Raw genomic sequence first — 273922 nt, 5'->3', positions numbered from 1 at the left:
GCAGAGACACATGCAGAAGGAGAAGCAGGCTCCATGCAGGGAGCCCGACATGGGACTCGATCCCAGGTCTCCAGGATCATACCCTGGGCTGAAGGCGGCACTAAACTGCTGAGCCACCTGGGCTGCCCCCCCATGCCTGTTCTTCCACACAATCCCTCCTTTTTTCTTTTGTTCATTTTTTTTTTTTTTTAAGTTGGCTCAACGCTAACTGCAGCTTAACTCCCAACCTCTAGATCAAGAAGTCACATGCTCTAAGACTGAGCCAGCTGGGCACCCCTCCCTTACCCTTTTTAACAACCACAAAACATGTATTATATGCGAGCACTGTTCTAAGCACTTACAGCCCTCTGAGATAGGAATTGTTATTATCCCCATTTTACAGATGAGGAAACGGAAGCACAAAAGGTCAGTTACCTTGGCCAAGTCTCTTAAAAGCTGAGTCACAATGTGTGGTGATCCCAGAGATGGTGCTCTCTTTCACTGCATGAAATTGCCTTCAAATCAAAACTCAAATCTTTTTATTATACTTTAAAAAAAGATTTTATGTATTTATTTTATGTATTTATTTATTAGAGAGAGAGAGAGAGGCAGAGACACAGGAAGAGGGAGAAGCTGGCTCCATGCAGGGAGCCTGACATGGGACTGGATCCCAGGTCTCCAGGATCACGTTCTGGGCTGCAGGCGGCGCCAAACCGCTGAGTCACCCAGGCTGCCCCTTCTCTTACTTTTGATCCATAAAATGATGACAAACACCATTTCTTTGCAATCTGACCACTGATAAATACATCTCCCAACTTAGATGGTCCTGAAGTGCTGGTTCTCCCTCAGCAAAACCCTACTCAGCCCCCTCCAACCATCCAACCATTGAATGGCTCTTTCCCACCGACCTTCCACGGAATCCATTGCTGGTGACTCCCGGGCATTCCCTGCCCCCTCCCAGTTTCAGGAATCTGCCTTTTGGGGGTCCAGGGAAGGGTGTGGGAGCAGTGATGGTAAGTCCATGTGGAGTGAGGGGAAGGAGGGGTTTGAGGCTGTGCCCGGGAACTGGGACATCAGTTATCACTGGATGCTGCCATCCTTCCCCACAGGCAGCAGCGGTTCTGACATCATGGTGAGTGACTGCCGCCACAAGGAGCAGATGAGTGATTGTTCATATACCCGCTCTTCTCCAGTGTTTGGCTTCTGGATATTTTCTCGATGCTGCCTCCGGGAGTTCTGCAATAACCCTCAGAACAGAGTCTTCTACATTCCTTAGAATTTCTGCAAAGACTTGTGGAATAAAATCCTGCCAGTTGCCATCCATCTTCTTGATTTCCAGTTGGCTGGCACAGCCAGGACAACTTCCAATCCTTTTTACCAGCCCTCCCTGCCTCTCTCAAGTTACTGGCCCCCAGCCCTGTCTCTTAGTTGACACCCCTCAAGCTCCCCGACTCCCACTCTGCCCCTCCCCCAGGCTCCCTCTCCAGAAGTCTGAGTTTTCAAGTCCTCACGGTCTGACAGCTTTTGTCCTCTTCTCCCACCTCTCAGCTGCTTCTTTGCCCGGCTTTGCCCCATCTCCCACCACAAGCCAGTCTCGCCTCAAGTCCCCAGGTGTTCCTCCCAAATAAATTGGTGTACAAACTCTATGGCTTGTCTCTCTTCTGGTAGTGGTGGAGGCTGAGGTCCTGCCTGACTGCCCCACTGTGGCAGCAGGTAAAGGGCTCCTGCTCTGCTGAGCTCTGCTCCTGCCTGGTCTCCACATCTTGGATTCAGTTCTAGGCACAAAACAGTGAAAAGGAACTGGAAGCTCCACACCGCAGTAAAGGCAAAAAGGGCAGTGGGGTGAAACCCAGAGCTGTGTGAGGATTGGAGGGGAGGTCCACAGGAGGAAAAGAGGGATGCTGGTGGGAGCGGAGCTGAGAGGCATGGGCCCAGGCAGAGGGTAGGGGAGGCATTCTGTGGAAGTCGCTAAGTCTAGTGGAGCCCAGGCCTGATCCTGGGCTCAGCTTCCCACTTCAACGGTGTGAGAAATTACTGCAGAATTTTGGGCCTTGGGCTCCTCAGCCTGAGACTGTCCTCTAGTTTGACTTGCTAGAGTTGTGTAAACCCAGACTTCTTTCTACACTGAGGTCAGAGGTGATGAGGAAAGGTGCACCCAGGTTTTTGTACCTCCAACTTCTTCCTGACCTTTCAAATTATATTGGCACTTCCTGCCAGAGCACAGGCCATTAAGGAGCCATGAAGCTCTGTTAACATATGTACAGAATGTTGTGTAAGTGTATGCTGTAGGATGCCATTTGTATCAAATGCCAACCAAATTCCTCTAAGCAGCTATTACTCAGGACAACAGCAACCAGGCTGAATTGGGAGAAGTGCCTGGGAAGACAGGATGCACAAGGAAGCTCTGGGTGGTGATAAAGGCCTTTATACTGACGAGGACTGGTAACACAGCTATGTGGTTTACAAAAACTCAAGTTATAGTATGTGGAAGCTTCTGTACGTTTTGCCAAAAAGGTTTAAAGATCGGCCACAGGGTCACCTTGCCTGGCTCAGTTGGCAGAGCACATCACTCTTGATCTTGGGGTCGTGAGTTTGAGCTCCATGTTGGGGATAGAGATTACTTTAAAAAGTAGGGATCCCTGGGTGGCGCAGCGGTTTGGCGCCTGCCTTTGGCCCAGGGCGCGATCCTGGAGACCCGGGATCGAATCCCACGTCGGGCTCCCAGTGCATGGAGCCTGCTTCTCCCTCTGCCTGTGTCTCTGCCTCCCTCTCTCTCTCTCTCACTGTGTGCCTATCATAAAAAAAAATAGTAGTAGTAATAATAAATATGTACATATACAAATGCCACAATCCATATGTACCTTTTCCCCCAAGGCACGTATCTATTTTGGAGGCTCTAATTTTCACTTGTACACACACTACATGCATTCTTTCAATCCTGAGGTACCAGGTACCTGTCATCCTTGACAGGTGACCAAAGTGAGGCAGAAACCAACTTGCCCAAGTGTCAGAGGAGCTGGGATTAGGCCTCCCAACCACAAAGCTGCATTACTTTTCATAAAAAGCACATCCCCAGCACTGAGTTAGAGATTCAGAATGGCAGGCACCTGGCTGCCCACAGCAGTGTGTTTACCAGCTGTATGGAAAAACTTATGAATATTCATTATTGCTTTCTGTATGCTTGTGCTTTTTTTTTTTTTTAAGATTTACTTATTTATTCGTAGAGACAGAGAGAGAGAGAGAGAGAGAGAGAGAGAGAGAGGGGCAGAGACATATGCAGAGGGAGAAGCAGGCTCCATGCAGGAAGCCTGACGTGGGACTCGATCCCGGGTTTCCAGGATCACGCCCTGAGCTGCAGGCGGTGCTAAACCGCTGCACCACCGGGGCTGCCCGTTTGTGCTTTTTCCAAAAATAAAATATTAAAATGAAAGATCTAACCACTGCAGCTCCATCTGTGTATCACCGAACAACGTCCACCCTAACTCCTTACTGAGGGGTTCTGGGTGCCAGGATCCTAAAAAGAACAGCAGGCAAGAAGCCAGGTCCCTCAGTACCAGGTAACTCAGATACCTGGGCTGTTTGCTCTGCTCCTGAATTTTCCTGATTTAAAAGCATTTTTCCTCCTCTCTTAGATAGAAAAGCCATCTAAGGGGTTTAACTTTCTAGGTTTTGTAGGGCAAATTTGTTTTCGTTTTTGATTGAAGATTTTATTTTGAAGCAATCTCTACACCCAATGTGGGGCTTGAACTTAAAACTCCAAGATCGGCAGCCCTGGTGGATCAGCGGTTTAGCCCCGCCTTCAGCCCAGGGTGTGATCCTGGAGACCCAGGATCGAGTCCCATGGGCTTCCTACCTGGAGCCTGCTTCTCCTTCTGCCTCTCTCTGTGTCTCTCATGAATAAATAAATAAAATCTTTTTTTTTTTTTAATTTTTTTTTTTATTTATTTATGATAGTCACACAGAGAGAGAGAGAGAGAGAGAGAGGCAGAGACACAGGCAGAGGGAGAAGCAGGCTCCATGCACCGGGAACCCGATGTGGGATTCGATCCCGGATCTCCGGGATCGCGCCCTGGGCCAAAGGCAGGCGCCAAACCGCTGCGCCACCCAGGGATCCCAAATAAAATCTTTAAAAGAAAACAAAACAGGGATCCCTGGGTGGCGCAGCGGTTTGGTGCCTGCCTTTGGCCCAGGGCACGATCCTGGAGACCAGGATCGAACCCCACATCGGGCTCCTGGTGCATGGAGCCTGCTTCTCCCTCTGCCTGTGTCTCTGCCTCTCTCTCCCTCTCTCTGTGTGACTATCATAAATAAATAAAAATTAAAAAAAAAATTTAAAAAAAAAAAAAAAAAAAAAAAAAGGAAAACAAAACAAAAAAAAAACCCATCCAAAATCAAGAGTCACATGTTCTATTGACTGAACCAGCCAGGCAGCCCTGTGGGGTAAGTCAAAGGCTGAGAGAAGTCATAATCCTCATAGCTGAACAGACCTCTAGCTAAGTGGAAGGTGGGATGGATATAGGCTCTTTGGGAGCAAGCCATGAGGAAGCCACAAAGGCCAAGTGGAGTGGGTCAGGCTGTAGACGGTTTGATCCCCATGCCCAATCAACTTGAACTGGTCTATACTTGCCCATACCTGAGCCTGACCCCATAAACAGTGTGACACAGACTTAGCCCAGTCCATTTATTGTGGAGTTTGTGGAGAACAAGCAGGAGATGTGGAGCAGAGCAGGGGGGACCCTCTCCTCTCCCCTGGCATCTATGGAAGCGGGTTTCAGGACTCAGTGATGCGGAGTGGGACTGAGACCACGGACTGCAACGAGAGGAGAGAAGCAGGTGACCAGGGCAAGGTGACCAGAGAAGCAGGTGGGAGTAGACACAGTGAGGCAGGGACACCACAGTGCCTAGTAAGGAAACGTGCACATTAGTCTACCCTTCTTACTGCAAGTTCAGTCTGGGTCTCAAGGTAGGCGTAGAATGTGATCTACAAACAGATCTGAACAGAGGCAGCAGGGGACCAGATTGGCAGAGGACTGGGAAGATGAGGGGCATGGCTGACTCTGGTGACCAGAAGGGGACCAGGAAGCCACTGTGCCTTCCCCAGGCCAGCCTGGGCAGACTCTGAACTCATTATTTTCTAGGAGGTGCAGCATCCCAGTTTCTAGGAAGAAAATGACACTAAAGCCAGAGACACTGAAAATACAGGGGAATGGAGACCAGAGAAATCACAGAGCAGAGAAAGTAGGTGTTCTAGGACAGCACAGGGAGCTGTGGTGTTAGGGGAGAGATGCTGTAATGGAGTGAAATCCACAAGGCTCAGGCATCAGGGCTTAGTCCAGGGAAGAACCAAAAGTCCCGAACTGTTGAGAAACAAATATATGTGACGCAGGTCAGCAATGGATAAGCTCAGATTCAGGGGCAGGGTGGCCAGGTTACCCAGGCATTCAGGCTCCCCCCCAGCATGGAAGCTGCGGAGGGGAAGCGAGAGGTTCAGGGCCCGGTAGAACCACTGGATCTGGGACTCAGAGAGGGGCAGGCCCCAGGTCCCAGCAGGGGGGTCAAGAGGGGAGCTGTGGAGCTGGGGGCTGGACCAGGAGTTGCAGTAATCATACTGGCAGCACTGGGCCTGGTACCAGTACTCCGGGAAGTAGGTATTGCGTTTTTCTTGGCAGCGGTAGGAATTATACTGTCCACAGCCTCGGATGAAGAAACGAATCTTGGTATCTGGAGAAGAGGGAACAGCTAATAACCCCCACTGTCTCCCACAGTCCCCAAACCTGATATACTCACCCTAAACTCTCCCAATCCCTCACCAAGACCTGACTTCCATCCCAGACTCCTTCAGAAGGGGTCAGAAAAACTGGCTTAGTGGAACCCCCAAAACCCCAGACTCCTCCTTCCGGGATCCTGCTGTCCTATTCCTATACCACAGGCCCTAAGCAGCCCTCATTTAGGAGAGGAAAGGAGACTGGGCCATGGGCTATCCCACCAGCAGCCCCTTCCTGGGGCTTGACTTACCATAATAGATGGTGATCACCATGCACGGTGACGTGCTGCTGATGGTACACTTCTCTGACCCTGAAATGCACCCTGTAGAAGGGTCTTCTAAGAGGCAGAGGTGGCAGGTCCGGACTTCAGGACCAGGAGCTGCAGCAGCAGAAGACAGGAGGGACGGGAGTGTTGGCTCATTCCAAGTTCTCTGCCTTGCAGGCAACCCATGAACCAGGGCTACAACCCCACCCCTCTCAGACTCTCAGGACTGTCACCCTTCTCTCCTTGCCCCTGGGCCCCCACTTACCTTTTCCCACTGCGAAGCCCACCATGACCAGCACACCTACAAGCATATGGGCTTTCATGATGGAATTCTGGGGAGAAGGGCAGTCCCTGAGGGGTATTCTGAAACCCCACCTTCCTGTGACCATGCTCCTTGATCCTGAGCTGCAGAGTGGTTTTGATAGACAGTTTGAGCAGGAGCTGCTGCAGGGGCAGAGCTATATTCCTTGACTGGGGGAGGAAGTTATTAACTTGGCTGGAGGACAGTGCGTCCTCACCCACAAGCGTCGGGTTCCTGAACGTGGGAACAGTGGCCCAGACAAAGGACACTTGGGCCTTTATCCAGCTATTGTTGTCCCTCATGTCCTGAAAATATCTATTCACACACCTCAAGGGTCCATGGATCAGCTTCTACCTCTGGTATCACCTGCTGTTCTCCCCATTCAATAAAACCAGTCCCTACAGTGCTGGGAAAACCTGGCCAGGTACCTAGGATCTCCATTCTTCAGAGATGGGCATGTCTTAGCTCCCCCAGCAGGGGGCGAACAGACACCACCCAGCAGCAATTCTGAACCTCATTCTCTCTCCACCCCTTAGAGTTCTGTTTGCCAGAACCAGGGCCCTGTAAAATAAAAACTGGAAGATTTTTGTTGTTGACTATACTCCTTACAGTACAAATATACAGCCATAGGTGGCCAAAAAAGAACAAATAGGTCTCTAGTTTTTGAAATCTGATCTTCCCCTGGGTCTTTTCCTTGTGCCTTGCACATCTCCACATCTGATACTAGAAATTCTGCTCTACTGCTAAGAATATCACCCAAATCCAGTGGGCACAAATCTGAATCTGTGCTGGTTTTCACGTTGAGGGTGGGCTGGGCCATGAGGGTCCCTGGAATGAAGCACAGCAGTACCCTCCCGTCCCCCAACCCCAAGCACCAGCAGACCAGCTCATGGCCTTTTCTTCCACTTTATTTCATATTCCCACCACAATAATGACTCCTTTAATTTAAACTAAAAACCATAGAGGGTTCCTGAAAGGGTGGCAGCAAAGGATCGGAGATGTCAAAGACTGAGGGACAGGTAGGGTGGGGAATCAGCGAATCGTCTTGACTGGGCTCTTGAAGTTGCTGGCGGCTTGGAGCTGCAGCTGGTAGGCCATTGGATGGATCTTGAAACCGTAGAGCCTGGGAAGGGGTAGAGGTCAGAGAGGCAGCAAGGTGAGCCCTACCCTGGCCTTGTCAGCAGCCTGTATTTCCACCTCCCCACCTCAGCTTCTCCATGAGTCTGCTCAGTGATTAAGGACAGTGGCTCCCAAACATCTTCCCTCTAGAATACTAGGAAATGTACCTTCAACAACCATTAAAACTCAAATTCTAGCCTACTTTAAACACACATACATACATGCATGTAATCGCATCTATGTGTGTGCGCATATTCATACTTGTTTCAATATGATACCAAACTGCACTTTTAAACTACTTTCTCCTGGCAAAAGGTTGAGCACCCAAGATGATGACAAGAACAGTTATCATTTGAATGGTGACTTCAAGTGCCAATATGATTCGAAGCACCACACTACTTAAATGTGCCCTGTCAGTCAAGTACTGTCATCACCCCCATTTCATGGATAAGGGAACTGAGGCACAGGCAGGCAAACACCTTCCCCAAGGTTACTCGCTCTGGGAGAAGCAAACCTCAAGAAAGGACCATGCCCTGTCCTCCCTTCTCTCTGGGGAATCCCAAACCTTTCCTTTGACCCTGGGTAACTCTATCCCTGCTCCCCACCTGGGCACAAACTGGTTCGCGGGCCGCTTGGGCCGGTACTCGGGGTGCACCATGAAGAGCATGTGAGGGAAACCGGTGCCGAAGTAGGCGCCATCCGTGTGATGGTGCCTCGATGACTTGGGTGTGTACACGTCCATGCACTTGGGGCAGTAGAGCTTCACCATGGCCTCACCTGGGATGTCCGAAAGGCCTGGGAGACAGCTAGACTCAGCAGGCCAGGCACCCCCGAGCCTGCCCCACCACCCTCCCAGACTCAGGCTCAGACTTGCTGAGCCCCATTTCCTTCCCAGAGGACTGGCCATTTCATGAGGCCTCCTTTCCCTTCTCCAACACTCACCGATGGGAAGCATTGGCTGGTTCTCACAGTACACACGGGGACAGTAGCCAAAGTCTCCCTGCTGGTACTTTTCCAACTGAGGTGAATAAAATGAAAGGGGCCGGTGGGTAGGTATGAAAAGAAGAGGCAATCCCCTCCTCAGTCCAACCCACATTGCTCTGTCCTCCACTCCTGCCTCCTTCCGTCCAGATGCCCATTTTAAGCTGGCCAGATGGGCCCTCCTACTCCCCTGCTTCCTTTTCTCCAGGTAGGCAAGTTACAGACCATCAGAGCCATTTGCTGTTTGTTCCCTGAGGAAGAGGCAGACTGCAAAAAATTCCTGTCCAAGGTCACGTCTCCCTCCCTGAAAATACCTCAGTCAGCACAACCCCAATTAGGATTTAATCCCCAGGCCCAGGTTCTGGGGTTCTTCCCCCTCCTTTTTTTTTTCTTAAAGATTTTATTTATTCACGAGAGACAGAAAGAGAGACAGACACAGGCAAGAGAAGAGGCAGGTTCCCTGCGGGGAGCCCAATGCGGGACTCAATCCCAGGACCCCAGGATCACAACCTGAGCCGAAGGCAGACGCTCAGCCTCTGAGCCACCCAGGCGCCCTCTTCCCCTCTTCTTAGCTATAATCTGTGACAAGTTTGAAAACGTGACTCCTTGCTGCAAGAACCTGTTTCCCTTACTACCTCAGAGGAGTCAAGTGGGAGCAGAGAGGCCTCACCATCTGGGCGATGCCACGGTTGGTGAGGATATAGCGGGCGTGGATCAATCCATAAAGCATCTCGGCTGCCTGCTCAATCAGGTCGCTCTGGTTGGGGTTGTCTTCCAGCTCTTCATCTGAAACATGGCCGCAGCCAATTGCAATCACTTGTCTTACAGCTTTCTTAGGTGCCCCATCCACCTCCAGGGGCTGCTGGCTACTCATCTTTGCGCCACCCATCACCTGGGCATTTGACCCAGAAACCTGGGCCTCTGGCCCTTCCACCCACCCACCCAAGGCAGCTCTGCCTTCTCTCTATACCTCTTCAGCCTTTACTCTCTTCTCTCCCTCCCAACTCTCTCAACACATAAATGAAAAAGATCAACATAGAAGCTGGAACTCTAGACTGAAAGGTGCAAGGCAAGACAGGTAAGCAGGAAATGAGATCCATGAGGAAACTAACATTAAGGGAGAGAGCCAAGTTACAGGATCAGAGTGTAGAATGAGGCTGTCACAAATCCAGGCAAAAGTCAGATGAGAGAGCAAAATAAAGTACAGAACTTAGGACAAAAGCAATCAGAGAACCAAAAGGAAATTTAGAAATTCAAGAAGCAGATCAACAGGAATTTGGGAGAAAAAAGAAAAACCACACACACACACACACACACAAAGATAACCCCGAGGATGCCTCACCAGGCTCCAGGTCCAAGATCATGTCTAGAGCTTGTCGATAGTGAGGCACCTGCTCATTGAGTCCAGTGAGATTGAATTTATCCTGGATGTAGTCTTCATCCACCTGTCAGGATGTGGAAGTCAAGAAGAAACCCATAGCAGAATCCTCAGCTTTGATCTGGGCACATTGCTCTAATTGGTGCCTTGTTTCCAACACAACTGCTTCTGTTTTCCCTAATTCCCCACACCAACTCAGCAGAAATCCTTGAGTCTCTCTCCCCAGTTCACATACACTGCCTTCCCATAAAAGCTCTGGCTTTTCTTTCCTAAGGATAAGCAGCTACAACAATCTCTTCCTTAACGAGACACTCCTTTTAAAATCCTTGTTCCTATTCTTGATCCCATCTCTACAGACCAGTTTTGTCCTCTCCTTACCGGCAGCTAGAACTCTAAGAAAAGCAGCGACTAAACAGCTTGGGTCCTGTGGGCAGTTATAATCCATTATATCATTAGCACAAAACTTTGCCTGTTACAAAACATTTTGATAAACGGCATTTTAATCCTAATAGGCTCCCAAATTAAGCACTACTAGTACAAGCCTAGCAATAATAATAAGAATAACAGTAGTAGTAGTAGTAGTAATAAAGTTGACTTTTCCAATATTACACCGCTGGACAGTAACAGGCTTGGGATGGGCAAGTCTTGCCACTTCACAAATTAGTGAGGGGAGTTACTGAAGGGACTCTTCCTTGACAGGAAAAAGTTTCTATGACAGCCTGTAAGAGAAGTAGAAGCTAAATATGTGGAAAAACATACAGCCAAACTTTGTGCGGACATAGCTGGGAGATTGAGAACTCACTTCACAAAAGAATTCATTGCCACGGAGCCCACAGAACCAGGATATCCAAGACACCTCCTCTGAGCTGCTCATCTTCACGTCAGCTGGGAAAAAAAAAAAAAAGAGGGTAAACAAAGGCCAAGCTCCCCCACCCTGTCTCTGGTACCTTCCCTCCTCCCCACACTCTGCTCCCCGACCATGGAAGAATTTGGAGCCCCCTTTTCTTAAAGGATCCTAGACCCTGGCGCACCTGCCTCCAATTCCTCTTATTCACTAGAGGCTCTTTGGAGTCCCACCACTTCTGAAAAACCGACAGGTCTAGGCTCACCCGTCCTACCCACACCCCTAACAATCCCGAAAACCAGCACCCTCTCCTCTTTACGTCAAGTCCCTCCCTCGCAGGGCTCTCGGCTCGAGATCCCTACCCCGCAGGTCTCCGCATGTCCCCGACACCTTTCCCAAGGGTTCCGAAGTTTATCCTTTCCAAGCAAAAGCCAGGACCCTTTCCCCTCACGACCTGGAGGTGGCCCTGGGTCCCTCTCACAGGAGTCCCCACACCCCGCCTCTCAGGCCAACCCTCCCTCCCCCGGTGCCGGACCGGGTCACTTCCTTCCCCACCCCCACACCAACGCGCGGAGACCCCATGTGCCGCGCCTAAGGACGGAAGACTCGATGCGGCAACGACCTCAGACTCACCGGCTGGGCGGGGACCGGGACCGGGACCTGGGTGGGGGAGGGGAGTTGCTGCTTCCAAAGAACCGCGACGGCTACAGCGCAGGCCGCGGACCCGACCGCGGCAGGCGAAGTAGCGAGGGGGGGGGCGGGGGGCGGTGTGTGTGGAAATTGGGGAGGGTGGGGAGAGGGCAACGCGCAAGCGCCAAGGGTCGGGCGCCGCAGTGAACGCCGGGAAATGGAGTCCCAGGTAAAGAGAAACTGGCGAAGCGAAGAACAGGCGAACTACGAATCCCAGGATGACCCACGAACGACCCTGGCGTCGCGAGGCCCAGGAACAAGACGCTCGGGGGTGGGGAGCAGCGGGATACCACCGGAAGCGGAAGCGCAGTACCCCGTTCTGGGCCAGGGAGTATGGGAAATAGAGTCGTAGGGTCGCGCAACTGAGGGGCCGGGAGGGGGCGGGGAAGGAACGGGGCTGGAGGGCTGGATTCCTGCAACTCCCCTCACACAGCGAGGCTCTGCCCCAGGTGTTTGCCGGCAGCCCAGGGTGCTGACCTCGTCCCCGACTACCCCACCGGGTCCTTGTTGCCTGCGGAGCCTCTCGCCAGAGTCAGGCCCGCCACTGGAGGCCCCACCCGGGCCGGTGCTTCACCCCGGGGTCTAGTCTCCTCAGGCGGGAGGTGAGGCCGGGCTCCTTGCTTGCGGGACGTGGGAAGAGTGGGCTGGGCTGAGGTGAGCGGTGTGAGAATTGGGACGGCCTGTGCGCTAACCTGAAGTGGCGCCAGCCATTCTGCTGCTCGTCCCCTTGCACTTTTCCATCTCCTCTCAGAGCTTGAATGGGGCCTTCTGCTGCGGGCACTAAGTGTGACCTTCGAACCCTGCTCAGAATAATGGTGAGGGGTGGCGTGACGTTATTTCACTTCACGGCTTCGGGGCATTCCACAGGTTTCCTCCCGCCTTCTCAGAGCCCTCCTTAACTCGGTGGTTTCGCAGGTCCAAAAACTGCGCTCAGAGTGGGGGGCCACGTTCCGGGAGGCGAAGGGCATTGTGGGGCGTTATGTAGAAGTAGGACCCCAACCGACAGAGCCTCTGTCCTCGCGCTGCCTGGGCACGTGGCATCCTGGAGGGTCCCACCGTGCGAAGGCTCAGCCTGGCGCTTCGCACACGCCCGCACCCTCAAGTTCTGCTTTGTGGTGGTTGATTTTTTTTTCAGTCACACATGTGTGTCTGGGTCGTGTGGCTATTGGACTGGCAGCACCTTTGCTTAGATAAAATTTTTGTGGTACAGAGACCCTGTGGGGTCTCCACAGAGACTGGAGTTTCTCCCCCAAATCTTCTTCTTGCATCCGGAGAAGGTTAAAAGTCTGTTTTTGTTTGGAAAGACCCTACCCTGACATAGGATCAAGGAAGATTTAAAGGGCTAGGCTGATTGTTTTCTTAACTGCACGTCTTACCTGGTGATCAAGTAGTTTGAGAGAGAAGCTGTTTTTACTTATTGGTGAGGATAGGGATGGGCCTCTGGGCAATTCTCATTAAATCTTTGTTAAGTTAACCTTTACGAGGGATATGGGCTGTTATTGTATGGCTCCCTGTTTTTCCACATGACCTATGGTCCTTAGGCCCTGTAGGGTCCTAGGTTGTGGGGTCACTTAGAGTATAAGACGGGTTTTTGACTTGGAAAAGGCTACTTTTCCTCATCCCAGCAGATCTGTGGAGGTGGTTCTGGTCAGTGCAGAGCCACCAAGGGATTGGCTTGCTTGTCTCATACGCCCTTTAATTAGTCTCATTGTCTCAGTTCTCCCAAAAGCCATGTCCAGGCCCTCCCTCATCACCTTCACCCCGGCCACCAACCCCAGTGACCTCTGGAAAGATGGGCAGCAGCAGTCACAGCCTGAAGAGCTGGAGCCCACCCTGAATGGGGCTGCAGCCCGGGCTTTCTATGAGGCCCTGATTGCAGAAGAGAGCAGCATCCCTGCATCCCAGAGATCTCAGCCTGAACCTGACAGGAAAAGAAAGAGGAAGAAGAGAAGAATGATGGGGGAAGCTGCTGTAGGAGCCTCAGCAGGACATGGACAAAGGAGATCCCTTGAGGCAGAGGACAAGATGACCCATTGGATACTGAGGGCAGCCCAGGAGGGTGACCTAGCAGAACTAAGAAGGCTCTTGGATCCCCACGAGGCAGGGGGAGCGGGGGGCAATATCAATGCTCGGGATGCCTTCTGGTGGACCCCCCTGATGTGTGCTGCTCGAGCAGGCCAGGGGGCTGCTGTGCGCTATCTCCTGGGCCGTGGAGCTGCCTGGGTGGGTGTCTGTGAGCTGGGTGGCAAGGATGCTGCTCAGCTGGCTGAAGAAGCGGGTTTTCCTGAGGTGGCGCGCATGGTCCGAGAGAGCCACGGAGAGACGAGGAATCCAGAGAACCGGTGAGAGGAAGCCTTAACCCATGCCCATCTTTCAGTGTGTTCTGCCCTTCCTAGTCCCTCCATGCCAGAGGCTCCGGAACAGACTCAAAGATTCTCTCCCTGATCCCCAGTGTAGGTTGATATGGCAATGGAATCGAGTAGTAGTAAATGTGAGCTCCCTGTTTTTTTTGTGTGTGTGTTTTTTTAAGATTTTTATTTATTTATTCATGAGAGACACAGAGAGAGAGAGAGAGGCAGAGGGAGAAGCAGGCTCCCTGCAGGGAGCCCGATGTGGAACTCATCCAAGGTCTCCAGGATCACACCCTGGGCCAAAGGCAGGCGCTCAACCGCTGAGCCACCCAGGTGTCCCAGCTCCCTGGGTTTAAATTCTGATTCTACTTACTTGGTCAAGCAACCTAATTTTTATGTGCCTCATTTTCCTTATCTGAGAAATGGGGGGTAACAAGAGCACCTGTTAAAGAATTGTGAGGATTTAATGGGTCAATATATGTAAAGTGTTAGGATGACGGTTTACCATATATATATATATATAGTTAATATATATATATAGGGGATTAACTATATACATATATATAGGGGATCCCTGGTGGCGCAGGGCGCGATCCTGGAGACCCGGGATCGGATCCCACATCGGGCTCCCGGTGCATGGAGCCTGCTTATGTCTCTGCCTGCCTCTCTCTCTCTTTCTCTCTGTGACTATCATAAAAAAAAAAAATTTTTTTTTAAACTATATATATATAAATATACATATATAAATATATATATAAATTGTAGTTATTATGCCTTGCCCAAGATCTTGTGAAGCCTGGTTGCTATTTCTTCTAGCTGTTCCCCTCTGGGTCCCTCATTGCTAAGTGGGTTGGAAGGCAATTTCTTTCTTAGCAGAAAGGCTAGAAGGACTTCCCACCTTGCCACCCCGCTCTGCCTGCCTCCCTCTCCACTCCCTCCACTCTTCCCCTGCCCTCATCTCTTTCTCTTTTTCCCCTACAGGTCCCAATCCCCTTCCTTCCAGTACTGCGAGACCTGCAATGCTCACTTCCAAGACTCTAATCATTGGACATCCACTGCTCACCTGCTGTCACTGCCTCGTGATCTCAGGTCCCCCAACCTGCCCCTTGGGGTGCCCGCCTCCAGCCCAGGCTTTAAGCTGCTGCTGAGGGGAGGCTGGGAGCCTGGAATGGGGCTGGGACCCCGGGGTGAGGGCCGCACCAACCCCATCCCCACTGTCCTCAAGAGGGACCAGGAAGGATTAGGCTACAGATCGGTGCCCCAACCCCGAGTCACACACTTTCTGGCCCGAGATACTCGGGCCATAGCTGGGAGGGAGAGAGCCCCTCGGGTGACCACACTGAGCTGGAGAGAGGAGAGAAGGCAGGAGGAGAAAGACAGGGCCTGGGAGTGGGATCTGAGGACATACATGAACCTTGAGTTCTGACCTTGGTAAGGTCTGATCCTGATCTATTGCTGAAGTCTGAACTTGGACCTAGGCACTTTAGCTTTTACTTCTGGGGGTCTGTCCAGGTTCCAAACACTCAGATTGTAGTCAGTGGGCTCTGCCTTTGGGAGAGAGAAGCTGAGAGCTGAAAAATAAATCAAATTTCTTCTTTTGTGTTTTATTCACTTTTCTGGAAGCTATTGTGGGAAAGGCCAAACAAGTCTGGGGGCCACATGCAAATCCTACCTGAGCCAGAAGGGGTAGCCCTTTCTGGTGGCAGGATAGGGTCACCTACCCGCCCGTCTGGTTCACTTCCAGGTGCTAGCCCCAGCCTGGAATGCCCCCAGCTATTCTTTCAATCCCCTGAACCAGGAATTGCCCAAGCTCTATGCCAGGCTTGCCTGCACCAGTAAGTGTCCCCTGACCACTCCAGTCAATTCAATCACTGTTTTATTTTTTCAAGTACTGACTTTTTTTTTATTTTTAAAGGATTGTATTTATTCGTGAGAGATGCAGAGAGAGGGAGAAGCAGGCTCCCTGCAGGGAGCCGGATATAGGACTCCATCCTGCGCCCGCCCCCCCCTCCCCTCCCCCGTCATGCCCTGAGCCAAAGGTAGATGCTCAACCACTGAGCCACCCAGGTGTCCTTTTGATTACTGATTTTTGTTTTAATTTATTTATTTATGGTAGTCACAGAGAGAGAGAGAGAGAGAGGCAGAGACACAGGCAGAGGGAGAAGCAGGCTCCATGCACCGGGAGCCCGACGTGGGATTCGATCCCGGTCTCCAGGATCGCGCCCTGGGCCAAACGCAGGCGCCAAACCGCTGCACCACCCAGGGATCCCCTGATTACTGATTTTAAACAAGTTCAGATACTATGTGCTAAGAGGTGTGAGACATAGTCCCAAACTTCTAATTGCTCACAGCTGGGGGAGGCAGCTACATGATCAAATACACAATGCATAGTGAGGGGAAGCTTGGGCAAGCTCTGAGGTGATGAGAGTAGGCAGGGTCTTGCAGGAAGAGGCCAATGGGCTGGGAGGGCCTAGGAATTCTCCAGCCTCAATGGTGTTAGCTGAACTAGAGCCAGAACTCTGGCCTCCCAAATGTAACCTTTAAATCAAGGTTCACTTTATTACCTGAAACTCCAGAGGTAGGAAGCACATTATTTGTCTACACTTGTCTCCTCCGCCCTCCTGCTGCTCATACCAGGTTCCTGGCTGAAGGAGAGCTTAACTGTTGTCCGACTGACCCCGGGAAGTAGAATCGGCCTGGAGGGGTCAGGAAGATCAACACGGGTACCGGAGAAGCAGCTTGCTTTTCCGGAAAAGCCTTTCATGAAGTCATGGCCATGAAAAGCTGGCGTTAGGGGGGGCGGGGGGGAGGCAGGGAAGAACCAAGGGTCAGGGAAACACTGGCGGCCCAGGGACCCTCGGGCAGTGAAAACTCACTGCCAGGTTTCCCCTCCTGCCCGGGCCCGGCCAAATCTCAGCGGGCACCCTGCAGAGTGGCGCGTACAAACGCGCGGGGGCGCGGGGGGGTGGGGTGGGGGGGTGGATCCGCAGGGCCCGCCCCGCGAGCTGCAGGCTCCGCCCCCGTCTGTCCCTCCAGCCCTGGTGCAGCTGCTTCCGGGCTCTGCGGCTCCAGGCGGCCTGGGGAGGCCGCGGCCCGGGAGGGGTCGCAGTGCACAGTGCCCGGACGCCTAGGTACCCCGGCAGGCCCGCGCTTGGCCTCGCGACGACGATTTCCCGAGACACCTCTGGCCTGACCTTGTGGAGGCTGCGTCTCAGCTGCCGGTCGGGCCGCTGTGTAGGATTCATAACCCTCTGAATCAAGGGAAGAACGCTGCTGGCTGGAGTTTGCTCAACACCTCTCTCCTAACCCCCAATAGGAGATTGGTTGCCTGTTGTTGAGCTCCCTTAGGTCAGCAGTTCAGGACTCTCCAGATTGGGATTACCTGAGACCCAGGGCCACCTGCCTTCCTTCCTTCCCTCTTGGATGGAGTACCGCCTCCCCAGTTTCTGGGGCACCTTGGGGCGTGGCCTTGGTGAGTGAAACTTGGGGTGCTGCCTGCAGGAAAGGAAACCCAGAAACCCAGGGAGAACACCGTGGGGGTAACCCAGGCCTTGTCAGGTCCTGGGATTCTTGTCCTGCATCTTGGGTGTGGGGTGGTAGTGGTGGTGGTGAACGAATTTGGATGTGCCTCTCTTCTTTACCTCAAAATTGAAAAGGAAACAAGCCGCTTTCCACACTTGAGGCTGCACAGCATCCCGAGAAGTGGAGAGCCACTTCTGAGTTCAGAGTAGAACTCACAAAACAGATAACAGTTCTTCTGAGCTGGAACAGACTGGCTTCAGAGGAGACACTCAGGCCCCAAACCTGAAAATCTAAGCGGTGCCAGGAAGCAGCCCCAGAATCTAGGGACTCACTACACATCCCAACCATGTTCCTGCGACGCCTCGGTGGTTGGCTACCTCGCCCCTGGGGCCACCGGAAACCAACGAAGCCTGACCTGCCTACCCCAGAACTCAGACGAATGGATAGCTCCTCTGAGAATTCAGGGAGTGACTGGGATAGTGCCCCAGAAACCATGGGAGATGTGGGGCCTCCCAAGACCAAGGACACAGGGGCACGGAGGAGCTCTGGGGCTGCTCCAGAACCAAGCAGAGAGTACCGAGATGAGCAACTGGGGAGCAACAGAATGGATTCCTTCAAGTGGAACAAGACTGCTTCTAACACTCAAGAGTCTGGGAGACTGGAGACTGGAGGGACCATTCCCAAACTGGGCTGGGATCCTGTGGACTCAAGTGGCACCAGACTTGGAGTGTCCCCTGAAGAGGTACTGAGCCCCCCTGTGCCTGAAGCCCCAGTGGAGAAGCCAGGGCAGCGTCAGAAGCTGCTGGGCTGGCTGCAGGGGGATCCAGGTGGAAGAACAGGGGCTCCCTTGCAGTACCTGGGGAGCCCAGAGGAGAGTCTGCAGATATCAACCAACCTGACTCTGCATCTGTTGGAGCTGCTTGCCTCAGCCCTGCTGGGGCTGTGCTCACGCCCTCTGAGAGCAGCTTTGGACGCGTTGGGCCTGCGTGGACCGCTGGGCCTCTGGCTGCATGGGCTACTATCCTTCCTAGCTGCTCTGCATGGGCTCCATGCTGTGTTGAGCCTACTTACTGCTCACCCTCTGCACTTTGCCTGCCTCTTTGGTCTCCTACAGGCCCTGGTGCTGGCAGTCAGCCTCCGGGAGCCCAGTGGGGAGGAGGAAGCCACTGACTTGGAGGATGAGAAGTTGGAGAGGGAGGGTAAGGAATAGAGGAGACCCAGGAGAGGGGTTATGCCTGCAGGATAGGGTGTGACCTAGTGACCCAACCCTGAGTGGGGTGGGAGAAAGATAGGTGTAGGAGAGTGGGGGCCATGACCCAGATGTAAGCATAGGGACCTCAGGAATGGGGAAGAAACCCCAGAGTATGAGGGCATGGCCTTCCTTCACACACAGGAGAGTAGAGCTATTTAGGGCATCTGTTTATGTACAATGGGGATATGGCCCTTGAATTCACCAGCTGTTGTTACTTCTTGCTTTTACATTTCTCCCATTTCGTTTATTCTTTCCACCTTTACTTTTTAAAAGAAAAAAAAAAAAGCATAGTGATGAAAAATAAAGACTAAAGAGTCATCGTTACCTTTCAAAACTACCCAGAGGTGGAGACCAGAAGCAGGACAGAAAGGCTTCTGACTAGGGTAAGAGGGTGGTTGGAGACCCAAGGGATCCCTTGGATCCTAGGATCTAAGCCATGTAGGGAAGAATGGGACTGAGGCAGGTGGGTTAAGGGGTGTGGATAGGGGCCTACAGTGATTAGGAGCCTGCAGGAAGGATCTGGATCTTCCCAGGAGCCAGGGGGAGTGGGTATGGTGCAGGTCATATAGGCAGGAGGACCGATTCAGAGGGGTTGGCAGTTCAGACAGGCAGTATGGGGAAGAACTGGAGCTTGGAGTTCCCACTCTGGGACTAGGTGTTTGCACAGTCAGCAATAAATGTGTCACATCAAATCCTAAATATACCACTACAAAGAGAGTTACCACCACTCAGTGTCATTTCCTGACGCCGTCCAGCAGGGGGTTTAGGTAGTAGAAAGTGCAAGGAAGTACTGAGATAGAGGTGGGGAAGACTGATGTCTGGAGACAAACCCGAAATGAGATGAGGACTGAAAAATCATCTTTATTACTCTTGAAAGGGAGTTGGGAGTCTCCAGCTTCTCCTTCCCCCAGCACAACTGTAGCTCTCACCATATCCATTTGGGGCACAGATGAAGCCACAGGTCAGTTACTGGACAGCTCACAGGCCTCTGGTGGGAGGAGGGAGAAAAGAAGAGAATGGAAAGGAAGGAACTCCAGGGAAAAAAGCAAGGTTGGTGATGGTGGGGTAGAGGAGAATGCATTTCTGCTCTTCCCCACATCAAAGAAGGGGTCTCTGAGGTCTTTTTCCCTGTGTCTGACCCCCCCCCCTCCTTTTATCCACCACAAACTCAGGAACCTCTCTTTTGAGTAGCCCAGAGCCCAGCCTGGCTCCCTCAGGTGACATCACAGCCTATGACACAAATGGAGGTGTCAGCACAGCCACTCTAATAATGTCAGCCTTTGGCCTGCCCTCCAGTGACATCACTTGAGTCCCTTTCATCCAGCACCTGCAGAAGACTTGGTGAGTCCTAGTCCTCTTCTGTGGGACTTTACCCCCTTACCTTGATTCCTGGGAGTCCGTAAGAAGGCCTTAAAGTCCAGGCAGGAGGTCAGGGACTGGAACTCCTCCACGCATGTCTCATGAGGGTGTGGTGAGCGATCTGGAAGAGCAGGGCAGGGCCAGGCCCATCAAAGTCCCAGCTTCTCAGCACTGCCCTGGTGAGGGGAAGCACCCAGTCCTTCCTGGGATGATTTCATAAGGCCCAGAGTGAGAGGCTCTTCCGCCCTCCTGTGTTTCTCTCCAACCCTTCCTGTCTGGCATCCCCACTCACTATAAAGGAGGAAGCGCTGGTAACCGTGGCCTGACTCTTTCAGCATGATTCCACCGGGGCATGAGCTAGAGAAGAGCATGGTCCTCATGTCAGGGCGGCCTGTTGGGGGGGGAAGTGTGAGGACAGAGATGCAAAACCAAGCAAGCCCAGGGGACATGGGGAGAGTGAAGGCCGGAGTACACCAACCTTCAGTTCTGAGATCTGTGCTCCCCTCAGTCAAGTGGTAGATCCATTTCCGGGGCACACAGTGTCCATTTTTCCTACAGAAGCGGTGGCAAAGACAAAAGACAGTGACCTCCCAGCCACACAGTACCAGCCTCTATTTATCCCATCTTATTTCTCTCTGAAGTTTCAAACTACCAAGGGATGGTTGGGTAGGCTCATCTCTTTTCAGAGGGAAACTAACAGAATTGTTGAACTTAGTGGGCCAAAAACAGTGGATATCCCAAAGAGCCTAGCTCTTGGTGGGTGGGTGCTCATATTTTGGGCAGAGACTGCACCTCCTGGTGCCCCTGCCTCATCACTCACATGCGGATGGTAGCACGAAGCTGGAGCTGCATGGGGGCAGAGCCTGTAGCCATGCTGAAGACAATGTTGTCTACAGGGTCAAAAGTCACCAACTCCTCCTTGGTGGGAGCTGCCCCTGCGATGAAGTACCACCTGCCCAGGTGTGGCTCTGGGAACTGCAGAGAATGAGGGGATCAGAAGAGGGTGGGTCCCCACCACAGGGCCCATTCAACCTCTTCATCTTTACTCTTAAGACAGCAAGACTTAGAGGAGTGGCGTGGCAGCTGCTTTGTTCTGACTAGGGGTGGGTTATGACATGGAGTCATTAAGCAATTTTTCCTTTTTAGCCCTCTCAATCAACCTGAGTAACCACCCAGCCCCCAATTCTACCGTGTTTCCACATTGATGGCCACAGTACTGTGTTTTTTTTTTTTTTTTTCCACTTGTTCTTGCATTCATTATCACGATACTCACAGCCTTTCTCCCTTTCGTTCCCAGCATGGCTTCTGGTCATCCAAGGCCACCCACTCAAGTCCCTCAGAGCTCCCACCATCAGCTTTCCCCATTCTCAGTCCATACCTCTTTCCCATCCACTCCCTGAGTTGTCAGTTGACTGTACTCAGGGCACTGGTAGATGGAGTTAAGGAGAATACCAAAGAGATAGAGCAGAGCTGCCCATACTTGGTGGAACATCTTCAGGTAGCAGGGAGCTGGTGCTCTTCGTGAAGTGGCTGGTGCCTTAACTGCTCTCCCCCCACCCCCTTGTTACTTAGTCCACTCTGCTTCCAGCCCCCTTGCCTTGACCCTTGACCCTTTCACCTGCTAATGAGTAACTTCAACCTTGTTTTCCAACCCAATCATAGATTACTTACAGTGTTCAGGCCTTCCTCCCCCTCTTCTAAATGCCATCACTCCATAATACACCCTGGCATGTCCAGAGTCTCTTATGAATTAATGGGAGCTGAGCCCTCCAGGTAGAAGCCTGTGGCCCTTCAACCTGTATCCGAGCTGGATATCTGCTCAGTTGTATAGCACTGAAAAGAGGCAGACTGATTCTTTCATTGATTCACTTAGCAGACTGTTGTGAGGCCCAGCTGTGTGCCAGCTAAGCCCCTAGGGACATAAAAATGAATGACAGTCCCTGGCCTTGAGAGCAGTAAAAAGAAAAATAGCTGAGTAAACAAAACAAATCATTGCAGTACACAGCCTGGTAAGTTCTTTAAAACAGGTATGAACCAGGTGCTGGGGCCTAGTGGATGGGAGGCCTTCTTTCTGAAGTAATTGGGGAAACAGTATGTACACCCCTGAGAAAAGTTCACTCACTTAATGTTTATCATTAGAAGAGAATACATGATGTAAGGGTTAGAAGATATTGGTTATTAGGCAGAGTGGGTGCAAACCCTAACTCCACTATGTATTAGATCTTAGATCTTGCAGTTTTATTAATCTCAGTGCCTTTTTTTTTCCATTTTCATTTCATTGATGACCAAATCGTCAATCTCACAGGATTAAACGAGATTATGCACATAAAGCCCTTGGCAAGGGCCTGCCTGTTGTTAAATCCGAAGGAAGTATTTGCTATAATTAATGTTTGTAAAGGCACTTAGTTTCTGGTGGGCTCCAGGTTCTCAAATAGCAAGAAAATAGTTGTCAAGAAGCAGTCATTTGATAGTGCCAAGGGGGTGGGGCAGTTAATGCAATGAAAGATGGGGCTTCCTAATAGATTATGTATAAACCACAGACTGCCAATTTGTTCTGAGTGGTAGGGTTTGTTATGGGATTGTGATTTAGTTAAAAGAAAATTTGGGTAACGGGTATATGAGGGCTCATTATAACATCTGGGAGTAATGTTTGCCATTTCTTTTTTTTTTGTTGTTTAATGTTTACCATTTCTTATAGTAAGAAGCAAATATATATAAAATACAGTAGTTTATTGGGGCAGTAAAGTAGACGTGCTTGACCCGGGGGCTGGTAGGCCGGGGTTTGTCGGTTCTGCCTTAGTTTTGCCTAAGTGTACTCACCTATAAAATGGATGTAATGACCATCTCCGGTATTGAAAGGCTTTTAAACAGGACAGTACGCAAAGCCCTGAGTATATTCCTGTTACAAACCAAGTGCTCGCTAAACAATTATTTATTAGGGCTCTTATGAATCAGTACTGGGAATCGAGTAGGAACGACAGGCCCCACAAAGGCCGTGGGCCCGGAAGGGAGGCAGGCAGGCCTACCCGAGGCCGAGGTTGGGGGCTCAGGCGGTGAGCACTGCCCAGTCCGCCGGGGGACCCCGGCCTGCGGAAGCCCTTCGGTGGCCCCTTCAGTGCTCCAGGGCCGGAATCCTGTGTTTCGGCCCAGTCCAACTCCACTCCCTTCCAATTCCCAAACTCGGAGGCGCCCTTTCTGAGGAGAGTCCTGTGAAGCAGTGAATCCGTAGTTGCTCCACAACATGGCGTGTCCACCGGCCGCACGCTGCCACCGAGGAACATGGCGCCCGCGTCCAGCCAAACGCCCACCACGCAGCGCCGAGGTCGGCCGCAACCACGCGGCGGCACGCCCCGGCTGCTCGCGAACCACCTCCAACGCCTAGAGAAAGGAGGACTTCCGGAGGCGCCGAAGACAGAATTTTAGGAGGCCAGCGCAGTGCCGCCTCAAATTCTCGGCCGGCCAAGACTTTAACAGAGATTCACGAGGCATAATCCCCAGTCGCCAAACCGCTAGAGGCACACAACTGTCCCAAGCCTCTTGAAACATAGTCTTTCACCTGGTAATTATTTTCAGGCATTTAAAGTAGCCACCTCAACCACCTACAGCTCAAGCCCGTACACAGACAAGAACAGCGTTAGCGGGGGTTGGGCGGTGCCTAAAGGTGTACGCATGCGTAGTGCGACGCGCGCAGGCGCAGGACGGCCCCCCGGGCGACGGTGGCGGTGGCTCCTCGGGGTGTTCGGCTCCCTCCCATCCAGGCCGGCCCCGGCCCGTCTGGCCCCAAGGAACTCACTGTTTGGGGCCGCGAACTTCCTCATCGTTCCCAACAAAAGTAAAACTTCGGGACCTGGGGGGAGCCGGAAGTACCGCCTTGCGATCCCCAAATACTATCGGGGAAACGGAAGTGACCATCGGTGGCAAGTTGGGGGAGACCGGAAGTGACGGTACCGTGGGGAAGTCGGGGGCGGAGCCCGGGGTGGTGGTGTGGGTTGCGGTGGGGTTTGTGCGTGTGTGTGGTGTGTGTTGATTGCGCCGCTCTCCTGGAGCATCGAGGGAAGGCGGAAGAGGGGGGCAGTCAGCTAGCCAATCTGGCCCCCCGTGCGTGTCCGTCATTTCGGGTCTGTCGTGATTTAGGCGGGTTCGGTGGGCGTGGCGTGGCGCGCGTGCGCGAAACCACTGTCTCCGCAAAATCTGGCGCGACTCCCCCCTCCCCCCGCTCGCGTGTGCTCCCGGGGGTTTGCCGACCTTTGGGGCCTTTGTCGTATCGCGACTGGTGATGACACGAGTCTCCTGCTTCCTACTTTGCCGGCTTCCCAGCCTGACTGGCCCTCCCTTACTGTGATTGGCATTGCGGAGCCCCTCCCACCTGCCCGTCCTCCAGCTCCCTGTGCCGTCGATCTCCTGCCCTTTGTGTTTCTCTCCTGGTGCCTCGGAATCAGAAGGGGAATGGGGGCGGGTGTGAGTGTGTAGGCTCGTGCGGGAAAAACTCTTCAGATATTAGGGCGGAGACTCAAGCCGGTGAGGCTTCCGGGTATATAAAATCAGCTCTGGGCGACAGGAGGCTTCCCTCCCTCTATTCTTTAGAGATCTATCTGCGATGGAGCCCACTGATAGTACCAGTACCACTTCCAGTATGGAGGAGCCTGACAGCCTGGAGGTGCTGGTGAAGACCTTGGACTCTCAGACTCGGACATTTATTGTGGGGGCCCAGGTGAGACCCCAGTACTTTTGGAAGACACCCATTAACTCTTTCTGTTGTAGGTCTGTTATCCTGAGAGAACCGAATTTCTTTGGTCCTTAAATCTTACTTCATTGGTTCCTTTGTTCACGTTCTAGATAGGACGTTTTCTGGTGTTTGTTGTTGAGGGAGAAGGTATGGATTCTGTCGAATGAGGCAGATTTTGTTCTGCCTTTTCCCACCTTGAAAGAATTCAGTGCAGAGGAAAATACGGAGGGAGAAATACGTATGCCAGCATCATGAGTGAACCCCAGCCCAAGAGGACAGACATGGCTCCTGCCTTTGGGAAGGGAAACAGAACAGAGATCCAAAACTCAAGTCTTAAAAATTGGTCAGGTCTGTTTTATGTCCTTTTTTTTTTTTAATTTTTATTTATGTATGATAGTCACACAGAGAGAGAGAGAGAGAGGCAGAGACATAGGCAGAGGGAGAAGCAGGCTCCATGCACCGGGAGCCCGACGTGGGATTCGATCCCGGGTCTCCAGGATCGCACCCTGGGCCAAAGGCAGGCGCCAAACCGCTGCGCCACCCAGGGATCCCTGTTTTATGCCTTTAAAGGCTAGAAGTCAGAGCCTATAATGCAGGTAGAACTCTAACACACTGCTGAGCGGAATCACTAGTGTGTGTGGCATAATTTGAATCTTTTGTTTTTAGCGCCACAGACATGGCTGTTATGCCATTAATTCCTGTGATATTTTGAGACAAAATCATGAGGGGTTGTTCCATAGCTTTTAAAACATATAGAAAAAATCATATAGGTCCTTGTGATTAGATGTATGTAAACTGGTGCTTCCCAAGAATCACTACTACAGTTAGGAAAGTGTTTGCTCTTTTCTTTCTGCTCTGTTGAACCTTCCTTTCTTGATTTTCTACTCCCGCTTCCTTATCATTGCATTTGTCTTTGAGATTGCAGAGTTGTAGCATTTTGTGTTTGGGGAGGGGTCATTGGTATCTGTAGACACATTCTTTTGGGAGCGGGGAGAGAAGGATATGTCACTCAGTATTTCTGTTTCTCAGCCACATATTTTTCTCTGGGCACATAATCTGAACTTTGTTAATGTTTATTGTCTTTTTTGACAGGTGTTAAAATGTCTTAGTTTGGGGCTTTGCATAATAATTACCTCACAGTCAAGACAAATGGGTAGCGGTTTTATGGTTGAGTGGTTTTTACCCCTCACTCCCAAAAGTCACTTGTTCCCCTTCCGTACTTCTCTCCTCCAATCGCTGCTAGTTTTTTGTCTCTTTTTCCTTGTAGATGAATGTAAAGGAGTTTAAAGAGCACATTGCTGCCTCTGTTAGTATTCCCTCTGAGAAACAACGGCTCATTTATCAGGGACGAGTTCTGCAGGATGATAAGAAGCTCCAGGAATACAGTAAGAGTTTGGGGGAGGCAGTTCAGAGGTTGTTGAGGCAGCTGTCTAGAGAGATGAATTGAGGCATTGGGCTTACCTGATTATATAATGCTTTGGTGTGTGTGTGTGTGTGTGTGTGTTTTTCCTGCAGATGTTGGGGGAAAGGTTATTCACCTGGTGGAACGGGCTCCTCCTCAGACTCCGCTCCCTTCTGGGGCATCTTCTGGGATAGGATCTGCCTCAGCCACCCATGGTGGAGGACCCCCGCCTGGTACTCGGGGGCCTGGGGCCTCTGTTCATGACCGGAATGCCAACAGCTATGTCATGGTTGGAACCTTTAACCTTCCTGTAAGCTTGTGTTCCACATAGTACAGTTTTTGTGGGGAGGGGTGGTTTGGTTGTGGTAATAGCAGAGAGCTCATAAGAAAGGTGCCTTGGTCTTTAGATTGGGTTTCCAGGGTCCTGCGGTCTGATACGGCCTCAGTCTTTGAGAAAAAGGGTGGGGCTCCAGAGAATGAGTTGGAGGTGTGGGGGCCTTAGTATTTGGCTTCTCCCAGAGCAACTTCCCTTACCCTTTTCCCAGAGTGACGGCTCTGCTGTGGATGTTCACATCAACATGGAACAGGCCCCGATTCAGGTATCACGGGCCTGGGAGGGTCAGGGAAGGGGATCTGGGAGAAGGAGGCCATGAGATGGGATGGACCTGGTGAGGAGCCCACTCGGCCCTGGTTCAGTGGGTGGTAGAGTGCATGGCTTCATCTCAGACGTACCCTGATTGTACTTCTTTTACCGTAGAGTGAGCCCCGAGTACGGCTGGTGATGGCTCAACACATGATCAGGGATATACAAACCTTACTATCCCGGATGGAGGTCAGTGGGCAAGGCTGGCTAGGGTCTGTCCGTTTCTTCATTCTTTCTTAATGGTTTTGTGTCCACCTGGTGGCGAAGGCATGACTGGCCATATCAGCTGGATTCTTCCTGCCTAATCTGGTCTCTTCTCTTCAGTCTTCACTCTTTGGGGTGAAAAAGTATCTTTGTTGGGCTATCTTGTTCCTGCCAATCCTCTGGGTGCCTGGTATCTGGGAAGTTTATTTCACATTGGTCAAATAACTCTCATGGCATCTTTTCTCAATTATAGTTTCTTAATTAGCATATTTGAGCTGAGATGGCCCAATTCCATTCGTTTGTGTTGTGATTGTAGCTTGTGACATTTTTTACTCTTCTTGTGGAAGCTTAGGGAACCATAATTCTTCTATTTTGTTAGTAACCCTTAAGCATTACAGCTTTTTATTATGTGTCTTGTTAAAAGTTTTGCATGGTTGCTAGGGAGTCAGACCAGTGCAAAGCCCTGCCTTCAGGGAGCCTAGTTAGAGTTCCTTCTCCACTCGTTCTGTGTTGACCTGAGTAATCTGCAGCAGTCTCCTCTTCCTCTGGTATCCCGAATCTCTCCACTTCAGTGTCGAGGGGGACCCCAAGCACAGCATAGTCAGCCGCCCCCCCAGACACCAGCTGTGGCCTCGGAGCCGGTAGCCTTGAGCTCTCAAACATCAGAAGCAGTTGAGAGTGAAGTGCCTCCTCGGGAGCCTATGGAGGCAGAAGAAGTGGAGGAGCGTGCCTCAGCCCAGAGCCCGGAACTCACCCCTTCTGGCCCAGCCCCAGTGGGCCCAGCACCTGCCCCAGAGACAAATGCACCCAAGTGAGAACCAGAGGGACCCTCTGGGAGAGTGGTTGGGAGTCCTAAGTGAAGTGTGAGAACCAGGAAGGGGATGATAGGAGAAGAGAATTGCTGGACAGTCTTACCTCTGGGGTTAGCATGGCAGGGCAGAGAGAGTTCCGGACCAGCTGAATGAGGTTGGGGCTGGCAGTTGAGCCAGAAGCTCTTCTCTCGGCTGAGGAAATACAGATGCTGTTTCCTGAGCCCAATCAAGGTTCTCTCCCCTGAGTTCACATAGATTATGTTCCTTTCTGAGAGTTAAGTTTCTTGCCATCGTAGGGATGGGATTGTGCGGCAAGAAAGACAGACGCAATTATTTTTCTTCTTGTCTTCCCGTGGGTGCAGGTGAAGGATAGGTGTTCTGCTAGTGCTAGAAGGGATGGGGCCAGAGGTCTGGGAGGCTGCAGGGGGACAGGGCAGGTGTAGTCTGTCAGCTTGGAGGTTGGGGATCTAAGGAAGGCCTCGGCTCACTGCCTCTTGGGGTTGCCCACAGTCATCCTTCCCCTGCGGAGTATGTCGAAGTGCTTCAGGAGCTACAGCGGCTTGAGAGCCGCCTTCAGCCCTTCTTGCAGCGCTACTACGAGGTTCTGGGTACTGCTGCCACCACGGACTACAACAATAACGTGAGTGCCACCCACCCCCTCACCCCCAGTTGTGTCCCACATGGAACAGGCAGAAATACATCTAACCCTTTCTTCCAAAAAAATACTGTCTGCAACAAAACAGTTCTATAGACTTGTGAGTAAATGACGTGTTCTTTTGTATAGGGAAGGTGATGATCTTTGCGTAAATCTACTGTTTCTGTCTCTTGATTCCTTGATTCAATTACTCAGGAAGCTTAGGTAGAGTGAGGGAGATTAGTAGATGATGCTGTACTGATTTTCTGTAAGGCCTGTTGTAATAGGGAACTTTCTGCGTATTCGATATAGAAGTTATTTGCCGAGACCGGTCTACCTGGAACCTTCCAAGGCTATAGCTGAAGGTATAGAGATAGAGAGTATGGGGCTTTTCAAGGGTGTTACCTGCTTTTGTCGTCAAGGTTTATTGCAACCTAATATGTCTTGCTTTCTTGTCCTCGGCCCTGGGGGTTACAGCAGGAGGGCCGAGAAGAGGACCAGCGCTTGATCAACTTAGTGGGGGAGAGCCTGCGGCTGCTGGGTAACACTTTCGTGGCGCTGTCTGACCTGCGCTGCAATCTGGCCTGTGCGCCCCCACGACACCTGCATGTGGTCCGGCCCATGTCTCACTACACTACCCCCATGGTGCTTCAGCAAGCAGCCATTCCCATCCAGGTGGGTCCAGGGAGCCTTGGAGGGATGGCGCATGACCCAGAGTAGCTGTCAGGCTTGAATTGAGAAGGGGTAGAGACCTCGGAAACACAAAGTGGTGGAGAACGGGGAGACTGCAGCAGTATACCTCGGGATGCTCTGGGTTAACCTCTTGTTTTACTTATTTCTGACTTCTGTATCTGTCTCTTCCAGATCAATGTGGGAACCACTGTGACCATGACGGGGAATGGGACTCGGCCCCCCCCAACTGCCAATGCGGAGGCAGCTCCCCCTGGTCCTGGGCAGGCCTCGTCCCTGGCTCCCACTTCTACCACTGTCGAGTCTTCAACCGAGGGGGCTCCCCCGCCAGGGCCAGCTCCCCCCCCAACCACCAGTCACCCGAGGGTCATCCGAATTTCCCACCAGAGCGTGGAACCCGTGGTCATGATGCACATGAATATCCAAGGTGAATGAGGGTTGGTTGTCGGTAGAGAAGAGCAGCACGATGTGGGAGGTGGGTTGGCACAGAGATGTGAGAGAGCGAGGGTGGGGATGGAGCAGAGGAACCAGGACAGAAGCTTGAGTGCACATGTGCTGGGAAGGGCAGGAGGGACTGCTTGTCCCTGCAGGTTTGTTTGCGTGGCGAAGGGAGTGCTTCCTCCCTTCTAGGTGGAGGGAAAAGCGGGCTTTCTCATGGGGACGGTAGGGGCCAGCAGGATGCTGGTCACAGGAGGATGTGGTTAAGCCTTGGTGCCACCTGCCTCAGGGCCACTCTCTCTGTCTCCCTGCTCAGATTCCGGCACACAGCCTGGTGGAGTTCCGAGTGCTCCCACTGGCCCCCTAGGACCCCCTGGTCATGGCCAGACCCTGGGTAAGAGTGAGGGTATCAGAGCAGGCAAGCTCTGGGTAGAGAAGGGGTAGGGCCGACTGGGTGGGTTGAAGGGGGTCCAGGTTCAAGGTTACATCAGACCCGCCCCCCAGGCTCCACCCTCATCCAGCTGCCCTCCCTGCCCCCTGAGTTCATGCACGCCGTCGCCCACCAGATCACTCATCAGGCCATGGTGGCAGCTGTTGCCTCCGCGGCCGCAGGTAATAACCCGGAAGGGGAAGCTTGGGAGGTGGGGCACGGTCCATGGTGGCGGGTGCTGTCGGCTAGCAGGCCAGGGCCCGGCCCTCAGCCCTCTTCGGTCTCCCCTCTGCCACCCACAGGACAGCAGGTGCCAGGCTTCCCTACGGCTCCGACCCGGGTGGTGATTGCCCGGCCCACCCCTCCACAGGCTCGGCCTTCCCATCCTGGGGGGCCCCCCGTCTCGGGTACTCTAGTGAGTAAGGATGGAGGAGCTCTCGTTGGGGGGAGTCTGGGGAAAGAATCCTCGTGGGGAATGGGCAGGGCAGGACTGAAAGCTGTTTCTGTCTCCCTCCAGCAGGGCTCCGGGCTAGGTACCAATGCTTCTCTGGCCCAGATGGTGAGCGGCCTTGTGGGGCAGCTCCTGATGCAGCCTGTTCTGGTGGGTGAGTCCTTGTTCTTGCCCGTCTCAACCTGAAGGGATGTCCACCACCCTGGAGGCCGGTGCTCCTCAGTCTCCTGACGAGCGCTTCCCAGTTTTCTCCACAGATCCTTTTTCCTTGCCTTCCTGTTGACAAGACCAGAATGAGATGCTGTGGTGTCTCGTTTCTCTACAGAGTTCAACTTTTCTCTTTTGGTCTCTCCAGCTCAGGGGACCCCAGGAATGGCTCCACCTCCAGCCCCTGCCACTGCTTCAGCTAGTGCCGGCACTACCAACACCGCTACCACAGCTGGCCCTGCTCCCGGGGGGCCTGCCCAGCCTCCTCCCCCTCAGCCCTCGGCCGCCGACCTGCAGTTCTCTCAGCTCCTGGGGAACTTGCTGGGGCCAGCAGGGCCTGGGGCCGGCGGGCCTGGCATGGCTTCTCCCACCATCACCGTGGCCATGCCCGGCGTCCCCGCCTTTCTACAGGGCATGACTGACTTTCTGCAGGTGAGTTGCTGGCTTGCTCTTTGGCTCCCCCCCACACCTGCTGGTCCAGCCAGGTGCTGGTGCCTTGTTTCTGTGATGTTGCTGCTGGGCTACGGTCCCTGGTGGCCTGTCGATGGGAGGGAGCCCTGGGACCTCATTGATTCCGATTCCCCACCTATCCCCATTTGGGAGAAGCAGCAGCTGAGGCTATGAGGACATAGTACTTGGCATTGCTGTTTTGTAACCTAATGCGTTCAGGGGGAGAGGGGCTGGAGCCCCACCTAAGTCTGCTGCTATGTCACCACATGTGTTCATTCTGCTCCAGGGAGGAAAGACCACAGTGGGGCTCTCCTGTTGGGCTTCTCTCAGCCTGTGCCTTTCTGGTGTCTCGTCCCCGTTTTCACCTTGTCTTCTGTTGTGTGTTCTCTGTTTGCCAGGCAGCACAGACAGCCCCTCCACCCCCGCCGCCGCCGCCGCCCCCGCCCCCAGCACCGGAGCAGCAGACTGTGCCCCCACCAGGGTCCCCTTCTGGTGGCACAGGGAGTCCTGGAGGCCTGGGTCTTGAGAGCCTTTCACCGGAGTTTTTTACATCTGTGGTGCAGGGTGTGCTGAACTCCCTGCTGGGCTCCCTGGGGGCGCGGGCCGGCAGCAGTGAGAGCATCGCTGCTTTCATCCAGCGCCTCAGCGGATCCAGTAACATCTTCGAGCCTGGGGCAGATGGGGCCCTCGGTGAGCCATCGAGGGTGCCTTGGTCTTCTCCAGGGAGGGGAGGGGAGGGGAGGTTGATGACCTTTGTCAAGGAGTGTTGCTGGAGCTGGATGAGGTCGATGGGTTGGTGGTGCACAGGCAGGGCAGGGGGTAAAGGCCACTGCTGACTTCAGCCCCTGTCCCTAGGATTCTTCGGGGCCCTGCTTTCTCTTTTGTGCCAGAACTTTTCCATGGTAGACGTGGTGATGCTTCTTCACGGCCATTTCCAGCCACTGCAGCGGCTCCAGCCCCAGCTGCGGTCCTTTTTCCACCAGCACTACCTGGGTGGCCAAGAGCCCACACCCGGTAACATACGGGTAAATGAAGGCCGGGGGCCGCCGCATGCTCCTCTTCAGCTTCTCTTTCTTGACTCCACTCTGTCACCTAAAGTGCCGATCGCTCCAGCCTGAGCCCTGCACTTACTGGAGGTGGAGGGGAGGGCATGTCTCACAGGCCAGGGTGGGGGATCTGAACTCCTGCTGTTTTGCCCTTAGACGGCGACCCACACATTGATCACGGGGCTGGAAGAATACGTGCGGGAGAGTTTCGTGAGTTCCTCATCTCCCGGGGGGCCGGGGTAGCTGCTGTTCCTCCCACCGCCTCGGAGCGAATGTAGTCTTCCAGGCTCCCTGATTTGGGGGTCTCCGTGTGTCTTGGTTTTCAGTCTTTGGTGCAGGTTCAGCCTGGTGTGGACATCATCCGGACCAACCTGGAGTTTCTCCAGGAGCAGTTCAACAGCATTGCTGCTCATGTGCTGCACTGCACAGGTGAGGGCGGCCAGGCGCACAGGGCTGGGGGTGCGAGGCGCGGGGTGCCAGCTGCCAGCATCCCCACCTCTTGTCTTGTCCACAGATAGTGGATTTGGGGCCCGTTTGTTGGAGTTGTGTAACCAGGGCCTGTTTGAGTGCCTGGCCCTCAACCTGCACTGCTTGGGGGGCCAGCAGATGGAACTCGCTGCTGTCATCAATGGCCGGATAGTAAGCACCGCGCAGCCCCCGGGCCTTTGTTCTCTCTGCTGTCCTGCAGTTCTTGTTTTGCCTTCTCCAAATTGCTGTCCTTTACCTTTTGATACTTTTCAAAAGCTGGTTGAAGGTGTTGTGTTCCAAGGCTGCTTTCTGCCCTCAGCGTCGCATGTCTCGTGGGGTGAACCCGTCCCTGGTGAGCTGGCTGACCACTATGATGGGGCTGAGGCTTCAGGTGGTTCTGGAGCACATGCCTGTGGGCCCCGATGCCATCCTCAGATACGTCCGCAGGGTTGGCGACCCACCCCAGGTAAGGGCCTGGATGGGCAGTGTGGTCAGGGGACTTGCAGGGACGGGAGAGGCTTGAGAAGGCCTTTTGTGCTCTTCTGCTTTTTTGTCCAATTTCCTAGCCACTTCCTGAGGAGCCGATGGAAGTTCAGGGATCAGAGAGGACTTCTCCTGAGCCTCAGGTACCAGGGAGAGGTTGAGGGGCCAGATAAGGTGGCGGGGAGGGCTGAGGGTGGAAGGGCTGGAGGCTGGGGATGCTGAAGCCCATGTTTTCCCGCTCCAACTTGCAGCGGGAGAATGCCTCCCCGGCCCCAGGAACAACGGCAGAAGAGGCCATGTCTCGAGGGCCTCCTCCTGCACCTGAGGGCGGCGGCGGCGGCTCCCGTGAAGAGCAGGACGGAGCTGCAGCCGAGACTGAGCCTTGGGCAGCTGCCGTCCCCCCAGTAAGTGTCGGGAGGAGAGCTGGAGCACCAGGGATAGCTGGACGTGGCGCCAGCTCCTCGTCCTCTTTCCCTCCACAGGAGTGGGTCCCGATTATCCAGCAGGACATTCAGAGCCAGCGGAAAGTGAAGCCGCAGCCCCCCTTGAGCGATGCCTACCTCAGTGGTATGCCTGCCAAGAGACGCAAGGTTGGTCTGCCTCTTCCCTGAGGATCTCGATTCATCCAGTTCCCCCCGGGTGGTTAGAATCAGACTAGTTAGAGCTGGAAGGACTTCTTCCTACTTTTGTCCTATCACTTATGGGGTGAGGAAACCTTCCTGGGACTTGATTTGCTCGTGGTGGTTGCGGCACACCCTCACGCTAGCATATGCCAGCAGTGTGGTCGTCCCTCAACAGCCTGACTCCCCTGTGTGGCGAGGGCCTGCTTCCTCACAGGCGGCTTCCTCTCACTGACTAGCCGAGTGCCGATGGCTCCACTTACCCTGTCCTTCTGGTATTGAAGAGTGAGTCCAGGATGCGCAAGTGTCGTGTTTTGGTCAGAGCCAGATAAAATTAGGGAGGTGTTTTTGCCGGCAGAACCACTCGTGAACTAGTTCCCTTCTCTCCACTAGCTTAGAAACTCAGTGGTTGGCTCCTGGAAAGGGTGAGCTGGGTGGTTGGCACTGGATCTGACGTCGATCCTCTTTTCCCTCCCGACCCCCTGTCCCCCAGACGATGCAGGGTGAGGGCCCCCAGCTGCTTCTCTCAGAGGCCGTGAGCCGGGCAGCTAAGGCAGCCGGAGCTCGGCCCCTGACGAGCCCCGAGAGCCTGAGCCGGGACCTGGAGGCACCAGAGGTTCAGGAGAGCTACAGGCAGCAGGTGCCCCCACCTTGAAGCAGAATAGGGATGGTGTAGTGGGAGGGGTCGGGCTAGGGCCTCTCTTTTCTAATTTCTTCAGAGACTAACTGGTCAGTCTGGGGCTACTACGTGATATTTTGAAGTTTTCCCCTAGTGGCATCTGGGAAGGCTCAGTGATGCCGTATTCGGCTTCTGACAGCGTGGCTGGTGGGAAGCGCTAGCTCCTAGGGGATGGCCTCGCGTGCTTGCTGGGATCCTAGGGCCCTGGCCGGTGCCCCTCCAACCTGCTTGTTCTCTCTCTCTAGCTCCGGGCTGATATACAGAAGCGACTGCAGGAAGACCCCAACTACAGCCCCCAGCGCTTCCCTAATGCCCACCGGGCCTTCACTGATGATCCCTAGCTGTTTGCTCTTTGGCCCTCCCTCATCAGGGGACCATTTCCCCCATCTTCCTTCACAGTATTTAAGGAATAAAAGTCAGATTTTCCTGGCTCTTTTGTCTCGGAGTTTTCCTAAGTAATCTAAATACTTGTCTTCTCTAAGTTGTCTAAAATGAATAAATAGTCCCTAGAAACCCAGCTGTGTAAGACCGCTGTCAACCTTGCCGAGTAAGGAGCTGCACGCTACCACATATTCATTGCTCGTGTAGCACAATGCTGACAAGCAGCCCAGCCCAGTGGTTTTCAGAACACACTTTCATGCAAAAGCGTTTTACATGTAAACGAAATGGAGTTCAGAGATGGACAAAAGTGGTTTCAGTGAAAAACGATTTCTAAGCAGCTGCAGACTTCACACACTCTTGGCATGACTTGCAGAGTGACTGGTAGAACTCTGCTGCAGCCACAGCAGCTTTAAAGGCACGTCCTCTCATTTGCAGCTGGAACAAAACCATGAGGAGGCTGCAAATTCTTTGCTGCTCCCTCCTGAGACACACGCCTGCTTGCAGTCCCGTTCCCGTTGGCTAGCTTAGTGCTGGGCTGAGACTGTGTGGCAGAAGCCACACTAAGGCCAGGTCATAGGCTTCACAGTTTCCGCTGGGACCTCTTGGAACACTAACTCGGACGTAGCAGGCCCTGGGACTCTACCACCTTTTTTTTTTTTTTTTTTTTTTTTAATATTTTATTTATTCATGAGAGACACAGAGAGAGAGGCAGACACAGGCAAAGGAAGAAGCAGGCTCCATGCCGGGAGCCTGATGCGGGACTCCATCCTGGGACTCCAGGATCACGCCCTGGGCCAAAGGCAGGCACTAAACCACTGAGCCACCCAGGGATCTCCGGGACTCTACCACCTTGCTGGACAAACCAGACACTGGTTGACAACCCAGTGGGATTTTTTCTACCCTTGAGATAAACACCAGAGCCCCAGACACACGACGGTAGACCTGTGGCACCAGCCTAGCCACCAGCTGCAGACTGGTAGCCAGCAGACCTCACTCAATGGCATACGAATCATTCACCAGTGAAGGCCAGCTCTAATTCCCAGCCCGTGAGACTTCAATATACAACAGAACAGATTTGAGACCGCTTGTTAAAACATCATTGGGGGGAGTAAATTCCCTAAAACCTCTCTACAGATCCCTGAGCACTATACTGCCAGAAGAGATCAAAAACCAACCCATCCCCAAAATCATTCCAGAAATTTTTTTTAATCCTTTTATTACTCTTTTTTAACAAACGGCCCCAGGGATAGGGGACCAGGGGAGGGGGGTGGAGGGGAAGCGAGGCCCCAGCCCCACAACCCCTCCCCACCCACCCCATTCCCCCTTATATATTTATAATCTATATACAAGCCCCGGGGGGTGGGGGGCAAGGGGAACTCCCTCAGCGGGATGGGGGCAATCCAGGCTCCTTGTCCCCTCGGGACCCAGGCTCCTCTGCCCGTCGGGAAGGCCCCTCTCGAGAAGGTGGCCCCGTCCGCTCCCAGGGCTTCGGCATCCAGCGCAGGGCATCTGGTGGAGAGGCCTGGGGAACAGGCACATGTGCAAAAATAAGTCCTACTGGGATGCCAGGGATGGAAAGACAGGAATTCAGATGGTAACTCTTGGATTCAGACTTGGGGCCACAGGGGTCTTTCCTTCACCTGCTGGTAGAGGTCGATGCGCTGGGTGCGGAAGACTCCACTGTAGGTAGAAGGCGGGGCCTTGAGACGGGAATTCAGGCCAGAGAAGGACCTAAAGGAGAAGGGTGTCTGAGGCAAGCCTAACCTGCTCCCTGGTCCCCTAAGAAAGCCATATGGATGGGTAATCTGCATCCCCACACCCTCCTCTTGCCTTCCAGATGGGGGAGTACGTGATGATCCAGGTCCTGCAAGGTTGCTGCTCAGTTTCCGATAATCCTGGAAGGGCTTTAGTTCCACTGGGTGCAGCTGAAAGAAAAAAAAATTCATGAGCCTCCTGCCTTTCAACCCAATTGATCCTGAGATACTGAATCCCCACGCCTAGCTCTTGGGAGATCCCTAACACTTCAGTTCCTGTACCTTACCTCTGCTCGCCCCAAGCTAGGGGCAAAAGGTCTCGCAGGTGAAGGCAGCACCCGAGTAGCAGGAGCAGGTGGGGGTCGTACAGCCAGGCTGGGGGGCTGCAGAGCAGGGCCCACAGGTAACAGAGAAAGGGGCGGTGGGGCAGGAGGTGGCGCTGGTGGCAGGGAGCCAAAGTTCACCACAGGCAGCTGTGAGTCCACCATGGGTAGAAGCATCTACAATAAGAAATACAGGTGATGAGGGAGGGGTGTCGAGGGCAGGAAAGAATATCAGAAAACCAAAAATACAATCAGACAAATAAACCAGAGATTGAATAGAGAAACAGAATGAAGGGTGAGTGGCAGGACAAAAGTTACCTGCTGGGCAGGGGCCCCTGAGGGGAGGAAGCCACTTTGGCCACTGGGTTGCAGAGGAGTAGAATAAAAATCCGAAGGGGATGGCAGATCCTGGCGCACCTGCTGGGGACAACAGGGAGCAATGTCAACTGCCCCAAAAGCATCCCCCCGCCACCCCTAACCCCCTAAAAGCCCAGCACCTGCCCATCTCTCACCTGAAGCAAAGGTGGGTCGGGCAAAGGGCTGGGGCAGAAAGCTGGAGAGTACAGGAAGGAAGGTGGAGGGTACAGGATTCCTCCAGCTGGCAACTTCCCCAGCTCTGTTGCTTGCAGTGCAGAGAAATCCAAAAACTGGCCCTTGACAGCTACCCCAGAAAGCAGTGCTGAGGGGGGCGCTGGGCCCGGGGGGAGGTACAGGGGCTGTGATCTGAAGGGAGGCAAAATTTAGGTGCAGAGGAAGGAGTCAGGAAGCCCGAATCACTTACTCCTTTGTTCTGAGCTAAAAGTCTACCAGCTTCTGGTACCCCTGAAACAGGCCTCCCCACTGAAACACAGTTCATTTCCTTCTGAGATCCACAGGCATCCAATCTTACCTGTAAGGGTGAAGAGAGGGTGTCCCAGGACGAAAACCTCCATTGTTGGGATGTAACTGAGAGTCTATGGCTCCTCCCGAGACCTGCGGGAGGGGCAAGGCTGGAATAGCTCCAGTTTTTCTGGTCAAGAAAAGACTGCCCACCCCACCTACTACAGTAAAAGCAAGAAGCAAAACAAAACTATAAATGTTTTACAACTACACAAATTGGAAGATTGGATTTTGAGGGACAGCAGGCAGAAGGGGTTCATGGGATAGGAAGCAGGCAGGTCACTTACCTGGGAAACGGGAGGCCCGGGACTGCTATAGAAGACCTCTGGGTACAAGCGCTGGCCTGAGGAGCTGGGCTCTGGGCCACAGTGCCCAGAGCCCAGGTTCTTGGATTGTGGCTCAGCCGAGGCAGAAGCACTGGGGAGCAGCTCCCAGTCTCGGGATATGGGGATGGCCTGTAAAGAAGCCTGGTCAGAAGCAAAGTCAGCTTCCCTGACGTCCATCGAGGTCACACCCAGCCATCATCTCCATAACTGAAGACCTTTCCACCAAGCTCTCATTGTCCCACTCACCTCGGTAACTGATGCTGCTAGCTCCTTCTCTGCTTTTAAACTGTCTCCTACCACTAGGCGCAACTCTGAGTCCTGTGGTAGTGATGCAAAGGAGATCATTCTGTGGTTCAAGATGCATATCCTCCACATCCCACCTCCAATCCTTTCCTCCTCTCCACCCAAGGTGCTCAGATCCTGCCCATGCACACCTTGTCACTGGTGCCAAACTGGACGGGGGGACCAGGTCGATGGGATGGCCGGAGGGAGCCAGTCTCTGGGCCTCGGTCTGTACGTTGCAATCGTTCTGTGCCAATGGGGCCGGGGGGCAGAGGCTGCTCCCGGGGCAGCTCCTGGGTTGGGGAAGTAAAGGAAATTTGGGCAAATGAAGGAATGTCCAGGACACACAAGAACAGGAAGGAGGAGAAAAACATAAGGCCAAATTCAGAGTCTCAAGAATATTCCTCTTTTATCTTTTTTTTTTTTTTTTTTTACCTTTCTGTCCCCATCATGGGGAGCAGGTGGCCGTCTCCTAGGAGGTTCAGAGGGTTCAGAGCCAGGTGGACCCTCACCAGGAACAGCATTCAGGGATGAGGGGCCTCCAGGCCGCTTGGGAGGCCCCTCTGCTGCCCCCTTGAGTCCTCCATCAGGGGAACTTCGCTGGCTGCAGGGACCTGATGACACCTGAGAATCCCCACTCAGGTCCACCCCACTGTCAGACTGACTCATCTGAGAGGAGTGGAGAAGGAATCAGTTAAGTCAAGGTGGAAAGCACCCTAATACCTGACTGATGTTTGACAAATAACACAACTACGTGACTGCATAGCCCGGACACCCAGAACAGGTGGAGAAGAATCCCAGCTCTGATACTCCCTCCCATTGTCACTTACTTCTGTTCCAGCCACGTCCTCGAAAGGGCTCAGGGGTTCCATCCAGGGTTCCAGGGAGCCAGGCCGGTAACTATTCCGGGTAGTGGCTGGGAAGAGGACCAGACAGAAGTGAGAGACCATCCCGAGGCTGCCCTCTTGGCCCTCTGACAGAGCCCTTCCCCTGCTACCACTCCATCTTACCAGTATGTAAACGGTTCCAGATGTGTGGGGTCAGGGCCTCTGTCCCTGTATCTCTGCACTCTCCCTGAGGGCCTGGGCCCTCAGGCTTGGGGCCCAAGAAACCAGAGCTATGAGAAGGTGGCAAAGATTCCTAAAGGTGAGGAAAGCCAGAAACAAAACATGAATGAGGTGGGGGCCGGGGACTGGAAGAGCCTGGGCCGGAGTGAGGTATGGGGCAGAAAGGGACTAATACTGAGAATCTGGGGTGAGGACACAGAGATGAGAACAGGACAATGGAGAAAAGACAAAAAAGGACTATAGAGCAGTAAAGCACAAGCTCAAGCTTCATCCCTCACCTCCTGCAGCAGCTCTGGTTTTCTGGGAGGCCGCTCCCGTCGTTTTGGGGGGAAGGGATTAACCCCGGCAGAGTCCCGGGGAGTCCCGCTCACCCCCCTCACCATCAGCCCTGGCTCCTCGAAGTGGGGGTCTGGGAAAAAGGCAGTATCTGTCAGCTTCTACTCTGCGCTACCACTGAGCCTAGCCTTTCCTGCTACTTGGCTCCCAATCTTTCCACCCTTGTCCAGTACAGGCACCCAGCGTCAAGGTCCCCTGGCCAGACTCTTCCCCCTCTGCCACCGGATCTTCTTCCCTGGGGATGGAGACATTCCTGCCCTCGGCCCCTCCAGCTTACCTGAACTAACGCTGTTGTTGTTAGCGGCCCTCTCAGGGTCATATCGGGTTGGGGGCCGAGTGGAGGGGCCTTGAGGGGTCTGGGAAGGCCCAGGCTTGGGCCTTGGGTGGCCCACTGGTGCAGCTGCACTCCCCTGGCGGCTGCTGAGTTGGGCCAGAGCCTGTTGGATGCCAGCGGGGTTGCTGTGGATAACTTGGTCCAGGCGGAAGACAGCAGAACTGCTGGAGGGTGGAGGAGGCAGAGGAAGCCCTGGGGGCCGCTCCTCTGGAGGTCGGCTGAAGAAAACGAACAGAACTTTAGCTAGGATATTTCTGGAATTGTTAACTCCTTCCCTACCAGTCAATCTTATAACCCCTTCCTCTTGCCTGTTAAAACCCAGGTGTTCCCAACTACGTCTAATGAAATCCTTGTGCCTGGAGCTATACGGTGAAAAACAAAGAACAGAAAAGACACGGTTGCTCCTGACTCAATCAACTGCTTTCCAGTTACTTTCCCTAGACACAGGTGTTTGGTGCCCAGCAGCCCCTGTGCCCTCACCCTCACATATCAAACTTCACCGCAATCAACTGAACCTTCCCTTCAGGTTCTCTCCCCTCTTCCACCTTAAAAATAAACTGAACAGCCTGTCCCTACCCACCTCCGGTTCTTGGGAGAGGGCCAGCTCCTCTTATCCCCTCGCCCTGGGCCGGTCCTTCCTCCAGGTCCCCCACCACCTCCTCCACTGCTGCTGCCACCACTGCCAGCTTTGTTGCCTGGGCCCGGGCGCCGGTTCTGCCTCTCCATGCCTGGCCGCTGACTTGAGAAGCTCCGCTTGCTCAAATCCTTGGCTCTCTGGCTCAGATCTCCACGGGACACGGTTGAAATGCCTGGTCCGGTTCCACCTCCGCTGCCCCCAGGAGTTCCCACACCTTTGGGGGTCAGCAGTGCTGGTGGGGGAGCCTCCTTGTCCCCCCGGCGCTCACCGGCAAAGTCGCTGCTCTCTGATGCAGTCTCCCATTCCTCATTAGCTTGATCAGAGTTCTGGTTTGACAGATCAGGAGATTTGGCAGCTGCCCGGCGAGGGGGTGGGGGCACAGACACTGTTGTGTGTGTCTCCTCTGCTCCAGAGCTGGGGGCTGGAAGGGCTAGGGAAGAGGCCTTGCCCTCTGCCCCTCTGGCAGCATTCTCTCGTTCCTGTTTCAGCCTCCGGAACCGAGGCGGTTTGTCCTGCTGCTGAGCCCTCCCATGCCGCCTCCGTCGGGGCCGTTCTCCGTCTTCCACACCCATACCCATGTTGCTGCCTCCACTGCTGCCTCCCCGGGTCACGGGGGACAGACGCCCTGGGATCAGCTTCTCTTTCAAAGGCTCCTTATTTGGTGGCAAAGGAGCTGCTGGAGGCTTCTTGGGAGCCAGGGACTTGGTTGGAGGGCTCCAGCCTGGACAAATGGGTGGAGGGGGCCGCCCTCCCCCTCGCCCCCGGCGTGATGGCACTCCTCTGGGAGTGAAGACGCGCCCACCTCGGGCAGTCGAAAAGCGGGCTGGGGCTGGTGAAGGAGGGGCTCCTGATGGTGGAGGAGCAAGAGAGACTTGGGTGAGCACTCTTTCCTTGGTGGGGGGAGCTTCCTTGTCTGAGGGGGCCAGATCGCTCTCGTGGGTCTCACTGCCCGTTTCTGAACCCCGCTGTCGGCGCCGCTTGGGGATCTCTTCGTACTCTGAACCCTCGCTTCGCGTCTCGCTGGCAGTGCGACCTCGAGGAGGATGGTTCAGTCCCCCTGCTCCACCTCCACGCCCATCATCTCCCCGGAACTCTCGGTAACTGCGGAACTCTCGGCTTCGGGCTCCCCGTCCCCGGCCCCCGTAAGTCCCCCGAAAGCCCCTCCCCCTGGCAAAATACTCGCCTCGGCCCCGGCCCCGACAAGAGGCAGGACCCACTCTTTCATAGGAGTAATCCCTCCGAAGCCTAGGGGCAGGGGAAAGATTCCCACTAGGTGGGGTCTCCTTGGGGACCCCCATCTTCCCCTTTGCCGTCTTGAGGAGCTCTGGCTTTGGAACCTTGGGGCTTTCATCACTCTGCTCCAGGGGCTTGGGAGACAGCTCTTCAGCTTTTGTAGGTGGTAGGGGTTTCTTTATAGGCCCAGCCCGGCGGGGAGGGGCCCCTGGTTCCTCTGGAGGGATCCCACGACGACTGCTGCCTGGGCGAGGGCCCCAGCGGGTCTCAGTGCGGCTCTCTCTGCGAGGTGGGGGGGGGCCTTGGCCTCCAACTCCTCGGGCAGGCTTTCGGCTGGCTTCTGTCCCCATCAGCTGTGGAGTCTCCTCCTTGGGGGTATCCTTTTTGGGTGGTGGAGCCTGTATCTTAGTGGCTTCATCACTGCCTGGGGGCCAGGGGAGTGGACGGGACCCTGGGGGAGTGGGTTCATCCAGAGGGAAGCGAGGGATTGGGGGCCCAGTGGCTCCATTCTCAGGAAAGCCTGGATAACTGGCCAGATAGGGTGGTGGGGGAGGTACTGGAGGGGTCTCACTCCTAAAAAGGGACACGCAAAAAAATGAAAATTAAGTAACTTAGAATGAGAAAAATCAGAACTAGGTAGAGAAAGAGAACACTATTAGTACCCCAACACTCCTCTAATGTTTATTCCTGTCACCTAACCAATAATCCCAAGGTCCTCTTTTCCTAGCCCAAATCCTTTCACTGGCAATGCACCCACTTCCACTGCTCAGACTCACCGCATCCCCTTGTCATCCTCATCGGCAGCCTGGCGCAGTGGGGAGGTAAGCGGGCGGGGGTCAGTGGATGTGGTGGTGAAGACATCTCCTACCCAGGCCAACTTTGGATCCACTGGTGGGGTGCCCCGATCCCGTAAGAGGGGAGGTGCATGACGCTCAAATGGCTCTGAGTTTGAACCCCCACTGTCTGAGCGCTCTCGGGGAACTAAGCCTAAGAAAACAAGACGGACGAGAAAGCTAGCCCTCTTCTATGTGATAGGCCATCCAGCTCAAAAAGCATCTCTCCCCCCATCTACTTCTGTTAGTCACGTCGACGTCTACTCCTCCAGCTCTTACTCCCTGCAAGTCTGGTCCTGACATGCTCCCCTGAAAGTGTTATCTGATACACTCAGCTTCCCTATGAATGAATTGATGATCACTTCTTGGCCTTCTGTCTAAAATCAAGTGTATGAATGAATCAATGAATTGCCCCCCCCCCCCAATAAATCTGGCCAATGAAAGCCCCCTTTTTCCTTCCTAAGGCCATTCCTGAAACAAAGAGCAATCTCAGCAACATTAAGCACACACCCTCCCTCCTTACCCAGGGGCCCTTCGTCCACAGCAATTTCCTGGGACTGCAGCGTCCCCTACCCACCCCTCAAAGGCCCTTACCAGAGGGATGCACACCAGGAGGGTAGAAGTCCAGAGGGGGCCGGCCCTGGAGGAGCCGGGGATCCACATAAGGAGGTATCATCATCCAGCGGGGATCAAAGTTCATCGGGGGCATGGGTGGGGGCCGGCCCAAAGCACCTGGGTACAGGGCCTTGGGGGGTGGTGGCGGAGCCTGTGGAGCTGGCACAGCCCCCATGGTCACAGGTTGCGGTGGTGATGGTGGTACCGGAGCAGGTGGAGCAGAACCCTGTTGATGCTGCTGCCACTGCTGCTGTTGCTGCTGCTTCAAAAGCTGCTCCTGGGGAAAGACAACAGAGGCCATCAAAACCCTTGCCTCGCCCCTAACAGAAAAAACCAGCCCAGAAACAACGCTAACACACAGACGTAACAAAGATCAGGACTCAAAAAAATAAAAAATAAAAGATCAGGACTAAATAAAAGCCAGGATGACACACTGGAGACAGTAATAGTAGAGGGATTCAAGCTGACACCTTAGAACAGGTACACATGGAGCAGGGAGGGAAATCGCTCTTACCAAGGGAAAAAATGCTCTCACCTGCTGCTGTCGCTGGAACCGTGGTGGCAATGACTTCTGGTATTTGGGGTAGCCCAAGCCCTGGCTGGGGGGCTGTCGGGTGGGACCGACCCCATCACCTTTGGGTTCCACCTTTGGGGCAGGGGTCGTGGCAGGAGAGGGAACCTCTTCTGGTTGTTCAGAACCCTCTTTTGAGGATTGTTGCGGTTCAACTGCATCGACAAAAAGATAATCAGAGTGAACGAGTTTGTGGAGAGACCTGCCACAAAACACCTCCAGGCACTCAACTCTAGAGCACCCTCTCTAAAGATAAGCGCTTACTTCAAGAGCCAATGATGATGGAGTGAACTTCCCAAAAAACCGCCAAAACAGACACTGTCTTCAGTCTCACTCCATGCTAACCTAATGGCAAGTGCTTCAGACCACTACTCATCCAGGAATGCAGATAGTAAAACCTTTCCCACCTTAGATAGATACCCACACGCGCAAAGGGACTCCTTTTCTCTGCCACTGATAATCCAATAAACTGAAACAACTGCCTCCCATCCATACCACCTGCACCCTCAGCCCCAAGAGAAAAGATGTGACACCTGGTAGTACCCTATCCCCATCACCATACCTGGGCTGGCTTCGAAGCTGCCACTGCTGGCGCTACTGGTACTGCCACCACCACTCACCAGGGTGGGAGCTGGAGCCACACCTGGAGTGGGGGTGGACTGGAAAGGGGGGGACTGTGTCGGCTCTTCTGGTTCTTTCTCTGGTGTCGGGGCTGGTGCGGGTGGAGGAGCTGGAGGTGCAGAATTTTCTTTGGGGACTGCAGGTGGCTGAGCTGGGGCAGGAGCAGCAGCAGCAGCAGCAGCAGCAGCAGCAGCAGCAGCAGGTGGGACAGCAGGCTCTGCTTTGAGCCGCTTGTCAGGTGCCCCAAACTTCTCATCAAGTCGCTTGAGCTTTTCAGCGCAGGCTGCCCGGCGCTCCTCCTGCATGCGACGCTCTTCCTCTTCACGCCGGCGCCGGGCCCGCTCCACGGCCAAGGAGATCTCAGATGAAGATTGTTTTCGCCGCTGCCGCCAGGCCTCATCCTCATCTTCAGGTGCTAGGGGCTTGCAAGGAGGGCCCCCCCGATCCTGTCAATGGGCAGACCCGTCAGGGCCAGAGGTATCAGTCATCAAGTTTCTTATCTTTGTCACATACTGATCAACTGTCTCTAGCTGTAGGGGCAGGAACTGGCCTTGGGTTGGTGGCCTTTTTGGGTAGGGACCAACTTGTCCTATTCTTACTTCTTCGCTCCTTTCAGAGACCCAAATACCCAGGCCTCGTTTTTCCTCACTAGCATCCCAATTTCTTTTAATCCAGAATCCTCTAACACCAAAGAGGCTCCAAACCTTTTCAGAGATGCTCCACTGCTTTACACTTCCTGTAGCCCATTCCTGACCCTCCCTCCAGCTTTCTCAATTACTAGTGCTTCAACTTCTCAGCCGACACTCCTCTCCCACAACTGACCCTTCTCAACCCCTCATTGTAGACACTCACTGGGTAGTCCCCAGGGGGGCCCCAGTTCCCGGCGGGGCCCCGGTGAGGTGGGGGTGGGGGAGGCTTTGGGGCAGGAGGCCCCGGCTCTGTCTCTGGAGGCCGAGAGGTCTCTGCCCAGGCCGTCTTGGGAGGGGGCAGTTCGCTGCCGGGGGAGTTGCCCTTTTTGCCATCTGCTTCAGGGGGCCGTTCCTCACCAGCAGCTGATTGGGACTCCTTGCTGTGAGGAGACCAACAGTGGAATTAAAATCAGTTAGAAACCAGCTCCTTTAAGAGGGTATTACTGCAAGAGAAACTGAGCCCCCTAACTCACTGGCCCTCAGCTCCCTCCTCATCAGAGTCTCGCCCGTCTTCCTCATCGCTGAACTTGAGCTTTTCAGTGTAGTCAACCTCTTCGTGGGCCCCTGTGGGGGGAAAGTGAAAACTGATAACCCAAGCATTCTGTTCTCTAATCTCATAACTTTCGGAACACAGGAAGGGGTCTAATATTACACAGTGCGATGCACTCCCAACACCAAACCCCTCTGAATGAAGCCACAGTGTGGGTCTTCGCGTTCCCATATCTCAGTTCTTTACCAGAACTTGGCTTTCCGCCATGTGTCTGCCCTACCCTTCAGCGTCTCTTTTTCTCCCACACAATCCCCTGTTTACTCATCAGATTTTGCCTTTTTCAAACCAAAACGTTTCATCCTTCATATGTACTAACCTGCCCAACCATCATCATTCTCCTGGTCCAACTGGTCAAACTCTTTGAGATTATCCTCTTTGAGAATCGAAGGCCGACCCACAGGCTCTACAAGGCGCATTGGCGGCCCTGAACCCCGAGGACCCCCCACACGGGGGAAACGGCTGTGTGTGAAAAGACAAATGGAGAGAGAGTAAAAGATGGCATGTTATAGAACCACATACAAGACTCAGCCTCTAGGCTAGAAGACCATCTTCCTTCCTAAGAGGCTTCCCTTGTCTCCAACCACAAGCCCAGACCTGGATTACTCACCTGGGCCCATCAGGAGTAGGGTATCTGTAAGGCCCCTGGGGTCCATAGGGCGGAGGAAACGGGAGATATGGGGGATACATCTGCAAAAAGGCCCAACAGTAGCTGCTTAGAGGGACAAATACGCAGCCAGCTCCCTAAACCTGTTATCCTCCCTGTCCCCTTCAAAGGCTAAGTCCTAACTGCTAACTCTCCAGCTTCAAGTGCAACCACTCCAAAATAAGATATGCACACTCACGAAGGGCGGCATCATTCCTCGGTAGGGAGGGAACTGGGGCGGGCCCGAAGGCTGTAGCGCCCCCCGGGGATCATGGCTGTGATGAAGTTTGGAGTCTGGGCCCTCCAGCTCATCAGGGCCACGCCCGCCTCCGTCCCTCCAAGTTGTAGAATCTGTATTTTGAAGAAGACAAAGAAGAACATAGCCAAAAATGATGAGGAACAAGGTGAATAAGCCAACACTTAGCTCTGAGATGGACTAAGGTATTGTTCTGGGCAAAATATAACCACCCACCCCCCAATTCAACTCCCAAATGGCAACCACTCACTTTGGGGGCGGAGGCTTGGTCCGGGCCCAGACAACTGTTCGGCAGACTCCCTTTCCTTGGCAGCCTTGTCCTGGTCGCCAGCCGCCTGCAGGGTCGGAAATTCCTCTCGAGAGAATCGTGACAGTAGGCTTGATGCCCTTCCACCTGTTGGCGTGCAGAACAGCAAACCAAAAAAAAAAATCACATTTACTGAGAAGATACTAAAAAACTGAAGGCTGATCAGTACCAAATCATCAAATTTTTTTCAAACTCATGCACTATTACACTGTGTATTCATTCCCCAAGAAACAAGGTCAGTCCTGGGATACCCTCACCCTCGGCTTACGTGATCCATGAAACTGAACATGAGGACCAAAATTTAGCCAGAGGACTGAAAACACTTTGCTAAAGTGAGTGAACACTCCTGCCTACCACAGTGCACAGAGCAAGCTCCCCAAGCAGCCCTGCACTCACCATCTCCATGTGCTCCATGGGTGACGCTGGCTTGTGCCCAGGACTTTACCCCGCTTGGAACCGAAGGAGTGTTCTGAGGAAGCAGAGAAATAATAAACAGCGATGTGGGTATTGGAACTACAAACCGTTCTAGCCACCAGCCCTTTGATGCCATCCAGTTCCTCATACCTCGGGGGCTGCTGCGGGTCGTTTCTGTTGGTTGGAGGCAGGCGTCTGTGAAGCCGGCAGTGGCTGCGATTCCGGCGGCTGAGCGGTTGAGGCATCGGAACTAAGAGGATAGTAGAACAGAAAGATTATCTGGAACCTGAGATGCCTCCCCTACTTCTCCAATTGGTGGAGGACAGAAAGTAGACCCAAGCCCATGTGTTATTATTCGCAAGCACTTGTGACAAAATACTATAACCTAGTCACCCCACATACAGTGTCATCTGTTTGTTGTTTTCCTTCAACCTGACACAAAGCTAAAAGTGTCATTCCTGAGACCTCTAATGGGAGCCCTCGCATTGCCAAGAAAGGAGCTTCCCTCAGTCTCTGGAGCTTAGGTGGCTGGGCTAGACTAGTCTCCGATCCATCCTGAAGTTCAAAGTTAAAATACTTATCACTCTGGGTCCCCCAGGCCTCTGTCTACCTCTTGGGGTCGGACTGCTCCTGTTTGCTTGCCCATCCTGTTCCGTCTTTCGGCACTAGTGAGACGTTGGGGTCATTGCCTTTGTTCTCAGCTTTCAGGCTTGGAAGGTTGGCTGGGGGTGGCATACGCCGGGCAATGGCAACTTTCCCGAGACTCTGCAGGCCATGGCGAGGGGCAACTGGAGAAAAGATGGGGAGGGTAAAAACACCCCAGGTGGGTGATCTGACAGTTTCCTACCCTAGGCCCCATTTATACCTCAATATCGTTACCAACTTCTCTTAGAAACCACTCCTGCCTCTGTCCTCAGCAATCTCTGAAATTCCAGTGGAAACACTAAGATGCATTACACTTGATACTTCTCTGTTGGATGGTTCATCTTGAGCCTGCAGGGAGCAAGCTGGCCCCAGACTTCTCCAAGTCCACATTTCTTTGCCTCCAATTCTTACATGTCCAAAGACAAGGAACTACAGACATGCCTTTGTAGGAGGGTAACTGGTGTCCATCCAAAGCCCAATGTCCCCTATGGGACCCAAGATAAAGCTGGAAAGTCTTTAGTAATCCTCTAGTCTTCAGATACTTGTACCTCAACCGTTTCCCTTCAAAGAACTTTAAAATGTATGCCCCATTCATGCCCAGCCTTTGGGAATTAGGAACATCTTAGGAGGACCCTCACCAGCAGGTTTCTGGATCTCTAAGGACTTGCCCTTATATGTATCAAACAGGTTGAGCGAGGAATACTTCTTTCCATCCTTCCCCTTGGCAGTCGGCCCCGAGCGATCGGACATTGCGCTGGAAGCTCATTGAGTATGTTGGGTCCTGCAGGCACCTCCCCCAAAACGTGCCGGAGCCTGTGGGCCAGACACAAGGTGTTTCAGTCTCTGCTTCCTTTACTGACTCCAAGAGAAATCCAGATGCTCCTTTTCATTTTTCATTACGGGCCCAAATATGTGGCCCTCTGTCTTTTCCTCTAGCCTAATTCAAACTCCCCAGTCCCTTAAAAGCAACTCCCACAGAGCCCAAATGCCATGGTTCCTCTTCCCCCCAGATACCTCTTGCCAAGGAAATCCAAATAAAAAATCCAATATCCTCCTAGTAGTATACACTCTTTTTTGGTGCCAGCCTATAAAAAGTAGCTGCTGCTTCATTATCGCAAGTAATAATCCCTTCTCCCTCCACAAAAAACATTCCAGAGATGTATGATAAAACATGGCAAGTCCCAGTCCCAGAGAAAACCAGAAAGAGGCATAGGAACTCCATCCTGCAAGGAACAGAGCTTTCAATTTCTGACTTATCAGACACCAGCTCCCTAACTGTGCCCTTTCCCAGCAGCCTCACTCCCATCTGGGGAGGTTTGCACGAAGGTATGCCAGGAGTTTAACGATTTTACAAGCTTGCTCAGTCAGACTGGGGGCTAGTGCCAGAAAATTCCTCATGGAATTGGGGCTCTATATACTTCCAAGCTACAGAACCCCAAGTATTTGGAATATTCACTCCATCTTTTCCCACTTGCCCCCATCCCAGCTCTTGGAAAAAAAAATCTGGTCTCCAAACGAAATAAACACTGGTGGGCTCTGGCTTACGCTATGCAGATTTGAGAAAAACAATACATTATGGAGCCACCTCAAGCACATTGTAACCATGGGGCCAAAGCCAGAAACTACTTCATTTTCCTACCCTCAGTAAGAATGTCCATCAGCAGTCATTTCTCTCCCCACTATCCCTTCCTCCCTAAGCAGGCCGAACTCTGCATCGTCAGTCGGTTCCTGAGTGACCAGGCATTCATTTATAGGAAGGAATGATGTACAGGAAAGACATGGGAGGTGGTGTTAAATCCAGGCAGGCCCACGATAAAAACTCGGTAAAATCAGGATGAAAACCAAGAACTTTAAAATAGGTAAGATGAAGGAATGGGGGTTGCCGTGTAGGTGCTGAAAGACTCCAATCTTTGGAGATAAATACATGATGGAAAAGGTTAGGAAAATGGTGGAGTAACACTAATAAAAGATGACAACACGAAAGCAGGTGAGAAATCATACACTCAACCAGAAATGGTAAAGAAAAGATACAAAGCAAAGTAAGAAGGCAATGTCAAGAGACCCAAGAAAAAAAGGGGGGTTCAAATAGAGAAGAGAAAGGAAAATAAAAATAGGGAAAATACAAAAGCAGAGAAAGGCTGAAGAACGTAGAAAGCAACGATGTAGGATAAAAGCAGGGTTTTAGGGTGGGAGTGACTCGAGGCGAAGAGGGGCGTCAAGAACGGGGAACCCGAGCACTGGGTGATGGGAGGGTGGCCCAATATGGAGGAAAGGAGACGCTCCGAGGATCGTCGGGCGCGGCCCACCAGAGTGGCGGCGAGGAAGGGGACCCACAGATTGGGGTGAAGAGGCTAACAGTGCAGCTAGGAGAGGGGAGCCAGGGGCCCAGGAGAGGGGTCGCCCCATGAACCCGGGAAGGCGGGTGGTTAGGGGCACGCCACGGACTCTGGGTGAGGGGTTGGAGGTGCGGGTACCAAGCTGGGGTATCAGAGGGGGAGGGGCAGGCAGGCCCCGGCAGCAGGAGGACAAAATGGCGGCGGCTAATGGCAGCTTCTCCTCTCCCCCGGCCCGCCGCCGCCGCCGCCGCCGCCACCGCCACCGCTCCCGCGCCGGAAAGGGGGGTTAGCACTCGGCTCCCCAGACTCACCTGGCCGGGTGCGCGGGGGTCGGGGACCGGGGCCTAGGGGCTCCCCGAGGTGGGATGGCGGTGGGGCGGGGGCGGATGGCGGCGGATGGCGCCGGGTTCGGCTCCTCCCGTCTCCCTCGCTCACTCCGCGGCTGGGCTCCGACTAACGGCCCATCCGGGCAACCGCCGCCCCCGGGAGCACCCCCCCCACCTCCCGCCTCCCTCGGCGCATGGCACGCCCCCTGATTTGCATAAAGGGCGGGGCACCATCTTCCCTAGCCTCCTTTACTTCGAGGGCTGTCCTTAGTTTTTTTTTTTTTTTTAAAGCAAGGCGTGCGGAGCAGGCACAGGTTATTTGCATAAAAAGGAAGGACTTTCAGGCGCTAGGACGCCGGTTGGCTAAAGAGACAAGCCCCCGGCGTCAGCCGTTAAGAGGCGTAGAGGGGGCGGGAATGCAGTGCCGGTCGTCCCGGCGGTTAGGGCGCAGGATTTGCACGACGAATTGAGGAGGGGAAGGGGCGGGGCATACGTCGTGTGTTCGTGGAAAGATGAGAGCTGAGAGACGTAGGGACGCGGAGAGTGGAGGGAAACGATGCAAGGGTAGTAGAGCTTTCGGCGGAGTAGACGGAGCGAAAGCACCGGGCGGAAGGGATTAGCAGCTGGGGGGCGGAGCTTACGTAACCAAGGAAGAGTCCCAACTCACGCGTCCTTTCGCGAGAAGTGAAAGCACGGAGAGGCGGGACCTTGTAGTTATTAAATCACGTCATGCAAATGAGGTGGCTAGACGGCCAATCCTAGGGCCCAGGGGCGTGGTCGTCGGCCCCCGGCTTGGGAGATCTTCTTTTGCTAGTTCTATTTATTTGCATAATACGTGCAAATCATTTGAACAAAGATAGGATTGGAACGACCTCTTAATCAACAAATCGGTAGCCCATGAATAAGACACATTTAATTTTATAACAGTTTTCCTGAATATATTTGTATATCTGGTACTGCTGGCAGTTCGTATTCTCTTCACAATGGGTTTCATTCTACGAAATGTGCTAGTTCCCTCCTTTGTCTTCTGTTACTGTACCCCAATCAGACCTGCTACCCATTCCGCAGATGGTTCGGCAACTATGTTTCGAAGGCCCCGGAGATACCCGCAATATGTTATGGAAGTAGAGGAACAAAACCAGATCCTGCTTGGAGAGGTTCAGAGATGATTCTAGAAAAACGTGACTCTTACTAAGATATATGAATAACTAGTTAGGATTTACCCAAGTTTGAGGAGACAGTGCACAGCTCAGGCCTAGTGAAGTGGTGATGAGAGGCATGGTTTTAGGGTCCCGTGCCTAGGCTGGTGTGACTAGATTAAGAGACTGCCTGAGAGGAGAAAAATTAACAAGAATCAGATAAAGAATTTTATCTTGAGGCTTATTAAGATAGTTGAGATGACTTCAGTTCTTAAGCATTCAAAATCATTCCCTTTTCCCCTCTCCCTGGTCACCTACCACAGCAAAATTTCTTGCAAGAGTTATCCATAGTCACTGTCACCAATTTCCATCCTGTCATTCATTCTTAAACCAACTCCAGTCAAACCTTCACCCCAATCTTTTACCACTTGTGTGTGGAGGATATCAGTCTCCTGACTTGAAATAGCATTCATGTGGTAATGACTCCCCACATGCATACCTTCACTGCAGACCTCTCTCCCAAACTCCAGACTTGGATACACAGCCATGTACTTGACACCTCCTCTTGGGTACCTAATAGATCATATCAAATTCAGTACGTCCAACACTGAACATTTCATCTCCAGACCTTCAAAACATTTTATTTTTAAAAAAGATTTATTCATGTGAGACAGAGAAAGAGGCAGAGACATAGGTAGAGGGAGAAGCAGGCTCTCCCCAGGGAACCTGATGCAGGACTCGATAGATCCCAGGACCCTGGGATCACAACCTGAGCCAAAGGCAGATGCTCAACCACTGAGCCACCCAGCCATCCTGGCCCTCTGATTTTATTACTCTCCCTACCTCTACCAGGCATATCACATCTTGGAGCCCTTTGATTCTCTTTCCTCCACCAAGTTGACTCTTCCCCCAGAAACCCCCATGCCTCACTCCTTTACCTCCATGAGGTCTTTGTTCAGTGTTGGTCATCTTCTCAGTGAGGCCTACTCTGATTGCTCAAAATTTTAATTTTCCCTGCCCATCCTGTTACCCCTGATCCCCTTTAACCTGCTCTACTTTATCTTCTAATATCATACACATTTTATTTTTTATTTTTTTATCATATACATTTTAAATGATGTTTGTCTGTCCTCCTCCCACACCATTTTCCACAATAGTATGTAAACTTCACAATGGCAAGGATCTTTCTTTTTTGATTTATGATAGTCACACACACACACAGAGACAGAGGCAGAGGCACAGGCAGAGGGAGAAGCAGGCTCCATGTACTGGGAACCCGACGTGGGACTCGATCCCCGGTCTCCAGGATCGCGCCCTGGGCCAAAGGCAGGTGCTAAACCGCTGTGCCACCCAGGGATCCCGGCAAGGGTCTTTGTTTTATTGACCCTCATATCCCAAGCACCTATGCCCAGTAAACGATTTTTAAAGTCTTTTTTATCAAAAGCATATTTTATTGATCGATTGATTGTTGATAAATTGTCACAAACTAAGCAGAGCATGTAGCCGAAAATAGAACCTTAACTAGTAACATGGAAGGCCTCTAGAGGGCCTCTTCCCGTCACTGCCCTCCCTCAAAACTAACTACTATCTTGAATTATAACAACATATATTAGTTTTACCCATTTTTGTACTTTATACAGATGGAATTATATCATAAGGGTCCTCTTGTGTCTATCTTCTTTTGCTCAACATTACACTAAGGAGGTTCATCCACGTTGCTGCATGTCGTTGTAGTTTCTCGTTGCTGTATAATAATGGTCTGATGTATGAATAGAACCTAATGTATTTATGCTGAATGAATGAGTGTTTTAAGCTCCAGGTCCTTTGTATCCTCCTTGGTATCACCAGGGTTGTTGCAAAGATTAAGAGAATTAATACATAGAAGGCATTTAGGATAATACCCAGTATAGAGTGGACTCTCAATAAGTTTAGCTATTGATTTCATTATTTTCAGGTATTTTACCCAACTTGCAGTGATCTTTTCCTCATCTGAAGTCCTATATAGTTACTGTAGCACTTTTTAGGAGGCCAACCTGGCATCACCACTGAGAAGAGCCAACAGTCTGTCCTCAGTATGTGAAACAAGCTGGGCTAATTGGATTATCTCTTTCCAGAATGTCAGGAAATCTGAATAGTATCCAGTGACTGGAGATGGCTAGAGTTAATTCATCTGGACCTGTTGGAGGAAAGGTCCAGGAATAGCTTCACTGAAATTTTGGGAACTCTGAGGTTCCTGCCTTCCCTGAGATTGGCCTTTTAATCCTTTCTGCCATCCAGGGTTTCTTTTTTTTCTTTTCTTTTTTTTTAATTTTTATTTATTTATGATAGTCACAGAGAGAGAGAGGCAGAGACACAGGCAGAGGGAGAAGCAGGCTCCATGCACTGGGAACCCGATGTGGGATTCGATCCCGGGTCTCCGGGATCGTGCCCTGGGCCAAAGGCAGGCGCCAAACCGCTGCGCCACCCAGGGATCCCATCCAGGGTTTCTGTATCCCCAGTATCTGTTCTCAATATCCTCCAAATACAAGCCCCCTCTCCCTTCATTAGATTCAGTTTCTGCAGCTTGTCCCCTAAAAGGACCTCCATGACTTATTTAACACTTGAATTATCAGGCTTTACTCAATAACATTAGTTCTTTTTTTTTTTAATAACATTAGTTCTTTCATCCATCCACCCATCCATCCATTTATTCAAGTTTTAAACATTATTGAGGGCTTATGATATGTCAGTCGGTGGTGTGAGGTCATATCATCCCTATTTTCTGATGAAAGACTCAGAGAGGCTTAGTGATTTGTTAGGTAACAAAGACTAGTGATGGAGAATATTGGTTCAAGATAATCCTTCTTTGGGGTGCCTGGTGGCTCAGTCAATATAGCATATGACTCTTGATCTTGGGGTTGTGAGTTGGAGCCTCACGTTGGGTGTAGAGATTACTTAAAAATAGTAAAATCTTTTTAAAAACAGAGATAAGGGCAGCCCGGGTGGCTCAGCAGTTTAGCGCCACCTTCAGCCCAGGGTATGATCCTAGAAACCCGGGATGGAGTCCCACGTCGGGCTCCCTGCATGGAGCCTGCTTCTCCCTCTGCCTATGTCTCTGTCTCTCAGTCTCTGTGTGTGTGTGTGTGTGTGTGTGTGTGTCTCTTATGAATAAATAAATCTTAAAAAAAAACAAAAACAGAGATGATCCTTGCTCTTCCCCATGGGTCTGGGCAATATTTTTTTTGTCTGTACATGTCCTTTTGTCCCATCTAAATTCCTTGAGATCCAGACTATCATATATCTGGAATCTCCCTTGGAGTACAAAACCATCTACTGTAGTTCACACGTTACAAAATTGTGGATGGATTGCTCATATCGGCAAATCCTTGCTGCTTTTTCGTCAAAGGTGCTTCACTTCTTCCCAAACCCAGGAAAACTATCCCCGCCAAATGGAGACCAAGCTAACTTGATCTGAAGAAGGATAGTTTATTTAATTTAGTGTACCTCCGGCTCACAATTCTGTGTCCTTTTCTATGTGGGAGTCATTAGAAGCCCCATAAATCCCACCACATCTCCCCTACCACAATTCAGGGCAACTCAGAGATATCTTTCTTAGCTGGGGGACCTGCTGGCTTCTCCTGTTCTCTTGCTTTTTCCTCGTACATCAGGATTCTGGTTGAGATAGAAAGAGACAGAGGGATCAGGGGTCAGTCTTCTCGGGATAATAAATCTCAGGCTGCTGTGAAAGTCTGGAAGAGGATAGTGGTCATTATGGTAGGGGGAGGGGGAAGAAGAGCAAGGATGGCAGTGCTGGGGGTGTGTGGAGACCAGAACAACAGATAGGGACAGGAATGTGGAACGGTCCCTCAAAGAAGGAAAGAAATGGACACTGAGTAATGTGTAGGTGAGCCTGGGGATGGGGGAGGGTGGAGGAGAAAACAGGTACGCATAGTAGAGGTTGAAACTGGACTCTCACATTTTTAGGATGGCAGATTTCTTGCCCAACATCATCTTGAGAAAGTCAGAGTAGCTGAAGGTCTCCCCAGAGCTGCTGGACACCTCCCTGATTAATTTCTTGAGCTCCAGATGGGTCTTGGGGACACCAAGTTTCTCCAGCATTCGCTTCAGGGCCATGATATCTAGAAGTGCAAAAGGAGGGGTGGAAGAAGGGAGTCCCTCTCTCTCTCTCTCTCTCTCTGTCTTTACCCTCACATTTCCATTCTAGTTCCTCTTCTAGGAGCTGGACCCTCTCCCAAACCACCAGGAATGTAGCACTCCAGGGGAGACCTCCCTCTTCCTGGGTCCGCACACTTCCCTGGAACACCCTTTTCTCACCGATATCTCCGTCTCCATTTAGGTCAAACTCCATGTACTTCTCTGGGTGAGGGGAGAAAGCAGATAGGGTAAGTGCTGGCTGGAGGGTCTCAGGCAGGAGCAGGGCAGGGACTTGAGAAAGGGGCTGCTGACCTAGCACTAGGTAGGGGAAGACATGGAAGGGGGAGATAGGGCAGGCAGGGTAAGTGCTGGATGGCTTGAGGGGCCCTATTAAGATACAGGGAACCAGAGAGGGTGCTGAGAGGGGCAGCCCAAGGGAAGAGACTGCAACCAGGAAGGCAGGAGAGGCAGCCTCTCTTTTCCCCACCATACATGTAGACTCTGTCTCTGCTGTCCTTTCTCTGTTCTTGAGGAAATTGTACCCTCCTCACCCCCTACCCCCCATCTCAGCCCCTGCAGTTTTCCCCTCACTCTTGAAGGCTTCCAGTTTGGAGGGCAGATCCTCATCACTGCTATATTTGGGATCATCCAGGAATTGCTGTGGGAGAAAGCAAGAGCCAGGATAGGTCCCCTGGTTCCCTCCCCCCTCTGGCCCCCTTAGATCTTCCTTTTACCTTGTTGATTTCATCCAGTCTGTCTTCCTGCTGGGCCTTCAGGAGCCCGAAGGCTTTTCCTCCTGAGGGGGCACAAAGGTTAATGTTTCCTTACCACCCCCCATTACCCATCCCTCTTCTTAGCCACACACTGGCCCAGGGTAATCACAAATCTGCCCTCCTGGGCTTGCTCACAACCTTCCTGCCCCCGCCCCCCAGGTCTGTCCATCTCCTTGCCCTCATTTTAGGTGCTGCCTCTTCTACTTTTCCCTACCCTGTAAATCCCTGGTTTGGCTCATAGCTCAGCAGATGCTGATGGAGAGGCCGGTAGACAGGTGGATAGAGATCAAGCCAGTGCTCTCCGTCTGCTGGCTTTCCTCTCCCATCAGCCTGCTTTGAGCCCTCCCCCTAAACTTCCCCTTTCTCCTCATTCCCTCCTCCTCCTGTCCTAGGCCTCACTTCCCCCTCAGCTTCTGCTGACAGAGCACCCCAGGAGCAAGCGGCCGGGAGGGGGGCTCTAGGATGGAGATGAGAAAATAGCATTCTCCCTGGTTCCTCTTAAGGAGAGCCCAGTCTGTGCAGGGGAGGAAGAAGCCACTGGAGGTATGGGGGAGGGGTAGTTACTCTCAGGAACAAATAAATGATCTTTGAACAAGTCAGGAGGGCAGGTAAGTCTTAAGGCTTGCATTTTGTTGGATGTCATGAGTCTGGGCACACAGGTTTGGATACACAGCCTAGGAAGGACTGACTGGGATTTTTCTATGCCGTGAAATAGGAGAAAAATCTGAAGTCCACTGGCAGATCTAGGAGGATGGCAAGATGGTATAGGATCAGAAAGGGAGACAAGCTTCATTCCCAGTCTGGGAGCTCCCCAGAGGCACTCGGAAATATGGAAATGTCTAGCACATTAGTTGTATTTGTTTGCTTTAGAGTGTGCAATGTAATCCACTCATCATATATTCCTTGAAATATTTAGTGAAATCTACAGAGCTCAGGAATTAGAGAATTTAAGTAGATTCTTTGGAGGAAATGAAAGTGGTGCTGAGACAGGCAGCATTTGTGGACACAAAAGTGTGTGTGTGTGTGTGTGTGTGTGTGTATAAAGCCAGCCTTAGAGGAGGCAGTGTGTGTGTGTGTATGTGATTCGGTGCCAGTCACCCTGGGTTCAATAGAGTGGGTAAGTAGCCTCTAATAAATGTCTTCCCCACGCATATCATTTTTCCTTTTTTTGTTGCATGGGTAGTACTTCCAGGGGAGGTGAGGATAGCATGTTCCCCTCAAATGTTTGAGACATTTTTGTTCAAACTCCCCACCCAGGAATGCCTGGGTGACTCAGTTCAGTGACTGTCTGACACTTGGTTTCTCAGGCATGTGAGATCCAGTCCTGAGGGGGCTCCCTGCTCAGTGTGGAGTTGGCTTGAGAGTCACTCTCTCCCTCTTCCTCTGCCCCTCCATTCTCACTCTCTCAAATAAATCATCTTTAAAAATAAAATAAAATAAAAACAAACTCCCCACCCAGAGCTCCACCTACCCTCCCCCAGCATAGATGGAAACACTTTTCCTTTCCCTCTCCCCCCCACCTTACTTCCCCTTCTGCAACTGGGAGTGTTCACTTCTCACTGCCCTCTCCCTGACCCATGCAGGTGGGGGAAGATGCTGGGGTAAACTCTGACTTCTGGACTTCTCTTTACTGTAACTGCTTTGTCCCTTTCAGAGAAAGCTGCAACCCTGCACTCAAGTCTCAATGCCTGGTGAGGAGAATTCATTTCCTTACTCATACATTCATTCATTCAACAAATATTTATCAGATGCGTACTATATGCCACTTCAGTGATCCAAACAAATGTCAATTCTCATCCTCATGGACAATCTAACTGCAGAAGACAGACTATAAACATAAACATATTTAGGCACCTGGCTGGCTCAGTCAGTGGAGCATGTGACTCTTGATCTCGAGGTTGTGAGTTCAAGCCCCAAGTTGGATGTAGAGATTACTTAAAAATGAAAAATTCTTAAAATAATAAACATATTAAAGGTGGCAGGTACCTATACAGAAAAACAAAGTAGGGAAGGGAGGATAGAACGTGCAGTGGTGGACTGCTGGTTTATTCTATTTTAATATTAATATTAATATTATTTTAAAGATTTATTCATGAGAGACCCAGGGAGAGAGAGAGGCAGAGACACAGGCAGAGGGAGAAGCAGGCTCCATACAAGGAGCCCGACATGGGACTCGATCCCAGGTCTCCAGGATCAGGCCCTGGGCTAAAGGTGGTGCTAAACTGCTGAGCTACCCGAGCTGCCCTATTTTTATTATTTTAAATATTTTATTTATTTGAGAAAGAGAGCGAGTGGGAGCATGAGCAGGGGTCGGGGCAGAGGAAGAGGAAGAGGGACAAGCAAACTCCCTGCTGAGCAAGGAGCCTGAGATCATGACCTGAGCCGAAGTTGGATGCTTACCAGACTGAGCACCCAGGTGCCCTGGACTGCAGTTTTAAAGAGGGTGATCAGAGAGACTTCTCTAAGAAAATATTTGAGCAAAAATTTCAAGGAAGGGGTGTCTGGCTGGTTCAGTCAGTGTAGCACATGACTCTTGATCTCGGGGTTGTAAGTTTAAGCCCCATGTTGGGTGTAGAGATTACTTAAAATCTTAAAAAAAACTATTTCAGGGAAGTATGGAAATAAGCCATGTGGCTATATGAGAGAGGAGCATTTCAGGCAGTGGGCACAGCAAGTGCAAAGGTCCTGAGGTGAGAACATGTCTGGCTATCTGGAGTATTTGTGAAGTAGCAGGATGGCCAGTGTAGCTAGAGCCAGGTGTGTGAGGGGAAACAGGCAGGATATGAGGCCAGATTGTATAGGGCAGTGATAGGCCTTTGGGAAGGCTCTGGCCTGTATTCGAGGTGAGACTGCCTCCCGGACTCTTCTTTCTATCAAGGATGGTTTGGCAGACTACCATAGTGGGATAGAGCTTAGAGGCTCAGAGAAACTTCCTGAGATAAAGCAATAGCTGCTCTTACACAGGGCAAACGTGAAAAGTAAGAGTATCTAGGAGGGCAAAAGGGTGGAGAACAAAACCCAGCATAAACACAAATGTGGAGAAAGCCTATGAAAAGTAACAGGCAAGACATGGCCCATCCAGACCCAGGGGCCCGCCCCCTGGGTCATAGACAAGGCGGCTCCTAATAGTAAGGGTGAAGGGGATGTAGGACTTCTAGGCCAGCAAATTGCTTCAGGGGTGCATTAGAGGGCAGCTGTGAGGAATCCACTGAGAACATGGAGATAAAAGAAATAGATGGTTTGCTGACAGGCTGCAAAATCTAGATCTGAGCACAGATATGTAGAAGCTCCTTAAAATAGCGGCTCTTGGGATCCCTGGGTGGTGCAGCGGTTTGGCGCTTGCCTTTGGCCCAGGGCGCGATCCTGGAGACCCGGGATCGAATCCCACGTCAGGCTCCCAGTGCATGGAGCCTGCTTCTCCCTCTTCCTGTGTCTTTGTCTCTCTGTTTCTCATGAATAAATAAACAAAATCTTAAAAAAAAACATGGACATAAACAAACAAACAAAAAAAAGACTCCTGGTTGGCTCAGTTGGTAGAGGATGTAACTTGATCTCAGGGTCCTGAGTTTGAGCCCCACGTTGAACATAGAGTTTAAAAAAGAAAAAGAGCAGTTGTTGGGTGGCTTAGTTGGTTAGGCATGGGCCTTCAACTCGGGTCATGATCTCAGGGTCTTGGGATCAAGACCCACTTAGGGCTCTTTGCTCAGCAGGGACTCTGCTTCTCCCTCTCCTTTTGCCCACTTGCTCATGCTCTATCTCTCTCTCTTAAATAATTAAATAAAAATCTTTTTTAAAAAGGAAGAGAAAAAAGAAATGAACAACGATTCTGTTCTTTGAGAAAGAAGATAAAAAGAAGAAAGATATCTTCTATGAGAAAGAAGGTAAAAAAGAGCAACACAAAAATCTTGCCATTTGCAATGACGTGGATGGAATTAGAGGGTATTGTACTAAGAGAAATAAGTCAGAGAAAGATAAATATCATTATTTCACTCATACGTAGCATTTAAGAAACAAAACAGATGAACATAAGGGAAGCAAAAGAAAAATAAAAAAGATAAAAACAGAGACTGAGGCAAACCATGAGAGACTCTTAACTGTAGGAAATGTTGGAGGGGAGGGGAGTGGGGGATGGGGTAATTGAGTGATGGGCATTGAGGAGGGAATGTGATGTAATGAATACTGGGTGTTATATGCACGTGATGAATCACTAAGTTCTACCCCTGACACTAATATTACACTATATGTTAACTAAATTGAATTTAAAATTAAAGAAAAAAAAAAAAGAGTGGGGCACCTGGATGGTTCAGCCAGTTAAGTGTCTGGCTTAGGCTCATGGGTTCAGGTCATAATCTCAGGGTTTTGGGATTGAGCCCTGCATCTGACTTCCTGCTCAGGCGGGAGCCTGCTTCTCCCTCTACCTCTGCCCACCCCCCTCTCTCACTCTTTGTCAAATATTTATTTTATTTATTTAAATAAAATAATAATAATAATAAAGGCAACACAATTTATTGACAGATGACAACTCACCAGAGATACATTGCCAAAAGCTGGTGAAAATTGCAGTCTAAAATTCCATCATAAATTGAAAAGCAACAAAATTTGGTGTAGCTTTTTAGCAGTGAAGGAAGGACACATATCAGAAATGCAAGTAATCAGGGACACCTGGGTGGCTCAGTGGTTGAGTGTCTGCCTTTGGCTCAGGGCGTGATCCTGGAGTCCTGGGATCGGGTCCCATGTCGGGCTCCCTGCATGGAGCCTGCTTCTTTCTCTGCCTGAGTCTCTGCCTCTGTCTGTCTGTCTGTCTGTCTTTCATAAATAAATAAAATCTTAAAAAAAAAAGAAATGCAAATAATCAGAAAACATGGTAGATAACAAGAGTGGGAACAGGAAGAAACCAAAACAAAAAATACAAAACTATTTCAAAAATGAACACTACATTTCATGGAAAAACATAGACATAATACACATTTGTAATTTTTATTTTTTTATTTCTTAAAGATTTTATTTATTTATGAGAGACACACAGAGACACAGGCAGAGGGAGAAGCAGGCTCCATGCAGGGAACCTGACTTGGGACTCGATCCCGTGTCTCCAGGATCACGCCCTGGGCTGAAGGCAGCGCTAAACCACTGAGCCACCCTGGCTGCCCTACGTTTGTAATTTTTAAAACAATGAATGACTTGTGAACTTTTCTTCCTATTTTTAGAATCTGAGTAGTTACTATCATGAACAAAAGCAACTAAATGCTTTTACTGTATTGATTGAGAGTCCCATGGATTTTTCTCCTAATCTCTTAATGCAATAAATTGTATGAACAGAATTAGGAATTGCATGAACAGTGAATTACTTTCCTAGGATAAAGACTGCTGTTTGGGATGCCTGAGTGCCTCAGTGGTTTAGCGTCTGCCTTCTGCCCAGGGCCTGATCCTGGAGTCCCAGGAACCGAGCCCCACATCGCGCTCCCTGCATAGAGCCTGCTTCTCCCTTTGCCTGTGTCTCTGCCTCTGCTTGGTTAAGTTGTTTTATATTATTTATTCAATTCTGGTTTATGTTTGTTAATCTTTTTATTAAGTTCTTTTTTTGTCTTGCATCTAATTATGAGTGAAATTGTTTTATCATTTTACTTTATCAGATTGCCTTTGCCTGGCTTCCATTAATCTTATGAAATAAATTGAGAAACTTTTCCTGTTTCCTGATCATTAGAATCACTAGAACAATCTTTATATGATTGGAATGATCTGTTTTTCTTTTTATTTTTAAGATTTATTTATTTATTTATTTTATGATAGACACAGAGAGAGAGGCAGAGACACAGGAGGAGGGAGAAGCAGGCTCCATGCGGGGGGGGGGGGGGGGGGGAGCCCGACGTGGTACTCGATCCAGGGACTTCAGGATCACGCCCTGGGCCAAAGGCAGGCGCAAAAACGGTTAGCCACCCACGGATCCGCCTGATCTGTTTTTTTTGTTTTGTTTTGTTTTGTTTTTTTAAGATTTTATTTATTTATTCATGAGAGACACACAGAGAGAGAGGCAGAAACGCAGGCAGAGGGAGAATCAGGCTCTACTCAGGGAGCCCGATGTGGGACTGGGTCCTCGGACTCCAGGATCACGCCCTGAGCCAAAGGCAGGAGCTAAACAGCTGAGCCATTCAGGCATCCCTGGAATGATCTGTTTTGAAAATTTCATAACTATCTGGGCTTGGTGATTTTTTTTTAATGGCTTATTTTTTTTCTAAGTTTATTTATTTATTTATTTATTTATTTATTTATTTATTTATTTATTTATTTAACTAGTCTCTACATTCACTGTGGGGCTCAAACTCACAAGTCCTCCTCCCCTTCAGATCAAGAACACACACTCTTCTGACTTAGCTAGCCAGGCACTCCATTGATGATGGCTAAATTTTAAACAATTGATTCAATTTCTTTAATGGTTATAGGTATATCAGGCTTTTAATTTTTTTCTTAAGTCAGTTTGGTCATATGTTTTTCTAGAAAATTATTCATTTCTCAAAATTTACAATGTAAATATTTACTGTTTCTGACATTATATTCCCTTTAAATTATTTATTCGTGTGTGTGTGTGCCCTCTCTCCCTTTCTCCTTTTTTTGTGTAATCAATTTGGTCAGAGATTTTTTTTTTAATTTTTATTTATTTATGATAGTCACACACAGAGAGACAGAGAGGCAGAGACACAGGCAGAGGGAGAAGCAGGCTCCATGCACCGGGAGCCCAACGCGGGACTCGATCCTGGATCCCCAAGATCGCACCCTGGGCCAAAGGCAGGCGCCAAACCACTGCGCCACCCAGGGATCCCAGAGATTTTTTTAATATTAGTAGTCTTTGTAAATATGTAGAATATTACATATTTTATATATATGTAAAAATGTTTTCTGCTCTATTGTATATTTTTTATGTCCCTAATTTCTAAAAGTATCTTTATTATTTTCTTCAATTTCTTAGGATTATTATGTGGTTTTTTTCTAATTTCTTGAATTATCTGTCCAACTCAAAGATTTTCAAACTGTCTTTTTTTTTTTTTAATGATTTATTTGCTTATTTGAGAGTAAGAGACAGGGCGTGTGCTAGAGCATATGTGCATGGGGAAGGGGCAGAGGAAAGGAGAGAGAATCTCAAGCAGTCTCCCTGCTGAGTGTGGAGCCAGACTTGGGTCTCCATCTCAAGATACCAAGAACATGACCTGAGCGGAAACCAAGACCAGACACCCAACAGACTGAGTCCTCCAGATGCCTCACAAACTTTCTTTCCTAATATACACCTTTATTTTCGTCCATGAGTTGTTGTAGCTCATTCCACAGCTTAGATAGGCAGTATTATCACTGTCTTTCAGTTCAAAATATTTTGAATTCTATTATAATATTTTCTTGAACATTTAAATTACTTAGGGTTTCTAAAGCTTAAAAATACATTAGAAAATACTTTTAAAAAAAGAAAATACTTTTAAAACTTTCTATGCATGTAATAAATATTCTTTGTTATTGCTCTTAAATTGTTATGGCTTTTGGTCAGCAATTGTGTTCTATATGATTTTGATTCTTTTTCTAAATGTCTATGTTGTACCTGAAAAGTGCATATTTTCTAGTTTTTCTAGGATTCTATATATTTCCCTTAGATCAAGCTTGTTTACTATCTGGTTTCATTTTCTTTGTCTTTAGTAATTATTTACCTGTTTGATTTACCAGTTTCTGATGGATGTGAATTAAAGTTTTCCTTTAGGGGCACCTGGGTGGCTCAGCAGTTGAGCATCTGCCTTCAGATCAGGTCGTGATCCCGGGATCCTGGAATTGAGTTCTGCATCAGGACTCCCTGCAGAGAGCCTGTTTCTCCCTCTTCCTGTCCCTGCCTCTCTTTCTGTGTCTCTCATTAATGAATAAATAAAATATTTTAATAAAATAAAGTTTTCTTTTAATAGCGTAGGTTAATTTTCTTTTTTCTTTTCTTTTCTTTTTCTTTTTCTTGTTTTTTTTTTTTTTTTTTTTTTTTTTTTTTTTTTTTTTTTTTTGAATAAAGAACCTGGCACAGAGAATCTGAGGGCATCTGGGAGTGGTCCCAGCCAGCCTGATAGAGTCTGGGAAGGCTTTCCTTGGCTCCCAGAGGAAAAATGCAAGTGCTTTGCCAGCCTTGACTCATTCTCCCACCCAGAAAGAAATGGGGGAGAAAGAGAAATGAGAGATGGGCTGAGGGAAAGAGAGGTGCTGGGAAAATGTAGGGAAAGATGGGGAGGTGGAAAAAGATGTAGAGAGAAATGAGGTAAGAGAGAGGGTTGGAGAGATAGGTGCCTCACAAATAGAAGGTGTTCACCAAATATTTGTTGAATGAAAGAATTAGTGAATAAGCAGATGTACCTGGGGGGACAGAGTAAAGATGTGGAGAGAGACGTGGGTTGTGGATAGAGACATAAGGAAAAAACAAGTGATATGAATAAAGATGTGAGAAGAGAGGCAGCTGGATGGCTCAGTCAGTTGCGTATCTGCCTTCAGCTTAGGTCATGATCCCATGATCCCGGGGTTCTGAGATCAAGTCCCCTATCCAGCTCTCTTCTCAGCAGGAAGGCTGCTTCTCCCTCTCCTCTGCTCACCCGCCCCTCGCTCCCATGCTTGCTCTCTCTTAAATAAATAGATAGATAGATAAATAAATAAATAAATAAATATCTTTTAAAATTTTTGGTGAGAAGAGTCATGTGCAGAGATGTGGGAGATAGGACCAAGAAGGGGAAAGGTGAAGAAAAACATAAAAGAAGAGGTAGATGGAAAGCCTAGCATGTGGAAAGAACTCAATAAAAGCATTGCTGAATAGATAGATGAGCCTCAACACTTGGAACAGAAGGTATGGAATGGATATTGAGAAGAAACCACACTATCCGTCAGAGAAGCAATTGTACTAATTTCATCCTGAGATGACAAGGGCCTTAACTAGCTATGAGAATTAAGAGGTGGGAAGATGCTTGAGATATTTCAGAGGCAGGGCAGCCCCGGTGGCGCAGCGGTTTAGCGCCGCCTGCAGCCCGGGGTTGATCCTGGAGATCCGGGATCGAGTCCCACGTCGGGCTTCCTACATGGAGCCTGTTTTCTCCTTCTGCCTGTGTCTCTGCCTCTCTCTCGCTCTCTCTGAATAAATAAAACTTTTAAAAAAAGAGAGAGAGAGATTTCAGAGGCAGAATCGACAGGACTTGGAGACTATTTGGATGGGGCAATTGAGGGAGAAGGCAGAAAAATAGAAATCCCAGGTTTTTGCCTTAAGTGATTTAGATGGATTGTATTTCCATTCACTGAGATGAGGAATACCAGGAGGCTGACCCAGTTTGGGTGGACACTGATAATTTTGAAACACCTGTAGAACACTTTGGAGGAGATGTCTAGAGAACAGCTAGGTATTCTGGACTTGGCTCAAGAAAGAGGCCTCAGGGGAAGGTATAGACTGTGATGGAGATATAGATTGGAGACTGGACAGAGAATAAGTGGTGGTTAAAACTGTCTATGACAGGATTGCCTAGGTAAGCCTGGTAGATGCTCAATATTTGTTGAATGAAAGTGGGAGAGAAAGAATACAAAAATCCATCAACAGGGATCCCTGGGTGGCGCAGCGGTTTGGCGCCTGCCTTTGGCCCAGGGCGTGATCCTGGAGACCCGGGATCGAATCCCACGTCGGGCTCCGGGTGCATGGAGCCTGCTTCTCCCTCTGCCTATGTCTCTGCCTCTCTCTCTCTCTGTGTGACTATCATAAATAAATAAAAATTTAAAAAAAATCCATCAACAGTGGAATTGTGTGAAAGCACATATACAGGGTATAGGAGTCTGGAGGGACTCAGGCCTAATTGCTTTTATGTTCCTAGGAAAGAGAGGGAAGATTCCAAAGTGAAACAAATTCCATGGTCACATGATCTAAGGTGCAGGCATGTAGAATCAAGGTGATGGCTGGAGTAGACAAGGTAAGCAACTGGGACATTAGTATATTGAAAAATCATTTGTTGGAGTACCTGGGTGGCTCAGTCCATTGAGCATCTGACTCTTGATTTCGACTCAGGTCATGAGTCGTGGAATTGAGCCCCCACTTGGGCTCAACATGGAGTCTTAAGATTCTCTCCCTCTGCCCTTCCCCTCATCTTACACACACTCTCTCTCTAAAAAAAAGAAAAGAAAGGGCAGCCCTGGTGGCTCAGCAGTTTAGCACCTGCCTTCAGCCCAGGGTGTGGTCCTGGAGACCCCGGATCGAATCCCACATCGGGCTCCCTGCGTGGAGCCTGCTTCTCCCTCTGCCTCTCTCTCTGTGTCTCTCATGAATAAATAAATAAAATTTAAAAGAAAAGAAAAGAAAAATCATTTGCAAGACATGTACAAGAATGTTCATAGGTGCCTGGATGGCTCAGTCAGTTAAGCATCTGCCTTCAACTCAGGTCATGATCTCAGGGTCCTGGGATGGAGCCCTGCATGGGGCTCTCTGCTCAGCAGCAAGCCTGCTTCCCTCTCTGCCACTCCCCCTGCTTGTGCTCTCTCCTTCTCTCAAATAAAGAAATAAAATCTTTAAAAAAAAAAGGGAATGTTCATACCACCCATTTGTACATCATCAGGTGAGTGGATAAACTGTAGTACACCCATATTATAGAATACCACTCAGCAAAAAAAAAAAAAAAAAAAAAACAGAAAAGATAAAAAAAAGAGCAAACTACTGATACATGCGAAATAGATGAATCTCACAGACATTATACAAAATGAAAGAAGTCAGATACAGGAGTATATACTATATGATTACACTTACATGAAGTTCAAGAATAGAGGTATAGAGGTATAATATAGGGGTATGAATCTATAGGGGTACAAATCAGTGATTGCTTCTGGGAGAAGAGAGGGATTGACCAAAAAAGAAGCATGGGAGAATTTTCTGGGGTGATGGAAGTGATCTGTTTCTCACTTGCAATGTTGTTTACAGGAGTGCATAGACATTGAACTAGACGCTTAAGGTCTGGGCGCTTAAATTTTTTTTTTAAAGATCTGTGAATTTTACTGCATATATTTATATCTCAGTGTTTAAAACATAATTTACATGGATATTGTCTCCCAGAAAGATGGCAGAGGTTGAAATAGATAGGAAGCTGGGAAGTTAGGTGCCTGCTCTTGATGAATGGGAAGGAGATTAGTCTGTGTCAGCAAGGAGACTGAAGGTGGTGAGGTCTGATGCAGGAGCCTCAGAGAAGCTGTGGTTAGAGGTTAAAAGTAGAACATGGGAGCTGCTAATTCTTTGAAAATGTTTATAAGGACTTGGCTAAAGGAGAAGGCACCCACATCTCAGCACTACTAACACAAGATCACTGTACTGGGATTCCAGAGTTCCTTCTGTGTCTTCATTTCTGTTCCTGCTCTGAACTCTGAGTTGTGTTTATTGGTCCTGACCACCCACAAGGCAGCTCATAGGGAGATGTTTAAAAAGTTAGACCAGATGGGCACCTGGCTGGATCAAAGAGCATGTGACTTGATCTTGGGGTTGTGAGTTCAAGCCCTGTGCTAGGTGTAAAGATTAATTAAAAATAAAATATTTTTTAAAGTAGGTTTAGAAAGAAAGGAGTTAAATTCAAGATGTGTGTGCATCCACTTCACAACTTTATTGGTTGCCTTTCTTCTTGAGTCCCCAGTAAAAGTTTCTTTGAAAAAAGTCCCTCCTTGGGCTAATTAGTGCAACAGTTACCATCCTGCAGGTTAAAGTTCCCTAGAGATCTCAGAGCTATTGAAAAGGACCCCAGGGGCAGCCCAGGTGGCTCAGTGGTTTAGTGCCACCTTCAGCCCAGGACCTGATCCTGGGGCCCTGGGATCGAGTCCCACGTGGGGCACCCTACATGGAGTCTGCGTCTCTCTCTGTCTCTCTCTGTGTCTCTCATGAATAGATAAATAAAATCTTTAAAAAGAAAAGAAAAGAAAAGGGTCCCTGAATCTACACAGTATACTAGGATTTATTCTAGATGGACTTAAAAAAAATCCAAGTACAGGGTTCCTGGGTGGCTCGGTCAGTTATGTGACTGCCTTCAGCTCAGGTCATGATCCCAGGGTCTGGAGATCGAGCCTCATGTCAGGCTCCCTGCTCGGTGGGGAGTCTTTCTTTCTCTCCCCCTGATCTTTCATCCCACTCATGTGCTCTCTCTCAATTAAATAAAATCTTTTTAAAAAACCCAAGTACAATCTTTGGAATCCACATTTTTGGAAATTGGAAATCTTAGGTAGAGACAAGAGGTGGAGAGAGCAGGATACACTTGAGTTCAGACACAGCTGTAACAATGGTCATCCTAGCCCCAAACTGAGGAGGAACTGGGAGCTAACATACACAGAGCATCCCATACAGTGGAGTCTGAACATTGACAAGATATTACTCTCATCGCACAGGTGTGAGTAGTGCAACCAGGACTCCAACTTCGGCTGACTTTACTTCTAAGCCACATTGCCCTAGGACATGGAGCAGTGCCATGTGTGTGTACTGTGAGAGTATGGAAGTTATATCTTTAGGCCAGGTGCCCATCCCAGCCCCACACCCCCATTCTACTGGTGACGATCTCCACTCCCTCCTCAAACTGCAGGCTTCTCATACATAGGTGAGTAGAAGAGACAATGGCCTCTACATTGACTCTTTGGGGGTGGAGATGGGCTGTTGATAGGACGAGAGGGGGCAAGGCAAGGTAACGTACTGGGCGCAAGGAAGCTGGAGTTAAGATCCATCCGAGAAAAACCACCTTTCTGCGTCTCAGAGTGAGAAAAACCACCTCCCCCTGCTCCATGACCACCAGGGGGCAGCCCTTGCCTGACCATGGCAGGTCCATTTCCCACCCTCGGGTTAGAGGCCCAGAAGAGGAATGGCTCTACTCTACAGATGGAGAATGGCTGAGACAGTCCTCCCCAGATGATGAGGCATGTGTGCTTGAGCAGGTGGTTTGAAGAGGTTAAATAATTTATTCAAGATCATATAGCTAGTTTTTTTTTTTTTTTTTTTTTTTTTTTTCATATAGCTAGTTTGTAGAGAAGCTGGTATTTGAACCCAGGTTGATTCCAAGCTAGTATTTTTTTTTTTTAAGATTTTATTTGAGAGAGAAAGAGAGGGAGAGGAAGAGGGAGAAGCAGACTCCCTGTGGAGCAGAGAGCCCGAGACCAAGACCCTGAGATCATGACCCCAGCCAAAGACAGCCGCTCAACCAACTGAGCCACCAACTGAGCCACCTATGCATTCCCAAGCCAGCATTCTTAACCATGACACTGCTGCTTCTCCAAAAGAAAACTCCAATCACTACAGTGAAGAATAGGAATTGGAGTTTACCGATGTATTGTGAAACAGAGCTAGAAACAGGGACACAAATGATGATGTTTTGGAATATAGGTGAGGTCTGGAACTGATGACCAAGAAATAATTCTTGAGACACTTTTGGTGCAAAATGGTGTTTTTTTTAATTTTTTTTATTTAAGATTTTATTTATTCATTCCTGAGAGACACACACAGAGAGAGGCACAGGCACAGGTAGAGGGAGGAGAAGCAGGCTCAAGACAGGGAGCCTGATGTGGCAATCAATCCTGGGACTCCAGGATCACGCCCTGGGCCAAAGGCAGGCGCTAAATGGCTAAGCCACCCAGGGATCCCAAAATGGTGGTTTTATTAAAGCAGGGGGACAGGACCCATGGGCAGGAAGGGCTGCTGCCCCGGCCCATGAGGGGTGGCTGATTATATACCTGGGAGTTGGGAGGGATTTGAGGATAGTGTACTCTCTAAGGAATTTGGAAGCAAGGTTTCCAGGACCTTGAGGGGACCAGCTATTGTTGGGAAAAGGTCACTTATTACCGTCTAATAAAACCTGAGTCATGAGACCCTTCAGATGTGTATGGGTGGGCTATGTGCTTGGGGGATGATTGCCAACATGTATCTTGGGGGATGGAGATAAAGGAACTTTCTAAAGGAATTTTTACCTGTTAAAGTAGACTTGTAGGATCCTGGGGGTCGGGCTAAGATTACCTTTTACCCTTAGCAAAGTATGACCATTGAGGCAGTTGAGTCCATAGAGGAAGGTCCCTCTGCCTGTTTTAAGGACTTGTCAATGTGCTGCCCTGGCCTTGTGCTTTGTCCTCAGCTAGTCCTCTGTTCCCCCATCACAAAGGGAAAAGATGCATTAATATAAAAAGAGCCAAAGAGAACTGTATGGTAAAGGCTGGGCCCATACCTCATCTAGTATTGTGCATATAATCCTCCTCTTCTAGGTGCTGTGCTATCTCATATAGGTGTGTAATACATATACAACAATGTGTGGTGTATTCTTTTTTTTAAAGATTTTATTTATTTATTCATGAGACACACACACACACACACACACACACACACAGAGGCAGAGACACAGGCAGAGGGAGAAGCAGGCTTCCTGCAGGAAGCCCGACATGGGACTCGATCCCAGGACCCCGGGATCATGCCCTGGGCCAAAGGCAGATGCTTAACCAACTGAGCCACCCAGGGGCCCCTGAGGTATATCCTTGTACCAATCCTTGTATAACCTTGGAGTTACGAACTCAAAGGCTTTCCTTTGTGTCTGTAAGAATATTTTTCATGTAATGGGCACTTGGTAGTTTCTCAAGAAATGCTAGCTAAATAGTGAATAAAATAATAGAGTGGGTTTACCAGTGGGTGACAAGTGCTTGCAGAGCACCACAAGTAGAGTAGACCCCAGCAAGGGGTATATTCCTTTAATGGAGATCTGAATATGAATGAATCCAGACCTCTCCATCCTTCGCAATCACCCAGCCAAACCACTCAAGTCAACAGGATCTAAGTAAAACAGGTTGATTGCTATGCAAATGAAGCTTCCAAGCAAAGACCCTAGCAACCGCCTGCCACCATCACCAATCAGCTTGCTTCTCCTAATCCCCTCAATTATAGAATTTCTAGAGCAGCTCTGGGGACGGCCCAGACTAAAGGGAAGGGAACAGATGGGGTGGCCTGGGCACCACTGAACTGAGGCGAGGTGGAAGTATGTTAGCTCTGAGCACAGGAGGGTTTCTGGAAGCTTATTATGGTCTTCTTGAACCTCAGGAGGTAGGGGAACCACATCCTGGTCTCACAGACCCACCCTACTGTGAACAGCGATCTAAGCCCCCCTTTCCCTCAAACACTTAGGCCCTTGACCATGTGTTACTTCCGCCTCTTAGTGACCCAGATACTGTCTTCAGCAGCATCCTCTCTCCTCAGTGAGGCATGCATTTGATGCCTGAGGTCCCAGGCAGTCGAAGTCCTTGATAAGAGATATGTGAGTCCTGTGTATCATAGGAAGCTCCTAACCTCCATCTGGTGACCAAAGGCTTGGCCACAAGCAGTAGGTTGCTCTTTCTCCACCCAGACCTTACTTCTCAGGTCCCCTTTGCCAATTGGAATACCCTCTGACATGACCTGGATGCTGTTGCTCATCTTCATTGTGGTCCATCCAGGTGAGAGAGCTTTCTTCCAGAACCCTGGGAGTGTGTGGGCCTGGGAAAAGGGAGGATGGAAGAGGCTGACATTGAGGCCTGAGGTGGGTGGCTGGGAAAGGAGAATGGGAGTGGGTGGGGTCTTCTGGAAGTCGAAGCAGTGTGGACACCCCCAGTTCACAATTCCCTCCATTTCTCCATGTTGCTACTGGGAGAGTCACACCCCAGTTTCCATCCCAAACATCCTTTCTTCCCAGCCACCATCTTGGTAAGATGAAGTTGAATAACCAGTATAAAGGGCTGGAGGGGAGGAAGAGGTGAATTTTTTTTAAGGGGTCAATTTTAATTCGATGAGCTTAATAAGCCTATTAAGCAAGGCTTATTATCTAGAGTCTAGATGTAATTAGGAGTTTGGAAGACCTAATTAACTCTAAGGGAAGTTTTTTAGTGAAACTGATTTTAATTAACTGAGAGACATTAACTATCAGCCATATCCATGAACTTAGTGTGGACATCAGGCCCACAGCTTTATTATTATTATTATTTTTTAAGATTTTATTTATTTACCCATGAAAGACACACACAGAGAGAAAGGCAGAGACACAGGCAGAGGGAGAAGCAGGCTCCATGCAGGGAGCCTGACGCGGGACTTGATCCTGGGACCCCAGGACTACACCCTGGGCCAAAGACAGATGCTAAACCACTGAGCCACCAAGGGATCCCCACAGCTTTATTATTTTTAAAAGATTTTATGTATTTGAGGGAGAGCAAGCAAGTGGGCAAGCATGAGCAGGGGTAGGGGTAGGGACCGAGGGAGAAGCAGACTCTCTGCTGAGTAGGGACCCTGACACAGGGCTTCATCTCAATTGAGACCCTGGGATCTGACCTGGGCCAAAGGCAGACAGATGCTTAACGGACTGAGCCAACCAGGGGCCCCATCAGACCCATAGCTTTAGCATCAGCTGGGAACCTAGGGCAATTTCTCAGGCCCCCCACCCTAAATCTACTGAGTAAAAAACTCTGGGGGTAGGGCCCAGGAACCTGTGTTAACAGACCCTCCAGGTGATTCCAATAGGCCCTCAAGTTTAAGAACCTCTGAAACAGAAGAATGACAGGTAAAATTCATGAACTAGAGAATCTAATCGGAGATTTTACTAATTGCCTTAATTAATTTGGATGAGTTAAACAGGGATTTCAATCAATTATAGCTGTGTCTTCACCCGAAGACTTTATTAGTTTATGTTCTTTAACAAAAAAGCAAAGTAGCCAGGGTGGTGTACTTATAGAGTATGCCATTGGTATGAAAAGAATACCTGGAGTAATATAGTTAATTATTAGTTAACTAGACAGCCACATTCATTAATGAGCTCCAATTTCAATGTAACAGGTTGAGTTTCAGCAAGATACTACGAGTGAATGTAGTTGGAGAATGATGGGATGGGGTGAGGATGAGAGTTGGTATAGGAAAGGATTTGAGAAACTATTTAATAAGCAGTGTTAAGAAACTAGGCTGGTAGAGAGAAAAGGGTTTTATGAGGTACCAAAGTGCTTGTTCCTCTGGATACTCCGTGGGTGGGGACACAGTCGGGATGTTCTACTGCAAGCTCTATTGTCCTTTCCCACCCTATATTGTAACCGGGGAGGTTTCTCTGGGTCTTCTCTCTGCCTGCCAGGATCCCGTGCTCTCTGGGTGTTCCAGCCCCCTGAGATTCATACCCAGGAGGGCACTGCTGCCTTCTTGCCGTGTTCCTTCAATGCCAGCGAAAGGAAATTGGCCATTGGCTCTGTCACGTGGTACCGGGACAAGGTGGCCCCAGGGAAGGAAGTGAGGAATGGGACCCCCGAGTTCAGGGGCCGCCTGGCCCCTCTTCCCTCTTCCCGTTTCCTCTGTGACCATCAGGCTGAGCTACACATCTGGGACATCCAAGACTGTGATGCTGGAGTCTATGTGTGCAGAGTGGAGGTTCTGGGCCTAGGTGTTGGGACAGGGAATGGGACACTGCTGGTGGTAGAGAAAGGTGAGGTGGGAGGCCCCCCTCTTCCTGGAAGTTGGGAGTGTTTCCCTGAGGCCCTAGCTCTCTGTCCCTCCCTGGGCCTGTGCGTGCTTCTTCCTTAGGGCCCCCTCCTCCCCTTCCTTCTATGGTCCCCATGCAGGATCTCCTTGGCTAGGGGCCAGCACAGTCCTCTTCCTTCGGGCTGGATTCTATGCCTTCAGCTTTATCTGTGTGGCCATGGGCAGCACCATCTATTACCAAGGCAAATGTAAGGAATGGGGCCAGGGCAATGGTGGAAGAGAGCTGGGGGGTGGGGACGGAGACCAGCAAGAGGGCTGCGGTGCCCAGCAACTTCTGTCCTCTCTCCTGCAGGCCACGGTCACCTGGGAACACGCTGCCATTTCTTAGGTGGACTCTGATGAGTGATTCCAGACCCCAGACATCCAACCCTCTTCAAGAGACCCCAATAAATCCTCCTCTGCCCCACCACTAATGCCTTCTTATGAGTCTCCTGTACTTCTTTTTCCATTCTTGATACCCAAATATGCTCCTCCCCGGGGTCCCCCCACTCTTTTTTTTTTTCCCTAAGGTTTTATTTATTCATGATAGACAGAGAGAGAGAGAGGCAGAGACACAGGCAGAAGGAGAAGCAGGCTCCACGCATGGAGCCCAATGTGGGACTCTATCCTGGAACCCCAGGATCATGCCCTGGGCCAAAGGCAGACGCTCAATGGCTGAGCCACCCAGGCGTCCCAAGGGTCCCCCGACTCTTTACTCTCCCCTCACCAAGCCTGGCCTGGAAAGGTCCAAGGAGCAAGCTTCCCAGCAGCCATACCTGGAGCCCCTTCCCATCACCATCCCAGGGCTCAACACTTCTACCTCTTTGGGGCATGGAGACTGAGTCTCCTGAGGAATGGGGGCATCAGATCTGGTGAGCCCTATGTGTCAACCCCCACTCCATCCAGGCCCATATGTGTACTCTTTCTGGCCTCCAGGAGAGTTTGGGCCCCTCAACACCGTTCTTTGCCCGAGGAATCACTCCTGGACCACCGAATGGGTGGGGAGATAAGTTGCTTAGGTTTTGACGGTGGTGCTGTTTGGTGGGATGGAGTTGAATTGGACTGAGAAGACTGAAACACAGAAGGTGGCGAGATCATGGTGTTTACTGCATGGACCACAGGGTCCTCCTGGGTTCAGGGAGGCGGCTGGGGGAGCTCGGGGGGCTTAGTTTTTGGCGATGCAGGCATATTCAGTGCCGGGGTCCTCCTTGGAGCCTTCCCTGTGGCTGAGGTCGGGTCCCTCACGGCAGGGCATGGGCAGCAGAGATGCGTAGTGGAGCTCTTGCTCTGAGAGCTGGGCCTGGGGCCAGGGACAAGGTGCTGCTGGGAGGTGGTTGGAGGAGCCCCCTGGGCCGGCCCTCCCCGCCTCCCCGCAGGCTGCTGCCCAGCCCAGCGCGCCTCACGGCCCCCAGCGCCCCCTGCCCCGCCTCGGCCGCCTAAGGCCCCCGCTCTCTCCCCCCCCCCCCCCCCCCCCGCCTCTTCTCCCCGCAGCTCCAGCTCCGTGGCCCTTACTCTCCCTCTCGTTCTCTAGCTCACTCTCTCTCTCTCTCTCTCTCTCTCTGGTTCTCTGTCTCTCTGACTCTGTCTCCTCTCTCTTGCCCCCTTTTCCTTTCCCTACACCAGTTCTCTCTTACGTCCCTCTGTCTGCCTCTTCCTCTCCCGCCTCCGCCTCCTTCATGCCCCTGCTTTCCCTCCCCTGTGTCGCCTCGCCTCGCCTCGCGGCCCTCGGCCCGTCCTGCCGCCGTCGCCGCCTCCGGTCCGGACTCACCCAGCTCCTCTCCAGCCTCCTCACTGGAAGAAAAGAAGAAGCTCAGCAGGCCGGCGCCCCCACTCCCGCCCCGGCCCAGAGGGTGTTTCCTCACTTGCACTCTCCGTCTCGGGGCGGGTGGGATGGGATGGGACAGGGACTTCTGTGAAGGGGGGGGGGGCGAATGAGGGTAAAGGTGGGGCTCACCTTTCCGATGAAGCCGACACAGACAGGCGGACAGAATGAGCACAGCCAGGAGCAGGAGCCCCCCCAGCCCCAAGCTCCCGCCATATAGGTAAGGGCATAAACCTGCAGGGAAGGGGAGACCCGTTTGTCCCTCTGGCTTCCCCCATCCTCCTGCTCATCCTCCTGCTCAGCCTTGGGTGTCTCTGCAACCCCCCCCCCCCAACAGTTTAGAGGCAGAGAAACATGCTGGGATTCTTCAACCTGGATTGGGTTACCTCACCTCTACCAGAGGTGCCCATCTCTCATGGGTTACCTCAGGCCTACGACCTCAGGCCTACGCATGACGACCGCTCACCCCTCGAAGGCTTCCCACTGCCATCCCTGCTGTCCCTGGGTCTCCCCACAGAGGTCCCTTGCCCACCTACTATGTGTAAAAGTACACATACACTGCCTTTTATCCTCTCTCCCCACCACCCTCCCTGGGCAGAGGGTTTCCTTACCCTCTCTCCATTTCTCACAAACTGTCATTAGGTCCAGCACTGAAGACTGACCCGGAGGTCAGGAAATGTAACCCTGCTCTGCTCAGCTAAGTGGCCTGGGCCACATCACGTGCCTCAAGTTCCTCATGTGTAAGACGTGGGGCCCTCCATTACAACTGTCCCAAGGCTGAGGAGCCCCACTAATGTGCCAACCCTGATCTGGGCACTTTCCATTTGTCACTGCTAATCCCCACAACATAGGTATCAAAAGGTGCCCCTTTTGCCTGATGAGGAACCCAAACTTGAGTCCAGACTCTTAGGAGCAGGTCCAGCCCAGAAATGGCACAAATGGCCTTGAACCCCAGAATCTAGAGCACACCCCCCTTCCTCTGCCCTAGACTGACGAGGTGGTTCCTAGGGGCCTCTCCAGCACTGGGTAGTTCTAGGTTCTGGTGAGGGGCTGATGGAAGAGGAGGAACAGGGTTTCCAGTATATGTGTGGACTAGTGAAAAGTGGGGAGGGTGGTATCCAGTGCTACCTGGCAGCTGGGGCCGCCCCTCAGCCAGAGCCACTGAGGAGAGCAGGGCCCCACTTGGCTGGTGTGGAGAGCCACTTCCCACGGGCAGACCCTGCAAGGGCTGAAGTGTGGCATGGAGGAGCGTGTGGGCCCCATAACTTCCCCTCAGGCACTTCCTGCCCTGCAACCACTGGTTCCTGTTTGAGGGCAAAGAGGGGATTGCTGACTTCATGCCACCAGAGCCAGCTGCACTGACCAGGGTCTGGCAACTAGGACCCTCCTAGGTTCAGGAGGAATTGTGGGGTGTGTGTGTGGACTGTGGAGCAGAAACACAGGTGGAGAGGAGGGCCTGAGATAGACATGAGAGGAAGTGGGAGCAGAAGTAGATTGTATTTAATTCTTTGGGGAGCAGAGACAGAGGCTGGACAGCAGGTGCCTCCAGGGCTCAGGGAACCTCAAAAGCCATACTCTCTTCCCTCATTTTAGCTTCACTGTGGGGTGTGGCTGCCCGCCCCCCCCCATTTTCCCTACCAGGGTGCCTACTCTCTCCCAGCTTATCCAAAGCTGTGGCCTGCGGGTAGAGACTCCAGACTGGCCAGAGCTGTCTGGGTGGAGAGGTGTTGCCACTTCAGACATTCTTGCCCCTCCTCTGGCTTTACCGTCTCCCCCAGTCTGGATACCTCCCTAGCTTTGTCAGGAGAGGAAATTTGGCTTTGAAGGTTGGGGTTATGACATCTTTCCTTTCAGACTCCTAGGACCATAACCAAGCCTATAATCCCCCTCAGCTCCAGCCAGCCTGCTGAGCCTGCTAGTAGTCCATGAGTGTATACCTTCTCTAGGTACCTTTCCTGATTAACTTTCCCTCAATTACGCCTCACACTGCATCCGCTGTGAGCTCATGATCCCAATGTATATGTGTAGACACACCTCCAGGCTCCCACACCAGAATGGGAGCACTGGTAGTTTGGGGGTAACTTGCCTGGTGTTCTGAGGCTGTATCTAGCAGGCACTTGACTGACTGATTGACGGACAGAGTCAGAGGCAGCCAGACTAGATGCATAGGAGTACCTCAGTACTGCTGAGAGTCTAGGACAGAAAGCTGATGACAAGTTGGGGTTGGAAAAGAAGAGTAGGCAATCTAGGTGGATTTCCTGTAGGAGGCAGCATTCTGATGTTGAGCACAAAAATAAAAGCCGTGATCTGAGAACTTCTGGACAGTAACCTGGATGAAGGCCTGTTAGTGGCACTGAGATAGAGAAGGAGATGGGTGCTGGAGTCCTTAAGGAGGGTGGAGACTAAAAAATAAAATAAAATAAAATAAAATAATAAAATAAAATAAAATAAATTAAATTAAATTAAATTAAATTAAAAAAAAGGAGGGTGGAGACTGGAGAGCTCATGTTGAGGGAGGAGGTAAGGTGCCATCCATGCCTGCGTTCATATGCATGTACATTTCCTCCTTCACATTCAGAAACTTTCTGGCATTTCTTCCCTCTCCCCCCATCCACAGTGTCCTCCGTGTTGGACAGCAGGATAAGATTCAGGGTTTTATTTCCCCACACATTTTATTATTAAGATGTTCAAACAGAACAAAATTGAAATAATTTTACAGTGAACATATCCCTACCACCTATATTCTAAAATTGACAGTTTTCTATATTTGCTTTATCACATACCTATCAATCTATCTCATTTTTATGGATACCTTTCAAAGTTGCAGACATCAGTACACATCTTACCTCTAAACCTTTTACCATGCTTATCAGTGATTCGAATCCAGCTTTTATTTCCTCATTTCTTTTTTGGGGTTCTGAGGAAGTTAAGATTTACATACATTAAAATGTAAAAACTCAGGGTGTGTGTGTGTGTGTGTGTGTTTAACTGTCTTGTGGTCAAATCTGTGGAGCCAGACTGCCTGGGTTCAAATCCTGACCCTGCCACTACAGCGTGGCTTTCTATAAGTTCCTTTACCTCTCTGTACCTCAGTTTCTTCGTAGAGTTTTTGTCAGGATTAAAAGAATTACTATATATAAAGTGCATGGATCGGTGGCAAGCACATGCTACGTGCTATTTGTATAACAGCTACATTATTATTACTATTACCTAATTGCAGAGATCTTATTTTTTTTAAATTTTTATTTATTTATGATAGTCACAGAGAGAGAGAGAGAGGCAGAGACACAGGCAGAGGGAGAAGCAGGCTCCATGCACCGGGAGCCCGATGTGGGATTCGATCCCGGGTCTCCAGGATCGCGCCCTGGGCCAAAGGCAGGCACCAAACCGCTGTGCCATCCGGGGATCCCCAGAGATGTTATTAAGAAGGGGACATGATCTGGGACCACCTCCAACTTCCTTGGACCTGGTCTTTCCTCCCTTCAACTCCCACTGCACTGTCTACCATACCATTCATTGCTGCTCTATTTTGCTTCCTCATTCATTCATTTGTCCTTCCTTCATTTATTCATAAACATGGATGGGGCCCACTTTAGACAGTGAAGCTCTTAGGAGTTGGGGCCATGCCCCCATCGCTCTCCTGTCTACACTCTGTGGAGCAAGGGAGGTAATACTCATTTCCATCACTCCTCAGTGAGTCAATAGTCAGTGGGGAGGCTGAGGCCCCTTTCACCTACTATTTCTGTGGATTGGCTTAACTCTGCTTCTCAGCAAGCTCTGGGCGTTAGGGGTAAGTGAGGGGATGGAAGGGGGCATCAATCCAGTGCGAGCATAAGTTCTTCTCAGGGACCCAGATATCCATCCCTCAAGACCTCAGTTTTTGTCCTCCTATTGCAGCGCTTGACCTCAAGGATGTGGATACAGCCCTCCCTCCAGCACCCATCACTGGGGTGTAGAAGAATGCAGACTGCCCTAGAAATGCAGTTGGGTGTTCTCCTCATGCAGCTTTCCTTCCTGCCTTTCTGTAAGCTATCATCTCTCCCCGCTGAGCCAGAAGATCTCTAAGGCCCCCTCCAGCTCTACCCTGCAGGCCTGTCTCTTCACCCCAACTCCTTCCCCAGTTCAGAGAACCTGACATCCAGCTGCCCCACCCCAGCTCTGGGTAAACAGGAAGCTGGGTGAGGGGAGCAGGGGTGTGGGGAAAGTCCCAGCCAGGTGTGTGGGTCTATGGGGAGGGGGTGGCCCCACCCCTTAGGTATGAAAGCCCCCCTGCCCTGGCCCTAGCTCAGTCTCAATGGGGGCACTGTGGCTAGAGGGCTGGGGTAGGAGGCCCCAGGGGAAGGGCTGCCTCCTGCTGGCTGTGGCAGGAGCCACTTCCCTGGTGACCCTGCTGCTGGCTGTGCCTATCACTGTCTTGGCTGTGAGGGCCTTGGTGCCCCAGGAGCCAGGAGGAGGACTGGTGAGTAGATGCAGCCAGCCTTAGAAGGGCTGTATGCTAATGCCCACTTACCTCTCTCGATGCCTGGGGGTCTCTTGTGTCATCCTGCTCAGTTGGCTTGGCTGTGCCTGGTGGGGATGCCTTGTCTGTCTCTTTGCTGGTCCTCCTTCCATGTTCTGTGACGCTATTGTGTCCTGCTAGCTCCAAGCTCCTTCCTGCTTGTGTGGCTATCTCCTCTCCTCTCCCCAACACATCCTCAGCCCTCCATCTCTGACCAAGTCCATATGCCTCACTTGCTGGCGCTCTCAGGGAGATGTGTGCTGGGGATAGGACTGGTGGGAATCCACCTCAGGCCTGGAGCTTGAGTCTGCGATGGGAGGGGTGGGGCTGGCGTCAGCTAAAACTGAACTTTGGGCACTGTGACCCCACCTGCTCAGGTAACCAGGACCGCTGACCCGGGGATGCAGGCCCAGGCCCAGCAGCGATTGGGTAAGAGCAGACCATCTTCCCCTCCCCTGCTCCAGCCTTTCAGGGATGCCCAGGTCCCATCTATCTGCACCCCGATGTACTCTTCCTCTGGAATCCCACCCGGGCACCCTGTCCTCTCAGGGGCACCACGCATGGATGACCACCCTGGGCCCCAATAGTGGACTCTTCCCCTCTTCCAGGGTCACAGGAGCTGCCAGAGGAGGAAGCAGAAGCAGATTTCAGTTCCAGGCTCCCCGCCGCCCACCTCATAGGTAAGGACCTCGTAGGTGGTCCCAGGGGGCCGGTTCTGCTCGTCACAGTTAGACTCCCTTTGCTCTGCTGTTGCGGGGCTCGGAGTGGGACCTGCATCACCCCCCTGGGCCCTACAGCGCCCACCTTCCTCTCCTCCCGCATCCCAGCCTCTCCCGTCCTGGAGCAGGCAAAACGCGGCTGGGTCTCCGCGCCCCGCCCGGCCCCGCCCCGCCCCGGGGCCCCAGCCCCTGCCCGTCGTCGCCGCGGCGGGGGCGCCCACGCGCTCTCGGGCCGGCCGCTGCCTGCGGGGGCGTAAACGCCCGCGTGCTGTCCCGGGCGCACCCCGACGTCCCCGGCCCGGCCCGCTCCTCCAGGCCGGCCCCGGGCGCCGACAGGCCCGTCTCTCCGCAGGCGCCTGGACCAAGGGGCAGGGCCTCGGCTGGGAGGCGAAGAAAGAGGAGGCGTTTCTGAGGAGCGGGACGCTGTTCTCGGGCGCCGAGGGGCTGGCGCTCCCCCGGGACGGCCTCTACTACCTCTACTGTCACGTCGGCTACCGGGGCCGGGCGCCCCCTGCCGGCCGGGGCCCGCCCGACCCCCCGGTGACGCTGCGCAGCCGCCTGTTCCGCGCGGGGGGCGCCTACGGGCCCGGGTCTCCCGAGCTGCTGCTGGAGGGCGCGGAGACCGTCACCCCGGCCCCCGGCCCGGCCCGGCCGCGCGAGTACGGGCCGCTCTGGTACACGAGCGTGGGCTTCGGCGGCCTGGTACAGCTCCGCAGGGGCGAGCGCGTGTACGTCAACATCAGTCACCCCGATATGGTGGACTACCGCCGGGGGAAGACCTTCTTCGGGGCGGTGATGGTGGGCTGAGGCCGGGGAAGTGTAGGGGCCCGTCTGGAATCTGCTGGCGAGCCCCAAGAGAATAAAGTCCGTAAAGCTCTAGTGCTGCCAAACACAGGTGCCGCGCTGCGCCCGGGTCTTGTCGGGGCGCTACACAGGTGTCCCCACAGGCTCTCTTTTTCTGGTTGCTTGAAACAATTCGTATCCCTTCCTCTGGCCTCTGCCCTCTGAGAAGCCCATCTGCTCGGTTCCCACCCACCTCCTGCCTCTGAATGAACTTGCCCCAGCATTACTAGCCCAGTGGGAAGGGGGAAGAAGGGCATCTCCTCAAACCCCGAAGCATCTCCAAGCACCTTCTTCTCAGAGCCACCTGGTCCTCCCCAGACTCCACAGGGCAGGCTTTTCTCTGGCGTCCCTCTCATCAGAGAGCAGGATGGTGACAGGGGAAGGTTAGCAGCTTCCCCAGAGCAACAGGGCTGGGGGAGAAGGAATGAAGCCCTGAGGGCCTAGCACTTCTTCCCTGCTGCCCAAAGGCCCCTTCAGCCACTACCCAGTCAACTGCCCTCCAAAGAAAAACTTATAGCTCATTGGGTGTGAGGGAGGAGGTGGAAAGATAGGGGCTGGGTAAGCCTGGAGAGGAAAGGGAGGAGGAAACTCTGGGACCACTGGCCCTGTCCAGGGTGAGATGGAAAGTCCTCACCCCTCGTTCACACTTCAGGTCTGCTTTCCATATATCATTGGCAAGTGTGGGGGCCCCAGGGCGAGTAACAGCAGTCCCCTCACCCCATGCACCCCATGACCGACTTTCAGCTCTCGGCTGGAGGAGGCCCTATCTAGGTCACTCCAGTGAGCCATCCCACCCCTGCGTCATACCACACAGTTTTCCCCTTCCTGCCAGAGCTGTCGGGCTTGAATCCAGTGGGGCTCCCACCCTCTGGATCTTCGACTGTCTCCAGAAGAACCAGGAATTCCTTTTTTTATTTTTTAAAGATTTTGTTCATTTATTCATGAGAGAGAGAGAGAGAGAGAGAGAGAGGCAGAGACACAGGTAGAGGGAGAAGCAGGCTCCAGGCAGGGAGCCCAACATGGGTCTCGATCTCGAGTTCCGGGATCACGCCCTGGGCTGAAGGCGGCGCTAAACCGCTGAGCCACCTGGGCTGCCCAGGAACTAGGAATTCCTGAGGAGAGAGGGCCCTTTTCTCTTTCCAGCCCATCTACCTCATGACCCTCCCTCATATTCACCAAGAACATCTGTGAGAGCTGCTATGTGAGTCCTTCACCCGTATCCTATTCCTGTTTCTGAATTTTCTTTCGTCTCTTCAATTCCACTCACTGAGAGATGAAAGCAGATAGAAAGTCAGAATTCACTGAGTGGTTACTATGCCAAGTGCTATGCTACGTGCTCAGATGTAGCTTGGGCCTTCTCTTCTTTTGTGGACCCATTTGCGGGATGTGTTTCTGTCTTTGGTGGGTAGATGAGGCAGAGTAACTGGTTCATGTTGTACAGTTAGGGCTGCTGGGGAGCCTAGGATCAGGCGATCTGAATATCTGGAAGTCCTTTGGCTGTGATTCAGATGCCTGAGAATGTGGCCCTTCCCAGACTCTCCTACAGGCAGCAACAGCAGGAAACCTCACCTGAGCATTTCAGGTGCAGGACTTCCCCATTGGAATTCCCAGAGTTGGAAATTCCCACGCCCTGAGGGAGAGGTATTAGGTTCAGGCTTCAGTTTCCTGGGGGAGGGGCCTGTTTGACAGGGCTTTGTTATACGGAGGGTCTCCTGAGCCTCAGTAGTCCTGTGAGTGGGGACCGTGTTCAGGGATCATTTATTTTTTATTTTTTAAAAATATTTTATTTATTTATTCATGAGAGACATAGAGAGAGACAGAGAGAGGCAGAGACACAGGCAGAGGGAGAAGCAGGCTCCATGCAGGGAGTCCAACACAGAACTCGATCCCAGGTCTCCAGGATCACGCCCTGGGCTGAAGGCAGCACTAAACCGCTGAGCCACCTAGGTGCCTAGGGATCATTTAAAAAATAAAAACAAAAACAAACTCTTCTCTGCATTTTTTATATGGATTCAGGGATTTAAAAAAAATTCTTCATCTATTTGAGAGAGAGAGCGCACACGTGTGAGTGAGCAGAGGGAGAGGCAGAGAGAGAGGAAGAGAAGCGGACTCCCTGCAGAGACATGGGGCTCGATCCCACCAGCCTGAGATCACAACCTGAGCCAAAAATCAGAAGTCAGAGGCTCAACCCACTGGATGAGCTACCTAGGCGCCCCAGGTTCAAGGATCTGAAGGCTTATAGAGAGAGGACTTCAGGGAGTGGCCTCCCACCCCGGAGGAGAGGAAGATTCAGAATTAATTCCAAGAAAGAGACTGTGTTTCTTTTTCAAGCACATTTTATTTCTCGCCACTGACCAGTAGGGCGATTACAGACATAACTCCCCTGGGGAGCAGAGGTTCCACGATGTAGCGACAGTCAGTCACCAAATCAGCATTGTTTAGATAACTCTATCAGATAAATATTTTTGAAAAACATAAGCAAAAGGAGGCACAGAGGCCAGGAGGCCAGGTGGGAACAGCCTAGAGTTCAGCTCCGTTTTCACAGAAAACACGTCTGAGCCAAGGCAGCCCCTACGTTCGGTCTTCCAGGACACCCCAACTTCCCAAATAAATACATCCATCAGTAAATAAATAAATAATAAATAAATAATAAATAATCACAAGTGCAAACATAAATAGGAAGAGCTGGCTCCACGTGGGAGTCACTGGGCTTTCCTTCTCAGGAAGAGTCTGGGAACATATGACGAAAGGGAGGTGTGAGATCCACTCATGTCAGATTCTAGTTGAGATCTTCTCAAGGGTTGTTCTGAAGTGTTCTAGCCAGAACTGAAGGTTCCCTGACCCCTACATTCCAAGAATTCCAAGTTGCATTCAGGGATCCAAACCTGAGGTCTCCAGTGAGTGCTGGAAGCCCTGGTTTGAATTCTTGGTGGTGGCCAGTGCTGTGTCATGTCATCGGGGTCTCACATCCCTGGATCTTAGGTTTCTAAGTGTCGTTTAAAGTTCTAAGCTTGAGGCCCAGCCCTGAGCCCTTAATTCTCTTTCTAAGCCTGAAGGGGGTGAGGGGTCAGAGGAAGTGAGTGATCAAAGGGTCGGTTTGGGCAAGAATGGACGTCCTACCCCCTTACAGGGCAATGATTCCAAAGTACACCTGCCCGGACTCGGCAAAGTCCAGATAGTTAGGCAGATTGATCTCAGCGCTGAGTCGATCACCCTTCTCCAGTTGGAAGACCCCTCCCAGGTAGATGGGCTCGTACCAGGGCTTGGCCTCGGTCCCCTCTGGGGTCTCCCTTTGGCAAGGGCTCTTGATGGCAGAGAGTAGGTTGACCTTTGTCTGGTAGGAGACGGCGAAGCGGCTGATGGTGTGGGTGAGGAGCACATGGGTGGAAGGGCACCCTTGGCCCTTGAAGAGGACCTGGGAGTAGATGAGGTACAACCCATCTGACGGCACTATCAGCTGGTTGTCTGTCAGCTCCACGCCGTTGGCCAGGAGGGCATTGGCACGTCGGCTCAGCCACTGGAGCTGCCCCTCAGCTTCGGGGTTTGCTGGAGGGAAGAAGAGAAGGAGAGAGGGGTGAGTCAGTGTGACCCCTGTCAGTTCCACTCTCCACATCCTGGCCCTCGGGTTCTGCCCCCCCCCCCACATCCGGTTCCTGTCCCCTCTGCCTTCCCACATACCATCTGGCCATGAGATTCTGAGTATCCGCCTCAAGGCCAGTGAGTCCCTCTCATACCATCTCTAAGGTCTGTTTACCCTCAGCCTGGGGTCAGCCCCCAAATCCTATCCCTCAATAGCCGATGTGCTTCCCCATCCCCCACCCAGTTGCCTCTGCAGAGCTCTTACCTACAACATGAGCTACTGGCTTGTCACTTGGGGTTCGAGAAGATGATTCTGAGGAGGGAAGAGGAAAGAAAATGGTGAGATCCTTAAGCTTCCTGGAAAAGATCCCACTACTTTGACCTCCATGCCTCCTCCCCTCAAACAAGTGCCTGAATCTCCCTCCTGCTTCTCTCCCAGGATTCACTCCCACACAAGGTCAGAATGAGGAGAGAGGCTTTGGAGATACTTACTGACTGTCTGGGCAAGAGGGCTGATTAGTTGGAGGCCATTTGGGAGCTGTTGGGGAGAAGAAGGAGGTTTAGCATCAGAGCAAGTCACCCCTATAGGAGAAACAGCTTATGCAGCTCAGACTTTAGTTTTCTCTCCCATCCATCCCTTGTCCATTCATCCATATCACAACACTTTCGCGGAGTGGCTTCCATGAGCCAGACACCTTCATCTTTCCTTATCTCTTTTCTCACATTTTTCCTTATCTCTCTCTCATATTGTCCATATCTTTCTGTCTCACCATCTTTATTCATATCACTTGTTCTGTCCCCATCTCTCTACCCACACCCCACATCTCTCCACACATCTCTCTTTACATATGTCTGTCTGCGTGCTCATTCATTCATCATTCATTCATTCATTCATTCATTCAAGAAGCAATCCATGAGCATCTTCCATGTGCTCCTCGCTCTCCCTCTTCCATCTCTCCCCATATCTCCTTCTGCCTCCCCATCTTTCTCCACATTTTCCTCTCTCAATGGTCCCCACCAGCACCACCACCCTCCCTGGCGGGAGAATGAGCCAAGTCCTCCGTGGGGCACTCACCTCTTCCCTCTGGGGGCCGATCACTCCAAAGTGCAGCAGGCAGAAGAGTGTGGTGGCCCCTGCGACGAGGAGGAAGGAGAAGAGGCTGAGGCAGAAGCACCTTCTGGAGCCCGGGGGGCCCCCCGCCTTCTTGGGGAGCGGCTCCTCGGCCAGCTCCACGTCCCGGATCATGCTTTCAGTGCTCATGGTGTGCTTCTGAGAGGGGCTCAAGTCCAGTGGGGAGACTGTAGAGCCCTGGGGCCTTGTATATTAGAGGGAGAGAATCGCCTGGCTGCTTGTCTGGGGGGGCGTCGTCTGAGAAGTTATTTCCAGGGGCCTCTGGAGTTGCGTGCTCTCTCCCCGCTGGTCCCCTGGTGTCCTCGCTGAGGGAGCTCCTGCTGGCTGGGTGTGCAAACAGCTGCATTTATATACCCGCGGGGCGAGAGGAGGGCGGGGAAAGGCTCTCAATCAAGCAGCGGAAAACTTCCTTGGTGGAGAAACCCATGAGCTCATCTGGAGGAAGCGGTGGGGCCCTACACCTTCGGTCTCGGTTTCTTCTCCATCGTGGGGGCGGGGGTTTGGAAAGTTGGGGACACCCAGGCATCAAGGATACTTCCTACTCGCCCCCCTCGGATTCTGAGGGAGACTTCCTGGGCCAGTCACTGCTGTGTACATTGTGTAGGACCCTGGAGACTGGACCCCAGTTTCCCTCTGCCCCCAATTCCCATTCCCTCCATTTTTTTCCTGAGGTTCAGGTCTGCGGCCTGTTTTCCTCTGATTTCCAGACTGGACTTGGTAGGTATAGAGCCAGAAAGGTGCAAGGGGTGGGGCTTCAGAAAGCTGAGTCCTTGGTGGGGAGAGAGCTTGGAGGGGGAGCTATGCAGGGTCCTGACACGTGTGTTGGGTCCCTGGGGGGGGGGGGAAGGGAGCTTGAGAGAAGGGAGCATGAGGCTGGAGATGTGGATGGGATCCCTGATGGGCTGGGGAGGGGCGGTAAATGGCAGGGACCCACCCGGGGCAGCCCCTGTGGGAGCGAAATCAAGCCTGGGAATTCACCCCACGAGGGCAGGCTTCTCCTTTCATTCTGACCGGGAACTGAGCAGTGCTGGTTTCAGTCTTGGCTTCCAAGGGACTCTGAGCCCCGATTTTTGCATGAGCTCTCCTCTGTCAGAGCTCCTGTGTGTGGCCTTGTGTCCCAAAGAACTCCATGCCCCCAGATTTCTGGAGATAGCCCTAGCCGTCAGAGCCCCTCTGTGTGACCGTGACCATGTCTCCTAAAATGTCTCCCATGTTCCCCACCCCCCTAACCTGGGGGTCTCCCATTCCTTAGGGCCCTTGCACAGCCATTCTTCCAGAGGGTCCCTGTGCCCAGCCTTCGGTGTGGTCGCTTCTCCCCAGAGGACTCCTGTAATCCCTTTTCCTCTGAGCCTCCACACTTAGCCGTCTGAGCCCACCGGGCCCTGACCTCCACTCCTGCAGACCTTGGGCTCTTATTTTTCCTTTCTCTTCCCAGCTTATCCTTCAGTTTCCCTGAGCAGTCTGGCTGCCTCACCCCTGTGATCCTGCCACATCCCCCCTCGCCCCCCAAGCTCCTTAGGCCCCTTCATCTCCTTGCAGCTCCACAGTTACTGTCTCTTCTGAGGCCCCTGTCCCCCTTCCATTTCTTTGAGACCAGGAAAATTCTCCCCTCCCAGACAGACAGACATAGACAGCATTTCAGAGAAAAGAGGTTTATTGGGCTTCGTTGAAGGTGCAGATGTCTCCTCATGGGATGTCTAGTCAAGCAGTGGTTGATCTGAAGAGTCCTTTGCTTCCTTCTAGAGCTCCCTGGTGTCTCAGACATGCTTGGTTTCTCTTTCACTGGGTTATCCTTATGCCGATGTTCTCTTGCTCTTCATCTCTTGGGCATATTTCTCTCTCTCTCTCTCTCTCTCTCTTCTGGTGGACTTCTATTATTTCCTTCCCTCCATTCTCCATAAATAAATAATTTAATTTTTCCCCTTCATAAATAATCCCCCCTCCCCTGCCTTCTGTTATCCACCCAAGCTCCTCCTGGTGTCTGCCCCCTCCATGTCCATGGCTAGGTCCTCCTTAGACTGGTAGGACAGTTGGAGAACCGGCAGGAATTTCTAGGCAGAACTCGAACTCCTCAGCCTAGCATTGGGGTATGCTGAAGGGAGGTATGGTCCCCTGGAGTGCCTTAGAATTCCTTCTTTGGAAGCTCCAGGTAACTCGAGCAGGGGAGACTTGAGGCTATTGGAAGGGTCAAAAGAGAGGCACGGTGACCCTTGAAGTGGTCAGAATGGAGGCAAAATGGGGAAAAGGTCTTGAAACCAATTTTTTTTTTCTGGATTTTTCTACAGAGCGAAGGCTCCAAAGAAGACACTACTGGGGCTGAGGAGTAGGTGGGAGATGCCATCGGTGTGAGTGGATAGCTGGTCTCCCTGGGTAAGCAGGAACACAGCTCCCTGGTACACAGAGCGCACCCAAGGTCCCTGTGGCCCTGGGCACACAGACTTCTGAGCACTGAGGAGAGGCACATGGAAGGGGTACTGGGAGGAAAAGAGCTGGACCTCATGGGCCAGGTAGAGTGGGGTGGGGGTGGCCTTGGGGAAGCAGCCTTCCCCTGAGAAGACCACCTGGGAGTAGACAAAGTAGAGGCCACTGGTGGGGACCAGGAGGGAATTGTTGCTCAGAGAGAAGCCATGGCGGAGGAAGGCACGATCCGTGTTTGCTCTCCAGCGCAGCGAGTTCTGGATGCTGGGGTCTCCTAGGAGGAGAAAGAGGGAACAGGAGGGGTCAAGAACCTGGGGTGTCAGCAGTCTTAAACCCTGAGGAAGTAGGTACTGGGCTGAGTTCCTGGGGGTGGCTGGGAGGACAGATGGGAGTGGGATACCTCTATGTGGGAGGGTGGGGGAAGTTAGGGGAGAAGTGCACTAGATGCTTGGTCCCTTGAAGGGGGTGTGGGAGGAGAGTTGGGAGCCACATGTCCAGAGCGCCAGGTGCTGTTTACCAATAAGATGAGCAGCAGGTTTGAGGGTGCCTTGTATGAAGTGCTTCTGAGGGTGCTGGTAGGCAGTCCGGGCAGCCGAGGGTGAGATGCCGACACCAGGAAACCCCTAGAGGACAAAAGGGTGGAGGGTGGCTTAAGGCCCAAAGTGTGGCTGGACAACCCCTGCAGCCCCCATTCTCCTGCTGCCTCACCTGGGCCCCAGGCGGCAGTCCCAGCAGCAGCCCCAGGAGGAGGAGGACGGGGGCGCTGCGCACCCTCAGGAGGTAGAGCCTTCCAGGTGGTGTCATGGGGAGAACCTGCAGGGAGAGAGCCGGTGAGTGGTGCGCCGCGCGGTGAGCGTGAGCGGGGCGGGGCTGGGGGGCGGAGGACGGGCCTCCCGCCGGCGGACAGAGCCCGGGAGAGACCGGGCAGCGAGAGAAGGGAACAGGATGCAGTCAGGGAAAGCCCGGCTGAACAAGGGGGGCACAGAAAGAGAAACAGACACGAGAGGGGAACAGAGAGGTATGTGGTAGAAACAGAGAACGTGTGACAGAGACAGAGAAGAAAGTCTGATTGATGAAGCATCAGAGGGAGGGGAACAAACCGACAGTGAACCCACCCAGGCCCAGCCCCAGGCAGGAGGTACTGGGGGGCTGGGGCGCAGGCAGAGGGGCAGAGTGCCCAGCGGGGTCTGCCACCCACGGGGACGACGGGCGGAGAGTCTCACCTGCTAGGCTGGGTGCCTGGGCCGGACGCCTGGGTCCCCTTTATAGAGGAAGCGGCAGTGGCAGCGTGGCAGGCGGGCGGGTTCTAGGCCCCTGGCTGGGTCCGGGGAAGCCCCCAGGGCTTAGAAGATGCTGCCGTTTCAGTCGAAGGCAGGAAAGGCTGAGGCCTAGGACTGAACCACAGGCTGGGGGCTCAGACGACTGAGTTCTGGGAAAGGGAGCAGGTCAGGGGAACCGTGGGCTGGGAGGGCCAGGGAGCGAGCGGGGTCAGGCCCAGGAGTTCCAGAGAAGGGACAGTCAATTCGGAGAGGAGGAAGGGAGCAGCTGGGGCGTGGGCTGGAGGCCAGGTTCCTTGAAGAGCCATTATATAGAACACCTCTGCACCATTGATCACAGGCTACTCTCTGTGCCCATTTCCTCCTCGTATACCCCCAGCCTTGTCCCAAATGGTTCAAATCACACTTGTCCCCGTGTGTGTACTTTCCTGGCCGTCTGGCAGGTTTTAGATCAAGAAGTTGCATTATATATCCCTTTGCCTGGGACATTCTGGTTGATGCCTGTTGTCCTGGTGAAAATGTTCATGGATCTCCCTTTTGCTCTCAAAAGTGTCCTGGTTTGGGAGATGAATGTCATGGTTCCCCTACTTAGGGATATTGCCTTGGGCTCACATATGATGAAGTCTCATCTCACTCGTGAAGAATGTCCTTCACCTCACCCCACCTTAGGTGACCTCCATAGATCAGATTTTTTTTTTTTAAGATTTTTATTGATTTATTCATGAGAAACAGAGAAAGAGAGAGAGAGAGAGGCAGAGACACAGGCAGAGGGAGAAGCAGGCTCCCCATGGGGAGCCTGATGCAGGACTCGTCCCCAGGACCCCAGGATCATTATTTGAGCTAAAAGTAGATACTCACCCACTGAGCCACCCAGGTGCCCCAGGTTTTTTTTTTTTTAAATATTTTATTTATTCATTTATTTAGGTGGGGGAGGTGGGGAGAGTGTGTGAACAGGGTGAGGGGCAGAAGGAGAGGGAGAAACAGAATCCCAACTAAGCAGACTCCCTGCCAAGCGTGGAGCTTTAAGTGGGGCTTGATTCCAAGACCTCAAGATCATGACCGAACTGAAACCAAGAGCTGGATGCTTAACTAGATGAGCCACCCAGGCTCACCCCCCCACTCCAGATCGGATTTATATAACCGCAAACAAACACACACTCTGGGATTAAGGAATGTAGCAACTTCCAAAGTTCTCTACAGGGAGGGAAGGCAGGAGGAGCTTGAGGGTACTGAGCTAGGGTCAACTCTGAAAGACTCGTCTGGAAGCTGCATTTGCAGCACCAGTATAATGTTTAAGATTTCCCCCTTTTGGGATCCCTGAGTGGCGCAGCGGTTTGGCGCCTGCCTTTGGCCCAGGGCGCGATCCTGGAGACCCGGGATCGAATCCCACGTCGGGCTCCCGGTGCATGGAGCCTGCTTCTCCCTCTGCCTCTCTCTCTCTCTCTCTCTCTCTGACTATCATAAAGAAATAAAAATTAAAAAAAAAAAAAAAGATTTCCCCCTTTTACCTTGGGTACAGTAAGGTACGTATCTGTTAAATTTACAGCCTGATGAGCTTTTCCATCTGTTCATGTAGTCACCACCCAGTTCAACATATTTTTGGGTCTATAAAAGGTTCTCTCATGCTCCCTCCCAGTTGATAACCTCTAAAGATAACCAACCACTTTCTGACCTCTATCACCATAGATTAGTTGTCTCTGCTTTTGAATGTCATATAAATGAAGTCATACAGAATGTACTTGTTGGGTTTGGCTTCTTTCACTCAACATGATGTTTGTGAGATCCATCCATGTGATTTGCATGTTCAGTATGTTGTTTTTGTTGTTGCTTTTCATTATGATGCAGCAATCTATTGTGTGAATATACTCTAACTTATTTGCCCATTTTTCTGTTGAGAGACATTTGGTTTGTTTCTAGTTTTTGGTTACTCTGAAAGATGTCGATATGAACATTCTGATACATGAGCCAGTTTTCACTTAATTTGTATGTAAAAAAAAGCAAGGTTTCTAAATATAATTTAAAAACATTTTTTTTAAATATGATTTTTAAAATATGATTTTTAAAAAAGATTTTATTTATTTATTCATGAGAGACACAGAGAGAGGGGCAGAGACGTAGGCAGAGGGAGAAGCAGGCTCCATGAGGGAGCCCGATGTGGGACTCGATCCCAGGACTGTGGGATCACACCCTGAGCCAAAGGCAGGTGCCCAACTGCTGAGCCACCCAGGCATCCCTCTAAGTATGATTTTATCCATGTTTTAGAAGACTGAGAAAATCACAACTGGCTTTCTCAAGTATCACCATTTTTATTGGTGTTGTTATGCTTTCATCTTGAGGGTTTTATTTATTTTATTTTATTTTTAAAGATTTTATTTACTTATTCATGAGAGACAGAGAGAGGCAGAGACAGGAGAAGCAGGCTCCACACAAGGAGCCCAAATGGGACTCGATCCCAGGACTCTGGGATCACGCATGTCCTGAGCTGAAGGCAGATGCTAAACCTCATCTTTGAGGGTTTTAAATGGCTAAAGCCCCCCCACCCCCACTATGGCATTGGGCATATTGCTGTTCTCCTCTGGCACAAAGGTTCTGAGTGGTCTTGGTGCCCTGTGGCACACATAAGTAGCATTCAGGGTTTGTATCAGTCATTTCTCCTGCTTTCCTCCCCCTTCTTTTTTTTTTTTTTAAAGATTTTATTTATTTATTCATGATAGACATAGAGAGAGATTGAGGCAGAGACAGGAGAGGGAGAAGCAGGCTCCATACCAGGAGCCCGACGTGGGTCTCAATCCCGAGACTCCAGGATCGCGCCCTGGACTGAAGGCAGGCGCTAAACCGCCAGCCGAGCCACCCAGGGATCCCCTTTCCTCCCCCTTCTTGAGGCTCTTTGTCTTTCATGCCTTCCTGGTCCAATAAGAGTATTATTTCTTTTCATTCTCCTTCTACCTCTTTAGCTTTCTCTCTATTTCACAAATGTTTATTGAGCATATTGCACAAGGCATCAAGGTTACAGGTTTGAAAGACGGTCCCCATGACCTCTAGGAGCTCAAAGACCAGTGTGGAAAATAGGAAAGTTACCAGATATTGCAATAAAAAGTGTGATAGTGGGCTTATGGCAGTCCATAGAAAAGCCGTTGAACTTGGCCTGGGGGTGGGTGGGTGTCAGGCATTAACTGTGGAGAGACAGCCTGAGCAGGACATAAGGGAGAGGGAGAGGGAGAATCTTAAGCAGGCTCCACATTCAGTAGAGCCCAACATGGGGCTTGACCTCACGACCCTGAGATCATGACCTGAGCCAAAATCAAGAGTCAGGTGCTTAACCAACTGAGCCACCCAGACACCCCTTCATAAGCACTTTAGTAGCACTTGGTGTTCTACCAAGAAGATCTTGAAAAACTTGATTTGGGTAAACTCAATGGTCTCATTCTTAGGGCTTTCTTCTAGGTCGCCATACATTGCAGGAGAGTTATGAAGCCAAAAGAGGCCTTCTCCCTTGCCATCTAACCTCAAAAAGCCCTCAGTATTTCTCAATCCTTCTTTCTTGATTCCCCATTACAGTCCTGTGGGTTCTCTATCTTAGATGTTCTAAATCTCTGTGCCTGTTACACCTCAACTTTACCTCTTCACTCTCAATTGGTGATGCTGTCATCTATTTCATTGAGCTCTGGCCATCCAAGCTGAATTTCTTCACTTTTTTTTTTCTTTCACTTTATTCACACTTTGGGTACAAATAGAAGGGGCAGAGATGAGGCTTGCGAGGGAAGCTGAGAACACATTCTGAAGGGTTTAAAACCAAGAAAAGTTTTTGTTTCATTCTAACAATGATGGGAAGCCACCAAAATTTTTAAGTGAGAGAGGGTCTCACTTGGTACATCAGAAAAATGAGTCTAGAAGCTGCATGAAGAATGGATTAGTGTACAGGAATTGAGGGGCTGGAGGGAAAAGCAAAATGTGGAGAGCAGTCAGGAAAATTGTGTAATAATCCAGCAAGGAGATAACAAAATGAGGAGGCAGCAGGAGGACAGAAAGGACAAGAGAGTTTCTAGGAAAAATCTACAGGTCTTGGGGGCTGACCAGATGTGATGGAGGAAGAGTAGCCATAGATGTCCCTTTTAATTATCTTGGTCTGGGAGGGGGACTGGCTCAGTCAATTAAACATCAAACTCTTGGTTTCCACTCGGGTTGTGATCTCAGGGTTGTGAGCTGGAGTTCTATGTTGGACTCCATGCTCAATGAGGAGTTTGCTTGAGTTCTCTCACTCCCTCTCTCTCGGCCCCTCCCCTGAGCTCTTGCGTACGCTCTCTCTCTAATAAAGAAATCAATCTTAAAAAAAAAAAATCTTAGTCTGTAACTTGGCTTCTTCTTAATTCTTTTAACCTACTGTCTCTGTCTTTTTTTTTTTTTTATGATAATCACAGAGAGAGAGAGACACACACACACACAGGCAGAGGGAGAAGCAGGCTCCATGCACCGGGAGCCCGACGTGGGATTCAATCCCGGGTCTCCAGGATCGCGCCCTGGGCCAAAGGCAGGCGCCAAACCGCTGCACCACCCAGGGATCCCTAACCTACTGTCTCTTATGTCACTGTTAGTTTCCCTCTTGGTCTCTGCTCCTTTCCTTTCCTCTGTGTGTGTGTCTCTCTCTCTGGGGTTCCTTTTCCTTCCTGTTGTCTCTTTCTGCGTCTCTAATGGTAGGAGCTGATGGACTAAGTGACCTCAGTTATATTAAAATATAAAACAGTGTTGCAATTAATGGTGAGAAACCGAGAAAGGGAGAAACTTAGGTCAGAGAGGAAGACAGGGCATTGAGGAACAAAAAGGGGAAGGCAAGGAGTGATAGGACATGAGAGACAGAGAGGAAGGAAGGGCAAGACTGGGCTGAGGCTCAGTGTCACAGGCGTTTGTGATGTGCTGAAGGACGCTCCTCGAGATGGACCAATCTTGGTTTCAATCTCAGTTTCGGAGGTTGTGTGAAATTTGGTTTCTTTCTTGGGGAGGCCAGCAGTTGGTTTGGGGCTTTCCCTGGGTGGGAGGGGTGATGACTGGAGTCTTGTGCCCCAAACTCAGGGACATACAGTCTTTACAGTTGGCTCTATGGAGAACTAGTGAAATCTCTGAGGCCTTTAAATGAGGTTGAAACTTGAACATTAGCTTCAAACTTGAACTTAGCCTCAAAACCTAAATTGGGATTTAATACTTTGACCCTAACTCAAATTTAACCTCAACCCAAATCGCAACTCAAACTCAACCCTAACCTCAAATCTAAATACATTCCAATAAATAAACCTGAAAATAAACTTATCCTCTAAACTAACCCAACCTTGTTTCCTAGAGCTAATCTTGAAATTAACTCATCCCCACACCTGACCCTATAGTTAAACCTGATTCTTAAAAAAAATAAAATAAAATAAAATAAACAAATAAATAAATAAATAAACCTGATTCTACAGGTAAGTCCAATCTAAGCCTCAAACCTAAAGTTGGGCTTTCTCTTGTTTTATTCCATTATTCATCCATCCCTCCATTTAAGAATTTCTTTTTGGCCCCATTTTTTTTTTGGCCCCAATTTAAGAAGGTTTTTTGAGTACCTATTATGTGCTGGGCACTGTTCTAGGCAATAGGGATATAGTGGCAAGCAAATCAGACATCCTAGTAAAGCAAAGCATAAAGGAAATACCCTGATGAAGTCAATAAGTAGTGCTATGAGGAAATAATAGAGGACATGTGAGGAGTGGCAGAGAACTACTTTAGACACAGTGGTCAGGAAGTCCTTTCCGAGTAAGTGGCATTTAAGCTAAGACCCAAATGACAGGTAAGAGTGACCAGGTGAAGATTTAGGGGAGAAGCATTCCAGGCAAAGGGAACAGCTACTGCAAAAGCTGGAAGGTAGAAATGAGCAGGGGGTGTTGAAGAACAGAAAGGAAGCTGGTGTGTGGCTGGAGCAGAGAGACAGTGGGAGCGGGGTAGGGGATGGAGTCAGAGAGAGAAGGCAGGAGCCAGATCATGCAGGGACATTCATTTTTTTTTAATTTTTATTTTATTTATTTATGATAGTCATACAGAGAGAGAGAGAGAGAGAGAGAGGCAGAGACATAGGCAGAGGGAGAAGCAGGCTCCATGCACCGGGAGCCCGATGTGGGATTCAATCCCGGGTCTCCAGGATAGCGCCCTGGGCCAAAGGCAGGTGCCAAACCGCTGCGCCACCCAGGGATCCCCATGCAGGGCCATTCAAAGGTAAATAAATCATGAGAAGCAGGGTGTCAGTGTGTATGTATCCTTGTGTATAAGGGGGAAGAGGGGAAAGAGGACTGGGGAGGAGGTGGAGGATGGAATGGAGTGAGGCAGAGGTGATTGGATTTGTGTTTTTCAAAGATCCTAGGTTTTTTTTTTTTATCTACGATAGTCACACACACACACACAGAGAGAGAGAGGCAGAGACACAGGCTCCATGCACCGGGAACCCGACGTGGGATTCGGTCCCAGGTCTCCAGGATCATGCCCTGGGCCAAAGGCAGGCGCAAAACTGCTGCGCCACCCAGGGATCCCAGATCCTAGGGTTTTAAAAGATCTAGGGTGCCTCATTGGCTCAGTCGGTTAAGCATCTGCCTTCAGCTTAGGTCATGATCCCAGAGTCCTGGGATACAGTCTAGATCTGACTCCCTACTCAGTGGGAAGTTTGCTTCGTCCTCTCCTTCTGTGTCTCCACTGCTCTTGCTCTCTTTCTCTCACTCACACTCTCTCTCAAATAAATAAAATCTTAAAAAAAAAAAAAAAAGATCCTGTGTCTAGATTGGATTGTAGAAGGAAAAAAATGAAAGCAGGGACACAAGTTAGGAGGCAATGGCAGTGATAGGAAGAGAGAAGATGGTGGCAGACGTGGAAATGGAGAGAAGTAGACAAATGTGGGATATATTTCAGGGGTAGAATTGACAGGACTTGATGTTCAATTTGAGTGGATGTGTGTGGGGATGGAAGATAGGGAGACTGGGACACGGATTCTGATGAAGTGGGTGAACCAAAAGTTTGATTTTGAATATGTTAAGTCTAAATCCATTGGGTAGGGATGCCTGGGTGGCTCAGCAGTTGAGCATCTGCCTTTGGCTTGGGTTGTGATCCTGGAGTCCTGGGGATGGAGTCCCATATCGGGATCCCTGTATGGAGTCTGCTTCTCTTTCTGCCTGTGTCTCTGCCTCTGTGTGTGTGTGTCTCTCACGAATAAATAAATGAAATCTTCAAAAAAAAAAAAAAAAAACAACCTTTAAAAAAATCCATTGGGCAGACATCCAAGTAGAGATTTCACTTGCCAGTTGGATAGGAGTCTGGCTTTCAGAGGCAAGGTCAGAGCTAGAGAGACAACATTAGAAGTCATCAGCATGAGGATGGCATTTAAAGCCATGCAACTGGAAGACATGTTTTGTCTTGTGCATCCCCCTGAGACCTCCTTCAAGTATTTATGTTTTGAGACGCCCGGGTGGCTCAGCGGTTGAGCGTCTGCCTTTGGCTCAGGGCATGATCCCCGGGTCCCAGGATGGAGTCCCACATCGAGCTCCCTGCATGGAGCCTGCTTCTCTCTCTGCCTACGTCTCTGCCTTTCTCTGTCCCTGTGTCTTTCATGAATAAATAAATAAAATCTTTTTTAAAAAGGTACTTAATGTTTCTTCCCTCGTAATAAATGCTATGTCCCTTCCATTCTAAATTCCAGAAGCAGCAATCTCCTATCTCCAGAAGCAAAACTCCTCCAGACCTTGTCTTCTCCTGAAGTCTCACTGGGATCTAACCTCTCTGGATTAGACTTCTTACCTGACAGGGACACTTCAGCCAATTTCACAATATTTGATGGAACTCCTCATATATTCAAATTCTCTGTCTCATTTTTGAAAGAGTCTTCCTCTGGCACCACGAAACCTGGATTTACCCTAATGATGCTCCTTTTCTCTTTGGTGAACACTGCTCTTCCTTCCTCCCAATCACAAGGTCCTCTGTCCCTACCGGGGCAGAGGAGAGATCACTATTCAGCACCATTAGCAACCTCCTTTTCTCCTCTTGAAGCCCATGCCTTTTGCATTTGCCATTCTCTTACTATCTGTACAGCACAGTCTTCACCATCTTTATCACACCCTTAACAATTTTATACCTAACTCAGCTCTTCTTCATATTTCATCCCTACCAACATCTTTAGAGACATCAAAACCACGCAGAATGAGTCTCACACTGTCCTCTCAGTGCCTTAAAATTTCTCAATTACAACAACTTTATAGCCTCTTTCCCTGCTCCTGTTTAGGCACCCACGAGCAAGGTTGTATTTCAGACCTCAGCATCACCTGGAAGGGCTACATCTTTGAGATCTTGAACTCTGAATTTTCCCTCTCATCATGACCACTCACTTTCATACCCCCTACTCTTCCCCAACAAATTAGTTCCCCATTCTCACCAAGGCTTCCAACTCCTCTTCTTTCCTTGTTTTCCTTGCCCATATGGTTTAATTTGCACTGCATGGTCAAAAATTTCAACTACTTTTACTAGCACTTATTTATGTATTTGGGAGAGAGAGAGAGTGCATGAGCAGGGGAGGGGACAGAGGGAGAAGGAGGGAGAGAATCTTAACCAGGTTTTGCACCTAGGGCAGAGCCCAACGTGGGGCTTGATCTCATGACTCTGAGCCAAAATCAAGAGTCAGGTGCTTAACCAACTGGGCCACCCAGACACCCCTTCATAAGCACTTTAGAAGCACTTGGTGTTCTACCAAGATCTTGAAAAACTTGATTTGGATGAACTCAGTGGTCTTATTCTTGAGGCTTTCTCCAAGGTTGCCACATAGTGCAGGAGAGTCATGTCACCAAAAGAGGCCTTCTGCTAACCCTTGCCATCAGAGAGCTCTCAGTATTTCTCAGTTCAATCCTTCTTTCTTGATTCCCTTTTACATTTCTGCACGCAATGTTCTCTGAGCCTCTTACACCTCAACTTTACCTCTTTCCTCTCGGTTGGTGATGCTGTCATCTCTTTCATTGAGCTTACGGCCATCCAAGCTGACCTCTTCACTTCTTCCCTTTTCCTCTACTTTATATTTCATCTATTTTATTTTTTTTATTTTTTTATTTTTTTAAGAAAAAGTCCTTTATTTTTTTTTTTTAAAGATTTTATTTATTTATTCATGATAGTCACACAGAGAGAGACAGAGAGGCAGAGACACAGGCAGAGGGAGAAGCAGGCTCCATGCTGGGAGCCCGATGTGGGACTCGATCCTGGGTCTCCAGGATCACGCCCCGGGCCAAAGGCAGGCGCCAAACCGCTGCGCCACCCAGGGATCCCTATTTCATCTATTTTTAAATTTAAATTTTATTTTTAAAATTTTTTCAGTTATTTGAGAGAGAGCGAGAGAGAGCATGAGCAGGGGGAGGGGCAAAGGGTGAGGGAGAAGGAGAAGCAGACTCTTCTCTGAGCCCGTGCAGGGCTTGATCCCAGGACCCTGGGATCAGTGATCTGATCTGAAGGCAGATGCTTAACCAACTGAGCCACCCAGGCACCCCATCTTTCTTTTCTTTTGACTCCAAGACTCTTTCTTCTGTCCAAGGCTGATCCTTTGTACTCTGTAATCCACTTCCTGTGTCTTTACTATATTCTTTCCCCACATTTTCAGTATGTTTCTCTTCATACATCTTGCTTTCATTTTACAAACATGTTCAGTTTTATTTCTATCTATTTATTTTTAAAGATTTTATTTGCTCATGAGAGACACACACAGAGAGAGGCAGAGACACAGGCAGAGGGAGCAGGCTCCATGCAAGGAGCCTGACATGGGACTTGATCCCCAGAACCTGGGATCAGGCCCTGAGCTGAAGGCAGATGCTTAACCTCTGAGCCACCCAAGAGTCCCCAGTTTTATTTCTTGAAAATAGTTCCCTGGACTCTGTTTTTCTCGCAAATATCCATTCTATCTCTCACCTTCCTTTTCTGTGTGATGTCTTAAGAGAGTAGGCCCCCTTAACTACCCACTTTTTTGGGAACTGGTAAAATTTTCCTCATCTGTAGAATTCGTGGGTTGAACTAGAGATGATTCTTAGTTGTCTTATATATTCACCATTCTATGACTTTGTACCTACCACCTCCCTTTCCTCACCTCCCACTCATTCCTCAACCTCTGTAAAGCGATTTCTGCCCATCTGGTAAGTGGAAACTGTTTTCTCAAAATTTGTAATTGTCTAGTTCCTGAACCCAAAGGATCTTTCAACCTTCCCCTACTAGACCTCTTTGAAGCATTAGATGTAGTTGCCCGGTCTCTGCTTGGCACACCCCTCCCTTGCCCTACTTCTCTAACCGCTTCCCCCACCTCCCTCCCTTAGTGATTCCTCTTGCTTTGACCGTCTTTAGGGGCTATTCTGGTCACCCTCTCTCAGGGATCCTGTCCACTCCAGAGACTGTCTCTGCTAGGAAGGGAATGATGCCCAAATCTACCCCTCCAGTTCAAACTTTTCTCTTGAGTTCTGGACCTGCTTGTTGGAAATCTCCACTTGCATATTATGCTAACACCTCAAACTCAGCAAGCCTTCTTTGAACACTTTATTTCTCTAAGCAGGTGCACCTCCCATTATTACTTGTAGTTGTTACTTTTATATTAACTTGTTATACTGCAAGCCCTCTAATGAGGGCAGTGACTTTATATTTCATTTAAACCTTTTGTCTAGTAGAGTGCCCTGCTCCTCTCAGGTGCTTAATAAAAATTTATTGCTTCAGTGTCTAAAACTGAATTCCTTATCTTTCCCCTCAGCTAGGCTAAGGGCAGCATCTTTCTAATCTTCAGGCTCGAAATTCAGAGTCATCTAAAATTCCTCTTCTAAGATTCCTCCCAGTGTCCCATCAGTTGTCTTGGGCTAATGACTTATCTTCTCAGTTTTTTAAGATCTGTTCCCTCCTTTTTCATTTATTTATTTATTTTATGTTATTTATTTATTAATGAGAGAGAGGCAGAGACACAGGCAGAGGGAGAAGCAGGCTCCATGCACCGGGAGCCTGACGTGGGATTCGATCCCGGGTCTCCAGGATCACGCCCTGGGCTGAAGGCAGGTGCCAAACCGCTGAGCCACCCAGGGATCCCATGTTCCCTCCTTTAATACCACTTGGAATTACTGGGACCCAAGTTAAAGTATACAAGTACCAGAGTCTTGGAGTAAGATGAGCTTTGTGCTCATTCCGCTACTTTTTTACCTGTGTGGCCTTAAGCAAGTTCAGCATGTATATGAGCCCCGGTTTCCTTTTTATGATGGAGATGGACCACCCACCTTCTGAACAGTTGTTGGCAGGATTACTCATGTTAGGAAGGGGCTTGACATGGTAGGTGTTCACAGAATGATAGTTTTTTCTTGACTCCTTGTCTGTAACACATATAGCACTCTCCCGTTCTCTCTCCCTCTTCTGCACAGCTGTCACCAGCACCACAGCACACAGCATGAAGTGTGTCCTAAACCCTTTACCTTGGCATTCTATGGTCCCTTCTTCAACACGTGCTCACTCACACCTGTGTTTGGTCTACCACAGGATGTTCATCTTTTCCTCAGTATGCTGTTTTCTGACTCCTGGTCTCTGCTGAAGCCATTTCATTGATCTACGGAGCTTTTCCATTCACTTACACCCAGAGCCCCACCGCCCCAGTGCTTTCAGATGGAATTCACCTCCCCTTTTCTGGATCCACTAGGATTTACTCTAGGGCATTCACTCCGCAACATGCCCTGAATCACAATTAGGTATGGGCCTCACCTCCGCTGTTGGACTGAAAACTTGAAGCAGTTTGGATTACCAATGGGCTACTTGATGCTTGGTTGAACTACACTGAATAGATTCCTTTCCAGATCCTTTTCTCAATTTAACTCAAACTTGCCTAAACCCCAGTCCCTAACTGACCCTCTTTGATCTCTCTAGTCTTGTTCTCTAATCTTGTTTTTCTAACTGAACCCCAATGCATCGTCCTTCACTTAAGATTCCTCGTTCCAGCTGTCGAGAGCAGAAACACTCACACCTCTCCAGTGTTTCACGGTAGGCACTGAGTCATCCCTTGGGGATCCCTGGGCCCCCCTCCCTGCCCCCGCCACGGTGGACAGGATGCCTGCTGCCTGGCCCCAGGGGGTCAGAGGAAGCTAGGGCCTCTAGGGCTCAGTATTTTTATCAGACTAGGAAACAAGAGACACAGAAGCGGAAACCCTGTGGTCAGAGAAAGTGAACAGCCCTCATCTCAGGGGAACCCCCAACAGGGCTGGGGGCCAGACACCAGGAAGGGACGTTGAAAAGAGGTAGATTTGGGGGTCAGGTATCAGGGCTTATTTTGCTTTGGTTTTATGTAACTTTTGTAGAAGGGCAAAGATGTGCTTAAAAGCCAGAAAAAAAATCTGGATGGAGGAGCAAATTTGGCTGCCAAAGGTTTCTAATGCTTACCTCTCGACCCCCCAGCTTAGGGATCCTAACTCCAGCAACCCCAACTCCCCCCACTCCCAATGTGGGCTCTTTGCATGCCACTTCCGAAATCTCCGGCCTGTGAGAGGAACCGGACGCCTGGGTTGCTCACAGCTCGCAGACTCTTCTCTGAATCACAGCAGCTTCCTCTCACAGGATCTTTCTCACCAGCCCTTCCTCCTCCTGACCCTGAACAGCTGCCTGGTCTGGGAGGCTTTGGGTCTCCTGGCTGTCTTCTCCCAGGTCCCTTGCCCACTCTGCATACCCCTGCTTCCACGGGCTTCCCCTCCCTATCCTCTATTGCCCTCTGCTTCCACTCCTGGGATCCTCCTGAGTAAACCAGGGCTCCAAGCCTGGAAAGTAAGTTCCTGATTCATAAGATGCTCTGATGTAGAGTCGTGCAGATTGCACAGGCCGGCGCATGCCTGTACTTTCCTTTCTTTTCACGGAGTTCCTTGTTGTGTCCTGGGGGATGGCAGTGGGGTTTGGTACTGTCTACAGGTCTGGGGAGCTGGAGTGGAAATGGAGTGTGAACAGGGAAGGGGATGGCGCCAGACCCTCTCCCTCTGCTCCTCAGGACCTTTCCTTCAACCTCAGCACAAGAGGTCTATCTGGAAGGCTGAGCTGAACTGCCCAGAGATGAATTCCAGGGGTGCGATGGGAGCAGAAGCTGGAGAGGACCCGCGCCCTGGAGGATACAGAGGACTGAGGAGCTCCAGGGGAGATAGCTTTGGGTGTGGATCTCTAGTTGCCCAAGAACAGACAACCCAGGTTACATAATTTGGCTCTTTCCATCTCCTTCCCCTGCTCCTAATTTTAGCAACCAAAATTCCACTCCCCCCCCCCCCCCCAGGGCTCTTCCTCTGTCCATTCTGCTTCTATTCCATCCTCCCACAACCTCCTCAGGGCCCCCAGCTCCAGCTGCCCCCAATTCAGAGCATTCAGTGACTCAGCAAAGGGAAAGCCCTGTGTTGGGGGAGGGGGTGTTAAATGGGGAGGAGGATGTGGTTCTGCCTGGGGAACTGGGGAGAGGAGGGAAACTGGCTTTGTTCCCTTTTCTGCCTCAGTTCACATCTATTTTTCCAGTCATTGACTGCACAGTGGAGGAGCCCAGTGCAGGGAATGGAGTGAGACTGGTGGGCATACTGGGTCTCCTAAGGGCTGCCTCTGTGGGTGGGCATGCAGGGCCCTCCTGGCTCCAGCTGAGAGCACATCTTAGTGTGTGCGTGTGTGCTGCAGGTGTGTAGGAGCTGCGGGTTTGGGCAGGCGGGGTAGGAAAGAGATGTCATATATGATGAAAACCACAGCAATGGAAAAAGGCAGAGGAGACACAGGGAGTGAGATGTGGAACCAGGTCTTATTAGGAAATGGAGGTGCCAAGCAGCAGTGGTGGTGGCCCATATCCTCCCCACTCCCACTCAATACAAATTTTGCTCCCACCCCATATCCTTCATCCTGTGGCATTGGCCTCTTCCTCGTCATCCCCATACTTGACTTTCCCCTTCCTATGGCCCTGCCTCTAACACTGTGTTCCCTGCAGTTCTCACTCTTTCCCTAGATCACTTGAGGGCCTCCGCATGGCGATTCAGGGCTTGAGAAAGGGCCGTCACGGCCCCCATCACGCGGCCCAGCTCCCAGGTCTCAATCTGGCTTCGGAATCGCTGCAGAAAGCGGTCAGGGTGCCAGCGGACCTGCTGGACCCTTAAGTACCTCCTCAGAGCCCCCTGCTCCTCCAAGGGGGGGCCCCTGGCCACCAGGGCTGCTGCCATGGCCTCTGGGTCCCCTCCCCCAGGGCACGGCCAGGGCACATCACCAAAGCGCCAGAGGCTGCCTCTCCCTGCTCCTCGTGGGTGCTCTGCGCTGGGCCCAGCCCTGGCTGGCTCTGGCCCTCGGTCCCCACGAGCCTCCTGGGCCCTCTGGGCTCGGCTCTCACGCAGTTCTTCCTCCTTGGCCCGGGCTCGCTCTCGGAAGAGCCGCTGCTCCTCCTCCTGCTGTTGCCAGCTGTGATTGGAACCCTCGGCCCGTGGGGGTCGGCAGGCTCCCTGTGTCTCGTGCTGCTGCTGGTGCTTCTGGGCGTGTTCCTGGGCCAGGCGATCTGACCAGGCTGAGAAGGACTCAGGTTCCTGGGTCTCATGGGAAGCGTCATCTGTTTGGGAGGGCAGGATGAGGGTAGCCAGGAAAATGCTGTGAGAAGGTGATAGGCAGGAGGGGCAGGAGAGTACAGAGGAGGGGGTACAGCGGGCCAACGGGAGCATTCATGCGGTGGTACAGGAAGAGCGGTCAAGGGAAGGAGGGCAGCTATAGATGGGGATGGATTCCTTACCTTCAAACCTCCCAATCACCTCCTGCCACTCCTCCTCCAGCTCTCCCTGCAGCTTCTGCCTCCATTCCCGCTCCTTAGAGGCCTCGTCTTCTTCTTCCTCTTCAGCAGAATCCCAGGGGGGTCCCCAGCCCAGAATTTGCCCAGGGGTCTCCCCATCCTTATTCTTTATTCCCATGGCAGAGGGGCAGCGACTCAGTAGTGGCAGGAAGAAGTCCGTGTAGGCTGTTGGTGGAAGAGCAGTAAGCAGACGTTAGCTGGGACTCCCACTCCTCGGCAGGACTGCCATCTTGAATCCTGTGGGTCACTCACTCCCTTGGTCTTAGAGCCATGGAAAGAGTTGCCCACGTGGTAGCCTCCTGGGTATTAGGAAATCACCATCACTGACAAATATTTACTGATAGTTTACCGCATGTGTGATAAGCATGGTAGTTTAAAATATTCTAGTCTGCGTCCCTACAAACAATTTATTAGTGTCCACAAATATAGGAGTCCTACTATGTTAAGTGACATTTTGCAGGCTGCTTCCAGCCACCCTGGGCAATGTCAAAAACCTCTATGTATTTCATATGAAAATGTTGTCACTTTACAACTCTTATTGTGTTTCTCACCCAAAACTGTACTTCAGACTGTAAAATAATTGAATATTTTACTCTGCACGATTATAAACATACGAATAAATAACAGAGACCTTTACATATTGCTGCTCAATAAACTGAGTAAAATAAATGTTTTCAGGGGAATTTCTCTCAGCCAACCTCATACAGGGCATACTGGGAGGGGGGTGAGGAGGTATGAGGGTCCAGACTAGCAACGAGTTCAAGCCATAGAAATGTTCCTAGCAGCAAATCAAGTTCTTTCCAAATGACTACTGATGTAGGGCAGGAGAAAGGGGCTGAGATTTAGGGTCTTGCCCAGGGGCTTGCTGACAGGAGGCTGGGGTAAACAGAAGCAGGACTGATATTCCTGAATTCCTCTCTTCCCGAGCCCTGACCTACTGCATCCATTCTAGCGTAAGCTGAAGGTCAAGCTGTTCACTTTACTGCCAACCCAGTGCTCTACCCCTGGCCAAGCCCACCCACTATGGCTACCAAGCACCTCTTTCACTGCAGGGATAGAGGAAGGTGAGTGAGGCACCCTCCCTTCCTGTGGACCTACTTTCTCTCCCTAGGGCAGGAGGAAATGGGCCACCAGTCCTTAAATCTTTACTTTGTGGTGCTGCAACATACTGGTCACCTGGCAAAAGGATGGACAAGGGAAGGGTCGTCCTGTCACTGCTAGGGAGGTAGGAAGACAGAATGGGCCCACCTTGGCTGGTCAAGGCCTGTTGCCCCTCACTCATCACGCTTGGTACTTGAGTGCTGCCCAGCTCAAACCACATCAGGATGAGAGGAGGGGCTATGTCTCTTTACTACTGACATGACCTATCACAGCGCTCCCAACTTGTCCCACCCAACATATACCTAGTCCTGTCTTTCAACTGCTTATTCCCTGACAGGGTTCACAGCAGGTATGAAGGTGGGTGGGTGTTCAGACTTGCATAGGAGGTTTTTAAATTCATAGGCTCTAAGGAGTAAGGCTTCCAACTATAAAACATGGCAAGTAAAATATGGTACAGAATATTCAATAGCCACTAAAAATGATGTTTGTGTGTGGAAAAAGCTGGCTAAAAACCTATACATAGGATCCAATCACAATTGTGTAAAATAAGGGGCTAATTCCTATGGCTGAAAAAAAAAATAGGCTAGAAGGAAATGTGTAAAAATCCTAGTCTCTGGGTGGTAGGACTATGGGTGGCTGTCCTCCAATCTTACCTGGGTAACATTTTAATGTGAAAGGGATTTAACTAATTTGAAAAATATTTTATTTTTATTTTTTAAAAAGATTTATTTATCCATTCATGAGAGACACACAGAGAGAGAAAGGCAGACATAGGCAGAGGGAGAGAAGCAGGCTCCATGCAGGGACTCGATCCTGGATCCCGGGATCACAACCAGAGCTGAAGGCAGCCGCCCAACCACTGAGCCACCCAGGTGTCCTAAATCTTTTCTTTTTAAAGAACGAAGAATAAATTTAATCTTGGTAACAGTTTATTGTGGTCCCTTTCAGTCCTGTCTTGGTGCATATAAATGCATACACAGAAACAAACAAACAAACAAACAAACAAACAAACAAAATGCATACACAGGATGACTTTTTTTTCAGAGATGTGTAACCAAGCTATATGTTTTTGTTTGGCAACTTGCTTTTTTCACCTGATGTCTCATTTGTATTTTTCCACAGGAGCATAAACAAGTCTACCTCATTCTTTTTTATGACTGTGTAGTGTTCCGCTATGTGTATGAAATAAACATCTCACCACCCCTGGTCAAGAGACTTTGTTTCCAAAAATGTTTGGCCTCCTACGTGTCTTTGTAGACTCCTTACAGTATTTCTGTGGGGTAGATTCTCAGAAGTGGAATTTCTGAGTCAAAGAACATGTGCGATTTTACCGATTTGCTCTCAAATTTGTGCCAACATACACTCCTACAAAGAATATGAGTGCATGTGTCATCCTTTACCAAGATTATCACCAACTAACCCTGTAATTTTGCTCATCAGATAGATTAAAAAGATGACTTTATTAATGAAGTTTTCTTTTTTTAATACGTTTTTTGGCTTTTTCCTTTTTTAAAAGATTTTATTTTTAAAGATTTTATTTATTTATTCATGAGAGATACAGAGAGAGGGACAGAGATACAGGCAGAGGGAGAAGGAGCTCCATGCAGGGAGCCCGATGTGAGACTTGATCCCAGAATCATGACCTGAGCTGAAGGTAGATGCTCATCCACTGAGCCACCCTGGTGCCCCCCTTCTTTCCATTTTTTAAAGATTTTAAGTAATCTGTATACCCAATGTGGGACTTGAACTCATGATCCTGAAGATCAAGAGTAACAAAACAGAGCTACGTAGCTGAAACTGCAGTTTTGTGGTTGTGCTGTGGTAGGAAAGGCTGGAAAGGCGAATGGAACATACGCCAGAAAATGGCTCAGTTATCTGCCAAATAGGGCCACAGCTTACTCCTACTGTGCAGGTCAAAGTGAGTAATGGATGGCAGTTGTCTGGTACTGTGCTGGCGCAGAGCAGAAGTGCGGTGAATGTTACATCAAAAGAAAAAAAAAAAGCCGTCTGGCTTTGGACTTCATTCTTTTTGCAAAGTCTGTGAGAAAATGACCCACTGTTTCTTAATGTTCACCAATACTCGTGTGTAGAGAATGGTTATTGTCTGACTAAGGTATGTTTATATGGGGGCCTTTGACAGTTAAGACCACTTCCCCTTGAGGTGATGGGTCCCAAAAGGAAGTTACCAAAAGCCATTCACTAGCATCTCATTGGTTGTGATCACAGAGCCCAGTCAATCCAGCATCAACTGCCTCATCCCTCGAACCTAACAGCTAACATAGCTAACGTGGGAATGGGGGAAAACCTCCCCTTCCTTAGGGGATCCTGGGTCATTTCATTTGTTCAAAGAAAATATTTGCATTTTAAGACCTAATGGTCTCTAAAGCAGTTTGAAGCTGACTATGATGAGCCATTTACCAAAGAGCCAGAAGGCCATCTGGTGGCATGGCTGTCAGAGGAACAGGAGGAAGTAAGGCCTGAGAGGATCCCAAGGCTTGGGAGTGACCCAAGTACGGGGAAGACAACAACCTGTTGGCTATTAGATTGCAGTAAGTTCCTGAACCTTCTAGACACTGTTTCGTCTTCTGTAATAGGATAACAGTATTGATCTCATATGCTTCTTAGATGTCAATATAATGAAAGAATATCCTACCATACTATGAGAGATCTTTTTATTACCCCCAAAGCCATAATTGGATAATATAAGAATACAAATAACAATACTTCTCACTTGGCGACTGCCAAACCTGTACCAAGTGCTTGCCTCATTTAATTGTCACAGCTTCCATTTTAGAGAGACAAGTTACAAAATAAAAAACTCCAGGATGCCTGGGTGGCTCAGTGGTTGAGTGTCTGCCTTTGGCTCAGGGTGTGATCCTGGAGTCCCAAGATCAAGTCCCACATCGGGCTCCCTGGATGGAGCCTGCTTCTTCCTCTGCCTGTGTCTCTGCCTCTGTCTCTCTGTGTCTCTCATGAACGAATAAATAAAATCTTAAAAACAAAATAAAAAAAAAACTTAATAATAATGAAAAGAGGCAAATTAGGGTCATGGAAGTTAAGTTGCATGTCCCTGGTACATAGCCTATAAGTGTTAGAGGCTGAATGAACAGGACTGAGATTTGTCACAGGGTTCTCTGCTCTCTTGCCATGTAAAATGTCAGCTGTCAAATTAGATGCTTACATTTTGCAAACCTCCTCTGTTTAAGTTTAAAAAAAAAAATTGAGGGATACCTGGGTGGCTTAGAGGTTGAGCATCTGCCTTCGGCTCACAGCGTGATCCCCAGGTCCTAGGATTGAGTCCCACATCCGGCTCCTTGCAGGGAGCCTGCTTCTCCCTTTGCCTGTGTCTCTGCCTCTCTCTCTGTATCGCTCATGAATAAATAAATAAAATCTTTAAAAAAAATCTGAATATGCCAGCCTATCTCACTATGTTAAGGGGAATTATTATTATTATTATTTTAATATACTTTTTAAAATATTTATTTATTTACTTATTTATTTACTTATTCAGAGAGAGAGAGAGAGAGAGGCAGAGACACAGGCAGAGGGAGAAACAGGCTCCATGCAGGAAGCCCGATGCGGGACTCGATCCTGAGTCCCCAGAATCACACCCCGGGCCGCAGGCAGTGCTAAACCGCTGCGCCACCGGGGCTGCCCTGTTAAGGGGAATTAAAGAAAAGAGGATTTTTTTTTTTTACTCTATGAGGGAAGTTTTTGGGGTAAGAGGGGTTTCTGTTGGGGAGCTGGAAGATGGCAATAGGAGCAATCATACTGAGGTAAGGTTGTTCATCCCAACCCAGGGATCTTCCTCTAATGTTCTTATTCTAGAAGAAAAGTCTCTACGAGGCTTTATTTTCCTAAAGGCTATTATCTCTACAGAGCTGCTTCCACAGTCAATAGGTCCCCATCTGAAACCCTCAGTGTCAAAGGTCTTTCAGAACTCAGATTTGGTAGAGCTGATCTAAAGTACATACACTGTGTATTAAGTAGCCTAGAGGGCCTGGGCAGCTCCAGTAACCAAACACATGAAAGACACTGCAGAGAAATGTACGGATATCGACAATTAGTAGGATAAAAATGAATCACAGTCTCATTTTAGTTCAGGTTGGGTTTTCTCACCACACGGGTCTGCTGGCAGACTGATGAGAAAAATGTTTGGCTCTTAGTGCTGTTTTTTAGTTGTTTTGAATGTTTTTTTTTTTTTTTTTTTAATTTATGATAGTCACACACACACACACACAGAGAGAGAGAGGCAGAGACACAGGCAGAGGGAGAAGCAGGCTCCATGCACCGGGAGCCCGATGTGGGATTCGATCCTGGGTCTCCAGGATTGCGCCCTGGGCCAAAGGCAGGCGCCAAACCACTGCGCCACCCAGGGATCCCGTTTTTTAGTTGTTGTAGAACTGAGGGTAAAGGGTATGGATCTGTTGATAACAGGAACAACACTGGCCAGCATCTACTGAGTGCTAATCACATGTCAGGTGCTCTAATTACACGTTGTGTCAGGTGATTCTCTAAACATATGTGATGGCATGGGCGCTGTGAACATGGGCACTATGACTGAATAATCCTATAATGTATACAACAGTCCTCAAGAGTACAGATGGTCTAGCCAGGCTGCCTGGGTTCTAATCCCTGCTCTACCACTTTGTGACTGGGTGACTTTGGCCAATTAACTTCTCTGTGCTGTTTTCTTTTCTTTTCTTTTCTTTTTTTTTTATTTATGATAGTCACAGAGAGAGAGAGAGAGAGAGGCAGAGACACAGGCAGAGGGAGAAGCAGGCTCCATGCACCGGGAGCCCGATGTGGGACTTGATCCCGGGTCTCCAGGATCGTGCCCTGGGTCAAAGGCAGGCGCCAAACCACTGCGCCACCCAGGGATCCCCTCTGTGCTGTTTTCTCATCTGAGAAACCAGGGATAATATTAGTACTTATTGTGACGATTAAATGAGCTGTTTTGTGAGAAGTACCGGCACATACACAGCAAGAGCTGCTGTTAATAGTATACGAGGGCAAACTAAGCCTCAGAAGTTTAGTAAGTCGCTCAAGAATACACAGCTAAGTGTGGCACTGGGATCCGAACCCAGGCAACCTAACTGCAGAACCTACCCTCTCTCTCACTTTTTGCACTGTAGGGGAACACCAGTCAAGTGACAAATTTGCAACTCATCTAGAAAGATGGGAAATTTGAAGTTGCTGTTTTGAGAATGCTGGGCTCTTGGGACAATGGTAGCTCAGTGATGTAAAGTCAGAAACGACTGCCACATGCCAATGGGGTCAACTACCTTCCTAGATAGAAGTAGCCGATTTTTCAACGATTGGCCTTCATCTCCTCCCCGTCAGTTAGGGGCTCGCTCGTGGCCTTGTTCCCCAGCAGGCAAACCCACCGTCCGGGCCCTGGCGCGCAGTGGTGTGCAGCGCCCTGTCCCCAGCCACGACCTTGCTCCCCAGCAGGCAGACTCCCCGTCATGTCCCCGGGTCACGACCTTGTTCCCCAGCAGGCAGACTCACCGTCCGGGCCCTGGCGCGCAGCGGCGTGCAGCGCCGTGTCCCCGTGGCGGTCCTGGTGGGCAGGGTCCGCCCCCAGCCGGAGCAGCAAGCACAGCGCCGGGGCGTCGTGGCGGGCACAGGCCCGGTGCAGGGGTGGGGGCTGCCCGGCGTCGACATCGAGGCCTGGGTGTCGCTGGAGGAGGGCCTGGGCCCGGACCAGCCGCCCCGCGGACAAGTAACGACGGAAGCGACGCTCTCGGCGTTGGCGGCGGGACCCGGAGGCCATGGACGTCTTGGGCTGCGCACGGAGGACGAAAGGCAGTGGTCAGGGTCCCGCCGGCTCTGACATCCCCGCCCCTCCCCGCGCCCCTCCCCATCGGCAGGAATCGGGCCTCTCCCACTCTCACCCCTTTACCACACCGTGGGTCTGAAGAAAATCCTGAAGGGGGCTCGGGGCACAGATTTTTTAACGTAAAATTTGAGAAAAGGACAGATAATTGCTTTGAGGCTCACGAGCCCAGGTAATATTTAATAAGACTTTGAAAAAGGCGAATGAAAAATGATGGGGAAAATTGTTATCAACAAAACCCTGAATTTAAAGTCACAGATAATTTCAAATAACGATCTAGAAATGGAACACGATGTACCCGGCAGACAGATGTGGAGGCTTCTCCCGCTGGGGCCTGGGGGGAGGGGTTATTCATCAGACCTGCCCCCCGCCCCCTCAGTACCCCCGGAGCTGCAGGCCCGAGGCCTGGGTTTAAGATGCTCCGAGGAAGGAGGCGGGAAGGGCGGGACGCTCTAGGCGGCCGGAAATGGCGCAAGCCGAGACGCAGGTAAGGCCGGAAGGGAACGCGCTACCGGATGTCCTCTCTCTCCGAGGGGGCGGGCGTGTGTGTGTGTGTTTCCTCAGTCTGGCCTCGGGGGGAAACTTGGGAACTTAAGATAAGGGTCCGCCTGAATCCGGAAGACTGGACCATAGACAAGGAAGAGGAGCCGAGCACGGGAGGGGGGGACACAGCGACTTAATGTATCCTCCCCTCCCCCAACCGGGAAGAGAGGAGACGGTTCAGCGATAGACGAAAAGAGAGAAAACGGAGAAAAGATTAAAAATTACAGTGAAAACGCAACACTAAAACTCAAGCCACAGCGAAGCCAAGAACAGGGACAGATAAAAAAAAGGCATGTGTGAAAGACATAAACAACCGTACGAGAAGGCATTGAAATGGATGCATAAATTAGACTTGGGAAATATGTAGAAAAAAAGAGAGAAGGAAACGGGAGGGAGAGCGAAAAAAGGAAGACAAATAGGAAGAATTCAGAGAAAGCCAGCATCCTCTTCTCCCAAGACACACTTTCTTACTTGTCACCCCATCTTCAACCCCTCTATGCCCCCTTCTCACTCTTCTCTGCCCCTGCCCCCATTCCTGGATGTTCGACGGCGAAAACGCGGCACCTGCTGTGCCCGCGGCGGGCAGCGTTGGGCCTGGCCTCTGCTGCCCCCAGGTGGTCCTCCTAGGTACTGCCGGTGCGAGAGGGAGAAGACACCAGCCATCCATGGGAGGATCAATTTGGGGGAGACACCTGGTGCAGGAGGCTGAGCAGAACAGGGGAGCACTAAGACCCAGGGGTAGTGGAGGACTGCAGCAAGGAGCTGGTGGAAGGGGAGGACTTCGGAGGGTGCATGTGTAGTGGTGGTGGGGGGAGCCACCTGGTACCTCTGTAGCATCCAAAACAGCATCAGCCATAACCACAGAAATGGCCAGTCAGTCCCAGGGTATCCAGCAGCTCCTGCAAGCTGAGAAACGGGCGGCTGAGAAGGTGGCAGATGCCAGAAAGAGTGAGTCTCCTCTCCCTTTGGAGTCTGGAAAGAAAATTGGGGTGGGGGGGACAGCAAACATATGAGTCCCTGGGAAAATCTAAGGCTGGTGGGAGAAAGCTGGGACTGGGATGGCTGATTGGGAGGGAAGAAATGGATGGTGTTAGGGGGTCTATCCCCACCCCCCCTCCTTTCTTCTGCTTCCAGGGAAGGCCCGGCGTCTGAAGCAGGCAAAGGAGGAGGCACAGATGGAGGTGGAGCTGTACCGCAGAGAACGAGAGCAGGAGTTCCAGAGCAAGCAACAGGCGGTGAGTTGTGGGAAAGTTGAGGTGGGACCCCAAGGTGCAAGGCGGTGGGTGTATATGATAAGGTGTGTACAGGGTGGCTCTACAAGAAAATAACATGATAAAGGGCTGAAAGGGACCCTTAGCAAGGACCACATTATTGATAAAGATGTGTGATAAGAGAATCTGAGAGTTTTGAAAGAATTGAACAACTTGGGGGAGGATTGCCACTGTCTACATGGAATATGATGTCATTTGGGGTGGAAGGCAGAGTTTTACGGTTATGTGTGGTAAGGTAGAGGGGATTTTACTGTTTTTGGATGCAGTTGCATGTCAAGTCTCTGAGGAAAGGGAATTGTGTTGCTTTCTTTGGTGTCTGGATATTTTGATGGGATGGGGATGGTTTTGGCAAGGGCTTTTCTTCCTGGTTGCTCCAGAATCTTTCCCTCCACATGCCTGGACCCTTCTTTCTCTGTTTTCTGCTTTTGCCTTTCTCTCTTCCATCTCTTTCCCAATCCCCCCAGGCCATGGGCTCCCAGGGGAACCTGTCGGCTGAGGTGGAACAGGCTACCAGACGCCAGGTGCAGGGCATGCAGAGCTCCCAGCAGAGAAACCGTGAACGCGTCTTGGCCCAGCTTCTTGGCATGGTCTGCGACGTCAGGCCCCAGGTCCATCCCAACTACCGGATTGCTGTCTAGGATCCACCGCAGGGCCTGACTCTTCCCTTCCAGGTCCCTTCCTCAAAGAAATCCCCCAATCAAAATTACCTCCCACCATCTTCACTGGTTCTTTCTCATTTTCTCTCCATTCCCGGGAAATTCTAGGGGCAAGATCCAATAATTCTGTGAAATTTAGCAAGATAACTTGCTCAGATCTGAATCTTATTGTTCTTTAACCTTCAATGGGAACTTGTAAACTCCCAAGTCACCCTCACCCGACCCCTCTTTGAAATTTGCAGCATGGAGAAGTAGGGATATGTAAAGCACTTGGGCTTCAGAGCCTGGCAGGCTTTGGTCCTTTTCCTAACCCTGCCACTTGCTGGGACAGGATAAGCTTCTTAACCTGTAGTCCAGTGTCCTCCTCTACAAGATTGGAATGCTAATGATGATGATAACAATAATGATGATACCTACCTCATGGGGTTGCTGCAATGCTTAAGAATCACTCTGTAAAGGGCGGGCGTAGCATGGTCTCTGGCATGTAATAGTTGTGATTCATTAAATGGCAGCCCTATGATATTATTACCACTCCCTGCCCACCTGCCAAAACCTAAACACAGCTATTTCCTCACGTTTGTCAATGGCTCTCTAATTCTACTCGTTCATTGTGAACTAGTAATTCTCTGAAGAATTAGTTTTTCCCACCTCTCTTTTCCCAGAGACTATATGGTCCATGAAAAAGAATGAAGACCTAGTTTAGCCTCTCTATTATGGTTCCAGGAAGATGTTACATTTCTTAGTCTTTCTTTTGTCTCTAAGTTGGTCTTTCTCTTTATTGGATTTCCTCTTTCCCAATTTCCCCAAAGACCCACCAGATGCTCACTTTCCTGAGATCTAAAGTGATGCTGCATTCCCTTGTATGCATGGCTTTCCTTTCTACATCCTCAATACCTTCCCCTATGTAACACTGAAAAAGTGTCAATAAAAAACTATGGACAAATCAATTTGTGTGTGGAAGCAGCTTCCTTTTACTTCATCATTTCTCATTTTCAGACACCCTCTCTCGTGTCTTATTTATGTATTCCCCAAATACCCAAAAGGGTTGTTCTTTAAAACTTGTTGGAAAAACAGAAGGAACTGGTGTGTTATTTTTCCAAAGTGAGAAACATGTGGTTACTCATTGGGAACCTGAGAACTATAGATGGCAACTGTAGTGAAAAGCTACAGTGTCTGAACAAGCGCTCTTTGCCCCTTATCTTTATTTTTCTTTCTTTCTTTCTTTCTTTAATTTTTATCTCTCACACAGAGAGAGAGAGAGGCAGAGACACAGGCAGAGGGAGAAGCAGGCTCCATGCACCGGGAGCCCGACGTGGGATTCGATCCCGGTCTCCAGGATCGCGCCCTGGGCCAAACGCAGGCGCCAAACCGCAGCGCCACCCAGGGATCCCCTCTTTATTTTTCTTAATGACATTTATTACTACTTGACATTTGCTTATTTGTTTTCTTCCCTGGAGTGGAAACTCTGTGATGACAGGGCTGTTCACTGAGTCTCCAGATCCTAGGTTAGCACTCGACATAAGGTAGGCAGTGGATAAATACTGTTGAATCGACGGATACTTAGGGTTGGAAAAACCGCCCTTCTACCACACGATTCTTGGGTCACCGTTCTCTTGGACACGGTGTTTTCTCTCAGAAAACAATCCCTGCTTCACCAGACCGAAGACTTGAACCAATGAGGTAATCCACAGTGTAAATATTAACCAGACTCCTTCAGCAGAGAGGCAGGATATAATAGAGAACAAAAGGGATTTGTATCCTGGCTGTCAGCTTACTAGCTGTTTGTTACTTTGGACATGCTGCTTCGTTTGCTTGTTACAGGCTGGGACTAATGGTACCTATTCCTTAGTGTTAGATGATTAACTGTGGTCAAGGGCCAAACGTTTGCTGTCATTTTTGTGGACATCACATCTGACTTATCTAGCATATCAAAGACGGGGGTATCGAAGGTTTCATTCAGGATAAAATTCAAGGTGAATAATGGGGCTGGCCTGCTGGAGGCGGGGTTGGCGACATTCTGATTGAAATAATATTTATGGGATACTGTGTAACCCTCGAGTCCTACCATTTATTTTTAACACCTGGAGACGATCCAACCCGTTGGTTGCAGAACACCTTCTTGACTCGAATTTCCTGCCCATCAGTCAATTACACCGGCCAAATTATTTTGGGAAGACACCGCCCACCGTCTCCACGGCTGGGGAAGGGGTAGGGGAGGACCCGCGGGCGCAGCGCCGGCTCACTCCCTCCCCTCAGCTGGGGTCAGACTAGCTCCAGCGAGGACGCGCCGGTCACCTTGACTACCGGGCGGAGGACCCCGTGGGAACTCTCAGCCCCGCCAGCCTGTTGCCGAGCGGGGCGCCCACGGAGGGGTGACCAGAGAGAAGACCTGCCGGCAAGAACCCGAGGGAAGAGGTGAGGGACGCGGAGTGGACGAGGACAGAGAAAAGAGGTAACAGTGGGAGACGATGCTAGTTTCCTTCAAGGCTTTTGTTACTTGCAGTAGCGAAGGAGTTAGAAGTGCCTTTAAAAAAAAAAAAATTCACACAGGCGTTTTCTAAAGGCAACCCCGGAGCGCGCGGAACTCTCGAATCTGAAAGGGTCTTCTTCCGGTCTCCTGCGCCTGCGTGCTGGCAGGCGAGAAGGCGAGGCGCCTGGGAGAGAGAAGGCGAAAACCGGAAGTGAAGACAGAGTCCCTCTTTCGTCGCTGCTGCCGCCGCCATATGCGCTCGCCTTGCTCAGGTAAGCTTTGGCCTTCGGTATCATCCGCCTCCATCTGCGTTTCTTTGCGGCCATCCTGTTCCCTGGACTCCTGATACCCCTTCCACAGGCTATAGTCTGGTCCTTGGGGCCTAGTTGGGTCATTATTTCTATTGCTTGCATCCCTTTTCAGAGCTCTTAAGAGTTTCTGGAGGGGGGGGGTAGCGATGCTAGGGGGCCCAATCCAAGATGGTGGCCCCAGCGCCATTGTGTTCCCTTCGCTCACTGCTTCTTCGCTTGGGCTTCTCGTTTATCCGAGGCCCTAGCTATGGTGAGAGGCGGCGTAGATGTCCTCTAGTCCAGGGCATTTGCGGAGGGCGGGGCTCCTTTCACTTTTCCTCTCTTCTGTGGGTCCTCTTAATGGCCCAAGGTGGGAACTGGAGGAGGAGCCGACTACTGAGCCTGGTTGGACCCTTCTGTGAGCTCACCAACCATCACTTGGAACATTTTCCACTTGTTCATGCGTGGTGTCATGTCGGTTATCGGAGAGGAGTCTGATCTGAGGAGTAACAGAAGACCCTTTGCTATAGTTCCTGGTAGAGCTGGAGCGAATGCTGTCTCTCTCTCGTTCTATGGAGAAGAGACGAGTACTTTCCCGTCCCAGCCACGTCTTCTGTATCCCCTCCCCCACGTTACACGGGGACCCCTTAGACACCGGGAGGTTCCTGAGGAGTGGGAGGTGGATGGTAGCCACATGATGTTATTTCGAGGAGTGAGCGCTTTGCGCTAGGATGACCTTAATCTATCACCAGTAACTGATGGCTGCTTTGTTAGGGAGATTACTAGGAAAGCAGAGAGGTCCTGTGAGGATTTTCAGCACTTACCTTGTCATCTCCATTCTTCACTCCGTTGTCCTACTTTGCTTTTCGTTACCCGTTTTTCTTCATTACTGTTGCTTACAGATGAGGAATTCATGGGCTGGTTGTCCCCTTCCTACTTCCTGCTTAATGCTATTCTGATCCTAATTTTGTTGAAAAGCTGTGTCTCAATCACCTCACTTGGGACCACTGTGTTATGTTTGCTGTTGCTTTTATGTTTTGTGTTCCTGTTAGTTTTATCCCCAGGTAAAGGGGTCACAGTTTAGGGAAAGTGGGAAGAGTGTGGGGATGGAAAAGAGGGGCGAAGGCTCTGCTCCTGACTAATAAGTCCTCCATCTATTTTTTTCCTAGCTCTTCTATCACAAACTAGGGTATTTTTTTTTTTTAACTGTTGCTCCAGCCCCCACTCTCCTCCTCTGTTTTTACTTATTCTGCGTGAACCCATCCAGAGACCCATCTCCTTCTCCCCCTGCCGGCCCAGTTATGGCAGAAAATGATGTGGACAATGAACTCTTGGACTATGAAGAAGATGAAGTAGAGACAGCAGCTGGGGGAGACGGGTCTGAGGCCCCTGCCAAGAAGGATGTCAAGGGTTCCTACGTCTCCATCCACAGCTCTGGCTTTCGTGACTTCCTGCTGAAGCCAGAGTTGCTCCGGGCCATTGTTGACTGTGGCTTTGAACATCCATCAGAAGGTAAATTTTCTGCAGGTCATAGTGTTCACTAGGCTCTCTAAGGATACAAGAAAAAGGTGTGTTAAACAGTCACTTAATGTAATAACGTTCTTATTTAGGCTACTTTAGGAAATAAAGGTCAAAAACTATTTCAGCAGTAGGAAAGATTTATATAGATTGGTTTTTTTGTTCACGATAACATGAAAAGGCTAGTGACCTAAAAGCAACTTAGAGGTTTGTGCTTGTGACCAGCATTTATTCTTGTCTACTTGTTATTAATTTTGTTGTTTAGGTTTCTAAATTTGAATTTCCTGAGAGGACTGGTTGGACCTTTAGTCTCTCCCTGTTGGGCCAGGCCACCTCTGGTCTCTGGAAATCTTCATAGCTGGTCTAAAATGGGTGGCTTCTGGATCAGCTACCAACCCCTTCAGAGTTGCAAGGTTTTGTAGCCTTAAAGCAAGGGAAGCTAAGTAGGAGAAATGGCTTGGGGCAGGCAGTCACATGTCCTGGATTGTTACAGATCAAGGAAAGTCGGGACAGAGTCAGAAGCACCAAAGGTGAACTGTTGGTAGGTGCAAGAGGGTTGTTTGCAGTTTGTGGGGTGGGGGGAGGGCACTGGAGTTGGAGGAGGCTAAAGCTAGAAGGAACTAGGAAGGTCTATCTGGTTTTGAGATAAATCTGAGGGAGCAGAGAGGTAGAAGGGGTCTGGAAATTGATAACCATTTAAGAAGGGGTGGGAAATGGGTTTGACATGGTGAAAAAAGGTTGTGGAGTTATCTGGAGACTGAAGTCTAATTTATCTTTTTTCTCCCCCTGCTTCTAGTCCAGCATGAGTGCATCCCTCAGGCCATTCTGGGAATGGATGTCCTATGCCAGGCCAAGTCAGGGATGGGAAAGACAGCAGTGTTTGTGCTGGCCACACTACAACAGTTGGAGCCAGTTACTGGACAGGTACACTTGGGGAGAGTGCTATGGAAGACATTTTTGGTTAGGAATATTGGAGAAGGGTGTTTTGTCTCAGCTATGTGATGCTTTTAGAGCCATGAGTGTTTGTGGCTAAGATGAACTCTGTCACCTTTGACTGATGGCCCTGGGGGATATTACATAGTAATCATGGGGTTAATGGTTTAGATCTCAGAATTGAAGTAATTTATGATCTGTCAGATGTGCTTTTGTGACAGTTGGTTCCCCAGAGGGGATAGTAAGTATATACTGTTTATCTCCATGTACTCCCCCCTCCACCCAAGGTGTCTGTGCTGGTGATGTGTCACACCCGGGAGTTGGCATTTCAGATCAGCAAGGAGTATGAGCGCTTCTCTAAATACATGCCCAATGTCAAGGTAAGCCAAGATAAACCTGGGAGAGTGTGGGGAGTTGGAGACATTGAAGACTTGTAGACCAGCAGTCTTCATTTTCTCAGATGATTAATTAACTTTATATGAAGGTCATTTACTTGTAATAGCTGGTCAGTTTCTGCAAACTTTGGTGTGCAGGAGATTTACATTCTATGGTTTACTTGAATACACATTGCAATTTCTGATATGTTCACTATATTCCAATTTTGGAGAAGCTTTAGTTTGTTCTTAACACATCATGTTAATATAGCTAGCAGCGGAAGACTGCATGGAATGGGTTCTGGAGGATGTTTACCACAGTACTACACTTGGGTTTACTACTTTTTTATACTGACTTTGAATGATTTCATTGTGCTTTGGTTGACAGTTTGAGAATTCTAGGATGTGTGCAAGAGAAAGCTGGAAGCTTCAAAATATCTCTTTAAGTGTGTGGTGTGTGAATTTTGAGGATTCTTTAAAATGGCAGAAAATTGAAAGATATTTAGGGGCCACAACAGACGAGGTTTGGGCGGTTTTCCATATATGATCTTGATTTTCATAGTATGGTTCCCAGACCTCTAGTTAGAGCATCATTTGGAAGCCTGATGGAAATGCTGATTATATGGGTACCATCCCAGACCTAACTGAGTATAAACATGCATTTTATTTTATTTTGTTTTATTTTATTTTATTTTATTTTATTTATTTATTTATTTATTTATTTATTTATTTATTTATTTATTTAATTTATTTTTTAAACATGCATTTTAATAATTTATTTTTTTTTTTAAAGTTTATTTATGATAGTCACACAGAGAGAGAGAGAGAGGCGGAGACATAGGCAGAGGGAGAAGCAGGCTCCATGCACCAGGAGCCCGATGTGGGATTCGATCCCGGGTCTCCAGGATCGTGCCCTGAGCCAAAGGCAGGCGCTAAACCGCTGCGCCACCCAGGGATCCCTAAACATGCATTTTAATACAATCTTCAGGTAATTGGAGTTTGAGAAGCGCTGATGTGTATAACCTCCTACCTTCCTGACTAGGATGTGGTGAAAAACAGTACTTTTGTTTGGATTGTTGTGATATTCTCCTGTTACTCATGTGTTGAGTCCTAGCCCTAAACTAAAAATAGTAATTCTTAAAAAAGATTTTATTTAAGCGAGCAAACACACACGAACGGGATGGGGTCGGGTTGGGAGGGAGGTCTAGGGAGAGGGAGAAGCAGACTCCCCCTCTAAGCAGGGAGTCCCACATGGGGCTATATCCCAGGACCCCTAAGATTGGGACCTGAGCTGACACTTAGCGGACTATGCCACCCGGGCACCCCTAAATTGGAAGTAGTCTTAAGAACCAAAGTAGTAATAAATAACAATGTGGGGGTAAACATGCAGTAAATATGCTGAAGTAATAGAAGGTTCATGATGAAAAGATTTGTGTTCTCTTACCTCTAATCGAACTTCATAGAAGGTAATCATTTGTTAACCTTTTTTTTTTCGTTATGGTTCTGTGACACCAAGTATTAGGTACTATTCTCTCGTTTTATAACCTTATGAGTGTTTTTTATTTCTTTTCATGAGAGATTGGTTGCGATTTTTTTTTATATTTGAAGATTAATTCTTTAACAATAATTTAAGTGTCATATCTCCTTATGTTGTAGCTATCCTTAGCATTTCTTTTATGTCCTTTCATTGAGCAGGCTCGATGGCCTATTGTTCTAAAAAGTGGAAAACCAGAAAATGGTTTCCACTGTTATGACCATTGAAACATTTATTGTTGGGCTCATTAGTGAGTGAGGATTGTATTTTGACCTCTGTAGGTCCAATTTAGCAGATTATGCTGCTCAAAAGAGATTTTTTTTAAAGTTTATTAGTTTTTTTTAATCTCTACATCCAGGATGGGGCTTAAACTCAAAACCTTGAGATCGAGAGTCACATGCTCTTCCAACTGAGCCAACCGGGCACCCCAAAACAATATTTTTGGTGTTAAGATCAAATTGTCGTGACATTTTCTTACTTTTCTTTAAAATTGTGCTAAAGTGACTTGTCTGAGGTTGGGCTAGTTTTTTTTTTTTTTTTAACATTTTATTTATTTATTCATAGAGACACAGAGAGAGGCAGAGACACAGGCAGAGGGAGAAGCAGGCTCCATGCAGGGAGCCTGATGTGGGACTTGATCCCAGGTCTCTGGGATCACGCCCTGGGCTGGAGGCGGCGCTAGAGGCGGCGCTAAACCCGGCGCTAAACCCGCTGAGCCACGAGGGCTGCCCAAGGTTGGCTAGTTTTACATAATATCCTACCTCTGGATTTGTCTGGTTACTCCCTTATGGTATTAACTTGTTTTTTTTTTTTTTTTTTTTTTTTCAGTATTTCCTTTAACTCAAATATGTATTTGAAAGCTCAACTAATTTAAGTTAAACATTTTTGGCAAGAATTGTTCAGAGTTGATACACTGTATATTTCCTGTTCTTCAGCAGACTTGGTTGTCCCATAATTAGTGCTTTTAGTTTTATCATAACAGTCTGATCTTGTAATTGATTTTTCATTCTTTGAAGCTGGAAAGCAGTTTCTGGTGTTATTCGATACTATAATAATAAGGCTCAGATTCTCAACAAATACTTCTGTAACGTTTTTTTTTTTTTTTTTTTTTTTTTAACTTTTTTAATTTATTTATGATAGTCACAGAGAGAGAGAGAGAGGCAGAGACACAGGCAGAGGGAGAAGCAGGCTCCATGCACTGGGAGCCTGATGTGGGATTCGATCCCGGGTCTCCAGGATCACGCCCTGGGCCAAAGGCAGGCGCCAAACCGCTGCGCCACCCAGGGATCCCCCGTAACGTTTTTAATACGGAGTAGTATGTGTAGCTTAAATCAATAATTTGATAGGGTTTGTGCAAAAAGGCATTTGAAAATCTGAGTTCAGAAGCACTTGGATGGCTTAGGTGGTTGAGCATCCGACTCTTGATCTTGGCTCAGGTCTTGATTTCTGGGTTGTGAGTTCACACCCTGATTGGGTTCCACACTGGGCATGGAGCCTACTAAAAAAAGAAAAATCAGAGTTTAGGAAAATTTGATGTTCTATGAGGCATTTTGTGGTACTTTGCACTCTGGTGATTTCTTGCTGTCCTCTTTTTTTTTTTTTCAAGTTTTTTATGTATAATCTACACCCAACGAAGGGCTCAAACTCATGATCAAGAGTCACATGCTCTACTGACTAAGCCAGCCAGGCACCCCTTGCATTCCTCATTCTTGGAAGTCTGGCCATAGCACTGTGGGAAGGAAGATTATTAGATTAAGTCAGAAGAATGCTAGTCCTAACTACCTTGATTAGCCACATAACTTTAGGCAAGACACTTTTGTTTCTTAGCTTCAGTGTTTGGGAAACGTAATAAGAATTTTAGATTTGCTGACCTTTGATGTTCCTTTTAGCTTTGAAATGTTCTAAGAATTCATGTAGATTAAATTTAAAGGGTGGGAACTGGGGAGATTGGACTCTTTCCTTGTGAGACCGTATTTTCTCCTGGGTTAATACAGGTCGCGGTGTTTTTTGGTGGTCTGTCTATCAAGAAGGATGAAGAGGTGCTGAAGAAGAATTGCCCGCATATTGTTGTGGGGACCCCTGGCCGCATCCTCGCCCTGGCTCGAAATAAGAGCCTCAATCTCAAACACATTAAACACTTTATCTTGGATGAATGTGATAAGATGCTTGAACAGCTCGGTGAGTGACAGTGCTGGGGTGAAGCTAGTGATCTGGGAGTTGCTCTTTAGAGCCAAATGATGTTTATTTGATAGAGGAGCACTTTAGTGCCAGGACGACTCTTAATCTATCACCCATGACTGATGGCTCTGGCTCTCCTGTTGGTTTTTGTTAGGCTTTTTAAGCAACCTTGGTGATCAAGGGGAAGGGTGTTTTGTCCTTTCTTTCTGTGATGGAGAGTTCTTTTTTCTTTGAGGGGATTAACTTTGCTGATTTTTTAGACATCAGTCACACCACTGTTCTTTGCCTTTATAGATTCTTATGCTGGGTAGATAAACTGGGGAGATAAACTGAAGGAGGAAGACCATTTACTTTCTGGCATCCCCTGCACATATATCAGAATTTGTAACTGAATAGACTTAAGTGCTAGGATTAATGTGGAGAGTTTATGGGATTTTCTGTAATTCAGTGTTCCACAAGAAAGGAAAATTGTAACTCACATTTAATAAATGAGTGGAAAATTGGAACTCACATTTAATAAATGAGGGAGTGGGGATGGACTTAGCCCCAGGGATAAGTAGTTCCAAGTGATCTTCGGTTATTTTAGATGGTGAACTATAAGATGGGCTCTGGGTAGAGGTCTTATTTGCCTGGCTGGATAGGACAGTGATCCAGAGGAAGCATGGACTAGACTTTGACAACTAGAATATAATTATGTGTGCAGTATTTGTAGACAGTTGGGGTGTGGGGAGAAAGTAGGGAGAAGGGCCTTGTAAAGCATCTCTCAAGGGTCTTAGGTTTGTGAGCCTCTGCAGTAGACTTCATCTCCATATCATACTTGTGAGATTTGGAGTTTCATTATCTTCTTGCCTGGCTAAAACACATAGTGCTGAAATTTGGTTCTAGGTCTTTATTTGAAATTTTCCATGTGTTACTGCAATGGATGTGATTTTACGGTGGTTCGTGTAAATAGAGTACCTGAGACAAATCTTTGTGGGAAATGGCTCTTGCTTACCTGTTTCCAGCAGTTTCACCTCACTGGGGAGGCTGTCTCCGGTCTTTGTCTATGACATTTCCTTCTTTCCTTCTAGGATTTTTTTCCTTTTTCTTGTAGACATGCGTCGGGATGTCCAGGAAATTTTTCGCATGACCCCCCATGAGAAGCAGGTCATGATGTTCAGTGCTACCTTGAGCAAAGAGATCCGTCCTGTCTGCCGCAAGTTCATGCAAGACGTAAATACCCTTCTACCTTCTCTCCCTCCACTCCCCGCCCACTGCCTCCTCCCCTTCTGCGCCCTCTTCCTCCAGACTCCCTTGTCCTTCAAATGCCAAGAAGGGGGCACGTGCCCATCTGGGAGTGATGACTCCTTGAAGAGACACACAGAGGCAGAGACAGCTAGTGTTAGGGTCTGCGCGGGTGCCAGGGAAACTCCGGAAGACTTGGTCGGGTTAACTTGAGAGCGGGTAGTGTTCGACCTTTTTTTTTTTTTTTTTTTCATCACAGCATTTTTGAACCTCTTCTTCCTTTTTGGGGGAGGGCAGGATTTTCTGCCCTACTACCCACCCATCGTCTCCTACATACCCCTTTACAGCCACGCACCCTCAAGGTGGCATGGAGCAGACAGTTGGAGCCTTCTGCTCCCCAAAACTCAACCCCCCGGTGGCAGGAGAGCAAGAGAGGGACAGACAGATGGCAGGGCATGTCCAAAAGAAGAGCAAACAGCACAAATGAATCCGCTCCCTCCCCACCTCCAGGGGTGGGGGCCTTTGGCACCTCAGTCCCCGATCCCTTACTCCTTCCGTCCATACCTCCTCGCACCCATCCGGAATCTCGGCTGATGTGAGCCGGCAGCGGAGAAGCACCATGGAACGGCGGGGGAAATGCAGACGGCACCCAGCGGTGGATGGCGGCAGCGGAGGCCGCGGGGAAACCTGACCAGGAAGCTGAGGACCAAACCAGCCTCTTTTTCTGTTCCCGGTTTTTTTCCTGAATCCAAGGCGTGCCGTGCTCCCTGTTTTTCCCCATATGTGTTGGGGGGAGGGGTGTCCTGAAACGGGGGGTAGTTTTTTTTCTTTTTTAAAACAATTTTTTAATACTCCAAGGAGAGGGATATGGGAAAAGTAATGTGAGGAGCTCCACTTGGATGTAACCAGGTGGGTGTTAGGGTTTGGCACTAGACGGGCCCTATTGTATAAACAGTGCAGTGTATTCTTTCTTATCCTGTACTGCTCCTTCCCGTGGGATGTCAGTTACCTTTAGTTATACTTGGGGCTAGATTTGAAGGAGGCCATGAAGCTTCATTTTGAAAAGCCTGCTTTTGCAAGCCTGCTTTCTGGGATTGGGCTTCTGGTTCTCTCCCGTGCCACTCATCCTTTCCTGAAACCTTGGGCCCTGGGTGTTCATGTTAATTATGTCCCCAGGTTAGTGAAGAGTGCTAGGAAACTTGGACTCAGGAGTTGAGTCTTGTGTCAGTTTGTTTTTTTTTTTGCTATCTTCCTCCCCTTAAAGGGTTTTATGTGTGCGTGCGTGTGTGTATGTGTGTGTATATACATATATACATATATATGTGTGTGTATATATATATATATATATACATATATATATTACAAGATGGTTGTATATCTGCTGCTCTGAATTTGTTTCTTAACACCATTTATTGGTACTGTCCATGTAACACTAGTTGATTTGACTCCTAGTTCAGAGACCAGTGCCATCTGAACTATTCCCTTGTGGTCTGAGGGCGAGTTGTTACTCATCCTGAGTAACTTTTCATGGTATTTTTGACTATGTTCATTTTAGCATTCTGATCTTGACAGATAATCCACCCTCCTGATGTGGATCTGATTCTCTTAGTTGTTTGGTTTTTTCCTTAATATTTTATGTATTGATTTGAGAGAGAGCAAGCACAAGCAGGTGGAGGAGCAGAGGGAGAGGGAGAAGCAGATCCCCACTGAGGAGGGAGCCTGACTCGGAGCTTGATCCTAGGACCCTGAGATTATGACCTGAGCCGAAGGCAGACGCCTAACCGATTGAGCCACCCAGGTGCCCCCTGATTCTCTTAGTTGGGAGAATACTCAAATGGAGCAATCCCTGTCTTCCCCTCTATTTTTACAACCAATAGTGGTGGAATTCCTGACCTCGAGTCACCATGTCCACCAATTCCCAGGTGTTTGGATTACATTTTCCCTTTGGGGATCCTCTCCCATTGTTTTCTTTCCTCTGCTACCTCCTTTTGAGGTCATGGCATCTTGCCATTGGGTGGTCTCACTGCTCCTTTTCAAACTCCTTGCCAGGTTACCTTCCCGTGATACTTGGGCAATCTTAAAACAACTGCTAGGAAGGAAATTAGAGCTAACGTGGAAGAGACCACATTAAAATGAGGATATTTTTGGGGGTGTGGTGGGGTTTTCAGTCTTCTCTTTTCCCATCCCCCAATGGGGTGTTTTGGAGATCAAGTTCCTCCACCCCCCCAGGTTTAACCCCCCCACTCTGCCCTCCTCCCGTTCCCCCCCTACTCCCCCCTCCCTCCCCCAGCCAATGGAGATCTTCGTGGATGATGAGACGAAGCTGACGCTGCATGGGTTGCAGCAGTACTACGTGAAACTGAAGGACAACGAGAAGAACCGGAAGCTCTTTGACCTTCTCGATGTCCTTGAGTTCAATCAGGTCAGTTGTTCAAAGTCCAGTAGGGGGATGAGCACGTCTCCAACTGTAGCAGAAACCTGGTTAAGTACCTTTTTGTTGAGGATATGACATAGGTGATGTGAGCGAGAACAGTGGGGAAATTACCTTCAAATGAAATTCTTTTAAATGAGAATTTAAGTGCCTTTGGTGCTGAGTGTGAACAAGATGGGAGCTGCTGTTCTGTTCTTTGGCTGTCACAGCCAGGTATTGAGTAAAGAAAAATCTCAAAATCCTTGAGAGGATTTCATAAACTTGTAAAAGTTCCAAAATATCTTGGGTTTCTTGGGTTTTTAAAATTTGTTTTTTCTTGTACTGTTTACTGAGAAGAAATGTTCCACTACTTTACCTGCTGTGGTTCGTTTGCACCAAAAACTTTCTAAAATTAAGGTAAATTGCATATGTTTGATGTTTTTGATGAGCAGAAACTACTCTCCACACTTTAAATTTTTTTTTTCCACACTTTAAATTTTTACCACTTTCATTTTTACCATTAGCTTCATCCTTGTCTCCCTAACATATCTGGTAGTTTTAGTTACTTTTCTCTGTATCTTCTCTTCAGCATGTCTGCTCAGGAAAAATCAGAACTGAGTGAGAAAGGCTAAGTTGTATTTAGAACAGAAGAGGAATATGTAATGGGGATTGGAGAAGTTTCAGGAAGAGTAAAAGAGTAGTTACTGAAAACTCTTCTCACACTTAATCTCTCACTTATCCCACATGGACCCATGTCCCCCAACTGTCACACACCCAGGTGGTGATCTTTGTGAAGTCTGTGCAGCGTTGCATTGCCCTCGCCCAGCTGCTGGTAGAGCAGAACTTCCCAGCCATTGCCATCCACCGAGGGATGCCCCAGGAGGAGAGGTAAGTCAGAAATGGAAAGATGTTTTGTGTCCTTGGGAAGGAAAAGAGACCGTTGAAGCGAAGGGACTCAGTATTTTTCTAATTTCCTTTCTCACGAAGGCTTTCTCGGTATCAGCAGTTTAAAGATTTTCAACGACGAATTCTTGTGGCTACCAACCTATTTGGCCGAGGCATGGACATTGAGCGGGTGAACATTGCCTTCAACTATGACATGCCTGAGGATTCTGACACTTACCTGCATCGGGTAAGCTCCACACCCACACGTGCATTCCAGTGTCCCCTCCCCCTGATTTTGTATCTTCATACCTGATAGCCTCTCCCTTCTTTTTGGATGTCTTCCTACTTCGGGATCTCCCAGGACTATCCTCTGTCTCCTTCCAGGTGGCCCGAGCAGGCCGGTTTGGCACCAAGGGCTTGGCCATCACATTTGTATCAGATGAAAATGATGCCAAGATCCTCAATGATGTGCAGGATCGCTTTGAAGTCAATATTAGTGAGCTGCCAGATGAGATAGACATTTCCTCTTACAGTGAGTATGGATCTTAAGAAACTGGCTCAACTCTTCAGTCTCCTTGTTCCTTAGTGTGTTTGTCTTAAATCCCATCATGTACACAAAGAGCCTCTAGTGTGTAACAGGCACTTAATTATGTCCTTTGGATCTTGATGCCCCTGCTGGGATGTTTAGTTGATCTGTATGTCTCTTTTCTTAACAAGCTAGTTTATTTTTCCCTACCCCCAGTCTATCCTTTGCACCCACAAACTACAGACATCTGCATGTAGTGGGGGGTGGGGGCATGTTTTCTGCCAGCCTTGCCTTTTCCATGTCTTGTAATTGTGCCATGTTTTCTCTCCAGTTGAACAGACGCGGTAGAGGACTTACCCACCCATTTTGGAATGTGACAGTCTGTCCCTCTTCAGGAGACGACAGTAGACATGGGGTGAAGGAGACACTACTGCCACCTACCCGTGACAACCCCCACCCCCCACCCCATGGCTTCCCCCTTTTGCATCACCACCACTCCTGAATCCCTGTTTCCTGAATTGTCGGAAATTTTTTTTTTTTTTTTAACAAAACTAAAAAACACATGCGTCTGTGGTGTCTGTAAGTGCTCCATGCCTTTATTGGGTTTGGGGTGAGATTAGGTCATGATTCAGTGTATATTCATTCTTATAAGGACTGTGTGCCCTGCTGTGGGGCTCAGGTCAGTTGGGAGGGATCAGAGGGGGGGAGGGGGATGTGACTAAGACTGCAGAAGCCATTGCTCCTTGCTACTTCAATTTCTGCCCTTTGTGAAAGTGTCTTCCCTTTTTTTTTTTTTTTTTTTTCAGTGGCCTAGGAGGGGCTGGGATGTTTCTGACCCAAAGGCCCCAGTGTGGGTGGTGTGTAGTGTTTCCAGTGTTGGAAGGTAAAATGGGAACTGATGGAAAGTTTAGGCGTCTCCTAGGCTCTCCCGGTGTCTCCTCATCTGTTCCTTCAGCTTCTGGATCTTGAGCACCAGGGCCTGGGCTTCCCAAGCCCCTTCTTGCCCTTCCAGAAGAGCCTGGTACAGCTCCAGCTGCTGCTCCAGCAACTCCTCAGCTTGGGCCAGCTCAGCTGTGGGGCGGGGCCTGGGACCCTGAATGAGGGGGGCAGAGGGGAGGGAGCATCAGCCAGGGCAGGAAGCTGAGGCTTGCTGGAAGTCCGGTGTTGTGCCTCTCACATTTCCACCCCCTTTTATTAATAAGGTTCTCTGTACTGTGAAGCGAGGGTAGCTTCTGGTCTTAGGCATAGGCCTGTGGGGGGCAGTTTGCGGCTCAGGGGTTAAACTGGACTCCTTGTGCAAGGAAGGATATGGAGAGGAGAGGACTGGCTGTCCCTCCCCCCACCAAGAAATAATTAACTGTTAGAGGAGGGGAAATTCCTGGTCAAGGACTTCTTGGACTCTGCAGGGAGGGAGGGCTGTGGGGAGAGAGCCCTCGAGGTGTAGGGCGTGTGGGGAAACTGCTGGGGATCTGGGAGTTGGGACTAGTCCAAGGACTGGGTTGGGGTTGGTATCTATTTGGAACAGGCCTGTGAATATAAGATTAAAGGGATTCCTCCACCCCTCTGTCTCCCTACTTTTGGTGCCACTTACCCTTGGGGGTGACCTCTTCCCACTGCTTGTGGAGCTGGTCTGCTCTTTTGTGCTCGCCTTGGGGCTCTGGGAGCAGCACCTCCAGGAGCTCTGGGGGGCCAGGGGCCAGGAAGGCAGGAGCAGGCGACGGCAGCAACAGGAGAGCCAGGGCAGAGGGAGTACCATGGCTGGTGTAGCAGGGAGCTGTCTGAACTGCCCAACAGCCACCAGGAACTGGCTCCTTCCCTCCAGGCCTTGGCCTCGCTTCAGTGACTGGCCCTGCCCAGGGCCCTGCCCCTAACTTAACCTCCCTCCCAACCTGGCCCTAGACAAGACTGATGTGAAAAAGTTCCTGCCAGTTGAGGCAGAACTTGCTTTATAACACTCTAAAAACTGTTCTCCTTTCTCAGTTCTGCAAGGTAAAAGTTACATTGCTGGTGTGCTGGAAACTGGCTCAGAAGGGTTTTTGGTGTTTTGTTTTTTTTTTCGTATATTTTTTTAGTTAGAGTAATTTGCCAACATAACACTGTAACACCCAGTGCGTCATCTGGTCAAGTGCCCCTCTCAGTGCCCGTAACCCAGTCACCCCATTCCCCCGCCCGCCTCCCCTTCCACTATCCCTTGTTCGTTTCACAGAGTTAGGAGTCTCTCATGTTCTGTACCCCTCACTGATATTTCCCACTTTTTGCCTCCTTTCCCCTATAGTCCCTTTCACTATTTTTTATATTCCCTGAATGAATGAAACCATATGATTGTCCTCCAATTGACTTAACTTCACTCAGCATGATACCCTCCAGTTCCATCCACATTGAGGCAAATGGTGGGTATTTGTCCTTTCTGGTGGCCAAGTAATAATCCATTGTATATAGAGACCACATCTCTATCCGTTCATCTTTTGATGGACACCGAGGCTCCTTCCACAGTTTGGCTATTGTGGACATTGCTGCTCTAAACATTGGGGTGTAGGTATCCTGCCGTTTCACTGCATCTGTATCTTTGGGGTAAATCCCCAGCAGGGCAACTGCTGGGTCGTAGGGCAGTTCTATTTTTAACTCTGATGAGGAGCCTCCACACAGTTTTCCAGAGTGGCTGCACCAGTTCACATTCCCACCAACAGTGCAAGAGGGTTCCCCTTTCTCCACATCCTCTCCAACATTTGTTATTTCCTGTCTTGTTAATTTTCACTGTTCTCACAGGTGTGAGGTGGTTATCTTGTGGTTTTGATTTGTATTTCCCTGATGGCCAGTGATGCGGAGCATTTTCTCATGTGCTTGTTGGCCATGTGTATGTCTTCTTTGGTGAAATTTCTGTTCATGTCTTTGCCCATTTCATGATTGGATTGTTTCTTTGCTGTTGAGTTTTAATAAGTTCTTTATAGATCTTGGATACTAGCCCTTTATCTAATATGCCATTGCAATCAGAAGGGCTCATTCAGCAAGTATCTCTTAGTCCCTCTCTGGGCCAGATACGCTCAAGGTCTGCAGCTGGTTGGTGGGAAAGCCTGGAGAATTCATTCCCAGGTCTACCTGAAAAGCTCAGATCTATTGACTTGGCTGAAGTAATGATTACCCCTTTATTTCCTGTTTCTCTTTTTGCTGGCCCAGAATGACATTTCTTGTCTGTTGTGCATTGCATGTTGTAGGGATTTGCATTCTTTAGTAGTTTTGAGCACTGTTGTGTCATTGTACCCTTGGCTTTTGAAAAGAATGTGACCACTAGTAATCGATTTTGAGCTTTGTTGAACTTGTGAGCCCTCACTATAAATCTGTAGTAAAACAGATGTATGATGTGAGCCTTGTGTACATGTGTTAACCTTTTTGCAGTATATTCTGAAATGTCCTGTGGCTGGAGTGTATAGTTCCGTCCTTATGTGTAGAGGTGGCTCAGAAGGGAGTGGATGGTCCCAGTTTTGATCATCTGGGAGAAAGGTAGGCCCTCAGAAAAATGTATCTCAGGAAACAAGATGGCTGGAGAGTGGACAGTTGCTAACCAGCTCACTGTTTTTGTGACATCATGCTGAATTTGGTGGGAAGATGGCCTCTGCCATAGCATGGAGATCCAGGAACTGGGAAGGGTGACCTTCCTGGAGGTCAGTGGCTCTCAAACTTGGGGCAGGGAGAGTTGAACCACCAAGACCTCACATTCTCCATTAGCTGACATGTTATCACTTTTTAAAGATTTTTATTTATTTATTCACGAGAGATGGAGAGGCAGAGATATAGGCAGAGGGAGAAGCAGGCTCCATGCAGGGAGCTCAATGTGGGACTTGATCCTGGACCCCAGGATCATGCCCTGAGTTAAAGGCAGATGCTCAACCACTGAGCCTTCCAGGCATCCCATGTTCTCACTTTTCAGTGGAAAAAGAACCAAGAACTTTGGTAGGATTTTGGGGGATGAGAAGCTTCATGTTTCTTAGCGATAGGGTTATGTATGATTCATATTTGACTTGTATATGTATGGCTTAAAGTATTAGTTATTGGAACATAAGAAGCCCAAACTAATGTGGGAAACTATCCAGTATAAGGTTAAAGAGACTATAAGCAACTAATATTGAAGCTAAACTAACCACCATCTATAAATTAAAAGCAAGATTTGTAGCCTTTAAGAAAATACAGCAGATGAGACTACTGTAGGACAATCTAAATGATGCACTAATAATAAAGTATCCTTCCTGAAAAGTAGGGATTTCTACCATCTGAGTTTTTCTATTTTAGGTTATGAGCTCTAAAATGGATTAACCTCCAATAATTTACAGTAGATATTCCTGAACTCTAAAATAGAGTCTGAATTTGGATGTTCATCTATGAGAATTGGTATAAGGGAAAGACTATTTGAGTCAGTTCAATTCTATTGAATGAGTTTTGGATCTCATAATCATGGAAATGAAGGAATGAAGGTAAATATCTGTAAGCCAGATTACCTAATTTTGTGTTACTGTGTGTATATATATATATATATATATATATATATATATTTTTTTTTACTTCTGGGTATCTCACAGTGTCTCTTTAGAAAAGAATAATCATTTAAGAGAGAATGAGCGTGGGGGTGGGAAGGGACAGAAGGAGAAGCAGACTCCCCGCTGCTGAGCAGGGAACCTGTCATAGTGTATTGATAGTCTTTTTCCCCCCCTTTATATGAAAAGGCTTTATGTTTATTTTTTAAAAATTTTTATGTATTTATGATAGTCACACAGAGAGAGAGAGAGAGGCAGAGACACAGGCAGAGGAGAGGGAGAAGCAGGCTCCATGCACCGGGAGCCTGATGTGGGATCCGGGATCGCACCCTGGGCCAAAGGCAGGCGCCAAACCGCTGGCCACCCAGGGATCCTGGCTTTATGTTTATTTATTTATTATTATTTTTTTAAAGGTGTTCTTTTTTAAGATTTTATTTATTTATGAGAGACACAGAGAGAGAGAGAGGCAGAGACACAGGCAGAGGGAAAAGCAGGCTCCATGTAGGAGCCTGATGTGGGACTCAATCCCAGGGCTCCAGAATCATGCCCTGGGCTGAAGGCAGGCACTAAACCGCTGAGCCACCCAGGGATCTACCGGCTTTTATGTTTAATACAGACATTCAAATGAGAGTTGGGTCTGGCTTCTGGAGGAGGAGCCTGTTTTCAGCCAGAGAGAAGCACAGGATTATGGGAAACATCATCCACAAGGTTGAAGGGCTGCAGAGCTCCCTGAGGCCAATGTGCTGGTACTGCATCCTACCCAGTGAATTGGCAGGACTGAGGTGACTGACCTGAATTACTGTACCCTCTATATGAAACTTGTGGAGGTGGGTCCTTAAGAATATTGAAATCCATTGAATCTGCTGGACAGTTTTTGTTTTTGTCATAGGTGACCTTCACAGTAACCTTTCAAGAGAGCTTTCTCATTTCACTTTTTTTTTTTTTTTTTTTTTGCATGTGGTTGTCCAGCAATTGTTCTAGCACGGTTTTTTTTTTTTTTAATTTTTTTTTATTTATTTATGATAGTCACAAAGAGAGAGAGAGAGAGGCAGAGACACAGGCAGAGGGAGAAGCAGGCTCCATGCACCGGGAGCCTGACGTGGGATTCGATCCCGGGTCTCCAGGATCGCGCCCTGGGCCAAAGGCAGGCGCCAAACCGCTGCGCCACCCAGGGATCCCTCTAGCACTGTTTATTAACAGATTACCTTTTCTCCATTTTATGATGGCCCTTGCTTTCATGTCAAAATAAGTTGACTATATTTATGTGGGTCTGTTTCTGGATTTTCTGTTCTCTTCCATTGATATACTTCTTTTTTCACCAGTACTGTATACACTGTCTTGATTACTATAGCTTTATAGTAAGTCTTGAAGTCAGGTAGTATCAGTTCTCGTAATTCTGTGTTCTTATGGTAGACTGGCTATTCTGGCTCTTTTGCCTCTCCACATAAACTTCAGAGTCACCTTGTTATCCACAAAATAACTTGCTGAGGGGCGCCTGGGTGGCTTGGTTGAATGTCTGCCTTTGGCTCAGGTCTTGGGTTCCTGGGATTGAGTCCTGTGTCAGGCTCCCTGCAGGGAGCTCTGCTTCTCCCTCTGCTATGTCTCTGATTATTCTGTCTCTCATGAATAAATAAGATCTTAAAAAAAGAAAAAAACTTGAGATTTTGAATGGGATCGAGTTGAATTTAAAGACCAAGTTGGGAAGAACTGACATTTTGGCAATATCAAGTCTTCCTACCCATGAATATGGAATATCTTTCATTATTTAGTTCTTTGATTTCTTTTATCAGGGTTTTGTCAACTTCCACTTGTGCATTGCTAGTATACAGATGGTCCCCAATTTACAACGGTTTGACTTGCAATTTTTTTTGGCTGTACACATTCAGTAGAAAGTGTAATTCAGATTTTGAATTTTGATCTTTTCCCAGGCTAGTGATGTAGTATAGTACTCTTGTGATTCTGGGCAGCAGCAGTGAGTCACAGCTCCCAGTCAGACATGTAACTGTGAGGGTAAACAACCAATACACTTACACCAATTCTGTACCCATACAATTATCTTGCTTTTCACTTTCAATACAGTATTCAAGAAGTTGCATATTTTATCCAACACTTTTTAAAAAGTTTTTTTTTTTTAAGATTTTATTTATTTATGAGAGACACAGAGGGCAGAGATATAGGCAGAGGGAGAAGCAGGCTCCCCACAGGGACCTGATGCGGGACTCAATCCCAAGACCCTAGGATCATGCCCTGAGCCAAAGGCAGATGCTCAACTGCTGAGCCACCCAGCAGTCCCTAAAAAGTTTTTATTTATATAAGTAATCTCTACACCCAACATGGGGCTCAAATTCACAACCCCAAGAATAAGAGTCCCGTGTTCTGGTTGAGCCAGCCAAATGCCCCTCAACACTTTATTATAAAATTGGCTTTGTGTGAGATAATTTTGCCCAACTCTAAGCTAACGTAAGTGTTCTGAGTGTTTGTTTAAGGTAGGCTAGACTTAGCTACTGTGTTTGGTAGGTTAGGTGTATTAAATGAATTTTTTAATCAAAACCACAATGAGATATACCTCACACTGGTCAGAATGACTAAAATTAACAAGTCAAGAAACAATAAGTGTTGGTGCTGATGTGGAGAAAGAGAGTACTGTTGGTGGGAGTACAGTCGGTACAGCCACTCTAGAAAACAGTAGATTCCTCAGAAAGTTGAAAATAGACCTACCTTACAACCCAACAATTGCATAACTAGGTATCTACCCCAAAGATACAAACGTAGTGATCTGAAGGGGCACCTGCACTCCAGTGTTTATAGCAGCAATGTCCACAATAGCTAAACTATGGAAAGAGCCCAGATGTCCAACAGATGAATGGATACAGAAGATGTGGTATGGGATCCCTGGGTGGCTCCGTGCCAGTAGTCCTAGAAGGCTGCCAGCTGTTGACAGCACTGACTGCGGCCTTATGAGAGAAACCTCTTGAATGAGGGTGAGCCTCCAGATGACAACAGCCACAGACCATGTCAGATGGAGCAGAAGAGCTGCCTGCTGAGCCCAGTCAATGCATAGAATGACCGCTAATAAAAAGGTAGTTTTATTTTGGGATTGTTACCCAGCCAGCAATAGGTAACAGGAATGCATATTATATAATATCATAATACTACTATTTTTATTGTCTGTCTTTCCTATCAGACTGTAAGCATCAGGAGAGTAGGCATTTTTTCTCTTGATTAAATGATAACCAGGCCTAAAATCATGCCCTGCACAGAGACACTAAATATTTGTGAATAAATGAATACATGCTGTGGCCACTTTCCTTAAAGTGGGTCTGAAACTGAAAGAGCTTCGCGGTGTTTGGTTTTGGAGATTGTCTTAGTCTGCTTGGGTATTCATCACAAAATATCACAGATCGAGTGGCTTAAACAACATACTCTCTGGAGTCTCTCTTATAAGGACTCTAAACCCGTTGATGAGGGCTCTACTCATGATATCATCACCCCCAAAAGCCTCAACTTCTAATACCATCATACTGAAGATTATATTTCAACATGTGTATCTGGGTGGGGCACATTCAGTCTACAGCACCGCCATAGTGTTGGGCCAGTGGTTAGGGTAGAAATGAGATTTGGGACTGGGGATGTAGCATGAGTTTCTAAGTTCAGGGGTTGAGAGTAGCAGAGAACAGGGCCTGAGGGGTCCACTCTCAGGGTGCTTGGGTTACCAGAGAGGAAGCATGCAGACTCCTCGGCAGTGAGTTATGGAGGGTGTAGGGACTGCTGGGAAATGGGTGGTCAGCACCCTGGGTCCTGTTACTGAGGTCCTTGTAGTCCACATCAGTGTCCAGCCCACACTACATGTTCAGCTGAGGGGCTCCTCAGCTTGGTGGGGAGGCTCTGCTTGCCATAGAGGAGGAAGGAACAACTGAAGGCTGACGACTGAAGTGTGCTCAGCCATGGTCATAAGGTACTAACACGGAGTGGGACCTTGAAAACCCAGGGTTGGTGGTCCCTATAGGGCTGGTACCGCATCTGCCCTTCACTCTGGTCCAGGACCCAGAGAGCCCTCTCCATGTAAACAGGTGTTCCTTAGACCAGCCCTTCCCATGCCCCTCTTCTCCCTGACTCCTTCCCTCCTTGGAAGCTCTTCCCCTCTCATGTTCTTATTTACACCCTAGCCTCACTCCCCAGGAGCATCCTCCCTTTTCTAGACCCAATGCACTGTGGGCTTCTGCCCCTCATCCTTCATGCTATGTTCTCAGACTTACTGAACTGAGTCCAGCCCCAGAGGCAGCAGCAGAAAGAAGTGACAGGAACTTAGGAGTCCTAGGTCCTATCTTTGGAGACCGGGCACTCAATTTCTTTGTGCGGTCCATACCAGATCTGGGAACCAGCTGTGATTGCCTGGAGAACTTGCCCCTGAGGGCGGAATCAGTGATCATGCAAAGAAAACATCTATGTTATTGTGGATTTGGGGGAACATTTTGCAACCCAGCCTGACATGGACAGGGGCAACCTTTTGTGTTCAAAGCCCTGATCTGGTGTTGGGAGCAGAGGGAGACCCTGGGAGGTCCTTGCTGTGCAAGAGAAAGGGAGAACTTGGTCTTCCAACCTCATCCCTGTGACCACACGGGGGCGCCGCTGCGCTGCTCCTGAATTCTGACTGAGCAGCCTGGGAGGGTCTGGGCTGTAAGTTGCTCAGGGGAGGCTGACCTGGAGCTTGGGAGCATCATCAATACTGCCACAAAGAAGCTTCTGAACAGCCCTGGACTCCACAGGTGTCAAGATCAGGAATGCGGCAAGGATTGAAGGAGAGGAGATGTAGGAACCTTGAGTCATCCATCAGGTTTCTGCTTCTCCACTGTGACCCCTCTCTCCAGCTCCTTGATGACAGCGCCCAGAAAAGCCGAAAAGAAACATTTTATTTTCCTATTTCTTTTCAGGACTTTTTTATTTTTTAAAAAGTATGTTTCATGCCCAGCATGGAGGTTGAACTCATGACCAAGATCCAAGCCGAGATCAAAGAGTTGAATGCCTGACTGAGCCGCCCAGGAGCCCTTCCAGTACTTCTTTTTTCTTTCTTTTAAAGATTTTATTTATGAGAGACACACAGAGAGAGGCAGAGAGACACAGGCAGAGGGAGAAGCAGGCTCCCTGTGGGGAGCCCACTGTGGAACTTGATCCCAGGACCCCAGGATCAGGACCTGAGCCACAGGCAGACGCTCAACCTCTGAACCACCCAGGTGTCCCTCTAGAGGCTTCCTAAGTGAGATGGAGGAGCATTTGAGTGGCTCAGTTGGTTAAGTGTCTGCTTTTGGCTCAAGTCGTGATCTCGGGGTCCTGGGATGGAGCCCCAAGTTGGGCTCCCTGCTCAGCGGGGAGCCTGCTTCTCCCTCTGCTCTTTACCCTACCTGTGTGTGTGTTCTAGCTCAAATAAATAAATAAAATCTTTAAAAATAATAGAGCCCCTGAAGCATTTTCAGTGATGAAATGACACAACCTGACTCATATCAGCAGGATCGCTGTCTGTCCCAGGTGGCGAGAGTGGCCTTAGGGTAGCAAGTGTTGGAGTGGCAGCAGGGCCCCAATCAGGAGTGAGAGGGGGTGGAGACTCGGGATGAGAGGCCCTAATTGATGAGAGATGGAGAGAAGGGCTGCAGACCCAGGCGGAGGGAGAGAAGCAGAGGTGACCAGTTTTACAGCAGTGGAATCCTCACATTTAAATACGTTGTTATACAGCCTTTTTAAAAATGGAATCTCTATTTCCAGGTCTTAGCAAGATATTTTTTGCATCTAGAATTTACTATATTCTGTGGGGCTGCCTGAAAATCAGTTGCCTCCTTATGCAAATCAGTTTAAAAAATGTCTAGACGAAATATGTGCACTGCTTAGATGTGAATAATGCATAAAAAGAGGCAATGCAGGAGCACTGGCGAAGGGCATTTTGACTGCATGGAACGTTGCAAATTTGAGGTGCTTCAAGTTTGTACATGCTCCTGATCGAAATGTATAGTATCAAACCATGCTTCCATGTATTGAGGATATGAGGGGAACTCACAGAAATTTGGGGCTATGGAATGAAGATTGTTTTGTTTATTTTTAAAGATTTTATTTATTTATTCATGAGAGACACACAGAGGCAGAGACACAGGCTCCCTATTCGGGCCTTGATCCCAAGACTCCAGGGATCATGACCTGAGCCACCGGCAGAAGCTCAACCACTGAGCGGCCCAGGTGCCCACAACTTCAGGTTTAAAGAGAAAATCCCTGTCTCTCCATCTCCGTTCCCAGGCGAGCTCACTATCTGGCATCCAGTTTCCTGGCGGTGATTTTTCTTTCAGAAGAGTACGGAGAAGTAAGGAGTAGTTCAGCTCAAGTCGAGGGTTTCCACAAACGTAAGGGACAAAAAGGGGCTGATCCCTGCCTGGTGTCTGTCCCCGGTTTCCTCAGAAGGACCGCCGGCCAGGCCTCAGGGAGACGGCGAGAGAAAGCGCTCCGTGCAGGTGGAGGGGAATCAGGGCAAAGCCCTGGGTCTCCGGGAAGACCTAGAGCGGTGTCTGGGGGCGGGGAAGCCCAGTTCCGTCCCCCGCGCGCCTCCCTCCCCTCTCCCAACCCGCCTCAGGGCCTCCCGCCTGGATACTCGGGACTTGGCCCCAGCGCGCACCCCCATTGGGCGGCGGGGTTCTAGGGGAGCCGATCGGCGTCCCCGGGGTCCGGGCCTGCGGGGCCACCCCTGCCGGCTCTTCGGGTCTCTGGAACCTCAAGGATGCGAGTCGTGATGCGCCCCCCCCCCCCCCGCCCCTGCTGCCTTCGGGGGCCCTGGCCGTGACCCTGACCCGGGCGGGTGAGTGCGGGCGGGAGCGAGGGGACCGGCGGGCGGGGACGCGGGACCCCGGGAAGCCGCCTCTCCGCCGCCCCCGGCCCCCCGCGGCCTGGGCTCCCCGGTCCCTCCCGCCTCCGCCCCGCCCCGGGCATCTCCCCTGGGCCCCGGGCCCCGCGGCGGGAGGGGGTCGGGCGGGGTCTCAGCCCTCGGCTCCGCAGGCTCCCACTCCCTGAGGTATTTCTACACCTCCGTGTCCCGGCCCGGCCGCGGGGACCCCCGCTTCATCGCCGTCGGCTACGTGGACGACACGCAGTTCGTGCGGTTCGACAGCGACGCGGCCACTGGGAGGATGGAGCCGCGGGCGCCGTGGGTGGAGCAGGAGGGGCCGGAGTATTGGGACCGGCAGACGCGGACCGCCAAGGAGAACGCACAGAGGTACCGACTGAGCCTGGACACCCTGCGCGGCTACTACAACCAGAGCGAGGCCGGTGAGCGGCGCGGGCCCGGGGCCAGGGCACGACCCCCATCCCCCCGACCGGCCGGGTCGCCCCGAGGGTCCGGGTCCGGGCGTCACCCCGAGTCCGAGGCCCCCGCCCCTCCCCCTCGTCCCCGTCCCGAACCCGCGGGAACTCCCGGGAGGTTTTACTTTCTCTTTGGACTGATTGGCGGCCTGTCGGGGCGGGGCAGGGTCTCACACCATCCAGTGGATGTTTGGCTGCGACGTGGGGCCGGACGGGCGCCTCCTCCGCGGGTACAGGCAGGACGCCTACGACGGCGCCGATTACATCGCCCTGAACGAGGACCTGCGCTCCTGGACCGCGGCGGACGCGGCGGCGCAGATCACCCGGCGCAAGTGGGAAGCGGCAGGTGCTGCAGAGCTACAATGGAGGAACTACCTGGAGACGACGTGCGTGGAGTGGCTGCGGAGGTACCTGGAGATGGGGAAGGAGACGCTGCTGCGCGCAGGTACCGGGGCCCCGGGCCTCCCCGATCTCGCCTCAGGCTGAGGCCGTGGGAGAGGATAGGAAGAAATAGAATCCACACCAGTATATGGCCCTCCCATGCGTCATGGATGGAGAGACTAACTCTGCCTAGGTTTTCAGATCCGGTACTAGAGAGTGGCCCTAAGGGTCTGCCTTTCTCCTAGGGACCATTAAGGTCACATTCCCTCCAGGGATGGAGGAGGAGACCATTTCTGAAATAACTGATGAGCAGTTCTTTTTGACTCACTCCCTTTGGGAGCCTTGGGGGATTTTCTCAGGCTTTGTTCTCAGCCCTGTACCTCAAGTGTTTGGAATCAGGCCTCACCTGTTTGAGTCACTTGGCCTCCAGCCAGGCCAGGACCAGAAATTCCTTTTTACCTCTCAAAAACCTGCCTTCTACACTGGGCCATCTCATCCTAATTCTAGAACTTTCCAAACAAGAAGAGATTATGTGTTCAGGCTGGTGTCTGGGTTATTGCTCCTTTCCCCCACCCCAGTTGTCCTATTCATTCTCAGGATGACCACATGAAAGCTGCTTCAGTGGACCAAGACAGATACAGAGTTCCTGAATTTAAATCTTTCTTTCTTCCTTCTTTCTTTCTTTCTTTCTTTCTTTCTTTCTTCTTTCTTTCTTTCTTCTTCTTTCTTTCTTTCTTTCTTTCTTTCTTTCTTTCTTTCTTTCTTTCTTTCTTCTTTCTTCTTTCTTTCTTTCTCTTTCTTTCTTTCTTTCTTTCTTTCTTCTTTCTCTCTTTCTCTTTCTCTCTTTCTTTCTTTCTTTCTTTCTTTCTTTCTTTCTTTCTTTCTTTCTTTCTTTCTTTTCTTTCTTTCTTTCTTCCTTTCCTTTCCTTTCTTCCTTTTTTAAAATAAATTTTATTTTATTTATTTTATTTTTTTAAAGATTTTATCCATTTATTCATGAGAGACACAGAGAGAGAGAGAGAGAGAGGGAGAGACAGAGAGAGAGATGCTGAGACAGAGGCAGAGGGAGAAGCAGGCTCCACACAGGGAGCCCAATGCAGGACTCCATCCCGGGACTCCAGGATCATGCCCTGGGCCAAGAGCAGGTGCTAAACCACTGAGCCAGGGATCCCTAAAATAAATTTTATTTTATTTATTTATTTATTTATTTTTTAAATTTATGATAGTCATACAGAGAGAGAGAGAGAGAGAGGCAGAGACATAGGCAGAGGGAGAAGCAGGCTCCATGCACCGGGAGCCCGACGTGGGACTTGATCCCGGGTCTCCAGGATCGCGCCCTGGGCCAAAGGCAGGTGCCAAACTGCTGCGCCACCCAGGGATCCCTAAAATAAATTTTAAACTTAAATTCAGTTTAGTTAACATATGCTGTATTATTAGTTTCAGAGATAGAATTTACATGATTCATCAATTGTGTATAACACCCAGCACTCATTACAGTACCTGCTCTCCATAATGCCCATCACCCAGTTATCCTTTCCCCCCACCAACCTCTGCTTTAGCAACTCGTAGTTTGTTTCCCAGAGTTAAGAGACGCTTATGGTTTGTCTCCCTCTCTGATTTCATCTTATTTCATTTTTCCTTCCATTCACCTGTGTTTATGTTTTGTTTCTTAAATTCCACATATGAGTGAAATCATATGATATTTGTCTTTCTCTGATGGACTTATTTCACTTAGCATAATACTCTCTAGTTCATCCACATAATTGCAAATGGCAAGATTTCATTCTTTTTGATGGCTAAGTAATATTCCATTGTATATATGTACCACATTTTCATTATCCATTCGTCTGTTATGGTCATCTGGGCTCTTTAAATAGTTTGGCTGTTGTGGACATTGCTGCTATAAATATTGGGGTGCATGTACCCCTTGGAATCATTATGTCTGTATTCTTTGGATAAATACCTAGTAGTGCAATTGCTGGGTAGTAGGGTAGTTCTAGTTCTACCTTTCTTAACTGGATTTTTGTTTTATGAGTTTGATAAGTTTCTTTAGCTCTTGGATACTAACCCTTTGTCTGATATGTCATTTGCAAATATCTTCTCCCATTCTGTAGGTTGCCTTTTAGTTTTGTTGATTGTTTTCTTTGCTGTGCAAAAGCTTTTTATCTTGGTGAAGTCCCAATTGTTCATTTGGTTTTGTTTGCCTTTGGAGACAGTCTAGCAAGAAGTTGCTGTGGCTGAGGTCAAAGAGTTGCTGTCTGTGTTCTCTAGGATTTTGAGGAGTTCCTGTCTCACATTTAGGTCTTTGATCCATTTTGTTTTTGTGTATAGTGTAAGAGAGTGGTTCAATTTCATTCTTCTGCATGTGGCTATCCAATTTTCCCAATGCCATTTGTTGAAGAGACTGTTTTTTTTAACTTGGGGATTCTTTCTTGCTTTGTCAAAGATGAGTTGACCATAGAATTGAGGGTCCATTTCTGGGTTCTCTGTTCTGTTCCAATGATCTATGTGTCTGTTTTTGTGCCAGTACCATACTTTCTTGATGATTACAGCTTTGTAATATAACTTGAAGTCTGGAATTATGACGACACCAGCTTTGATTTTCTTTTTCAACATTGCTTTGGCTATTCAGGGTCTTCTCTGGTTCCATACAAATTTTAGGATTATTTACTCTGGCTCTGTGAAAAATGCTGATGGTATTTTGATAGGGATTGCATTAAATGAGTGGATTGTCCTGGGTAGCATAGACATTTTAACTGTATTTGTTCTTCTAATCCATGAGCATGGAACATTTTTCCATCTCTTTATCTCTTCTCAATTTCTTTCATAAGTGTTCTACAGTTTTCAGAGTGCAGATCTTTTACCACTTTGGTTAGATTTATTCCTAGGTATCTTATGGTTTTTGGTGCAACTGTAAATGGGATCGATTCTTTGATTTCTCTTTCTTCTACCTCTTTGTTAGTGTATAGAAATGCAATTGACTTCTATGCATCAATTTTATATCATGTGACTTTGCTGAATTCCTGTATCAGATCCAGCTATTTTTTGTAGAGTTTCTTGGGTTTTCTACATAGAGTATCATGTCATCTGTGAAGAGTTAAAGTTTGACTTCCCGGCCAATTTGGATGCCTTTTATTTCTTTTTGTTGTCTCATCGCTGAGGCTAGGATTTCTGGTACTGTGTTGAACAGCAGTGGTGAGAGTGGATATCCCTGTTTTGTTCCTGACCTTAGGGGAAAAGCTCTCAGTTTTTCCCCCTTGAGGATGATAATCATTGTGGGTCTTTCATATGGCTTTTATGATATTGAAATATGTTCCCTTGATACCTACATGGTGGAGAGTTTTTAATCAAGAAAGGATGCTGGGACAGCCTGGGTGGCTCAGCGGTTTAGCGCTGCCTTCGGCCCAGGATGTGATCCTGGAGACCCAGGATCGAGTCCCACGTCAGGCTCCTTGCAGGGAGCCTGCTTCTCCCTCTGCCTGTGTCTCTGCCTCTCTCTCTGTTTGTCTTCCATGAATAAATAATAAAATCTTTTTTTAAAAAAGAAAGGATTCTGTGTTTTGTCAAACGCTTTTTCTCCATATATTGACAGAATCATATGATTCTTTTCCTTTCTTTTATTAATTTGTGGAAGTTGAACCACCTATGCAGTCCAGTGATAAATCCCACTTGGTTGTGGTGAATAATCCTTTTATTTATTTTTTTTTAATTAAAATTTTTTTAATTATTTATTTATTTATGATAGTCACAGAGAGAGAGAGGCAGAGACACAGGCAGAGGGAGAAGCAGGCTCCCATGCACCGGGAGCCCGATGTGGGATTCGATCCCGGGTCTCTAGGATCGCGCCCTGGGCCAAAGGCAGGCGCCAAACCGCTGCGCCACCCAGGGATCCCTGAATAATCCTTTTAATGTACAGTTGGATCCTATCAGCTAGTATCTTGGTGAGAATTTTTGCATCCATGTTCATCAGGGATATTGACCTGTAATTCTCCTATTTAGTGAGGCCGTTGTTTGGTTATGGGATCAAAGTAATGCTGGCCTCATAGAATGAGTTTGCAAGTTTTCCTTCCATTTCTATTTTTTGAAACAGCTTTAGAAGAATAGATATTAATTCTTCTTTAAATGTTTGGTAGAATTCCCCTGGGAAGTCATCCGGCCCTGGACTCTTGTTTGTTGGGAATTTTTGATTACTTCTTCAATTTCTTTCCTGGTTATGGGTCTGTTCAGGTTTTCTATTTATTCCTGTTTCAGTTTGGTAGTTTATATGTTTCTAGGAATGCATCAATTTCTTCCAGATTGCCTAATTTGTTGGTATGTAGTTGCTCATAATATGTTCTTATAATTGTTTGTATTTCTTTGGTATTTTAAAAAATTTTATTTATTCATGAGAGACACAGAGAGAGAGGCAGAGACACAGGCAGAGGAGAAGAAGGCTCCATGCAGGGAGCCCAATGCGAGACTCAATCCCAGGACCCCAGGATCACGCCCTGAGCCAAAGGCAGGTGCTTAACCGCGGAGCCACCCTCAGGCATCCCTCCACCTCTAGAAGTGTCTTTGGGTCTAAATGAGTCTAAAATGAGTCTCTTGTAAGCAGCATATTGATGGGTCTTGTTTTGTTTTGTTTTGTTTTTTTTTTTTTTTTTTTTTTTTTTTTATTTATTTATGATAGTCACAGAGAGAGAGAGAGAGAGAGAGAGAGAGGCGCAGAGACACAGGCAGAGGGAGAAGCAGGCTCCATGCACCGGGAGCCCGACGTGGGATTCGATCCTGGGTCTCCAGGATCGCGCCCTGGGCCAAAGGCAGGCGCCAAACCGCTGCGCCACCCAGGGATCCCTGTTTTGTTTTTTTAATCCATTATGATACCCTGTGTCTTTTGATTGGAGCATTTAGTCCATTTACATTCAGAGTAATTTTGAAAGATATGAATTTAGTGCCATTCTATTACCTGTAAAGTCGCTATTCCTATAAATTGTCTCCTTTCCTTTCTGATCTTTGTTACTTTTGGGCTCTCCCTTCACTCAAAGGATCCCCTTTAATATTCCTTGCAGGGCTGATTTAGTATTCACAAATTCCTCTTTTTTTTTTTTTTTTTTAGATTTTATTTATTTATTCATGAGAGACACACAGAGAGAGGCAGAGGCACAGGCAGAGGGAGGAGAAATAGGCTCCATGCAGGGAGCCCAATGTGGTACTCAATCTTGGGATTCCAGGATCATGCCCTGAGCCAAAGGCAGACACTCGACCACTGAGCCACCCAGGCATCCCAAATTCCTCTAGTTTTTATTTTTCCTGGACACTCTTTATCTCTCCTTCTATTTTGAATTACAGCCTTGATGGATAAAATATTCTTGGCTGCATATTTTTCCCATTTAGCACATTGAATATATCATGCCAGCCCTTTCTGGCTTGTCCAGTTTCTGTGGACAGGACTGCTGTCAGCCTTATGTGTCTACCCTTGTAGGTTAAGGAACTCTTATCCCTGAGGCATCCCCTGGGTGTGTTTTGGTCTGCTTATAAAAGAAACTAGATCTCAGTGATGGCTGGGTGGTTCAGTGGTTGAGCATCTGCATTTGGCTCAGGGCATGATCTTGGGATCCAGGGATCAAGTTCTGCACTGGGCTCCTTTCAGGGAGCCTGCTTCTCCCTCTGCCTATGTCTCTGCCTCTCTGTGTCTCTCATGAATAAATAAATAAAATCTTACAAAAAGGGATCCCTGGGTGGCGCAGCGGTTTGGCGCTTGCCTTTGGCCCAGGGCGCGATCCTGGAGACCCGGAATCGAATCCCGCGTCGGGCTCCCGGTGCATGGAGCCTGCTTCTCCCTCTGCCTGTGTCTCTGCCTCTCTCTCTCTCACTGCATGCCTATCATAAATAAATTAAAAAAAAAAAATCTTACAAAAAATTAAATAAATAAAAGAAACTAGATCCCAAAATAAGAAAGAAACATTTATATATATATATATATATATATACAAAAATAAAATTCAATAAAAGGAAGCAAAATAAAAATATATAATGCATATATGAAAATAAAAATTAAAGAATAAAAAAGAATTGAAAAAATAGGAAAATAACTGAAAAATAATACTGAAAGACTAGAGAATAAAAAAAAACATAAATGGTATATACTGTTTTCCTTGAGAGCTGAAGCTTTGCTGTCTGCTCTGATCAGTAAACCTGGTGCCCGCTGGTTGTGCTGGTCTTCTGTGGGAGAGTCCTGCTGCGCTGATCCTCAGGTGGACTTTGCCCCGGTGGAAGTGCACTTCTCTTGCACAGAGGCCGAGCTCAGTGTAAGTGGCTCTGGATTCCACTAAGTGGCCCTGTTTTGCTCCCTGAAGGCTTTTGGCTCTCATGAGCAGGATGAATAGGGCTGCATCCCGCTCTCTAGTCTTGGAGCTGAAAATTCACACCCGCACTCTTCAGTGAGCCCTCATGAAAAGCAGTTGATCACCTTGTCTCCCAGGTGTTCACCTAGCCTGTGACTGAGCATTTTTTTAAAAAGATTTTATTTATCTATTCATGAGAATACACAGAGAGGAGAGAGAAAGAGGCAGAGACACAGGCAGAGGGAGAAGCAGGCTTCACGCAGGGAGCCGGATGTGGGACTCTATCCCGAGTCTCCAGGATCACACCCTGGGCTGCAGGCGGTGCTAAACTGCTGAGCCACTGGGGCTGCCCAACTGAGCATTTTTATCTCAGGCAGGCAACTGAGTTTTAGGCCGCCAAACCTGACACACTCCAGCTGTGTGGACCCATACAGTTCCTCCCCAGGAAGGAAGAGGGGTATAGCTGTGCTTCTCCCACCTGCTGGGCCCCTGCTCAGAGAGCAGTTTGCCTGACTGTGTAGCGGTTTGTGGTTCATGGCCACACTGAGCAGAAACCCGGCACCAAAACTCGCTGATGGCAGCTGGCTTCCCCAGTGGGTGCCTGGGACCTGCTGCGCTCAGACACTCCCATTCTTCATCCTGAGACTCTGCTGTCCCACCTGGGATTTTGCCTCCATCGCCACCTGAGTCCCTTTAAGCCAGGGACTCCCCACTGTAGGAGACTTCTAGAAGTTCTCATTTTGTGCTCCCGCTGCATACAATGCTTTGCAGTAGTCCCCTGTGGGCGGCGCCCTCCCCTCTGACGTATCCTCTGATATTTCGCACTGGATTTGGGTCCTCGCACCTCCTACCTCCCACAAAGTGGTTGGTTTTCTACTTGTACAATTGCAGCATTTCTTTTCTCAGATTTCCGATCTATTTCTCAGGTTTTCAGAATGATTTGATAAATATCTAGCTGTATTCCGGGGACCAGATGAAGTTAAGGTCTCCTATTCCTCTGCCATCTTAACTCCTCCCTAAGTTCCTGAATTTTCTGACCCTTCTCTTCAGATCCCCCAAAGGCACTCTCACCCACCACCCCTTCTCTGACTGTGAGGTCACCCTGACCTGCCAAATGGGATGGGGAGGACCAGACCCAGGACACAGAGCTTGTGGAGACCAGGCCTGCAGGAGATGGGACCTTCCAGAAGTGGGCGGCTGTGGTGGTGCCCTCTGGACAGGAGCAGAGATACACGTGCCACGTGCAGCATGAGGGGCTGGCGGAGCCTGTCACCCGGAGATGGGGTAAGGAAATCAGGAGCCCTTGTGGGAGAACTTCAGTAGAGTTGAGGGTGAGACCTGAGGGGCAAGGCCCTCACCTCATCCTCTCTTCCCAGAGTCCCCTCCTCGGCTCACCATCCCCATCGTGGGCATCGTTGCTGGTCTGCTTGTCTTTGTGGTCTCTGGTACTATGGTGGCTGGAGCTGTCCTGTGGAGGAAGTAGATCTCAGGTAGGGAGGGGATGCTCTGAGTTTTCTCAGCGTTTCAAGCCCAGGTAGAAGTTTGTCCTATCTCATTTAGGGGAAGTGCTACCCGCACACATGTGCTTGTCCACTCCATTGTGCAGCTCATTGCTACATTCACTGTGTAGTAAAGCACGTGTGAGAGTGAAGGACAAACTCATCCCTCCTGTTGAATGTGGTGATGGAATCTGATCCCCAGTGGTCACAGGTCAGAGAGCAAGGTCCTTGCTGAGGACAGACTCCAGGAGAATGGTTGGTCTCATCCTGCTATCTCTTTTCTTCATGTCCCTGATTCTTCCATAGGTCTGTAGTTAAAGTTTTGGAAACTTCCGTGTGGTCCAGGCTATGAGTTTCACCTAGGATCTCGGGTCATGCCTTCTCCATGGCACCTCATGTGATGTTTTCTTTCCACAGGTGGAAGAAGAATTATGCTGAGGTTGCACATGAGTATGGAGGGGGTGATCCCTGAAACCCCGGGGTGGTACAGACAGGACCCCATGGGGATCTTGGCACCCCCCCCACTAGCTCCTCCTTTGGTCTCATCTCCTTTGGCTCTGACCACATTCTATCTGTTCTGCCCCAGGCAGTGACAGTGCCCAGGGCTCTCTCTCTGCTTCTACTGGTGAGACCTTAGAGGGCCTGAAGGGGGGAGTGGGGAGGGGACTGGGCCGTGATTGGGTAGTGGGGATTCTTTGAGTAGGATATTTTGAGCATGTGCTGAGCTGTTGAGAAAGTCAGCATGTATATGACTGACCCAAATCTGTTCATGATTATTTTATTTCATAGTGTGAACCAGCTGCCTCGTGGGGGACTGAGTGATGCAGGATTTGTTCACTTTCCCACCTTGTGATGTCAACACCCCTGATTTCTCTTTCTGCAAAGGGCATGTCTGAATGTGTCTGAAATATGTTCCTATTAACATAATGTGAGGAGGTGGGCAGACTGGCTCCCTCCCCACGTGACTCCCCTCCCCCGACAGACCTGTGTTCTGCTTTTGTGTTGCTTTTGTGTTGCAGCTGAGGGAGAGCGGGTCATCTCCATCCCTGTCTTTATGTTACACCGAGCTACAACTTCTTACTTCCTTATTGAACATAGGACTGTGGATGTGAAATTGTTTTTTCCAGTTCTTGTCATGAGGAGCTGATCAGTTAGTCAGATCTGATCTGAAAGGAGAAGATTCCTAAAGTTTGAGAGAGGAAATAAATGGGAGCACTGAGACTCTTCCAGAACCTGCAGATTTGGTGTACTGTGTCTGCTCTATGTGAGGACAGGAGACGCTGTGAGGAGCCTAGTATGGAGGAGCCTCATGCCCACTTGGTGCTCAGTGCAGCAAGGGTGTGACATGGTCACTCAGCTGAGGACTCTCTCTGCTGTTTTGTCCTTGTCCCTCCAGTAGAACCTGTCCTTCCAGGACCTGTGATCATAGAGACTTGGGCATCACCCAGACCTTGTCCTGCCTCCGGGACCATGGGCAGCAATGTTGTGTGGCAGGGTCAGCCTAGGATCGGGCCTGGGTTTGGGCTCTCAGCCCCAGCTCTTGGTGTTTATTTGCTGTTTCTGTGTGTCTGTAGAGGATCAGTCCTTTTCTCATGTTCCTGTGGGAGTTCTGGCCTCATTCATCTTCGGGGGTCTCCTGTCTGACAGCAGCAGGAGGTGGTTGGCCGTCAGTATCTCCGCAAGGCCCAGGGCAGCCCCTGTGCACAGGCATCTGTGTATCCAGAGGTTATTTTCAGACTCATTCAAGTCTTATCCTCCTTCTAGGGCTCGACTGTTCTTTCCATCGTTTCCCCAGTCTTCTCAGAGGAACAGATACTGGATTGGCAGACAGGAAGCATGCTGTAATTTCTCATTTAAAATCAGTTCTTGTTGTGTTTCCATCCCCTGCTTGCCTGTGCTCTGCCCTAGTGATCCTGTGCTGGCTCCAATCCAAAGTCAAGGTGTTATGAAGCAGAGTCTCCTTGGTTTCTCTTCGGTTGGGAGATAGCTGTTGTGAGTCAAGGGTGGTTGTTTTTTGAAAATGGAATGTACGTGGTGTGCAGGAAGGTGCTGTGAGAGTGGGGAGGGAGGGAGGAGGGATAGGATGGTGAGAGAAGCATAGAGGCGCTGCTGGCAGCCTGATAGGTCACAGTGCTGGAGCTGCCCCAGAGCAGATGTGGTCTGAGGCTGCATTAGCAAAGATACTGACTCTGGAATAGGGAGATGCTCTACACCGGTCACTCCTTCACTGGTTGTGTGAAGATACATGACACTTCACTTCACTCCAACACTGTGTTGTGTGAGATACATGACACGCCACGTTTTGCATCTGGGAAGTATGGGTGAAGTTCTGTGTTTTTCACGAGGTGCTACTCTGCTGCAGGTCTTCACATCATACTTTTAACAGCAGGAATGTACATTAAGATTCCCATGTGGCTGTGCATCAGCCTTACCTGTAGGGCTTATTAAACAGGCAATTCCTTGATCTTGTGCCTAATATTCTGAGTCTCTGAGTCTGGGGAGAGGCCTGTGCATTTTGTGAGAAGCTGCATGAGTGATCCTAGTGCTTGATCCTAGTGCTCAGCGGGAACCACTGCGATCCGTGATCAGAGCAAGCCTGGGTGGGGAGGGCATTCAAGTTTCTTTTAAATGTGGACTTTTTCCCCTCATAGAGACAAGGCATTTGTTGTCAGTATGAGACATGCTGTTGTAAGATATGTGGCATTGTTTTATCATGGGATATGGTCAGGTGGGAGGATTAGGGAGCGGTTCACAGTTCAGTATGACAAACATCTCTGAATGCTTGTTCTCTGCAACTATTCCTCTGATTGATTTCTTGGAGCAAAGAATGGAATCCAACTTTTCTTGAACTTAGACAAAGGATAGGGGATACATACATACTTATCTATGTCTTCTATGTATATAAAATATTGTTTGGGGGAAAATCATACCACAGGCTTAGGCTACACAGCCAGGAACAGAATCCACAATTGCACAGTAAACCAGGTCTCACACAGGAACCATGGCTTCTGCTGCTGGGCACAGTTGTCACTGCTCACACCACTGACTCAGTTAATCCAGAACACTGGCCCCCTTGGCTGGGACTGCCATAGCTGCTGCTTGTGGGACTGGATGACACACTGCCATCCTGCCACCTATGCCCATGCCTTCTGCATAGTGGCAGCTTCTCTCTGTCCCCAGGTCGTGAGTCAGGGCCAGCGTGTTGTCACCTGTTTGGTGGAGTCTCATGCTGTGTGTAACTAGAAGGATGTTGGGAAAATAGGACTTCCTCCTCTGTGGAGAGAGGCGGTCTCTTCTAAAGACCCTAAATTTGGAATTCTCCTCATGTAGGAAGGCAGTTGGGGTGAGGGATGGAGAGGGATGGAGAAAGCCATTCTTGGAGCACAGATCTGAGGCTGAAACTTGATCTGGTGTGCTTTGTAGGCACTCAGGTTTGACCGAAGGAACAAGTGTCTAATAAATGACACCTGTCTTCTAATTCCCTTGGTACTACATGATTAGATCCAGCTTTTGTCCACTCCAGTGTTCGCTCACAGATACATGCAATGGTGTTGTGGGCTGGTGGCATGATGACTCAGGATGTGTTTGCCCTGCCTTTGGCTCCTTGCAAAGAGGAGAACACCCAGGTCTGTACGACTTCAATGGGTCTGTGTGGGTACCAATGTGTCATGCTGACGTTTATATTTCCTTGTGCCTGGCGACATCCTGGGGGAGAGAATCTCTTAACATCTATCAGCTTTTATGTGACTGCTTGCCAAGGATGAAAAACCAAACAGTGAAAGAACTCAGAGCACCAGCCTGGTTTTCTAGTGTAGCTATAGTGTCCCTCAAAGTCTGAACTGTTCATTCACAACAGTTTGGCTGAGAAAATGAAAAGGGGAGTTTATTCAATGGTTCATGAATTGGGCAGCTGCCCAGCTAGCAAATCGCAAGGAACCTCTTCTAGCTGCAGAAAGGAAAGTATTTTAAAGGCATAGGGGAATGGAGAAAAGGAAACTATTGGTAAAAAAAATGCCTTGTTGTAAGCAAGGTGGCCCTGCTAAGGGGAAAGGAAGTGGTCTTTCAGTGGCATCCCTCCAGTGCTGACCAGGAACTTCTGGTGGCTGATTATAGGTCACATTTCTGGGAGAAGCTGAAGCTGCAGTTAGGCTAAGTATTAAGTTCTTGGTGGTGTTTAGCATAAATGACTTCATTTTGGGCCTGCTAACAGGACCATGAGCATCTGGTTGCAGACAGAAGGACATGATAGGAATGCTTCTGCCTTATCCTTTGCTCTTGTAAGATGAGGTACAGGTTTACTTGCTTGCTCTTACTCTGAATTTCTCCTTGTGGAGTGGTGAAGATTTATTCCTCCACCTGAGGAGACAGAGAATACATAGGGGAGTGGCAGAGGGAGAGGGAGAAGCAGACTTCCCACTGAGCAGGGAGCCCACCTCAGGTCGATCCCAGGACCCCAAGATCATGACATGAGGCAGATTCCTAACTGACTGAGCCCCAGGTGCTCCAGTTCATTTCAGTTCTGACATTGTCGACCTGGAGTGAGCATGGAACCCACAGGTGTAAGGATTCATCCTGCAAGATTGCCCACAGCTCATGAGCAAGTCTCAACTATCAGCTATTCATGTCACCTGCACTTTTCTTCAAGTTGGCTACAGAGTGGGGGTAACTCTAGAACCCTCAAAGTTCTAGAATGACTCCTAGAAACTCAGGAAAATTTTCTGCTTACTCTTATGGTTTATTATAAGGATACATATGAGCAGCCAGATAAGGAGGTACAGGAGTGTGGGAGTGTGAAGGTTCCAGTGCAGGAGCTTCTGTCACTGTGGAGTTGGAATGTGCCACCCTCAGATGTGTTTGTCATTTCAGAAGCTCTGTGAACCCTGTTGTTGAGAAGTTTTCATGGAAGGTTCATGACATAGGCATGATTCATTCACTGGCCATCGACCATCGGTGATGGAGGTCAGCCTCCAGTGCCTCTCCCCAGAGGTCGGTGAGTGAGGCCAATGTCTCTAACTCTGTAATCATGGTTTGGTCCTCCTGGTCACCAGTCCCAGCGTGAAGCTATCTAGGACCCTCACCCAAGTCACCTCATTAACATATCAGAGACACTCTTATCACTCAGGATATCCTAATGGCTTGGGGACCAAATATTTTTATTATCCCATAGGCTACCTCTGGTCTTTGACCATAGATCCCTTGTAGTAAAAGGACCGAAATCTAGGATAACAAGAAGAAAATTGTCAAAGAGATAAAAAAGGAGACCAGTGTACCAAATAAGGAATTTAGAAATAATTCCACATATATGTGGATACAGGATTGTTGATAGAGGTAAGACTTGAGGAGAGAGGGGAAAGGATGGAGTTTTCAATAAAAGTGAATCAACTACTGGCCATTCATGAAGGAAAAAAGATAGATGTGAACCTTTTCTTCACACCATACACATGCAAAAACAAATCAATTACAATCTATAAAATTTCAGAAAATATTACAGAAAAATATCACTATGACTCTGATTTAAGAAAGAACTTAGCAGAACAATGGAAGACATTTGCAATAGAGAAAGAATCCTCTATGTTATTAGTTATAACTAATAGTGCTGTTCATCTAAAGACGTCATCAAGAAAGTGAAAAGACAGGCCACGTATTGGGAGGAATCTTTGCCATGCATGTTAGCAACCAAGACTAGCCCACAGAACATGTCAGTGCTGCTCAGATCAGTGAGCATCGGACACACTACTTACTGGAGCTTCCCATTTGCCAAACTGTAGTGGCAGCCAGGAGCATCTGGAGACACAGGAGTCCACTCCCTGAGTGGAGGGTAGAGGATGGTCTCCCAGGGCACAGACGTGGTGAGCAGTGGGAAGGGGGATAAATGGGAAAGTGACAAAGAAATCAAGGTGATATTTTAAGAAATGTCGATAAAAGGCAAATCTACAGACAGTAGTTTAGTGGTTGCGCAGGATTGGGGAGAGGTGACAGGAGAAGTGAGGGGTGACTGCTAATGAGCACAAGGTTTCTTTAGGGCTGATGAAAATAATCTAAAATTGGTTGTAACAGGAAGCCTGGGTGGCTCAGCAGTTGGCCATCTGCCTTTGGCTCAGGTCATGATTCCAGGGTCCCGGGATTGATTCCCACACGCACAGATCCAAATCCATTACATAATCTTTGAACATTATCTCTTTTCACCTCAATATAAGTGAAGGGACTTCTGGATAAAATTCTACATGTGAAAAAAAGACAACGCATAGTCTCACACATGTATGCGTGCGCGCGCACACACACACACACACTCTTTAAGAACTAAAATACTTGGGTATTTGAGTCCCACATCTGCCTTTGGCTCAGGTCGTGATTCCGGGGTCCCGGGATTGAGCTCCCCTGCAGGGAGCCTGCTTCTCCCTCTGCTTATGTCTCTGCCTCTCTCTCCGTGTCTCTCATAAATAAATTAATAAAATCTTAAGAAAAATAAAATTGGTTGTAGCGATAGTCGCACAACTCTGTGAACATCCTAAACTGTTGAATTGTACACTTAAATCAGTGAATGGAGAGTGAATAAGATCTCAGTAAAGCTGTAATAACAAACCCACAATGAGATGATCTGCTAAATCCACTAGAACCTCGCATCACGCTGACTGGCTGTGAAGAGGTGCTGTCAGGGTGGCTGGAGGGGCAGGAAGCACCTGGGACCACATGTCCTCCTGGATGACAGATGCACTGAGGGTTTAGAGCTGTCGGGGAAAGCTGGGGTCTACTGAAGGCTTGCTCTTGCAGGGGGAAGGCTGGGAGGGTAGAGGGCAGGTCACTTCAGGCACTTCCAGCCTGTGCCATAGATGAGGCAACTGTCCTCTGGCCTCTAGGCCTGTGGCCAACAGCCGGCAGGAGTCCCCACAGCAGTTGGCACAGGTAGTGGAAGCTAAGGTGAGCAATTAGGGCGCTGTTTGTGAACATCAGGAATAAATGTTCTTTTTTTTTTTAAAAGATTTTATTTATTTATTCATGAGAGACACAGAGAGAGAGAGAGAGAGGGGCAGAGACACAGGCAGAGGGAGAAGCAGGCAAAGGGAGAAGCAGGCTCCATGCAGGGAGCCCGACGTGGGACTCGATCCAGGGTCTTTAGGATCACACCCTGGGCCGCAGGCGGCGCTAAACCGCTGTGCCACTGGGGCTGCCCCAGGAATAAATGTTCTGATCGCTGCTGGCTGCTTTTGGTCACGGGGATGCAGCAAAGATGCAGGCAACCGTGTTTGCAACGCCCACCACCCATGGGACAAACCTTGCTCCTGTGGTTGAAGAAACTTCACGGGTATTTGAAACGCCTGGGAACTTCCCCCTCATTTCCTCCTTTTTTCCATTTTGGGAGGCAAGATATAAGGACTACAACATGGAAAAGCAGCTGCAAATACAGGGACTTTACGGCCTTACATGTGCCCAGGGAAAGGCACAGGCTCCTAAATGATCTGAGAGGTTCTCAAGTTGACACCTTAGGTGGATTCCTCCCACAGGACACTACGCAACAGAACGACCAAGAAACAGAAGTGACAAATAGCAACCAACAAAGCTGTGCAAACTCTGGGGAAGGGGAGAGTCTGAATTCCAGAGTTATCACAGAGGATTTAAATATGCAGTTTTCAAAACAAAAAATCACGAGCCTATGAAGAATCAGGAAAGTTTGACTGTTGAAAGGAAAAAAATCAATGAGTAGAACTGTCTGAGAAAGAATAGATGGCAAACCTGCTAGAGAAAGATGTTAAAACAATAGCCTTACAGATGTTCCCGCTGAAGTCAGGTGACAGCAGAGTAGGAGCTCCCACTGCTGATCTCTCCATAGAAACAACAAACACAAAAATCAAGTGTTAAAAATGTAAAAATAAATAAATAAGAGTGTACCAACTTTGATTCTGTAAAAACATCAACAAAAATGATAAATAAATAACACAAATTGAGGGCAGCACCTCTGGGAAAGCTCTGGACTATCACGAGGAGACAGCAGAACCCACAAAGAAATGGACATCTGTGAGTTCTCTGAAAATGAATTCCAAATGGTTATTTTAAAGAAGCTCAGCAAGATTGAAGAGATTAACACAGATACCTTATAGGCCATGTGTATGGGTTTGATATATTTAAAATGCTCAAGGCAAAAGCTATTAACCAAGAATATTTATCCAGCAAAATTGTCTTTTGGAAATGAAGGAGAGATCAAGACCTTCCCAGACAAAACTGAAGGAGTTCATCTCTACTAGACCTGCCTTAGAAGAAATGCCAAATGGATTTCTTGAAATAGAAATGAAACAAGGGCACCTGGGTGGCTCAGTCAGTTGAGCATCTGCCCTCAGCTCAGGTCATGACCCCAGAGTTCTGAGATCGAGTCCTAGGATGGAGCCCCAGGATCAAGCTACTTGCTCAGCAGGGAACATGCTTCTCCCTCTGCTCCTCACCTAATACGTGCTTCTCTTCCTCTCAAATAATAAATAAAATCTTATTAAAAAGAAATAAATGAAAAACACTAAGTATTGACATGAAAACATAGGAAGATATGAATTCAATGATAAAGGTAAATATATACTCAGAAGTCTCTAGCACTGTATGGTGGAGTATAAATCCATATAAATTTATACTCTAGTATAAAACTTAAAAGACAAAAGTGTTAAAATAACTAGAACTTCAATATTTGGTTAATGAATACACACAAAAAATATGTAAATTGTGACATCAACAACATAAAATGTGGGCGGAGGAGTAGATGTGTAGAGTTTTCTGTGCAGTTGAAGTTAAGTTGATATCAGCTTAAAATAGGCTGTGATAACTGCAAGGATGGATATGATAGCCTCCTGGGAACCACAGAGCACCCACCTACAGTAGATACACAAGGGATAAAGAGAAAAGAGCCAAAGCATTCTACTACAAAACATCACCAACTCACAATGAAGGCAGAAAGGGAGGAAGACCGGAACAAAGGAACAAAACAAGCAGAAAAACAGTTAACAAAATAGTAGGTTTTTATCTATCAACAGTGATTCTAAGGGTGAATGGATTCAATTCCCCAGTCAAAAGAGAGCTCCTGAGTGGATTAAGAAAAGGCTCTGCTGTTGTTGTTGTTTTTTTTTTTTTTTTTTTTAATTTACTTATGATAGTCACAAGAGAGAGAGAGAGAGAGGCAGAGACACAGGCAGAGGGAGAAGCAGGCTCCATGCCGGGAGCCTGATGTGGGATTCGATCCCGGGTCTCCAGGATCGCGCCCTGGGCCAAAGGCAGGCGCTAAACCGCTGCGCCGCCCAGGGATCCCCGGCTCTGCTATTTTTAAAAGGATACTATCGTTAGCTTTAAGGCCACTCAGAGGCTCAGAGTGAAGGGATAGATAAAGTATTGCAGCAAGTGGAGAGCAAAAGGGAGCAGGAGTTACTAGAGTTGGATCAGACAAAAAGTGTAAACAACGAAGGTCATTATATGATGTCAAAGGGGTCAATTCAGCAGGAGGAGATAACAGCTGTAAATATGGATGCAACCACCACTGGAGCACCTACATATATTAAGCAATTATGAACAGATCTGAAGGCGAAAATAGACAGCAATGCAATAATAGAAGGACTTCATTGCCCCACTTTCTTTCAACAATGGATAGGTCATTCAGATATAAAACCATAAGGAAATCTTGGACTTGAACTAGAGATCTAACAGACACATCCAGAATACTACATTCAACAGAGGGGGATACACATTCTTCCCAAGTGCACACAGAATACTATCTGGGATAGCGTAGGTCCCAAACAAGCCTTAACATGATTCAGAACTTGAAATCGTGTAAGTATCTTTTCCAGCCAGGATGGTATGAATCCAGAAATCAGTAACAGTAGCAAAAGTGGAAAATTGATAAATAAGTGGAAATGAAACAAGACCCACCTGAACAATCACGAGTCAAAGATGAAATAAAAAAGGAGATCAGAAAAATACGCCCCCGCTTTTATTTTTCGAGTAGGAAAGATCCTTTTTTATTGGGGTGGACACGGAGCACGCACTAGTCTGTGATAAAATGACTTAAGAGAAAGATCTGGAAATGCCAACTTCTCCCTCTGGCACACATTCAGAGCAAAGCCTGGGCACAGAATAGGTCCCAGCCAAGTCTTTAAGGCCCGGACTAGAGAGTAGGAGCAGGGAGAAAGGCTCCCACCCATGCTGCTGGGCCACAGCATGGCCCTGGCTCTAGACCCTTGCAGACATACTCTGGTTTTTCCGGAGGAGACCTGGAGGGGGGTGGGGGAGTGAAAGGGGATTCTGGGTAGTGGAGTTTGTGAATAACAATGTTTTTTAGAAAGCATCTACCAACATCACACTACTGGGTCTGATGTCCCCTTTAACCATTGCTTGGTACATTTTACAGCATAAATAAAAACTCAAGGAAAATAAATACTTCTGCTCCTATGAGGTTGGAAGTGGTATGGATAGTCAGGTGTGGGTGGGCCAGTAGGGGCAGGACAGGGGGCGCTTACACAAGGAGGGCGGGCCTGGAGCAGACAAGACAGGAGGCGCCTGTGGGGGAGTGAGAGTCTTAAGTGTCCTCATGCATGTCCGGCTGTTGGTCCGAGCGACCTTGTGGGGGTGTGGGTGTGGGGGGGTACAGAGTTCTCACCCTCAAGGTCCACTTGCTTCTGCTCTCTCTTCTTGGCGGTGTTCTTTTTGTCCTATTGCTGATGTAGGTAGCGCAAAAGGATGTTTGTCTTTTCTGTCACAATGATCTGTTCAGATGGGTACTCCCAGGTGGGCAGGTAGACTGAAGGACGCCGGTTCGAAGCTTTGCACACAGAGTCAGCACGAAATCGACTAAAATTGCTTTTGTCGTAGACAGGCAGTCCTTTCAAAAAAATCTGCCATCTTCTGTTTCCTTCCTTGCTGCCTCAGCCACCGCCTCAGCCGCTGGCACAGCTGCCACAGCCGCCTTCTTAAACGCAGTCGCACAGTCAGAAAAATATCTTGAGATAATAAAAATGGATACAGACATATCAAGTCTTATGAGATGTAGCAAAATCATTTCTTAAGAGGGACGTTTATGACAATAAATGCCTATGTAAGAAAGATCGCAAATAAACAACCTCATGTGACACTTCAAAAAACTAGAAAAAGAAGAACAAACAAGCCCAAAGTTATTAGAGGATGAAAATAAATATCTGAATGGAAAGAAATGAAATTGTGATAAAAAACACATTAGAAAAGATCAATGAAATGAAGAGTTGACTTTATGATAAGAAAAACAAAATTGACAATTGGTTAGCTACACTAAGAAAAAAATGTATTATTTTCAGTAAATAAAATAAATAAAATACATACATTTATATTTACATAAAATATTTATATTTACATAAATACAATTTAATATAGTTATAATATAAATAATTATTATATGATAATAGTAATCACTCAAATACATACAATTATGAACAAAACAGGGAGACATCACCACTGATCCCACAAAGGTATGTATGAGCATAAGACTCTATTATGACAGTAAATGCCAACAAATTAAATAGAAATATTGGATAAATTCCTAAAAACATAAAAGTTACCGAGACTGAATCATGAAAATTTAGCGAATCTGAACAGATCAATAACTAGTAGAAGATTGAATGGGGAATAGAAAGTCTCCCTACAAAAGAAAGCACCCATGCAACTTCACTGGTGAATTCTATCAAGCATAAGGAAGAATCCAATACCAATCTTTCTCAGACTCTTCTAAAATACTAAAGAGGAAGATAGACTTCCAAACTCATTTAATGTGGCCAACTTCATGCTGATAGCAAAGCCAGACAAGGACATTATGAGAAAAGAAAATGACGGGCTAATATCATGGATGAATGAAGATGCAACCATCCTCAACAAAATACCAGCAAAATGAATTCAAAAGCTGTTTAAAAGGAACATATACCATGATCAAGTGAGATTTATGCCTGGGATCCAGCGATGCTTCAAAATACATTTGACAAAAGTCAATATCCTTTCATGATCAAAACTCTCAAGAAACTGGGTATAGAAGAAATGTTTGTCAACATAATAAAGGCCATATATACCAAGCGCCCACTAACATCATCCTCAATGGTGAAAAGCAAAGGCCTTTACTCCAAGATGGGGAACAAGACAAGGATGCTCACTCTCACCATGTCTATTCATCATAGTACTGGAAATCCTAGCCAGAGCACTGAGGCAAGGAAAAGAAATAAAAAGCGTCCAAATTGGAAAGGAAGAGGTGAAACTGTCTCTGTTTGCAGATGACATGAATTTTTTTCTTTCAAGATTTCCTCTCCTAGCAACGTTCAAATACACAAAGCAGTATTGTTAACTAGTCATCATGCTATACAACAGCCTTGTAGCTTCCTTTACAATTGGAAATCTATAACTGTTGGCCCCCTTCACCTGTTTCACTCACCATCCCACTCCTACCTCTGGCGATCACAAATCTGTTCACTGTTTTTATGAGCACAATCTTTTACTCTTTTTTAAAAATTTTTTTTATTTATTTATGATAGTCAGAGAGAGAGAGAGAGAGAGAGAGGCAGAGACATAGGCAGAGGGAGAAGCAGGCTCCATGCACTGGGAGCCCGATGTGGGATTCAATCCTGGGTCTCCAGGATCGCGCCCTGGGCCAAAGGCAGGCGCCAAACCGCTGCACCACCCAGGGATCCCCTCTTTTACTCTTTTTGAGGGGGAGTTGTTTGTTGGTTGCTGTTGTTGTTTTAGATTCCACACACAAGTGAGCTCATGTGGTATTTCTCTCTTTCTGACTTATTTTCCTAAGTACAATATCCACAGAGTCCATCCCTATCATCACAAATGGCAAGATTTCATTCTTTAATATAGCTGACTACTGTGGGCAACCACAGACTAGCTGGAGTTAACTAAACCAAACCAGACCCGGACTTGCGTCCCTCATTCACTCAAAAGGCTCGGGAGCCTAAAGGGTGAATAGTTGGTTGATGCTTGAGAAAGGGCTTGAGCAATGGTTTTCAGAGCTGGCTGGTACCTGATCGCCCACATAACACATTAGATACAATGTATTCTGGCCTGGCCATAAAGTTGAATAGGGGTCTGTGCTGTTCTTGCTGGTCTGTTAACCATATCTAATGTTCCTTTGAGGTATGTACATCTGGAGCAATAAGCTTATCTATTTACCAAGGTCTTCTGGTGCCAGTGGGTCTGTCTTGCATGCTGATAAAGGGGAACCTTGGAGGGTTTCACAAACATGCTAAGAACAGATACTTCTTTGTCTTTGTTTTGCTTATGCTATATAATGTTGTTGAACCTTGAATAAAGCTGGCACTGCTTGGACATCATCCACTGTGTCCCTCCTGTCACCATCTCTTTACTTTTCTTTTATTTTCCTCATCCCCTTACCCTCGGGACCCTGATCGTGTTGCCGCAGAGCGTGCAACAGACTACAATCCCATTGTACATATATATATACACACAATTATATATATTGTGTATATATATAATATTATATATACAATTATCTTTATACACAATATTTTACATAATGTATATATAATATGTATAATGTATATATACACAATATTATATATATATACAATTATCTTTATCCATTCATTCATTCATGAGCACTCAAGTTGTTCCATATCTTAGCTATGACTTAATCTTATAAGGAGAAAACCCTAAAGACTTCAACAAACAAACTTTAGGACTAATAGCAAATTCAGTAATGTTATGGGATATGAAATCAGTATATATATAAAAGTTTGACTATACCCTAACAACAAAATATCTGAAAGAGGAATTCAGAAAGCAATACATTTATAGTTGCATCAAAAATAATACAAGACTTAGGAATAAATTTAATCAGGGAAAAATACGCGCACAAAAAATTTTGATGAAAAACTTTCAGATGAGGCAATAAATGAAATGATATCCCGGGACACCTGGGTGGCTCAGCAGTTGAGTGTCTGCCTTCAGCTCAGGGCATGATCCTGGAGTTCTGGGATCGAGTCCCACATTGGGCTCCCTCCATGGAGCCTACTTCTCCCTCTGCCTATGTCTCTGCCTCTCTTTCTGTGTCTCTCATGAATGAATAAATAAATAAATAAATAAATAAATAATAAATAAAATCATAAAATAAAGAAATAAGAAAAGATATCCCATATTCTTGGATTGGAAGAATTAATATTGTTAAATTATCCACAGTGTCAAAGTGACATATGGAGTCAATGCAATCTGTATCAGAATTGCAATGATAGCTTTCAAGGAAACAGTAAAAACTATACCCACATTCATATGGGATTAAAAGAGACCCCAAATAGCCAAAACAATGTTGAGAAAGAACAACAAATCCAAGGCCCTACAATTCCTTTTTTTTTTTTAAAAAGATATTATTTATTCATTCATGAAAGACACACAGAGAGAGGCAGAGATACATTGAGCCACCCAGGAGTCTCTGAGGCACTCCAATTCCTGATTTCCAACTACATCACAAAGCTGTACTGATCAGAACAGTATGGTACTGGCATAAAAGCAGGCAGAGAGAACAATGGACCAGAACTGAGAGCCCACAAATAAACCTCACATATATGGCGAACTAATCTTTGACAAGGGAACCAACCACATGGTTGGTACCATTCTGGAGACCACATGCAGAAGAACGACACTGCATTTTTGTCTCCTGTCACTCACAAAAATTTACTTGAATGGATTTAAGACTTAAATGTAAGAAGTGAAACCATAAAACTCCTAGGGAAAAAAACATGGAGAACTTTTCTCATCAGTGGTCTTAGCAATGACTTGGGAGTATCACGAAAAGCACAGGACACAAAAGCTAAAATCAAGTGGGACTACATCTATGAAAAAGCTTCTACACAGCAAAGGAAACCATCTAATGAAACATGTAAAGGCAACCTATGGAGTGGGAAAAAATATTTGGCACTCATTATCTGGTAAGAGTTTAATATCCAAAATATATAAGTAGCACAAAGAAATCAAGAGGGAAAAACAAATGATGCAATTTAAAAATAGGCAACAAATCTGAATAGACATTTTTTCAAAGGAGACATACACATTGTCAACAGGTACCCGAAAAGGTGCTCGATATCACTGGTTATTATGAAAAGGCAAATCTAAACCTCAGTGAAACATCATGTCACACCTGTTAGAATGGCTATTATAAGAGGACCAGGGAACAGATGGGGGAGGGTGTGGAGACAAGGAAATCCTTGTCACTATTGGTATGGAAGAGTGTGGAACCTCCCGGAAAAAAATTTTTTTTAAAGATTTTATTTATTTATTAATGAGAGAGACACACACACAGAAAGAGAGGCAGAGACACAGGTAGAGGGAGAAGCAGGCTCCATGCAGGGAACCCGATGTGGGATGTGATCACAGGTCTCCAGGATCCGGCCCTGGGCTGAAGGGGGTGCCAAACCCCTGAGCCACCGGGGTTGCCCTGGAAAAAAATTTATTTATTTATTTATTTTTTTAAAAGATTTTATTTATTTATTCATAGACACAGAGAGAGAGGCAGAGACAGAGGGAGAGGGAGAAGCAGGCTCCATACAGGAAGCCTGATGTGGGACTCGATCCTGGGTCTCCAGGATCACACCCCAGGCTGCAGGCGGCGCCAAACCGCTGCGCCACAGGGGCTGCCCTGGAAAAAAATTTTAAATAGAACTACCACATGATCCAGCAATCAAAACCCAGGGTACTATCAGGAAATGAAATAGGAACCAAAGCAGGCTTTCAATTAAAAAACTTACAAAAGAAAAAAAAAACTTACAAAAGACAACATTGCACTTTGAGAGAATATTCAGTAAAAGAAAATATAATCATTTTAAACATTTACACACCTAATAAAAGGTCCTCAAAACACATGAAGGAAAAACTGACAGACCAAAGGGAGGAATGCACAGTTCTATAATCATAGTTGGAGGCTTCAATACCCTATTCTTTTTTTTTTTTTAAGATTTTATTTAATTATTCAAGACAGACACAGAAAGAGAGGCAGAGACACAGGTAGAGGGAGAAGCAGGCTCCATGCAGGGAGCCCGACGTGGGACTCGATCCTGGGTCTCCAGGATCATAACCCGGGCTGAAGGTGGCACCAAACCACTGAGCCATAGGGGCTGCCCCCTTCAATACCCTATTCTTAATGATGGTTAGAACCACCAGACAGAAGAGAAATAGAGGACATAGAGGACTTGAACAACACAGTAATCCAACTAGAGGTAATACACATACACACAACACTCTAACCAAAACAACAGACTATATGGTCTCTCAAATCACCTGGATGGATGTTCTCCAGTATTGATCATGTGCTAGGCTACAAATTAAGTTTCATAGATTTGAAAGGTATCATACAAACTATCTTCTCCAACTAAAATGGGTTGAAAGTGGAAATCAATAGAATATGGAAAACTGGGGGCAGCCTGGGTGGTTCAGCAGTTTAGCGCCGCCTTCAGCCCAGGGTGTGATCCTGGAGACCCGGGATTGAGTCCCACGTCAGGATCCCTGTATGGGGCCTGCTTCTCCCTCTGCCTGTGTCTTTGCCTCTCTCTCTCTGTGTCTCTCACGAATAAATAAATAAAATCTTTTTTAAAAAAGATGGAAAACTGGAAATTCCACAAATTTGTGAAATGTTAACAACACCCCCTTAAATAACCAATGGGTGTAAAGGAAACCAGGAGGAAATTAGGAAATATTTTGAGACAAATACAAATGAAGCACAACATACTGACACTTACAGGATGCAGTGAAAGCAGTACTAAGAGGGAGATTCAGAGCTGCAAATACTTACATATAAAAGAAGGGGCATCTGATGGCTCCATCAGTTAAGCCTCTGACTCTTGGCTTCAGCTCAGTTCATGATCTCATGATCTCAGGGTTGTGAGATGGAGCCTGCACTCAGCACAGAGTCTGCTTGAGAGTCCTTCCCCCTCCACATCCTTCCCCTTCTGCTTCTCCCTCTGCTTGAGTTGACATGCTCTCTCTAAAATAAATGAATAACTAAACATATAGATTTCTTAATAAAATTAAAAAAGAAGATGAAAAGACAAAGGAAGAGGAGAAAGTGAAAGAATTCAGAAATAAACCAACACTTCCGTGGTCAAATGATCTACAGCAAAGGAGTCAACAATATACAGTAGGGAAAAAGACAGTATCTTCAACCAATGGTGCTGGAAAGCAACACCTACTTCACGAGAATGAAACTGGACTATTTCTCACACCATACCCCAAAATAAACTCAAAATGGGGGAAAGAACTAAACGTGAGACCTAAAAATGTAAGATATCTAGAGGAGAACATAGGCAGTTATATCCCTGACATCAGCCATAGAAACAATTTTCTAGGAATGTTTCCTGTGGCTTAGGAAACCAAGAAAAATCAAACAGTTGTAACTACATCAAAATACAAAGCCTTTAGCATAGTGAAAGAAAACCTCAATAAAACAAAGGCAACCTACTGAATGGGAGAAGATATTGGCAAAAATATATTCAATAAAGGTGCATACCCAAAATATATGAAGAATGTATATAACTCAACAAGAACAAAACACCCACTCAACAAAATAAACCAATTTAAAGTGGGCAGAGGACACGAAGAGCCTTTTTTTCCAAAGAAGACAAACAAGTACTTGAAAAGATGCTCAACACCACTCATCATCTGGCAAACACAAATCAAACACACAATGAGAGGCAGCGGCCTCCTTCCACACGGTCACGCTGAGCTAGTACTCGCACCTGGAATCAGGCTGCGACCTCAGCCATGCCTGCCCCCTGCCACCACCTCTGGACCATGGACCCCTGCAGTGAGCGAGCTTTGGGCCTTCATGAAAATGTGTAAGCAGGATCTGAGCATTCTGCCTACCAAGGAAATGCGCTTCCTGTGGGAGTGGGTGGAGACCATGGGGGGTAAAATACCACCTGCTACTTATAAAACTAAATCAGAAGACAATATCAAGGAATTAAAAACAGAAGGCAGAGGAAAACATAAAGACAGAGGAACCATCTAGAAAGTGATCTAGAAATTGACAACGACGGTGTGACTGAACCAGATACTGATGCCCCTCAGGAAATGGGAGATGAAAATGTAGAGATAACTGAGGAAATGATGGATCAGGCAAACGATAAAAAAGGGGCTGCCATTGATGCCCTACATGATGGTGACCTACAGAAAGCCATTGACTTGTTCACAGATGCCATCAAACTGAATTCTCGTTTGGCCATTTTGTATGCCAAGAGCCCGTGTCTTTGTCAAATTACAGAAGCCAAATGCTGCCATTCGAGACTGTGACAGGGCTACTGAAATAAATCCCGCTAGCTTTGCAAGTGGCGAGGGAAGGGACACCTGGGTGGCTCAACGGTTGAGTGTCTGTCTTTGGCTCAGGCCATGATCCCAGAGTCCCGGGATCGAGTCCCAAATCAGGATCCTTGCATGGAGCCTGCTTCTCTCTCTCTGCCTGTGTCTCTGCCTTTCTCTCTGTGTCTCTCATGAATAAATAAATGAAATCTTAAAAAAAAAACAACAACAACAAAAACAAAAACAAGTGGCGAGGGGAAAGTACACAGACTTCTGGATCACTGGGAAGAAGCAGCACATGATCTTGCCCTTGCTTGTAAACTGGATTATGATGAAGATGCTAGTGCAATGCTGAAAGAAGCTCAACCGAGGGCCCAGAAAATTGTTGAACATCGGAGGAAGTATGAGCGAAAACATGAAGAGTGAGAGATCAAAGAAAGAATAGAAAAGGGTTAAGAGGCTCGTAAGAACATGAGAGAGCCCAGGGGGAGGAAGAAGCCAGACAACAATCAGGAGCTCAGTGTATGGCTCTTTCCCAGGTGGCTCTCCTGGGCTAATGCCTAGTAATTTTCCTGGAGAAATGCCTGGAAAGGCAGGGGGGAGGATGCCTGGAATGGCAGGAATATTTGGGCTCAACTGAGAGTCTTAGTGACCCAGAGGTTCTTGCAGCCATGCAGGATCCAGAAGTTAGGTGGCCTTCCAGGATAGAGTCCAGAACCCAGCAAATATGTCAAAATATTAGAGCAACCCAAAGGTTATGAATCTCATCAGAAATTGTCAGCCAAATTTGGAGGTCAAGCATTATGCCCTTCTGACGAATAAAGCCCTTGCTGAAGGCAAAGTAACTTCCATCACCTAATGAATGTTGCTATAATACAAACTAGTGTACCTCTGACCTTCTCATGAAGAAAGCTGGGTGCTGTGAAGAGAATCCTTACCCCTCTGCCCCACATGCAACTGAAACATTCTATAGTGGTTTGCCACTAGGGTATTCATTCAGATGATGTTTTCCAACTAGGAATTACAAACTATAAACACTTTTTAAACCCTTAAAAATATTTAAACACATTTAAAAAACCCACAATGAGATATCACCTTACATCCATCAGAATAGCTAAAATCAAAACCACAAGAAAGAACAAGTGCTGGTAAGGATGTGTAGAACAAAGAACTCTCATGCACTGTTGTGAATGCAAACTGGTGCAACCATTGTGGAAAACAGTACGGAGGTTCCTCAGAAGATTGAAAATATGATTACTATATGATCCATTAATTCCACAACTGAGTACTCGCCCAAGGAAAATGAAAACACTAATTTGAAAAGATATATGCATCCCTATGTTTATTGCATCACTGTTTACAGTAGCCCAGATATGGAAGCAGCCCAGGTGTCCATACATAGAGGGAAGGGATAAAGAAGTTGTGATATTATGTATGCATTTACAGGTATGAGTATTATGGAGCCATGAATAAGAATGAAATCTTGCCATTTGCAACAACATGGATGGATGTAGAAGGTATAATGTTAAGTGAAATAAGTCCAAGAAGGACAAACACCATATGATGTCTTTCCTATGTGGAATTTAAGAAACAAAACAAAGAAAAAAAGAGACAAAGTAAAACAGAGATTCTTAAATGTGGAGAACAAACCGGATGCTGCCAGAGGGGCGGTTGTTGGGGAGGGATGAAAGGTGAAGGGGACTAACAGAACAATTATAGTAATGAGATGAGCAATGTATATAGATGTATAGAATTGTTGAATCATTCCATTCTACATCTGACTAATATAACACTCTGAGTTAATTATAATTCAATTAAAATATAATAAGTTTTTAAAAAAAGATCTCAAGTCAACAGCCAAACTCTAAACTTAATGAAGTAGAAAAAGACAAACAAAACACAAAGTTAGTAGAAGAAAGGCAATAATAAGTATTAGAGTAGAGATCAATTAAGCAGGGCATAGAAAAACAATCGGGAAAATCAATGAACCCAAAAGTTGGTTCTTAGAAAGATCTACAGAATTGACCAACAGTTAGCTAGATTGACTAAGACAAAGAGACAAGACTAAAATTGCTAAAAATCAGAAATGTCAGTGGGGATATTACTGCCTATTCTACAGAATTAAAGATGATTAGCAGGGCAATGAACAGGTATGTAGCATCAAACTGGATGACCTAGATGAGATGAACAGATGCTTAGAAACAAAAAAACCTATCAAAACCGCATCACAAAGAAATAGAATAACTGAATAGAACCATAACCAGTAGGATTTGAATCAATCATCAAATATCTCCTACAAAAGGAAGCCCCGGATCTGATGGATTCACTGTGAATCCTACCATAAAAGAAGACCAATCCTTCTAAAACTTGACCACAGGATGCCTGAGTGGCTCAGCGGTTGAGCATCTGCCTTTTGGTTGAATCGTGATCTCAGGGTCCTGAGATGGAGTCCTGCCTCAGGCTGCCTGGAGGGAGCCTGCTTCTCCCTCTGCCTATGTCTCTGCCTCTCTCTTTTTCTCTCTCTGTGTCTCCATGAATAAGTAAATGAATCTTTAAAAAAATAATGAAACTCTACCACAAAACTGCAGAGGAGAGAACACTTTCAATTTATCGCATGAGGCCAGCATTGTCCTAACACCAAAGCCAGACAGAGACAATACAAGGAAACTACAGGCCAGTATCCCTTAGGAATATCCACATAGGTATCACCAGCAAAATACCAGCAAACGGAACTCAGCAGCATCACCACGATACACTGACTATTCTTGGAATGCAAATACATGTCAACGTGTGAGCATCAAGCAATCTAATACAGCGCATTAGGAGAATGAAGGGGAAAACACATGATTATTTCAGTTGACGCAGAAAAGAAGCATTTGACAAAATTCAACACTCTTTTATCATAAAAACATTCAACAAATAGGAATGGAAGGAAACTACCTCAACATAATAAAAGCCAGAGATGAATATGCTCCAGGTGTCTTTATATGAAACGAACAAGGATGGAAGTTTTTCCTTTAAGATCAGGAACAAGGAGGATCCCCGGTGGCTCAGCAGTTTAGCTCCTGCCTTCAGCCCAGGGCGTGATCCTGGAGTCCTGGGATTGAGTTCCATATCGGGCTCTCTGCAGGGAGCCTGCTTCTCCCTCTACCTGTGTCTCTACCTCTCTCTCTCTCTCTCTCTCTCTGTGTCTCTCATGGATAAATAAATAAAATCTTAAAAAAAAATCAGGGTGCATGTACCCTTTTAATCTGCATTTTTGTATCCTTTGGGTAAATACCTACTAGTGCAATTGCTGAATCATGGGGTAGCTCTATTTTTACCTTTATGAGGAACTTCAATACTGTTTTCTAGAGTGGCTGCACCAGTTTTCATTCTTCCAACAGTGCAGGAGGGTTTCTTTCTCCGCATCCTTGCCAACATATGTTGTTTCCTGTGTTGTGAATGTTCTCCATTCTGACAGGTGTGAGGTGGTATTTCATCATGGTTTTGATTTGTGTTTCCCTGATGGTGAGTGATATTGAGCATCTTTCATGTGTCTGCAAGCCATCTGGATGCCTTTGGGAAAATGTCTATTCGTGTCTTCTGCCCATTTCTTAATTTGATTATTTGGTTTTGAGGTGTTGAGTTTGAGAAGTTCTTCCTAAGTTTTAGATACTAAACCTTTATCAGATATAACAGTACACTTATCCTGACAATCATGATGTAATGTATAGAACTGTTGAATCTGTACATCAGAAGCTAATATAACACTGTATGCTAACTATACTGGACTTGATAGGAAAAGAAAAAGATTAGTGAGTGGATCTCCCTCACTTGTGTCCTAGGAACTTTTCAAACTGGTGTTTGAACTGAGTCAGAGGTGAGTGAGACTGCACACAAACTTTAAGAGTGAGTTCTTCATTTCCTGGAGTTTTGTGGTTTTCCTGAATATGATCCCTTTGGTTTTCAAAGCCAGGCACATGAGGGGCTCGTCTCTCCTGTGGAGGACCCAGGATTTAGTGTCTGGTGTAGAGCACAGACCCCTTGCTTCTCAGCAAAGTTGTGTATTTTTGTGATGCCACAATATTTTGGATTCTCAGGCCTGGGGTGGATTTTCTAGTTTTTTGGTTTTGGCAAGAATGTCTCTGCCTCTCTTACCTGTGTTGATGCTGCCCTTTTATCCTTTGCTGTGGAGGCTTAGATCTTCTTTAGAGGAGATTGTTCCACAAGTAGTTGAAAATCTATTGGGTCCATGGAAGAAGATGGGTTCAGGATGTTTGTAAGCTGCCATCTTGAACCAATCCCCTGACACCGCCTTGATTACCATTGCTTTGCCAGAAGTCTTCAAATTGGGACTCGGGGGACCCTGCTTCATGTGCTTGCTACTCAATGTGTGATCTGAAGACCAACAGCAGCAGCAGCAACCTTGTAGAAACCCCGAATCTCACACTGTGCTCCAGCCTCTCTAGATCTGCACAGTCCAGGAAATCCCTGTGCTCACTGAAGGCTGGGCCTCTCTGTTCTATGCACCTACTAGATGCAGAACCAGACAGAGCAGTACGCTCTGTGGGGGTACGCTCTGATCAGCTTGCTTAGCCCCGAGCAGTCCAGGGATTGGGCCTGTTCCTTTCTCTTCTATGGCCATCACACCCTTGGTGTCCTCATCTCTGCTGAAGGCTCTGAAACTGATTGATGTGGAGCCACTTCCCAAGTATAATTCTCCAATCTTGATATCTCTGTATCCAACTGACATCAGCTGCATTTCTTATAGCCCAGATTCCACATTCCTAAGTGGATGTCTGTGATGCTGCTTCCCAATGTCCTGATTCCAGTGTCTCCTTCATCTCCATGGAAGGCACTGCACACTTCTCCTTGCAGTCTGAAATACCGGATGCCCTCCTTGATCCCTCCCTCTCACCCCCCAGAAGGAATGCCTTAGGAAATGCTGCAAAGTTCACCTGTAAACATATCCAGCACCCACTCATTTCCTATTATCTTCCCTCCCCACATTCCAGATGTTCAGCCCCCATCCCCCTCCTGGGACACTGCCCTGGGTCCTACAGGTTCCCTACTAGTTGCTCCCCTTCACCTCTCAATTCTGCACGCAGCAAACAGGTGCTGGTAAAGAAATTCAATGAATTGATCTGTTCATTCTTATAACTCCACATCTCACTCAGAGAAAACTCAAAACCCTTCTACTGTCCTCAGGCTCCATGACGTGACGTCATGTCATCCCCTTGCTCTCTGCTCCAGCCCCAGGGGCCTCCTCACCCTCCCTCAAACATGGGACAGGCTCCTGCCCTGGAGCTTGAGCATGGAGGTTCCCTGCCTGGAAAGAACTTCCCCCAGACATCCTCCTACACAATTCATGTCCTCCAATCTCTCCCAGATCACCTTCTCAGGGAGGCTCCCCCAATCCCTGCAGTAAGGTGGCCACCGTCCCTGTCCTAGAGCAGGTTCTCTCTGGGTCACCTTCCTCAAGGCTCCTACCTACTTCCAATGTCTACACCTCCCTTACTTACTGTGCTTACACACACACACACACACACACACACACACACAGTTCATGTCTGAATTACACGGGTTGGGACTGTGCGTGTGCACCTGTATGAGGACTTTTTTACTGTAAGTACTATCCACGGTGTTTCCCTTCCTTATGATTTGCTAATTTATTGCAGCTTCGCTCATCGTAAGAACACAGTACACACTACCCGTAACACACAGTGTAAGCAACTGCTCATGTTCTCCGTGAGGCTTCCAGTCATGAGCATGCTATTAGTTGGTATGCTTTGGAGGAGACATGAGCTACACTCGGATTTCCTACTACAGAAGGGGGTCACTGCCCCAATCACCCACCAGCCTGGGTCAGGTGTAGTCTCCCCCGACCACTAGAACATACTCTCCAGGAGACCAGCAGGTTTGCCTCACCTGAGTCTCACTGAGCCGCCCAGATGCAAACAGTGTGTCCTGCATGTGACACAGGACAGTTACAGCTGAATGAATGCGCAGGAAGAGGGTCTCCCTCTTCTAGAAGCGCCTGGGGCACAGCTGTTCTGTGGCAGCTCCTGCCCCCCACCAGCCACTGGTCATCAGTGCCCCCTCTCTCTCCTCATGGGGCTGCCCCCACCTCCCTCCCTCAGCTCCCACCCCCACACCGTTTCTCCTGCACACACCACACACAGAGTTCACTCCTCAGGCACCCTGCACTTGGGCTTCCTGGGTCCTCTTCTCCAGCCACAGAGAAATCTACGTTACACTCTGCTTTATAAATCCCACGGGGATCACGGGGCCCAGGGCGGGGAGGGAGGGCAGAGCAGCAGGGGAGGCAGAAACTCCTGGACGCTTATGAGGAGGAGAACCTCTGACTTCTCCCCTCTCTACCTCAGGATGTGAACAATAATCCAGAAAGCAGCTGCGGAGGGAGGGGGAGACTGGATGGATCTGGAAGTTCATCTCTCCAAACCTCGGGGACTCCTGTGTGCAGGGGACGACCTAGGCCTGTGGGGACGGGAGCCCAAAGGACACCTGCTGCTTTAACCAATGGGGTCAACAGGGGACAATGGGACAGAAACTTGGACACAAGAGCAAGAGCAGGCATGAGGCTCTAGAGGAACAACTCAAAAAAAAAAAAAAAAAAAGAAGAAAAAGGAAGAAACAAAATGGGGGCTATGCTGTGACCCAGACCTGAGTCTAGCAGGCTGACCCAGTCTCAGGAAGCTCTGGCTACAGAAGGTCCTGGTAACAGGTGACGTCCAAGTCCCTGTGATCACAGGTCCTGGTGAGACAAGCTTCTATAGAAGGGGCAAGGACACGGAGAAGAGAGGACCCCGCTGAGGCCTGAACACGACTCACCCAGTATGTACTGAGCACCTACTGGGCACTGGCACCGTCCCCCCTAGGCTCCTGACAGCTTTCAGCCCCCAACTGCAACTGATTCAGCACAGCAAACATGAGGATTCTGGAAGGTTCTCAGGGCTTCCATTTATTTGCTCTCTCAACTTCAGAAATCTTTTATTACCTTAGCAGCCCCACATCCCAAGACTTAGGAAACACAAACCCCTATCTGGATCCTTATTTTTTTTATTTTTATTTATTTTATTTATGATAGTCACACAGAGAGAGAGAGAGAGGCAGAGACACAGGCAGAGGAAGAAGCAGGCTCCATGCGCCGGGAGCCTGACATGGGATTCGATCCCGGGTATCCAGGATCACGCCCTGGGCCAAAGGCAGGCACCAAACCGCTGCGCCACCCAGGGATCCCACAGATCCTTTTTTTTTTTTTTAAAGATGTTATATATTTATTCATGAGAGATAAGAGAGAGAGAGAGAGAGAGGCAGAGACACAGGCAAAGGGAGAAGCAGGCTCCATGAAAGGAGCCCGATGTGGGACTCCATCTGGGAGGGGGAGAGTGGATGGATCTGGAAGTTCATCTCTCCAAACCTCAGGGACTCCTATGTGCAGGGGACAACCTAGGCCTGTGGGGACGCGAGCCCAAAGGACACCTGCTACTGTAACCGATGGGGTCACCAGGGGACAATGGGACAGGAACTTGGACACAAGAGTTAACAGCAGGCATGAGCCTCTAGAGGAGTAATTAAAAAAGAAAATGGGGGCTATGCCTGCAACGCAGACATGAGTTTAGGCTAACCCAGTCTTAGGATGCTGTGGCTAAAGAAGATCCTGGTGACAGGTGATGTCCAAGTCCCCTTGATCACAAATCCTTATGAGACAAGCTTCCACAGCAAGGACACGGAGCAGAGAGATGACCCAGCTGAGGGGCACACCCAGGATGCACTGAGCACCTACTGGGCACAGGCCCCATCCCCCCTCGGCTCCTGACACCTTTCAGCCCCCAACTTCAACAGACTCAACACAGCAAACATGAGAGTTCTGGAAGGTTCTCAGGGCTTCCATTTATTTGCTCTCTCAACTTCACAAATCTCCTTTTATTACCTCATCAGCCCCACATCCCAAGACTCAGGAAACACAAACTCATATCTGGATTCTTATTTTCAATCGGGTAGTAAGTCATTAGTACTCAACATGAAACAAAGACAGGGATGGAGATGGTCCAGCCCTGCCTCTCCTGGACAGGAAAGCACATCAGAGAAGAGAGCGCACATCAGATTAGGGACAGGTCATGGTGGGCAGGGTGGGCCAATCTCCCCACCTCCTCACATTATGCTCCTAGGGACACAGGCACATCCTGACACTGTTTGCAGAGACAAGCCAGGGTTGTTGATGTCATCACGTGAGATGTGAACACATCTTGCATCGCTCAGTCCCCACAGGGCAGCTGGTCTCACACTGTGAGAAAAAATCAAGTACAAATTGAGGTCGGTCACATAAGTGCTGACATTCTCAACAGCCCCCTCGTGCTCATCTGGTCCCCAGTGCCCCAACCCTCCCCACTTCAGGGTCTCTGGGGTCTCACCTCTAGGAGCTGTCAGAGACACATCAGAGCCCTGGGCACTGTCATCACCTAGAGGAGAATAAACAGGACGTGGTCAGAGCTCACAGGAGGTGAGACTAAAGGAGCAGCTGTGGGGGTGAGCTCCCCATGGGGTCCTGTCTACACTCCCCCGGGGTCTCAGGGATCACTCCCTGCATACTCACGTGCAGCATGAGAGTAGCCTGGTCCTTTTCCTCCTGTGTGGGAAGAAAACATCATGTGAGAGGCCGGGCACAGGGCTGGGCCAGGAGATCCTCGAGGAAGCTCCCAGTCCTGGTGCAGAGTGAGTCTGCAGAATTCTGACTGACCGCCCAGGTCAGGGTCAGGAGACAAGCCATGAGGTGAGGGGTCACTGGACCACCTGACTTGCTGGAGGTCTGTCCTCAGCAGGGGCCTTCCGCTCTGTCCTGTGACGGCTGGGAATCAGTCCCCGTCACCAGAATCACCAAGGCGAAACTCTGGCCTTCATTTTCCCAAGTGTTTGCTGCACAGTGAGTGTGAGTACACAGCTCCAGTGTGGGAGAGTAACCGTGTATGGACGGCACCTCCCGTTAACAAGGCAGGACAGCGTGCTCCCTAGGAAACCCCCAACAGGACAGGAAAACACAGAGTATTCAGTCGGTTCCCTACCCGAGCGCTGCTTCCTCCAGATCACAGCTCCAATCACCCCAGCGACCACGAGGAGAACCAGAGCAGCAATGCTGACGATGACAATGGTGGACAGAGGGGAAGGCTCTGGAAAGGGGAGGGAGGATGAGGGTCCAGCCTCTGACTTGAGACCTGACTCTGCTGAAATTCTCCAGAAGAGCTCCACTTGCCCTGAGTAGAAGCTCTACCCCGAGGCCCTCCTTACCCCATCTCTGCGTGACAGGCTCCGCCAGCCCCTCATGCTGCACGTGGCACGTGTATCTCTGCTCCTGTCCAGAGGGCACCACCACAGCTGCCCACTTCTGGAAGGTCCCATCTCCTGCAGGCCTGGTGTCCACAACCTCTGTGTCCTGGGTCTGGTCCTCCCCATCCCGCTGCCAGGTCAGGGTGATCTCCGCAGGGTAGAAGCCCAGCGCCCAGCACCTCAGGGTGACCTCATGGTCAGAGATGGGGTGGCGGGTCAGGTAGATTTTTGGAGGATCTAAGGAGAAGGGTCAGAAAATTTACAAATTTGCATTATACCGGGTGGGCCACCTAAGCAGCACTGTTGTGACCATGCTGAGAATGAAGAGGACAAATGGGGGAGAGGGAGTGCAAAATACAGACACCAGCCTGAACTCCAGGATCTGGGATACCTTCCTATCCCTTTGGAAGATCTAGAATCAGGATAAGATAGCCTAAGGTAGGAAGTTCCAGGTCTCTGAGTGGGACAACAGAGACTTCTGGTCCTGACCTAGGTAGAGGAAGTCCAGTGCCTCTTAAAACCTGGAGGCAGACCTCCAATTAAGTGGGGTGTGGGACAGGGAGCAAGGCCTGAGGGAGGAAGTCAGTCAGTGGTGCCCAAGGTGAATGCCAGGGTCAAAGAAATCTGCTATTAAATTATTTCAGAGATATCTCTATCCCTCTCCATAAAGACTGGATCCCTTAAATGTCCAGAGAGAAGGATGGGTTATCTGAGCGAGTCTCTCTTTAGTACAGAACTGAAAACCAAGAAAGTCTTCACTTTCAGGATCCAAGAAGTGGGGCAGGGGAGGAATTCTGGTGTCAATTCCATTTTCCTTTTTGTAGGGATAGCAGGAGGTACAGCCCCAGCGGGAGGGGAGATCCCGGAGTCCCAGCTGCCCCACAGACCTGTGCGCTGCAGGGTCTCTTTCCCTCTCTCCAGGTACTTAAGGAGCGACTGCACGCACTCCCCCTGCAGGTATACCCGGTAGTACTGGGCCGCGCCCGCCGCCTCCCACTTGCGCCGGGTGATCTGCGCCGCCGCGTCCGCCGCGGTCCAGGAGCGCAGGTCCTCGTCCAGGGCCAGGTAATCGGCGCCGTCGTACGCGAACTGCTCATACCCGCGGAGGAGGCGCCCGTCCGGCCCCACGTCGCAGCCCGAAGTCCACTGGAAGGTGTGAGACCCTGGGCAACCCCCCCCGCCCCCGTCTCAGTCAGTCCCGCCCCGGTAGCCCGGTCCCCGCCGTCAGCCCGGTCCACCTAGACTCCCCTGGCATTGGACCTACGGCCGGCGAGTGGTCAGAGACCTCGGAAACTGTCCGCAAGTCCTTGCAGGCTCGTCCCGCGTAGGGGGCCAGGACGGTCTCCTGGCCCGGGGGTCAATCTCCGACCCGGGAACTCGGGGAGACCCCAGGCTGTGCAAGGGGGTTCATGGACTCGTGAACTGGACCCGGCCCGGGTCACTCACCGGCCTCGCTCTGGTTGTAGTAGCCGAGGGCCGTCTGCAGGTTGGATCGGGAGGTCTGGGCGTGCACCTTGGCGATCTCCGTCTGCTCCTCCCAAAACTCCGGCCCCTCCTGCTCCATCCACCGCGCCCGCGGCTCCACCTTCGGACTCGCCGCGTCGCTGTTGAACCGCAGGAACTGCGTGTCGTCCACGTAGCCCACAGAGATGTAGAGGGGGTCCCCGCGGCCGGGCCGGGACACGGCGGTGTGGAAAAACCTCAGGGAGTGGGAGCCTGCGGAGCCGAGGGCTGAGACCCCGCCCGACCCCCTCCCGCCGCGGGGCCCGGGGCCCAGGGGAGATGCCCGGGGCGGGGCGGAGGCGGGAGGGACCGGGGAGCCCAGGCCGCGGGGGCCGGGGCGGCGGAGAGGCGGCTTCCCGGGGTCCCGCGTCCCCGCCCGCCGGTCCCCTCGCTCCCGCCCGCACTCACCCGCCCGGGTCAGGGGTCACGGCCAGGGCCGCCGACAGCAGCACGAGGAGGGCTCGCGGCATCACCACCTCCATCTCCGGGCTCCGGGGACACTGGCCGTCGCCGCCGGACTGGGGGGCGGAGGCGGCGGCGGAGGCTTTCGAGCCCGGGACCCGGTGCCGCTGATTGGCTCCTCCAGAAACGCTGCACCCAATGGGAGTGCGCGCTGGGGCTGCGTCACGAGTCTCCAGGCAGGGGGCCCTGAGCCAGGTTGGGAGACGGAGAAGTGAAACCCGGGGAGGTGGGGACTCCCCAGCCTGAGCGTCCCCGCCCCGGACCCGCCCTGGGGCCTGAGAGCCTGAGAGCCTCGCCCTCCCCGGGACCATAGAGTGACCTGACACTTTTCATCTTGCGTGCAGCGCTCTTTGTTACACTTTCCCCCTGACTCCTGGACCAGGGTCTTTCTGAAGAAACCAAGTGAAGACACCAGACTGGGCTCAGCCATTTTTCCTGTCTTCCTTCCCGGAGACCCCTTGCTGAGCTTGAGTCTCTGCCTTGAACCCCTCACCACACCCCCTCCACCGACTGACTTGCTTACTTACTTGCCTACTTCTTTATGTAGGGGTTTTAATTCCAGAAGTTAACATACAGTGTTAGGTGTACCGCAAGTGATTCCATAGTCCCATACCTGACAGGTCCATCATCATGCCAGCAACTTGAAAAAGAAAGAACCATATACCATATACAAAAATAAATTCGAGATGGAGTAAAGACCTAAATGTGAGTCCTGAAACCATAAACATCCTAGAAGAGAACACAGGCAGTAACCTCTCTAGATCTGTCTCCGGAGGCAAGGGAAACAAAAGCAAAAATACACTATTGGGACTGCACAAAAATAAAAATCTTCTACTCAGCGAAGGAAACAACAGTCCAGACAGTCCCCCTGGACTGTCTGAGAAGGAAACTTACTCTCAGGGAATTTGATGCCAGAGAGAGAGCTGACTGTGGGACAATTGGTGAAGGAACAAGGTGTCTTCTGTACCTGAGGCAGGTGTGCTTGGGGCACTAGCTAGAGATTTTCACAGAGGCCAGTTTTCTTCTTGTTTCTTAACCATAATCTTGACAACCCCTGAGAGATCGGGACTCGCATGTGTCAAAGTAGTGATTTTATCCTTTCTGTATAAATTTGCCTAAACAGCTTTGAAATAACCAAAGCTGTCATTTTCACTTTCCCAAGCCAAGACTTTAAGTTTTTGTGCTTTAAAATGACCTCTGTTCCATAGCTCCGTCTGTGAATTCCAGACATAGCCTCAATACAAAGATGCACGTTGGAAGTACAGTCTGTATGTGATCTGTGTCTGGGTCTTGATTTACCCAGGTGACTAAGTGATAGGTGGAGAGGCTGATGCCATTGAAAGAAGCTGTTTTTTTTTATTACATTACTGAGAGGAGGGGCATGGAACACCACAGAGGGCCATATGGGGAAGCACCAAGGAGCGCCAGGGGGCAGAAGGAGTGGAAGAAAGCATGGCCCAGAGCATTTATTGTATTTTCCTTGAGAAAGACAGAGGGGTTGGGGACACATTTTAGAATTAACTAGTCTGAATAATGTCATCAGTTGGCTTTGGGTCACAGGAGTTGTCTCTAGAAGCCTGGTACCTGGTCCTGAGTAATTGGAGCAGAGGAATATTATATCCTGGAGTAGTCTTAAAGAGAGGTAGTTCAGAATATGTTTGCAAAGGGAAGGTGTGCTCCTGGTCAAGCATTTAGCTGGCTCTCAGAATTGGCCACTCAGGGGAGGGAGAATGTCTCCCCAGTTATGGAGGCCACAAATGCCAGAGCATCAAGGATACAAAAAAAGAGAAAGTATCATTAATATAGTACATTTCAATCAGAGTGTCCAACCATTAATCACCTCATAGTTGCAAGTATTCAGGGCAGTCCAAATGCCCGTCATCAGCATTCAGTGTTGCCTGTGTGTATGAATGAGCACCTAAGGACGATTTTATTTGGGTATTAGTGGCATCTAGGTTACTTCTTAACCCTGATAACATAAGGAGGCCACAGGTATTCAGTCCACAGAGTGCAGTAAATATTAGATGCAAACAATATCTTGCTAAGACCTGAATAGAGATTAAATAAAAAATTGATATAACAATGTATTCAATGTATTCAAATTCCACTACTTTAGAATTCTTTACCACTGCTTCTCTCCCTCCACCTGCATCTGCAGCCCTTCTCTCCATCTCTCTCAGCCCTCATGCCTTCTCATCCCCTTAGTCTCCACCCGCTCTCCTGATTGCACCCTGCTGCCACCCCAACACCTGCCACCCAGGGCCACTCTCTCCACTGGGGTCAGTGATCCTGCTAATGTGAGTCAGAATGTGTCATTTCATCACTGAAAATGCTCCAGGGGCTCCATCTCACTTTTAGGAAGCCTCTAGAATGTAAAGCATGAAGCACAGGTGCTTTGGGCTACTTTGAGGAAAGCTGTACCCCTAGTGTAGAAAGCCATTCTTGGTGCAGAGTAGGCACTAAATTAATTGTTGTTGAATGAATGAATGAAATATGACTATTAGATTTTAATCCCATCACTTAAAAATCACAAAATGGAAAATACATGAAAAATGAGATTTTATTTCATGCAACTAGTGTGCACGACGATTCATACATTCATTCATTCCACTGGGAAAATGTGATGTGCATTGAGGCTATGTGGTGGTTTTCTATTGCTGCATAACAAATTAACCACAAACATAGTGACTTACAACCACACCCATGTGTATGTGCACAGTTCTGTAGGTCAGCAGTCCAGGAGTGATGCTGAGGGGTCTTCTCCTCAGCATGTCACAGACAGTGTTTGCAACTAGAGCTTGAGGTCCCCCTACAAGCTTGTACAGATCTGTTAGCAGAATTCCAGTTCTTGTAGTTGGAGGTCGGCAGTCTCCACTTCCTGGCACGCTGTCAGTGGGATGCTGTTCTTAGCTCCTGTGGCCACCAGCATTGCTTGCCGGGAGCCCCTTCCATCATAAAGCCTCCACTCACAATGAATCCTGCTCACTCTTCCAGTCCCTTCACTCAGGAAGCACCCTGTGCTATTAAGGGCTCACCTGATTAGGTCAGGACTACTTGGGATAATCCTCCTATTTTATTTATTTATTTATTTATTTATTTATTTATTTATTTATTTATTTTTTTTATTTTTAAAAGATTTTATTTATTTATTCATGAGACACACACACAGACACACACACACACAGAGGCAGACACACAGGCAGAGGGAGAAGTAGGCTCCATGCAGGGAGCCCGACGTGGGACTGGATCCTGGGTCTCCAGGATCATACCCTGGGCTGAAGGTGGTGCTAAACTGCTGAGCCACTCCGGCTGCCCAATCCTCCTGTTTTAAATGCAGCTGATCTGAACCTTCACTGCATATGCAAAGTCCTTTCACGCTAGCACCTGGATTAGTGTTTGATCCAACAACTGGAAGAATATGAATAACCAGAGGTTAGTTATGGCAGGCCATCTTAGCATCTGCCTAGGACAGCCTGCTTCTTCCTTTTGTTTAATTGGTTTACCGTCAGAAATCAAACTCCAAATAAATAGATTGTTGTGAATGGTAATAATATGCATTCTGTTCCCTTAGACATAGATATTCTTCTTAAATCTTAAAACCAATAGATGATGTTTAATATCATAGTTAATTTAGAGCCAATCGAAATTAAAGTGCAATACTTCATTCTCTTCTTTGGACTCTATAATAGTTATGTACTGGTGCCTAACAAATTATCCACAGCATAGCAGCTCAGAACAACAAATATATATTGTGTCCCACAGTTTCCCAGGGTCAGGAATCCAGGAGAGGCTTATACCTGAGTGCTTCTGTCTCAGGGCCTCTCTCTGGGTTGCAGTCAAGTCAGACAGGACTGGGTTGTCAGACAGGACTGCATCATCTGATGGCTTGACTGGGGCTGAGGGATTCCTAGGACATAAGGCTCCCTCACATGGCTGTTGAGGGAAATGAGGAAATGAGGAAGAGGCCTCATTTCCTTCCCAGATGGTCCCAAGGGGCCTCAGTTCCTAGCTGTGTGGACTTTTCCATTAGGTAGCTAATAACTAGGTAGCTTCTTCCCCCAGTGCAAGTAACCAGAGACAGAGACAGATACAGAAACAGAGAGACAGACAGACAAAAAGAGAGAGAAAAAGCCAGGTAGAAGCTGCAATGTGTTTTATGTTCCTAGGTCCTGGGTCACACACCATCACATCAGCCTTTTCTATCAGTTAGAAGTGAATCATTCAGTGCAAGTCCATGCTCAGGAGGAGGACATTAAGATCCATCTCTGGAAAGGAGGATTGTTGTCAAAGAATTTGTGAACCTGTTAAAACCAAAATCAAAACTAAATATTATTTCAGAATTTTGTAAATCAAATGCTTCTTTCACCCAATTATTTTCCTTGAATGCTTCAAATTTCTCTTTGGAAAGTAACAATGAGAAGTTTATATAAATTTAACATTTATAATATTTAACATCTCTCTCTATGGTTGTTTTCAGTGAAATTTAGTAGAAGAGATTTAGGCAGTAACATACTTCAAAAAAGCACTGTCACAATGCACTAAAATTTTTTACACAGCTCTATTTGCTGTCATTTCCATTTGTATTTGCTATTTCATCAGTGGTTATTCCATTGAATGATTTCCAGTTTAATTTATATTGAGCAACAATATGCTTTTCATTCTCTGAATGTATTGAATCCAGTTGAATGGGAGGTTAATGTGACACATCAAATCCTTCACAAGATAGAATTGCCTTGCACACCACATTGAACATTGTATATCAGAAAACAATAGACGGTGCCAGCGAGAAAAAGATCAAATGACCTATTCTAGCCAAAACTCTTGTTATGACTTTCTGTATCCTCTCTAACATGGCTCAGGATAATTGACTGTGGCTCTATTCCAATGTGAACAGTTTGTGCTTTGATCCAATTTGCAATGGATTACCAAGTATCCTTGAAATGAAGTTTGGTATCTCATTTTTAATTTCCTTAAAAACAATGAACCTGGAATATAAAACAACTCCAGTTTGAAAAATGCCAGTTTCAGAAGATCTGAAACAGCAAACACCTGGGCACACACCCCCAATTGGGACAAGAAACATGAAGCCCCATGGGCCACTCCCCAGTGCCGTACCCCAGGTGTAACCTCTGTCCAAGAATTCGTGGCTAACCACTCCTTTGAGTGCTCTAACGATTTTACAATAAGTGTTTCTGTGCCCAAAGCCAATATTATTGCTTTTTGCCTGTTTTACCTCCTTGTACAGTAAACACAACTACATGTCTTCTGTGAATCGTTGTTACATGCAGGTAACTTATCCCGATGTGTTAGTGTAGTTCACTCATTTTTACTGCTGTACTGTCTTACATTTTGGGATTAAATCACATTTTTGCTATTTGCCTATTTATTTTTATGTGGGGGTTATTCCAGTTTTCCCCATAAACTTAGTGCACGAGTCTTCTGGAACACAAATTAGACTGCGGACACTTCTTTTCCTTTCTTTGTTTTATTCATTCAGGATTCATTCAAGGAAAGGCAACTTAATTTTTACATGTGAGCTTTGTTTTTTTACCATATCAGTAAGTACGAAAGTTATGAATTACATGTTCTCTTATGTCCTGCATCCAGGAGTGAATCCATGAAATTATCAGATAGGAATCTAAATCATAGGTCCTATTAAAAATAGCCCAAGTGAAAAATGACCATATAGCCAGCCTGTTTGTGGTCTTGAAGAATATCTAACACTCTCAGGTGGTCTCATAATGCAGAGTACTGAATTCTGTGAGATTTGTCAAAATTTAAAACAGCATTGCTTACAAAATCATTTTTTTAAAGATTTATTTATTTATTTATTTATTTATTCAGAGAGAATGAGAGAGAGGCAGAGACACAGGCAGAGGGAGAAGCAGGCTCCATGCAGGAGGCCTGACATGTGACTCGATCCCAGGTCCCCAGGATCACACCCCGGGCTGCAGGTGGCGCTAAACCGGTGCGCCACCGGGGCTGCCCTACAAAATCATTCTTGAAGCTCTAAATGCCTTTACATAACAAAAATGAGAATTTTGAGTAGTTGCCTCACAGGACCAAATCTATAAATCAGAACTAGTTAAAATTCAATGGTATCAGTCTTCTCATTTATAAGGTAACTAGATGGCAAATTAATAGATGGCATAAAAATAAAGACTTACATCTTTTTTTTATAGGAGGAAATGTATGATAACTAGGGAATACAGAAAGTTCAATGTCTTTTACAATAAAATAACCATTCAAACCTCCATCCCTGTACAATAAGGTTAAGTTCATCTCTAGTAAATTTGCATGTTTCCATACAGTGTATTTTATCATAAGTACCTGAATTGTTTTAGATATACCATTTTCCATCGAAAGACTATTATATTTGTATACCTGGATAAGATTTATTACATTGAGATGTTTTAAAAATATGTATAAACTTGTTTCTGATATGCAAAAGCATTTGGCAATACTTTTACAGCATTCGATTTTATAGAATTAAAATGTCATACTGTACTCACTTTGATGTTTAAAGAACATTCTTAGAAAAAATATATTAGAAGCCTGACTGCATAATACTATTCTTTCCAGTTTCTGGTTCTGGTAATTAAAACCTTCATTAAGTCTGATAACAAGTCATTTCCTGTACATTTATGAAGGCAACTGACATGATTGGCAAACAAAACCTTCAGATTTTATGTTATTTACCGAAGAGCACAGTTCAGCAAGAACAGAAAACCCAATATGCAAATTTGCAGACTATTTTACAAATTTAGCAGTTCCTGTGACCCAAAGTGTTTCAGCCTTTCAAGGTACCGTCCATAAAGTTCCACATCATTGTGACCTGCCCCTTCAAACCTTGGCAAAGCTCAAAGAATGCGAAGCCATGTGAAAAGTCACTGACTTCACCTTCAGTCTCCTGAATTATTAGCACAGGAGCTGTTATCTTAGAGATTTTGTCAATGTTTGGGAGTGCATCAAAACTGTAGGTCTTAAAAAAAAAAACAAAACTGTAGGTCTTCCAAGTGTCAGGAAGAGTGATTCCCATCCCGTGGTCAAAGGAGAATGAAGAGAATGAAGAGTGCTGTAGCACTCTCACACCAAGCAGCAGGATCCACAGATGTTCTGTCCTACTTTGGCCACATATGATCACATTTTCAGGGAAAATACCATATTTTGTGCTAAGAGTAAGCCAAGCAGCTCCTGTATCTGCATAGAGGTTTTTCTTCAACAGGTTCCCAACACTTACACAGTATAGTACAATCGGTCTGTGATCCCAGTCCTATGTAAAAGCTGCTCATCTGACCAAGATCAAGATCATTTCTGTGTGCGAAGAGTTAAGTGTACTTGGCCGCTCTTGCTTGGACAAAGTACAAACATGCAGGCAATTCTGGTGCCTTTACTGGTTCTAGTCATGAAACACTCAATAGCATCTTTTTCTCTAGAAGAATACTACCAGTCTGCTTATTCTGATTGGTGTGAAGTCCACCAGTTTCTTTTTCTTTTCTTTAAAAAATTTTTATTAATTTATTCATGAGGGACACAGACAGAGGCAGAGGCACAGACAGAAGGAGAAGCAGGCTCCATGCAGGGAGCCTGATGTGGGACTTGATCCCCTACCGGGGATCACATCCTGAGCCAAAGGCAGACGCTCAACCACTGAGCCACCCAGGCATCCCTAAGTCTAGCAGTTTCTACATTCATCACACATCATTGTATAAGTTGGATCAGGTGGTAAAAATGCTAATTTGAAGTCATTTTCCCAGGGAAAGGCAGACAGCAGCAGAGGCCACATAGGTCACTGAAGGAGAGCTTACTCATCTTCTGCACCTGAGGGGCTGGAGGAAAGGGTGGGGAGAGAGCCCTTGCCCACGTGCTGTTCTTCCTCCTCAAGGTGCGACCCACACTGCCACTGCTCCTCCACCTCCCCTTCTGTCACCACAGACACCACCCACATGCAGCCAGGTCTTCCTTCTCTTTGTTCACCTCTCTCTGCTCCCCTCCGCCTGCCACCGCGAGACTAGCTCTCCTGGAGGGAGGAAGGCAGTGGGGAACCAAAGGGCCAGCAGAACCGTCTAAGGCAGGAGTTGGTCACTGACTTAAACATTTCTTAAATATTTTACTTGTGATTTCTTTTGGCCCATTTGTTAAGAGTGTGTTTAATTCTAGTTTTCCTTTTGTTTTCGATTTCTAACTGCACCCCCCCCCCCGCCCGCCCATGGTGCTTGGAAAACATAGTTTATGTGATATCCTTTCAATTCTGTTTGAGTCTTCATCTGTGGTCTAACATAGGCTGCATCCTGGACAGTGAGTGTTCCATGTGCGCTGGAGAAGAATGTGTATTCTGTTATGTGTGGGTAGAGTGTTCTGTATATGTGTGTCAGATCTAGCTGGTTTATTACGTTGCTCAAGCCCTCTGTTCCCTAACTTTTCTTCTGCTGGTTGCTCTATCCCACTCAGAATGTGATAATGAATTCTCCAGCTGTTACTGTGGGTCTCTCTACTTCTGCCTTTCATTCTATCAAGTTTTGCTTCACAGATTTTGTTGATCTGTTATTAATGCTAGAAGTTTATAATTTTTATATCTTCTTGCTCTATTGAAACTTGTATTAATATATACTGTTCTTTTTTGTCTCTTCTAAACTTTGATTTATTTATTTATTTTATTTATTTATTTTTTATAACCACACCCGACTGGCTTGTTTTATTGGAGAAGGCCATGTGGAGTTAACAACGTGAGGACAAATGGGACCTGAGGTCGGGGAAGAACAGCACCCCCTCCCCATACATGCCCACTGCCCCAAATAAAAAATAACCAACTATGGGAGAGCAGTTGAGACAGTGACTGAAGTTGGGGAAGGGAACAGGGAACCCAGGGGGTGGTGGAAGAGACCATGCGTGTGCTGGGAGGGCCCAGAGGCAGCGGCGGTGCGAGTAACATGAGTACGAGTCTCTGTGTCTTCCACATAGGTCTATATAAATATATAGAGAGAAGTTGTTCACTTTCCCTTGCTCTCCCCTCTGCTCCGCGCGGCTTGCCGCGGTCCCAGCTCCTCTTTCCACATGAGGGCGAAGGGAAGGGGATGATGAGCAAGTCATCACCGAATTGCAATCAGACCCACATCCGTCAGCTTCTGGATCTTCTGGGCTATTACAGGATTCTTTAAGTGTTCGCTGAGTGCCTGAGGGTCCTTCTGCATCTGCTCCAGGATAAGCCGCGTGGCAGGGTCACTCATTATCTGCTGCACCTCAGGGTCAGCCATGGCCCGTCGCTTCACGTCTTCGGGGTTATCGTGGTGGTTGTACTGGGCCATCATACAGCGCTGGTAACCGTCTGCCGCTTCCTTGCAGGTGGAGTCCAGATCTAACGCCTTCTGGTAGACATCCATGGCTTTCGTGTAGTCCTTCATTGCCTCCAGGGCAGCTGCTTTCCGGGTGTACCCCTTGATGAAGGCCGGCTCTAGCTGGATACATTCCTCACAGTCCTGAGCGCCAGCTGAAACTCCAGGAGTTTGGTGTAGCAGGCAGCTCGATTGCTGTACAATTTGGCATCTTTTGGATTCCGTTTGATGGCTTCTGTATAATGCTTCATGGCCTGGGGATAGTCCCCTTTCTGAAAACATTCATTGCCTTTGTTCTTCTCCTCCAAGGCCAGATCTGGGTTTATGTAAGCCAGCCGCTCTTGCTCCTTCAGAATTTTCTCTGCCTGTTGGCATTTCTTGAGCACATCTGGGGTCCGGTGCTCTGCCAAAGACTTGTTATAGAAATGGGTGGTAGCCTTGCACTTTTCTTCCTTGGAGTAGGAGTTGCCAATTCGAGCATAAGCTTTGGCAATCTGTCGATAGTCTTCTCGGTTTTCTCGCCCCACTTCGATGGCCTTCTCACAAAGCTCCCGGCATTTACTGTAGTCGCCCTTCTCGAAGTACACGGCTGCTTGATTGGTCAAGTAAGTCATGTTGGTGGGGTCCAGGTCCTTGGCTCTGTCATAGTGCTTCAAGGCTGTGTCAAAGTCTTTCTTCTTGTAGGCTTCATTCCCCAGCTCTTTCTCTTTCAGCGCCTGCTTCTTATTCTCTGGAAGATCTTCTTCCATTGCCTCTGGCTTGGTGTCCTTCCTGGGAGGAGGAGGTGGGGGAGGTGTTCCAACTTCCTCCTCCTCATCCATACTGCCCAGATCCACACCCAGCAGGATGCTCAGAGTAGTCATGATCCGGGGATCTTGCAGTTTCGTGCCCAAGTCAGATGGCTTGTTTCGTAGTTGCTCTATCAGCTCCCGGTAGGTAGGATCAGCGAGCAGTGTCCTTGTCCTGGGATCACTCTCCAATTTCTGGTACAGATTGGGCATGTTGAAAGGGTTCATGAATTTCCGTTCTGCCAACCGAGCCTCCATATTCTGTAAGCCCTCTTTGAGCTGAGGATTATTTGCTTCATGTTTTAAACCCTCTTCGTAGGTTCGCTTGGCTTCTTCAAATCGGTTTAAGAACTCAAGGGCTGCAGCCTTCCTCGAATAGCCCCTGCCCCAGTCGGGCTTTAAGTCCACCGTTTTGCAGCCATCCTCATAAGCCTTCTGGTAGTCCCCTTTCTTGGCGTAAGCTGCAGAGCGATTGCTATAGAGCACATGGTTCTGGGGATCTAACTTAATGGCCTCAGAGTAGCACTGCAGTGCGTCATCAATGTTGCCCGCACTCAGGGCCTTATTGCCCTTCTCTTTCAGCTCATTTACCTGCTCTATAGCCCAGCCTGGAACCCCGTTGAATCGACTCCATCCGCTCTGCGTTCCCAACCCTAAACTTTGATTTAAAGTCGATTTTGTCAGATATTAGTACAAACAGTCTTGTTCTCATTTGGCTACTATGTGCATGGGATTCCTTTCTCCATCCTTTCCTGTCAAACTATTTGTGATTTTAGATAAAATGAGCCTCCTTTCAACAACATAGAGTTAGATCATCTTTCTGTCACCATTCTGCCACCTTTATCCTTTGATTGGTGCGTTTAATTCATTTACATTCAAAGTAATTTTGCTGAATAAGGAAGGGCATGTTCCCATTATTCTGTTATTTACCTATTGTCTATATTTCTTTTAATTATGTTGTTCCTGGGACACCTGGGTGGCTCAGGCATTGAGCATCTGCCTTTGGCTTGTGTTGTGATCCTGGGGTCCTGGGATCGAGTCCCACACCACAGGGAGCCTGCTTCTCTCCCTCTGCTTATGTCTCTGCCTCTCTCTCTGTGTCTCTCATGAATAAATAAATAAAATCTTTAAAATTTTTTCCAGAATTGTTTTAGTATTTGTTTAGTTTATTTAGTAGAATGGTTTAACTCCCTTCTCATTTCCTTTTGCATGTATATTCCATAGATACTGTTTTTGTGTTTACCATGGGGGTTATATTACACATCCTAAAATTCCAGCACCCTAACTGTGTATTTCTACAAGCTTATTTTTTTTTTAATTTTTATTTATTTATGATAGTCACAGAGAGAGAGAGAGAGGCAGAGACACAGGCAGAGGGAGAAGCAGGCTCCATGCACCGGGAGCCCGACGTGGGATTCGATCCCGGGTCTCCAGGATCGCGCCCTGGGCCAAAGGCAGGCGCCAAACCGCTGCGCCACCCAGGGATCCCAACAAGCTTATTTTCAATAACAGACAAAAAGTGTCATTTTCTACAGCTCCATCCCATCCCCTTATAGTGATTGATTTCAGAATATTACATCTTTACACAGTGTCCGAAAACATAGACTAATAATTGTTTTTATGCATTAGTCTGTCAAAATAAGTTGAAAACAAATAGTGGAGTTATAATTCAAAGTTACTAGAATATGGCTTTTAAGCAAGTAGTTGTTTTTTAATATATCGGTCTTTTAAATCATGTAGGAAACAAAAAGTGGAGTTACAAATCAGAATCACACTAATACTACATTTATAATTGCTCATTTACTTCCCTTCACTAGCCCTGTAAGTCTTCATGTGGCTTCAAGTGACTGTCCAGGGTCCTTCCATCCTATAGGATTCTCTGTAGCTGGTCTTGCTAGGCAAGTACAGTGGTGATGAACTCATTCAGCCTTTTGTTCACTGGAGAAGGTCCTAATTTCTCCCTCACTTTTCAGATCTGTTTTGCAGATATAAGATTCCTGATTGAGTGCTTTTCTTTCAGCACATTGAGTACTATCAGTATGTCTTCTGGCCTCTAGGGTTTCTTTCTTTCTTTCTTTCTTTCTTTCTTTCTTTCTTTCTTTCTTTCTTTCTTTCTTTCTTCTTTCTTTCTTTCTTCTTTCTTTCTTCTTTCTAGATTTTATTTACTTATTCATGAGAGACAGAGAGAGAGAGAGAGGCAGAGAAACGGGCAGAGGGAGAAGCAGGCTCCATGCAGGGAGCCCGATGTGGGACTCGATCCCTGGTCTCCAGGATCATACTCTGGGCTGAAGGCGGCACTAAACCGCTGAGCTACCCAGGCTGCCCGGCTTCTAGGATTTCTGATGACAAATCTGCTAATTTTTTTACAGGAACCCCTGTCTGTGATGAATCACTTTTCCCTTCCTGTTTTCAAGACTCTTTGCCTTTGGCTTTCAACATTTTGATTATAATATGTCTCAGTGTGGATATCACCCTAAGTGGAATTTGTTATTCTTCTTCAGTGTTTATATTCATTTCTCATCAATTTGAGGAACTTTTCAGTCATTATTTCTTCAAATAATCTCTCCTACCTTCTTCTCTCTTTTCTGTCTGGGACTCCCCAAAATGCATAGATTGTTCCCTTTATGGTCTCAGTTCTCTTCTAGGCTGTCCTCATTTTTCTTATTTCTTCATTCTGCTCCATGGATGTGATCATTTCAATTGTCCTGTGTTCAAGGTCAGATATTATTTCTTCTGCTGGCTGAAATCTGCTCTTAAATACCTCCAGTACATTTTTTATTTCAGTTATTGTTTATGTCAGCGCTGGATGTTAGTTTCTTTTTGTCTTATATCTCTTTGTTAATATTTTATTTTATTCATACCTCATTTACTTGAGTTTTTGTGTAATTCTCTGAGCATCTTATAGGCAGTTGATTTAAAGTATTTGTCTAGTAAGTCCACTATCTGATCTTCCACAGGGACATTTGATGTTTGTTTTTACTTTGAGTGAGTCGTATTTTCCTGGCTTTGCGTATTTTGTGTTTTGCTGTTGTTGAAAACTGGTGTTCTCAGTCTCCTAATGTGGTAATTCTGAAAATCAGATTCTCCCCATCAGCAGGTTTATTGTTTGTTTTGATAGTTGATTGCTATAGACTGTGTGCCAGAAATCAGCTTTAGGTGTGCATTTCAGCTCTTCTCATGTTGTTTTTGAGTCCACATTTTCCCTGAGCATGTGTATGTGGCTACTTTCTATATCCCCACCCCTCCTGCCCCTACAGTGGTGTTCACTGAGATTCTGGGTACCAACTGTTATGGCCTGGAGACCACTCTCTTCCCTAAGGCCACAGTCCCTGGTTACTCAATGAGGAGGAAACACCAATGTTAGTGTAGATTTGGGGAAACACTTTATAAGCCAAAACTGACTGGAGAGGCGTGCCCCCTCTATGTAGAGGCCTATCCTGGTGCAGTAGCCCAGGGGAGACCCTGAGGGGGTCCTGGCTGAGCAGGCAAAAGGGGAACTCAGGCTTTTGTCCTCAGCCCTGTGGCCACACAGATCTGCAACCAGCCCCCATAAACATGCTGGGTGCTCCAATATGCACTCCACCACTTTCTGTGAGGAGGACACTGGACCCACAAGTCCCTGTTGTTGTGCCCAAGATCGCGAATTCGAGAAACCACCAAGGAGCCGACACCGATGCAAGCGCACGAGGGTTTATTTGCAAGCTTGAGCTTGGGTCCAAGTATACCCGACACGGCTGAGCAGGGACTTGGACCCTGAGACTAAGAGGCGTAGCAGCTTTATAGGGGCCAGTGGCCAATGGGATACGCAGAAAGTTGCACAGTCATGTCGGTCCACACGCAGGTGGCCGATTGAATTACATTTTACCCTAAAGTATCCATTTGAACTGGCCTATCACTGAGCCGATTTCCGATTAGGGTGTGCCCAGCAGCTTGACTAGGGTGGGCAGCACCCTAAGTAATAAGCGGGTCATGTGGGGGCGATACAGGAGGTGGCGGGTGCAGCACAAAGTGGAGTCAGTCCTGCTCTGCTTGTCCAGGGGTAGGGGATTTTTGTTAAATTTCCTGGGTCCCACATCTGTCACTTGTTCTAGCTGCTGCCTCTGATGCTGGAGCTTGGGATACATCCCTCAGTGATGTCAGTGCCAGAATTTTCAGTCTTGACCACCTCAGGTCCCACTGTCTGCAACCCTTAACACCTGGACAGAAGTTCTACCACCCAACTCAAAGCTCATATCTACCATGATGGCTGACCCAGGGATTTGAGGGGGGCCAGCTGGGAGCTCCCTAGGGCTTTGAGCCCTGCAGCTGAGTCAATGACCTACAACGTGGCTAAAGCCCCTTCCTGAGCCCAAGACATCTCAGAGGCATCTGGTGGTTAGGTGCTGCCTGTCTGCAGTGCCCATCTGGTTGACATATGAGTGCAGGAAGCACTGTGCAGTCTTGGTTGCTTGCTTGGGCAACCAGGACCAACAGGTGGCATTAAACTCACCTAAGAACACATGCAGGTACATGCACATGGGCACACACACATCATAAAGGAACCCCGTCACCAACTACCCATAAAATTACCACTTTCTAGCCTCAAGGCCAACTTCAAGGAATTCTACCCACAACATTTATTCATTCATTCATTCATTCATTCATTCTTTCATTCATTCATTCCCCCAACTATATTCAGTGAATGTCTCTATGCCAATCTGTATGTTAAGTCTGGTAATCATTTAATGACATAGACACAGCACATGTTCTCCTAATGTTTATAATCTCATAGGAAAGACAGACAATAAACAAAACATAATAATACTTGTACATGACACTATGTGATATATATACCTGTGACCTATTGCTAGGTAACAAAATAATCTCTGAATAAAACAACCACCTTTTAATTCTTTCTCATTGTGTGGGTCAGCTAGGCTCAACTGGCAGCTCTTCTGCTCCATGTGACATGGGCTGGGGCTACAGTCATCTGGAGATCTGAATAGTCCAGAATATTCCAGAGGGCTCCCTCACAGAGCTGCAAGTGGTGCTGGCTCTCAGTGTGTAGTACACTGAGCTTGGTAAATGCTGGTTGCTGCCATCATGGCTTGTTGGTGCTACCTGGTGTTGATCCAGGTCTTGAAGGCTACCAAGATTTTGGGGAAAAGAGAAACCCATAGAGCCCAATTTGTGCAAAATATTGTTTTGCACTTGCTCAGAACTTCTTCAGTTACTCCAAATTCAGCTCTGACTTTCTCTGAAGGAGGATAAACCCTTGCTGTTATCTCTCTCTCACCCCTTTACCAGCCCTTGCTGCCCTCCCCACTGTGATGCCTCAGCATCACTAGCTGGCCCTGCCTCCACCATCTACTGGACAGGAGCAGGAAAGGGTCCCAGGACCAAGGACAACACCCTGGAGCAGAAACTCAATGCCTTCTTGGTCCCAACTGTCCACTGACAGAGAACATGGCCCCTGAGAGACATGTCCCTGTGGCCTGTTCCTCCAGGCCAGACAGTGGTTACAAACACTGCTTCTTCTCTATCTGTCAGGCTCTCATTTGCATAAACACCTGAGCACAGAGACCTCTCAACCACAAGCACTGACCTCACCTGCAGCTTCAGCCTCCTTCCTTCCCTAGCCCTAAGCCAGCAGCTCCTAACTGGAAGGCTCATCAGAGTGCTCAGGTGACCACCAGTCACAGTCTAGAAGAAGTGGACTACAGTGGGGTCTGTATTTGACCTGACTCAGGAGCACCCCATGCTCACAGAGGCCTGTCCTTGCCCTCCACCCTCACCCTGACCCAGGCGGCCAGGCTGCACTTGGCCTTCGGTGCTCCTTCTTGGCCCACCTGCACCTGGAATCACAGCTCCTCCCCAAGTGCAGCTTGGCTGAGGCTGCCAGGGCCTTCTGGCCCCAATCCTAGCAGGGACTAACCAGGCAATGCAAGGAGAACCTGTTGCAGTCTTCTTCTAAATGAGGTAGAGGGGGTTCTTGAGACCCCAAGCCTGAGGCTATCTGTCCATCTTCTGAACCCTGAGACTGCCATTGCCACCACCTCTCTCCCACCTCCCACATGGAACCCTCCCAGACAAGAGCCCTCCCTCTGGTTGAATTCCTGATATATTTCACGCACTAAGCTAGCTCAGGATCTGAAGAAATCCTATTAAAATTCGTTTTCTGAAATAATTTGTTTTGGACATCACAATTTAAAGCAGGAATTTGAGAAATTGACACATGACTTTTGTATTCTTTCTCCAGTAAATGCCTCAATGATATATGAGGCAATCATTTCTACCCTAAGGAATCAAAACTGGTGTTCCCTCTGGGAGGGCCACCCCAGAGAACAACAGGAACATCTGCAGACCTGCATGGCTCTTTGCTCTAGTTGTGACCTGGTCTCAGCCCCTCAGTGTGGGGCAGGGGACTAATCATCCCAGTCTGCCTAAGACCAAAGGCCAGCTTAATATTTCAAGATTTTATTTATTTATTCATGAGAGACACAGAGAGAGACAGAGACACAGGCAGAGGGAGAAGCAGGCTCCCTGCAGGGAGCCCGATGTGGGACTTGATCCTGGGACCCTGGGATCACAACCTGAGCCAAAGGCAGATGCTCAACCACCGAGCCACCCAGGCGCCTAAAGGCCAGCTTATAAGTAGATTAGGTTCCAGAGTGAGAAATCCGATGCCTGCCATGATGGTCACCCAGCAGTGGTAGAATCAACTGAAGGACCCCAGGCCCCACACACCCCATTCTTTCCCTGTCCCATGCATCACCTTGTTTTTTGCCCAAACACAAAACTCCATCTTTCTGTTTTCACCTCCCCTCAACCAGCCTGATTACACAGAAATCTTTTTTTTAATTTAATTTTTATTCAAGTGGGCCTCATGCTCAGCGTGGAGCTCCACATGGGGCGTGAACTCATGAGCGTGAGATCAAGACCTGCGCCAATATCAAGAGTCTGACTCTTAACTGTCTGAGCCACTCAGGTGCCCCTACCTGGTAATCATTCTGACCATCCCTTCCTCCAAATCTACAGGGCAGTGAGCAGCACAAGAAAGGGAACCGGCTCAGGGAGGGCAGAGTGAGGCCACAAGGGTACAGACAGAATGCCCTGCCCTAAGTAGTTTCTTAGACTGTGCCCTGAGGGCCTGGACAGGACACATCAGGGAGGCAGGATAAAAGCAGTGGCCACAGCAGCCCTGAGAATGGACTGACCCTCTCTACCCAAATGATCAAGGGTTATCTGCTCACACCCCCAGAGTCTCCCTGAGACTCTTGCATATGATCCACAAGAAAACTCCAGGAAGCATGGGGGCATATGATGGGAACCAGGAAAGAGCACAGGTGGGAGTGACCCAGTGGAACAACTCGGGAGACAGGTCCTGGAGGAGCCATTCGAGGGGCTACAAAGTGGACCAAAGGTGACCATCTATGCTCAGGATGCATCTATGCCTTGTGAGTGGAACTTCCCAAGGGGACGTCACAGGCAGGACTCTGGCATGCTCTCCTGGCTGCCACATGGGGCCTTGTGAGTCCTTTTCTTTCTTTCTTTCTTTCTTTCTTTCTTTCTTTCTTTCTTTCTTTCTTTCTTTCTTTCTTTCTTTCTTTCTTTATGATAGTCACACAGAGAGAGAGAGAGAGGCAGAGACACAGGCAGAGGGAGAAGCAGGCTCCATGCACCGGGAGCCCGATGTGGGATTCGATCCCGGGTCTCCAGGATCGCGCCCTGGGCCAAAGGCAGGCTCCAAACCGCTGCGCCACCCAGGGATCCCCTGTGAGTCCTTTTCTTTGATTCCTCATGATGGCCGAAGATATTGGAACAGGTGTGGACAGGAAGGAAATAGAATCATTACTTCTGGTCTGGATTCTTGCCCAGTGTTAAACTTCCCCACTAGGTCTTGGACCCTTTACTGCTTGTGCCTCTCTGGTCCCACGATCACCTGGGCCCTCCCCAGTCAACACATGGTCCCCACACATTACCTCCAGACAGAGAGTCCTGCCGAGCCTGAGAGTAGAGAGAGGTAGGGACAAACTCAGAGCAGGGAGCCCCAGTCCCTACTGCCCAATCCTCACCCAGAGCAAGGAGAGGCCACACTCACCACTCAAGGGCCCTGGGGACCCAGGGCTAAGGATGTAGATGCAGATGTGGCTCCCAGCCCCTCTCAGCTCTCTGACTTCCAGCTCCTGTTACAGAAGCTTTTCATCCCCTCTGATCTGTGCAGAGGGAGACATAAAGTGCCCCACGTCCTAGGAGAGCCCCTCCAACCCTACCCACTGCCCAGAATTCTTATCTGGGCTTCCACAGCTGCTGGTGGTATCTTGTTCTTGGAGAAAAAAACACGTGCAATGATGACAGTAAGAAAATCAGCAGGAGCAGCAGCAGGCAGGTAGCTGTCCATCCACTCCGGGGCACTGGGGCCTTTCCTGGAAAAGGGCCTTATAGTGACCTGGGCTCCTCAAGGATACAGGCCTGCTCTCCTCTCCCGACCCTGGTTCCTAACTCAACCAGGGTCAGAACCCCCTCCACGGATCACCCCAGGCTCACTTGAGGGCACACAGTGTACAGTGTGGTTCCTTGTGTCTTCCATCTGGCAGGTGAACCTTTGCTCCTCTCCTTGAGACTTTATGGCCCCTCCTGTCCAGTAGGTCCGTCCCATTCCCGACACTACTGGTAATCTTTGCTCAGGGGTTCCCATCCTGAAGCCAGGTCAGGGAGGTATTCCTGGGAGAGAAACTGAAAGCCCAGCATGTCAGAGGGATCATGCCTTCCAAGGCCTGGCTGCAGAGCATGTTCACTGTTGGGGGCACTGAGGAAGAAGGCACAGAGCTGGTGAGGTCCATGGCTGAGCCCTGCTCACCTCCACAAAAGACAGAGAGAAAGGCTGCTTCTCCCACTTTCCACCTCTGGCTGAAGCCCTCACTGACCCCAGACCTGCTCCAAGTCTGTTCTGCACCCTGGGACCCAGGTCCTTAGCCCGGGCAGGAGGATGGGCCAGGAATGGGATCTCTTGGATGCATGTGTTACTGCTGACGAGGGGGCATGGAGGGTGGGCTCTTCGGCTGAGGGGACTCTAAAGGAAACTCTTTGTGACAGGGAGACTGAACTTCCTCTCTTGCTGACACCTGCCTTCTCTGGTTGAGTTCTACGTAGGAAAGCCCACTGCTCCCTGGACTATTAACACTGGAAGATTTCATTTCCATCCCAACCTGCTCGGTGTCTCTAGAGACTGTAACAGGACAGGCGGATCTCAATACAATGTGCCAACAGAACATGTGCGCATCCCATAGGACAGGACTGCTGGGGGAGGCTCAGTGAGTCTGGGGAAGAAGAAGGCTCCTTCCCCGGGGGTCATGCCTGACCTGTCCAAGAAGCCCATTCAGGTTGCATCCCAGGACTTCTTGATTTCCATGATCGCGGTCCAGCTGAGGATGGGGGAACAGTCCATCCACGGGTCTTCAGGTCATAAAGAGAGGAAGAGCTCCCCATCATGGCAGAAATGCCCAAAGCTCCTGGTGCTGTCGTCTTCTGAGATCTTGAGCCCCATATCTCCTGCAGGGAATGCAAGCCTGCCTCCAGCCAGCAGTGACTTCTCCCACCCTGTGTCCCTCTGACTTCCCTGCCCCAGTGACAAACTCCAGCCAGAGAGCCCCCCTTCCTCTCCTCTATGTCTTCTCTGTGCTGGCTCAGTAATGGCCCCCTTAGGCTGAAGTCCACAGACCTTTAGCCCTCACCCCCACCCCCAGCCAAATCCAGGAAAGAGACAGGGCTCTGCTCTCTACCCTGAACTTCCCTGGGAAAGTCCTACCATCACTCTTGCTCTGACCCCACTCTCACCTTGCCTGTGCCTACAGGGCCAGGACACCTGTCAGACTCATTCTGAGGCTGTTTCCAGTCTCTCTCAAGTCCTTGGCCTCTGTGTTCTGCGTCTCAGACCCGGGACTGCTTCTGCCCACAGTCCCTGTGGCTCTACCATGTCAAGGTGGAGGAAGGCTTGATCATCCAAGTGTCCCTCAGTGAAAAATCTCCGATACACATCCATCTTGGACTCCACTGTGAGGTTATAAGAAAGACTGCGGGAATCTGGGGAGGGAGTAGATCACAGATGAAGTAACCTGGAAGGAACAACATAACAGATCCTTCTCTGAAAAGCTCTGCTGTCCTGAACTGCCTGAAATATTGAGCATGCAGAAAATGCACCTGTACAAAGGACAAGAAGGAGGCTTTCCATACAAGAAGAGAGGAAAGGGGGCAGGAAGGAGAGGGAAGAAGGAATGGCAAAGAGAAGTGGAGATGGACAGACATGCAGCATGGGAGCCAGGAGAGGAAGGCATGGGGTCCTGTGGGTGGTGTAGGTAAGAGGTCAAGGGGAGATACTGGCCTGCAAGAAGCAGGGGGAGGGCAAGAAGGCCATGGGGAAGGAGAGGCCTTGTGAGCAGGGAGGCAGGGGCAGTGGGGAGCCCAAGGTTGAGTGATCCATGGCCAGAGATGCCACGGTGCTCGGGGATTATGGTGGAGTGGAGAGTCAGGGGCTGCTGCCTGTGGTGAAAGTTCATCAGGGAAGAGATGGGGTCAAGGGTAGAAAGGGCAGTGAAGCAGAAGGGCTGTATGTTGGAGGGTATGGTGACCACAGGGGAGCTCAGGGTGTGTCAGTGCCCCTAGGGGTGAGGAAGGTGTAGGCTTAGGCCCAAGTGGAAGAGTGGCAGGCTGTGATCCCAGGTGGGGATGGGTTGGACCTGCCAGTGTCCTCTGGGTCTCAGAGCATCAGGGCAGGGAGCCCAGGGGTAGTCTATATTAGAAAGGAGGGGGAGTGGAAGAGAAAATAGAACCAAGACACCACGATGAACTCCTTGTGGAAGGACTTGCATGTGGGGGTGGTTCTGGGAGGAACGATAGGCCAGACACCCAAGGAGGGTTAGGGGAAGACATCCAGCACAGAGCAGGCAGGCTGGGAGGAGGCTGGCTATAAGGAAAGGCTGGCGCTGACCACATGGCAAGAACAACCAGTTCGAAGACTGGGTCAAGAAACCAAAGGGGGGATGAGGGCCGAGGATTAATCTGGGAGGTTGGACCTGGAGTAGCTTTCTGGTCCACAGGGGAGAGGGAATGGCAAGAGGATCAGGGGACACTAGTGCTGAGGCTCTGGGAATGGGGGACTGGGTGACCCTGAAAGAACTTAATTACAGGCTGACAAGAGAGGAGCAGGCATGGGCTGAGAGCAGGGAGGAGGCACTGCTGACTGCAAGGGCCCCATCGGAGGAGCTCCTGAGAGAGGAGAGCTTGGTGAGGGCCAGGCAGGGGGGCGCCAGCAGGCAAGGGGCCCTGGGGGAAGGGTACAGAGGGATCAGGGAGGTCTGGAGTCCAGCCCACAGGGACAGTGGAGGCCACAAGAGGGTGAGGGTAGGATGAAGGAGTGGGGACAGAGTGGTGCTAGGTGCTGGCCCAGGATGAAGGAGGGCCAAGGGCAGGTGCCTGCACTGGAAGGGAGGGAGGAGGAGGGGGCACCAAAACTGGAGACAAGTCTGTACATAGGAGCTGTGGAGCCTGCTAGAGGGCTCCCCTTGCTGATGGCAGGAGAGCAGTGGAAGGGAGACTTCTAGACAAAAGGTCATCTCAGGAAGATAGAGTTGGAAAAGTTGGGGGGAGGGAGATCTAGGCCAGAAGCCTCTTTGTGGGCAGTGGCCATGAGATGGAAAGTGGTGAGGACCCAGAAAGGGATCAGAGAAAGGAAAGAGAATGGCAGACAGAGGGTGGGGGCATGGGAGACTCTGAGGGGAGGCGAAGAGATTGGAGAAGGGGGCTTGAGCTGCAGTGGCAGGCAACAGGTACCCCCTTCCTGTGCCACTGGGTGGAAGACATGGTTCTCTGACACTCACCGAAACCCACCGGGACCCCTAGGTGCGCCCCGGGGTCCTGCTGGGCCATTGACCAAGGTGAACCCTACCACCAGTGGAGCTCCCCAGCTGAAAGGCAAAAGGTGCATGTGGCCTGGAGTAGTGGCTACGACTCTGCCTGCCTCACGGTGGCCGTGGCCGTGGAGGGCTCAGCATAGCAGCTGAAAATCAAGACCAAAAAGTACAATCCAGTAAAAACATCGGCCATACACTTTCACACTGAGAACAGACAACCAATTAGGAGCAGGACATGAGCTTAGCTGGTGACCACTGAAGTCCCCTAAGTCCAGGGCCAACGGGAGACAAACCAAGAGACCTGGTACCTCCTCACCCCCACCCCAGGCCTGTTGCTAGGGGCGAAAACCCCCAAAAGGTTGGAAACCAGAGATTCCAGATCCCCAGCCGAGTTAGACTCCGGAACAGTGTAGCCAAATGCTGCAGAGGCAGGCTCTGGGCAGGTGACTGTTATAGCCCTAACCTCAGAGGCCCCGGATCCCCGGGGCCCAGAGCAGCACAGATCTCCTTGCACTCCCATAGAAATGAAATTTAACAATACGCCCAAAAAGTAATTAACCACCATAACTGGGATTTATTCCTGGGTTGCAAGGTGGTTCAATATTTGTTAATCAATCAGTGTGATACATCACATCAATCAGAAAAAGGATAAGAACTATGTAATCACTACAGTGGATGCAGGAAAAGTATTTGGCAAGGTACAACATATATTCATGATAAAAACTCTCAACAAACTAGGTTTAGAAGGATCATACCTTAACATTATTATTTATTAAGGCCAAATATGAAAAATCCACAGCTAACATCATCCTTGATGGGGAAAAACTAAGGGCTTTTCCCCTAAGATCAGGATGTCCACTCTCACCACATTTATTCAAGATAGTACTGGATGCCCTAGCATAGCAATCAGACAAGAAAAAGGAATAACGAGGATTCAAACTGGCCAGGAAGAAGGAAAACTTTCACTATTTGCAGATGGAATGATACTGTATATAGAAAACTTAAAAGACTACAAGAATTAATGAATTCAGTACTGTCACAGGATAAGAAAAATCAATGTACAGAAATTTCTTGCATTTCTATACTCCAATAATGAAGCAGCAGAAGAAAAAATTAAGAAAATAATCACATTTAAAATTACACCGAAAATAATAAAACGCCTAAGAATAAATTTAACCAAACAGGTAAAAAGACCTGTGCTCCAAAAACTATAAAACACTGATGAAAGAAATTGAAGATGACAAAAGAAAAGGAAAGACAATCTATACTCATGGATTGGAAGCAAAAATATTGTTAAAATGTCTAACCTACTCAAAGCAACCTACACTTTTAATGCAATCCCTATCAAAGTACCACAAGCATTTCTCACAGAGATAGATCAATCCTAACAATTTGTATGGAACCACAAGAGCCTAATCAATCCTGAAAAACAAAAGCAAAGACAAATATGTATATGTTATATGCATATATATGTAATGTAATACATATAACATGTATTATGTATTATCTATATACATATATATGTAATACATATTATATATGTCGTATATATATTACTATGTGTAATATAACAAAAGCAGATTATATTACAAAGCTATAGTAATGCAAATGGTATGGAACTGGCACAAAAATAGCTCAATAGAACAAAACAGAAAATCTGGAAATAAACCCACAATTATATAATCAATTCATCTTTGACAAAGAATTCTTTGAATTCTTTGGAAAGAATATCCAATGGGAAAAAGTCTCCTCAACAAATGATGTTGGGAAAACTGGATAGCAACCTGCAGAAGAATGAAACAGGATCATCTTATACCATACACAAAAATGAATTCAAAATCGATTAAAGACTTCAACGTGAGGCCTGACACAGTAATTTCTCTGACATCACACAGCACAGCAACATTTTTCTAGGTATGTCTCCTGCGGAAGGGAAACAAAAGCAAAAATAAACTATTGGAACTATATCACAATGATAAGTTTTTGCACAGCAATGCAAACAAGCAACAAAACCCAAAAGCAACCTATGTAAAGGGAGAAAATATTTGCAAATGATGTATCTGATAAAGGATTAATATCCAAAATATACAAGTAAATTACACAATTCAATGCCCAAAAAACCAATATTCCAATTAAAAAATGGACAGAAGGCAGAACAGACATGTTTCCAAAGAAGACATCCAGATGACCAACAGAGACATAAAAATATATTCAACATCTCTCATCAGGGAAATGCAAATCAAAACCACACTGAGATATCACCTCACACCTATCAGCATGGCTAACATCAACAACACAAGAAACAACATGTGTTGGCGAGGATGTGGAGCAAAAGGAACCCCCATGCACTAGAGGTGGGAATGCAAACTGCTGCAACCACTGTAGAAAGCAGTATGGAGGTTCCTCAGAAAATTAAAAATAGAATTACAATATGATCCAGTTATTCCACTATTGGGTATTTCCCCAAAGGATATAAAAACATTAATTTGAAAAGATACATACACTTCTGTGTTTATTGCAGCATTATTTATAATAGTCGAATTATGAAAGTGGACCACATGTCCACTGATAGAAATCAGTTAAGCAGAAGTGGTATATTTATACACTGGAATGATACTCAACCATATAAAAGAATGAAATCTTGATGTCTGCAATAGCATGGATGGATCAAGAGAGTATAATGCTAAGTGACATCAGTCAGGGAAAGACAAAGACCAAATGATTTCGCTTATATGTGGAATTTAAGAAACAAAACAAATGAACAAAGCAAAAAAGAGACAAACCAAAATACAGGCTCAGAACTACGGAGAACAAATGGAAAGTTACCAGAGGACTGGTGGGTAGGGGGATGGGGGAAGCAGGTGAAGGAGTTAAGAGTACACTTATCTTGAACAGCACAGAGTAATGTATCAAATTGTTGAATCACTATATTGTACACTTAAACTAATATAATACTGTATGTTCACTCTCCTGGAGTTAAAAACAACAAAACAAAATAAAACAAAACAAAGATTAGTGAGTGGGTGTCCTTCATGTATGTCCAAGGCACTTTTCCTACTGCTGTTTAAATGGAGTCCTGAGGTGAGTGAGACTGCACACAAACTTTAAGAGTGAGTCCTTCAAACCATCTTTCTTTGGTTTTCCTGAGTATAATCCCTTTGGATTTCAAAGCCAGGCAAGTTAGAGGCTCTTCTCTCCTGTGCAGGACCTGGGATTTAGTGCACAGACCCCTTGCTTCTCAGTGAAGTTTTATATCTTTGAGAACCCACCATATTTTGGATTCTTGAAGTGGGTTTTTTAGTTTTGGTTTTGGTTATGGTTTTGCTTTTGCTTTTGGCATGAGTGTCTCTGCCTCTCTTACCTCTTTTGATGATGCCCTTTTATCCCTTGTTGTGGAGGCTTAGGTCTTCTTCAGAGGAGATTATTCTGTATGTAGTTGTAAATCTGTTGAGTCCATGGAAGGAGATGGGTTCAAGGATATTCGTAAGCTGCCATCTTGAACAAATCCCCAGACACCATCTTGATTACTGTCGTTTTGCTAGAGTTTTGAAATTGGGACTTGGAGGTCCTACTACTTTGGCTTCTTTTTTTAAAGATTGGCTATTTTAAGTTCCTTGAATTTTCCTGTGAATATAGAATCAGTTTGTCAATTTTTAAAAAGGAGCTAGTTACGTATCCCATTGGGATTGTGTTGAATCTGTAAATGAATGTGGAAAACATTGCCATCTTAACATTGTCTTCTGATTCCTGAATGTTTGGTTTTCCATTTACTTATATGTTTTTAAATTTCTGTCAATAATGTTTTGTAGTGTTCAGAGTATATGTTTTGCACTTCTTTTGTGATTTGTATTTCTAATACTTTTTTTCCTTTAAGTGGTGTTATAAATGGAGTTGTTTTCTTAGTTGCATTGTTGGATTAATTATTGAAAGTGTATGAAATATAACTGATTTTCATATATTGGCTTCATTTCCTGCAACCTCATTGAACTTGTTTATTCATTCTAATAGCTTTTTAGTTAACTCCCTAGGATTTTCTATATAGAAGACATCTGCGAATAGAAGTAATTTTACTCCTTTTTTTTTTTTCTGATCAGAATGCATTTTATCTTATTTCTTGCTCTAGAAACTCCAGCACAAATTTTAATGGAAGTGGTGAGAGTGGACATCCTTTTGGTGTTGCTGATCTTAGGAGAAAAACGAGTCTTTCACCATTAAGTAAGATGTTAGCTTACCGGTTTCTATAAATGCCTTTAATCAGGTTGAGGAAATTCCCTTCTGTTAGTAGCTTGTTGAGATTTTTATCATGATTTTGTCAAATGCTTCTTGTCTGTCTGTTGAGATAACCATGCAGCTTTTGTTTTCTAGTATATAAATATGGTGGATTACACTGATTGATATGGATGTTAAACCAGTCTTGAATTTCCAGAATAAATTTCATTAGGCTTGCATGTAATTCTTTGTATGTTGCTGGATTTTATTTGTCACATTCTTTTGAAATTTTTGCATCCATATTCATAAAAGATAATGGTCTGTAGTTTTCTTGTCTTGTGATATCTTTGTCTGGTTTTGGTATCTGAATAATCCCAGCCTCATAGAATGAGTTGGGTTCCCTCCTGTCCTTCTTGGAAGGGTTTGTAAAGAATTGATATTATTTCAGCATGTGGTATAATTCACAAGCGAGAAGCCATTTGGAATTGTTTTTTTGTTTGTTTGTTTGTTTTTTGCTGAAGATTTTTTGACAAATGACTCCATCTTCTACTTCATTATAGGTATATTCAGATAGTCTATTTCTTCTTGAGTCAGCTTTAGTCATTTGTGTCTTTCTATGTTTTTGTCTATTTTATGCAAGTAAGTTAATTTTTTGGCATATAATTGTTCATCATAATCTCGTAATTCTCTTTATTTCTGTGTGGTTCTAATATCCTCTCTTTCATTGCTGATCCCAGTAATTAGGGTCATTTCTCTCTCTTTTGTTTCAAAGAGTCTAGTTGAGGATTTGTCAGTTGGGTTGATCTTTCAAAAGCTCACATTTGACTTAGTTTTATATATTATAATTTTATTCTTTTTCATTTCATCAACTTCCACTCTAATTTTTCCCCCACTCTAATTTTCCCCCCCTTTTGCTTGCTTTTGGTTTAGTTTGCTCTTCTTTCTTTCTTGACTTAATGTGGAAGTTTATGTAACTGACTGGAGATGTTGCTATTTTTTTTAAGATTTTACTTATTTATTCATGAAAGATGCAGAGAAAGAAGCAGAGACATAGGAAGAGGGAGGAGAAACAGGCTCCATGCAGAAAGCCCAATGTGGAACTCCATGCAGAAAGCCCCCGATCATGCCCTGAGCTCAACTGCTGAGCCACCCAGGCATCCTGAGATGTTGCTTTTTCATATAGCTATTTACAGCTATGTTTTTGCCTCTCAGCACTGCTTTAGCAGCACCCTCTAGGTTTTGGTATGTCTGTCTTCATTTTTATTAATCTCAAAGTATTTTCTGATTTCCATTTTGATATCTCTTTGACCTTTTGATATGCAGAACTGTGTTGTTTAATTCTGCGTATTTTTGTTCACTCATTCTGAGTTTCCAAAATTTCCAGTTATTGATTGACTTCTAGTATCTGGAACTGTGATAAAAGACATACATCAGTTGCGTATATCATCCAGTGCTCATTACATCAAATGCCTTCCTGAATGCCCATCACCCAATTATCCCTTCCCCAGACGCCCCCTCCCCTCCCACAGCCCTCTAGGTTGTTTTCTAGAGTTCATTATCTCTTATGGTTTGCCTCCCTCTCAATTTTCATTTATTTTATTTTTCCTTCCCTTGTGCTATGTTAATCTGTTTTGTTTTTTAACTTCACATATGAGCGATATCATATGGTATTTATATGCCCATTTCTTCCTCTGATTCACCTATTATACTTAGTATAATCATCTCTAGTTCATCAACCTTGTTGCAAATGGCAAAAATCTCATTCTTTTTGATGGCTCAGTAATATTCTATTATATATATCTATGTATAAATACATACACATCTCACATCTTCTTTATCCCTTCATCTGTCAGTGGACATCTGGACTTCATCCATAGTTTGGCTATTGTAAACATTGCTTCTATGAATATTGGGGTGTATGTGCCCCTTCAAAACACTATTTTTGTATCTTTTGGATAATTACCTAGTAATGCAGTTGTTGGGTCATAGGGTAGTTCTATTTCTAACTTTTTGAGGAACCTCTATAGTGTTTTCCACAGTGGCTGCAATAATTTGAATTCCCACCAACAGTCAAAGAGTGTTCCTCTTTCTCCACATCCTAGCCAACATTTATTGTCTTCTGACTTGCTCATTTTAGCCATTCTGACTGGTGTAAGGTATAATCTCATCGTGTTTTTTAGAATATTTTATTTATTTATTCATAAGAGACACAGAGAGAGAAGCAGAGGCACAGGCAGAGGGAGAAGCAGACTCCCTGCAGAAAGCCCAATGTGGGGCTCCATCCCCTGGGGCTCCAACCCAGGATCTGGGATCATGCCCTGAGCCAAAGGCAGACGCTCAGCCACTGAGCCACCCAGGCGCCCCTCGTTGTTTTTTTTTTTTTTTAATAAATTAATTTTTTATTGGTGTTCAATTTACCAACATACAGAATAACACCCCGTGCTCATCCCGTCAAATGTCCCCCTCAGTGCCCGTCACCCATTCACCCCCACCCCCTGCCCTCCTCCCCTCCCACCACCCCTAGTTCGTTTCCCAGAGTTAGGAGTCTTTATGTTCTGTCTCCCTTTCTGATATCCCACACATTTCTTCTCCCTTCCCTTATATTCCCTTTCACTATTATTTATTTATTTATTTATTTATTTATTTATTTATTTATTTATGATAGTCACAGAGAGAGAGAGAGAGAGAGAGAGAGAGAGAGAGGCAGAGACATAGGCAGAGGGAGAGGCAGGCTCCATGTACCGGGAGCCCGACGTGGGATTCGATTCCGGGTCTCCAGGATCGCGCCCTGGGCCAAAGGCAGGCGCTAAACCGCTGCGCCACCCAGGGATCCCCTTTTCACTATTATTTATATTCCCCAAATGAATGAGAACATACACTATTTGTCCTTCTCCAATTGACTTACTTCATTCACCATAATACCCTCCAGTTCCATCCACGTTGAAGCAAATGGTGGGTATTTGTCGTTTCTAATGGCTGAGGAATATTCCATTGTGTACATAAACCACACCTTCTTTATCCATTCATCTTTCGATGGACACCGAGGCTCCTTCCACAGTTTGGCCCCTCGTTTTTTTTGTTTGTTTGTTTGTTTTTAATTCATGAGAGACAGAGAGAGAGAGAGAGAGGCAGAGACACAGGCAGAGGGAGAAGCAGGCTCCATGCAGGGAGCCGGACGTGGGACTCGATCCCGGGTCTCCAGGATCAGGCCCTGGGCTGAAGACTGTGCTAAACCACTGAGCCACCGGGGCTGCCCCTCGTTGTGGTTTTGATTTGTGTTTACCTTGATGCTAAGTGATGCAGAGCATTTTTTTTTCATGTGTCTCTTGGCCATCTGTATGTTTTCTTTGGAAAAAATGTCTGTTCACGTCTTCTGCCCATCTCTTGACTGGAGTTTTTGTTTTTTGGGTGTTGATGTTGATAAGTTTTTTATAGAGTTTGGATACTAGCCCTTTATCTGATATGTCATTTGCAAATGTCTTCACCCATTCTTTAGGTTGTCTTTTACTTTTTCCAACTGTTTGTTTGCTGTGGAAAAGCTTTTTATCTTTTTTAAAAATATTTTTTATTTATTTATTCACAGAGACAGAGAGAGAGAGACAGAGACAAAGACAGAGACACAGGCAGAGGGAGAGGGAGAAGCAGGCTCCATGCAGGGAGCCTGATGTGGAACTTGATCCTAGGACTCTAGGATCATGCCCTGGGCCGAAGGCAGGCGCTAAACTGCTGAGCCACTCAGGGATCCCCAAAAGCTTTTTATCTTGATGAACTCCCAAGAATTCAAATTCTTGACTTTATTTCCCTTGCTTTTGGAGACATGCCTAGCCAGAATTGCTGCAGCCAAGGTCAAAGAGTTTGCTGCCTGTGTCCTCCTCTAGGATTTTGATGGATTCCAGTCTCACATTTAGTTCCTTCATCCATTTTGAGTCTAGTTTTGTGTGTGGTATAAAAAAGTGATCCAGTTCCCTTCTTCTGCATGTGGCTGTCCAATGTTCCCAACACCATCTGTTGAAGAGACTGTTCTTTTTCCATCAGGTATTCTTTATTGCTTTGTTGAAGTCTAGTTGACCACAGAGTGGAGGGTCCATTTCTGGGTTCTCTATTCTGTTCCATTCATCTGTGTGTCTGGTTATGTTGTTGTTTTAACGTTCTATTTATTTATTCATGAGAGACACAGTGAAAGGCAGAGACATAGGCAGAGGACCCTCACAGGGAGCCTGATGTGGGACTCAATCCCAGGATCCTGGGATCACAACCTGAGCCAAAGACAGACACTCAACCACTGAGCCACCCAGGTGCCCCTATGTGTCTGTTTTTGTGCTGGTAACATACTGTTGTGATGATTACAACTTTGTAATACAGCTTGAAGTCCAGAATTGTGATACCTCTAGATTTAGTTTTCTTTTTCAACATTGCGTTGGATATTTGGGGTCTTTTCTAGTTCCATACACATTTTATTTTATTTTATTTTTTAAAAGATTTTAATCATTCATGAGAGACACAGAGAGGGAGAGGCAGAAACATAAGCAGAGAGAGAAGCAGGCTCCTGGCAGGAAGCCCAATGTAGGACTCAATCTCAGGACTCCGGGATCACGTCCTGAGTCAAAGGCAGATGCTCAACCACTGAGCCACCCTGGCGTCCCTCCATACAAATTTTGGAGTTGCTTGTTCCAGCTCTATGAAAAAGGCTGATGACTTTTTGATAGGGATTGCAATGGATATGTAGATTTCTTTGTGTATTGTGGACATTTTAACAATATTTATTCTTCCAATTCAGGAGCATGGACTGTTTTTCCATTTCTTTGTGTCTTTCACAAGTATTCTATACCTTTCAGAATACAGATCCTTTACCTACTTGGTTAGGTTTATTTCTAGGTGTATTTTGGTGTTTTGCTTTTTTTTTTTTTGGTGCAATTGTAAATGGGATCAATTATTTCATTTCTCTTTCTTTGGCATCTTTGTTAATGTATAAAAATGCAACTGACTTCTGTGCACTGAACATATATCATGCAACATTGCTGAATTCCTGATCAGTCTAGCAATTTTTGGGTGCAGTCTTGAGTTTTCTACATAGAGTTGCATGCCTTCTGTGAAGAGTGAGAATTTGACTTCTTTTTTGCTGATTTGGATGGCTTTTATTTCTTTTTGTTGTCTGATTCCAGTACTATATTGAGCAACACTGGTGAGAGTGGATGTCCCTGTCGTGTTCCTGACCTTAGGGGGAAACCTCTCAGTTTTATGCATTGAGGATGATATTCACTGTGGGTTTTTCTTGTATGGCTTTTTTGATATTGAGATATGTTCCTTCTATTCCTTCACTGCAGAGAGTTTTTTTTTTAATCAACAATTTTTTTTTGTTAAATGCTTTTTCTGCATCTATTGAGAAGATCATATAGTTCTTGTCCTTTCTTTTCTTGATGTGGTGTATCACATTAATTGATTTGCAGATGTTGAACCACTTCTGCAGCTCAGGAATAAATCTCACTTGGTCATGGCGAATAATCCTTTTGATGTACGGTTGGATCCTATTAGCATAATATCTTGATGAGGAATTTTGCACCATGGATCTTGGTCTGTAATCTCCTTTTTGATGGGATCTTTTTCTGGTTAGGGGATCAAGGTAATGCTGGCCTCTAAAATGAGTTTGGAAGTTTCCCCACCACTTCTATGAATAGGTATGAATTCTTCTTTAAATGTTTGGTAGACTTCCACTGGGAGGCAATCTGGCCCTGAACTCTTGTTTCTTGGGAGATCTTTAATTATTAATTCAATTTCTTTGCTGGTTATGGGTCTGTTCAGGTTTTCTATTTCTTCTTGTTTCAGTTTTGGTAGTTTATATGTTTCTAGGAATGTATCTATTTCTTCCAGATTGCCTAATCTGTTGGTAACACTTGCTCATAATATTTTATTTATTTGGGTCCTTTCTCTTTTCTTTTTGGTAAGTCTGGCTAAGGATTTATTGATCTTATCATTTCTTTCAGAGAACCAGCTTCTAGTTTCATTGATCTGTTCTACTGTGTGTTTTTTTTTTAATTTCTGTATCATTGATTTGTGCTCTGATTGTATTATATCTCTTCTCTTACTGGATTTAGGCTTTATTTCCTATTCTTTTTCCAGCTCTCTTAGGTGTAAGGTTGGGTTATTTGGGACTTTTCTTGTTTCTTGAGAAAGGCTGGTATTGCTATGTACTTCCCTCTTAGGACCACCTTTGCTGCATCCTAAAGGTTCTGAGCTTTTGTGTTTTCATTTTCATTTGCTTCCATGTGCTTTTAAAAATTCTTCTTTAGTTTCCTGGTTGACCCATTCATTCTTTAGTAGGATGATTTTTAACCTTCATGTATTTGTGTTCCTTCTAAAGTTTTTCTTGTGATTGATTTCACACTTTAAAGCATGTGGTATGAAAATATGTAGGGAATAATCTCAATATTGGATATCAATTGAGTCCTGATTTGTGACCCAGTATGTCATCTCTTCTGGAGAATGTTCTATGTGCACTCAAGAAGAATGAGTGTTTTGCTACTTTAGGATGAAAGGTTCTGAATATACCTGTGAAGTCCATCTGATCCATTGTGTCATTCAAAGCCCTTATTTTCTTGTTGATCTTCTGCTTAGATGATCTGTCCATTGCTGTGAGTGGGGTACTGAAGTCCCCTGCTATGGTTGTGTTATTATCAATGTGTTTCTTTAACTCTGCTATTAATTGGTTTATATAATTGGCTTCTCTCAAGTTAGGAGCATAAATATTTATAATTGTTAGATCTGCTTATTGGATAAGCCCTTTTATTATGATATAGTGTCCTTCTTCATCTCTTATTACAGTCTTTGGTTTATACAGTTTGTCTGTTATAAGGATTGTTACTCCAGCTTTCTTTTGATGTCCATCAGCATTGATAAATGGTTTCCACCCCCTCACTTTCAATCTGGAGGTGTCTTTGGGTCTAAAATGAGTGTCTTGGGATCCCTGGGTGGCGCAGCAGTTTAGCGCCTGCCTTTGGCCCAGGGCGCGATCCTGGAGACCTGGGATCCAATCCCACGTCGGGCTCCCGGTGCATGGAGCCTGCTTCTCCCTCTGCCTATGTCTCTTCCTCTCTCTCTCTCTCTCTCTCTGTGACTATCATAAATAAATTTAAAAATTTTTTTAATAAAAATAAAAAATAAAATGAGTGTCTTGTAGGAGCACATTGATGTGGTTTTGTTATCTAATCTAATACCCTGTGTCTTTCTTTGATTGGAACATTTAGTCCATCTACATTCAGAGTAATTATTGAAAGGTATGAATTTCATGTCATTGTATCACTTCTAAAGTCTCTGTTTCCATAGATTGTCTATGTTCCTTTCTGGCCTTTGTTACTTTTGAGCTGTCTCTTCACTCAAAGGATTCCCTCTAATATCTCTTGCAACAACTGATTTACTGTTCACAAATTCCTTTAGTTTTTGTTTGTCCTGGAAACTCTTTATTTCTCCTCTTTATCATCTGCGTGACAGATAAAGTATTCATAGCTGCATATCATTCCCATTTAGCACCTTGAATACATCATGCCAGTCCTTTCTGGCTTGCCAAGTCTCTGTGGACAGGACTGCTGCCAGCCTTATGTGCTACCCTTTTAGATTAAGGACCTCTTGTCTTGAGCTACTTTCAGGATTTTCTCTTTATCCCTGAAATTTCCAAACTTTCTTATTATACGTCAAGGTGTTGACCTATTTTTATTGATTTTAAGGGGGTTGCTCTATGCCTCCTGGTTAAATGCCTATTTCCTTCCCCAGATTAAGGAAGTGCTCAGCTAAAATTTGTTCAAATAAACATTCGGCCCCTACTTCATTTTCTGGGACCCCTATCATCCGGATATTATTTCACTTTATGGAATCACTGAGATCTCCAAATGTCCCTTCATAAGTCAGTAGTTGACTTTCTTTTTTCTCAGCTTCCTCATTTTCTGTTATTTTGTTTTCTATATCACTGGCTCTTTCTTCCATCTCATTTATCCTCATTGTCAGAGACTTCATTTGCATCTGCATCTCAGTAATAGCATTTCTAATTTCAGCCGGATTAGATTTTAAATCTTTAATTTCTACAGTAAGGGATTCTCTAATGTCTTCTATGCTTTTTTTAATGCCCAGATAATATATTTTTCTTTACATTTTATAAAGTTTTTTTTTCAATTTTTATTTATTTATGATAGTCATCAGAGAGAGAGAGAGAGAGAGAGGCAGAGACACAGGCTGAGGGAGAAGCAGGCTCCATGCACTGGGAGCCCGACGTGGGACTTGATCCTGGGTCTCCAGGATCGCGCCCTGGGCCAAAGGCAGGCGCCAAACCGCTGCGCCACCCAGGGATCCCATTTTTCTTTACATTTTAAAATTTAAATTCAATTTGTCAACATATAGTGCTCATCCCATCAAGTGCCTTCCTCATTGCCCGTCACCCAGTTACCCCATCTCCCCATCCACTTTCCCTTCCACAACCCTTTGTTTGTTTCCCAGAGTTAGGAGTCTCTCATGGTTTGTCTCCCTCTCTAATTTTTCCCACTCAGTTCCCCTCCTTTCTCTTATAATCGCTTTCACTATTTCTTAAATACCCCATATGAGTGAAACCATATGATGATTGTCCTTCTCCAATTGACTTATTTCACCTGGAGCATAATACCCTCCAGTTCCATCCACGTTGAAGCAAATGGTAGGTATTCATCCTTTCTGATGGCTAATATTCCATTGTATATATAGACACATTTTCTTTATCCATTCATCTGTCGAAGGACATCATGGCTCCTTCCACCATTTGGCTATTGTGGACATTGCTGCTCTAAACATTGGGGTGCAGGTGTCCTGGTATTTCAATGCATCTGTATCTTTGGGGTAAATCCCCAGTAGTGCAATTGCTGGGTCATAGGGTAGCTCTATTTTTAACTTCTTTATTTAAAAAAAAATATTTTATTTATTTATTTATTCATGAGACACGTGTGCGTGCGTGCACACATACACACAACACACACACAAGAGGCAGAGACACAGGCAGAAGGAGAATCATGCAGGGAGCCCAATGTGGGATTCGATCCCCGGACTCCAGGATCATATCCTGAGTCAAAGGTAGGCGCCAAAGCGCTGAGCCACCCAGGTGTCCCTATTTTAACTTCTTGAGGAACCTCCACACTCTTTTCCTGAGTGACTGCACCAGCTTGCATTCCCACTAACAGTGCAAAGGGTTCCCCTTTCTCCACATCCTCTCCAACATTTGTTGTTTCTTGTTAATTTTCACCATTCTCACTGGTGTGACCTGGAATCTTATTGTGGTTTTGATCTGTATTTCCCTGATGGCAAGTGATGTGGAGCATTTTCTCATGTGCTTGTTGGCCATGTGTAGGTCTTCTTTGGAGAAATTTCTGTTCATGCCTTCTGCCTATTTCATGATGGGATTGTTTGTTTCATGGGTGTTGAGCTTGGTAAGTTCTTTATAGATCTTGGATACTAGCCCTTTATCTGATAGGTCATTTGCAAATTTCTCTCATTCAGTAGGTTGTCTTTTAGTTTTGTTGACTGTTTCTTTTGCTGTGCAGAAGCTTTTTATCTTTTTTTTCTTAAAGATTTTATTTATTTATTCATGAGAGACAGAGAGAGAGAGAGAGAGGCAGAGACACAGGCAGAGGGAGAAGCAGGCTCCTCACAGGGAGCCCGATGTGGGACTTGATCCCGGAACCCCAGGATCACATCCTAAGTCAAAGACAGACGCTCAACTGCTGAGCCACTTAGGTGTCCCAGAAACTTTTTATCTTGATTAAATCCCAGTAGTTCATTTTTGCTTTTTATTCCCTTGACTTCATAGATGTGTGTTGCAAGAATTTGCTGTGGCCAAGTTCAAAAAGGGTTTTGCCTGTGTTCTCCTCTCGGATTTTGATGGATTCTTGTCTCACATTAGGTCTTTCATCCATTTTGAGTTTATCTTTGTGTCTGGTGTAAGAGAATGGTCTAGTTTCAATCTTCTGCACATGGCTGTCCAATTTCCCAACACCATTTATTGAAGAGACTGTCCCTTTTCCAGTGGATACTCTTTCCTGCTTTGCTGAGTATTAGTTGACCATAGAATTGAGTGTCCATTTCTGGATTCTTTATTCTGTTCCATTGATCAATGTGTCTGCTTTTGTGCCAATACCATACTGTCCTGATGACCACAGCCTTGTAATACAGCTTGAAATCTGGCATTATGATGCCCCTGGCATTGGTTTTTTTTTTTCTATATTCCTCTGGCTATTTGAGGTCTTTTTGATTCCATAACAAATCTTAAGATTATTTGTTCCAACTCTATGAGGAAAGTCCATGGTATTTTGATAGGGATTGTATTGAATATGTACATTGCCCTGGGGAGCATAGACATTTTCACCATATTAATTCTTCCAATCCATGAGCATGGAATGTTTTTCCATCTCTTTACATCTTCCTCAATTTCTTGCATAAGTGTTCTGTGTTTTTAGGGTATAGATCCTCTACCTCTTTGGTTAGGTTTATTCCTAGATATCTTATGCTTTTGGGTGCAATTGTAAATAGGATTGACTCCTTAATTTCTTTTCTTCAGTCTCATTGTTAGTGTACAGAAATGCCACTGATTTCTGTGCATTGATTTTGTATCCTGCCACATTGCTGAATTGCTGTGTGAGTTCTAGTAGTCTTGGGATAGAGTCTTTTGGGTTTTCTATGTACAGTATCATCTGTATATAGATATCCTCTAGACTGCCTAATCTGTTGGCATATGATTGCTAATAATACGTTTTTAAAATCGTTTGTATTTCCTTGGAGTTTGTTGTGATCTCTCCTCTGTCAGTGATTTTGTTAGATCTTTTTTCTTTTTAATAAGAATGGCTAGAAGCTATTTTATTAATTCTTTCAAAGAACCAGCTCCTGGTTTTGTTGATCTATTCTACAGTTCTTCTGGTCTCTATTTCATTGAGCTCTTCTCTAATCTTTATTATCTCTCTTCTTCTGCTGGATTCAGGCTTTATTTGCTGTTCTTTCTCCAATTCTTTTAGGTGCAAGGTTAGCTATGTATTTGAGTTTTCTCCAATTTTTTGAGGTAGGCTTATATTGTGATGTATTTCCCTCTTAGGACCACTTTTGCTGTATTCCAAAGATTTTGAACAGTTATATTTTCATTTTTATTAGTTTCTGTGAATCTTTTTAATTCTTCTCTTTTTTCCTGGTTGACCCATTCATCTTTTAGTAGGATGCTCTTTAACCTCCATGTGTTTGAGTTTCCTCCAAATTTCTTCTTGTGATTGAGTTGTAGTTTCAAACATTGTGATATGAAAATATGCAGGAGACAATCCCAATCTTTCCCTATGGGTTGAGACCTGATTTGTGACCCACTATGTGGTCTATTATGGAGAAAGTTCCATGTGCACTTGAGAAGAATGTGTATTCAGTTGCATTAGGCTGAAATGTTCTGTATATGTCTGTGAAATCCATTTGGTCCAGTGTATCATTCAAGACCCCTGTTTCTTTGGTGATATCCTGCTTAGAATATCTGTCATTTGCAGAGAGTGCCGTGTTGAAGTTTCCTACTATTAGTGTATTATTATCTAAGTATCTCCTTACTTTGGTTATGAATCAATTGATATACTTGGCAGCTCCCACATTAGAGGCATAGATATTCATAATTGTTAGGTCTTCTTGTTGGATAGACCCTTTAAGTATGATATAGTGTCCCTCTGCATCTTACTACAGTATGGGATAAAATCTAATTTATTTGATATGAGGACTGCTACCCTAGCTTTCTTTTGAGGACCATTTGAATGGTAAATTGTTCTCCACCCCTTTATTTTCAGGCTGAGGTGTCCTTAGGTGTAAAATGAGTCTCTCGTAGACAGCATACAGATGGGTCTTGCTTTTTTATCCAGTCCATACCCTGCATCTTTTGATGCAATAATTTAGCCCATTCACATAACCATTGACAGACAGGAATCTAGTGTCATCGTATTCCCTATTCAGTCCTTGTTTTTGTGGATTCTCTGGGCTCCCTCTTTCTTTTACAGTGTCCCCCTTAATATTTGCTGGTTTGGTGGTCACATATTCTTTCAGTTTCTGCCTATCTTGGAAGCTCTTTATCTCTTCTTCTATTCTTAATGAGAGCCTGCTGGATAAAGTATTCTTGGCTGCATGTTCTCATTTAGGACCCTGAATATATCCTACCAGCCCTTTCTGACCTGCCTGGTCTGTGGAGAGGTCTGCTGTTAATCTGATATTTCTCCCCATATAAATTAAGAATCTCTTGTCTCAAGCTGCTTTAAGGATTTTCTGTTTATCTTTGAAATTTGCAAGTTTCACTATCATTATTATTATCGTCAAGGTGTTGAATGGTTTTTATTAATTTTTGAGAGGGTCCTCTCTATCTCTTGGATCTGAATGCCTGTTTCCTTCTCCAGATTGGGGAAATTCTCAGCTATGATTTGTTCAAATATACTTGTGGTCCTCTCTCTCTTTCAGCCTCTTCTGGAACCCCAATAAGATGAATATTCTTCCTTTACAAACTATCATTTATTTCCCTAAGCCTTTCATTGTGGGCTCTTAATTGTTTTTCTCTTTTTTCCTCAGCTTCCTTCCTTTCCATCAACTTTCCTTCTATGTCTCTCACTCTCTCTTCCACCTCATTAACCCTAGCAGAGCACCCAGTTTGGATTGCATCTCAGTTAAAACTGTTTTTTATTTCGGCCTGATTAGATCTCAATTCTGCAGTAATGAAGTCTCTAGAGTCCTTTATGCTTTTTTCCAGAGCCACCAGTAACTTTATAATTGTACTTCTGAATTGAATTTCTTTATATTATATATATATATTGAAGTTCAATTTGCCAACATATAGTAGAACACCCAGTGCTCATCCCATCAAGTGCCCCCCTCGGTGCCTGTCACCCAGTCACCCCATCACCCCATCTGCCTCCCCTTCCACTACACCTTGTTCATTTCCCAGAGTTAGGAGTCTCTCATGTTCTGTCACCCTCTCTAATTTTTCCCACTCATTTTCCCTCCTTTCTCATATAATCCCTTTCACTATTTCTCACATTCCCCGTATGAGTAAAACTCATAGTGTCAGACTGTCCTTCTCCGGTTGACTTATTGCACTCAGCATAATACCCTCCAGTTCCATCCATGTTGAAGCAAATGGTGAGTATTCATCGTTTCTAATGGCTAATATTCCATCATATATATGCCACATCTTCTTTATCCATTCATCTTGAATTTCTGTCATCGTATTTAAATCCATATTCTGTAACTCTGTGGCAGAGAGTATTGGTTCTGGTTCTTTCTTTTGTGGTGAATTCTTCCTTCTGGTTATTTTGTCCAGTGCAGGAGTGGCTGTATGAATGAACTAAGTAAAAAATATCAACCACAGCCTAAGAAAAATACACTGTAGATGATTTCAAAGAGGTCAGAGACCAGAAAATAAAAGAAAAAGAAGAACAGAACACAATAAAACAAAAGGACTACTTAAATGAAAAACAAATTTTAAAACAAACTAGTAAAAATTAAAAAAAAAAACAAAACCAAAGACAAGAAAGAAGAAAAAAAGAAAGGGGAAAAAAAGAGGGCAGGATGATGGTGGTGAGGAAGTGGTAGTGGATTGGCAATGTAATCTTGAGGGGACCTAGAGGGTGATCCTCTTGGTTCTGAGTAGTATTTTGTTCTGTATGTTAGAAGATGCCAGTCCCAAGTTTATATAAACCAGCAATACTTATATAAAGACCCAACATTAACCACAAAGATATAAATAAGATAAAAGAGTGGGGCAGAATGGGAAGGAAGAGAGAATATAATCTCTGAGAATGAACCAACATGGTGTTCCATTTGATTCTGGGTGTATTTGGTCATGTGTTGGAAGGTACTAACTTCCACTATTGTAAAACAAAATGAGACAGAAAAAACAAAAAACAAAAAACAAAAACAAAAACCCTATAGCTCGTATATCTCCCAAAATTAAATTGAATACATTGAAGGGAATCCAGAAGTGAAAAATATATCTAATACATGTAATTGTAGAAATATGACAGTCAAAAAGGAAAAAAACTTAAAAACGAAGAGTTGGTAAAGTATCATAGTTAAGGTGGGAAAAGAGAAAAAATATTGGAAAATTTTAGCCTGATATAAAAATGAGTCGTAATTAAAAAAAAAAAAAAAAAAGACCCTCTAGTTCTACATACTATTTTCCCTCAGTCCTGGAGCTTTCCAGCGCTGCTTGTTCAGTAAACTTGTTCAGTAAACTTTCCAGCCCTGCTTGTTCAGTAAACTCTTCCCCTGTTCTTTCAGCTGGTCTTCTGGGGGAGGGGACTGCTGTGCTGATTCTCAGATGTGTGTGCACCTGGGGGAGCTGCCCCACCTCCTGCCAGGTGCGGGGGCTCAGTGGGAGCTGTTTACCCTGTGAGGCTTTTGTTCCCTAGAGGCCCTGCCTCTCTCAAAAGCAAGGTGAAAGGAAGAGAAAAAAATAGCTTTGGCCAGATCTCCAACTCTGGAGTCAGCTCCCCCAGTAACCACCTGCAGTCTCCCAGTCCACACTAGCCTGGACGCTCCCTGGGCGGGGGCGGGGGGGGGGGGTGGGATGCTCACCTGCACAGCTCGGGGGCACTCAGCGGCAGGAGCATCTTTGCTATCCTGTGCCCTCCCCACCTCCGCTTGTACCGGGGGAGAGCAGGATCGTGGGCTGTGTCCCCCGGCGCCCTAGGATCTGCGGCCTGCGCTGCTGGAATCGTGCGCTCCGGTCTGCGGCTCCCGAAGGCAGCAGGGCTCAGCCCCCTCGGCCCAGAGCCCCCGCCTGACCGACCAGCTTCTCCCCAAGGCCCCGCCGGGCGTGGCTCCAGCCCTTCACCGAGCTTGGCCGCAGTGTGGGTGCGCTCTCCCCGAGTGCCCCTCCTCTGCTAATGACCCTGGGAGACTGGAGGCTCCACTGTACCCCTGTGCTTCTGCCCAGTTTCCCTGCTGAGCGCCTTTCCATCGGGGAAGAATCCAGAGCGGAGTTAAAGTCCGCTTCTCAGGGGCTTGGCTTTCCTGTCCCCCTCCCCAGGCTCCCGCAGGCCTTAGCCCGGCTCCTGGGGGAGCAGGTTGGGGGGCTCCCTCACTTGATTCTTTTTTATTTTGTTTTTTTTTCCACCTTCTTACCTTGATAGAAGTGAAAACCCTTCTCTCTGTAGCGTTCTGGCTATTTTCTCTTTAAATCTCAGGTCAGATTCATAGGTTTTCAGGATGGTTTGAAAGTTATCCAGGTAAGTTGGTGGGGCCAGGTGAGGTGAGGACCCTACTCCTGTGCCATTACCAATCTCCTGCCCAGCTAATATCTTTATGATCATTTTTAATTTTTTAATGATCATTGTTTTAAATTCTAGTTCAGACATCTTACTTATATCCATATTGATAATATCCCTGGCAGTGAGTATTACCTCCTTTTTTTGTGTGTCGTTTGGGGTGAATTTCTCTGTCTAGTCATTTTGTCCATGAAAGAAAGAAGGAAAGAAAGAGTGAAAAAAGAAAAAAAAAAAAAAAAACCCAGCCAAAATAGCAATAATAACAGTAACAACAATAAGTTTAGGATGTGTTTCTGGTATATCCTGTATACACTCTGCTGTTATGTTTTGGCTGCTCTTTCCTATTGGTCCTCCCTGCACAGAGTTCCTCCGTGCTTGTAGTGGGGAGTGTTTGGACCATTAAGTTGATATGCTTTGATTTGTTTGTCAAACTAAACCTATAAAAGAGGGCAGCCCTGGTGGCTCAGCGGTTTGGCGCAGCCTTCAGCCCAGGGCGTGATCCTGGAGACTGGGGTTCATGTCCCATGTCGGGTTCCCTGCTTGGAGCCTGCTTCTCCCACTACCTGTGTCTCTGCCCCTCTCTCTCTGTGTCTCTCATAAATAAATAAATAAAATCTTAAAAAATAAAAACCTATAAAAGAAAAAAGAAAAGAAGTGAAAACAAAAAAGAAAAAACAAACCAAAAAACCCCTGATCCAAGACAAGAAAAAAAGATAAGAAACTAATACACAAACTTGATTCTAAACAATAAGAAAGAAAGAAAGAAAGAAAGAAAGAAAGAAAGAAAGAAAGAAAAAGAAAAAATTAAGAAAGAAAGAAAAGGGAAAGAAGAAAAGAGGACAAATTAAAAAAGAAGCCTGATCTTAAAAATATGAGAAGGAAACAAATCTACAAATGAACAAAATATTATAAGCCTTATACAAATAAAAGATAAAAAGAAAAAATACATATAAAATAAAAGATAAGGAACAAAAAGAAAAAATTAAAAAACAAATTTAAAAGCTTTTTTTTTTTTTTTTTTAATTAAGAAGAGGAGAGAAAAAGAAAAAGGAAGCAAGCCTGGTCATATTTCCATCGAAGCTGATGTTTTGGAGCTTTCTTCAATCAGTAAACTCCGCAGATGTGGGGCACCTGTGTCGGTGCTCTGGGGAGGCGCTCTGTGGGCTCAAGCGGCCCACTTGTCCCGGGAAGGGCGCTGCTGCCCGGCAGGGGCGGGGTTCGTGCAGGGACTCCAGCCTCGCCTGGAGGTGCGGTGGTGGGCAGGATACAATGTGGCTTCACTCACCTCTTGGCCGAGGAGCGAACTCCCACTGCTCAGGAGACCCTCTTAGAAAAGCGAATAACCTGTGTCCTGGGCGGTCCCGGCTTCCCTACCCTCTGTGCCGCAGCCGTGGGCGCGCCCCAAGCCACAGCTCTCTTAGAGTTTCTGTCTGGTCAGTGGTTGGGGTTCAAAATTCCAAGTTTTAAAGGGCCTGGGAACGTGCACGCCTGCCCCCGTCCGCCTGCAGAGAGGCTCAGGGTGTCCCCAGCACCGTCCCAAGCCCAAAAGGCCGCTGCACAGTGGCCGCGCAGAGGCTAGAGTCTACTGCAGCTGCTCAGCGAGAAGACCTGGCTGGAGCCAGGCTACTGGCCGTCTGCCCTCGTCTCGGTCCCCTACCCCCTCTGTCCCAGAGAAGTCATCACAGAGGCTTGAATCTGTTGCGGCTCCCAGAGAAGTAAAGGAGGAGGTTTTCCGTCCTCTGCGCACCTCGACCCTGCTCTGCTGAACGCCACGCGACGGCTCCCGGCGGGCCTTTCGTCCTTGGAGAGGCTAAATATGCCCCCCACAGGCCCTCCGGGAGGGGAGCACCTCTTCCGACCGGCCCAGGGATCTCCTCACCAGGACTTACTGTGCACCCCTACCTGCTGGGCTCTTTGCGGCTTTCTCCCTCTGCTCCCCTAAAAGGGCGCCCTCCTGCGTCTGGCAGCGGCTTTCCTTGCCACGTGGCCCAACCAGGGCTCGCAACCTCGCATCTGCCACGTTCCCTCGCTAAGTGTGCACATTGGTTCCTTGATCCCCGGATGTCTTCCCAGTTGTTCAAAACCCTTGAACGTTGATCCAGCTGTATTGGAAGGAGGAGGCAAATTTCAGAGTCCCCCCACGTCTCCATCTTACCTCCGCCCCCCCATCCTGACTATCTGACTAGCATTGTTAAAGTCCCTTTTAGCTCATGAGTGCATCCACTCCAGCTTTCTCATGCTTGTCTGCCCGACGTAACTTTTCCACCCCTTTGACTTCAATCAGTTTGTAACTGATTCTCAAGGGTGTCTAGCAGACACTCTAGTAGACGGCGTAGATGGATCTTGCTTTGTAGATGGATCTTGTTTTGTGTTCAGTCTAACAATCTGCACTTTGATGGACGTAATTGACATTGACATCTAATGTTAATATTGACACTGTTGGATTTAGGATGCCATTTTACTTTTTATTTTTCATGCCTTCACTCGTTCTTTTACTGAATACTTCTTATTCAGTGAATAAACTGTAATATTTTCATCATTGAATCATCAATCACTCTACATTGTACTTATTTTCAAGAAGTGCTTTTGCTTTTGCCATTTTTTCGACACTTTCAATATAGTGATTTTTTCATTATATCATATCCATAATATATATTCAAATAATATATATTTATATACTTCTATCATACCCTAGTCATGTTATATTTTGTCTTATGATTCCAATATTGAAGTTTCCTGAGCTTTTTTTTACTACTGATTCTTTCTAAAGTTGCTCAATCACAGTCTTTTTCCATTTGAACTTTACACTTTTGTTATGAATTGCTTTATTTCTTTGTGTAATTATTTGTGTCATTTTTTTGACACACAGTTTCAAAGAGAGATTTCTCTGGAGAAATTTGTTTCTTTCTTATAATTTTTGGGTCATCACCAATACAGGACAATTACATACTAATCTAGTGACATGAAGTTATTTTGCCCCAATGGCCAATGGGCCAATATTGGATTATGAGTCACAGAAGGGTTGGTGTGTGCTTGCAAACTCCTTAAAATAGTTGCTTACTCACTTTTTGCTGACTCAAAGGCAAATTTCCTTAGAATATTCTTGTATTTGAATATAGAATAGATTTGATTTGAACCATTCTTTTCCGAGGATATGAATCTGAGTTTCCCAGATTTTCAGGAGGGAATGTTTGTTTCCCTGTTCCTCACGTGAATAAGCTCTGAGCATTATTTCCTCTCTGTGAAGCTCATGAGCCAAAGAAGCCAAGCTAAGATTTTCTAGATATGAAAAGTACCCTGGGATGCCTGGGTGGCTTAGTGGTTGAGTGTCTGCCTTCGGCCCAGGGCATGATCCTGGTGTCCCAGGATCGAGTCCCACATTGGGTTCCCTGCATGGAGTCTGCTTCTCTCTCTATGTCTCTCATGAATAAATAAATAAAATCTTTAAAACTCAGTCCACAGTGTTATTGGAAATGGAATCCCCATCAACTATTTTCCTTTCTGCTATTTATATGGCATGAAAGTAGGTGCCAGAGTGTAAGTCACCTCAACCAGTGGGGATTTGTGTCTCCTGTGAGCCAGTACTGGTCTGTAAACTGTTACTCAGCTTATAAAAAGATACATACAGAAATTGAAAGTGAGCGTAAGCAAAAAAGCTCTACATCATCCTGCGTGAGATTGGTCATTACCAAAACAATAATGAGCATGCATATCACATCATTGGATCTGTTAAAAATCACTGCGATTATTACCTGTTCGTGGACTAGAGATGAAATAGGATAATGTCTAACCTGGAATAGTGTTTCAGACTTTTGTGGAGGCCATGAAATCTGATAAAATTGAAGATATTTGGGATCCCTGGGTGGCGCAGCAGTTTGGCGCCTGCCTTTGGCCCAGGGCGCGATCCTGGAGACCCGGGATCGAATCCCACGTCGGGCTCCCGGTGCATGGAGCCTGCTTCTCCCTCTGCCTATGTCTCTGCCTCTCTCTCTCTCTCTCTCTCTCTCTCTGTGACTATCATAAATAAATAAAAAAAAATTTTTAAAAATTGAAGATATTCTCCCCAGAAATATATGCATGTATAAAGAAACCTAAAATGTCAGCATATGTACATCATCTGAAGTGATACAGATCTGGATTTTTAATCTCAGGAAGAGACAAAGGCCAGGAGAAGACACGCTGAGCAATCACTTCATCACCCAACGATTCTCTTCCACTTATCTTTGAGTAGGAACTGGAGCCGACAGAAGCTGGACCTGTAACAACCATCAAGGGATAAGGTGAAAGATGCCATTTAGGAGTCACTCTTTCACCCAAGCTCACACGAGGGCCTACAGTGTACAGATCAAGTTCTAGTCTGAGATAACTGCTCCAAATGTTGAAATCTGTCATCCTCTCCAATTCCTGACCCTTGATGTCCATTCCCGGAACTTGTACCACTCTTCCCACGTAAAGGAATCCCACACTTAAAAGAATCTTAAAGATGGCAGAGACCATCTCCTTCTACAGAGAGGAGAAATCACTCTGTCAAATAGTCTTGAACTTGGACATGACATGAAACTACAACAGTCACATGACCACCTACCACACTTAGGACATGTGACAGACACTGGGACAGTGTACATGCATTGAGCCCAGGTGGTCTGAGGAGTGTCACAGGAGTGTCATGCAGCTGTAAGGTGCAGCAGAGAGAGAGCCTCAGCCTCAGGGTCCAATGTCCTACATCAGGGGAGACAGTGGTGTGAACAGTCACATCTACACCCAGTAGCAGGAAGCTGGTTGTATGGGGGCCTCCACTGAGGGTCCATTGTGGATTCTGTTCCTGGCTGTGTAGCCTCAAGCCTGTTTAGTGGCATTTCTTGAAATAAAAAAAGGCCCCATATACTCTCTCTTCCCTAAGTCTCTAACTGTAAGTATGTATCACAATGAGTTAGAAATGCATGTATAGTTTAAGACAAAGTTTCAGACATTTTTTAGCTTTATTAAAATGTAACGGAAAAAAAATGTAACGGATGTACACTTTTGTGTAAGTTTACAGGCACAACCTGTTAATGTGATACATTTCTATACTACAAAATGATTTCAACCATAGCATTAGCTAACACGTGCATCATGTCACCTAGCTACCATTTCCTTTAGGATGGTGCATTCAATATCCATTCATTTCTGTCTCAACCTTACAAATTTCACTTTTATTACTTCATCAGCCTCACGTGCCATGAATTAGAAAATATATCTGGATTCTCATTTTGTTTTTTTTTTAAGATTTTATTTATTTATTCATGAGAGACAGGCAGAGGGAGAAGCAGGTTCCATGCAGGGAGCCAGATATGGGATTCCATCCGGGTCCCCAGGATCAGGCCCTGGGCTCAAGGTGGCGCTAAACCACAGAGCAACCAGGGCTACCCTGGATTCTCATTTTGAATAGAAAAGTAAGGCACTACACTCAGCCCAACATGAAACAAAGACAGGGATGGAGATGGTCCAGCCCTCCCTCTGCTGGACAGGAAAGCACATCAGAGAAGAGAGCGCACATCAGATTAGGGACAGGTCATGGTGGGCAGGGTGGGCCAATCTCCCCACCTCCTCACATTATGCTCCTAGGGACACAGGCACTGTTTGCAGAGACAAGCCAGGGTTGTTGATGTCATCACGTGAGATGTGAACACATCTTGCATCGCTCAGTCCCCACAGGGCAGCTGGTCTCACACTGAAAAACAATCAAGTACAAACTGAGGTCAGTCACATAAGTGCTGACATTCTCAACAGTCCCCCTCGCACTCATCAGGTCCCCAAGGCCCCAACCCTCCCCACTTCAGGGTCTCTGGGGTCTCACCTCTAGGAGCTGTCAGAGACACATCAGAGCCCTGGGCACTGTCATCGCCTAGAGGAGAATAAACAGGATGTGGTCAGAGCTCACAGGAGGTGAGACTAAAGGAGCAGCTGTGGGGGTGACCTCCCCATGGGGTCCTGTCTACACTCCCCCGGGGTCTCAGGGATCACTCCCTACATACTCACGTGCAGCATGAGAGTAGCCTGGTCCTTTTCCTCCTGTGGGAAGAAAACATCATGTGAGAGGCCGGGCACAGGGCTGGGCCAGGAGATCCTCGAGGAAGCTCCCAGTCCTGGTGCAGAGTGAGTCTGCAGAATTCTGACTGACCGCCCAGGTCAGGGTCAGGAGACAAGCCATGAGGTGAGGGGTCACTGGACCACCTGACTTGCTGGAGGTCTGTCCTCAGCAGGGGCCTTCCGCTCTGTCCTGTGACGGCTGGGAATCAGTCCCCGTCACCAGAATCACCAAGGCAAAACTCTGGCCTTCATTTTCCCAAGTGTTTGCTGCACAGTGAGTGTGAGTACACAGCTCCAGTGTAGGAGAGTAACCGCATATGGACGGTACTTCCCGTTAACAAGGCAGGACAGCGTGCTCCCTAGGAAACCCCCCAACAGGACAGGAAAACACAGAGTATTCAGTCGGTTCCCTACCTGAGCGCTGCTTCCTCCAGATCACAGCTCCAATCACCCCAGCGACCACGAGGAGAACCAGAGCAGCAATGCTGACGATGACAATGGTGGACAGAGGGGAAGGCTCTGGAAAGGGGAGGGAGGATGAGGGTCCAGCCTCTGGCTTGAGACCTGACTCTGCTGAAATTCTCCAGAAGAGCTCCACTTGCCCTGAGTAGAAGCTCTACCCCGAGGCCCTCCTTACCCCATCTCCGCGTGACAGGCTCCGCCAGCCCCTCATGCTGCACGTGGCACGTGTATCTCTGCTCCTGTCCAGAGGGCACCACCACGGCCGCCCACTTCTGGAAGGTCCCATCTCCTGCAGGCCTTGTGTCCACAACCTCTGTGTCCTGGGTCTGGTCCTCCCCATCCCGCTGCCAGGTCAGGGTGATCTCCGCAGGGTAGAAGCCCAGCGCCCAGCACCTCAGGGTGACCTCATGGTCAGAGACGGGGTGGCGGGTCACACGTGTGCTGGGGGGTTCTGAGAAGGAAGAATTGGAAAACCCACACTTTGGTTAACTGCGTGGTCCACTGAGACTGCATTTGTGTGACCATCCTAGGGTGGACAGGGCAGTTGGTTCACTTGGAAGAAGCACAAAGCCCAGTCACCAACCTAGCCTTTGGGATGTCCTAATCTTTAGAAATTCTAGAATCAGGGAGAGAGTCCAGGGTAGGAGGCTGCAGGTCTAAGGTGGAGAGCACACTAATGGTCCTGACCGTGGTGGAGGCTGAAGGAGTCAGAAAACTCCCAGTTCAAGCTCCAAATATGTTTTCATTGAAGAAGGCCTTGAGGGAAAGTCATGGTTCCCACCCAGCTGCCAGGTCAAAGGGCACCACTGGCGGTTATCTCAGGATGGCCTCCACCTGCCTCCCGGAGACCCTGGATTGCTCCATTGTCCCTTCGAGAAAAGCGGCCTCTGGGTGAGTCACCCTAGTAGGACTATCAACACCCAGGCGGATCCCCTGTCCCCACCCGTGGGAGGGGCGGTGTTCTGACCCTGAGTCCATATTCCCTTCCTGGTGGGAAGCCCTCCCTAGTGGAGGCGAGATCGGGGAGGCCCGGGGCCCCGGTACCTGCGCGCAGCAGCGTCTCCTTCCCCATCTCCAGGTACCTCCGCAGCCACTCCACGCACGTCGTCTCCAGGTAGTTCCTCAGGTGCCCTGCATCACCTGCCGCCTCCCTCTTGCGCCGGGTGATCTAGCGCCGCCGCGTCCGCCGCGGTCCAGGAGCGCAGGTCCTCGTTCAGGGCGATGTAATCGGCGCCGTCGTAGGCGTCCTGACTGTACCCGCGGAGGAGGCGCCCGCCGGGCCCCAGGTCACAGCCAAACATCCACTGGAAGGTGTGAGACCCTGGCCCCCCCCCGCGGTCAGCTCCGCCCCGAGGCCCCGAGGCCCCGCCCCGCGGTGAACACCCGAGTAGTCCCGGGACCGCAAGACTTCTAAGTTCAAACCGAAAGGAAAACCGCTCGAAAGGGCGCACGGCCTCTTCCTGGCTCTGAGGACCCGTTTAGGGTGGGGGGCCTCGGACTCGGGGTGACGCCCGGACCCGGACCCTCGGGGCGACCCGGCCGGTCGGGGGGATGGGGGTCGTGCCCCTGGCCCCGGGCCCGCGCCGCTCACCGGCCTCGCTCTGGTTGTAGTAGCCGCGCAGGGTGTCCAGGTCCACTCGGAAAGTCCGTGCGGTCTCCTTGATGGTCCGCGTCTGCCGGTCCCAATACTCCGGCCCCTCCTGCTCCATCCACCGCGCCCGCGGCTCCATCCTCCCAGTGGCCGCGTCGCTGTCGAACCGCACGAACTGCGTGTCGTCCACGTAGCCGACGGCGATGAAGCGGGGGTCCCCGCGGCCGGGCCGGGACACGGAGGTGTAGAAATACCTCAGGGAGTGGGAGCCTGCGGAGCCGAGGGCTGAGACCCCGCCCGACCCCCTCCCGCCGCGGGGCCCGGGGCCCAGGGGAGATGCCCGGGGCGGGGCGGAGGCGGGAGGGGCCGGGGGCGGCGGAGAGGCGGCTTCCCGGGGTCCCGCGTCCCCGCCCGCCGGTCCCCTCGCTCCCGCCCGCACTCACCCGCCCGGGTCAGGGTCACGGCCAGGGCCCCCGACAGCAGCAGGGCTAGGGTTCCGGGCACCATAGCCCAGACCTTTAGGGTCGGTGGAGCAGCTGCGTCCTGGCGGTTCTGGTGTGGACTTCAGAGCCCGGGACCCGGTGCCGCTGATTGGCTCCTCCAGAAAGGCTGCACCCAATGGGAGTGCGCGCTGGGGCTGCGTCATGAGTCTCCAGGCAGGGGGCCCAGAGCCAGGTTGGGAGAAGAAGTGAAATCCCCGGGGAGGTGGGGACTCCCGAGCCTGAGCGTCCCCGCCCCGGACCCGCCCTGGGGCATGAGAGCCTGAGAGGCAGCCCGGGGTCCTGAGACCTTGCCCCACAGCGCTCTTGTCACTCTGACTCCCTGAGTCCTGGTCAGGGAGCTGTGTGAGGCAGTGAGTCTAGAACATTCTGTTCCCACAGGGCATCTACACCGTCTCACAGATTACTGAGGATCCCAGGAAAATTGTGGCTGTGGGTTAATCTGTCAATATTTATCATAGTAGGAACAAAAGAGGTTTAAAAATGTATTGGGGCGCCTGGGTGCCTCAGTCAGGTAAGCCTTAGACCCTTGACTTGCGCTCAACTCAGGATCTCAGGTGGTGAGATCTAGCCGCCAAGGGTTTGGGGCTCAGCAGGGAAAACTGCTCAAGATTCTGTCTCTCCTTCTCCCTCTGCCCCTCCCTGCCACACTCTTTCTCTAAAAAATAAATAAATAAAAATATTGTAAAATTTTATTAATTCATTAATAAATGATATGATTTAATTAATATGATTAGAATCATATTAATAACCCATGCCATGAAAACAGTAATATTGTTTTTATGAAAAATAACTATTTCCCCAAATACACAGGGTCGTGAGTGGTTTTGTTCATTTTACACAATTTTAAGTTTCTTCTGTCTCATTAGAGTGTCTCTATTAGAAAGTACTAGTCGTTCAGATTTGCTTCTGTATTTATTGTGTTGTTTTGGTTGATTTGTGTGAAAACATTTACAGACTTGCAAAAATAGGGGAGGACCATATGTTTCATAACTTTCTCATATAATTATGGAAAGTCATCTTAGATACTATATTAAAACTACAGAAATTGTACTTTCTCAAGTTATCTGCCAAGTGGCACCGAACACAGTATCACTATGTCCTTCTCTGTTATACTAAAATCCACAGGCCCAACTTGTCACTGAATAGATCCTGTACTAATGCATGATTTTTTTTTTAACCTAATGTGTTGTTTCACTAGGTTATGTGGGTGTTCCAGTGTTGATTAGACAGGAATGAATTACCAGAAAGTCACATTTGTTTTAAAATTACCACATATCCCAACAGAAATGTTTGTCAACACTGAGAAGGTGTCAAGGCTTTTGGTGGATCACAACTTTTCTAAAATTCTGATTATTATTTTGAGAGCTTACATTTTATTGAGGCTTCAAGTATTGTCGGCTATCATATGTGAGTTGATTTTCATGAAATGATAGGTTCATGTTTGTTTTCAGGAAACTGTCTTCCAAATATCCTAGTATAAATATTGCAAGTTTCTGTGTCATTCATTCCTTTAGTTAAAACAGCATTCTGGGGCAGCCCCGGTGGCTCAGCGGTTTAGCGCCACCTTCAGGCCAGGGCTTGATCCTGGAGACGAGGGATCGAGTCCCGCATCTGGCTCCCTGCATGGAGCCTGCTTCTCCCTCTGCCTGTGTTTCTGCCTCTCTCTCTCTCTCTCTCTCTCTCTGTGTGTTTCTCATGAAAAAAATAAATAAAATCTTTTTTAAAAACCCCAGCATTCTGTAAAAGAAGAAGGAGAAAGAGAAGCAGCAGCAGCAGCCAGTTAACCAGTTAAATTCATACAAATTTTATAAAAATATTTTCCTTGGAGCTTACAGATGTAGCAGAAATGCACATGCACATAAAAGACATGTTTAAAATGTGGATTTGAGGGATGCCTGAGTGGCTCAGTGGTTGAGCGTCTGCCTTTGGCTCAGGGCGTGATCCCGCGGTCCTGGGATTGAGTCCCACATCGGGCTCCCTGCAAGGAGCCTGCTTCTCCCTCTGCCTCTGTCTTTGACTCTCTCTCTGTGTCTCTCATGAATAAATAAATAAACTCTTTTAAAAACATGTGGATTTAAGAATAATTAGTAGAAATTATAACTTTTAATGCTTCAACCAGGATGTTTGAGTGTGATACTAGCTTGTTTTGTTTTTGTTTTCCATTGAGGTTTTATTTGCCAGTATGTATCACATCCCTAGGAAAAGAATCTCAGGATTTTCCCTCGTGTGTGTTTTCATCTTGCTTCTCCCTGGTCTGTGATGCCAACGGGGTTGTCAGTACAATGAAACCAAACTTATGGGAAGGGAGCAGATTCTTCTGCCATTTCTGTAGATCTTTGAGTTGTGTATCTAGTCTGGGGGTGATCCCTCCACACATGTTTGACCTGCCCCTGAGGTCACAACAATTCCCCAGCTCCGTGATCATCAATGATTTCAAATTCGCCGATGAAACCCTGCCTTGTCATCAGCTAGAAACGGTACGATGACTTTGGTGCATGACCTAATAAGACCAACCACTTGCCTCTCTTTTAGGCATTGCTAATGCCTTTGAAAGTGGGGCACTCGGGTGCCTCAGTCCATTAAGTGTCTGCCCTTGGCTTAGGTCATGATCCCAGGGTCCTAAGTTCAAGCCTTGCATCTGGCTTCCTGCCCAGCGGGGAGCCTGCTTCTCCCTCTCCCTCCGTCTGCCACTCCTCCCGCTTGTGCTCTCAATCTCTCTCTCTTTCTCTGTCAAATAAATAAATTCTTTTTTTAAAAAATGCTCTTGAGAGTATCTGCCAGAACATTCATGAACCACTATGACTGCATGAAAAGATGGCAGAAAACAGTGTTTTTGTTTCTTTCTGGAAATAGGTAGTGGTGAAGAAGAAGAGCTATTGCTGTTTGCAGCCATAACCTCCATTCTTGCTAAGTTTCACCTCAGTGAGAATGTCAACAAGTGAAAAGGCCAATAATGTACTGTTACGAAAATAGGTTCTAACCTCATGGACCACAGTGACGTCAGGTGACGTCAGGTGTTCCACAGAGCACACTTGGAGAACTGCTGCTCTGAATAACCCTGTGGGAGTCTCCCAGCTGGTCCTACCCTGGCCTCCTCCTCACTTAGCAGAATCCGTTTCCTTGAGTTGCACATCCCGTCTCTGCAGACTCAGCTCTGAGGATAGCCCTGAGTGCATCTAGAAGAGAACTCATCTGGGAATGTGATGCAGGCGAGGGTCCTCAGTGAGGGAAGAGAGGTGGAGGGACAGGGATTTTCCTGTTGTAATTGAGGACAGTTTGTGCCTGAAGGCACCAGACCCATGAATAACCCTCTTTGATTTTGTGACACACCAGCTTTATATGTATTCACATCCCAGACAGAAATCTGACGTCGTTGTAAGAGAAATCATATTGGTCTTTTCGTTTTACATGTGTCTAATGCATCTGACTTGAGGCCCACAGGCAGAGCAGTGCCATCCAAAGAACATTCTGTGCAGAAGGAAGTGTTCTGTGCGTTGTGCAGTATGGTGGCCACAAACTACATGGCACTTAAAATGTGGGTTGTGTGCTGACCGGCTGCATTTTTAAAAATTTTATTTAAATTCAATTAATTAACATATAGTATATTGATAGTTTCAGAGACAGAATTTAGTGATTCATCAGTTGTATATAACACACAGTACTCATTACATCAAGTGCCCTCCTTAATGCCCATCACCCACCCTCTACCCGTCTCTTCTTTAGCAGCCCTCAGTTTGTTTCCTACAGTTCAGTGTCTCCTATGGTTTGTCTCCCTCTCTGATTTCATCTTATTTTATGTTTCCCTCTTCTCTTGTGATTATCTCTTTTGTGATATCTTGTGATATCTCTTTCATATACTTGTCTTTCTCTGATTGACTTATTTCATTTAGCATGAAATCCTCTAGTTCCATCCAAGTCCTTGCAAATGTCAAGATTTTATTCTTTTTGATGGTAGAGTAATATTCCATTATATATATATGTATACACACACATATACATATCTCACTCTTCTTTATTCATTATCTTTTGGTGGACAACTCAATTCTTCCCATATTTTGGCTACTGTGGACATTGCTACTGTAAACATAGGGGCACATGTGCCCCCTCAAATCACTATGATTGTATCTTTTGGATAAATTGCACTGAGTAGTGCAATTGCTGGGTCATAAGGTAGCTCTATTTTTAACTTTTTGAAGAATCTTCATATTGTTTTCCAGAGTGGCTGCACCAGCTTGCATTCCCACTAACAGTTTAAGAGGGTTCCCCTTTCTCTACTTCCTCACCATTATCTATTGATTCTTGAGTTGTTCATTTTAGCCATTCTGACTGGTGTGAAGTGGTATCTTATTGTGGTTCTGGCTTGTATTTCTCTGATGATGAATAACACTGATCATTGCGCATGTGTCTATTGGCCATTAGGATGCTTTCTTTGGAGAAATGTCTGTTCATATCTTCTGCCTATTTCTTGACTAGTTTGTTATTTGGGTGTTGAGTTTGATAAGTTCCTTATAGAGCTTGGATACTAGCCCTTTATCTGATAAGGTATTTGCAAACATCTTCTTCCATTCTGTAGGTTGCCTTTTAGTTTTGTCAACTGTTTTCTTCACTGTGCAGAAGATTTTTATCTTGATGAAGTCTCAATAGTTCATTTTTGCTTTTGTTTCCCTTGCCTTTGGAGACGTGTCTAGCCAGAAGTTGCTGTGGCTGAGGTCAAAGAGGTTGCTTCCTGTGTTGTCCTCTAGATTTTGAGGGATTCCTGTCTCACATAGTTCTTTTATCCATTTTGAATTTATTTTAGTGTATGGTGTAAGAAAATGGTCTAGTTTCATTCTTCTACATGTGGATGTCCAATTTTTTTCAACACCGTTTGCTAAAAGACTGTCTTTTTTCCTTGGATATTTTCCTGCTTTGTTGAAGATGAGTTGACCATAGAGTTTTCAGAGTACAGATCTATTACCTCTTTGGTTAGGTTTATTGCTAGGTATCTTGTGGGCTTTGGTGCAATTGTAAATGGTATCTATTCCTTAATTTCTCTTTCTTCTGTCTCATTGCTAGTGTATGGAAAGGCAACTGATTTCTCTGCACTGATTTTTATATCCTGCCACTTACTGAATTCCTATGAGTTCTAGCAATGTTGAGGTGGAATCCTTTGGGTTTTCAACATAGAGTACCATGTCATCTGCAAAGAGTGAAACCTTGACTTTGACGGGGATCCGTGGGTGGCTCAGTGGTTTGGCGCCTGCCTTCGCCCAGGGCATACTCCTGGAGACCTGGGATCGAGTCCCATGTCAGGCTTCTACATGGAGCCTGCTTCTTCCTCTACCTGTGTCTCTGCCTCCCTTTCTCTCTCTGTGTGTGTCTTTCATGAATAATAAATAAAAATCTTTAAAGAAAAAAAAAAGAAAGCTTTACTTCATCTTTGCTGATTTGGATGCCTTATTTCTTTTTGTTATCTGATTGGTGAGGCTAGAACTTCTAGTACAATGGAGAGAGTGGGCACCCCTGGCATGTTCCTGACCTTAGGAGAAAAGCTCTCAGGTTTTCCCCGTTGAGAATGATAGTCACTGTGGGCTTTTTGTATATGGCTTTTATGATATTGAGGTATGTTCCTATATCCCTACACTGCAAAGAGTTTTAGTCAAGAGAGGAACTGTATTTTGTCACATACTTTTTCTACATCTGTTGAGCGAATCATATGGTTCTTGTCCCTTCTTTTATTATGTAGTATATCACATTGATTGATTTTTGTGGATGTTGAACCACCGTAGCAGCCCAGGAATAAATGCCATTTGGTTTTGGTGAATACTCCTTTTAATATACCATTTGATCCTGTTGGTTACTATCTTGGTGAGAATTTTGGCTCCCGTGTTCAAGGTCTGTAATTCTCCTTTTTTGGGGGGTCTTTGTCTAGTTTTGGGATCAGGGTAATGCTGGCCTCATAGAATGAGTTTGGAAGTTTTCCTTCCATTTCTATTTTTTGAAACAACTTCAAAAGAGTAGATATTAATTCTCCTTTAAGCAACTGCCTTTGGCCCAGGGCATGATCCTGGAGTCCCAGGATCAAGTCCCACATCGGGTTACCTGCATGGGGCCCGCTTCTCCTTCTGCCTTGTCTCTGCCTCTCTCTCTCATGAATAAATAAATAAAATCTTTTAAAAAATAAGTAAAAGTTAGGTAGAATTCCACTGGGAGGCCACCTGGTCCTGGAGTCTTATTTGTTGGGAGATTTTGGATTACTGTTTCAATTTCCTTGCTGGTTATGGGTCTATTCAAGGTTTCTATTTCTTCTTGTTTCAGTTTTGGTAGTTTATATGTTTCTTTTTTTTAATTTTTATTTATTATTTATGATAGTCACAGAGAGAGAGAGAGAGAGAGAGAGAGAGAGGCAGAGACACAGGCAGAGGGAGAAGCAGGCTCCATGCACCAGGAGCCCGACGTGGGATTCGATTCCGGGTCTCCAGGATCGCGCCCTGGGCCAAAGGCAGGCGCCAAATCGCTTCGCCACCCAGGGATCCCTAGTTTATATGTTTCTAAGAATACATCCATTTCTTCCAGATTGCCTAATTTGTTGGGATATAGTTACTCATAATATGTTCTCCTTTTTTAAAGATTTTATTTATTTATGAATGAGAGACATAGAGAAAGATGCAGAACCATAGGGAGAAGCAGGCTCCCTGCAGGGACCCCAATGTGGGACACTTCAGCCCAGGACCCTGGGATCATGACCTGAGCCAAAGGCAAATGCTCCACCACTGAACCACCCAGGCGCCCTCCTCACAATATGTTCTTATAATTGTTTATTTCTTTGGTGTTGGATCTCTTCTCTTTTATTTATGATTTTATTTATTTCAGTCCTTTCCTTTTTCTTTTTGATAAGTCTGGCTAAGGTTTATCAATCTTACTAATTCTTTCAGAGAACCAGCTCCTAGTTTTGTTGATCTGTTCTGCTATTCTGCTGGTTTCTATTTCATTGATGCCTGGTCTAATCTTTATTCTTTCTCTTCTCCAGCTTGGTTTAAACTTTATTTACTGTTGTTTTTCCAGTTCCTTTAGGTGTAAGGTTAAGTTGTGTATTTGAGACTTTTCTTGTTTCTTTTTTAAAAAAATATTTTATTTATTCATGAGAGACAGAGAGAGAGCGAGAGAGGCAGAGACACAGGCAGAGGGAGAAGCAGGCTCCTAGCAGGGAGCCCGATGTGGGACTTGATCCTGAGACTCCAGGATCACACCCTGATCTGAAGGCAGATGCTCAACCTCTGAGCCACCCAGGCATCCCTTTTCTTATTTCTTGAGAACGGCTTGTATTGCTATATACTTCCCTCTTAGGACCACCTTTGCTGCATCCCAAAGTTTTTGAACTGTCGTGTTTCCATTTTCATTGGTTTCCATGACTTTTTAAAAATTCTTTAATTTCCTGGTTGTCCCATTCATTCTTTTCTTTTTCCATTCATTCTTTAGTAGGATGCTCTTTAATGTATTTGTGTTCCTTGTATTTGTCTTCCTTCCAGATTATCTCTTATGACTGAGCTCTAGTTTTAAAGTACCGTGCTCTGAAAATATGTAAGGAATAATTCCAATCTTTCGCTATCAGTTGAGACCTGATTTACGATCTATTCTGGAAAATATTCCACGTGTACTCAAGAAGAATGTGCTTTCTATTGCTTTAGGATGAAAGGCTCTGAATATATCTGCGAGTCCATCTGGTCCAGTGTGTCATTCAAAGCCCTTATTCCCTTGTTGATCTTCTGCTTAGATGATCTGTACCTTGTTGTGAGTGGGGTATTGAAGTCCCTTGCTATTATTTTATTATTATCAGTGAGTTTCTTTAATTTTGTTATTAATTGATTTATATAATTGGCTGCTCCAATTAGGGGCACAAATATTTACAATTGTTAGATCTTCTTGGATAGACCCTTTTTTTATGATATAGTCTCCTTTTTCATCTCTTATATAGTCTTTGCTTTAATGTCTAATTTGTCTGATATAAGGATTGCTACCTTAGCTTTCTTTTGGTGTCCATTAGTATGATATGGTTCTTCACCCCCTTACTTTCAATCTGGAGGTGTCTTTGGGTCTAAAGTGAATCTCTTGTAAAACATCTCTTATATATCGATTGGTCTTGTTTATCAAATCTGATACTCTGTGTCTTTCGGTGAGAGTATTTATTTCATTTACATTCATCATAATTATTGAGTTTATGAATTTATTGCCATTGTATTACCTCTAAAGTCACTGTTTCTGTATATTGTCTCTGTTCCTTTCTTGGCTTTGTTACTTTTGGGCTCTCTCTTTGCTCAATGGATCCCCTTTAATACTTCTTGCAGGGCTGGTTTAGTGGTCACAAATTATTTTAGTTTCTCTTTGTTCTGGAAGCTCTTTATCTCTCCTATTCTGAATGACAGTCTTGCTGGATAAAAAATTATTGGCTGCATATTTTTTTTCTCATTTAGCCCCTTGAATATCTCATGCCAGCCCTTTCTGGCTTGCTAGGTTTCTGTGGATAGGTCTGCTGTCAGCCTTATGTATCTACCCTTGTAGGTTAAGGACTTCTTCCATGCTTTCAGGATTTTCTATTTATCATTAGAATGATAGCTATGATCTATAGCTATCATTCAGATAGTATATTTAGAACATTCTTAGTTTTCAAGACCCTCTTCAAAAAAATACTGTGACATATAGATTATGTATATTAAATTTCTCTTCATATGGAAGTCATAGATTTGTCTATGTGGGTCTGAGACATTTCCTTAAAATATAGCATTAATATTTAATTAATGTACATTATAACAGTTAAATTGTACTGACATAACACATGATGTACCACATCAAGATCATAAGTGTTCGGGATCCCTGGGTGGCGCAGCGGTTTAGCGCCTGCCTTTGGCCCAGGGCGCGATCCTGGAGACCTGGGATCAAATCCCACATAGGGCTCTCGGTGCATGGAGCCTGCTTCTCTCTCTGCCTATGTCTCTGCCTCTCTCTCTCTCCCTCTGTGACTATCATAAATAAATAAAAAAATTAAAAAAAAGATCATAAGTGTTCAAAATGCCCATCACTGGAGCTAACTAATGTCTCTATTGCTTTGGTTGTCTTGTTGGTATTTGCATTCACTGGGAAAACATAAGCAGGCCCATAAGTCTTCGCTGAACCCAATGAGAAGATATATTGGACATACATCTATCAGTTACCTTGTAGGCCTTGTACATACTTGTAAATGTCATAAAGTGGAAGATGGACATCTGAGATTCCACTACCTTAGAATCTTTTTTACTTGTTTCTCCTGCCCATACTTTTACCCAAATTCAAACAGTTCTGTTTCCTTTCTTCATCCTTGAAACCCTCTGTTCTTCATTTCTACCAAGGTGAAAATACACATGTCCCAGGATTGAGTCCCACATCGGGCTCCCTGCATGGAGCCTGCTTCTCCTTCTGCCTATGTCTCTGCCCCTCTCTGTGTGTCTCTCATGAATAAATAAATAAAATCTTTGAAAAAAAAGACACAAAAACAACTTTGACAGACAAAAGGGTAACATGCTTCAATGTTCTTCAGCCAAAGACCACCAGGAGCACCTGTGGGCATTCAAGTTGGATCTATTACTTGTTGCAGTGAAAGAGATCACACCTCTTTGGGGGCTATGGCACATGTTAAGATGGAGGTGTTGGAACATATAAAAGATGTAAGGGCAGCCCGGGTGGCTCAGTGGTTTAGTGCCACCTTCAGCCCGGGGCAGGATCCTAGAGACCTGGATCGAGTCCCACGTCAGGCTCCCTGCATGGGGCCTGCTTCTCCCTCTGCCTGTGTCTCTGCCTCTCTCTCAATCTCACTCTCTCTCTCTCTCTCTGATGAATAAATAAATGAAATCTTTAAAAAAGAAAAAAGATATGAGCCTTTGATTGGTGTTGTTGGAGAGGATCTGAGGAAGTTGGGGCCCACTCCTAACTATGTGTTGTCAGGAGGTGTGGGCAATTCTATGCTTGAACATCTCAAAGAATCTCATCTCTGGGCAGGTCAGACCAGAGTGAGGATAAAGTATCGTGGTAAAGAAGCAGCGATTGCTCACATTGGCTGACACAGGGAGAGGTTTGGTATTTTGTGGGTTATACAGTGCCTTGTTTTTTTGTTTGTAATGACACAAATAGTGTCATGATTTGAATTTCCTTGTCTGATGTTGATGTTTATGTCCTACAGGAGAATAATATGGCCAGGTAGTTGGCATTAGCCAGCTTCTTATCACACTGGCAGCCAACTCTCAGTGTCAGACCAGTTCCTGATGTTGAAGGCTGCTATTTTTTCTCTCTCTTAAATTCCATATTTTAAAATAACTATAACCCTATTTCAAAAATAATTAAATAATTTGTGTTTTCTTTTTCTTTGGGTAAATACCCAAGAGTGGAACTATAGGGTTATATGGTGAATCACTATGTTGTATACATGAAAGGAATGTAACATTGTATGCCAAAGCTGCTCAAGAAATAAAAAAAGAAAAAGAAAAAAAGGATTTAAAATATTTTTTTAAATTTTGGAAAAGAAGAAATGAAATATCAAACAAATATATGCTGGGATCCCTGGGTGGCGCAGCCGTTTGGCGCCTGCCTTTGGCCCGGGGCACGATCCTGGAGACCTGGGATTGAATCCCACATTGGGCTCCCTGCATGGAGCCTGCTTCTCCCTCTGCCTATGTCTCTGCCTCTCTCTGTGTGTGTGTGACTATCATGAATAAATAAATAAAATCTTTAAAAAAAAACAAATATATGCTAATAAGGATACACAAACAAAAATGAGAATGTGGACTAAGAAATAGGAATAAAACTTAGAATCTATAAGCTTGTCAAAGGTGAAAGTAAGGGATGAGAGTGTCCATCAGAGAGTTGGGAAAAGGCAACATCATAGAAGTTGATGAGAGTGAAAACTGGCATAAAATTTGTAAAGGGTGCTTCATAAAATATCTCCATAATTTAAATTTGCTTATATTGTGACACAGACATTTTCTTTGAGGAGTTTATCCTAAGGAGATAATCACACATATTCTCAAGAATATATTTCAAAGATGTTTCTTGAATTGTGGTTTATAAAAACAAGGAACAGAGCTCATCTAAATGCTATAATAAATATGATAATGATATATATAAATAGTGGAACACCTAGTCTGTCTCAAGGATTAGGACCATGTGATTTATACAGAGGGTCAAAGTTAATCATCCAAGCAGACTCATGAAATATCACATAGGGGATCCCTTTGTATAGATATGGAAACAGAGATTCGAAGAGAATGAGAAGGTGGAAGACCCAGGTTTCAACGCAGCAGATTTGCTCTCAGAGATCTTGAAGATTTATCATTCATTGTTACCTGTCCATCAGGAAGTGGTTACGACCGTGCACTCTGTGTAAGTGAACTGTTACAATGTTCCAGAATGTTCTGCCATAGGAGGCTGCTGGACTCAGAGCCTAGGAGGTCATTGAGGGGCAGTGTGACTCTCCTGCTCAAATCACACTAAAAGCCCATCCACCAGTGTACATCTCAAAGCTTCCAGTGGCTCAGGATCAACTGGACTCTGGAGGCTACAACACAGAAAAATTGTGAGCCCCTGGTCAGTATGACACTGGCACTGTCATGTAGGAAGATGAGCATGTAGCAGAATAGACAGAGGTAAATGTAAGTTGTGCCTGAGATGAGTGGTGTGTGATAAAATACCATGATACCATGAAAGCAGATGACCGGGAGACCTAGAAGATCCCCTAACACCAGTATGAATCATACCTGCAGTATATAAATAGAAAACAAAAACACAACTATACACAGTGGTATACATAGAACAGGAACAGCTCTGGGAAATTGAAAATATGAGCATAGAAATGAATTATTTAGTTGATGCACTGGACAATTAACGTTGTCCTTCCCTGAAGCAGTACAATCAGGAAGGTGAAGACATCAGCAGAGAAGACCTGTTTGTTTCTTAATAAAGTGATTCCAACAAGTTATAACACTATTTTTAAAAAGAATAGAGAGTAGGAATTGATGCAAACAATATTTCAAGAATATTTCTCAGAGTTGACAGGATATACACACATGTTGAAAGACCTACTCAAATTCTTAACTGAAGTAGATGAGAAGAGACCCACACCAGGGACGTCATGAAAAGTCAGAAGGTGGAAGAGCAGACACCCTGAAAACTCCAAGAGTCAACAACACAGATCACAGGTCTGGGGCCCCAAAGACATGACATGAGGCCCCCAATTCCCAAGGACAACTCTGCCCAGCACAGAGTCTCTCACTTCACCGTGTGAATCAGGGTGAAGGCAGCCTGAAGCTCCACAGATGTTTATAGTTTCTGTTCTACTTTCCATGGTCCTTTCCACAGGACACCACTGCCAGTAGGCAAAGTGGGAATAATGACTGAGAAAAGGAAACATGGGGAGCACATGGGACCCCAGCAACAGGGGGCCAGGACAAGAGAGGCACCCATAAGGAGGTGAAGGGGGTACGGGTGTCAGCGCTGCCTCAGGTGTGTAGGCACCCCGTCCCCATGGGACAAGGCTGAGGGCTGCACACCAGGCGTCTGCACAGACATAAAGATAGGGGGAGAGTGGGTGGGCTCGAAGATGTTCTTGAAGATTTCCCCAGTGGGAGCTGGGGAACGATTTAAAAGGAGCACAACAGAACTAAGCAAATTAAGGGATAAAATATTTATTTATGGGGAAAATTTTAAACTGACTCAAAAGGAAACTTAATCATAAGTCTACAAAATGCTCAGTTGTGACTAACATTTCATGGTCATAATAATGTAAACACTGCACACTGAGCTCATCAAAATTATCAAGTTATTATATGAGGAAGATGGGAGTGTGTGAAAGAAGAGCCAATTCAGTGAAGAAGTCCCATAAACCTGAAGACCAGAGAACCAGTCTGAGAAGCAGGCTACTTAAAAGCACAGGAATGACTTGTGCTCATCAGCAGGCCCCCCTGCTTCTCCCATCACCTCTCCCACATCCTGGGCAACCACTAAACTACTGTCTTTCTCTGTAGATTTGCCTTTTATGGACATTTCTTAAAATGTCACCTTGATTTCTTTGTCACTTTCCCATTTATCCCCTTTCCCACTGCTCACCGTGTCTGCACCCTGGGAGACCATCCTCCACCCACCACTTAGGGAGTGGACTCCTGTATCTCCAGATGCTCCTGTGCCTTCTGCCTGCCACTTGAGTTTGGCAAATGGGAAGCTCCAGCCCATTTACTCAGTAAGTAGTGTGTCCAATGCTCACTGATCTGAGCAGTGTTGACATGTTCTGTGTGCTAATCCTTGGTTGCTAGCATGTGTGGCAAAGATTCCTCCCAATACATGGCCTGTCTTTCCATTTTCTTGATGACGTCTTTAGATGAACAGCACTTATTAGTCATAACTAATAACATAGAGGAAATCTTTCTCTATTGCAAATGTCTTCCGAGTTCTGCTAACCAAGTTCTTTCTTTAAAAAAAAAAAAAAGATTTTATTTATTTATTCATGAGAGACACAGAGAGAGATATGAAGAGACCCAAGCAGAGGGAGAAGCAAGCTCCATGCAGGAAGCCCAACCTGACTTAATCCCAGGTCTCCAGGATCATGTCCTGGGCTGAAGGTGGCGCTAAACAGCTGAGCCACCTGGGCGTCCCCAAGTTCTCTTTTTATCAGAATCATAAAGATCTTTTTCTGTAATCTTTTCTGAAATTTTATAGATTGTAATCTATTTGTTTTTGCATGTGTATGGTGTGAAAAAAAGGTTCACATCTATTTTGTTGCTTCACAAATGGCCAGTAGTTGGTTCACTTTTACTGAAAAACTCCATCCTTTCTCCTCTCTCCTCAAGTCCTATCTCTATCAACAATCCATATCCACGTATATATGGGATTATTTCTAAATTCCTTAAGTGGTACACTGGCCTCCTTTTTCATCTCTGACAATTTCCTTCTGAATATCTTAGCTTTATAGTTTCTGTTGGATTAAATAAATCCATAAATGTTGTGTTCTGATCTGACTTCGAGAGTGTCTTTGCAACCATTGAAGATTGAGAAGCACCTTTCCAAGTTCAACAAAAATGTTTCATCTTAGCTGGCAACATGCATGTCAGGTAACTAATGTTTTTGGCTGCTCTCGTGTGTCCCTGAATGACGGTATAAGTGCCATGAGTATTGATTTTCAGGTTAAAACAATTTTTAGCAAATAGGTGAATTTGTAAATATGCAACCTGTGAATGCTAAGGCACAACTATAAGTGTGTCGTTTGGCCCAACAGGTGATGTGTCTGATGGATGCCAAGGGGCTGAGCATGAGTGGAGTGGGGTGCTCTTAGGTTCCATGGCAGCATGTGGAGACATTGAATAAATTAAAATCTCAATAAAAAAATCAAACCTCATATATAAAAATCTTGAATGGTTTTAAATTCTTAAAAATCCCAATCTACATTGGCCCCATCGGAGTTCTTAAATTTGTTTATTTCTCCTTGTATCACTCCCTGAGGAGCATTCTGACAGCTTACTGATTGTGTAAACTGTTCACACTAAAAGGACTTCCCAGAATTCGGGTAGGTCTTCAGTTTCACGTTTCGTAGTAGGGAGATAGATGTTGGTCTTTCCAGACCCTAGTTCCAATATTTACCCCTTTTCCATGGAGCATCTGATTCCCGCCTCCTCACGTGTCTGCCGAATTTCCTCCTGTTCTCTGTATCTTCTCAGAGGCCAATCTGCTCAGAGAACCAAAGGAGAGAAAGAAGGAGTAAGTTATAGTGGGAGCACAGACGAAACATGTGGGGGGAAGAAGAGGGACTCGGAGGGGCCCGCGGGGAGGAGTGCACGTGCTGAACCCTCCCACTCGAGCACACACCCTCGGTCCCCTACACACCGCCCCGTGGACCCACCCCTTGGTCTCCACGCACAGGCAGAGATCTCTGCGGGGTCTGTGCGGGGCTGCACGGCGTTGGCCCAGCGGCGGGAGAAGCAGAACTCCCCAGCCATCGCCATCGCCCCCACAGAGGACACCCGGGGGAGAGGGAGTCACAGATGAAAGATGTCACCTGTGGAAACATCTTGGAAGAATCAGACCCTTGTGAGGAGGGACTGCTCACTTTCTTCTTATTTCCTTTCTCACAAAGGCTTTGTCCATATCCGAGTTTAAGGAACTTCAAGGACAAGTTCACGTGGCTGCCGACCTACCTGGCCGAGGCCCGGACGCTGAGCAGGTGAACCCCACCGTCACTACCAGGTGCCCGAGGATTCCCACACCTACCTGCATGGGGTACGCTCCAACCACGCGGCACCAGTGACCCCGTCCTCCTGATTTCCTGTGCCTTCATACCTGACATCTTCACCCCTCCTGTTGGGTGTCCCTCTACTCTGGGGTCTCGCCAGGACTACCCTCTGTCTCCTTCCAGGTGACCCGAGCAGGCCGGTTTGGCACCAAGGGCTTGGCCGTCATATTTGTGTCAGAAGAAGATGATGCCGGGATCCCTGGGTGGCTCAGCGATTTAGCCTCACCTTTGGCCCAGGGCGCGATCCTGGGGTCCCGGGACTGAGTCCCACATCGGGCTCCCAGCGTGGAGCCTGCTTCTCCCTCTGCCTGTGTCTCTGCCTCTCTCTCTCTCTGTCTCTCATCTCATCTAAAAAAAATTTTTTTTAATTTTTAAAAAAAGAAGAAGAAAATGATGCCAAGATCGTCACTGAGGTGCAGGGAGGTGCTGAGGGTAGAGCAGTGAGCTGCCCAATGACACAGACACTTCCTCCTACAGTGAGGATGGGCCTCAGGCAACTGGCCCCTCAACTCTTCAGTCGATTTGTTCCTTAGTGTGTTTGTTCTGAACCATATGGTGCCTATACCGGGCACCCGAGGCATGAGGGGCCTCACAAGTTGCTGCCCCCGATCTTGGGATGTTTATTCCTATGTGGGGTCCCTCTTCTCTCTCATCCAATTATTCCTCTTTCTACACCCCGTGTCTCCCCTCTGACCCCACATCCCACACAAACACCCTGTGTGTATAGGGTCTGAGTGTCTGCCAATCCACGCGGCCTCTTCACGCCTCATTGTCCCTGTGTCACGTTTCCTCTGTGGATGTGCGGCCACGGGAGAGGGCTCACCCGTCCTTCTGGGATGTGACACTCTGTTCAAGAGACAGGCTGAGGGACACACTGCTGCCACCTGCCCTGGGACCCCCACCCCCGCCCCATGGCTTTCTCCCTGTGGTGCGTCACCACCACTCCTGGAACCTCATTTCCTGATTTCTCAGAATTTTTCAAACAATATTAAAATGAACCGTGCATGCATCTGTGGTACCTGTGAGTTTGGGGTGAGGTTGGTTAGGGCATGATTCGGGGTTGATTCCTGTAAGGGCTTTAGGCTTATGTACTGGGCTGTGGAACCCAGGTCAGAGGGCAGTTGTGTGGTTTCCTTTTCTTCTAATTTTTTTTTTTTATGATAGTCACACACAGAGAGAGAGAGAGAGGCAGAGACACAGGCAGAGGGAAAAGCAGGCTCCATGCACCGGGAACCCGACATGGGATTCGATCCCGGGTCTCCAGGATCGCGCCCCAGGCCAAAGGCAGGCGCCAAACCGCTGCGCCACCCAGGGATCCCGGTTTCCTTTTCTTCTAGACTCTTTGCCTTGGGGATCTTGGTCAGGCTGGCACCATGGACAAGACAAGAAGTGTTCTCTCCTTTTCAAGTTTGGAAGATTTTGGGAAGGATTGGTGTTGATTCTTCCTCGGTGTTTGGTAGAGTTCACCGCTAAAAGCATCTGACCAAGGGCATCTCTGTGGTTTGATTAGGGGTTTAATATTCTTACTAGTTATGGGTCTTGTCACGGCTGTTTCTTCATAATTACATCTTCGCAGGTTGCCTGTTCCTAGGGATTTGTTCATTTCATGTAGGTTTTCCAATTTTTTTCATGTATTCATGTTATTTCCTAAGGCCTTTCCACACTCATTAACTGTAGGTTTTTAATTGTTAACCTATTGTACTTCACAAAATGTGTAGCTCTTAAGTTATGTAATTAAGAGAGGTTTTTCAAAGAATGGAAGGATTACCCAAATATCCATGACCATAAATAAAAATTGGTATGTTTTATATAATCTTTCCAATTAGTTTCTTTAATTTTTTTTATTTGGACATAGTTAACAGAAAGGTTAGTTAGTTTCAAGTGTAAAAGAGAACAACTCCACCTCTCTGCTTCCCACAGTGTAAGTAACACCACAGAATGATGAGCCAGTACCACTGATGGCATTCCCTGTCTCTCCCTGCCTTTATTCCTAGGACTTCTTCATTCTAGAACCTCTGCCTCGTGCTCTCCTTCACCCATTGCGCCTGTCCTCCCACCTGCTTGCCTCTGGCAATCACCTTGTTCTTGATATGTATAGATAGGAGTGTACTTTTTTACTTTTTACTCATTTGATTTGTTCTTTAGATTCCACATATGAGTTAATCATAGGGTGTCTGTCTTTCTCAAGTCTGACTTGTTTCACTTGGCACACAAACCACATGTAGGTCCATCCCTGTTGTCACAGATGGCAAGATCTTATCCTGACTTATGGCTGCAGAATATTCTATTGTGTGCATCCGTGCGAGTGTGTATATAACCAATCCTTGTCCTCCTGTCTCTGGGTGGACACAGGGGGCACCCGTGTGGATTTGAAAAGCATCACATTCTCATCATTAGCCGGGATGAGCGCCCCCTGGTGTCCAGAGCCCTGTCCAGGTTCTAGGAGCTGAGAGAAACCCTGGAGAGGGCCTGGGAGGAGAGACCGGCAGCTGGCTCGCGTCCTGGGTCCTGAGGCCGCACCTGGGGAGGACGGTAAGGGACCTGCCACCACCCTCTGCTCTCAGATGGATTCTGACTGAGAAGCCTGGGTGGGGTCTGCACTGAAAGTCAGGTGGAGATGTCAGAGCAGAAACCTGGGCATCAGTGTAGAGATGAAGAAGCTTCTGGGCAGCCCTGGGCTCCACAGGGGTCAGGCTCTGGGCTGTGGCAGGGGCTGCAGAAGAGGAGAGCTCAGGGGATTCTGAGGATTCTGTATCTCTCTGCAGCTCCTCTCTCCGGGCCCTCGATGGTCAAACCAGGGAAATTCACTGAGTAGAGACTCTTTTTTGGACTCCTTCTTTCTAGATTTTTCAAAACTCAGTTAAACCAAAATCATTTCTTACATGACTCAGCAGCTCACTGTCTACATCCTACTCCATGGTGTGGACGTGAGGACTGGGTTACAGGCCTGAGATCCCAGCTCCCCGGGGCCCCCTGCCCCCTGCGAAGGTCCAAGAGGGGTCCCTTTGCTGGCCTCACCCCTGGTACCCAGAAGTCTCTCTCCCAGTGCAGGGATGGGGCAGAGCTGGGAGTGTACATCTGCTGGGAGTGCACTCCGGCCCCACATGGTGAAGAGTAAACCAGGGATTTCGTTTGACACACCTCCACCCCAGGTACTGACCCCATACCTGGGGGTTGAGCAAAGTCCACAAGTACAACTAAGGCCCAGTCACCCTAAACATCCTTGTCCTGTTGACAGAGCCCATGTGAGCACCCCAATCCCTGCTCCTCCCTGGCACCTCTCACACACTCAGCACCACCATCTGCCTGGAGTCCACCAGGACCAATGACGTTAAGTCCTTTCCCTCCCCTGCATCAGTCACCCCGGCCCCCCAGGATCTCCTGCACTCTCACTCCACAAGGCTCTGCACACTCCTACCCTGCCTCCTCTCATGCCCCCTCCCCAGCTCCTGAACCCTCCACTGCACCCCAGGAATGTTCAGCTATGACCAGCAAATACCCAGGGTCCCCTCTCCTCACAGCTCTAACAGAATCCAGGTCCCCCTGAGGACCCGGATCCCCATGCAGTCCTCTCCCTGTGGGATATATCCTCTCCCATGGACCTGGCACCCCTGGGATGGGAGGTGGGTGAGCCTTTGGTACCTCCAACACCCAGCCCCCTCTTCTCTCTGCTAATGATCTTGTTTCCTAAGTCACTGAACACACGGAACACATTAGAGGACAATTTCACAGATTTCTCCCACCATCTACTCATGTCCTAGCACCTGTACCCACTTGATGGGCCTTCTTGTCCTTTAGCACAGGTGACCCATCCAGTTGTGTGAGCCAGAGCCAGTCCCTCCACTGCTGCCCAACACCTCATCCCTTCTTATTGACTTACAAGTCCTGGTCCAGAAGTTACTTCCCCGTTAACATTTTCCTCATCGGTGTTGGTCCTCAACTAGATCATTGTGGTGGCCGTGACAATACACGACCCTGACTCTCAGCTTGAGGAAGTGTAACTGAGCCATGGCCTCGGCTGTGTGCTCTCAAATCTGACACCATCTCTGCCCAGAGATGACACTTCCTATGGAATTCCTCCAGCCAATGCTTGGGAACAGCAAGGAAACTGAGGCAGGACTCTTCCTCTTCTCCCGGCTGACCTGGGCTCTGGACTCCCCGACACCCTGGTGAGCTTGCCTTACTCTGCACTGGGTCTAGGGTGCTTCCAGCCAACCTCCCTTCTCTCTCTCCTTCCCTCAGCTTCAGACTGGCATTAAGATCTGATGTCTCCTAGCCTTTCGGGCTCCTTCCCCATGTCTTCTCACAAGGAGTTCTCCTAACCAATCCAATTCCTGGCATTATCATGCTGTACTTGTGGCTGTTCATATGGGACACCAAAACACAAGTGGCATCAGGAATGGCCCAAGAATGGGGGCACAAAATGGGATTTGGGACGAGATGAGCTCACGCACTGTCTGGCAGGACAGGAAGACACTATAGTGGGGATACAGCTTTCACCAATATAGCCCAAAGTCCCTATGCTCATGTGCCTTGTGTTCTAGATGCTTCTCAAGAGTGAGATGGAGCCACTGGAGCATTTTCAGTGAAGACATGACACAACCTGACTCACATCAGCAGAATTGCTGTTCTGGGTGGTGAAAGTGGCCCTGGGTGGCAGGTGTTGGGGTGGCAGCAGGGCCCCAATCAGGAGTGAGAGGGGGTGGAGCAGGACAAGAGGCCCTGAAGGATGAGAGACAGAGAGAAGGGCTGCAGACATAGGCGGAAGGAGAGAAGCAGAGGTGAAGGTTCTACAGCAGTGGAATCCTCACGTTTAAATCCGTAGTTATACAGATTTTTAATAAATTCCTATCTACAGGGCTTAGCAAGACGTTGGCATCTAGTACGTGCTACCCTGTGTGCGGCTGCCTGAAAACCAATTGCCTCCTTATGATAATCAGATAATACCCAGAGCGGGAATACATATGCCCTTATCTTGGCGTTCCTTCCCGCACGGGCAATGCGTAGACGCGGGTGAGGGCCCGGTGACGGCCCAGAACACTTGCCACTTCCAGGTGATCAACGCTTGTCCAGGCTTCAGCTGAAATAACAGCAACAGATGTGCTTCCGTGCCCTGAGGAGACGTCCCGGAGGCCACAGACAACCTGGGGCTCGGGAATGGAGGTAATCGGGACGCGGTCACTGATCTAGCGTTTGGGACAACCGAAGAGCTCTGTGAGTCTGAGCGCTGCTGTATGGTCCCCTGTCTGCAGGAAGGGCCAAAGTCACCCCACAGATCAGACTGCCAGCTGTTCAGGGGCTGGGAGGTTGTGCAGCACGCCTGGGGTCAACAGGAAGGACACGGGCCTCAGTGGGACTCCGTGGCTGCCGCCTCAGACACAGCTTCTCCAGGTAAAGAGAAAAGCCCTGTCTCTCCATCTCTGCTCCCAGGGCAGCTGACTGTGTGCTGTCAGAGTCCCTGGGGATGCGTTTCCTCCTAGAAGAGTCCAGAAGGAGACAGGTAGGCGGTGGGAGGTAAGAGAGTCCAGTTCAGCGAGTATTCTGGAAAGGGCAGTGAGGACCAGGGGCAGAGTCCAGCCTGAGAGTCTCTCCCTAGTAGTGTCCTCAGAGCCCTGGGCCAGGACTCAGGAAGAGGGGGTGACAAAGTGGTCACCTGGTCACCGTGCAGGAGGAGAGGGGTCAGGGCAAAGTCCCGGGTCCCCGGGAAGGCCTGGCTCTCAGGGTCCCCGGATGGAGGGCAGGTGAGGTGTAGGGAAGCCCAGCGCTGGCGGTCCCCACCTCCCGGGGTTTGACGTCATCTCGCGGCCTGGCTCGGGTCCTCCTGCCCGGAGACTCCTGACGCGGTCCCGGCTCGCACTCCCATTGGGTGCGAGGTTTCCGGAGGAGCCAATCAGCGGTCCCGGGTCCCGGGCTTCTAGAGTCCTCCCGAGATCTGCGGGGACGCCGCTACCCCTCCCACCCTGAGGGTCAGGGTCGTGGGCCCCCAGCGCTCGTCCTGCTGCTGTCGGGGGCCCTGGCCGCGACCCTGACCGGGCCGGGGAGTGCGGGCGGGAGCGGGGGGGCCGCCCGGCGGGGACGCGGGACCCGGGAAGCCGCCTCTCCGCCGCCCCCGGCCCCCGCGGCCAGGACTCCCCGGTCCCTCCCGCCTCCGCCCCGCTCCCCCGCGCCCCCCCGGCCCCCTTCGGCGCCCACAGGCTCCCATCCCTGAGCTGTTTGAGCACCGCCGTGCCCCGGCCGGGCCGCGGGGACCCCGCTGCGTCGCCCCCGCGCCCCGCCCCCACTGCTCGCGCCCTCCTTCCTCCTCTGCTCCCCTGGCCCAGCGGAGGGGGGTCTCGGCCCGTCGGTGCTTGGTGTCCCTCGGAGCTGCTGCTCTCACTCCCTTGTTGAGGGTGAAACTCTGGATGCGTGGGGGCACCCGGGGGACTTAGTCGTTGGAGGGAGAGACCGGTGATTCCTGCTCAGGCGGGGATCCCGGGGTTCTGGGGTGGAGGGGGGCTCCACACTAAGCTGGAAGTTGGCTTGAGATTCTCTCTGCCTCTCTCTCTCATATTTAAAAAAAACGGATGCGAATTTGTTTTCTTGCTTTCCTGCCGCGAGGGGTTGACGGGTTAATCTGAAAAGAGGATTCCTGAAGTCTGAGAGAGGAACTAAACAGAAGTCCTGGGAACCTTCCAGAGTCTGACCCTTGCTGCTGTGCTTGGGGGGGGGGGGGGGGGGGGGGGCGACGCAGGAGAACCTGTGAGGAGCCTGCATGGAGGGGACTGTGCCCAGCCTGTGCTCAGTGCATCCTGGGCTTTGACAGGGTCACTTCTCAGCTGGGTCATCGTGGCTGCTCCCTAGTCCCTGTCCCTCCAGTGGACCCTTGTCCCACCAGGCCTGGGATCACAGGGACTGGGACTCTCCTCCTCCAGGATCTTGTGCAGCAAGCGCTTCCCGTGACCAGGGGGGCCTAGGCTCAGGTCTGGGTCAGGACTCAGCCCCCAAGTTTTCAGTGTCTATTTTTGATTTGTTTCTTAGAGATTTTGGCCTGTTCTTCTTCTTGGGTACAAGGCCTGGTCTCATGCTGCCCAGCTGTCCCCCAGTCTGGGACAGCCACACGGGTCCTTCGGTCTCTTCTCATGTCCACGAGGCCCAGTGAGTCCCTGCACAAAGGAGTCGCTGTGGAATTGCAAGATGACTTTTCAGACCCATCCATCTCTTCACCTCCTTCTGGGAGCTGTTCTGGATCATTCTGTCCATCTTTCCCTCATATCTTTTAAAAAGCAGATTCTGGAGTTAGAGACAGGAGTGGATTAAGGATCCACTCCTTATTAGATTTAGTTAGTTTCTATCTTCCTTGCTCACCTGCCTGCCCCCCCCCCCCCCCCCCCTGGCTCTACTGAGCCTAGTTCTGGCTCCACTCCTAATTCATAGCATGATGAAGCAGAGTTTGAGGTGAATCCACATTTGTCTGGAATGCATGACCCATAATCTGGGTATCCCTTTTCTGAAGGGAGAACTGTAGTTGTTTCCTGTGCTGTGCAGGAGGGATGCTGTGGGAGGAGGACATGGGGACGTCGGTGGAGGAGACCAGCGCTGGTGAGGAAAGTGGTCCCTGCCATGAGAACCTGTGGCCTGGGGGTCATCTAGAAGAGACAGGTGCTCTATGCTGATCCTTTCCCCAAGTGGCAATTGAGTGCGAGACACAGGAACACTATTGAGGCATCTAGGACACCTCAGGGCAGCAAAAACAGGCTAAATGTGCCCACCTGGTAGGGCACATCTTCTGGTGGTGAGGGGCGGACTGTGTGCTAGTAGCTAAGGAAGTGTGTGTGTGAGACGTTGGGAAGTGCAGGGAGGAAGGGGACTCAGAGTGGACCTGTGTGGTGACAGGGAAGATGGCTATTTAATGATGGCATGTGTGAGCCAATCAAATCACTTAACCTCTGCGTGACCTTGGTTTCCTTGACCATGAATTGGGGTTGGTACCTTTCGCCATCTCACAGGATTATTATGAAGCTTTAAATGATTCAATTCACCTAATCCCTTAAAACATTGCCTGAAATTTTTATCAACCAGAACCCCGGAGAAGGGAGTCCCACCAATGTAGCTCCTGTTTTCTTATTATTATTATTGGGAGTCCTCATTGGGAGAATCACAAGCACTTAATTGAACCTGGAGGCCAGGTGGTCTTCATGCAGATTCAATGGCAGGGCCACAGCGGTGGGGCTGAGGGGTCCTCTGATCACTCCCTGGCCTTGGGTGTCACAGCTGCACTGGATTCTGAGGGCTGTTGACTCCCTGCAACTTGGGCAAGCAAGAGAACAAATCGTCTGAAGATTTTCACCTTTTATTTTTAGTGATTCCATACAGCGGCATTTTATAGCCAATGATTGTGGTTTCAAGTTTATTTTAATCTGTAGCAAAGTTTTGTAATGATTTTCTAATCTGTTTCTGAGTACCAGAGTACTCTGTGGCCCTGCATTATGAGGCACCTACCTTCATTTTGCTAATGCTTATTCTGAATAAAAGTTTTTCCTTGCAAAAAAAAAAAAAAAAAAGGGTCTCTTTTTTGTCTCAGGGTGATGGGCACAGGTAGTTCCTCATGCTGCATATGGCATGTGTATCTCTCCTCATCTCAGAAGGTAGCACAATGGCCACCCACTTCTGGATGGTTCCATCCCCTTCTTCCTGGTCCCCACAAGCTCCCTGTCTTAGGTCTGATGCTCCCTGGCACACTGCCAGGTCAGGGTGATACCTGCAGGGCAGGAGCCCAGGGCACATAGCCCCTCAGGGTGACCCTATTGTCGGGGGTGGGGGTAGTGGGTCATGTGTGTTCTGGGAGGCTCTGTGGGAGACCAAACAGGGAGGCTAAGGCAAGGCCTTCTGGAAAAGCATAGGCTCCACAAACCAAGATGCCATGACTCCTGAGGGTTTGGCTGCTTATGGGGGTGAGGCAGGGGTGTTCCCTCTCAGGAGGTAGAAGGAACCCACTCTAGCCGCTGAAGACAAGGGGTGGGAACCCCTTCTGACATTTCGCTCCAAGGGAAGAGCCTTTTCAAAGACTCTCCACCGTCTTACCAAGCCTGTAACTCAGTATTCCTAGGTAAGTATTTATAGGTACTCACAGCTACAGGATCTCTAGGGGGAAGAGGCTGAAAGGTGAAAACACGAGCCTCAGAGCTAGTCCTGTGCTCTCCTGAGAGAACTTTCTCCCGGCCTGGGCCTAAGAAGAGTGAGTGACACGGCAGTGCCCCAGGGACTCAGGATGGGGGAGCTGCCCTCAGCATATGCCCCCCCCCACTAGCTGTCCTGCACCCCTGTGTGTGATCACCCCTGGGCACCCCCCACGGCTCTGGAGAGAGGGCTGCCCCCCACTGGGGCTGGGCAGAGCTGCAGGGCTGGCCTGTGGGAAGTCCTTCCCAGTGCGGTTGGTGTTCCTGCCCGCAGCTCCCAGTACCTGTGCAGCCACAGGAAGCACTGCTCCTCCAGTACATCTTGTCCCTCCACAGAGTGCCACGGCCTCCCCTCTGTGCTGCTGAGAGCCAATGAGGAGGCCACCAGAGGCAGCCCTGTGTCCAAATTCGGGTCACCGCCCTTGTTGTAGCCATCCTGCCACTGCCCCAGGGTCCTGATGTCCTCCTGGAGCTCACAGGCCATGGGGCGCTGCTGGGGTGGGGGCCTGCCCACCTCCTCCCCGGGACCAGGCAGGGTCGGAGGGGGCGGAGCCTGCCTCTGAAGCCCCTGCAGCATCTGCCCCTGCAGCCGCCCTGGCTCCTCCGTGGGGAACATGCACTCTCTAGACTGGATGTGGTGATCCAGCAGGAAGGATGGTTGTGGTCTTGCTCCTGCGTCCCGCACATGGCTCCTAACACCTTTGTCATCCCCTCAGTGATGAGAGTCACAGGAGCATCTCTTCTGAGATTGCGTCCCCAGGTCCGGAAAGCTCTGGGACGGATCTCGGTGCCACCGTCAGCCTGCACCGGAGCTCAGGGCAGAGCGTGGCCCTCCTGTCCCATGGGAGCCCTCAGACTGCAGGACTGCATCGGTGCCTGTGCGGGACCAACTGGCCAAGTGGGGTTCCCCTGCTCCTGTAGGACCCGCTGGTGCGACCTGAGCAGCCTCCCGCTCACCTCTGGTTGTGCCTCTCCAGGGGTCCTGCCTGCATTCCACATGCAGCCCCTGCCCTGCCCCTCTCCTGAGCTAATCCCTCATGACCTTAACTAGAAATTACTAACCTCCGTCCTGACTCCCTGGGCCCAGTGCCACCCAACCTCGCTTATGCCAACTGCTGACTGCTTGGAACCCCCACCATCGACCCAGATCATCCGCACACATCAGAGTCTACGCAGCCCACCTGTGAGGACACTTCCCCTGAGCCCTGGGCTATCTGGCCTGTGAACTCTGTGAGCCAGGTCTCTGCTTCCCGTGGGACATTCAGGACGAGCCTGTCGCCCAGCGCTGTCAGGATGCCTCACCAGCGTAGGCACGCGCTGGGAGGAGTATGGGCACCTCCCCGTCTCAGCCGTCAGCTCTGTGAGGACAAACGCCAGGGATCCCGCCTGGTTCCGCGCAGAGAGGGACCTGAACCGAGTCGGTGACCCACAGAGTGCGCCTAGGTAACAACTTAGTGATGTCACACAGCTCCCGCCCCCTGGGCACTGGACCAGCCTCACTCTGGAGGGACAGCTTGTGCACCTGCTGCCCCGCCTGACCCTGGGGGACACTCGGCAGGAGGGTCTCCCAGCCCCGGGGGTCGGGGTGAGGGCTTGGCACGGTCCCCCTGCTTCTCCCCAGGCCCCAGGCTGCTCGCTCCTGGGCTGCGCCCGTCCAGACTGAGCCCCGTGGTTGGTGGTAGGACCGCTGCACATTCTCCCATTTCTGCGGCTCCTCTTCACCTGGCCTGTGAAGATCTGGGTCTGGTTGCCAGAGGGACTTGGCTCCTCCATCAGCCCCTGCGCTCCACACTCTGCCTCCACCTCCAGGGTCGCGGCAGAGGAAGGGGTGCGGCTCCAGGGAGCCCGCGGGCAGGAGATGCAGGAGCTTGAGTGGCTGGGCGGCCTGGGGAAATCCTGCCGCCATCCTGAGGGAGGAGGCAGCGGGTTCAGAGGAGGCTCCGGGATCTACTGACCGAGGACCTAGTCATGCACGTGTGGGGAGTGTGTGTGTGTCCGTGTGTCCGTGTGCACGCGTGTGTTGTGTGATGGGAGAGACGCGGCCGACGCCGTAAAACCCCGGGGAGACGATTACCCAACGCCCTCCCTGCCCCCGCCCCTGCCATAGACTAATTCAAACCCACACCCACTGTGCACCCGCAGAATTCAGTTTGGTGTATGATTTCCTTCAAAGGAAACACTCCTTGGCGTTTTTCATTAAAAAACCAGTTTCCGCTGCTGTTGTGCAATCTCCCCGGCGCCCTCCTCTGCGGCCGTGTGAGAGCTGCGCGGAGCCCTTGCCGCGGAAATCATCAGCGAGCGTCCAGAGAAAAGTCGAAGAACATTGTAAAGGAGCCTCCCTCCCGCGGGCACGTCTTGGAATAGTAGAGCTTTGGGCAGGAACGCGACGGGTGGGGAGAGAAGCAAGCGCGGACGGTGCCATCCCGAGCTGGCGCTCTCTGAGCAGCGTCGCAGCGTCGGACTCGGTGACCGTGACCGTGACCGTGACCGAGGCTGTGAGAGCCTGGGAGCCCGCCCTCCCCGCAGCCGGTGTCACTGCTTCCGCTGCTGCCAACCCGGCTGCCGCCAGAACAAGACCAGTGTGGGAAAGGCTACCAGGTGGGCCGCAAGCCGTCATCACTGCACCTCCAAGTATGTCCCAAGAAGTCTTTTACTCCCGTATTTAAATGCTAAAGTTAAGGCTTATAACAACCAGGGGTTTTCTTGATGGGAGGAATTCAGTGTATCAGGTGGCCGTCCTAGCTGAAACCCTTACGTGGTGGCACAGGTGCTGCCCCTGTTGCCACAAAGATCAGGGTTTCAGACAGTTCTAGAGAAATTTCTGGATGGTGTCACTTGGTGCTGCAGAAGTCACTGGAGTCAGTGATTTCAGGGCGATACAGTAAAATGTTAAATTCAAACAAATCACTGTATAGATTTACTTCAGGTGGGTGGGGAGATGGGGTCAGTGGGTGACAGGTACCAAGGAGGGCAAATGATGAGATGAGCACTGGCTGTTCCACTCTAGGTTGGCGAAAATAATTTAAATAGCATATTAAAAATGAATAACTTATTTCAGTACACATTTTATTCACACGATTATCTTGTTCACAGGTATTGCTCATACAGTAAATGATCATCTGAGCCGGTTGCCAGAGGGGATGGTGTGGGGGCTGGGAAACTAGGAGGGGGGCAGTGGGAACCCTGGCTGCCAGTCCCAGAATGAAGAAGTGTGGGGGTCAGAGGCGCCACACGAGGGCTACCGTGGATGATAGTGTAATAGGGCTGGACTGGGGCAGGCAGGAGTACACCCGTGGTGAGTAGAGCATGCTGTGTGAACTCATCAGATCACTTTCTGTACACCTAAACAAATGGAACATGATGTGCCAATTATACTCAAAATTTAGAGATTTTTTATAATTTTGCTAGTACAATTTGGGTTGCTTTATGACATTTTACATTAAGTGTTTATGTATATCAGATTCTAATCTGGGTCTGAGAATTGATAAATAAAATGTATAATGATGGCATTTAACTTGCACAAAGTTACCTGTAAAATATATATATATATAAAAAACATATATATATATATAAAGAAATAAACAGCTGAGAAAATTAAATACCGTATCTGAATATTTGCACGGAAAGCATGACACTGGGCAGGTCTGGGCCTCCCGTGGGGCTAAGATGGCCAAAGCAGCTGAAAGTGGTATCAAACCTCTTAGAGTCACTTTATTAAGAAATTGTACAATCAGGGCAGCCCGGGTGGCGCAGCAGTTTAGCGCCGCCTTCATCCTGGAGTGTGATCCTGGAGACCCGGGATGGAGTCCCGCGTCGGGCTCCCTCCATGGGGCCTGCTTCTCCCTCTGCCTGTGTCTCTGCCTCTCGGTGTCTCTCATGAATAAATAAATAAATTCTTTAATAAATAAATAAATAAATAAATAAATAACTTAGCCTTCTTTATAAGGGGTTTCACCACATGACATGCCCTTCAAAATCCAGTATTCAGGGGCACCTGGGTGGCTCAGTTGGTTGGAGTCTGCCTTCAGCTTAGATCATGCTCCTGTGGGCCTGAGATTGAGCCCCACGTCTGGCTTTCTGCTCAGCAGGGAGCCTGCTTCTCCCTCTCCCTCTGCTGTTCCCCCTGCATGCTTGCTCTCTGTCAAATAGTAAGTTCTTTTTTTAAAATCCAGTATTCCAAAGTCAAACAGCCTGACAATTGAGCAGTTCCATGCACAAGAGCCCATGAATCTATGTGCATCAGTCTGCATCACTCTGTGTGTCCTTTGGCAGGAAGTGGTGTCATCATAACTGCACAGAGTCCCCAATGTTGTGGGCTGTTAGATGTTCCCTTCGACAGTGGATGGCTGCAGTGCCCTCTTTGCAATTCCCAGGCCAGAACACAGGAGCTGTCCCATCAGTGAACATGCCTCTTTATCAAGTGGCAGATCTGTTGTCAAGTCCCTCAGCGGTCAGCGGCTCAGGGAGGACAGCCGACAAGCACAGCCTCTGCCTACCAACGACCTGTGCAGTGTCCTAACATTTGTGCAGTATGCTTGGCCCCAAGAAGAGGTGCCATTTCCACTTCCCATGAAGGAAATTCTGCACTTTTCATCCCTCTGATGATGTGAGAAGACTCCTGATGAGAGAGAAACCCTAAGTTGTTCTTTGACATGATAGCAAGTGTTACTCAGTAGGATCTGATAACCTGGTGCACTTGCATCTCCAAGGGCTTGTGCTGCTCAGAATTGAGGAGAAGCCTTCAGTTCAAATGCCCAGAGCACCCCGAGTATTCAGGCATCTCATTGATGAAAGCTGCGAGCATCTGTCAGATTGGGGACAGTCATCTGTCACTTCATGGTTCTGACGAGGATGGAGGACTAGACAGCTTGTTTCAGATTTAACTCAACTACTTCCCAGTCCTCCATCCAATGTAGCCGCTTCTCTGGGGACTTGGTGCAGATAATGTAAGAAAATTCTCACGTGTGGAACATGTTTCCAATACTTAAGAAGCAGTCAGATGGAGGTGTGGTGGGGGCATCCTTCTTGGTCACTGTGGGTTATATCAAGTCAGGTGTGAGTCCAGACCCCAGGCCTCCTTGCATTTCAGTTGGAGAAACCTGCATACAGAATGCCAGGTGCCTGAACCCTCACTGGTCTCACAAGATCACACCATAGGCTCTGACCTCTTCACCCCCAATCCTCTCTCAGGTGAGACTTCTAGTAATGGCAGGAGGGAGTGGTTGAGTCAGTTCTTTCGCAGAAGGCAGTAATGAAAAACATTAAAAATAGTATTTGATGTTGGAGAGGATGTGGAGAAAGGGGAACCCTCCTTCACTGTTGGTGGGAATGTGAACTGGTGCAGCCACTCTGGAAAACTGTGTGGAGGTTCCTCAAAGAATTAAAAATAGACCAGCCCTACGACCCAGCAATTGCACTGTTGGGGATTTACCCCAAAGATACAGATGCAATGAAACGCCGGGACACCTGCACCCCGATGTTTCTAGCAGCAATGTCCACAATAGCCAAACTGTGAAAGGAGCCTCGGTGTCCACCGAAAGATGAATGGATAAAGAAGCTGTGGTCTATGTATACAATGGAATATTCCTCAGCCATTAGAAACGACAAATACCCACCATTTGCTTCAACGTGGATGGAACTGGAGGGTATTATGCTGAGTGAAGTAAGTCAATTGGAGAAGGACAAACATTATATGGTCTCATTCATTTGGGGAATATAAACAATAGTGAAAGGGAATAAAGGGGAAAGGAGAAAAAATGAGTGGGAAATATCAGGGAGGGAGACAGAACATGGGAGACTCCTAACTCTGGGAAATGAACTAGGGGTGGTAGAAGGGGAGGAGGGCCGGGGGTGGGGGTGACTGGGTGACGGGCACTGAGCGGGGCACTTGATGGGATGAGCACTGGGTGTTATGCTATATTTTGGCAAATTGAACACCAATAAAAAATAAATTTACTACTACTACTACTAATAATAATAATAAATAAAAATAGTATTTGAACTCACTGAAAAGTAAATGAAGGCAGGCAGGAACATGAGAGAACTTTAATCCTGAATACCACTATGATGGGCAAGAAGCACTAGTTCCCAGCCTTCTCACCTGTGGGGGCTCTCCCTTCCCCCAGCATAACTGCAGGCTCATGGGGCCGATGACAGCAGTCACAGCAGGTGCCAAGGACCTGGACATTTCATGGGGAAAATCTGAAAGTGAGGGAGCAGCAGAGGGTCGCGATCCAAAATCTGAATACAGGCTCAGTCAAAATCCCTGGAACCACCACACTCTGCAGGGCTGGGGGACACTCAGGAGACACTGCAGAAAAAGCAGAAAGAACCAGAGGGAGCTCTAGCTTTAAAGAGAGAATCATCCTGATCAACAGGCACTTGGCTCGCTCTTCTTCAAAGCATGAGACTCTTGATCTCAGGGTTGTAAATTTGAGCCCCGCATTGGATGTAGAGATTACTTTAAAATAAATCTATAAAAACAGTCTTTAAAAAAAAAGATTGTCCTAGCCCAATCTGTGAGTCTGTGCCTTTGACTTATGAATTTTACAATCAGCACAAGGCTCAAGCAACAGCAAGAAAAATGTCATACTGGGGGAGGGTGGCGGGCTCAGTCTGTAAAGCACACAACTCTTGATTTTGGATTCGTGTGTGCAAAATCCACGTTGGACATAGAGTTTACTTAGAAAAGTAAAACCATACTGGACAAACGTATCAGATATCAGACCCTGGGCTGGCACGACATTTGGAAATTTAGGGGACATCCCAGGAACAAGACAACCACAGAGAAGGTGAGTGCCAAAATCTGAATACAGACTGCACAGAGCATTGATTGACCACTAAATCACACAGATGGAGGGCAGCTCTCTCAAGACTGAGGATGGAAATGCAGCCACTGGATGTGGGAAAACAGGGCATAGACAACAGCTGTCAGCACTGCAGGGTCCATGCAAGTGAAATACTAGGAAAAAAGCAATCTTCAAAAGAAGAGAATAGATTCCAGATCTGCTAAAACATTAAATGCATATTCCACTTTTAAAATACTTATTACCAGACATACAAAGAAACAGAAATGAGTGACTCTAATGAACGCATTCCCAGTGCGCCCAGATGTTGGAATCAGCACCAGAGGCTCCCACGCGGTGTCAGGAATTACGTGAAAGAATTGAATAGGGCGGCCCAGGTGGCTCAGCGGTTTAGCGCCACCTTCCGCCCCGGGGCGTGATCCTGGAGACCCGGGATATAGTCCCACGTTGGGCTCCCTGCATGGAGCCTGCTTCTGTCTCTGCCTGTGTCTCTGCCTCTCTGTGTGTGTGTGTCTCTCATTAATAAATAAATAAAATCTTAAGAAAGAAAGAAAGAAAGAATTGAATAAAAGTGTTGAAGGAATTTAAGAAAATCTTGTTATTAAAGCATGAACAGAAAGGAAATCTGAATGAAAAAGAGGAATGTATACAGAACATCAAATAGAAGTTCTAGAACTGGGCAGCCCCGGTGGCTCAGCGGTTTAGTGCTGCCTGCAGCCCAGGGCGTGATCCTGGAGACCCAGGATCAAGTCCCATGTCAGGCTCCCTGCATGGAGCCTGCTTCTTCCTCTGCCTGTGTCCCTCTCTCTCTCTCTCTCTCTCTCTCTGTCTAAATAAATAAAAATCTTTAAAAAAAAAAAGCAAAAAAAAAAAAAAAAGAAGTTCTAGAACTGAAAAGAAAAAATGTAACGGAAATTCTGTAAAAGCCACTGAAGCTTTGGAAAGGCAGATTAAAGAATCAATGAGGAAAAGAAATAAAAAAAAAAAAAAGAATCAATGAGGGTGAGGGCACCTGGGGGCTTAGCGGTTGAGCATCTGCTTTCAGTTCAAGTCATGATCCTGGTGTCCCGGGATCGAGTCCCACGTCGGGCTCCCTGCATGGAGCCTGCTTCTCCCTCTGCCTGTGTCTCTGCTTCTCTATGTGTCTCTCATGACTAAATCAATAAAACCTTTAAAAAAAAGAAAAGAAAAGAAAAAAGATTGGAAAGAAACTAATAAAACTCAGATATCCATGTAAGAATGTTAAAATGGCAAATAGATGATCAGAGTCCAAACATGAAACAGGAAAAAAAAAATCGGTTTGAATCCAGTTTGAAAATTCTTCTAATTTAGTGCAGGAACCGAGAACCTCATCCCTGACTCTCCAGAGAAGAGAAGCAGAAGCACATCATACCTGGGCTCATCCCTGTCCACAGGAGGGAACCAAACAGAAGACAAATCTTCAAAGCAATGACAGTTAATGACGCCTTCCACACAAGGTGGACTGGTTGTAAAATGCTCACAGATTCACTGAAATCCTCCAAGAAGAAGTAGAATTGGCCTCCTCTTGTGGGTGGACTGGACCTGGTGACTCACTCCTCATGGGCAGAACGAGGGGGACGTGATGGTGTGTGTGGTTTTCTGCGCTCTCTTCTCTCTCTCCCTCCCTCAGACCACAGGTTTGGGAAGCAGCCGGGTACCATGGGAGAAAGAGCCTCACTTGCGGAGACCCCCAGGCACCAGGAGCTGGGGCTCGCCCCACCCCGCCCCCCAGAGCCAAGCTCACACCCTGCAGCTCGAGGCCTCCGCATCCCTGGGCTCCTGGTCCATCTCAGCAGCAGCCTGAGGGCAACCTCAGCTGGCGCCACCCGCTCCCCTGCCTCACACGTCTGATCCTCGGGAATGTGTTGCCCTAGTAACAGCACGGGAAGCTGTGAGCGTGTTACACTTGTCACACTGCACTGGTAACTCTTACACACTTTGGAACCTGGCGGCGCGCACTTTACCCGAGGCAGGAGCTTTGGAGCAGGGCAGGGGTGGGGTTGGAGGGACTCCGAGGTCAGAGTGTAGGAGACAGAGGTTAAGAGGACGGTTGGAAATTTTCCAGGAAAGGGGCGGAGACCGTAGAAAAAGGAAAAGAGGCCTCTAGAGCCCTACAGTTCTCCCAGGGAGAAGCTGCCGAGGACTTGACCCTCCGCAAACTCAGCTACATGTCCCAGAAAGATGGGTCAGCAGGTGCATAGAGAGGCTCGGAAACACGCCCACTGGATGTCGTGACCCCAACATGCACTGCCACTCTGGAATCGCAGGTGGAAGGGCGGCTGTGACCTGAGGAGGCAGTGGCTCTGTGAATATCGGGAATAAAAGAGATTGGACCCTGGGTGGCGCAGCTGTTTGGCGCCTGCCTTTGGCCCAGGGGCACGATCCTGGAGACCCGGGATCGAATCCCACGTCAGGCTCCCGGTGCATCGAGCCTGCTTCTCCCTCTGCCTGTGTCTCTGCCTCTCTCTCTCTCTCTCTCTGTGACTATCATAAATAAATAAAAATTAAAAAAATAAAAAAAGAAAGTCTTAATTGGGGGAAAATGGCAAAGGAAGATAAATATCAACTAGGTAAATATAAATGAAAAGATGGATGCTAGATAATATAAATAAACTGAGAATTCATTGCCAGCTCTCCTGTCATAAAATAATTTTAAAGGAAATCCTATGGCCAAAGGGACATGACCCTGGATGGTAACATATACAGAATAGAATACTTCACAACAGAAAAGGTACTATTCTGTTTAGGTACATTGTTTGTTAATTTCTTTAAAAGATGTATAACTTTAGGGCAGCCGGGGGGGCTCAGCAGTTTAGCATTGCTTTCCGCCCAGGGCCTGATCCTGGAGACCCTCCCTGCGTGGAGCCTGCTTCTCCCTCTGCCTGTGTCTCTGCCTCTCTCTCTCTGTGTGTCTCTCAAGAATGAATAAATAAAATCTTTAAAAAATAAAATAAAAATAAAAGATGTATAACTTAAAAATTTTAAGGAGTAACAGGATATTCTCTGGCTTATACTTTGTGTTGCTGTGACACATGTGCGAATAGTAGCACAGAGGGGGTACGTGGAACTCCGTGGAACTCCGTTGCTACAAGTTTCCTGTTTCCTGGATGGAACTCAATGCTACCTTAAGTAGACTGTGAAAAGTCAAAGATTCAGGTTTCAAGTCCTACAACTTCAATTAAAAGTAAGAAATAAAAATAGTGAAAGAGACACTAGAGCATCAAACTGTAAACAAAAAATATCTGTTTGAATCAAAGCAACTAAGGAAAAGAGGCACAAGAATGGAAAAGACCTGAGACAACTCAGAAACAGAGAGCATTACATACTCTAAAGCATATAATTGAAGCCAACTGCACGCATCGCCTGCAATGAGCTTACCCTCACTGCGCTTTACCCTGCACCTCCCATCCCCAACTAATGACTTACATGTACCAAGAAGATGGGCCTTATTTTATGCCAATATGGCCTATGACATCATTCCTAAACGATTCTTGGGGTTATGTACTGTAGACAAACTAGGATTATTACTCTTCCCAGCCCCAGCAACTCATTACTTATGAGAACTGCCTCATCTGCCCCCAATTCCCATAATATGGTTCTCATATCAGACAGGGGAACACCAACCTTACCCTCCCCTGGTGGCTCTTCCAGCCCTGGGGAAGGTCTTATATCATGAGATAAAACAAACCGCTTGCTCAGCAGAACCTTAAATGACACATCCCAAGCATTAGATGTTCTAAGTCAAGAACTAAGTAAAGTTAGGGCAAGATTTCTGGAAAATCAGGCAACTATTATTACTCATTACTTGAACATCACTTAGGTTGTAAAGTCTCTACACATATGTTGTTTTAACGTAACTGACAATTCTTATAAGGTCTCATGATTAATAAATGACATTCAAGCTCAACTGAACAAAATCCCATTCTCTTCAGGACTGTTTGATTGCCTCAGAAACCACGGTCAATATTTCAGAGATGCCGTTTTACTGATGGAAATAATTGTTGGATTTTGTCTTTCTGTGTTTGTTGGTGCCTGTTGTTTGGTGGCCTCATGCCTTCCAGCACATCCCAGGAGCCACACCATGAACTCTTGGCCTTGGCCGATCCCTGAGAATACTCTGCCTAGAGTCCCTTCGCGCCGTCCCTTGTCAGCCTGAAGCAGCCAGAGTGGTCATCGTCCCACTCCCCAACGACAGTGAGGGTTACTATTCCAGGGGGAGGAATGAGTTAGGGACAGGAGGGGCTAGGCACGGAGAGATGGACGGGGACCATGGAATCAGGCTCACTGAAATCCCAAGGACGCTGAAATATAAAAACCAGAGATAAAAATAGACCAAACCACCAGGTCCCAAATGTTAAGGGAGTCTCTTTCTTTGATGGCTACACAGTAATCACAGGACTCACCAGACCCAAAAAAAGCCATATGTCATTCACCCAAAATGGCACAAGAATCTCAAGGCCACAAGGTCTCTGATCAAGTTTTCAATAAGACCAGCCTAAAAGCTGTCAGTGGCAACCCTGACAGGACCCCTCTCCCTCCTGAGAGCCTTTATTCTGTATCCTTACTTAATAAACTTCTATCCCCTTACTCACTCTCCTTTGTCCGCCAGATTTCTTTTTTCTTTTTTAGATTTCATTTATGTATTCATGAGAGACACAGAAAGAGAGAGGCAAAGACACAGGCAGAGGGAGAAGCAGGCTTCATGCAGGAAGCCCGATGTGGATCTTGAACCCGGGACTCCAGGATCATGCCTTAGGCTGAAGACAGGCACCAAACCGCTGAGCCACCCAGGGATCCCCAAGATTAATTTTTCAAATACGTGAGACAAGAACCTAGCTCTCCCACAGCGGTACAAGAACCATTCAGTGTGCAAGTTGGACCTGTGGATTTTAATGTAATGAGAAGGACATAGTGATACTGCTTCAGGTGCCACTTTGCCAAGAACCTTAGAGAAAGTACAACTTGTGTAGTTTTGGGGCACCTGGATGGCTCAGTGGTGGAGCCTCTGCCTTTGGCTCCTGTTGTGATCCTGGGGTCCTGGGATCTAGTCCCATATTGGGCTCCCTGCATGGAGCCTGCTTCTCCCTCTCTCTATGTCTCTGCCTTTCTAGGTGTGTCTCTCATGACTAAATAAATAAAATCTTAAAAAAAAAAAAAACTTGGGGGCAGCCCCAGTGGCACAGTGGTTTAACCCCGCCTGCAGTCTAGGGTGTGATCCCAGAGATCCAGACCGAGGTGGGACTTGGGCTCCCTGCATGGAGCCTGCTTCTCCCTCTGCCTGTGTCTCTGCCTCTCTCGCTCTCTGTGTCTCTCATGAATAAATAAATAAAATCTTAAAAAAAAAAAAAAAACTTGTGTAGTTTCAAAACCTGAAAAGGTTATGAAATATACGATTCTCCCCAATTTATGCAAGGATATAAATGTTTTCATATACTTCAACCAAAACAAGACAGTAAGTGAAGTAAAACTGAACGAGCAGTGATCTTCTAAGGAGACGGACAAGAAAGAGACTTGCAAAAATGTGAAATGCGACAAAACCACTTCACTCAGTATGCTGTTTATTCCCGGAAATAGTTATTTTTCATACAAATAATGTTTGTTTTCATGCCTGTGAGTTATTAATACCATTCTAAAGGAATTAATGAATTTTTACACCGGCTTTGTTCCTATTCTGGTAAATGCGATAGCCAGAACCACAGCCACAACGTTATCCTGGGATCCTCAGTAATCTGTGACACTGTGTAGATGCCCTGTGGGAACAGAATGTTCTAGACTCACTGCCTCACACAACTCCCGGGCCAGGACTCAGGGAGACAGTGCGACAAGAGCCCTGTGTGCCCTAGGTGAGGAGTCAGGGCAAGGTCTCAGGGACCCCGGGCTGCCTCTCAGGCTCTCAGGCCCCAGGGCGGGTCCGGGGCGGGGACGCTCAGGCTGGGGAGTCCCCACCTCCCCGGGTTTCACTTCTGCGTCTCCCAACCTGGCTCAGGGCCCCCTGCCTGGAGACTCGTGACGCAGCCCCAGCGCGCACTCCCATTGGGTGCAGCGTTTCTGGAGGAGCCAATCAGCGGCACCGGGTCCCGGGCTCTAAAGCCTCCGCCGCCGCCTCCGCCCCCCAGTCCAGCGGCGACGGCCAGTGTCCCCGGAGCCCGGAGATGGAGGTGGTGATGCCGCGAGCCCTCCTCGTGCTGCTGTCGGCGGCCCTGGCCGTGACCCTGACCCGGGCGGGTGAGTGCGGGCGGGAGCGAGGGGACCGGCGGGCGGGGACGCGGGACCCCGGGAAGCCGCCTCTCCGCCGCCCCCGGCCCCCCGCGGCCTGGGCTCCCCGGTCCCTCCCGCCTCCGCCCCGCCCCGGGCATCTCCCCTGGGCCCCGGGCCCCGCGGCGGGAGGGGGTCGGGCGGGGTCTCACCCGTCGGCTCCGCAGGCTCCCACTCCCTGAGGTATTTCTACACCTCCGTGTCCCGGCCCGGCCGCGGGGACCCCCGCTTCATCGCCGTCGGCTACGTGGACGACACGCAGTTCGTGCGGTTCGACAGCGACGCGGCCACTGGGAGGATGGAGCCGCGGGCGCCGTGGGTGGAGCAGGAGGGGCCGGAGTATTGGGACGGGGAGACGCGGAAAGTCAAGGAGACCGCACAGCTGTACCGAGTGGACCTGGACACCCTGCGCGGCTACTACAACCAGAGCGAGGCCGGTGAGCGGCGCGGGCCCGGGGCCGGGGCACGACCCCCATCCCCCCGACCGGCCGGGTCGCCCCGAGGGTCCGGGTCCGGGCGTCACCCCGAGTCCGAGGCCCCCGCCCCTCCCCCTCGTCCCCGTCCCGAACCCGCGGGAACTCCCGGGAGGTTTTACTTTCTCTTTGGACTGATTGGCGGCCTGTCGGGGCGGGGCCAGGGTCTCACACCATCCAGACCATGTACGGCTGTGACCTGGGGCCCGGCGGGCGCCTCCTCCGCGGGTACAGTCAGGACGCCTACGACGGCGCCGATTACATCGCCCTGAACGAGGACCTGCGCTCCTGGACCGCGGCGGACGCGGCGGCGCTGATCACCCGGCGCAAGAGGGAGGCGGCAGGTGATGCAGGGCACCTGAGGAACTACCTGGAGACGACGTGCGTGGAGTGGCTGCGGAGGTACCTGGAGATGGGGAAGGAGACGCTGCTGCGCGCAGGTACCGGGGCCCCGGGCCTCCCCGATCTCGCCTCCACTAGGGAGGGCTTCCCTCCAGGAAGGGAATATGGACTCAGGGTCAGAACACCGCCCCTCCCACGGGTGGGGACAGGGGATCCGCCTGGGTGTTGATAGTCCTACTAGGGTGACTCACCCAGAGGCCGCTTTTCTCGAAGGGCAATGGAGCAATCCAGGGTCTCCGGGAGGCAGGTGGAGGCCATCCTGAGATAACAGCCAGTGGTGCCCTTTGACCTGGAAGCCTGGTGAGGACCATGACTTTCCCTCAAGGCCTTCCTCTCCAATGAAAACATATTTGGAGCTTGAACTCGGAGTTTTCTGACTCCTTCAGCCTCCACCATGGTCAGGACCATTAGTGTGCTCTCTACCTTAGACCTGCAGCCTCCTACCCTGGACTCTCTCCCTGATTCTAGAATTTCTAAAGATTAGGATATCCCAAAGGCTAGGTTGGTGACTGGGCTTTGTGCTTCTTCCAAGTGAACCAACTGCCCTGTCCACCCTAGGATGGTCACACAAATGCAGTCTCAGTGGACCACGCAGTTAACCAAAGTGTGGGTTTTCCAATTCTTCTTCCTCAGAACCCCCCAGCACACGTGTGACCCGCCACCCCGTCTCTGACCGTGAGGTCACCCTGAGGTGCTGGGCGCTGGGGTTCTACCCTGAGGAGATCACCCTAACCTGGCAGCGGGATGGGGAGGACCAGACCCAGGACACAGAGGTTGTGGACACAAGGCCTGCAGGAGATGGGACCTTCCAGAAGTGGGCGGCCGTGGTGGTGCCCTCTGGACAGGAGCAGAGATACACGTGCCACGTGCAGCATGAGGGGCTGGCGGAGCCTGTCACGCGGAGATGGGGTAAGGAGGGCCTCGGGGTAGAGCTTCTACTCAGGGCAAGTGGAGCTCTTCTGGAGAATTTCAGCAGAGTCAGGTCTCAAGCCAGAGGCTGGACCCTCATCCTCCCTCCGTCCCCTTTCCAGAGCCTTCCCCTCTGTCCACCATAGTCATCGTCAGCATTGCTGCTCTGGTTCTCCTCGTGGTCGCTGGGGTGATTGGAGCTGTGATCTGGAGGAAGCAGCGCTCGGGTAGGGAACCGACTGAATACTCTGTGTTTTCCTGTCCTGTTGGGGGTTTCCTAGGGAGCACGCTGTCCTGCCTTGTTAACGGGAGGTGCCGTCCATACGCGATTACTCTCCCACACTGGAGCTGTGTACTCACACTCACTGTGCAGCAAACACTTGGGAAAATGAAGGCCAGAGTTTCGCCTTGGTGATTCTGGTGACGGGGACTGATTCCCAGCCGTCACAGGACAGAGCGGAAGGCCCCTGCTGAGGACAGACCTCCAGCAAGTCAGGTGGTCCAGTGACCCCTCACCTCATGGCTTGTCTCCTGACCCTGACCTGGGCGGTCAGTCAGAATTCTGCAGACTCACTCTGCACCAGGACTGGGAGCTTCCTTGAGGATCTCCTGGCCCAGCCCTGTGCCCGGCCTCTCACATGATGTTTTCTTCCCACAGGAGGAAAAGGACCAGGCTACTCTCATGCTGCACGTGAGTATGCAGGGAGTAATCCCTGAGACCCCAGGGGAGTGTAGACAGGACCCCATGGGGAGCTCACCCCCACAGCTCCTCCTTTAGTCTCACCTCCTGTGAGCTCTGACCACGTCCTGTTTATTCTCCTCTAGGCGATGACAGTGCCCAGGGCTCTGATGTGTCTCTGACAGCTCCTAGAGGTGAGACCCCAGAGACCCTGAAGTGGGGAGGGTTGGGGCACTGGGAACCAGATGAGCGCGAGGGGGCTGTTGAGAATGTCAGCACTTATGTGACCCACCTCAATTTGTACTTGATTTTTTCTCACAGTGTGAGACCAGCTGCCCTGTGGGGACTGAGCGATGCAAGATGTGTTCACATCTCACGTGATGACATCAACAACCCTGGCTTGTCTCTTGCAAACAGTGTCAGGATGTGCCTGTGTCCCTAGGAGCATAATGTGAGGAGGTGGGGAGATTGGCCCACCCTGCCCACCATGACCTGTCCCTAATCTGATGTGCACTCTCTTCTCTGATGTGCTTTCCTGTCCAGCAGAGGGAGGGCTGGACCATCTCCATCCCTGTCTTTGTTTCATGTTGAGTACTAATAACTTACTACCCGATTGAAAATAAGAATCCCGATATGAGTTTGTGTTTCCTGAGTCTTGGGATGTGGGGCTGATGAGGTAATAAAAGGAGATTTGTGAAGTTGAGAGAGCAAATAAATGGAAGCCCTGAGAACCTTCCAGAACTCTCATGTTTGCTGTGTTGAGTCTGTTGAAGTTGGGGGCTGAAAGGTGTCAGGAGCCGAGGGGGGATGGGGCCTGTGCCCAGTAGGTGCTCAGTGCATCCTGGGTGTGCCCCTCAGCTGGGTCATCTCTCTGCTCCGTGTCCTTGCTGTGGAAGCTTGTCTCATAAGGATTTGTGATCAAGGGGACTTGGACATCGCCTGTCACCAGGACCTTCTTTAGCCACAGTGTCCTAAGACTGGGTTAGCCTAAACTCATGTCTGCGTTGCGGCATAGCCCCCATTTTCTTTTTTAATTACTCCTCTAGAGGCTCATGCCTGCTGTTACTCTTGTGTCCAAGTTCCTGTCCCATTGTCCCCTGGTGACCCCATCGGTTACAGTAGCAGGTGTCCTTTGGGCTCGCGTCCCCACAGGCCTAGGTCGTCCCCTGCACATAGGAGTCCCTGAGGTTTGGAGAGATGAACTTCCAGATCCATCCACTCTCCCCCTCCAGATGGAGTCCCACATCGGGCTCCTTTCATGGAGCTTGCTTCTCCCTTTGCCTGTGTCTCTGTCTCTCTCTCTCTCTCTCTTATCTCTCATGAATAAATATATAACATCTTTTTAAAAAAAAATAAGGATCTGTGGGATCCCTGGGTGGCGCAGCGGTTTGGTGCCTGCCTTTGGCCCAGGGCGTGATCCTGGATACCCGGGATCGAATCCCATGTCAGGCTCCCGGCGCATGGAGCCTGCTTCTTCCTCTGCCTGTGTCTCTGCCTCTCTCTCTCTCTCTGTGTGACTATCGTAAATAAAATAAATAAAAATAAAAAAAATAAGGATCCAGATAGGGGTTTGTGTTTCCTAAGTCTTGGGATGTGGGGCTGCTAAGGTAATAAAAGATTTCTGAAATTGAGAGAGCAAATAAATGGAAGCCCTGAGAACCTTCCAGAATCCTCATGTTTGCTGTGCTGAATCAGTTGCAGTTGGGGGCTGAAAGCTGTCAGGAGCCTAGGGGGGACGGTGCCAGTGCCCAGTAGGTGCTCAGTACATACTGGGTGAGTCGTGTTCAGGCCTCAGCGGGGTCCTCTCTTCTCCGTGTCCTTGCCCCTTCTATAGAAGCTTGTCTCACCAGGACCTGTGATCACAGGGACTTGGACGTCACCTGTTACCAGGACCTTCTGTAGCCAGAGCTTCCTGAGACTGGGTCAGCCTGCTAGACTCAGGTCTGGGTCACAGCATAGCCCCCATTTTGTTTCTTCCTTTTTTTCTTTTTTTTTTTTTTTTTGAGTTGTTCCTCTAGAGCCTCATGCCTGCTCTTGCTCTTGTGTCCAAGTTCCTGTCCCATTGTCCCCTGGTGACCCCATTGGTTACAGCAGCAGGTGTCCTTTGGGCTCCCGTCCCCACAGGCCTAGGTCGTCCCCTGCACACAGGAGTCCCCGAGGTTTGGAGAGATGAACTTCCAGATCCATCCAGTCTCCCCCTCCCTCCCCAGCTGCTTTCTGGATTATTGTTCACATCCTGAGGTAGAGAGGGGAGAAGTCAGAGGTTCTCCTCCTCATAAGCGTCCAGGAGTTTCTGCCTCCCCTGCTGCTCTGCCCTCCCTCCCCGCCCTGGGCCCCGTGATCCCTGTGGGATTTATAAAGCAGAGTGTAACGTAGATTTCTCTGTGGCTGGAGAAGAGGACCCAGGAAGCCCAAGGGCACGGTGCCTGAGGAGTGAACTCTGTGCGTGGTGTGTGCAGGAGAAACGGTGTGGGGGTGGGAGCTGAGGGAGGGAGGTGGGGGCAGCCCCATGAGGAGAGAGAGGGGGCACTGATGACCAGTGGCTGGTGGGGGGCAGGAGCTGCCACAGAACAGCTGTGCCCCAGGCGCTTCTAGAAGAGGGAGACCCTCTTCCTGCGCATTCATTCAGCTGTAACTGTCCTGTGTCACATGCAGGACACACTGTTTGCATCTGAGCAGCTCAGTGAGACTCAGGTGAGGCAAACCTGCTGGTCTCCTGGAGAGTATGTTCTAGTGGTCGGGGGAGACTACACCTGACCCAGGCTGGTGGGTGATTGGGGCAGTGACCCCCTTCTGTAGTAGGAAATCCGACATGTAGCTCATGTCTCCCCCAAAGCATACCAACTAATAGCATGCTCATGACTGGAAGCCTCACGGAGAACATGAGCAGTTGCTTACACTGTGTGTTACGGGTAGTGTGTACTGTGTTCTTACGATGAGCGAAGCTGCAATAAATTAGCAAATCATAAGGAAGGGAAACACCGCGGATAGTACTTACAGTAAAAAGTCCTCATACAGGTGCACACGCACAGTCCCAACCCGTGTAATTCAGACATGAACTGTGTGTGTGTGTGTGTGTGTGTGTGTAAGCACAGTAAGTAAGGGAGGTGTAGACATTGGAAGTAGGTAGGAGCCTTGAGGAAGGTGACCCAGAGAGAACCTGCTCTAGGACAGGGACGGTGGCCACCTTACTGCAGGGATTGGGGGAGCCTCCCTGAGAAGGTGACCTGGGAGAGTGGAGGACATGAATTGTGTAGGAGGATGTCTGGGGGAAGTTCTTTCCAGGCAGGGAACCTCCATGCTCAAGCTCCAGGGCAGGAGCCTGTCCCATGTTTGAGGGAGGGTGAGGAGGCCCCTGGGGCTGGAGCAGAGAGCAAGGGGATGACATGACGTCACGTCATGGAGCCTGAGGACAGTAGAAGGGTTTTGAGTTTTCTCTGAGTGAGATGTGGAGTTATAAGAATGAACAGATCAATTCATTGAATTTCTTTACCAGCACCTGTTTGCTGCGTGCAGAATTGAGAGGTGAAGGGGAGCAACTAGTAGGGAACCTGTAGGACCCAGGGCAGTGTCCCAGGACGGGGATGGGGGCTGAACATCTGGAGTGTGGGGGGGAAGATAATAGGAAATGAGTGGGTGCTGGATATGTTTACAGGTGAACTTTGCAGCATTTCCTAAGGCATTCCTTCTGGGGGGTGAGAGGGAGGGATCAAGGAGGGCATCCGGTATTTCAGACTGCAAGGAGAAGTGTGCAGTGCCTTCCATGTGTCTCTGCCTCTCTCTGTGTGTCTCTCATGAGTAAATAAATTTAAAATAAATAAATAAATAATGAACTTATATTCACCTAATGACTCAACACCAAATACATGAAAACTAAACTGACAGAACTTGAGAGGGAAATAGACCTAAAGGCAAAAATAGGAACTGCAATATATCACCTTCAGTGATCGATAGAACTATACAGAGATCAATAAACATTCAGAAGATTTCAACCACACTTTAAACCAGCTATAAATATGACATTTATAGAACATCCCATCCATCAACAGATTATAAATTCTTTTCAATGCACATGGAGCTTTTTTTAAGATTTTATTTATTTATTCAAGAGAGAGACAGAGGGAAAGAGGCAGAGACACAGGCAGAGGTAGAAGCAGGCTCCTTGCAGGGAGCCCGACGTGGGACTCAATCCCAGGACTCCAGGATCTCACCCTGGGCCGAAGGCAGAAGCTCAACCACTGAGCCACCCAGGCATCCCTGCATGTAGCTTTCTTGAGGCTAAACCATATGCTATGCCATAAAACAAACTTCCATGAATTTAAAGGGCTAAAAATAATACAAAATATGTTCTCTTAGCACAGTGCCATGATACTAGAAATCAAGCAGTAACCGAAAGAAATTTCGGAAACTCACAAATATGCAGAATTAAAGAACAATTTTACATAATCAAAGGGTCGAAGAGATATCAAAATGGAAATCAGAAAATACTTTGAAATTAACAAAATGAAGACAGAGCTCACCCAAACCTAGAGGATGCTACTAAAGCAGTGCTGCAAGTGCCTGGGTGGCTCAGTCGGCAGTCGTCTCCCTTTAGCTCAGGTCATGATCCTAGGGTCCTGGGATTGAGCCCCACATCAGATTCTCTGCTCAGTGGGGATCCTGCCTCTCCTCCTCCCTATGCCTGCCTCTCCCCTTGCTTGTGCTCTCTCTCTGTGTCAAGTAAATAAAACCTTAAAAAAAAAAACTAAACTAAAGCAGAGCTGCGAGGTAAATATATAGCTGTAAATGCCTATATTAAAAAAGAAACGTCTCGGGGTGCCTGGGTGGCTCAGTCAGTTAAGTGGCCAACTCTTGATTTTGGCTCAGGACATGATCTCAGGGTCATGAGATCAAACCCAACGCTGAATGTGGAGCCTGCTTAATATTTCCCTCTCCCTCTGCCCCATCCACACACACATGTGCGCATTCCCTCACTCTCTCTAAAAAAAGAGGGATCCCTGGGTGGATCAGTGGTTTAGCGCCTGCCTTGGGCCCAGGCCATGATCCTGGAGTCCTGGGATCGGAATGCAGTCCCTCACTGGGCTCCCTGCATGGAGCCAGCCTCTCACTCTGCCTGTGTCTCTGCCTCTCTCTCTGTCTCTCATGAATAAATATATAACATCTTAAGAAGAAAAAAGAATATGTAATGAGATAGAAGATGGACTCAATTGTCAAAAACTATTTTGGGGGGACACCTGAGAGACTCAGT

General features: G+C 48.2%; 22 protein-coding genes, 3 non-coding genes and 4 pseudogenes across 77 annotated transcripts in view; 14 read left to right on the top strand and 15 right to left on the bottom strand.

The window, feature by feature from the left end:
- The window catches only part of LY6G5C (lymphocyte antigen 6 family member G5C), a 4823-nt gene extending 3198 nt beyond the window's left edge, over positions 1-1625 (top strand). Inside the window, exon 3 of the mRNA XM_035697861.2 lies at positions 1089-1625. Coding sequence (XP_035553754.1) covers positions 1089-1255 — 167 coding nt within the window. The 3' untranslated portion in view covers positions 1256-1625. The remainder of the gene's footprint in view (positions 1-1088) is intronic.
- Positions 1626-4646: 3021 nt separating this feature from the next.
- Positions 4647-7062, bottom strand: LY6G5B (lymphocyte antigen 6 family member G5B). The gene is made up of 3 exons (XM_025418206.3): positions 6275-7062; positions 5995-6123; positions 4647-5700 (listed from the first exon to the last, which is right to left on the bottom strand). Exons 1-3 carry the CDS (start codon positions 6396-6398, stop codon positions 5300-5302), a joined length of 654 nt encoding a protein of 217 aa, XP_025273991.1. The 5' UTR covers positions 6399-7062; the 3' UTR covers positions 4647-5299.
- A 138-nt stretch (positions 7063-7200) lies between these two features.
- CSNK2B (casein kinase 2 beta) lies at positions 7201-12245 on the bottom strand. 4 transcript variants are annotated; one of them, XM_049091947.1, is made up of 8 exons: positions 12224-12245; positions 12015-12124; positions 10591-10673; positions 9753-9855; positions 9081-9196; positions 8372-8447; positions 8035-8224; positions 7201-7433 (listed from the first exon to the last, which is right to left on the bottom strand). In XM_049091947.1, the coding sequence occupies exons 2-8, from the start codon at positions 12061-12063 to the stop codon at positions 7343-7345; spliced, it is 708 nt and encodes a 235-aa protein (XP_048947904.1). In that variant the 5' UTR covers positions 12064-12124; positions 12224-12245; the 3' UTR covers positions 7201-7342. The 4 variants fall into 4 exon arrangements, with proteins under 4 accessions (XP_048947904.1, XP_025273987.1, XP_025273989.1 ...); XM_025418202.3 differs by lacking the exon at positions 12224-12245 and having other exon boundaries at positions 12015-12213; XM_025418204.3 differs by lacking the exons at positions 12015-12124; positions 12224-12245 and adding an exon at positions 11266-11424.
- On the top strand, positions 11519-15280 carry GPANK1 (G-patch domain and ankyrin repeats 1). Of its 2 annotated transcripts, none has more exons than XM_025418200.3 (3): positions 11519-11924; positions 13040-13664; positions 14655-15280. In XM_025418200.3, the coding sequence occupies exons 2-3, from the start codon at positions 13054-13056 to the stop codon at positions 15097-15099; spliced, it is 1056 nt and encodes a 351-aa protein (XP_025273985.1). In that variant the 5' UTR covers positions 11519-11924; positions 13040-13053; the 3' UTR covers positions 15100-15280. The 2 variants fall into 2 exon arrangements, with proteins under 2 accessions (XP_025273985.1, XP_025273986.1); XM_025418201.3 differs by lacking the exon at positions 11519-11924 and adding an exon at positions 12293-12742.
- A 567-nt stretch (positions 15281-15847) lies between these two features.
- On the top strand, positions 15848-19164 carry C12H6orf47 (chromosome 12 C6orf47 homolog). The gene has a single exon (XM_025418196.3). The coding sequence runs from the start codon at positions 17542-17544 to the stop codon at positions 18403-18405; it is 864 nt and encodes a 287-aa protein (XP_025273981.3). The 5' UTR covers positions 15848-17541; the 3' UTR covers positions 18406-19164.
- A 124-nt stretch (positions 19165-19288) lies between these two features.
- APOM (apolipoprotein M) lies at positions 19289-24364 on the bottom strand. Of its 4 annotated transcripts, none has more exons than XM_025418198.3 (6): positions 24052-24364; positions 20627-20781; positions 20285-20358; positions 20099-20197; positions 19829-19927; positions 19289-19435 (listed from the first exon to the last, which is right to left on the bottom strand). In XM_025418198.3, exons 2-6 carry the CDS (start codon positions 20677-20679, stop codon positions 19410-19412), a joined length of 351 nt encoding a protein of 116 aa, XP_025273983.1. In that variant the 5' UTR covers positions 20680-20781; positions 24052-24364; the 3' UTR covers positions 19289-19409. The 4 variants fall into 4 exon arrangements, with proteins under 4 accessions (XP_025273983.1, XP_025273984.1, XP_035553752.1 ...); XM_025418199.3 differs by lacking the exon at positions 24052-24364 and adding an exon at positions 22627-23356; XM_035697859.2 differs by lacking the exon at positions 24052-24364 and adding an exon at positions 22833-23356.
- On the top strand, positions 19647-34620 carry BAG6 (BAG cochaperone 6). 30 transcript variants are annotated; one of them, XM_025418177.3, is made up of 26 exons: positions 19647-19788; positions 24391-24517; positions 25800-25917; positions 26048-26244; positions 26480-26533; positions 26692-26766; positions 27312-27592; positions 28104-28233; positions 28705-28902; positions 29092-29344; positions 29672-29749; positions 29860-29967; positions 30088-30200; positions 30303-30390; positions 30592-30875; positions 31292-31583; positions 31749-31918; positions 32096-32149; positions 32266-32368; positions 32454-32578; positions 32727-32873; positions 32974-33033; positions 33142-33294; positions 33373-33480; positions 34004-34150; positions 34435-34620. In XM_025418177.3, exons 2-26 carry the CDS (start codon positions 24404-24406, stop codon positions 34528-34530), a joined length of 3546 nt encoding a protein of 1181 aa, XP_025273962.1. In that variant the 5' UTR covers positions 19647-19788; positions 24391-24403; the 3' UTR covers positions 34531-34620. The 30 variants fall into 30 exon arrangements, with proteins under 30 accessions (XP_025273962.1, XP_048947898.1, XP_048947897.1 ...); XM_025418175.3 differs by lacking the exon at positions 19647-19788 and adding an exon at positions 23475-23750; XM_025418176.3 differs by lacking the exon at positions 19647-19788 and adding an exon at positions 23768-23924.
- A 1142-nt stretch (positions 34621-35762) lies between these two features.
- PRRC2A (proline rich coiled-coil 2A) lies at positions 35763-50691 on the bottom strand. Of its 4 annotated transcripts, none has more exons than XM_049091935.1 (31): positions 50533-50691; positions 48524-48698; positions 47851-48028; positions 47391-47490; positions 47223-47295; positions 46770-46913; positions 46463-46614; positions 46228-46307; positions 45937-46079; positions 45544-45634; positions 45234-45450; positions 44323-44827; positions 43725-43915; positions 43169-43466; positions 42518-42728; positions 40452-42314; positions 39815-40089; positions 39480-39610; positions 39145-39274; positions 38965-39050; positions 38570-38803; positions 38287-38427; positions 38099-38170; positions 37814-37993; positions 37537-37619; positions 37160-37370; positions 36966-37067; positions 36612-36824; positions 36401-36495; positions 36211-36301; positions 35763-36092 (listed from the first exon to the last, which is right to left on the bottom strand). In XM_049091935.1, the coding sequence occupies exons 2-31, from the start codon at positions 48633-48635 to the stop codon at positions 35952-35954; spliced, it is 6543 nt and encodes a 2180-aa protein (XP_048947892.1). In that variant the 5' UTR covers positions 48636-48698; positions 50533-50691; the 3' UTR covers positions 35763-35951. The 4 variants fall into 4 exon arrangements, with proteins under 4 accessions (XP_048947892.1, XP_048947893.1, XP_025273958.3 ...); XM_049091936.1 differs by having other exon boundaries at positions 36966-37064; XM_025418173.3 differs by having other exon boundaries at positions 37814-37981.
- Positions 48209-48339, bottom strand: LOC112641910 (small nucleolar RNA SNORA38). Its single transcript, XR_003124894.1, has one exon. It is a non-coding gene; the product is annotated as a small nucleolar RNA SNORA38 (small nucleolar RNA).
- Positions 50692-55131: 4440 nt separating the features above from the next.
- On the bottom strand, positions 55132-56965 carry AIF1 (allograft inflammatory factor 1). The gene is made up of 6 exons (XM_025418167.3): positions 56808-56965; positions 56555-56616; positions 56412-56478; positions 56001-56042; positions 55642-55804; positions 55132-55337 (listed from the first exon to the last, which is right to left on the bottom strand). Exons 1-6 carry the CDS (start codon positions 56830-56832, stop codon positions 55253-55255), a joined length of 444 nt encoding a protein of 147 aa, XP_025273952.1. The 5' UTR covers positions 56833-56965; the 3' UTR covers positions 55132-55252.
- A 9480-nt stretch (positions 56966-66445) lies between these two features.
- Positions 66446-74511, top strand: NCR3 (natural cytotoxicity triggering receptor 3). Of its 4 annotated transcripts, none has more exons than XM_025418164.3 (5): positions 66446-66543; positions 71962-72049; positions 73702-74046; positions 74183-74290; positions 74395-74511. In XM_025418164.3, exons 1-5 carry the CDS (start codon positions 66526-66528, stop codon positions 74439-74441), a joined length of 606 nt encoding a protein of 201 aa, XP_025273949.1. In that variant the 5' UTR covers positions 66446-66525; the 3' UTR covers positions 74442-74511. The 4 variants fall into 4 exon arrangements, 2 of the variants coding, with proteins under 2 accessions (XP_025273949.1, XP_025273951.1); XM_025418166.2 differs by lacking the exon at positions 66446-66543 and adding an exon at positions 71779-71871; XR_003124582.3 differs by lacking the exons at positions 66446-66543; positions 73702-74046 and having other exon boundaries at positions 71788-72049.
- Positions 74512-75167: 656 nt separating this feature from the next.
- LST1 (leukocyte specific transcript 1) lies at positions 75168-76672 on the bottom strand. Of its 2 annotated transcripts, none has more exons than XM_025418168.3 (4): positions 76515-76672; positions 76036-76137; positions 75850-75872; positions 75168-75381 (listed from the first exon to the last, which is right to left on the bottom strand). In XM_025418168.3, exons 1-4 carry the CDS (start codon positions 76540-76542, stop codon positions 75247-75249), a joined length of 288 nt encoding a protein of 95 aa, XP_025273953.3. In that variant the 5' UTR covers positions 76543-76672; the 3' UTR covers positions 75168-75246. The 2 variants fall into 2 exon arrangements, with proteins under 2 accessions (XP_025273953.3, XP_025273955.3); XM_025418170.3 differs by having other exon boundaries at positions 76533-76632.
- A 3155-nt stretch (positions 76673-79827) lies between these two features.
- LTB (lymphotoxin beta) lies at positions 79828-81999 on the top strand. 2 transcript variants are annotated; one of them, XM_025418162.3, is made up of 4 exons: positions 79859-80362; positions 80779-80830; positions 81010-81081; positions 81473-81999. In XM_025418162.3, the coding sequence occupies exons 1-4, from the start codon at positions 80198-80200 to the stop codon at positions 81925-81927; spliced, it is 744 nt and encodes a 247-aa protein (XP_025273947.3). In that variant the 5' UTR covers positions 79859-80197; the 3' UTR covers positions 81928-81999. The 2 variants fall into 2 exon arrangements, with proteins under 2 accessions (XP_025273948.1, XP_025273947.3); XM_025418163.3 differs by lacking the exons at positions 80779-80830; positions 81473-81999 and having other exon boundaries at positions 79828-80362.
- Positions 82000-84281: 2282 nt separating this feature from the next.
- Positions 84282-87022, bottom strand: TNF (tumor necrosis factor). The gene is made up of 4 exons (XM_025418155.3): positions 86618-87022; positions 86035-86080; positions 85808-85855; positions 84282-85509 (listed from the first exon to the last, which is right to left on the bottom strand). Exons 1-4 carry the CDS (start codon positions 86801-86803, stop codon positions 85088-85090), a joined length of 702 nt encoding a protein of 233 aa, XP_025273940.1. The 5' UTR covers positions 86804-87022; the 3' UTR covers positions 84282-85087.
- A 1288-nt stretch (positions 87023-88310) lies between these two features.
- Positions 88311-91826, bottom strand: LTA (lymphotoxin alpha). Its single transcript, XM_025418156.3, has 4 exons — positions 90316-91826; positions 89801-89905; positions 89610-89715; positions 88311-89366 (listed from the first exon to the last, which is right to left on the bottom strand). Exons 2-4 carry the CDS (start codon positions 89894-89896, stop codon positions 88954-88956), a joined length of 615 nt encoding a protein of 204 aa, XP_025273941.1. The 5' UTR covers positions 89897-89905; positions 90316-91826; the 3' UTR covers positions 88311-88953.
- A 12322-nt stretch (positions 91827-104148) lies between these two features.
- NFKBIL1 (NFKB inhibitor like 1) lies at positions 104149-113268 on the bottom strand. 3 transcript variants are annotated; one of them, XM_049092543.1, is made up of 4 exons: positions 113145-113268; positions 111803-112079; positions 105134-105355; positions 104149-104956 (listed from the first exon to the last, which is right to left on the bottom strand). In XM_049092543.1, the coding sequence occupies exons 2-4, from the start codon at positions 112065-112067 to the stop codon at positions 104370-104372; spliced, it is 1074 nt and encodes a 357-aa protein (XP_048948500.1). In that variant the 5' UTR covers positions 112068-112079; positions 113145-113268; the 3' UTR covers positions 104149-104369. The 3 variants fall into 3 exon arrangements, with proteins under 3 accessions (XP_048948500.1, XP_025273937.1, XP_048948501.1); XM_025418152.3 differs by lacking the exon at positions 113145-113268 and adding an exon at positions 112429-112612; XM_049092544.1 differs by lacking the exon at positions 113145-113268 and adding an exon at positions 112189-112377.
- Positions 111881-115547, top strand: ATP6V1G2 (ATPase H+ transporting V1 subunit G2). 3 transcript variants are annotated; one of them, XM_049092546.1, is made up of 3 exons: positions 111881-112016; positions 113808-113908; positions 114409-115547. In XM_049092546.1, the coding sequence occupies exons 2-3, from the start codon at positions 113849-113851 to the stop codon at positions 114580-114582; spliced, it is 234 nt and encodes a 77-aa protein (XP_048948503.1). In that variant the 5' UTR covers positions 111881-112016; positions 113808-113848; the 3' UTR covers positions 114583-115547. The 3 variants fall into 3 exon arrangements, with proteins under 3 accessions (XP_048948503.1, XP_025273944.1, XP_025273943.1); XM_025418159.3 differs by lacking the exon at positions 111881-112016 and adding an exon at positions 112633-112963; XM_025418158.3 differs by lacking the exon at positions 111881-112016 and adding an exon at positions 113295-113621.
- A 1245-nt stretch (positions 115548-116792) lies between these two features.
- Positions 116793-129525, top strand: DDX39B (DExD-box helicase 39B). Of its 5 annotated transcripts, none has more exons than XM_049092541.1 (12): positions 116793-117052; positions 117151-117342; positions 118530-118872; positions 119675-119802; positions 120099-120191; positions 123714-123897; positions 124991-125109; positions 127412-127543; positions 128310-128419; positions 128519-128663; positions 128801-128948; positions 129274-129525. In XM_049092541.1, the coding sequence occupies exons 3-12, from the start codon at positions 118662-118664 to the stop codon at positions 129288-129290; spliced, it is 1287 nt and encodes a 428-aa protein (XP_048948498.1). In that variant the 5' UTR covers positions 116793-117052; positions 117151-117342; positions 118530-118661; the 3' UTR covers positions 129291-129525. The 5 variants fall into 5 exon arrangements, with proteins under 5 accessions (XP_048948498.1, XP_035553711.1, XP_025273936.1 ...); XM_035697818.2 differs by having other exon boundaries at positions 116806-117052; positions 117164-117342; XM_025418151.3 differs by having other exon boundaries at positions 116847-117052; positions 118628-118872.
- On the top strand, positions 118050-118124 carry LOC112641903 (small nucleolar RNA SNORD83). The gene has a single exon (XR_003124887.1). It is a non-coding gene; the product is annotated as a small nucleolar RNA SNORD83 (small nucleolar RNA).
- LOC112641904 (small nucleolar RNA SNORD83) lies at positions 123949-124025 on the top strand. Its single transcript, XR_003124888.1, has one exon. It is a non-coding gene; the product is annotated as a small nucleolar RNA SNORD83 (small nucleolar RNA).
- Positions 129510-132298, bottom strand: MCCD1 (mitochondrial coiled-coil domain 1). Its single transcript, XM_025418161.3, has 2 exons — positions 130534-132298; positions 129510-130035 (listed from the first exon to the last, which is right to left on the bottom strand). Exons 1-2 carry the CDS (start codon positions 130696-130698, stop codon positions 129850-129852), a joined length of 351 nt encoding a protein of 116 aa, XP_025273946.1. The 5' UTR covers positions 130699-132298; the 3' UTR covers positions 129510-129849.
- A 5951-nt stretch (positions 132299-138249) lies between these two features.
- On the top strand, positions 138250-174834 carry LOC112641841 (DLA class I histocompatibility antigen, A9/A9 alpha chain-like). Its single transcript, XM_049092598.1, is given in 9 exon segments — positions 138250-138277; positions 140034-140300; positions 140498-140767; positions 140967-141245; positions 148555-148566; positions 148569-148614; positions 148616-148788; positions 148881-148994; positions 173657-174834. Coding segments are annotated over 8 exon segments (1182 nt in total). The 3' UTR covers positions 148988-148994; positions 173657-174834.
- Positions 166785-167499, top strand: LOC112641279 (hsc70-interacting protein-like; annotated as a pseudogene).
- On the top strand, positions 167499-168110 carry LOC112641282 (hsc70-interacting protein-like; annotated as a pseudogene).
- A 321-nt stretch (positions 174835-175155) lies between the features above and the next one.
- On the bottom strand, positions 175156-178632 carry LOC112641277 (DLA class I histocompatibility antigen, A9/A9 alpha chain-like). Its single transcript, XM_049092545.1, is given in 9 exon segments — positions 175156-175578; positions 175706-175753; positions 175888-175920; positions 176354-176458; positions 176577-176852; positions 177503-177778; positions 178062-178331; positions 178527-178536; positions 178538-178632. Coding segments are annotated over 9 exon segments (1086 nt in total). The 5' UTR covers positions 178601-178632; the 3' UTR covers positions 175156-175573.
- Positions 178633-185335: 6703 nt separating this feature from the next.
- On the bottom strand, positions 185336-186392 carry LOC112641280 (alpha/beta hydrolase domain-containing protein 17B-like; annotated as a pseudogene).
- An 884-nt stretch (positions 186393-187276) lies between these two features.
- Positions 187277-219412, bottom strand: LOC112641840 (stress-induced-phosphoprotein 1-like; annotated as a pseudogene).
- Positions 219413-225316: 5904 nt separating this feature from the next.
- LOC112641278 (DLA class I histocompatibility antigen, A9/A9 alpha chain-like) lies at positions 225317-228791 on the bottom strand. The gene is given in 9 exon segments (XM_025418148.3): positions 225317-225779; positions 225906-225953; positions 226088-226120; positions 226553-226657; positions 226776-227051; positions 227645-227768; positions 227770-227921; positions 228192-228461; positions 228635-228791. Coding segments are annotated over 9 exon segments (1077 nt in total). The 5' UTR covers positions 228699-228791; the 3' UTR covers positions 225317-225774.
- A 37232-nt stretch (positions 228792-266023) lies between these two features.
- Positions 266024-269419, top strand: LOC112641275 (DLA class I histocompatibility antigen, A9/A9 alpha chain). The gene is made up of 8 exons (XM_025418146.3): positions 266024-266181; positions 266379-266648; positions 266849-267124; positions 267720-267995; positions 268118-268222; positions 268654-268686; positions 268821-268868; positions 268996-269419. Exons 1-8 carry the CDS (start codon positions 266109-266111, stop codon positions 268998-269000), a joined length of 1086 nt encoding a protein of 361 aa, XP_025273931.3. The 5' UTR covers positions 266024-266108; the 3' UTR covers positions 269001-269419.
- The last annotated feature ends 4503 nt before the right edge of the window (positions 269420-273922 follow it).

This window comes from Canis lupus, chromosome 12, assembly GCF_003254725.2.
Source record: "Canis lupus dingo isolate Sandy chromosome 12, ASM325472v2, whole genome shotgun sequence".
NCBI lineage: Eukaryota > Metazoa > Chordata > Mammalia > Carnivora > Canidae > Canis > Canis lupus.
The sequence above is the reverse complement of the archived record's forward strand: the minus strand, read 5'-3'. Positions and strand labels throughout refer to the sequence as shown.

Coding starts and splice junctions, on each gene's coding strand:
- APOM (XM_035697859.2), bottom strand. CDS start 23,087: ATGTTCCTCGGTGGCAGCGTGCGGCCGGTGGACACGCCATGTTGTGGA. Junction 19,928..20,098: donor CCAGCGCTTCCTCCTTTATA/GTGAGTGGGGAT, acceptor CTGCTCTTCCAG/ATCGCTCACCACACCCTCAT. Junction 19,436..19,828: donor ACGGACTCCCAGGAATCAAG/GTAAGGGGGTAA, acceptor TCCTCCCACCAG/AGGCCTGTGAGCTGTCCAGT.
- LOC112641275 (XM_025418146.3), top strand. CDS start 266,109: ATGGAGGTGGTGATGCCGCGAGCCCTCCTCGTGCTGCTGTCGGCGGCC. Junction 266,182..266,378: donor CGTGACCCTGACCCGGGCGG/GTGAGTGCGGGC, acceptor TCGGCTCCGCAG/GCTCCCACTCCCTGAGGTAT. Junction 267,996..268,117: donor GCCTGTCACGCGGAGATGGG/GTAAGGAGGGCC, acceptor TCCCCTTTCCAG/AGCCTTCCCCTCTGTCCACC.
- AIF1 (XM_025418167.3), bottom strand. CDS start 56,832: ATGAGCCAAACCAGGGATTTACAGG. Junction 56,479..56,554: donor GACTGGATGAAATCAACAAG/GTAAAAGGAAGA, acceptor TTTCTCCCACAG/CAATTCCTGGATGATCCCAA. Junction 56,043..56,411: donor CAAACTGGAAGCCTTCAAGA/GTGAGGGGAAAA, acceptor CCCCTCACCCAG/AGAAGTACATGGAGTTTGAC.
- CSNK2B (XM_049091947.1), bottom strand. CDS start 12,063: ATGGAAAAGTGCAAGGGGACGAGCAGCAGAATGGCTGGCGCCACTTCA. Junction 9,856..10,590: donor GCAATGAATTCTTTTGTGAA/GTGAGTTCTCAA, acceptor ACATCCTGACAG/GTGGATGAAGACTACATCCA. Junction 9,197..9,752: donor GATCTTGGACCTGGAGCCTG/GTGAGGCATCCT, acceptor GCCATGTTTCAG/ATGAAGAGCTGGAAGACAAC.
- LTB (XM_025418162.3), top strand. CDS start 80,198: ATGGGGGCACTGTGGCTAGAGGGCTGGGGTAGGAGGCCCCAGGGGAAG. Junction 80,363..80,778: donor AGGAGCCAGGAGGAGGACTG/GTGAGTAGATGC, acceptor CCACCTGCTCAG/GTAACCAGGACCGCTGACCC. Junction 80,831..81,009: donor CCAGGCCCAGCAGCGATTGG/GTAAGAGCAGAC, acceptor CCCCTCTTCCAG/GGTCACAGGAGCTGCCAGAG.
- PRRC2A (XM_049091935.1), bottom strand. CDS start 48,635: ATGTCCGATCGCTCGGGGCCGACTGCCAAGGGGAAGGATGGAAAGAAG. Junction 38,428..38,569: donor CCCATGATGGGGACAGAAAG/GTAAAAAAAAAA, acceptor TCCCCAACCCAG/GAGCTGCCCCGGGAGCAGCC. Junction 37,994..38,098: donor TAGCAGCATCAGTTACCGAG/GTGAGTGGGACA, acceptor GCTTCTGACCAG/GCTTCTTTACAGGCCATCCC.
- NFKBIL1 (XM_025418152.3), bottom strand. CDS start 112,485: ATGAATAACCCCTCCCCCCAGGCCCCAGCGGGAGAAGCCTCCACATCT. Junction 112,080..112,428: donor CCTCCACATCTGTCTGCCGG/GTACATCGTGTT, acceptor CTCCGTGCGCAG/CCCAAGACGTCCATGGCCTC. Junction 104,957..105,133: donor GGTGATTGGGAGGTTTGAAG/GTAAGGAATCCA, acceptor CCTCCCAAACAG/ATGACGCTTCCCATGAGACC.
- NCR3 (XM_025418164.3), top strand. Junction 74,047..74,182: donor ACTGCTGGTGGTAGAGAAAG/GTGAGGTGGGAG, acceptor GTCCCCATGCAG/GATCTCCTTGGCTAGGGGCC. Junction 74,291..74,394: donor CATCTATTACCAAGGCAAAT/GTAAGGAATGGG, acceptor TCTCTCCTGCAG/GCCACGGTCACCTGGGAACA.
- ATP6V1G2 (XM_025418158.3), top strand. CDS start 113,540: ATGGCCAGTCAGTCCCAGGGTATCCAGCAGCTCCTGCAAGCTGAGAAA. Junction 113,622..113,807: donor GGTGGCAGATGCCAGAAAGA/GTGAGTCTCCTC, acceptor TTCTGCTTCCAG/GGAAGGCCCGGCGTCTGAAG. Junction 113,909..114,408: donor TCCAGAGCAAGCAACAGGCG/GTGAGTTGTGGG, acceptor CAATCCCCCCAG/GCCATGGGCTCCCAGGGGAA.
- BAG6 (XM_025418177.3), top strand. CDS start 24,404: ATGGAGCCCACTGATAGTACCAGTACCACTTCCAGTATGGAGGAGCCT. Junction 24,518..25,799: donor CATTTATTGTGGGGGCCCAG/GTGAGACCCCAG, acceptor TTTTCCTTGTAG/ATGAATGTAAAGGAGTTTAA. Junction 29,750..29,859: donor TGGTCATGGCCAGACCCTGG/GTAAGAGTGAGG, acceptor CCCGCCCCCCAG/GCTCCACCCTCATCCAGCTG.
- MCCD1 (XM_025418161.3), bottom strand. CDS start 130,698: ATGGTACTCCCTCTGCCCTGGCTCTCCTGTTGCTGCCGTCGCCTGCTC. Junction 130,036..130,533: donor GGAAGAGGTCACCCCCAAGG/GTAAGTGGCACC, acceptor CCCCTCATTCAG/GGTCCCAGGCCCCGCCCCAC.
- LST1 (XM_025418168.3), bottom strand. CDS start 76,542: ATGACAGTTTGTGAGAAATGGAGAGAGG. Junction 75,873..76,035: donor GTGTCGGCTTCATCGGAAAG/GTGAGCCCCACC, acceptor CTTTTCTTCCAG/TGAGGAGGCTGGAGAGGAGC. Junction 75,382..75,849: donor GGAGGCTGGAGAGGAGCTGG/GTGAGTCCGGAC, acceptor CCCTGGCCCCAG/GCCCAGCTCTCAGAGCAAGA.
- TNF (XM_025418155.3), bottom strand. CDS start 86,803: ATGAGCACTGAAAGCATGATCCGGGACGTGGAGCTGGCCGAGGAGCCG. Junction 85,856..86,034: donor CCCTCTTGCCCAGACAGTCA/GTAAGTATCTCC, acceptor TTCCCTCCTCAG/AATCATCTTCTCGAACCCCA. Junction 85,510..85,807: donor GCCAGTAGCTCATGTTGTAG/GTAAGAGCTCTG, acceptor TCTTCCCTCCAG/CAAACCCCGAAGCTGAGGGG.
- LY6G5B (XM_025418206.3), bottom strand. CDS start 6,398: ATGGTCACAGGAAGGTGGGGTTTCAGAATACCCCTCAGGGACTGCCCT. Junction 6,124..6,274: donor GGGCTTCGCAGTGGGAAAAG/GTAAGTGGGGGC, acceptor CTGCTGCTGCAG/CTCCTGGTCCTGAAGTCCGG. Junction 5,701..5,994: donor GGTGATCACCATCTATTATG/GTAAGTCAAGCC, acceptor CCTCTTCTCCAG/ATACCAAGATTCGTTTCTTC.
- GPANK1 (XM_025418200.3), top strand. CDS start 13,054: ATGTCCAGGCCCTCCCTCATCACCTTCACCCCGGCCACCAACCCCAGT. Junction 13,665..14,654: donor ACGAGGAATCCAGAGAACCG/GTGAGAGGAAGC, acceptor TTTCCCCTACAG/GTCCCAATCCCCTTCCTTCC.
- C12H6orf47 (XM_025418196.3), top strand. CDS start 17,542: ATGTTCCTGCGACGCCTCGGTGGTTGGCTACCTCGCCCCTGGGGCCAC.
- LTA (XM_025418156.3), bottom strand. CDS start 89,896: ATGACACCACCTGGAAGGCTCTACCTCCTGAGGGTGCGCAGCGCCCCC. Junction 89,716..89,800: donor GACTGCCGCCTGGGGCCCAG/GTGAGGCAGCAG, acceptor TTTGTCCTCTAG/GGGTTTCCTGGTGTCGGCAT. Junction 89,367..89,609: donor ACCTGCTGCTCATCTTATTG/GTAAACAGCACC, acceptor TTCTCCTCCTAG/GAGACCCCAGCATCCAGAAC.
- DDX39B (XM_035697819.2), top strand. Junction 118,873..119,674: donor CTTTGAACATCCATCAGAAG/GTAAATTTTCTG, acceptor CCCTGCTTCTAG/TCCAGCATGAGTGCATCCCT. Junction 127,544..128,309: donor ATGTCCTTGAGTTCAATCAG/GTCAGTTGTTCA, acceptor TCACACACCCAG/GTGGTGATCTTTGTGAAGTC.